This window comes from Pelodiscus sinensis, chromosome 6, assembly GCF_052426305.1.
Source record: "Pelodiscus sinensis isolate ZL-2025 chromosome 6, ASM5242630v1, whole genome shotgun sequence".
Lineage (NCBI taxonomy): Eukaryota > Metazoa > Chordata > Testudines > Trionychidae > Pelodiscus > Pelodiscus sinensis.
The window spans coordinates 3,183,209-3,401,307 of record NC_143057.1 but is presented as its reverse complement, the minus strand read 5'-3'; the positions used below and the strand labels follow the sequence as shown (position 1 = coordinate 3,401,307).

Here is a 218,099-nt window from a genome sequence, read left to right as displayed (position 1 = left end):
GAGGGGGGGTGGGATGTCGGGCGCTGGGTCTCCGTGCTGCAGGGGGATCCGGTGAGCAGTGGGGGCGTTAAGACAGCTCCAGACGGCGCTGCGCCCCAGAAGCAGCCGGCAGCAGGCCCAGCTCCGAAGTGTGTGGTGGGTGGAGCACACAGGGCTCCATGCACCGCCCCTTCCTTGAGCTCTAGCTCCACACCCATTGGCCTGAAACCTGCTGCTGGCTGCTTCTGGGCGCAGCCTGGTGTGTGGTGCCAGGAGAGGCAGGAAGCTACCACTGACCTGGAGCCGTTTGAGAAAAGCCCCTCCTGTCCCAACCTTGCCCCTCCTAAAACTGGAGCCCCCCCCCCCCCAAAGCTCTCCTCCTCAGCCCCACCCCGGAACCTGCACTCCAGTCATATTCTGTTGGGTCGTGGGCATCAACAGATCTCTTCAATGGGGTTGTGAGAAAAACTGCTGGCCTACATTACACACAACCCTGATTGGTCAGCAAAAGGAACGGGAGCATGTAATGCAAGATGCCCCTACTGCACAGACACAAGTGGGGCAAAATAAGCTTGAAAGGGGGAGCCTTCAGTTTTGGCATTTCTTAACCTGTGTTGCATTTGGCAGCCTGAAGGTCATTTTTGCACACACTGGGGTACGTAGGAGACCCATTGCCCCAGGGCAGTGATTCCTCCGCCAGTGAGAAACTGGCCTGCAAGGTCCTCCAATCTTCTGCTGGTTGCAGGGCTGTTCCCAGGACTTAGGGGGCCCTACCCTGTGCTATGAAACGGGGGCTCCTCTGCCCCACAGCAGCCCGGGAGGAAGGGAGGAGATGAAGATGCTGGAGAGCTGTGATTTTTATAATCTGCCGCAACGCATGAATGAAATACTTTTAAAACAAATGTGAAACCAAGGTCCTGGGGACGAACACAGTCAGTTCAGAACCTGGCTGGATACCGGCTACAGCTGGGACTGGCAAATGCCTGTGAAATGGGTTCATTGCCACTTGCATGGCTCTGCCACAGGTTCAGTGTGTGGCTCATAGCGTGGGCAGGCTTTGTCACTTCTAAGTTAACTCTAGTCTCTCCGGAGGAAGCAAAGCCACAGAATCGGGATGGGAAGAGGCAAGTGGGGGAACCATAAGACCCAGTGGTGCCCCAAATTTTCGGGGCAGGGTCAGGACGGCTCTGGTAGCTGTAAAACAAGGGGTTTGCAGCTCCAACTACAGTGGTCCCTGACCTGGAAGCTGCCTTGCGAAATAAATGTTAAATGACGCTAAGACCGTGTCTCAAGATAGGCCCAGTTAACAGACTCCTCCCTCTTCTTGGAATAGGAGACCTGGAGGATTTTGAGGAAGGAAACTACCTATTGTTTGTTTCTACTGGAAAACAGGCCCATTTCTCCAGAGGGTGAATCCAGCCCTGAAAGGTGAGTTTCTATGCTTAATCTGTTTCTGTGGCATATCACAAACGCCCAGGCCAGTATCTGAGAGCACCAGAAACTCCTAAAGCAGTGTTTTTTAACCTGTGGCCCATGGACGCCGGGGGGCGGGAGGTGGTCTACCAATTATGTGTGTAGGATCCATAAAAGATGGTGGTTGTCCTAGAACAGTGCTTTTCAACTTGTGGTCCCAAGAAAGCTGCATGGCCATTCAGAATTGTTTAAGAGTCCCCAAATGCAAAGGAAAAAAAGGTTGAAAACCCCTGACCTAGAATACTTTAAGTCCTGCATCCTTAAAGGTTAACGACATTGAGAGCTCTTAGTATCCCTCTTGAATGTAAGAAAGTCTCGTGTTAGTCTCTAACTTTAAATACAGCCAGCAGCCCTGTGGCACCTTATGTAGTTAGCCAGCAGAGGGTGCCTTTAGAAGTGCCGGACTGTAACAAATGTAAAACGTGAGTTTCACACACGACAGCATTTTTTTAAAACTGGGTCCCACATGTGGTAGCCATCACTAGGCGCATGCAAGTTTTTCAATGCAGTCCAGGTTCTAAACGACAGACTTCAACTAAAGCATCAATAGAAACCAGAGAGACTAAGCATGTAGGTCTCTCTAAATCAGTAGTAGGCTATGTCTACACTGGCACGGTCTTGCGCCAGAAGTATGCAAATGAGGCTAAGCGTGGAATATCGCCGAGCCTCATTTGCATACCTAATGAGCCGCCATTTTTGCGGAAGAGGCTCTTGCGCCAGAAGGAGCTGTCTACACTGTCCCTTCGTGCGCAAGAAAAACCCTCTTGCACAATGCTGTTATTCCTGAAAATAATCAGCGTAATGGCATTGCACAAGAGGGTTTTTCTTGTGCAAGAAGGGGCAGTGTAGACAGCTCCTTCTAGCGCAAGAGCCTCTTCTGCAAAATGGCGGCTCATTAGGTATGCAAATGAGGCTCGGCAATATTCCATGCTTAGCCTTATTTGCATACTTCTGGCGCAACAACCCGCCAGTGTAGACATAGCCATAGAGAGGTATCCGTGTTAGTCTGGTCTTGCTAAAACAAAAGGAAAAACTATGCAGCACTTTAAAGACTAACAAGATGGTTTACGAGGTGATGAAGCTTTTGTGGGCCAGACCCACTTCCTCAGATCAAGTCTGGCCCAGGAAAGCTCATCACCTGTTAAACCATCTTGTTAGTCTTTAAAGTGCTGCCTAGTTTTTCCTTTTTTTCTCTAAATCAGGGTTTCCCAACCTATGGGTCCAGACCCATAAGGGTCGCCAAGTGTCTCCCCAGGTGGTGCTCTTCAGGAGCCATTCACACATTAGAAAAGGTCCCCCCTCCCCCTTAGTCTCAAGGAGCCATTCACCTGAAGTGGTACTCAGCTTAATTGGTTTAACAACCTTCAGGCAGTTAAACCAATCAATTGAATTGATACCATGTCAGTGACTCAGGGCAGACCAAGGCAGGGGTCTCCAACCTTTTTAAGCAGGAGACTCCTTTTTGAATTTAAGTGCCATCCATCCAGAATCTACCTCAAACCCAAATACCCTGGCCCCGCCTCCTTCATGCCCCTTCTCTGAGGCCCCGCCTCCGCTTGCTCTGTCCTCCCATCCTCCCTCCCTTTCACCAGGCAGGGGCAGAGGGTTGGGGCACAGGCTCTGGTCTTGGGCTAAGGGATTTGGCGTGCGAGGGGGGCTCTGAGCTGAGCCTGGGGCAGGGAGTTGGGGTGCAGGGCCTTAGGGTGGAGAGGGGGGGGAAGAAGTTCAGAGCTGGCTCCAGCTGGACACTGTTTACCACAGGTGGCTCCTGGGTGGTGGTTCAGTGGGGCAAAGACAGGTTCACCCCTGCCCTGGCTCTGCACCACTCTCAAAAGCAACCAGCAAACGCCTTCCATCCCAGGCTCTGTTGCCCCCCTCTCCCTGTTCTTTGGAGATAAAATACAGGGTGGGGGGGGGGGGCACCCTGACATCAGCGTCCTTCCTCTCCCTTCCCTCCTCTGTACTACAAGAGAGGGGTGGGGGGGAAGCTCCCAGGCAAAGGACAGGAGAGGCACAGCAGTGTGGGGAGGAGCAGCTGAAGTACCGGCACTTGAGAGCCTCTTGGCCAAACCAGTCAGGATCACCTGTCAGAGGCTCCAAGATCTACCGGTAGATCCCGATCGACTGGTTGTTGACCACTGGAGCAGGGAAATATCCCTGGACATGGAGGAGGAAGAAGTTAGAACGCTAGGGAACGCAGAGAAGAAGCAGCGCTCAGCTCAAGGAGGTGGGGGGCCAGGTGTCCAGGCATCCGGTTGAGAGGTTTCTAACCGCCCCGGCCAGGTTTCCCATGGCTGGCGTTGCCTGGCCAGGACAGAGTTCTGGCTGGCTTGCAGCCACGGGGGCCGGGGTAGGGGCTGGGACTGTGTTCAGGAGCCTGCGTGTCTTTCCCTCACCACAACTCAAATAAATATAGTGTTATTTTATTATTAGTGCATTTTCAGTTTTTCTACGAAATAACTACTATGAATATATAAACAGGAGGGGGCACAATTTTATATTCTTGCCTCAGGCGCAAAATTAGCTAGTTATGGCACTGCTTCCTCCCCCTCCCCCCCTGTGTTTTAATTGCTTTGGGTCATCAAGTCTTCCTGAATTGTCAAAATGGGGTCCCCATCTAGAAAAGGTTGGGAACCGCTGCTCTAAATGTTCATGTTCTGGATTTTGGCATATGAGGTCCTTGCATTCCGCTTCTAGCCTGCTGAAGTTGTGACAGTGTTTTTACAGCTTGCTCCATGAATTGGGGAAGGGGGGCATTAAAGCCCATTGGGCAATGAGGCCTCTGAATGTTACAAGTTTGTATATTGTTCCTAGTGCTGGTATTTTCTGGGAACACCCATTCAATGTTGAGCAGCCGTCAAAAAAAGAGAATTGATAGGCACCATTAGGAAAGGGGAGATAAGAAGTCAGTAAATATCGTAGTGCCACTGTATAAATCTATGGTACAGTGGTACCTTGGATACTGCTTGCATTTCTGGTCACCCCACCTCAAAAAAAATATATATGAATTATATTAGAATAATCCATATGAGGAGAGATTAAAAAGAGAGGATCAAGGAGGGATATGTTAGAGGTCTATAAAATCATGAATGGTGTGGATAAAGTGAATAAGGAAGAATTATTTATTCCTTTGACGTAACACACAAGAACTAGGGGTCACCCAATGCAATTAACAAGCAGCAGGTTTAAAATGCACAAAAGGAAGTTTTTCTTCACACAACACACCGTCAACCTGTGGAACATGTTGTTACTGAAGGCCAAAAGTGTAACTGGATTAAAACAAGAATTTGCACATGTGCATCAACAGCTAATAGCTAGGATGGTCAGGGATGTGACCCCATGTGGTGGGTGTCTCTCGTCACTGGCTGCCAGAAGCTGGGAGTTGGACCACAAGGAATGGATCACTTAGTAATTGCCCTGTTTGGTTCATTCTCTCTGAAACACCTGACCCAGCATGGCCGTTCTTATGTGCCCGTGGTCAGGCGGATACCACGGGAAGTGGTTGTGGAACTTTGTGGGTGTCATTGCTACTGTGGTAAAGCTTGTACTGACTGTAGGCTGTGTGTCTGAACCAGTGTTTCTTAAACTGTGCTCCGGGGTACAGCAGTGTGTCACGAGGCAGTCAGAGGTGTGCCGCGGAGAACAACAGAATTCAAAATGGCTGCCCTTAAAAGGGTGACTTTTTTTTTTTCTCAATAACTTTCCCCCAACCCTTTTTTCCACTCAATAACTCCGCTCCTCCCCTCGACTTGGTCCCCCCCCCCCTTTTTTTTTTTTTTTTTTTTTTGCTCAGTACAAAATCCTGGGTGTTCCTCATAAAAAAAAAAAATGATTGGTGTTCCTCAGTCTTAAAAAGTTTAAGAAACACTGGCCTAGACATGGAGAAGATACACAGGGAATCCCAAATGAACAACCAGGATGCAGGTTGCAGGAATTGATTGGGCTTTGGGTGAAAAGGTCTGGCACCTTCTTTTCCACGCTCTCTCTGCTCTGACAGGCAGCACCACTTACCACCTGAATGGCATTGTTTTGGAGTGCTAGGCTACGTCTACACTGGCCCCTTTTCCGGAAGGGGCATGTAAATTTCACCAGTCGTAGTAGGGAAATGCGCGGGGGATTTAAATATCCCCCGCGGCATTTAAATAAAAATGTCCGCCGCTTTTTTCCGGCTTTTAAAAAAGCCGGAAAAGAGCGTCTACACTGGCCCCGATCCTCCGGAAAAAGCGCCCTTTTCCGGAGGCTCTTATTCCTACTTCAAAGTAGGGGCCAGTGTAGACGTAGCCCTAGTGTAGCAGTGCTGGAGCCTCTCGTCAGCAGCCCACTTGTGCTCTGCTCTGCCCCCTTTTGCTGGCTTAGCTCAGATTTTGCCTTCAAAGCATGCCTGACGGCCACGCTTGTGCATTGGGGAATTTGTCAGGAGCTGGAACCGAATCCTCGCCTTCCACCAAAATCGCCAGCCTCTGGGCTGCCAGGCAGGGCCGGACGGAGGCATGGGCAAGCCGGGCAGCTGCCCAGGGCGCCAACTGATGGGGGATGCCTGATGGCAGCTGTGAGGGGTGCGCGGTGTCCCTTACAGCTGCTATCAGGTGCCGCGCGCCTGGCTCCCACAGCGCCGTCCCCACCCACATCCCCACGGCGCCAGCCAGCAATGCCCTTCCCTCACAGCCGCGGGGCCCTACATGGCCCGGCGCGCGTACCAGCAGCGACGGCCGGGCCGAACTGGGCCACGCTTGCGCCATGTGCTCCGGGGGCGGGCCCCAGGCTGCGCGCCAGCAGCCGTAGCCGAGCCGTGCACGCGCCGTGCGCCCTGGAGGCAGCACCGCATGCCTGTACCCAGGGCTCCAGAATGCCTCGGACCGGCCCTGCTGCCAGGTTGTACTTGAGAGTGTGATTCTCCAAGAAGGATGTCAAGTATCAGAGGGGTAGCCATGTTAGTCTGAATCTGCAAAACCAGCGAGGAGTCCTGTGGTACCTTATAGACTAACTGCAGTGTAGGAGCATAAGCTTTCGTGGGCAAGGACCCACTTCGTCAGATGCATGTAGTGGAAATTTCCAGAGGCAGGTATAAATATGCAGGCCGGAATCAGGCTGGAGATGAGGAGGTGGATCCAATCAGGGAGGATGAGGCCCACTTCTAGTAGCTGATCTGGAGGTGTGAACTGTAGCTCAGCAGATCTAAAGGGAGCCATCCTGCAGCAAAAAAACTTCAGGACCAGACTTCAAAGAGAAACTGCTGAGCTACAGTTCATCTTCAAGTTTGACACAATCAACTCAGGATTAAACAAAGACTGTGAATGGCTCGCTAACTACAAAAGCAGCTTCTCCTCTCTTGGAATTCACACCTCCAGATCAGCTGCTAGAAGTGGGCCTCATCCTCCTTGATTGGATCCACCTCCTCATCTCCAGCCTGATTCCGGCCTGCATATTTATACCTGCCTCTGGAAATTTCCACTACATGCATCTGACAAAGTGGGTCTTTGCCCACGAAAGCTTATGCTCTAATACTTCAGTTAGTCTATAAGGTGCCACAGGACTCCTCGCCACTTTTCCAAGAAGGATGTTGATAAATTGGAGAAGGTTCAGAGAAGAGTTTGGAAAATGGTTAAAGGCAGGGCCGGATTAAGGGGGGGGGGGCTAGCTGAGCAGCTGCCCAGGGTGCCAACCCATGGGGGGGAGGGGGCGGGACGCCTGATGGCCGCTGTAGGGGGCACAGCGTGCCTGGTTGCGTGGTGCCCCTTAGAGCTGCCATCAAGCGCCACACACCCAAGGCCGGGGGATGCGTGACACCCCTTAGAGCTGCAATCAGGCGCCGCACACCCAATTGCAGTTGTAAGGTGTGCAGCATGCCGGGGGGCAGGGTCGCGCATGTGCCGTGCACCCGGGGGCAGAGCCGAGCATGCATCGTGCGCCCGCTGCCCGGGGCACAGGAATAGCTTGAGCCGGCCCTGGTTAAAGAGTTAGAAAACCAGCCTGTCAGTAATAGACTCAAGGAGCTCAATTCATGTAGCATCACAAGGAGAAGGTTTAAGGAGTGATTTGATTACAAGCTATTAGCTGTATATAATTACCTATCTGGGAAATACATATGTAATAATGAACTCTTCAGTCTGGGAGAGAAAGGTACAACATGATGTCATAGCCCGAAGTTGAAGCTAGACAAATTCAGATTGGAAATCAGGTACACATAGTTAATGGTGGGAGTAATTAACCATTGGAACAATTTACTGCGGGTTGTCGTGGACACCCCATCGCTGGTAATTGAAGAGGAGTGGATGTTTTTCTAAAAGACACATTCTAGGAAGTATTTTGGGGAAGTCCCATAGCCTGTGCTGCACAGAGAGTCAGACTAGATGACTTTGAAGGTTCGTGAGACCATCTGTTTCCTGTTTGACAGAGTTTGGAATAAATTGTCACTCTGGCGTGACACATCCATTGAGACACAACAAACCCTGCAGCTTGGTAGGGGGTTAGACTCGATGGCCTTGCAGCCCCTTCTGTCCCTATGGTTCTATGAGCAAAGCTCATAGAACCTCATCGACAAGATCTTGAGTTTCTTTCATCAGGGTTTTGGTGCAAGTTTGGCGCTCAGGAAGCAGTCAAGGGGATCTCAGAGGTCAGAGTCCTCTTTCAAATGTTCTGGTAGTCTTACTGTGAGAACTGAAGACTTTCATGGAGACAGATCCCTGTGCGACATGTTCATGGAGTCAATACTTAGGAATGTTGCTTTGTTTCTTTAAAATATTTAACTCTTCAATAGGTTCAGCTTGGCCAGTGTATAAACTACTGTCTTTAGCTCACTACATCTGCATTACTGGTGCTTCCAAAGATAAGGTTGCCCTGTTTGTTATTCCTTTCTCTATTTATAAATGCTTCTCGAGTTCCCCTGAGGAAATTGTGCCCTGTTTTAATTTCCCTTAAACTTCAGTGAGGCTACGATGCTCCTATTGCCCGCCCAAATGATTGAAAATCCTGGAGTCAGCCCCAAAATTATAAAGTCAGCTTAAAACTGAGTAAATTGTACATAATTTGGAGTTTTTAACACCCATTTTTGAAATTTTTGAAGGCACCCAAGTCATGTTTTCAAGGTTTTTTTCTGGCTCTCAAAATTTCACAAACTTTTTAACTTAAAGCTGAGATTCTTGCCTAAAGGTCTATCTCCAGGCACTGAGGCTTTAAGGAAGTAAAACACTAACTATCATGAGACTCATGATGAAATTGCAAGAGCTGGGGTCAAAGGTTAAGGGTCACTTTTTTAGAATATTATCTTGACCTCGTGAACTGAGAGGTGATGTTTCAGTAGAGAAGATCAGTAAAGTTGTGGTTTGGCTTCTGTTCTTAAGTAATCCCTTCTTGTTACTTCTGCGGGACTGAAGTTGACACCCTTGCAAGTTAGGCGGACTTTGTCTGCTTCAAGCTTTGGTTGCTTGTAAATGATATCTCCAAAAATCATTCATGGACCATCCTGTACATTAGCAGCTATCTCAGAAATGTTGTCTAGTTTGCTATGCTTAACACTGTTCAGAAATGTATTGCTTGATATATTGTCCTATTTCCCCCTACTTTTGTCTAGTATTTTTGCTCTTTAATCTCATTAAGTACTGACACTGATTACACTTGTAATCTTGTGCATGTTTCTTAGCCTCTCTTTCAATTATAACACTTCAGTTTCAGCGGGGCATTGAGGATTAAAGTTTGTCTAACACATCAAGGAGAAATCCTTTAACAGCTAACTCTTGTTATTCCATCCAGATCTGTTACTCTCATCTCATTGCTTTATCTTTAGCGCAATACTGTTGGTGACTGAGATGCTAAACTGAAGTTCCAGTTCAGCTTTAGTTCCATGTGTTACAGTTCCTATGACTACTTATAAATCTGAAGAAGTGGGTTTTGTCCACGAAGCTCATGATACTCTATGTTTGTGTGTGTGTGCACGTGTGCATGTGTTAGTCTCTATGGGTATGTCTACGCTTGCACCCTCTTTCAATAGAGGGATGCAAATGAAGACATTCAAAATTGCAAATGAAGCTGGGATTTAAATATCTCATGCTTCATTTGCATAATTGCGTTATGGCGCTATTTCGAAATAAAACACTCTGTGTAGACACAGTATTTCGAGAGAAAACCCTTCTCTCAAAATAACTGTTAACCCTTATTCCTCATAAAATGAGGTTTATTTCGAGAGAAGGATTTTCTCTCGAAATAACACATCTACACAGCGTCTTTTACTTCGAAATAGCGCCATAACATGATTATGCCAATGATGCATAATCATTAAATCCCAACTTCATTTGCAATTTCGAATGTCTTCATTTGCATCCCTCTATCGAAAGAGGGTGCAGGTATAGACATACCCTAGGGTGCCACAGTTATTTTTAAAGTTACAAACGAACACAGCTACCCCTCTGAGACTACTTATACCTCTTCGATCAGAATGTAAGTAGAAGTGTATTGAATTACAGGCTGACCTTGCCTGTCAGAAATGTCATTTACAGGTTAAATCACTGTTGAGTGGGTAGCAGCAGAACTAATGTTAGGGCAAAGAGGTTACAGTAAGAAGAAACTATGGCCTCAGCTCTCTGAACGAAGGGTCCGGGCAGTCACTTCATATGTTTGCTTGTAGCCATCTTAAGGAAGCAGATTCTTAGAAAATATCTATAACTAGAGATGGAGAAATATCTATAACTACCGAGTTCAACTTGTACCTTTCTCCAGCTCTAGGGTGGTTGTATATAGGAGGTTTAGGCCCTTCAATAATACAAAACTTCATATAAACGTTTACAAGAACTGATAGCTGATAATGGAACCTTAAGGCTAAGCCAGGTCCTGGAGTCTGTTCTATGTGTATTGGAGAGGTGCTGATGGAGTTGTCTCTTTTTGACTATTTAGGTGTCTCCTTTTGTGACACTTGACATTGCACATTCGTTAACTCTACCATGCTTGCCTAGAGATTTTTTTTCCTGTCACCAAAAAGATAACATGGCCTAAGAGCAGATGCACCGGTCTGGAAAAACCCAAGAGACTTCTGTTAAGTGTTGTTAATATTTCTGTGTTGTTCACTACCCATCAGTCTTTAGGTTTTAAATAAGGTAACGGAAGGACTGCATAAGGTCAAAACTGGGAATAGGACCCAGATCACTTATAGACAAGTGTCCTCCACTTGGCCATTCTGCCTTTGAAGCTAAAAGTGCCAAATCTATTGCTTTGGCTCACGGTATGTACCCACTGATCTAGCCACTAGAAAACACGTGGTTCTTAAAACCAGGAATAGACTGAGCAGTAGATACTCAATATTCTTAAACATTTATGTAACACAGGGGCAAAGTGTTATGTCCCCTGTAGGGAGTGTACCACACAGGACCTGTGCTACCAATTGCTCTTCTAGTTGAAGGGGAAGTAGCCTATGCTTTGGTTCTGAAAATCCTGTGTTACAATTCTGCTGAACATCTATGTGGGAAAACAGCTTTGTGAGACTAAAAAGAATCATGGAACATATGCACAAGGGGGAAGAAGCAGGTTTACACCGGTAATTTTAATTCCTGAGTCTTAACTTTGGAGTGCTTGTCTTTGCAATCTTAATGTTCTTTTATGTGGTTTTTCTATATGTACGCCTCCCTCCCCAATGAAAATATAACCATGGAATAGTTCTAATGGGAAATGGTATTATATTGCAGAAACATACTGAGAAAATAATTTGGCTGTTGTGTTAATATTGTATTAGAACTACATTTTATACATGTCTATTGCAAGAATACAAGCCTCATTTCTGAAGGTGTATTACTAGCACTTTACTGAGGACCTGAATGGCTCAAGGGACATTACAAATGAGCTATAAAGTCTTTCATCTATAGGTCACTGGTTTGACCCCAATCCAGCTCAGCAGAGTTTATGATTTGCTATCTAAAAGATGATGATTAGTATGAGTTTGAGCCTTTGTTACAGATCTCCCATCACAAACTCACCACCATGCTCCCATGAGTTGACAGACTAGATTGAGGACATGGTGGAGGACGAAGAGACAAGTTTTTTGGCTCTACAGAACTCTTCTGCAGGTGTCAAAGACGTGAGAGACTGTAATAACTGCATGGTCCATGGAGTCTGAACTTTCCCCTTTTACTCTGAGGCTGTCTACTCTAAGGAGTATTTTTCGGATACCAGAGGTATCCCGAACCCCCCCCCCCCGCCATGTCCAAAGAACATGTTTGCACTTCCGCTGTTTTTTGCGGAAGTGTAAATGCGCTCTTTCGGAAGCCCCTGTATTCCTCCTTCCACAAGAAATAAGGGGGCTTCCGAAAGAGGGGTTTTTTCTTGACATTTGGCCCAATTTAGATGGCCAGATCAAGACTGCTGTAACGGCAATGCTGGAAGCTTGTCCACTAAATTCAGAGGATTTCACATATACTTATCAATCCAGCTTTTCACCAGCACTACATCCATATATTTTTAAAAATTCTAGTGTATGGTCTATCTGCAGATTAGCTCATTAGGCAATTTGCATATTATGTACAATGTTGCCAGCTCTTATGAGTCTAACAGTAGCTGGTGCATTTCTTAAACTTGGCTCATGGAGGTATATGATTGAACGTCTCAGCTTGCTTTTTTTTTCTTTGTTTCTCGCCCTCAATATTGTAGTCAGAAAGCTTAAAAAAATGTGTAACCATAGACTCAAACTGGAAGGCAAGCAAAAAGCACCCAAAATCATTAATTACCTTTAAATGGCCTGGATGTTTAACTGAATCATGATTTTGGGGTGACTCATGATTTTGAAGGCTCTGTGGGGGTTTTTTTTTTTTTTTTTCAGTGCTGTGGTGAGGGGGGCAGGGTGGTTGTCAGTAAATGTTTTTCTGGAGCCTTTAGCTGCATGTGGTGGATCGGTGCTGTGTGTTTTGGAGTGGGCATTAGCAGATATTCCTGGAGCTTACTGCTTGTGGTGGTGTGCACACATGCGCCTGTCCGGGTGTTATGGTGAGCTGACCTGTACTCTCTAGTTCTGGCACAGGAGGTGTCTAGCCCTGGCTGTGAGGAGACTGTTGGGGTGTGTTAATGGATTGTGGAGGAGTCCTTTGCTGGGGTGGAGGCGTTGGGGTATCTGGTGGTCTGATAGGGGAGGTGTCTAGCCCTGTGTGAGGGATGGGTGCTTGTGTGTGTTAGTGGGTTGTCTTGAAGTTTTTTGTACTGTGCTGGGGGAGTGGGTAGATTGTCTTGGAGACCACAGTGCAGGTTTTCGGGGTGTCTGGCTGTTGGTACGTGCGTGGATTGCGCTGAGGCCATTAAAGGAGGCTGGGGCCAGGGAAGTGGCCTGGTTGCCCCCCCCCCCGGCAGAGGCCCAGGGCAGGTTCCCAGGGGGATTCCCTTCGCGGAGGGGAGGGGGGGGGTCACGCGCCGCTGTAACGCTCGCAGCGCGCGACGTCAGCGCCCCTCCCCCCGCGCCGGGCTGGCAGGGCGCCTGCCTCCCCCCCGCCGCCGCGGGCGGCAGCACGAGCGCAGCCCCCTCCCCTCAGCGCGTGGGACGGAGAGGGGGGGGGGGCGGGCCAGTGCGCATGCTCCCGGCGCGCGGCGCCCCCGCTCGGCCGCGCTCGGCCCCGCTCGGCTATTTCCGCCTCTTTGTTTTAAACTCCGGCCGGAATTTTTTCCTCCTTTTGGGGCGAGTCGGAGGGAGCGGAGCCCCCCGCGGGCGGACACGGCGCCCCCCGCGCCGCCAGGTCAGTGCCCGGCCCCGCCCGCGGCAGGGCCGCCCCCCGCCGCCCGCCGAGGGGGCGCGTTACCCCCGCGCCCCTCCCCCGGGTCCGCCCTGCGTCCCTCTGTCCGTCCGCCCCCCCGGCCGTGCCCGCCCCCCCCCCCCCCCCCCCGGTGTCTGTCTGTCCGGCCCCCCCCCCGTGTCTGTCTGTCCGCCCCCGGCCCCCCCCCCCCCCCCGTGTCGGTCTGTCCGCTCCCGGCCCCCCCCCCCCGTGTCTGTCTGTCCGCTCCCGGCCCCCCCCCCCCGTGTCTGTCTGTCCGCCCCCCCCCCCCCCCCCCCCCCGTGTCTGTCTGTCCGCTCCCGCCCCCCCCCCCCGTGTCTGTCTGTCCGCCGGCTCCCAGCCCCCCCTCCAGCCCGGTGTGTGTCCCTTCGTCCGGCCCCTGTGTCTGTCCGTCCGCTCCCCCCCAGCCACGTCTCCCCTGGCTGTGTGTCCAGCCCCCGCACGCTCTGTGGGGAGCCCGGCCCAGCTGGGGGCCCCGCGCCGGCCGCCCCCAGGCTTGGCACAGGGGCCCCGCCGGGCACTAGCTCAGGTGTGTCTGGGTGGCAGGATCGGGGGTCAGTGGAGTGGGGGCTGAGCCTGCCCCCAGTCAGGCAGGGTTTACATCACCGGCCCCCCATCTGAAAAACGTCTGGCCCCGAGGCCACCCAGAGACATGGGGATAAGTGACCTTAGCTGTGGACACCTATGGCTCTTAGTGGCAAGAGAGGTGGGTTGTGCGTGTGTGGGGAGGGATCTGGAATAGCTCCTCGTCTTTGGGGCTTCTGAGAAGCATCGGTTGAAGGGATACCAATCGGTAAAATAATGGATCTATTTTTGCCAAAATGTTCTCATGGCCATGACATTGCTCAGCTGTTGAAGTTGGATTCTTTCAACTGTGGTGGTGTGTCTTGTCAGCAAGGTGCAATTTAATGGTAACACTGCAGTGTCTTTTAGTCCACAAGTAGTTAGTGACATCTCAGACTGGTCTGTGAAGAACTGTAGCCTATCATGAACTTGATGCCGTCACAGTTAAAGGTCTTGTTACTTACACTATATTACTGTAATATTTGGCTGCCCTTTGACTAGTGCTAGTGGAACTCATTCTGAAAAAAATTAAATAAGCAAACCCTGGCTTAAAGTTATTGTGTTAAATTAGAAGTAACTGTTAGTCTGCACTCTGGATTTGATATATGGTAACCGGACACCTATATTTATAATCTCTGCTTTATTTATCACATTGTGCTCTGGATTTTTTCTTTAGAAACTTTTAAACTTTGGTATTCTCCAGCTTTATGCTGCTTAACTCTCCTACTTGTTGTTCTTAGGAAAACAAATATTTTTATAAGAAAAATTAAACATTTAGAGGGGATGTAAACCTCAAGATGCAATCTATATACAAAATGTACACTGTAACTTGTAAATCAGATGTGTATCTTCCAATGTTTATTGTACATAATAAAATATCTAAAATGGAGATTATTAATGGCAGTTGCATGTACTTTGAGGACATCCCTACAAGTTTTCTGGTGTTGTGTTGGGTACCTTCATATTGGTAAGTGCTGGGTTTTTAAACTTCTTTTAACATAAAGCACCTCTCATTCCTTCTGACTGATTTAAATATAAGCCTGTTTTAACCAGTGATGGACCTTTGTAAACGTTTATCATTCGTAATACTTATTTGAAAGGTGAGATGTTTTCTTTCTGGCAATGGACACAAGTCTACAAAGTGTAGACTTGTACACTTTCAGAAAGGCTTCATTTAAATTTCTTAGTTCACTTAAACCTATTCGTTAAAAGTGTACACAAGATTATACAGTCTGTGTGGAACTGGAAGAAGTCAGTGATCATTTACCCCCCTTGGGTAAATAATCACTGACTTCTTCCAGTTCCACACAGACTGTATAATCTTGGATGCAGGACACCAGTCTTGAGAGTGCTCTACAGAAATTACTGCAGAAAAGTTAATTGATTTAAATTTGGTGCTGGTATAAAGATAGCATTTTTTTCCCAAAGTCCTTATCAGACCAAAAATCTCATTTTTTTTTATTCATATAGCCAAATCTAAGTTATCTCTGTGAAAATTAAGGTAGGACACGTGTTACGTTTTGTGTTGACTTGAAACTGATGGAGATTCAATAGCAATGCAAGCACAGTATAAGTGCATCTCTAGATAAAACTACATGTCATGGTATGAAGGTTTATTACTATTAGATGAACTTTGAACCAGAACCACAAGGTAGTATAAACATTAGTTTTGATCAACTTAATACTGCATTCTCACAGACTTGTCTGTGTCCAGTAGATGTAAAACAAATTTATATTGTGACTAGGTAACCTTAATATTATTTCTCTTCTAATACACTTCAGTATTAAATTTCTGCTTTAATCGACTTCAATATTGTGCTGCCAAATGACTCCTTAAAGTAGGAGATCTTTATTTTTTTTAACTGGAAAAAATGGACAAAGTGGTGGTTACTCAAGGCTTGAAATATTAGAACGTTTTATAGAATGTTTATTAGAAAATTAGAATTTACTGTAAAAAGCCCATGGAACACATCAAAACAAATCTCTGCATAGAAGCTCCATCTGTCACATTGGATGTCAGGGAGAAGTCACCTGTTGAATTGATGTGAACCTGTCCTTTGAAAACTGTTCAAATCTATAATTATCTGCTTCCCATCAACGGTCGTCTTTGAGGCTGTAGTATCTTAAAAAACCTGGAGTGGAGCAAGATGTCTTGTAGGAATTGAGTGCCAGCATTTTTCTGGTGTTTTTATATTGGGCAGTTGAGGCATTGTTTATTTGTTTGAAACAGAAATACTTAACACAAGCATTTATTAATAATTTGAAGCACATAACTTTAGTTCTTTCACCTCTGGGTCTTCTTGAATTTTCACTTTTTGACATAACTAATAAATAGTTGAAAGACAAGTAGGGCTGTGCAGTACTGCACAGTCAATTTTGTCTTGTGTTAGTTTTCACTATCTTTCTTGCCCTTCAATCTGATGAAAATAAGGTCAGATCTGGACAGATACTGTCAGTGTCCAAAATCTGCTAGTTATCTGTTGCATTTTCATTAATAAAAGTTTTGTCTAAACCAAATTCGAAGTAAAACTAAGGGATTGTTAAGTTCTTAAATAAGGGTCAGCCTGACTGGCCTTAAAAACTCTCTATTACTTTCTGTGTTCATGTAGGATAAAAGGAAGTTGCTTTGTACCAAAAACAATCCCAGCTTTTGTGATGTTCCACTGGCTTGTTGTTATCCACACACTGCACTCTTGTACTGTAGTGCAGTGGTGCTAGTTTTCAACAGTGTAGACACACTGCCATACTTAGATTCACTCAAGAAAATATTCATCTATTTCTGAATCAATACTCCAGCTGTGTAGAGACCACAGCATACATAATAACAAGTAAAAATACTGGAGAACAGTGGTGAGTACTCATGGGGTTGAAAACAACTGCTATTGAAGACATTAACAAAACCTGTCATCTCAACTGTTCAGATTTCTTCTACCTATTACAAGGCTAAGTTTGTGGGGAGGAAGGAGTGAAACAGAAGCAAACAATGGCTTGATGGTTCAGACGCTTTTTTACTCTTTCACAAGAAAGACTTGTTTGGTTTAGCGTGAGAGTTCTCTAACCTTTCTGAAGGAACCCTGAGATAGATGTACTGTGCAAAACAGTGAAAATTCTCTTCAGAGGAAAATCAGAAAACTGTCAGTTCCTGAAGAGACTTGTCAGCCACTTGCCCAGGCAAAGTAATCTACAAGTTGAACCTCTCTTACCCGGGACTCTCTCGTCTGGCAACATCCCTGGTCTGGCAGGACCATGGATGTTCCAGGACCAGAGAGTCCCAGTTGAAGGCTTGTGTCTGGGAGTTCTGCCGAGAGGCTAAAGGACAGTAGTAGCGGGGCTGCCCTGTGGCAGCAAAACCGGGAGCCCAGCAGTAGGGCTGCCACCCGATGATAACACTTCAGGGTGTGTGTGGGGGGTCGGGAGAAGTGGGGCTGGAGCCTAGCAGCAAAACTGCCTGGCGAGACCGGGAGGCAGCAGGCCACCTGGCAGCGCAACCAGGAGCCTGGCAGCCCCACAGCTGCCAAGTGGCTCAGGTAAGCCACAGGACTAGGAGACAGCGTGGCTGCCCGTGGAGTCAGGAGCCTGACTGCGGGGCTGCCTAGCGGTGGGGCTAGGAACCTGGAATGGGGCTTTTGTCCGGTGGCACAGCAAAGAGCCCTGCTGCCAGTGGCCCTGCCTGGTGAGGCTGGAAGGCAGCAGGGCGAAGCCAGCTGGGAGGTTGGCAGCAAGGTCATGGCTGGTGGGCCGGTAATGAGATTGCAGGACCAGGGAAGGTCATTTCTTGGCAAAATCCCTCATCCGGGGCCAGTCAGGTTCTGAGGGTGCCGTATCAAGGAGATCCAACCTGTACCGTATTTGCTTATTGTCAAAGGCCACCTCCTGCTATAACCACATCAGTTGTAGTGTGGATTTGTGTACTTGAACTAGTGCTAATGGTGCTTTTTCTCAGAGCTGCTTCTGATCAGCAGTTGCACTGACATATTCAGACTCTAGAAATGTATCTACCTATATATGTACTATAAAGAACTTTGTTCATGGAACATGTGAGATCATATGACAAGAGCCTATGGATTGTCAGTACAGTGTGTTGCTTTTTGCCTTGTTTAGATGATGGCATGGAATATTTGACAATGGAATGCAGTTTTCCCATTTGTTTTCTGAAAGCTGTATTAATGAAGATATTCTCAAATGCCCTTTTTAATGTTATAGAAGATGAATTTGAAAAGTGGATTTGTCACAAGAGAACAGTTTACTTTAAAGAAACCCTAAGTAGCAGTTCCACATCTTTGCACCGTAATAGTCTCTCTCTGTTGTGTGTGTTTTAAAAAAAACTCTCACCTGAAAGTTCCCTCCATATATCTTTCAGCTACCTCAAAATCATTATTTTTCTCTCACTTTAGAGTGACAGGAAGTGAATTTATGATATCCCTGTGGAGATGCATCTGAGCTGCTATTAAGAGAGAACTTTATGATGTTTTCATATTCTAACCTTGTGACTGACAGTAACCTAAAATGTCCCAAAAATTTAAGGTTAAAACTTGTAATTCAGTGGCAGTAACATCCATTAGCATCAGATGAACTTTGGGATAATTATCTATGCTTCACAAATAGCATAGCTCTGTCTTAGTTTCTGTTAAGGCGGAAAATATTTATTTCTTAATACACACCTGATGCTGCTATACGGTAGCTGATTAATTACGAAAGCAGGGTGGGTTTTTTTTTTCAGCTAGTTAAAAGTGAGTATTATTTAATTGCTGACTTGCAAATGATAATCTTGTCAACAAACTTCTTTTTCACATGAAACATTTTTCACCTTTATTTGAATGTCCAGATAATCCCTGTCTGACACTTCCATTTCTTCAATGGAGCATACATCCATTGTGGTGGTTAGTGGATGTTTTATAAATATTAAGCGAAGTAGGACTCTTTTTTTAAAATTAAAAAAGATCCAGCCCAATAGATATGTTCTCTGACAATCTGCACTCAAAACCATAATCTAATGGTGTACAAATATGAGTCTCAGCCTATTTAGATACATATGTAAATCCAATCACTGTGACAACATTCATGTGACATGTTGTTCTTATACAATGCTCTTTTCATTTTGTCAGCGGAAGGAATAACTTGTTAGTTATCTTGTACTTTAAAATATTTTATCTAGAAAGCTATGATTCACTTCTTCTGATAGTGTTTTCTGATATATGGTTTAAATATATAGATTGGCATAATTGAAGCTATGAGTCAAGTGATTACTAAGTTGAAGTGTATTGTATTGCCAAAACAATCCTAAATGTGTTAATGCATTGGACAGGAGTAAGGTATTTTTCATGGTGTAGTATCCCACGTTGATGTGTTCTACTAGTTAACCATGGCTATGGATAGGCTAGATTTCTGGACGTAGAGTGGTGTGAATGATGGCATGCCTTACTCCTGAATGGCTTGTCCAAACACCAGAGTACCTCAGGCTATTGGGAAGTGAGGCTTTCAGTGATAGAGTTTAGTGCCAGAAGCAACCATTAGATTGGGGACCCCACCCACAGTTGGAGACAAAGTGGATTGCGATACCCTTTGAATGGAGTCTTCAGGGCTGTCTTAGACTTGCTGGCACTGCCACGTTCAGGCTCAAAATAAGATGCTGGTTTCTAACCAACAGAGGAGGGAAGTTCTGGAATAGCTTCCCTAGGGGAGCAGTGGAGGCAAAAAAATCTGTTTCAAGACTGAGCTAGATAAGAGTATGGAGGGATGGTATAATGAGGTTGCCATATATGGTCCATCTGCAAATGTTAGCAGCATTACTCCGTTGACTGAATATAGGAGACTTTATGGGGCAGGCATTTGAGTTACTACAATGAATTGTTTTGAAAGAGGTCAGGGTGGTAAGACTTGCTCATGTGCGTGGGTTCTAACTAATCACCATGTTTGGGATTGGGAAGGAATTTTTCCACAAGTCAGGTTGGCAGAGACCTGGGGTTTTCGCCTTCCTCTGCACCATGGGGTATCGGCCACCTGTTGGTTTGAACTAGAGTAAGTGGTGGAATCTCCGTAACTCGAAAGTTTGTAAATCAGGCTTTGAGGACTTGACGTAACTTAGCCAAAGGTATGTGCCTAGTACAGGAGTGTGTGGGTGAAGTTTTGTGGCCTGCAATATGCAGGAGATCAGACAAGGTCATCATGATGGTCTCTTTTGGCCTTAAAGTCTGGTTCTGTGGGCTTATCTACATTGCAGCACTGCGATAGCCCAGCTGCAGCACTTAGCGAAGACATTGCTTACACTGATGGGAGAACTTCTAATGCTGGCATGAGGCAGTAGCGATGTCAGTGGGAGAAGCCCTTCTGCCAGCATGTCACTAGCTACACCAGGAGGTAAGCTGGTATAACTGTGTTGCAAAATGGTTTGGATTTGCCCCACCTCTGAGACACACAGTTACACTTATATAGTTTGGTAGTTGTACTCCAAACATAAATGTGTTAGCAGCACAAGCACTGCTATATCATGGGCAGGTGGCAAATGCCCAGAAGACCTGGACTTTGTTGATGATAATGTGCTACTGAGCAACACCCTCGAAAAGTTACAGCCAAAGATTGAAGCTGGCAAAAGCTGCAGGTCAAGCAGGCTCAAAATTTGTTATGCTAAACAAACATTCTTGAAACCCAGATATTAAGCAATAACATCACACCAGAAGGCAAAAATACCAACGAAGTAAAACACTGCATCTGCCTGGGGAGCAACATATTGGTTAACATATCTTATGAAGAAAACAACATCAAGGACAGGAATGGCATCTATAGCAATATTTTTTTTTTTTTGGAGTGGGGAAAGAGACCATCAAACTGAGAATTTGCAATTTTAACATATGGCTGGAGAGCTTCCAAAGCGATAGACAGAAAACTAGAAAATAAGTTTCTACATTGGTTGGAAAAACTTTATTACCTGTGGAGAGATCAGAGAAATCGCTGGCCAGCAAGATTGTTTCCCCCAGAATCACAAGGAAGTGCTGGATGTATTTGGGACATATACACCGGATGCCAACATACTGCCTCACACATGAAACTGTCAGGTGGAAAATGGGCGTGAAGAAACAAGGTCATCCAAGGGAAACATTTAAGAAGAATTCAGAATGGAGGAAGGTTGTGGGGGGTGGGGAGGAGGGAGGAAGGAACAGAACAGTCAATCTGAACACTCAGGGTAGATGGAAGCAGCAACAAATGACAGGCATTGAAAAGGACTCGTTTCTGTCTTGTGTGCCAACATTAGTGTGGGAAGGATGGAATGTAACATAAAACAATGAATGTACCTTTCATTGACTTAGGGTGACTGGTGCCAAGTGGCCGGGCAACTCTGATATTAGGCTGCCAAGATAAGAACTATAAATTGGCAAAAGCTTAGCTTTCTTTAAAAACAAATTTAGAAGTCTTTGGCCAACATGCACATCAGGCTGTTTACATTTTTGTAGGATTTTCCAACTTGAGTTTAGGGAGGCTACTAAAATGTGAGAGTTTCAGATGGGTCTGATTGTGAAGCATTCCCCTCTCTCTTTCTTCTTTCCCTTCGTATCCTTCCCAAAGATCAGTATACTGAGTGAACTGACTTTGTGTCTGGAATTTGTGTTGCTTCTGGTTACTGTTATATAGGCAGCCCACCTATATAATGTCTTTGAAGTGTGTGCGCCTGTGTGTGTTTTTAAATTCAAACTGTGCATGATGTCATTGCTGTGGGCTCTGTTAAAGTTAGGCTCAAACTATTGTTGCACAGGAATTGCCTACCTCAAAGACGCTTTATAATCAAACTTTATATTTCTGTATGCCTGTTGGCCCCACATCAGGATATAAGTGAGCCACTAAGGCTACGTCTAAACTACACACCTCTTTCGAAAAAGTCTCTTTCGAAAAAGTCTCTTTCGAAAGAGGCTTTTTCGAAAGAGAGCATCTAGACTGCGACCACGTCTTTCGAAAAAGCGAGCTGCTTTTTCGAAAGAGAGCACCCAGGCAGTCTGGATGCTCTCTTTTGAAAAAGCCCTGTTTGCATTCAAGAACGCCTTTTTTCGAAAGAGCACTTTAGAAAAAAGGTGTTCTTCCTCTAAAATGAGGTTTACTGTGGTCGAAAAACCAGCTGTTTTTCCATTTAATTTCGACAGAACTTGGCGGCAGTCTAGACGCAGGGGAAGATTTTTCGAAAAAACCCTGTAGTCTAGACATACCCTAACTGTCTGGAATTAGGAAGAAATTTCCTCTGTGGGTGGGCTATTGCTTAATTGTCCATTGTGAGGTGATTTACAACTTCATTGAAGCCTCTTGTGTTTGCCATTGTCAGAGAACGATACAGGACTGTGGTTCACTGTTCTAGGCCAGCATGGGAATCTTCCTGTGACAGTACACACTATGCAGTGGTCAGCTAGGAAGGCTTTTAGCCAGCCAAAGTGTGTTGATTGTCATGTATCTACTCTCCTGTGTGTTACTAAGGTTCTCTTACCACTTGATTTCAGAGCATTCATGAAGGCCAGGAAAGTTATTTTGGTGCATAATGTATTTTTAAATGAAAGTCTTAGATTTCGAAGCTTTCATTTATTGACTATATTTGACTTTCACTGTGATATACATACAGTTTTGGAAAGTAGCCAGTTGGTCATAATCCTTTATTAGTGCAGGCACTAAGTCTTAGCTACTTTTAAGAACAATGATTTCTGTAATCTGGAATGTGTTTGCTAGAGGGAGCTAAAAATGTTACTCAAATCTCTTAAAGGAAGCATTTATAAATGCTACCCTGTAAATTGTTGACTTGTGATTTTTTTTTTTTTTAAAGAAAATAGTCTATACTTGGAGCGAATGCTGTAATTATGTAAAGGATAGCATTCTATTACCAATATTGAAATTGTATATTCATTTATCAAACAGGTAGCCTGTTACCCAGGAGCAGCCCCCCTGCCTGCGGCCGTAACAGGCAGAAGAGCTGCTTGCTCCCGTTCAATCAGTTAACTGCTTAAACTGAACTGACTGAGGGTGCTTCTAGACTGGCATGATTTTGCGCAAAAGCGGCCGGTTTTGCGCAAAATCTTGCCACCTGTCTACACTGGCCGCGAGTATTTGCGCAAGAACACTGACTTTGTAATGTACAAAATCAGTGGTTTTTGCGCAAATATTCCGACGCTCCTGCACAGGGATAAGCCCTCTTGTGCAAGTATTCTTGAGCAAAAGGGCCAGTGTAGACAGTCACGTTAATTTCTTGCGCAAGAAAGCCCGATGGCTAAAATGGCCATCGGAGCTTTCTTGTGCAAGACAGCGTCTGCACTGGCACGGATGCTTTTGCACAAAAGCAGATCTTTTGCGCAAAGGCACATGCCAGTATAGATGCCCTCTTGTGCAAATACTTTTAATGGAAAAACTTTTCCATTAAAAGTATTTGTGCAAAATCATGCCAGTCTAGACACATTGTTCTGTGACCCCTTAATTGGGTGAGTGGAGCGCTCGGCTGACTTCTGCGCCACGGGGGTGCTGCATGGGGACCGCAGCACCCAAATGGCCACTTGCGCTGCTTTCTCCCCCACGGCAGCCCAGCTGAGCGACGCAGAAGTCAGCCGAGCGCCAAGATGGAAGGCCGCCCAGAGGGTACAGCCAACATTTCAAGCAACAGCGCCCCCCAGAGGGAACAGCCAGCATTTCAGGCAACAGCGCCCCCCAGAGGGAACAGCCAGCATTTTGGCATTACAGACTCAGACACTGGGCTACTATATATATGACTAGCCAATTAGCCCATCATAAGACGGGATTTTCATGTCTCTCCTCCACGTCGGTCTTCTCTCCTGAGCCTCCGGTCTCTCGCTCAGTGTCTCTCCTCCTCCTCCTCCTGCCTCCCCCCCCCCAGCTCTCCTCCGCCTCCTGCCTCTCTCTCTGTCTCTCTTTTTCACTTCTCCTCCCCTTCCTGCTTCTCACTCGGGGGACCTCAGAGCCCAGATGGCCGTTTGGGCTTCGCACTCCCCGTGCTGCATGGGGGGCGCGGATCCTAAACGGTCGCTTGCGCCACTTGCTCCCACGCGGTAGCCCGGCTGAGCAGTGCATAAGTCAGCCGAGCGCCACGGTGGGAGGCAAAGGGGTGCTGGGAGGTGACGTTCACGGCCAGGGAGCGGGGCTTGGAGCCGCTGTCACGCCGCACGTCACCGCCCCACCCCCCTTCGCCTCCCACCATGGCACTCGGCTGACTTCTGTGCCGCTCAGCCGGGCCGCCGTGGGGGAGCAAGCTGCGCAAGCGGCCGTTTGGGCCCCGTGCTCCCCATACAGCTCGGGCCGCGCAGAGGGAACAGCCAGCATTTCAGGCAACAGCGCCCCCCAGAGGGAACAGTTAGCATTTTGGCGTTACAGACGCACAGCCACCGGGCTACTATATCTATGATGAGGGCCTATGTGGCATGTGCAGTCAGCTTAAGTCTTTGTGTAATATTTGTGTTAATGTGCCACTAATGCATTCAATATTCCTACAAGCCTAATTGCATAACATCCTTGTAACAACCAGATTGCTTATCTAACTTCCCATGTATTTAAAGTTGTCTTGAGCATCTGGGTTTGGTCCTTGTCGTGTGGTTCTATTTATTTTAGATCCAAGGGAAACCAGTACACTTCAGAGCTACTTAACCACTTTCTTATTTATTGCAAGCTTTAAGCAGTTAATACAGTTGTTTAAGTTTTACAAGCCTTAAAAACAATGACTATACAATTTAAACCTTAAATACTATAAATTCTAAAGCAATTAATACAGCGCAAAGCAATGCAAAAGCAATTACTAAAAGATCTACTATATACAATAATAAAGCCTAATTCACTTATACTTTTCCCATATGCTACCTACAGTGCTAGGCAGGAAGTCGTGATTCCGTCTTTTCCCATGCATAGGAGCGCCACCACTGATGTAGCCAGTGTGAAGGGCCTAATCACTTCTAGTTACCTGGAGCAGGACATGTGGGTCAATCCTGCCCATTCCCTCCCATCGTTTGTTCTTACTAAACCCATTTTATAGCAGAGAGAGACTTGGTCATTCTAATAATATTTACCAATTGATTACTTATTGTGTGGGATATGTAAAATGCCCAGTGCCCCTATTTGGGATACATTGTGCTGCTCAGGATGTTACTGCTATGTGTGCAGTTGACACTTCTGTGGCTGCATCTGTACTTTTTGCTTATCAGAAACAGAAGTACCAGTACAAGGCTGCTTGTCCTGTGTTCTTGATGTGGTCTCCCGTACCATGCTTAAACTGCGTTGTTATGCAAAACAATTCCTGACTCTCCGGCCTGTCTGCATGCTTTGTTACACCAGACTTGAGACAGGCCAGAAATCCCCACTTTGGACAAGGCAAACAGCACCAGTCACTGCCAAGGCAGGGTAGTGCAGGCTCCCCTACAGTCCCTTCAAACAGTTACTCACATTATCCACTTTCACTCTTCACTCATTTTCTTCTCCAACATCTGTTCAGTTTTTATCAGATGGAACAAAGAGTCCCCATCATGGTAGCAGCCAGCTCTCAGATCACAAATTGGGAATCTCTACTTCATCTTTTCTCTCTCTTCTCTTTACTCTATCCTCATTGTCCCCCAGTGCTGATGCCTCAGGTTGGGTAAAAACTAGTGTTTTCAGTGATTTCCTTCCCTCCCCCCCAGGTATTTTCTTGGTGGTTTTGAATATCGTTATAGAGTAGGTAAACATAAAAACAACCTTTGTTAAAGTTTGAGACTGTGCATATTGGAAACATATTCCCCTTAATTGACTGAACGTCAATCTCCCTAACAGTTAAAAGGGAAGGGATGACAACATTAGAGTTCTTGTTAGGCCTATTAGAAAACAGTAAAAAACCTGGAGTACAGTTTGAACCTCTCTAAATTGGGACTCTCTGGTCCTGCAAGCACAGATATTCTGGACTACAGATGTTCCTTGACCAGAGGCTCCTGATGGAGGGTTGGAGTCAGGAGCCGTGCAGGAGCCCAGGTGGGCAGGCTGCCGGCAGGCCGGCAGCTGGGAGCACTGCTGCGGGTGTCCAGCTGGGCCAGCAGCAGGGCGTCTGGAGGGCCAGTGGGCTCCAGTGGGGCTGGGAGCCTCAGTGGTAGGGCTGCAGGCTGCTCCAGTGGTGGGGCCACAAGCGGAGGTGGGGTGGGAGGCTGGTGGCAGGGGGGCCAGAAATGATCTCCCCTGGTTGGGCAAAATCCCTCATTTGGGACCAGTCCGGTCCCGATGGTGTCGGATCAGGGAGGTCCAACCTGTAATTGAGTGTGGCTAATGAGAAATGGGCTAGAGGGTGGAATTTACTGTCCTTCATGGCTAAAATGAGACTTGAGATGAATCCATTGGTAATGTGAACTGTTAATGCTTCCTGTCAAAAGAGCAGCCAGTGTACAGCCATATTTTAACCGCTGTTAAGCTATAGCAGAAACAAACCTGTTGGGCATTTAATAACTCCACCAATTACTATTGTCTCTAACTTCCCTGTCACTGTTACACACCATTTTCGAGAAGGTGGCATTGGAATAACTCAGAGGTGTCAGATTTTTCTTAATCTTTGTTTGTGTTCAAACTTTTTGATGTAAAATAGAGTCTAATAGGGCTGTTAGTGGAACTTCCAGCGAAGTGGAAGGGTTCATGGTGATTGAACTGTGCCTATCAGCAACTCTCTCTACCACTGACAAGGCCCTCTTCTTTTGCCTCTTGGGTTGTGTAGAACACAGCAGCACTTAACTCGGTGTGCTGCTTATCTAACAAAAGCGTGGAGTTAGTGTTGAATTCCACAGTATTCTTTCCTGCTCCGGATATGTGTGAGAGATAATGTAATGATCTGGGCTGCAGTGTCCTCAGCATGCTAATACTTAGCTGTAGATGCCCTTCATTTGTGTTCTGGTCATGTCTAGAAGAGTCAGGGCCCTATTGTGCTAAGCTTTGTATAAAAGCATAAAATCTTACCAAACCCAAATTTGTCAACTTTATTAGACTTCTAGCACCTGACGATGTCTGGATTGAAGAGGATTGAAGCAAAGCATGAAGGTTGACTAGTTTGTTGGCTGTCTCCACTGTCTGCAAAATTGTTTGCAACCTTAGAGTTAAGAGATCTCCCTCTGTTGCTGAATATTATGGACTGTAGTGCTGGTTGGAAAACTGTGATATTTCTCTCCAGAGCAGATCTCACAGTAGTTGTTTCTGACCTGGCCATCTCTGAGAGAAACTAGTGGAAATAAACTATGCTTAGGGTTACCCTGCAACGTTTGAGCCACATTTGCAAGAAACTGCACTTATAACTTGTCATTGTCCACACATTTCTGCTTGTATCACCCACTTTTGTATGTGAGAGTTAAATCATCTGGGAGCTATCAAAATGTGTCTGCATAAGAGAGCTTGTTGCCTATAATTTTAGTGTGAAATATGGACTCTCAAATACTTGGGCTGTATTACAACATTGTATATGTATATACAACATAGTAATGGCCTTACTGAGTCAGACCAAAGGTCCTCGTAGCCCAGTATTCTGTCCTCTGACAGTGGCCAGTGCCAAGTGCCCCAGAGGGAATGAACTCAACAGGTAATGGTCAAGTGAGCCATCCCCTGTCACCCATTCCCAGCTTCTGATAAGTGGCCCATCTCTGTCCAGTGGCCAGCCTAGCTATCAGCTATCGATGGACCTATCCTCCATGAATTTATCCAGCTCTTTTTTTTAACCCCATTATAGTCTTGTCCTTTGTAGCATCCTCTGGCAAGGAGTTCCACAGATTGATTGTGCATTGTGTGAAGAAGTACTTCCTTTTATTTGTTTTAAACCTGCTACCTATTAATTTCATTTGGTGGCCCCTAATTCTTGTGTTATGGGAAGGAGTAAATAACTCTTCTTTATTCACTTTTTCCACACCAGTCATGATTTTATAGATCTCTGTCATAACCCCCTTTAGTCTTCTCTTTTCCAAGCTGAAAAGTCCCAGTCTTTTAAATCTCTCCATGTATGGCAGCTGTCCCATAGCCCTCATAATTTTTTGTTGCCCTTTTCTGAACTTTTTCCAATGCCACGGTCGCCTTTTTGAGATAAGGTGACTACACCTGCATGCAGTATTCAAAGTGTGGGCGTGTCATGGATTTTAACATAGTTGCCCACCACCTACAAGGGGCAAGCAGCTGAGTGCAACATCTGGGCTCAAGTCCTTGTGCTAACTACCTGTTTAATTTTCTTGTGATATCCTTTGTAGGCCAGAATAGTTGATGGTTCAAAAGCCCATGACTGTAGATGACTCATCCCCAGGAAACTCTTGGCTGGTTCTTGCTTGGTCAGCCCATTGAAAGGCTGTGCTCTAGTTTTTCCCTCTTTATGTGAGTTCAGTAATGAGAGGCAGAGGGAGGTCTTGGGTTTTTTTGGTGTTGGAAGAGCAGGGTGGAGTTTGGAAGGCAAGGCTATTACGTTGTTTTTTAAGCCCACTTCACCAAAATTATACATTAGTTATTTTCCCCAGAAATTAACTTGATAAATGATACAGTGCCATGGACCAGTATACATCCAGTTATTGACATGGTGTAGTTATGTAATTTCCTAACATGCTACTAGAAGTGTGCCTGTGACTTGTTCGCACTACGCAGTTTACTTTCCTTGTGTTAATTGATTGCCAAAGTAGTCTAGTGTAAAGATAACCTGTGACTTTTCTTTGTTAGGAAAAAGTTGTACTTCATGGTATTATTCTAATGGGGACAAGACAGTTTATAGTTTTCATATATGTTAGCAGATCTAGATCAATATTAGGGGCGACCTACTGTTTTTGACATAGTAATGTGTGAAGAATTCAAATTGGCATGTTTATACTAGGATGCTTATATGAGGCAAACCACCAATACTGTGAATTAAAACGATTCACTTAATGCAGTGGGTGTACATGTAGTGTATTGTTTAGGCTGTGTCTGTGCCATGTGGTATGTCGGTTAGGGCATGTCTATGCCAGCAGTGTGGCTCTGACACCATAGCTATGCCATTGTAACCTTATAGCAGGGCTACTCAACACGTGGGCCACATGTGGCCCACAACCTGTTTGTTTGCAGCCCGTGGGGGGGGGGGGCCTTGGGTTTACACGGGGCTCAACATGCAGCCCAACTGGTGGGATCCTTTGCACATGGCGTCCACTGGGAACATGCTCCACAATGGCGAGGTGTCTCCCAGGGTGAGCATTGAAAGATGCAAGCAGATGGGCTTGCTGGAACAGGCGGGTACAGAGAGGAGGCATTTCTAGCCCCCAGGGAATAGGTGCCGGGGCATTGTGGGAAGTGCTTTGTATTTATGCCCATCAGTGTGAAATAAGCTATTTGCGTATATTCAACCACAACTTAAGTTGCGGTCCTTGGCATGTGCTGTGAGTATCATTGTTGCCCCTGGGGCTTCCAAAGTTGAATTGTCCTGCCTTGTAGTGTTGAAGCAACCAACAGCGACTGAAAGAGTTTTTCAGTCTGTGCAGGAATACTATCTCCAAGCAGTAGTAGGTAGGCCAACAGAAGCATTCTTCGGCTGGTCTAGCTGCACCTATAGCGGGAGTTGATTTGGAATAGCGATCTGGAGGTGTGGATTTTTCATGCCCAGGGGCACCATAGCTATGCCATCCTAAATTTTAAATGTACAACATGCCTTAGAGATCAGAAAATAAGGTAAGTAATGTATTGTACAAATTAACCATTTTGGGTAGGGGCATGATTTTTTTTTTTTTTTTTTTTACTCTGATATTGTTGTGGCTACATTAAGTGTACACTTTTAAAAATCCACACATTTAAGCCTATATGAAGTTGCTTATACTGTAGTACTGGCAGGTCTGCTGGTGGTGGAAAGGGGGCATTTTGCCCAACGGTGGTTACTTCAAAGGGTCTGGAGACCCCCAGCCACTTCCGGGAGTGCAGCGGAGCTAAGGCAGACTTCCTGTCCACCCTTGCTTGGCACTGCTCCTGGAAGTGGTCATCTTGTGCGTGTGTCCCTTAGGGCAGTCTCTGTGCGCCCTGACCCTCCCAAAGCACCGACTCGACAGCTTCCATTGTCTGGGATCCACGCAGAGTAAGCACCAACCCCTGACTCGCCCTGTAACCCCAACTTCCTGCCCTAGCCCAGAGCCAGCACCTAACTCCCTTCGTGAATCTGCATCCTGCACTTGTTCCCACACCCAAACTGCCTCCTAGAACTTACCTCCCACACCTCATGCCTCCTGCTCCAGCCCTGAGTTCGTATCCAGACTATTAGAGCTTGTACCCCCTCATGAACTCCAGCCCCCTACCACTGATTGGTGAAAGTAGGGGGGATGGAGTGAGTAGGGGTAGGGGTGCCAAAGAAGGGGCAGCATAGAGGCATGGCCTCAGGGAAAGGGAAGGGGCAGGTCCAGGGTCTCTGGGTTTGTGTGGTTAACAGTTGGGCAACCCTATCCAGTGGGCATTTGGTAGCCCTGACTGTGCCGAAAGAGCATGTCTGGCAGGACAGCCGGCAGCTCGCTGGGCACCAGCCAGCGCAAACGCAGCACTAGCCATGTGTCTGGCGGACGGAATTGCTGTCAGTGGTCTTCCTGTATACTGGTATGGCTTCTTTCCATAATTGAATGGAATAAGCTATGCCAGTATAAGCATACTTATCTGTATAACTGTCATTCAAGGAAGAGATTGCCCAGGGAGCTATACCAGCAACATCTCCCAGTAGCGATGGAGTTTATACTGGCAAGATGTTTCTTTGCCTTTGTAGCTTATATTAGCTCTCTGAAGAAAATAAACGATTCCCCCAAAAGAACTCTGTGCCAGCATAACTGCATCTACACTAGACCTTTCGCTTGCATGACTAGGTTGGTTACAAATGTGGCTGTGCTATGTTGTTGTATTTCCTCCCCCTACGCTAGCATACACGGGTTATGCGGGGAAAACATAAGCATAGTCCGGTTTTAGCTGGTGGTTCTGCTTTTAAGTATTATTTTTATTCTGAAAAAAATCAAGCCCCACAGATTAGTCAGTCATATTTCATATTAGATTGCCTAGTGCTGTGTCCTCTTATGTCATCTGACTTGATTAAGAGCAGTAAGAATGTTTTCTTGATGTATGTGCAATAAGTAGTAACTTCAGATGGTGACCTGCTGTGTACTTATCTGAAGGTAAATCCAATATGTCTTTCAATTGAAGATATTTACACTGATTGAAATGTCAGTCTGCACATAAGATATCAATGGTGTCTTGGAAACTGTTTTGTTGTTTTAGTTTACAAAGGAAAATTCTCAACAATTATGTTATGGCAGCAGCAAAGCAAATTGGGAATATAAACTGCTACTCTATCTAGAGCAGTGGTCCCCAACCTTTGGAGGTTGCCGGGCGCCAGGGGGCGTGGCCGTTCGGCTGCTGGGCGCCAGGGGGCGGAGCCCCCCCATATCAGCACGCCCGGGGCCTGCGCGCCCCCCCCCCAAGCGCCGCGCGCCCAGGGCCGGCGCCCCCCCCCCAAGCGCCACGCGCCCGGGGCCAGAGCTCCCCCCCAAGTGCCGCGCGCCTGGGGCCGGTGCCTCCTCCAAGTGCCGCGCGCCCAGAGTGCGGGTGGCCAATTCACGGCGCTTCCCGGGCTGGCGCTCACCGTGCGCCATGCGCCCGTGGCTGGCTCTGGCATCATGCGTGCGCCACGTGCCCAGGGCCAGGCCAGCCCCGAGCACTTGGCGGGCGCACACGAATGCTGATTCTTGGAATCAGCCCCTGGTCAGTTTCAGCAGCAGCTGACTTGGGTACACCTGGGACAGAGCAGCTGGGGTGCTGCCGGGTTGGTCCCCGCAGCACTGAGGTGCGGGGCTGCGGGGATCATCCCTGCAGCGCCCCAGCTGCTCTGCTGCAGGCATCCTGATTCAGCTGCTGCTGAAACTGACCCACAGCGGCTGAATCAGGGAGGCCCGGGGCACAGCCGGACTATTGGAAGGGGGGACTATGAGGGGTCTGGGGTGGCATCCCCCACCCTACCCAAGACCCCTCTTAGCCCCCCCTTCCAATAATCCGGCATATTTGATAATCTGACACCTCTTGGGTCCTAAAGGTGCCGGATTATCAGAAGTTTACTGTACTAGTTGTTCAGCTGATGAGTCCAGCCTGGTTGTAATGTTTGTTCAACCTTTAAATGTGGGGAAGAGAGGCGCTGTGTGATAATGGAGGGCGCATTGGGGGGTGGGAACCTCCCTGGAGCTGCGAACAGGCCAAAGTACTCATTGTAATGCATCTCTGGGTCTTACTACATAAAGAAAGGAAATTTTCAGGCCAACAGATGAATTTGCCCATTGTCCCTGAAAAGTTGAATTTTTGTTGGACAATGAGAGTTTTTCTTTGGGTGCAATAGCACATTTAAATGTATGCTCTGTACTTCTGTTCTGGCTATATATGTAGCAGTACCAGAAGCCCTAATTGAGAAGAAGGCCCCATTGTTAGAAGCAGTACATTCATATAGTAAGAGAGTGCCTTCTTCGTTGCTTACAATCTAATAATCTGTTCTGCCTCTTCAGCTGAATAGTTTTTTTTTAAGCTTAGGAAACTTAAAGGCCAGTTTTTCAAAATGTAAGTTTCATGGCCCCAAGTTTGGAGCCTGTCTGAAACTATAAGTCTTAAATGTGGAGAATGCTTAAAATTTAAAAATCAGTTAGGCCTGGTTTGTACTAGACGGAGGCATGTTGGTTTAAAGTACGCAACTCCAGCTACACAAAATACATAGCTGGAGTTGGCTTACCTTAAGCCAAAGCATAGTGTCATCCACATGCTCCCATTGGCTTCCCTTACTACTCTCAGAATGAGGAGTACCAGATGACGGCAGGGGCTGCCCTCAGCGTTTGCTTTAGGGATCTTCATTAGACCCTCTAAATCAAACTCTAGAAGATAGACCTTCGGTGGGTCAATCTTCTTGCAAGTGTAGACATGCCCTGTTTGGCATTCTTGTAAATACTTTCATGATTGAAGGTAAACTTGGGTTTTAAAAAAAGCCATAGTAAGAAAAAATTGTGTAACTAAACAAAGGAGAATATTAGCTTTTAATCCACCTCCTCTGCACCCCCCACCACACTTTTAAAGAGTTTGACAACATCTTGAGAAGACCAGGATTGTTAATTTAAATAAATATGAACTGCAGCTTTTCCAGCTCCCAGATTTAGGTGCTAGATGAGGTCAACAAACCGCACAGTCTATATTCTCATGGATGCTTTAGTTTATGTCTGGAAGAGCAAAATGCTGGGGTGGAAAGATGAGAGTCTAGTACATCTGCATGTTGTTGCAGGCACCATCATGTAGGTTGCAAAAGCTGCAGACTGGAGGAGTTTATGGAAGGCTCACTTTGCATTGAATTTTGTAAGATTCTTGGGTGACTTGACTGCATGCAGGTCTGAATGAAAGTGTCCCTTGGCTCAAATGTGTAAATATCAAATCTAGGAAGGGATTTGAGGGGGCTTGAGGTTGCAAGTATTTTTATGGAACTTTTCCGTAGATTGACCTTTTTCACCTTGACTTGTCAGCTAATAGGAGACTGTTGTCGCTAGGTTAGAAAGATGAAGGAATGGGAAGACTTTGATCATTGTTCTAGACTTTCAATGACATAGATATACAGCTGTTCAGACATTCAATTGAAGCCTGAAGTTCAGCTAGAGTTGAATGACTGTAATGCTCTAATTCAGGCTTTGTTTGATAAAACTTGTAACATTCCAGTATCAATGAGAGGTTACAAATAATACAGGTGCAATCAAACTGCAGAACCTTTCTGCTTTTAGCAGCTGGTAGTGATTGGTATCTTACCACAACATGTTTCCTAACAACCCCCTAATTTACTCTTCTTTCTTGTGTGTTTGGCTTAATCCAGTGGCCAGGATGTAAATTTTTAAACCTGTGGTTCAGTTGTGAATTTTTCAAGACCTGCTACTCAAAATCTGGCGGTATGTATTTCACTTGATTGCTATTTGGCAGTTCTCTCTCTCCCCTCCACTAATTAAGAACATAGCAGTTGACACAGAAAACCAGAGTTCAATCTAGTCAGTTACCTTGTTTCTATCTATGGTCAGTATTATATGCTTCAGAAGAAGGTTCAAGAAAAGCCCATAATGGATAATTGCTGGACAATTGAATTGAATTTTTGTTGGACAATGAGAGTTTTTCTTTGGGTGCAATAGCACATTTAAATGTATGCTCTGTACTTCTGTTCTGGCTATATATGTAGCAGTACCAGAAGCCCTAATTGAGAAGAAGGCCCCATTGTTAGAAGCAGTACATTCATATAGAATTTGAGGGGTGTACTGATTGAACCATAGCAGCGCTTTGATGGGCTGCATAGAGAGTGCTTGGCTGTCAGTCAATGTTGTGTGCAGTCGGCACGCACCTCACTTCCCATGTCCTTGCTTTAGGTGTGTGTCACTTCAGTAATACTGGTAGGAAAATGACACGGATGGAAACTAGAAGAATTTGGCAACCTTGTGTGTGGACAACAGCAAAGAAAATGTCTCACGAGCCACACACAAAATCCCAGTGGGCCGCCTCTGGGCTGCAGGTTGCCCACCAGTGCTCCAGAGGATTATGTTAACCCGAACTAGGGAACTTTTGAAAACCACGTGCCGTCCTGTGGCACCTTAGAGAGTAACAAAACTATATATAGTGTCATGAGCTTTTGTGGGCAAAACCCAGTTATTCAGATGAGCTGGAAGCTGGAGTGAAAATAATAGGAAGCCAGAATTTATAATGGAAAAAGAAGGGAAGAGGAAAAAAGTTAAAGTAATTATAGTACTGGTGCTAATGAAGCTAAATGAGTGGGCTGGAACCTTTTAGTTGGCACTCAGGTGTTACCCAGGGAAATTACATCACAGTGCTTTTATGGGCAGTGCTATTCACCCTGCTGCTGGCTGAACCTTGGACAGAGTAGACAAGTCCTTAGAAAAGTTTTCAATCCACTCGTTTTACTAAGTACAGATACTTTGTGGTAAATATTGTTGATAGTTTTGAATGGACTTTGTCCTCCATGAGATATCAGGACGAGGGTTCTTTAAGTTGCTCTTTAATAGCTGTAAGTTAAGAATCTTCATCTCCATGTGATACAAGATTTGAAACAAGAGTGTGAAATTGAATCCAAGTGCCTTTTTAATGACTGGTAATTTGTGGCTTTTAATTCACAACAAAGAATCCATTGTAACATTTTCTCCTAGCATATCACAAATTCTTTCTGTAACTTTTGGAGACTGTCTCATTTGGACAGCACAGGAAAATGAATAGTTTTCCCCCCCCCCAAAAGCCTGATGCCTCCAGCAATGATTTTGGTCATTTATTAATGTGCTAGACTGTATTGAGAGAAGAATACAGTGGGTTTGGTTAATTTAAAAAAACAAAACAAAAAACCCCTTATCCCTGCAAAAGTTCTTTATTTGGATAGGATTACTAAAGATTTAAAAAGATTTGAGGCTTTAGCTTCAACCAACTCAATTATGGGTCCAAATTAGCTGTTAGGACGCAAGAGATTTTGAGGTCATTACGAATAGTTCTCTAAAAACATTTGCTGAAAGCTAACAGAATGTTAGGGACATTAGGAGCCTTGGGGTCAGGAATGCCAGTACAGAGTGAAGGGTTGCTATGAAGGGGCCCTGGGGCATGGCTTTATAACAGAGTAGATACCACTGGAAGCAAGCCTAGTGGGCTAACCAGGGTATTGTGATTCACCCTGCTAGATTCATGGAGAGCTGAGCTTGGAGATAGGGCTGTGAACTAGAGATGTAAGAGTGTAACTGGGTAGCCAGTTAACTGGTAAGCTGATACTTAATAGTTGCTGGCACCAGTTATACTTTTCATAGGACTGTTGGGGGCCCCTGTGGCCCTAGTAGTAACACAGAGCTGAGAACCCTGGCAGCTCCGTGGGCCTGAAAGCCCCGGGAGCCCTGATTGCCCTATGGGGTTGGGAGCTGCAGTAGGATCCCCATGAACCCTGCAGGGCCAGGAGCCCTGCAGGCCTCATGGGAAGCCATGCTTAACCATGTAACTGGTAGAAATTGTTACGTAGTTAATGATTATTTAGATTTTTTTTTTGCATCCCTATTATGGACCAAGATGTTAGAGGCAATGGTGCAAGGCCCTGTTGAACTTGTTCCTTAGAAAGGGTCTGTTTTGTCTGTATGCCTACAGATGCTATGCAACGTAGCCAGAGGGCCAAGTTCCTAAAATCTGTTTGAGAATTGCAACTATCAGCAGGGGTCCACAAATTGGGCAAAATTGGGAGGGTGCCGGGGCAGGTGCACTGGATCAGCAGAGGCACTCACAGAAGGTGAGCAGCCCCTTCTTGGGGGGCGACATGGTCTGTAAAATCATGAAAAGTGTTGAAAAAGGGAATAAGGAAGTGTTATTTATTCCCTCACATCATAGAAGAACCAGGGAAAATTAATAGGTAGTTGGTTTCAAACAAACAAAAGGAAGTCTGACTTGACACAGTGCTCGGCCAAGCTATCAAACGTCTTGTGATAAGGCCATCAATTATTAGCCAAGATGCCAGGCTCCGAATGTCCCTAAACCTCTGACTGCCAGAAGCTGGAGCTGGACTGGGGGTGGGCTGGTCAGTAAGTCTGTTCACTCCCTCTGAAGGATGTAGCACCAGTTGCTGCCCAAAGACAAGGTACTGAGGTAGATGGACCATTAGTCCTACCCATATGGCCATGCTTATGTTCTTAGGACCTGTTGGAGTTTTTACAGGAATCTGTAATACATCTACATGCACATGGCCTGAATAGGGACAAAACAGAATGATTTAAAGCAATGGTGGTATAGTAGTGATATTGTCAGAACTTGGGCACTTGTTAAGTGAATGTCAGAGACATAACTAGAATTTCCTGAAGCAAAGGGCCCAAAGTTCCAGTGGAGGGGGCCAAATCCCAGCCCGGCCAAATTTTCCAGTCAGGGGCTAAGGAGATCTATCCTGTACATCCTTAATTTCATGAGGTTTTGAATGTGAAGAGAGCTTAATATGTGACAGTTATGCAGGATGGATACAAATCAGTGATATTAAAAATTGATCTGTTGTTCTAAAGGACGTGTTCATTGACTGCAGAAACAATTGGTTCAGTTCACTAACTGCAGAAAATACTTCCTTATTAAATAAATTAGGTATTTTAAAATGCAAAACATGTTTTGATAACTGTTTTCTCTTTTATTTTGAGATCTACTGATGAAAAGCTCTGAAGGGGAACTCTGGTATTATTTTTAGGAATTTAGAGCTCCTATACCTAGATCTGTAGAAAACAAAGGGAAACTTCATTTCACATTTGGATTTCTCTCCTTAAGGAGTTCATATGTACGGCTTATTGTGTTAGTGTCTTGTGTGATGGGGCTATGAATCCATCCTCATGAGCCATGTGAACAGTAAAACTGTCCAAATTGTGGTCTTAAAATGTATGGCTGTTTTCTTTAGCGCACAAGTTCTTGAAGATGTTACTGTTCTACAAAGTTTGTAAAAAGCACTCTGATGGACTGCACTCTATGATGGACTGACTTGTCTGGGAATGCCTTTTTGTGTGTAAAGTGTAATCATGTGCTGTAAACTATTCTTAATCGTTTGCAGGAGGCTAGGCCTGTGAATTAGGGATGTAAGGGAGTAGTCAGCTAGTCAATTACCCGATAATTGAGTTGACTACTCGCTCCCCCCCCCCCCAGCTGCCTCTATGCCTTAAAAGTCGGTTCCCCTCAGCACCGTCTCTGCGGTGTGAGAGAGTGGGGGGTTCAGGAGGCTGAGCCATAGCATCCTGGAGCTGGCGCAAACCGGAACTGCTTAGTCCCTGCTCGCGCTGGCCTCGAGAGCTAACCTTGCTGTGGCTCTGCAGTTGAAATTAAGGTCGGTAAAAACCCTTGCTGCCTCTATCAAATAGAAGAGGAAGAGTTCCTTCAAAGCAGTAGTGCCGAACGGAGCCCATACCCAGCTTCATGCAAAATTCCATTGACTACTTAATTAGCTGATTAACCACAATTTAATGTTCCTACTGTGAATACTGATAGAATTACCAAACATAAAGCAGATGAAAATAGGAATGGAGAGGCGAGAAATAAGCTTTAAAAGACCCCTTCCCCCATTCTTTCCTCCCTTCCCCCCCAACAATATTATATGATTCTAAGATCTGATGTGACCTGTCAGTTTTGTATTTAATCGGAAAGCTATGACCCTCAGGTCTCTAGTGATGACTTTTCTCTGTAAGTGGGAGACGGGGGGGGGATCACGTGAGGATTGCCTGTTGTGATCCCTCCCTCTGGGACATCTGGTATTGGCCACTGTTGGCAGACAGGATACTGGGCTAGATGGACCTTTGGTCTCATCCATTCTGGCCGTTTTTATGACTGTTTCTACATGTTAAAGTAACAAACAGTAAATTGGTCACTGGTGCAGGATTGAATAATGCAAATCCTGGACCTCAAACCTGTGACCTCTGTAGGCTGTGAGTTGCAAAGGAGCCCAAGGGACTTAATACTAAAATCCCATTTAAATCTGATAGCAGTAGGGCACCAAATGTCTTTAAGCTTTTTAAAAAAAAATCCATCTATGATTTTTCCCCATGACCCATATTTGTGCAAAAAAATATTTTTATGGTAGACTCTTTAAGGAAAAAGGGGAAAATTCCTCTTAGATTTTGAGTTAGAGGTAGCCTTTCTTTCAGCGAGTGAGTGGGCATGATGCAGATAAGACGGTCACAGATGTGAAATACTGTAGTATGCTTCCATATATCAATCTGCAGTTGATTCCACGAGAAGGAAGGATGACCTTCAACTAAAGATCTGGAACAGAGAGTAAGGAGACATGGCTCTTGCTCCTGGATTTGCTCCAGGGTTTGCTGTGTAGCCTTCAGAAAGTTGCTCTGCATCACTTTAAAATAGGTATAATGCTAGTCTATCTCAAGGGTGATGTAACAGGCTTTTGATATTTGTACGGTGCTCTGACCACCTCAGGTGGAAGTTCTTGTCACTAATTTCATGATATTGCAGCTTATGCCATGGTTGTCACAGATTCAGATGAGGGATACTTCCTTTCTTATAAATGCTGGTGTGGTAGCCAATATTGCAGTTGATCAAGTGACATAATGTTTTAGTTACATCTAAGCATGCTTACGAGTCTTAGCTCTTACTCTGATAAAATATGAACTGTTTCCCACTTACTCTTTCTCCTTTTCTGTTGCTAATAAACCAAAGTTATGTTTACTTCATCATTGGGAAAAGCTGTTACTTGACAGTAACTTTGATTCACTTGTTACCAAGGTCTTATACATACAGGAAAAACTAGGTTAATGTCTTAAGCTTGCAAAGTGAAGCACAGAAAATATTAGAATTAATTTTGGTTATGCAACTTTAATTAGGCTTCCTGCTTATGAATTATAGTCTTCAGTTACAGGACTGCAGTATTGTCAATCCCAAGCACCAGAAAAAAAATCAAGAGATTGGTTGAATAAAGTTTATGGCTCTCGTTTGCTTTTGAGTTTTAAGTTTTAAGGTACACATTGGGTAATGTGGTCAAGCATTTCTCTGTGACCCTGAAGCTAGAAACCTTTGTAATGAAAGCTGAAACCCTCTGTGCAGTTGCTAGGGATGTTCGAGTGTAAACAACTAACAGTTTAATTTAGGTAGTGGTTAAACGGTTAGTCGTTTACACGCAGCGAAGCCTCTTCCCCGGGAGCCAGGCAAACAAGAGCTACCCGCCTGGCTCCCTGGGAGCAGAGGGGGGTGGGTAAGGGCTGCCTGCTCCACTCCTGGTGAGGAGTCTTGGATTTGGGCCAGCAGAGGTGGGTGGCCCCTCTCCTGGGGAAGCTTTGCTGCAGGCTCTGCCCTGAAACTATGGCAGCCTATTATTTTCATAGCACTTGACTGATGGGGAAAGTGAAACAGAGGGGTGTGTATCAGACAGCGTCGTGTAAAAGGGCTATAGGAGAGACCGGGATATGACCAGTTCGGAGTGGTATTCAACTGCTTTAACCCTATGACCATCCTCTCTCTTTTCGCAGTCCCCTATCTCATTTGCTACACACCTTCCGATTTCTACAACAAACGAGACAGAAGTTCTACCGACAGCAGCCTGCTTCACTGCACAGCCCTGACTTATTCCCTGAGCAGCTTCCATCCTGTCCACTGAATGAAGCAGGGGTCCATTGGAAAAAATAGTATGTGTTCATGTAATTACAGACTTTCACAGTTCAGATGCATGTGCTGCGGGTGGTGGGCGGCTGGCGGTTAATGGATTGAAGTTAAAGAAGTAAGCTTTATTCTAGTATGTGTTGACTTGTTTGATGTGTTGTGTCCTTTGTCACTTTCTATATGTAACTTACTAGATTTTTTTTTAAGTAAAACAAATAGAATTATGTGCAAATAACCCTCCTGAATAAGCAGAATTGAGCCCTGGACTTCTATCACTGCAACACGGATTGCTAGTAGGGATGTAAAATCCTGGCTCATCAGTTAATTGGTTAAACATTAGGCTGACCTAACATTTAACCGCTTAACCAGCTAAGCGGGATCCAGGCTGGGGACTGCTCCAGCTTGGCTGGAGCAGTCCCCATCCCACGGGGCTCCCACTCCCAGCCCTGCTCTGGGGCTTGGACTACTGCCAGCTCCCGGCTCCCAGGCCCTGCTGGAGCAGCTCCCAGGCCCTGCTGAAAGGCAGCTGGGCTCCCCGCAGACAGATGCTGCTCCGGATGAGCAGCCCCTGTCTGCGGCGGGCCCCCTGTGGAGCTGAAGCAGCCCTCTCCCCCTGGCGGGCGGGGAGCTGCTCCAACCTCCACCAGTTATTGGTTAACAGGAACCAGTAAGCATTACCCATTTAGGGAGCTGCTTACCGGTTAATCTTGAAAGAGTAACTTGTTACCATTTCTGCATCACTCACTAGGAGAGGTTGCTTTATACACCATCGGTCAGTTGTATATGTCTGAATAGCCCCGTTTTTAACACACATAGCAGACAATTAAAGTTGGGCTGACTTTTTTCCATAGGAACATTGGATATGTCTACATAGCATTCTGGAGTGAGCAGGAGTGTACCTCCCAGCTCTGGTTGGCAGACTTGGGCTAGAGGGGCTTGCTTTAAAATGCTGTGTAGATACACCATTGTGTCTGAAGTGACTGGGGCTTAGAATTGTCTCATTAGAGAGATGTACTGGTCACTGTTGTATAACCTCTCAGTGAGGTGGGCATCTTTGTTAAATTAGTAGTGAAATGGATAGGACAATCACAAGTTGGTAAATGTTAAATATGAACAAATGGTTTCCATGTTCCCTGTATACAGCACCTTAGCCTAGTCCAAAGCTTATTTTGATAAATCTGGACTCCTTGTTTTTGCAGAGGCAGACTAACACAACTACCCCCTGAGACTTTTCTATCAATCAGTTCGACTTTTTTTTCTTATTTGGAGCAGTGGTTTGGCTGGAATGGAATGCAATGCTGACAGAATTATAGAGGGTTTTGGCAGAAAACTGGGAAAATTACCATGTTAATTTAGCTCCAGAACTGGCCCAAAGCTGGTTGGGTTTTATGTTGCCAGCAAATTTCAAGCTATTGCCGCAGTGTATGGAAGAAATAGACTTCTTCCTCTCAAAAACTGGTCAGAGGAATTATTAATTATGTCATGTCACTATGGTGGCTGCTGCTTCAAAATACATGTATGTATGTTAAAGAAGCAGGAGTTTGTGCTCAGTGTCTCTAAAAGTACAAAGCATTGAAAGGAATAGTCTATCAGTTGAATATTGAGTGTATATCTGACATTTAAGGCTATGACCTCAATGGGGGAAAGAGGGCATGTATTTTAAATGCTCATCACTAACACACCATATTTTGCTGTGAAGACATCAGAGCACTTGGGTCAAATGTCTAGCCAATAATTCCAGTTTTGTCTTTTTCTCTTTTGTAAAATGAGGGGAAATTACAAAACTTTTCAAATTCATTCTTGTGCCTTTGTGACTGTTCTTATCTCTTTATCACCATGTTGTTTATTTCATTGTAGTGTTGAACGTCCGTAAACCTTACTCTGACTTTCTTTAAACAAACTTAACAGCCAGCATCACAGGAGTAAACTAAAATATTTCCTTAACCTGTGAATCAGAAAAGTCTCATCAAAGTAGATGAAAATGCAGCCTTCACTAGATCAGGTCCCTTGAGTATGCTAAGCTACGATTTTGAGTAAAGCCTGACCTTAATTCAGGCCAAGTCCACACAAGGTACGCAACTCCAGCTAAATAGAATACATAGCTGGAGTGGATTTACCTTAAGCCGAGCTTGGCGCCATCCTCGCTGCAGGAGGCTGATGGGAGCAGAAGCTCCCGTTGACTTCCCTCGCTCTTCGGACACTGGCTATAGTTGTCCTTAGCATTCAACTTATAGGTCAACACTAGATCCGCTAAATTAAACAGCAGAATGCTGATCTCCAGCGTGGCAAGAGAAGATGTGCCCTATGTACTAGATAAAAATTAATAAAACCCATGTAGCTGGTCACACGGTGAGTGTCAGAATAGGCTTACACAGAAGTAATATGCTCCTACCATCTGCTTGTTCTTTGTGTTGTTTTTATTCTGCTGTTAGCAAGATCTGTCTGGGTTTTTTTAAAAACCAGTGTTTAGGAGTTAAATATCTTAACCATTTTAATAGCCTGTGGCTGAACGTCAGGCTTGCTTATATGTATTTTGCTTTACTTAAAGTAAGTTACGTGGATTGAGATGTTTGCAGAATCCAATAAAAAAACACCTTTGTGGGGTTTCTGCTGTTGGGCCATTTCTGAATTGGCAACACAACACAGAGTAGCATGAAGTATGATCGATAAGTTCATGGAGGATAGGCCCATCAATAGCTTTGAGCTAGAATGGGCAGGGATGCAAAACCATGCTTTGTTGTGTCCCTAGCCTCTTTGCTAGAAACTGGGAGGTGGATCGCTTGATGTTTACCTGTTCAGTTCATTCCCCCAGAAGAACCTGGCATTGGCCACTGTCAGAAGACAGGATGCTGGGCTAGATGGACCATTGGTCAGACCAAGTATGGCCGTTCTTACGTAAGTTGGATGTGTTACCTGGTATAAAACAGTAAATATCGCCAATATTTCAAATTGGGCTAGTCTGAAACCCAGTTACTCAAAAGCCATATTATGATCTAGTTACTTAGCAGTGACTACTTACAAACTATACTACAGCATTATTGAAGGCAGCTGGTGCTGTTTTGTTGTCAATACCCAGAACAAATCTGGCCACATATTAAGTAAGTCCTTTCTTGGGCTAGTCAATGGACATCAGCCATCCTACTCTCTGTGGCCCCTAAAAATACTAGCCCAGGACCCAAAACTCACCAGTTTTCTGAAACTTGGCCACCCATCTTTTACTATTATTACTGGTGAGACTTCAGTGAAAAGTTTCTGCCTGCTATCTTAATTATTTTATTCTGTCGTCCTTCAAACAAGAAATGTGTGTACGTTAACAATGGTGTCTCAAAAAAACCCAAACAAACCCTGCAGGATTGAGAGAAGAACTGAGAGAGTCCCAAGAGTGAAGAATACTCGAAAGTCTAAAGCATTGAATACAGATTTATTTTCCAGATATCTTCATATTCCCACCTTCTGCTTTGCCCCGTAAGAGTATGTTAACAAGCATGCTACTATGCAAGTTATTTCTGGTCTCATTAGGAAATAGATAAGAGTATTTTTATGTCAGGAGAGTGTATTGCAGGTGCCTAAGGTGTGAACTTCATGTAATACAGGAAGAAATCAACCTACCTCCGTAAAGTAATTGTGAAAAGCATCTTTGTTACAATTTTAAGCACACTCCTGTATGCAACTAGTATGGTCTGTTTTTTGCACCAGATTGAAAATTAATCGTGTTTTATTGGAGGAGACTCTTAAGTTCCTGCCAAACACAAAGATGACGTCTGGCTCTTATGTGCATATGAAGGCATATTAATTAAACTGTTCACATTCCAGCCTTTCTAGGGGGGGGACGAGATTCATGGTGATGTTAAAGGTTATGTGCAGAGATTTAAACATTTTGATTGTGGTTTCCTGTGTTCTTTCCTCTTTTAGTGAAGAGAACTTTAAGACTGGTTTTGGAACATTCTTTGTAAATTTCTTCAGATGAGGAGACCCAGGGCTTAAATTCGATGAAAACTCAAGTAGTGGAGAAACTGGGGTAGGTTTATTCAACTTTTTAGAATATAGTTTGTTGGACTTGATTCGAATTACTGTACAGATGCCAGGAAATGCCTGAGAGTTTTCAGAGGAATTAGTGTTGCTCTGTTAATGAATAATTATGTGTGCTTAATTGGAATAGTACTTGCTAAAGCTATGTTTACACAGCAATAAAAGACCTGTGACCTGACTTGGGCTGGCCCTGGTCAGTTGACTTGGGCTGGGGTGGTGAGGCTATGACATTGCAGTGTAGACATTCAGGCTCGGGCTGGACCGCAGGCTCCGAGATCCTTCCCTCCTCACAGGGTCTCAGAGCCTAAGGTTCAGACTGACCTCAAACATCCGCACTTCAGTTTTATAGCCTTGCAGTCCAAGCCAGCTGACCCAGACTCTTGAGACATGGTGTCGTGTGTGGAGTGTTCTTTTTTAAAATTTATTGCAGCATAGTTGTACCCTGAAGTTCTAAACCGGGACTTGTTCAGTCAATATAAAATAGTTAAATGAATACCCAGTCTAAACTCCCATTTTCTGATGGCTTAGGGTTCAGTTGTGGCTGTAAATGCAGACCATTAACTCCAGTCACCATGCTTAAATAAATAGCTGACTTCTCTTCAGCTTCCTAGGAAAAAATCCTTCATTAAAGAATCTCTCTATACTTTTGATCAGGTGGAGTCATTAAGTTTTCCTGAAGGCTTTGGGGTATTTTCAGTTTGCAGGGAGCTATTAGATTCAGTGACAGAATGAATAAAAATAGATGACTTGTGCTTTTTATTTATTAGCGGGTGTTAAGGATTTTTCAGTTTTATAAAAATGGCATCTTCTCTTGATTGGGAGAAGCCATATGATAAAATGTCTCAATTAAGAGGATTCTATGGAATAAGTATTTATCTTAAATCTTGGTGGAGCACCCCAAATTATCCTAATCCTGTTTACTTAAGACTGGTGTGTGAGAACCTCCAGATCGTTTACTTTGGGCCACAAACTTGATGGTTAGTAGAGGAAGCATCTCTAAAATAAGGCCAGTGTTTTGGTGTATATTTCCTCATTGCTGCTGGCCTCTGTTTTGTAAATGAGGTATGTATTTACTTGTCTGTATTTGAACTCTTCACCCTTCTATGTTGTAGACAGACTTGCTGATGGGAGCAGGGGGGTGCGGGCAAAGGGAACAGACACCCCGGGGTCCAGCAACTCAAAAGGGCCTGGGCTTCGCACTGCCTGTCACCACTGCTGCTTCAGCCAGAACCTTGGACCGTTTAAGTCACTCCCAGAGGGCTGTACTCAGGTCTGGTTGCCCCAGCCCCACCCAAGGCCCCGACCCTTCTGAGAGCATGGAGCTTGTCCCCTGATTGTAGGGCATGAGGCTGAAGATGGTAGAGAGTAAATACTTGTATTATGATGGTGGTCGAAATCTCATTGATCTCTCTTGCTGGGGGAACCTGGATAACAAGGCAGTCCCTGCTCCAAAGGACAATCCTCCTTCTGTCCTCAAACGCTTGAGAAGAGGGTAGCTTTCTATAAAGAGAGACCACTTGGGAACGTTTCAGGGCTGCAGTCTGTGTTTTATCCTAGTGGCCTTTCAGTGTTGGACTTGCATGGGGGAGAAGTGAAGCTTGCTTTATCCTGTTTCTGCCAAACAGGCCCATTGAACGATATCCTGGCTCTTGCAGCCATGTGAAAAATCCATCACTGGGGAAGCTGTCAGGACTTAAGGCTTTTGCTGGAAGAAAAGAGCAAACCACTGACATTAGTGAGCCAGAGAACACAGGTGGTTTTGCTTTGAAAGGGTTTGAGTTGAAGTAAGGTTATTCTTTTAATCTCAGATCACTAAATACTCACCTGAGCATCCATTCTCATATGATCAGCTTTTTAGTTTAATTATTTAGCCAGTCCATGCTCAGGTGAGGCAGATACACTGACAGAACAAATGGTAGATTGTTACTGTGGCACAGAAAAGAGAGCAGCTCAGATTTTTCAATCTTGAAAATTGTTAAAATACTAATGTTCCCAAGAACCCATGAGAACTGAATTGCTTGTGATCTTGTGTTGGTGTCAGGGATCACAACAGATGAATCAACTGGAATGCAGTGGGCTTGGAACTGAAATGGATTCCTCATAACTTGCTTTTGAACTTACAAAATCCCTCAGTTTTGGTACAGAAAGTCTTGTAGCTCTTATTATTAAGGATTTTGATTTGGGTTGTAATTGTTGCAAATAGGCAAAATATGGTACAGCTGTAAAATAGTTGTATACTGTATTTGTGCTTGGCATCTCTCAGGCCCTGGGGTTTTGGTTGCATTAGGAGAGCATGCATGTAGCTGAAAATGAAAGTATTGCTTATTTGTCCGCTTTATAAAGTTGGTAGATTGGCGCCTTCTACTGGAGCTATTATTTTCCTGTGGAGGGGAAACTTGTATTGTCAAGAGAACTACTCAAACTTTTGAGAATTTTTATTAAACAATAAAAAAGCTAGCATGATATATATCTGAACAGTACTTGTATGTGACGCTTGTACACTATATCCAATACCTTTGTGCACAATTACATTAGTCACATTGAATCATATACTTTAACAAATGACCATGCCTGTGCTGCTAATAATTAACAGTCCTGTATGGATACAGAATTTGTATCTGCATCTCCATCCATATCCACAAAAAATGGACTGTGCATATTAGGGATAGAAAATCCTGTTTAGTTTACTTAACTGGTTAAATATTAAGTTTAACGGGTTAACTGAATAAATATGGTGGGCGGGGCAGGCCTGCTCTTGGGCAATGGTTAACCTTAACAAGTGATGCTTAGTGGGTAGCAGTTAACTGGTTGCCCATTAGCACCCCCAGCAGATATCCACATCCGCAGCTGTGGATACCCATGGATATAAAACGGATATCCTCAAATTTGCAGGGTTCTCATTACAACTTTTGTATTTGCATCTGCAGCAACCCAAATGAATTGTGGATATCTGCAGATTTGCAGGACTCTACTAATAATGACTTACTAAACCAGAATTTTAAATAGCAAAAAGTGAATTTGGTATTTAAGCAAATTTACCTTTTGCATTTTGTTCCACATGGACAAAGAAAATTACTCACTTTTTTTCTAGCCAGTTTTAATATTGGTAGCACCATGCTTTTATTATTTAAGTTTCAGATATTACAGGTAGAATTTTGTTAACCTTTTTCTGTTAAAACTGTAAAATATTTCATGAAACATTTTTTTACTTTCAAACGTGGTAAATATCTCTGTGAAAATCTGTAGCTGGAACCAGTTTTGACTTTATTGTTCTTTTAAATGTTTGGCAGATTGTTTTGTAGGTTTGTGACCAATACAAAAACTGCTGAAAACAAATGTAACTTGTTTTTAAACAAAAGCAACCCTACACACTTCTGTTTCCTCCTGTCCTTTCTTCCTTCAGTCATGTTGTATTTAATAGAATGTCTTTTAGTATTTCAGCGTAAAATCAATGATTTTCTTAATTTAAATTTTTTTTAAAAATGAGATCTCTTCTAAATATTTAAATTTAATCTTGAAATTGACAACTTACACTCACGCCTCAATGTAGTCTGTTAAAATAATTTAAATAATATGTAGTGGTACATATTTGCTACAGCTTTTTTTTTTTTTTTTTTTTTAAAGTCAGACCACTGAACTAGTTGAAGTCACTGGCTAAGCCCCTAAAGCCAGAGCAAGTTGGAACACCAAACTAGCTTTTGGCAGCAGTAGCCTGTTCGGCAGGCACAGTAGGGTTACTTTTTTAAAATTAAGTTCAGTGACTACATAATTCAGAGGTATGAAATCATTTGGGAATTAAAGCAGGAAAACATGTTTTCCTTTTCCTACCTACTAATAAAATCTTGACGGATATGGTGACAGAAAGAATCAGGTCTTTTAACTGCAGTTAAATATTTATCTTGTCTAATAGATCAGTTTTTATAAATGCTAAACTTTTTTCTTGTATATTCAGTACATTTAATACATTTTATTTAATTAAAATGTTTTTATGCATTTTTCAATTCAATTTATATTTTCATCCAAATAGAGCTTGACAGAAATCATAAATGGAAAAAGAAAAGTAGGAAAAAAGACACATCATTTGCCATTTTTTAACATAATAAAAAAGTAAAATTAAGAATCAGAATGAATGTAAACTAATTGTATAACTGCTTAAATAAACATATAGATATAGTGTGCCTTCCTGGTTAGCAAAAAGAGCTACAGTTTAGTGTAAAGGCTATCTGTAATTAGTTACAAATCACATGTTGTAATGGTTACTAACCAATGAAATCATCTTTAAGAAAATAACTAAAAAGTGTATAAAAACAAATATAATTAACATTGATTATTTAAATTAATGTGATTTAAATATTACTTTTTAAATAGGTGATTTTAAAAAGCAGTTCACCCTGCTGTATAGAAAGTGATTATTAGTAAAATTGGGGATATTATTTCCCACGGGTGTGTTGAAGGTCAACTAGTGACTGGAGAACATCTTTGGATGGAAAGCTTTTGCAGAGGTGCCAAGTACACAATTACAGTTTATTTGGTGGCGGTGAAATTCATTAAATTTCCCCCTGATTTTTGGCCTGTAGCAGCTGGGCGTAAGACTGCCCAAGGAAATCCCTTCAACAGTTAGCAGAGTGAGGAGGTGAGGCATTGGCTTGGTCTCATGATGCACAACCTGTTTTGTTCACCTTTTACAGTCTGGGTTTAACTCTTCTTTTTAACTATAAATTATCCGGAATAGGTACAGATACTATGAAAATGTCTTCAACACATCAGGGAGGCGGTGTGTGTGCTATGTGGGGCTTTTAAATGAGTGTTGGTGAGCATTTGGATTTCAACGTTGATATCAAGACTGTGCAGAATAGCGAGCAGAAATCCTGCGGTGGCTTACCTTGGTCAGTCAAGATGTAGATATCTTGTTCACTTGTGTACGACAGATATCTACATGATTGAAATGAGGTGAAGGGTCTGGGTTTTCATACTTTGTGTCTGTGATCTCATGACAATGCAATACTGTCCTCCAATTACATCGTGCTTTAAGTATGGATTATGACCTCTTCAGCAGTGCTATTATACTTCAGTTAAGCAGATATGTATGTTTTTATACTGAGAGAGGATTCCAGGATAGCCTCTTACTGGGATCAGAAGTTAGCTTACGTCTCCTGTCCAGCTAGCATGAACTGGTAATTATGAATCGGGTGACAGGAGCTGTAAAGTCTGCTGAGAACTTCTTTGGACTGAAAAACTATGGTAGTCAATTGCTTCCAGGGCAGCTAGTGTCAGTTTCTAAAGCTGAGTCAGCCTAGGTTTGCTCACTTTGGTTCATTTGATCAGTGTAGCCAAGTAGAAAAAGAACTTCAGGTAGGGCTATGGGTCAGGTAAGTGTCTGTTAGGCAGGCTTATTCTCCCGATTTGAACCCTTCACACTTTCCAAGATGTGGGGTTGGCTCCTGGAATGCATAATGTGGTGGTTGTTCTTGAAGCCAGAATTTTCACTTTTTTTAATGCCAGTGGTGAAGTGAAATAGTTCATATTCAGTTCTATAAAAGTTCCTACACTGCTCTCATCAGAGTAAAATCTGGGCACCCTCCAAGAGTTCATTGAGCAGTGTAATGAATGTCCATTATGGGTAGTTCGCTTTTTTCCCTTATCCTCTCTCCAGGAGGAGAATTTGAGCGCACACTGTAGTTTTGTTGGCATTGGTTTATAAAAAAATATATGTACGCTGCATTATATATTTATTGGCAAAAGCAAGGTAGGAGTATGTTTAGCATTTGAAAGTGAGGTGATGAAGTTCGTGGTGATTCATAGTCCCTGTGGGAATTCAGCCCCATTCTGTGCCAGCCCGTAAGAAGGCTGTGACTCCATTAATATGGATCGTGTTTGACTTGAAAGTTTAGGAGCAAGTCACAATGTTTATATTTTAAGATATTGTATGTGTTGAAATGCATGCTACCTAGTCAGCAGCAGCCAGTCTTAATATTGATCAGTTTCACTCTCCACAATCCTGTCTACACTAGAAAAGTTTTGTTGGCAGTGCTATAGCTTATGCTGGCAAACTCATCTAATGTAGCTGTGGCTTATACTGGCATAGCTTACCCCAGTTCGTTCATATACAGTACTAGCAAAATGACTTTTTACCAGCATAAAAGCACTAGGGCTAATACCAGAATAGCTATGTTGGTAAAAAATATTGCACCCTGCCATAGCTATGCCAGGGTAAGTTTTAAGTACAGACTGACTAGTCATGCTCAGAGCATGAGCCACCAGGCCCTATTAAGTGTTTTGACCATGAAGACTAGTCCCAGTCATAGGCTGTGTCTACACTGGCACGGTCTTGCGCAAAAATGGCTGCTCTTGTGCAAAAACTTGCTGCCTGTCTACACTGGCCGTGTGTTCTTTCGCAGGTAAACTGATGTTCTAGTGCAGTGTTTCCCAATTGGTGCTCCGGGGAATTCTGGGGATCCGCGAAGCGAAAGCAAGGGTTCCGCGAAGAGCCAGCACTCCCCCGCCCCCTGTTAAAGAGACAGAGCTATGGTTGAGGTTTTTTTTTTTTTTTTTGCTCAATGAAATTTGGCAGGGGCCTTCTTTTTAAAGCAACTCTAGGGGTTGTGTGGCCAAATAAAATTAGGAAACACTGTTCTAGTGTATAAAATCAGGGCTTCTTGCATGAGAACTCTGACGCTCTCGATCAGGAATAAGCACTCTTGCGCAAGAGCTCTTCCAGAAGAGGCCAGTGAAGACAGGCTACATGAATTTCTTGTGCAAGAAAGCCCTATGGTTAAAATGGCCATCAGAGCTTTCTTGCGCAAAAGAGCATCTACACTGGCATGGATGCTCTTGTGCAAAAGCACATGCCAGTGTAGACGCTCTCTTCCGGAAGAGAACTTTTTTTGCACAAGAACTCTCCCGCAAAAGAGTTTTTGCGTGAGAACGCGCCAGTGTAGATGTAGCCATAGGATATTCTGTTCTCAACATCATACAAGAGCTTTCAGGGGCTTATGATCCTTCAGGATGTCTCTGGGTGGTATGTACTATCACCTAAATATGTAATAATAATAATAATGGAACTACCTGTATATTGCTCCTAGTGAAAGAGCAGTTAGCAGCAATGGGAGCTGCTGAGAAATACAGTCACACTGGTTAGCAGTGGTCTGCTTTCCCCAGGGTGAATAGATGCACTTTCGCGCTTCTTTCACATCACTTAGAAGGTGCGCATTCCAACTGTGTCAGATAAATGTATATTGAAAAGTCAGAAGCAAGCCTGTGACCAATCCTGATTTCACCTCAATAGAAGAAAATTGGAATGTGCCACTTTCTTAAAAACTCCCTCAACCCCCAAAATAGGAAAATCTGACATCCTTCTCCCATGTTGTGAGAGTGGTGACTGCTACAGCAGTGCTCTACGTCCCCTCCAGGAAGTGAGAAAGCAGGAAGGGAGAGAAGCTTAGTGGTTCCTTACAGAGACCTGAATTAACCGTTGCTTATTAGGCTTGGGTTGTAAAGAGATAATGGTGTACAGGCAGTCCCCGGGTTACGTACAAGATAGGGACTGTAGGTTTGTTCTTAAGTTGAATTTGTACGTAAGTCGGAACTGGCGTCCAGATTCAGCCGCTGCTGAAACTGACCAGCTGCTGACTACAGGAAGCCCGAGGCAGAGAAACTCTGCCTCGGGCTTCCTGTAGTCAGCAGCTGGTCAGTTTCAGCAGCGGCTGAATCTGGACGTCTGGGACAGAGCAGCTGGGGCGCTGTCTGGTAGGTCCCCGCAGCGCCGCACTTCAGCGCTGCGGGGACCAACCCGGCAGCACCCCAGCTGCTCTACCCCAGGTGTCCCCAAGTCAGCCACCGCTGAAACTGACCAGCGGCTGACTACAGGAAGCCCGAGGCAGAGTTTCTCTGCCTCGGGCTTCCTGTAGTCAGCCGCTGGTCAGTTTCAGCAGCGGCTGACTTGGGGACGCCTGGGGCAGAGCAGCTGGGGTGCTGCTGGGTTGGTCCAGTAGCGCCAAGGAGCGGAGCAAAGCCAAGGAGGACCCGGGTGGCGGGACCGCAGCGCGTCTGGGCGGTCCCGCTGCCCGCGTCCTCCGCGGCTTTGCTCTGCGTCTCCCTGGTCTGCTGCCCCCCCCCCCCCCACAGACCAGGGAGATGCGGAGCAGCTATTCTCACCCCGGAGGACGAGGGCGGCAGGACTGCGGCGCATCTGGGCGGTCCTGCCACCCGCGTCCTCCGGGGTGAGAAAAGCCCCGTTCGTAAGTATGGATCTGACCTAAGTCGGATCCGCATAACCCGGGGACTGCCTGTACTCTTAAAGCACTTCAGAAATGCGCCATGTGTAAAATTCTCTCTCTCTAATCATCACAATATTGTGATGAGATGATGAGCCAGGTTAAAGTTCATCATATGAGAACTTCCCAGAATTCCTTTCTCTACTAGCTATGGCAGGTTTTTTCCTTCCTTTTTCTCTACAAAAAATAACACATTTTGCTGTTGACTGTTAGACTAGTGAATTTAGATTAATATTAGGTAAATTGGTAGGTTACATCTTTTTCATGGTGTTTGGACTTCTGGCAGCTCCAGTGTTTAACTTTCAGATTATTTTTCTGTCTTTTTAGGTCTCTGGATGGCAGACTCTGAAAAGAAATGCAGTTTTAAGAGGTATGCCTCATGTAGCCAAAAATATTCCTGACTAGCATGCATGCCTTTGGGGACAAGGCATTCCTTCAGGGGATGTCCAATTGCTTGTCCTCTACTCAAGTCCCAGGCACTATGAAGGGGCTTTTTTCAAATTCAACTTCCACTAGAACAAAATGGGTCCCCAAACGATCTGGGTAGCACTGTGGTAGTCCATGCTGAAAAACACAGTGCTGTTTTCAGTGCTGGAATCTCTTTCCGTAGCTGAACAGAGGGCTCGCCAATCTCACCAGGAAGAGTCAGACTTAAAATCTTCAGTTTATGCTAAGGGGTTCAGAATAAACCACTTAGTCCTTCTGTTTGATGATCTTGACGACTTTAGTGTTGAGACACAGACATACTTGGAGAAACCCCAAGAAGAATAGGACCATTGTTTAACATCCCTCCTGTCCCCCCTCACCCTATGAAGGATTTTCTTCCTTTAAGATAGGACTGTACTCCAAATACCCTTTTTAGTCAATCCAGTTGGATTACTTGGGGTATCAGAGACACCGTCCCAGTGATCTAGCAATTAAACCACATGCTCATCAGTGCTTTCTTCAGCTGCCTTGGTTCTAGCCACAGCTTCTGTCAAAGCAGTAACTTAGGTATGTTGGGAGGGAGCTCGGTGTACTCCTCCATGATTCCTGTTTGGCCTCCATGTTCCCTTTCCTAGCGTTTACCTGTCCTTTTCCTCTCCATATTTGGTGCATTATCACTTCTAAATTTCGTTTCACAGATACTAGAGATGGCAATCCCTTCCTGTGCTGCTTCTCTGCCCTATTGGGTTCCTATTCATTTCAAGGATGATTCTCAAACTGAGCTTCTTTCAGCTCGGAACAATAGATACAATTTGAGGAGAACTTCATAAGCATAAGCAATTTTTTCCGTAAGCACGTGAAGAAAGCAGAGTCTCAATCAATTTTAGCAAAGTGAGACCTAAGCAATGTTTTTCAAAGTAACAGCTGTAATCTTTTCCTTCTTTGTCAGGATTAGTTCAAAACACTCAAACTTGGGGAAGTTTCACATTTCTCCACGGTGGCCACCTTTGGTTGAGTGTGGACAGTGACCTTTCCCAGGGTAAATCCTTACTGTTTGGGTGAGCTGTGATTCTCCAGCTGTTGAGTGAGAATCTGGCATCACTTGTTGTTAAGTTCAATTGTCAAGGTCTTCCAAGTATCCACCTACTTGAAAGACTGACTCACCAGAGCTCAGTTTTGCCAAGGACTGACCTGTATTTCAGGCTTTCTGCTCCCTCTTTAAACAACTTGGACTCAGATCAGTTTCTGTCCTAGACTTTACAGAGGTTTTGTCATTATCAGAGTTAGAAAGAGACAATATAGAGTCCAGAGTATCTTATGTGTATAGTCCACAAACCTAGATTACAGTACTAGTATATGTTAACTCTAAAGATGTGGAGCATTTGCTACTTCCTTTGGCCGAGAATAAAAGATTTCAAGTCCCACCCCCAGTATTCACTAGCTGAAGAAAATCTTTGGCAAAATGTTACCTATTGTTTGGTGTACCATGCAGTCTAGTATGCTTGCTGTTCAGTCTCTGGACCTTGTATGCCTAAAGTTACATCTTCACCCTACTGTAATTTCTTGCCAAAGCTAGTGTCTGACTTCCATCTAAATCCTACCCTGCCACCCTTGTACTACTACAGGGTACCTAATGCATTGTGGCTACATCAACTGATCATAGAGAGTTCTTAAGTCATACTTTAATTCGTCAAAACAAAAGGAAAAATATGTAGCACTTTAAAGACTAACAAGATAATTTATTAGGTGATGAGCTTTCGTGGGCAAGACCCATACATAATCTGAAGAAGTGGGTCTGGCCCATGAAAGCTCATCACCTAATAAACTATCTTGTTAGTCTTTAAAGTGCTACATATTTTTCCTTTTGTTTTACCAAGATCACAACACTGCTACCTCTCTATTACTATTTAATTTGGCAAAGCAACTTTAAGATTTTCCTAGGTATTCACTGCAGTTGGAGAGAAAGAAGCCCAAAGGGTAAGAAAATTCATTTCAAACATTGCTTAAATAGATTGATATGACGCCTTAGTGTTTGATTTACTGTTGCTTGGTAGGTGTGAATTATTTTTATTGTGCTCTGTCTTTATAATTGTTAATATTGATTATATACAGAAAATAGATAACTGCATTTAAACGTCAGTCCCGGTAAGGATTCCAGGTTCATCTTGTGAGCACTATAATAACTTGTCTTCTGAATGTTACAATATTCAGAACTTGTAAGATGGCATATGCTGATGAATGTATACTTACTAGTCAGCACTCCCTTTTCTGTGTCCAGGTTGGATTGCACGCATTGGTTGAGCAATCCTCTACCAGCTCCTCATCCCTCCTCCTTAGGAAATTGTTGCTGCTTTCCAGTCTCTCACGAGTAAGCTGCTGTGGGGTTAGGAAGGTTGGATTTGTAGAAGTAGTCTATTATAACCCTCCCCCATGCTAGTTTGTTCTGCTGCTTTCATGGTCAATCAGGGGGCTAGTAAGACTTTCCTTTCCAGAACAGCAGGTTAAATTATTAAATTCATTCCCTGGTTTTCTTCTAGTGCTTTTTTCTAGATCTAAGTATACGACCTTTGGCATCCTCTGGCTTTCTGGTAAAATAGCTGATTTTACTGAGGTTGTATATTTTTATTAGTATCTCAGCTGCTTCATTCTTTAGCCCTTTCAAACCTGGTAGGTGTGTTACACGTGGCCCTGCTAGTCTTTTGCTAGCTAATTGTTCAGATTGTTCTAGCACTACATGTTGATTCTTCAATGATAGCCCCTTCACACACCCCTAATGTGTGCCTCTTGAGAAGGTAAATGTTTTTGGCTTGGAGTTCACTATTCTTATTCTTATCCTTATCAATTGATATGTTCTGTTAGCTTCTAGTATTGAATTTCCATTTTCTGACTGACTCCTGTTTGGCTTGATCAAATTCTTGAAACTTGCCATTTTGCCAAACTGTGTTTTTTTACCTTTCCACGTGGTTTAGTGATATGTGCACTAGGGATGTTAGAGTTTAACCGGTTAACGGATAAGCTGATGCTTATCAGTTAATGGTATCGGTTAAACTCTGGCCAATTCTGCAGGAATATGGCCAGCAAGGGCTGCCGCCCCGCTTCCAGGGAGCTGGCTGCAGAGCCCACAGCAAAGTTTCCCAGTGATGGAGCCAGCAGCCCCTGCCGACCCTGCTCCCACAGAGGATTTTTAACCAATTTTTTATACCCCTAATGTGTGCCTTTTGATTATTTATAGGGTTGCCTACTTTCTGACTGAACAAAACAGAGCATCTTGGTCTTGCCTCTTCACCAAGCCCTCTCCCAGTGCTCTTCCTCCCCTCCACCTCACCCACTCACTCATTTTCACGAGACTCGGGAGGGTCCCTTTTTGACCTGGTTTTCAGTTGAAAATTGGATACCTAGAGACCATAGTGGTACATGGAAAGTCTGAGAATTTGTTTGCTTGTATTAGTCTTAGCTTGCTTAATCATTTTTAAAATACCCTTTTCTAAAGTTTGGTTGTCATCATATATTTCTTGCCCCTCTGCACAAAGATATTGAACCTAATTCTACTGTGATCAGCATTATCGAGCGGTTTAACAGTAGCTACTGCTTGAACCTGCTTCTGTACATCATTTTAAGAATAAATCACTAATAGTCTCTCCTCTTTGGGTTATGTAAACACTGTCTTCTGTGCAGCAATCTTTTTAGCGAGATTCGTGCTATCTAAGAACTGTTCAATCTTTCAGTTGATTGGAAATGAAGCTAGAAAATGAATATTGAAAAAGGAATAATTATTTCAGCAGCATACGTTCTAACCAATGTTCCCTCATATTTTTTTCCATCAACGTGCAGAATAAATTTTATATTCACCAAGGCATGTGCAGATGTGCACCACCAATAGGAACACATGCTGCCAGCTGTTGGTGCTCTGCTTATCAGCTTAGGTGCCATTGGAATCTCACCTTACAGGGAATACTGATTCTGGCCTGTTACACTGCAGAAGTTAAGTGCACTTTTGGTGCTTCCTTTACAGCTAGTCACTAGTTCAAACTTCTGAGGTTCCATAATTAAATGTACAACACTTCTTTTGTACATCTACTTGTCTTGTCAGCCTTAAGAATTAAAAGTACTTCCAGTTTTTCTCATGTCGCATAATGTGATTTTACAGCGTTAGAGGTGAAATGCATTTCAGTGGCTTAAAATAGAGGGTAATGAACTTTTTTCAGTTCCATTACTCTTCATATTGGTTCAAAAGCTTGGTTTCTGCTGGCCCATCATGTTTAATTATATACTTGAATTAAATAAAGGGAAAGAACAAAAAAGCAGAGCGTGTAAGATTAAGGTTTAACTCTTATCTTCTTGCTTTATCCAGCTAGAAAAGCTTGCATGCTCTGAAGAACTTCATACAGATGATGAAATGTAGTCTAAAATAAACTACATTTTAAATTTGTAGATCCAAACCAAACACTGCCAGTCATTTTACTGAAAAGCGGTTTGGTGGCACCTGCAGTGTAGGAGCTGAATGTAACGCATCATAAAACCAGGTCATAGTTTAGCCCTTTCTGGGTCTGCTCCTTAAATAAAAGGAACTAAAATGAGATCCAGATTTAAATTAAGCGTTTTCCTCAGACTAGGTTGCTTCCTATATTCCACCCGGTGGCCCGCTCCATTCACATCCTGAATCTTTTCTACAGAGATGTTTCTTGCTCCTTTGTATCTGCTGACTAGATGCAGGTAGTTGGTTAGCCCCAGTCAATGAAGTCACATTTTTCCAGTAGGATCAGCTAACAGCAACAGAGGAGAGAGTGTGTAATTGAAATACTCATGTATTGAAACTTCTGAAAAGATTAGTGCCTTAGTATAATCTAGAGGCCGACATTTTAAGTCTAATTCTCTACACGTTGCTTGTTTACTGTATGCTTATGGAAGTAATACGATATGGAAGCTATATAGCCTTGTGCGTCGTAGTCTAATTTCAGATATGAGCTATTTGTTTGTATAAGAGCCCTTAGTTTAACCAGCTTTAAGCTGTTTTTGGACACAGTGTATAATCCTAACCATTTACTTTGTGTTCTTGTGAAGCTTTTCTACACTATTTCGACAAAACATACGTTTTGTGGCAAAACTGAAATGTAGCTTTAGAAAATTTATCTTTGTTTTCTGTACCCAAAAGTTCTCTCTATATATATATTTATACAAAAAAGTTTTTCCTGCTGGGCAACAGAAGGATGTCATCACGCTCTTTGACCGCAAAAGGAGCCAGAGAGAGGGGGTTGGCGAGCGTTGCAAGCACGGGGTACAGCCTGCTAGTTTCTCTTAAAAGAAAATAGACTATCAAAAACAATATGGTGAAAGTAATGCTAGTGTATTACCAGTGTTTTTCTAAGGCTTCAAGTGCTCATGGTAAATATCTGTCATCCGTAAATGATTTTAAGGCTGAAATACAATGTTCTTAACATTTCAAGCAGATTTCTTGCGATTCCAGAAGAGGGAAAAGTACTTATCTTTCTTTTTCAGATTTTGGATTTCTCTACCAGTAATATAAAAAATGCCACAAAAAGTGTGCTATTCTGTTTTAAAATCCCTGTTTTCCTTTCTTTTCATTATGGTATTTGTGACATTCACCTTGGAAGGAAAAAAGCATTCCGTGCAGATTTCGTGGCTCCATAGAAGATAACATTGTTGGTATAGAGCTAATTCAAAGTCCTATTTTCTTTGTGAGAACCTAGTTTTAGCTTTGTGGGAAACCATTTCAGTTTATGTTACAGCCTCTTTATTCAAATACAACTTTCTTTCAGTTTCTAAGTAAAGTTTTAACTATAGGGAAAAATAGGCTATAAATGCGAAGTGCAACTCGATAAATTTTACCAAACTGGGCCAACTCCTTTTGATATTGTGCTCTGGTGAACTTTATTTCAGGGTCCACTCTTCTCACTTTCATATGCTTTTAATTACTGCTTTGAATGGGATTATTAACATGAGTAAAACATGAAAGCGGAATTTGGCCCTAAAGTTTAGCCTTTCATCAATAAACTAGCTCTGTCATGCAATATGCTGACATAACAGGGAAACCTGTTAAGATCAGAATATCAAATTCCTCCTATTTTCCTGCAGAATCTGAGCTATATTAATGTAGTAATCACCAGTCCTTCTCATCCACATGATACAAATCTCCAAATACTGTAGGTCTTGCATTGTTTGTTTCACTGCCCAATTTTATTAGATAAGCCCTTTAGAATTATTTAATACACTTCTTCGATACACAAAAAGAATTGGAGCCTGACAGTACTTATTCATATATTGACTATAAATTGTTGTAATTGGGGTACTGCAAGACCTGTACGTCATCACTTCACCCAAGATGCTAACTATTGTGTTTTTCTCCCACAGACACCAAAGATGCTGACTAGAAAGATTAAACTCTGGGATATTAATGCCCATATAACCTGTCGTCTTTGCAATGGATACCTTATTGATGCTACCACTGTAACAGAATGCTTGCATACCTGTGAGTATGACTGATTCTCTAGCATATTCAAGGAAATTACCCCGTTTTACTTCACATACTAGATAATTCAGTTTTTCGTTCAAATTGAAAAATCTATTGTGGATCTGCCAAAACAATTTGCTATATACTGCACATTTTAAGTAACATGTTGTCTCTTGAAGAGACCAAGAGAAGCAAACCCCTGAAAACTAGCTTTGTTGCATGAAGCTGAAACCATGTATAATAAATTAAGTAAGGATTGAAAATGCTGTAATACATTCATATGTTGCATCTTTGCTTTGTGGCTTTTTGGAATTATTCTTCACACATGCATCAACTTGTCTGAGGGGTAGATGGCACTATTGAACTGCAGAAAGCATGCTGCTTGTAGCTTAGTCACAGGAACTCTTGTAGTGTGTTAGCTAACAATAACGCATCTGCCAGGATTATTGGAAAGATGTTCACTTATCCATATTTCCCACTTTAGATTTACACAGAAATTGTAGTAACTCAAAAATCATTAGAGAAAAGAAAAATCTTAACCTGGAATGTATGTAGAAGTACTTACAGTTTGCAGAGTTATAGTTGTGTGGGTCCCAGGATATTAGGGAGACAGTATAAGTAGGTATAAGAAGGAGATAAAGGCTATGTCATTATTGAACCAACTTGTGTTGAAGAAATATAAACTTTTGAGCAACACCGTCCAGAAGAAGAGCTCAGAGTAGTTCAAAAGCTCATCTCTTTCACCCACCTTTCTCTATAAATAATCACCATCCAAGGACATCCTTTTGTGTGATTTCATTTAAACAGTTAATAGTGTTTAGTTAAAATGAGTGACTTGTTTGTAAATGTCTGTAAAATGAAATAAATAGTTGTGTATGTGGACTTGGAAACCAGTCTGAAAGCAAACTGTAGTGCAGTGCTCTATTGTGATTGTTTTAAAACTGTAATTATGATGTACCTTATGTTAGTGAGGTAAAATATTACCTGAATGCCCTTTCAGCTAGGAATTGCATGTTCGCTAAACAGCAACTTCTAGGAAGAAAATATTTTCTTTGCCCCAAGTTTATATCCTAGGCTCGGTTTCCTTTCGTCTATAACCACAGTTAAAGTTTTTCCATGTGATATTTTGGGTTGTATTACGTATTCTAATAATTTTGAAGTAAGCTTTACTTGTTCAGGAATAAAATAACACATGTCCTTCATACGATGATTATAATCTACCATTGTTTTGTGGTCTGAACCCTTACGAAAGACGATGGAAATTGTGTGCTATTTAGTGGTATATTAGAAACTTTATATAAATAAGTTTAAGGAACAAAATCCGAATAATTTAATTTTTTTAATGTTCACAAGAGCATAAATCTGAATTTGTGTTAGTAGTTTCTTATGTTCCTAATTATGAATCTGTCTGCAGTCTGTAGAAGTTGCCTGGTGAAGTATTTGGAGGAAAATAATACCTGTCCAACATGTAGAATTGTTATACACCAGAGCCATCCACTACAGTATATCGGGTAAGTGTGCTGTATGGAGTGAAAATCCCAGATCATTTAAAGTGCTCCAGGTTCTGTGTGGATATTTCAGATTATGGCACAAGTCTTTACTAGATTTTTTACCTCCCGGCTATTCTTTTAAGTACTTAAAAGCTAGCAGCTTGATTTGAAATTAAAATAATGGTTCTGCGTAAGCAAAATGTGGGGAGGGTGAACTTTGAAATGATCTTGGACCCTTTTTGTCAAATGTATTTCTGATTGTGTGAATGACATGTTTATCTAATATTTTGTTATGTTCAGATGATTGATAGTTCAAAAGTATTTTTGTTATGGCAGGTGCATTATGGTTTTAATGTTTTATTTGTACTTTTCAAAGACTTGGCAATCTGAAGGTAGCAGCATTGCCATTGTTTAGTCTTTTTTGAATGACTTAATTTGCAGGATAATTTAATTACACACAAACAAGGTAGAGAGAGCAGCAGAAAGGATAGATGGGTGGCTCTCAACCTCTTTTGGTTGGTGCCATCTCTAAGGGAGTTGTGCCTGCCCTTCTTCTGTCCTCAGCCACACAATGTCTATTCAAAACGTGCCCTACCATGGTTGTGGTATCTTGCCTGCATTGGCAGGATATCACAATCTTTGTATCTACTGTATAATATATTTTTGCAGGTTGTGCTTTCCCTTACTTTTTCTCCTACAGTTTCCTCTCACCTTAAATATTTTTAAGGCATCGGGCACCATGATATACAACTGCTGCTATTTCCTCACCTGGCTTGGTCAGCACTAAAGAACTGTACCATTGCAGCTTTCACTGCAGACAATGCAGCGCTGTAAGTTGGATCGGGGCAGTGCATCCACTCCAGCTATTACTTTTCAGGTGCACTTCTGCCCTGCCTCCAAACAAAGTATTTGATGAAATTGTTAGTTGCACGACTTTGAATATGTATCTCCAGTCCTGGGCACAGATGCTGGAAGCAGTGGATTTTGAGAAGTGTAGTTAACCCCCCTTCGCTCCCTCCCTCCATTTTCTAGTTGATGACACAAATTGGGGGAATGGTAAATAGTGACGAAGATAGGTAACTGATTTTTGGAGTGATCCGGATCACTTGATCAGCTGGTGCAAGCAAACCATGTGGCTTGATTACAGGCCATGTGGAGACAAATATGAGCTTTTTAGTCTAGCAGGGAAAGGCTTGATATGATTCAATATCTAGAAGTTGAAGCTAGACAAATTCAGGATAGAAATAAGATGTAAACTTTAAATAGTGCATGAGTGAAAGAGAGAGGGAGAGAAACCATTGGAACAATTTACTTAGGATTGTAGAGGTTCTCCATCACTAGCAACCTATTGGATGTCTTTCTCTGAGTGTACGTCTACACTTGCTCCCTAGTTCAAACTAGGGATGCAAATGTAGGCGACCGAAATTGCTAATGAACTGGAGATTTAAATATCCCGCGCTTTATTAGCATAATCTCACCCACGCGCTATTCCACTTGCAAGCTGATTCGAACCAGGAAGTGCGCTCTGGGACGCATTCGTTCAAATCAAATCCCTTGGTTCAAACTAATATTACTCCTCATTTTTTGTGTTCCGTGGCACACCGGGTGGTTTTTTTTTTTCCCCCCAACAACTTTTCCCTGTCCTTTCCACCCCTTCCCTCCCCACAACTGTTGGTGTTCCACATAAAAAAATTGTTTGGTGTTCCTTGGTTTTAAAAAGTTTAAGAAACACTGCTCTAGATGAACCCACTGCTCTAGATGAACCTCCTGCTGTCTGGAAATAGATGCCCATACTCGTTTAAGACTTAGCTACTGGTTAGAGATCCATTAATTTATTTAAACCTAATTGTCATCCTCCTCCTGCTCTGAAAATATTATTTAACAGCTAATAATAAACTGCTCCTTATTCTGTTACTGCTGCTTCTGACTGGTTTGTGGTTTCCACTGCTTGGAGTATTGCTGAGACCTGCTGTCTGTTAGGGGCATACACTCCTGGCATGGAGCAGAGCCAGTGCGCTGCAGGATAAGCTGGGATGCGTATATTTTTAAAATTACTGCACTTTTAATATTAGAACTTGGTGGTAACAGTTTGGTGATCTGGTAACATTCTGGTACTTCCATATGGTAACTTTTCTAGTTAGCATTGGCTTTTCTTGATTGATTTGAACGTCAGTTGAAAGCAACTCCAGTAGATTAGCCTCTTGTAGAAAGCTGAGGACTAGAGATTTTGGGTCTTGACCAATTTTGCTTTTCTCCCCTCTATGCTTAGCGTGAGGCCACCTTACTTTCTGGTTAAGACCTCTGGCAAACACAGCTTTTTGAGCTGCTTTTTGCTACTCTGAAATGTGAATGGCAGCAATTAGTTTATGACCGGTTGACTGCTTCTGCCTAAACAGCCAAATGTATGGTTAGACTCCCTTTTCTTGATGGATATGCTTTTCCTGTGTATGCTTTTCTCTAGCTGCTCATTAGAAAAAGAGCATATTATGGATAAATCCTTCAACTCCACCCCCCCCCAAATGCGGGCTTGAAGGACCATGAGATGTGTATTCTCAGAACAAAATGATCGATCTCTTTCTGTTTATATTGGAATGTTGGTCTAATCCCATTTGAATTAAACCAAATGGAAATGGATAAATGGGTAAATCTCTGTTGAAGTTGTTGTCATTGAACTAATTTCTACCAGCAAGGAATGTGGTGTATAATTTCACGAAGCAGTTGTGTGTGGAGGAAAACACAATCTTCTAGGCACTATTTGAAATAGCTGTGAGAGAAATAAGACTTTTTTTGTGATGGAATAGGGCTGTTGCATCTAGATAGTCATGCTGTGTAGCACCAGAAACAGCTGGGACCAAATTCTCTGGTGCAGTGCACTATAATGAAAACTTGATTTAACTGTTAATCCATATCTCTGAGAAATGTACAGATATTCATAAAGCTGTTTGTACAGTAGCAAGCCTTCAGTTATATCCTTTGACACCATACTGAATAGGAAGGTCATGTTAAAGTGTATTTTTCTTCATCGAGCCAAAAATTGCTTTCTTTAGGTCAAAAGTCTATCAAGGTATAGTAAAAAGTACATTACCAACATGTGTACACTTGGGAGCAATTCCACTTTCTGCTATAGACGCATCGTTCATGTTCTTCTGCGTTCTGTTAAGGGTGGACTTCAAAAAAAATTCACACAGCCTGTTAACATTGCAGTGTGTCATCCTCTGCATCACATGGACCACTTTGCTACCTCCTGCCTTGACTGTTGGGGCCTTTTCAGGCTTCCTTCTCGTGGTCGCCCGCCCGCCCGTTAAATCATTTTCTCACGTGACATCTTTCTTATTTTTCAGTCACCATTTATGAATCTAAATATGCTCTCCTGTGATGTTTACGAGTCTATATTCCTGTTAGCATAATCTGTTTAATATCGGAGTCTTTCTCTTGAAGTGAGATGACATTTAGAATACAGATGATTAATTAAAAAAGCAAGATGTTTTCACATTCTAATTGTTTTGTTCTTTTTGCCAGTCATGATAGAACAATGCAAGATATTGTTTACAAGCTTGTGCCAGGCCTTCAAGAAGGTAAGTCTTGGTATGTCTTATTTTAGCTGTAAATGTTAGAGTTAGAAAGAATTCCAGAAATGAAAATCATGGTGCTGTTTCAGAAAGATTAAAACATTGCATAACACCATAAAACAAACTTTTTGTGTTGGCATTATATTTCATATGCACATGTTTTGGATTTTGCGTTTATTCATGCATTTGGTTGCTGCTTTCCCAAGTTGTCAGAAGTGACACATCTTAATGCAGAGAATTTTGATTTTCAGCATAACTTTCTTCCTCTTGTTAGAGTGCATACTTTAGGCCTTTGCTCACAGGTAACTTCTAATTCGTGTGCTGCTTCTCATAACAGTAATATTTTGACAATAATGGGTGTCTTTCGCAGAAGGAATACCATGCTAACTATCGTATCATTCTCATATTTTTTCAATAGTGTTTTACTGCCTTCTGCTGTTTAGGTGAAAATTTTTCATTGATACTAACTTGTCACATCAAAGAGAACATTCCCTTAAATAAGCAAGCTTAAGTAAAGAGAAATTCTTCCAGACTAAAAATATAGAAGCAGGGAGAAAAATAGAAATTTGGAATCTCTTACATGTGTAACTGAACAGGCATGTATCATATACTTTAACTGAGAGATTTGTAGACAGATACATGAAAAATAAGGAGTAGCTGTAACATCTATATGACATGCAATCACGGAAGTGATGTAAAAGGTGCCTCAGAAAATGAATGTTAAGATGTGTGTTATAATTTGTTAAAAAGGTAATTAGGAGAAGCAGAGAGGCAGCCAAAAGTGAAGGAATCATGTTATCCACACTCAGATGAGTGCCTCTTCTTTCTGGAAAGTGTCTTCTGCGAGCAAGTGGGAGGGATTTGAAACAGTTTTATAAATGTTACAATGGCACTTATTAGTGAAACTGTTTAAATTTTTAAACAGCGGAAATGAGAAAACAGCGAGAATTCTATCATAAACTAGGTATGGAAGTACCAGGGGACATCAAAGGGGAAACATGCTCTGCAAAGCAGCATTTAGATTCGCATCGGAATGGTAATTTTATTTTTGTTTGCTCTCTTCACAAACATCCCATTAAGCTGATAATCTTATTCTAATCACCAGTCATAGTTATAGAAATTGTTACGTAGTACTGTACATTGTGAATGTGGCTGCATAAAATCTAATGGCGTTAAGCTATACTACTCCTGGAGGAGTTATGTGCCAGTGCATGCGCCAGAATTCATGTCCACTGCGTATTTATTTGCTTCCTAGCAGAAAAATAGTTTTCTGACAGGCAAACAAAGGAAGTTACAAAAGTGGGCACCCTCCCTCCCTAGCAGCTCAGCCACATGGTTTCAGGCCCCCAGAACAACTGACAAAGAGGTAAATAACTGTGGTGGTTCCTACTCTTGTGCTGAGAGGAACTGCTAGACCCACCTGCAGAAAATTCCCCTGGCTCAGGGAGAGGTCACTGTATGGGGAGCTGCTCCCCTGTCCATCTTGACCTCGTGCTCAGCCCCCCAACCTCCAAAACTCACCCTGTACGCCAAGAATCTCCCTCCAGCCTTCCATATCTGAACCCCACCCCTCTGGCCCAGAGCCACACCTGTATACCGAGACCACCTCCAATACTTTGAACACCCTGACGATTTCCCCCACATCCAGATTCCCAGCACACTCAGCCCCAACTAGTTGTAGCTGAACACCCAAGTCCCACTCTGCCAGCACCTAGACAACCTCCCTTCCCTCCCCGCTCCGCCAATTGAGTCCCAACCACCTTCACCTGGATCCCCCTGCAAGGTCCCAACTGGCCCCGCACCTGAAACTGCCCTAATGTGCCTCCAGATCTCCCATGTACCTGGGCCTCCCATTGAGCTGTCTGCACCCAGATAGTCACGCACAGAGCCCCCTCACCCACACGAGGATAAAGCTAGAACTGTCACACTCCAGTGCTAGGAAATTTGAACCGTTAGGGCTTGAATGATATTTAACTAATAAAAGTAATACTATAAGGCTTCCTTTTGAAAGGAAGAGGAGTAGAAATGACTGACTATACAGTACTTGGCAGAGCTGACATTTCTTTGGCAACCTGAAGTATTGGAATTTCCTGATTTTTTTTTTTTTAAATACAATCATGGGGCAAATTAGGGATGTGAAGGGTTAACTGGTAAGCATCACCCATTCCAGGTGATGCTTACTGGTTAAGGTTAACTGGCTGCCCAACTAGAGGGGTGGGGCACACCAACTAACCCCTGTTTTATCGGTTAGCCAGTTAAACATAATATTCAACAAATAATTTTTTGCACTTACGTTGAGAACTTGCAAGTCCTTCAACTCAACAAATGCATTCTTACTTATCAATGCATTTATCAAAGCTCACTGTCAGGCTTTCCATTGTCTGCAATGGGTTTGGGATTAGGGCCCTTGAAATGCAGGTGCACTGCTGAGGAACTAACATGTAGCTAAGCATGCTTCCAGAAAATAGCAAATACCAAGGATGCTTATGCTCCTTTTTAACTTCTATAAAATGAGCTCACCCCCAGTCTGACCACTGAAATACTTTCAGAGCGCCAATTGCTTTGTCTTGATTTGATTTTTGTTACTGTTGATTGAGATTACCTACAGTTTAACACCTTTTAACTGCATGAGTATAATGTATTCCTTTTTTATTGGAGGTGAAACTAAAGCTGATGAGAGTTCAAACAAAGAAACATCAGAGGAAAAACAGGAAGAAGATAATGACTATCACAGAAGTGATGAACAGGTAGAATGTCTTTCAGGCAACTTTTTTTTTTTTTTTTAAATCAACCAGTTTTTTTTTCTTAATTATAGGTCACCATTTACTTTTATGCTAAAAAGTATGGCACTGTTTCTCCATGCTTTTTAACAGTGTGAAGTTGGACCAAGTGTCTTTAAGTGTAGAGCAGTAGTGGCATTTATTTTTCAAGCAAATCTTATTAAGGAGCAGTGGCAGTGTCTGTTTTAACTGTGATTGTCGTCTAGCCTAAAGTGAATTAAAAAATGTGCCTCAAAACTAGTATATGAGACCTATGGCTAAATCTAGAGCTCTAACACCGTCGAATATAATTAATACAGACAACGACTTTTTGCTAATTTAGGAAAAACAGAAAGGAAGCAAGACTACTTAATGACATCTTTTTAAACTCAAGATCAGAACCAACATATCTGTCATAGGAACAGCTTCATGTCCCCATACCTAGGCAAAGCAGTTGTTTGCCTGGCCTGTTGCTGGGTTGAGAGCCGGATGACTGAGGCAAAATCCATAGAAGATAGTTACGATGTTGGTTGGATTAAAACCGAGAAGGAGGCTGAGATACAGTCTCCACTCAGGCTGTTCAGTTGCCTTTTGCGGGGCAGATGTGCATTTAATCCATCTGTCTGGTAGTAAAGTAGATCAGTGTTTTCACTTTTTGTATGGCCAGGAGATTGTAGTTGTTAACTGCACATTGATCAGCTGCAGAATAAATTAATGCCTCATGTCCTACATGGGGCTACATCTTAACCACTCTTCAGATAAAAGCCAGTGTAGAATAAACTATCTCATCTCCCTTATTTCTTTGACATATGCTTGTTTTCCTGAACCTCTGTCGTGGCATTTATTAAAATTTCCATGAAAAAATCATAGCCAAACATACCAGTAATTTGAGTAAAAACACTTTGTTTTTTCATTAGCTTTCTTTTGACTTTTTTTTACCTATTCTTGTAGCACTGTTACATCTCAGACAAAATCACTTTTGAGTTGATAATCATGCTAACATATGTATTTAATCTTGATGTTCATGAATATTGCCTATAAAAATGGGCAAAGACTGGAAAAGTGAAGGTGATTTTTACATTGTACAGTTCTGTTAGTATTTACACTTCTGGTTTGTGGTTTGACCTTGGTTGATCCTGAGTTAGTCAGATTGACACCTATAATGTACAAATGAGAGGCTATCAACTTAATCTAGACGCGTCTGGGTCAAAAGGAGTGAGGTGTAAGCTGACAAGGTACAGACAGCTCTTTTTTATATCAGTAAGGTAACAGTGAACGCTTGAATTCAGAGAGGTTTTAGTTATATGGTTTGACCTTATTTTGCCAGAATGCATAGCAGGATTTCAGGAAATCCTATTAACCAACATGGGGCTGTGTGTGCTTTTCCCTAAAGGTAAGCATCTGCTTGGAATGCAATAGCAGCAAATTGCGTGGATTGAAACGAAAATGGATCCGCTGTTCAGCACAAGCAACAGTCTTACATCTAAAGAAGTTCATTGCCAAAAAACTTAACCTTTCTTCTTTTAACGAGGTAATATTTTAACATAAGAGAAAATGACAGTGTAAATAAAAAGCGTGTAACAAGCGTATGAAGCTCATTTTTTAGAAGTAATGCTTTTCCTTGTAATCTTGTTCTTAGAGAGAGAACCCAACAAACCTTTTCCAGGTAAAATGTGATATTGTAATAGGATTAAAACAGCTTTTTTTTATCTGAGCTGGACCTAGGTGAATCTATCAGCCTTTTAATAAAAAAATAAAAGGGCAAAATATGAAAGTTAGCACACTTATCTCCTTCCTTCCCCAAACTAATCCCCTGAAGTTTCAGTTCTTGTTGATTCTTGGGCTAGTAATACTAGTCAAACGGCTGCTCTGACCCCTTAATACCCCTGTTTCCACATCCAGTTTGAACCGAATACCATTGCAGTAAGCTTTGGCATAGGTTCCACTAGGGTCCTTAATTTGTCTAATCATGTGTATCAGAGAAAATGGAGAATTACACCCCAGTGCATAGGACCGGTCCAGGCCTATCCACCATGGAAGTCTTATTGAAGCCATGTTCCTCAAGTGGTCCAGAGCCTTTGTGCTCCTGATATGCCCAGGACTGAAGTTCACCGAAGGTCAGCAGCTGTCCAACATAAACCAAAGGGACTGCAGGTTGTGCTTCAAGGCTTCATTACAAGTGATTATGTCTAAAGTTAAAACGCTGGGAAACTGTAGGTCCTAGCCCAACTAACATGCCAACAGTTCACCCACATCCTCATTCTCTGTTGAGTGATGCTTTTGTTTTCAGGACCGCCATCTCTACTTAACTGCTTTCCAGCTCCGAACCGCCTTCTCCTCCCCCTCACTTACATACCTGTCTTTACTCTTCCTACCTAGCTTCTCCACAGCTCTGCAACATCCTTTCCCATCTCAGAATACAACATACCAAAACAGCTAGCCTTTCAGTCTTGGAACCTTGTTCCTACCTGACCGCGACCACCGTCACCCACTCCTAGCAGCCCTCGGGGATGTAATCTGTCAACCTACCTCGTTCCAAAATTTCTTAAAACAGAAATTGTCAACTGAAACAGCTTCACATCTCATTTATATGTAGACCTTCTGTGCCTTTTAACAATTGCCCATTTAAAACCAGCTTCTTTAGCTAGTCTGAAGAAACATGCTTAATTTTATTGGCTCTTAATTGTATTTATAAGTGGTCCCCTTCCCCTCCCCCTACCCCGCATGGCTTACATGAAGTTCTTTCAAAGGAACGTTGCGGGCCTGTCCCAAGTGAAGAACTGGCTTAAGTCTACAATTACTTCAATCCTCAGATTATCTTAACAAAAGACACATATTGATTCTAGCACCTTCTTACTAAGATCTTTGTTTTCAAATCTGCAAAAAGCCACTACAACAAGAGTTAATTTAGAGTAAACGTAGTCCCTATGTGAGAGACCCCAGCCATTCAAAATACACTTTCCAACCCTGATTGTCATCTGCTTTGTGGTGCATAGAGAGATACGGTGGGTGAGAGAGAAGTTGGTCCAATCAAAGGTACTATTGGTAGAAGGAACAAGCTTTTGAGCTCTCTGAGCTGCCCTCATGTCTCTGAAGTGTATTTGTACTTAGCTATGCCATTTTGTGTACAAAGTGGAACAGATTGTTTAAAATAAATAGTTAACATGTATTTCAAGGGACCATTTAAGGTGAAAGCCACTTCAAGGTGAAAGCTCAAAAGCTTGTTTTCCTCACCAACAGAAGTTGGTTCAATAAAAGATATTACCTCATCCATCTTGTCTCTCTAATATCCTGGAACCCACACGGCTAGGACAAGATTGCATACAGCAATATGATGCATAAGCCATTTTTGTAGCATGGCAAACGAGGTAAGCTCACTAATGAAGAAAAGAAAGTTTGTACAGGTTTTTAAAAATTCCTGTTGATGATTTGGACTTAGGGTGAGATGCTGGTGCCACATAGAGAGTCAGTGGATCAAAAAGTTAGTTTACTTTATGAAATGTTCCCCCAGTGAACTTCCCTGGGCTGAGGATGTCTTTCAACATTCAGAAGTCAAACAGACCTAGGAAGGCTGTCTTTAATAGAGTGCCTTTTTCCATTAGCACTGCAAGTTTGGTTTTATGCTGCAGGAAGGATTAGGATCTTTGCATGTCTTAGGTAACTCTTGACATGTTTAACATGACTTTTATCCATCTGCATTGTCTTGTCTCAGAAGTATGTATAGTGTGTCCCTTAATGAATTTAAGTCTCTCTTCCTTTTCAATCAGCTGGATATATTATGCAATGAAGAAATTCTTGGCAAGGACCATACGCTCAAATTTGTAGTTGTCACTAGATGGAGATTTAAGGTACGGCACAATTGCTTTTTCATGAATTCACTCATGTTTAGCCTTAAAAATGTTAAACCTGATTACAGAACAGAGTTCATGGAGTATCTATCATACACAGTTTTAAACCTGCAATAATTTGAGAACTGGCTAACAAGTTGGTTAGAAGTCCATCTTGGGTCAGAGACCAAGAACTATATATAATAACTTGGGGGGAAAGGAGGAAGTAAATAGCTATCAGTGTAAATTAGAAGTTATAAAGTGTGGAAACTGAGGACATCAGGAAAAAATCAGTGGTTGGCAAGGCTAAGGACAGTAGATTTTTTCAGATAAATCAGGAAAAAGAAATTCTAATAGTGGTAGAAACTCTTCACTGTGTGGAGATGGTGAAAATGCTAATAATCTAAAAGAGATTGATGTATAGTCCTGTCCTGTATTTGGAAAGAAGCAAGATGATGTTGCATTACTTGAGGAGAATGAACTACTTTCAGGCCGTTAGTAATCGAGGGCACTAAGGAGCATCTACTAGAGATGATATTTAGTTCTCGCACAGTTTTTTTTTTTTTTTAATATATCTATAGATCTCAGTGTTTGGCAAATCAGGAGAGAAACCACCCCCATTGTACAGATGGGAAAACTGAGGCACATGGAGATGAAATGGCTTATCAAAGGTCATCCAGCAGGCGCAGATAATGTGCAAGCAAAAGCCCTGTGAGGGTTGGTGCAGGACATCTCTGCATCACTGATCTTTATTAGTGGCACCTGGGTGCCCTTGGAATAACGGGGACATTTCAGAAGATGGGAAGAGTTTCTTTACAACTGGAGATGGGATACTAGAGTGGTGACCATGCTCTGAGGTGTGCAGAGAATTCTCTTTCTCGATGTCCCGCTGGCGTGTCTCACCCGCATACTCCGGAGGGTGTCACTGATTGCCAGATGTGAGGTTGGAAAGGAATTTTTCCCTCGGTCAGATTAGTTTGGACTTTGGGGGTTTATTGTTTTGGCTTTTTGCCTTCATCTGCAGCATGCTGGCTGGGATCACCAGGGCATGACTCGTCAAATCCACTCTCTGCAGTTCCAGGGGCTTTGGGTATTGGTGGCACCTTGGTCTCTCACATTCTTTCCCTGTGGCTCACAGTACTTTAATTTCCTGAGGCCTGGAAAGCTTCGGTCTCACCAAACTCTTTTTGGCCTGAATAGCAAAAGGTGAAATTGAGTGGCTTGCGGTGTGCAGGAGATCCTGTTAAAAGATCCCATGGGCCCTTCTGGCCTGAAACTGGGCATAGCGGCATTACGTTAGCAAAAGACAAGCAGGACGACATGGTAAATAGCCTGATATCGGTCCCAGGCAAAAGAAAGAAGACACTAACAGAGGATTCGAATAATCCAGAATTAAAGGCGGGAATGTAATTTAATGCAAGTCAACGTGGCTTTGTGGAGAAGACATCTTGTTAAACCCGATTTTGGTTTTGGATGGTTACAAATTTGGTTAGTAAGGGTAGTTGCATAGATGTAATAGTAATAACGTTGAATGTGTCTAGTCATGCATTCTCTGGTCTGACAACATCTGTGTTTCGGCCAGGTTTTAGTTAGCTGGATGTTTGTTTATTGTGGGTGTGGCGAAGTTTCCTACAGTACTGTAAAGTTTGTTTACAGCCACCAGTCCTGGCTCTCAGTGTTCTGTGCTGTTATTTAGCTTGTAATTTACCCCTAAATGTCTTCTCAGAGCTCTGGAAGCTGTGGAGGTGTTGGTAATGCTGATAGACAATAGTGACCTCCCAATTGTCGTATTCTAGTAGACATACAGTTCAGCATATAAAGTATGATACGGTGGGTGTGGTCCTTGGCTGCAGAAACTAAAACAGAGATGTGATTTTACTTCTGAATGTGGCATCCGTGAGACTGATACTGGACTACGGGATCCCGTTCTGGTGTCTGCTTTTTAAAAAGGATGTTGGAAAAAGTGGACAGGGGGAGGAGAAAAGCTATTAATGATTTAAAGGCTAGTAAAAGAACCTTTATGGTGAGACTCAGCGCCAGATCTGTTTCACTTACCAAAAAGAATATTGAGAGGTGATTTGATTGCAGTATAAAAGTACCTTCATGGGTTGAAACAACAGTGTCCCAAAGGGCTTTCTAATCTAGTGGAGAATGACATAAGAAGAACGAGGGGCTGGAAGCTAGAGACATTCAAATTGGAAATGACACACTTTTTAACAGGGAAGGTAGTTATGCTGGTAGTTCTGTAGAATTAGTGCTGGATTCTCCATCTTTTCAAAGTAGATGGGACTTCATAACTGGGCTCAGTATATGGCTAACTGGGTGATATTGTGAGATGAGATGATGCCGCGCTTAATCCCTTCTGGCCTTAAAACATACATTGATCGCATATTTTGATGAATTGCTTACCTATCACATGGGAGGATTCATTTTGCTTCTTAAACTAGCTCATTATTTTATCTTGCAGAAAGCACCTCTCCTGCTACATTACAGACCCAAAATGGACTTGCTGTAAGAGACCTTTATTGTCCTTCTGGACAGCGTTTTTTGCAGAGACTATCATCAGGCACCTTCTTAGTGCATCACTTAACTCACACGTGACACGAACCAGCAGAATGGTTTTGGAAGACTGTAGTGCTCTCACAGCCAACCACCTTTCTGAATATTCTTCTGGGGATGTGTTGCCCAGATCTCTGGACAGAAAATATTTATACTTTTTTTGTACGAAAGAAATAAATCACAAGAGGACACTACCAGCACTAAGTTTACAGATCCTGAAAACACTTCACAGTTCCATGTAGCTCCATGTCATTCATCTCTTTGCTGCAGTTACACAAACATGTTAAAATGTTGTAGGGGGTGATTCACAAGGTTGATTTTGAGCCCGAAATTACCTTTAGTTACTTTCCATGGGTTGAAACTTCTAAAGCTTATTTTGATATATTCTGCAAGGTGTTCCTGTCTTACAGAGTGTGCATCAGTTACTTTGGCTTTCGGTGAGCCCTTTGAGGATCCTTGAACATACCTTGATGATATAGAGACTGATGATATTTATGCTGCATTAAAAACTTCCTAAAAGTCTAGGCCTCTGAAAACGTCATGAGTTCCGCACAACGCTTCATCTCATTTTATATTTCATGTATGTTTTCACATCCCTCTGCATATTTCAATGAGGCAACTGAAAATGAATTTAATTTGCCCCCAATAGTACGTTGTGGCATAAATTGCATCTGATCACAACTCAAAGATTACTCAAAGTGCTTCATTTGTAAAATTTAGGGTAGACGTGTCTTATGCAGTAGAGGCTTGCAGAAATCCATGTTTTCTTTAGGGAGAATTTTTTTTTTTAAACTGAATTTGTCACGGGTAGTTGAAGGGTGTTTATTTTGGAAGACACCCACATAGAAACATTGCACACATTTCTATTTCACTGGTTTAAAAACTCATCTGTTAATTACTGACTAATTCTGGATTTCCTTTAATGGTTTCCTTTAGAAGCTTTTGTTGGTTTCTTTAGCGCCCCTATCTGTCTTGGAGGTCAGACTAGATTGTAGTGGTACCTTCTGGCCTTAATCTATTAATCTAGCTTTTTGTGTTGAGCTTCGAGAGAGGCACAGTGTTTTTTTTCTACGTATGTCTTCAAGTCCATGTTCAGCTAATGCTTAGAAGGGTGTTCACTTAAAAAAAAAAATCTTGGAAGGGTTTTTAAAATAGGTGACTTAAAAAAATTGGTTGACAGTGATTTCTGCAAGCACTTTACTGTATAACATAATAAAAATATGGAATGTTAAAATGCTTGACTGGCACAGGGGATTGTAAGAAATTGAAAAGAGGGTGTGACACACGGGCAGCTGGAGGTTATTACTTTCTTTTTAAACTCTCAGGAGGGAAAGCTCCTCCTAAACCCACCAATTTTGTATACATATTATTAAACCCTTTTATTCCTCCATAAGGCAAATGCCAGTGGCTGACATCACTATTAAGCTTGTTAGCACCATCCTACTCCAGCCAGTTGGGCTCCTCAGGCCTGCAAGAAATCATTATTTAATATTCGATTTAACCCCAGGAAGTACATCCTGTGAAATGCTGGCTGATCCAAACACGTCAATTCTCTTTTCTCCTGGGTCTGGAAGTAATCCCCCGCCCCCCAGAACACCATGTTCCTGTGTGCCTCCTTACACGTGCTTAATTGGAGCCTTCTGTTTCTCCATTTGCCTCCTCTCAGCTTTCCTACTGCTGCATTTGGGAGAGGGAACCCCACTCACCTGTATATATTTCAAACCAGCATGACAAAGGTTCTGCACTCAGCTGTCAAGGTGAATGAAGAGGCGATCAGAATGGGTGCAAATGGAGAAATAAAGGGAAATCTCTGCACATCTCTAGGGCCCGAGAGATGTCAATGTACAGAGTACTCCTTGGGCCAGCCAGGACTTCTTGACATCTAGACCTGGAGTATTTCAGCATGGTGGGAGGAGGAGGGGAGGACTAGAATTTGGCTCCGGTTTGGTCTTTCTGTTCCTATATGCACCTATCGGCAATTCAGCTTTTATCTATGTACAACATGGAGAAAAAAATAGCAGTGTCGGAAGAGGAAGGAGTCCTAATCAGTCCAGCTTTAGCACCTAGCCCTATGTGAGCTTATCACAGAAAGGAACGTTGGTGAGGTGGCCTTGTAAGTCAGTCGATTTACTGGGACTTTCTGGAACTGTGGGTCCGATGGCACTGTCCTTTGAGGGGGTGTGTGTCGGGAACTTCAGCTAAGAGACCCTGTCCTTATCAATGTGATCCTAATCATCTAAGGGTTTAATAAACATATATACATGATCTGTCTACCTCAGCATATGCACTGCAGCAGCATTTTGTAACACCAGGCCTTACTGCAGCGCCACTGACGTACATCAGAATTTGAATATTTTCCTGTGTAAGTAAACTGAGGAGCAATTGAACCGTATGAACATATAAATTCAAAACCCTCTCTGTCATTCAGTTCTCACTCACTGTAACAATCTACAGTACAGAATATATATTTGTAAGTTTGTGGCTCTCTTTGGAATCACTTGAATTTGCTATGGTGCTATATCAGTATATTTAAATATCTGTTAATATCTGTATAGAGACGTAAATATGAAGCCAGTATTAACACCTCCAGCTGGTAACTCTGCTTTTTTAATGTATTAACCTGATGAAACCTCAGTGGTTAAAAATACCTATTTTTCTAAATTGCACCCTGTCCGAATATCTGCCCTACAGAAACTGTTACCCGTAGGGTTTGCTGCACCATTTGGTTTGATTTTTTTTTAAACTTTGCAGGAAGACTGGCATACAATGAAATGTCACATTCAGTGGGAGACCTTAAGGGTTCGATGTCTAAAGTTCTGTTTCACTTCTGTGAAGCTTGAGAGAGTTGATGTTAATGCCAAAACTATATTGGGCTGAATAGCTGTTGATTTTTTAAAACCTTGTTTAAGGTGTGAAGGTCAGGCTCCTTTTAGGTCTCTCTTGGTCCTGTGTGAGTCCTGTTCTGTTTATTTTGGTTTTAGTGAGGATGGAGTTACTGTGAGGTAGTTTTCACAACTGCTTATGCTGGTGAATAATTGCAGTACGAGTATCTTGTTGCATTATCCTTAACAGCAATGAGACTAATTACCCAGGCTGATAGTCTCACTAGATATAGTTTTCATTTAAAATAGAGAATTCAGATAGAATATATAATATTGAATTTAAATAAGATTTGGGGGTTTTAAAAAAATTAACTTTATAAAATTATTTATTCTATTTTAAGCCTTCTATCTTATTTTACCATCCAAGTATTTTGGTTTCAATGGTCCAGCTTTATTTACGGGCATATAAAATGAAATTGTGAGATGTTTTTACAAGCTTCTTCTTTTTCCTTTGAGTTTGAGTAGTTTTTATTTGATGTTTTTGTATGGATAAAGAGCATTACTTATGCTTTTGTGCAATAGGTTTGAAACATGCATTTATGAGGCATATGTTTAAATTGTAAATGTAGCATCTACTTACCGCTAAATTGGGAAGGAATGTAGGTGGGATTTTTAAAATGTACATTCAAATTTTTTTTTATTTTTTATTTTTGGGAGGTTTTTTTGAAGTGAAGTTTGGGGTTTTAAAGTTGTGTGTAAGTGCAAGAACTACCTGTCAGCAATATTTTTAAATAAATGATCTGGCAAGAAACCTTAATGTGAATTGTGGAAGCAATCTGCAAGACTTGCAGCCTATCTGAAATTTGTTTTTGTGCCATTGTTACGTCTGGTATCTTTGTGTACCATCTAACCTGGGAATATTTATTTTTTATTGGTTGTGCAATACTGTACACAACACACTAACCTCTGGGGATATGGGACCATATGAAATATCAGACTTACAGCTATGATGGTGCTATTTTTTCCAATAGGCTATGAGCCTTTGAAAGCTTATCTGGCTCTATTGTCTTCATAACAGCATAATTAGTCTTGGGAGAGTCACTGGATTCCCCCCTCCCCCTCCATCAATGGTAAATGTAGTAGCATAGCTACCCTGTTTTTCAGTTATTTAAATCTGATCATTGAAATAAAAGTAATAGGAAAAAGCCAACCAGTTTGTACTTCAGCAGATGACTCTTTGATAAATTTGTTTTAATCAGTACTTAAGAAATGCATGTAATGCAGACATCTTAAACTGTTTCCTACAGAAAAATCCAGTTTCTGTATTTCCTCAGGTAATCGCTTCAGTTCACATGCTTCAATGGAAGGTTGAATGCAACCCACGCCTCTTGTCCTCTGTTTCAAAGTTAAAAAAAAAAAACATCCTGCAGGCTAGAATTGTTTGCATAAGGGCATGCTTAACTCTCCCGGAGAAGTTGACTTGATATTTCTATAGGTCCCAGTTCAGAGAGAGTGCATACTTTAAGGTGCATAATTTCTTTATGAACTGCCCTTTGAGTCTGCGTTTTGACAAAAGCAGGGATTAGATTCACATTTTCTGGAAACTTGCCCCTCAGGGTAAGCCAACGTTTTGTTTTTAACAAACGAGTTTGGATTTGCTCACGTACAAATGGAAGCTCTAGGTTCTGCAATCTGATCCATCTGGTAGATCCTTATGTCCTTGCTGAATCCAATTGAAGTCAGTGTGGCCTGCCCCAGACCAGATTGTAGGATTATGGCATAATGATCCAATACTGCAAATGCTTCCCTTGTCGCTTGACTCGCCTGGCTATTTTGGTTGAAGTCAGTGGGATTATTCACAGGAGCAGAGTTACTTAGGGGCATGCCTCCAGAAGTCCTAACTTCTGAAGGGTGCGCTGAAGTTCCAGGTCTGTTTAAGATACAATTATAACATTGGTTTAATATCCTTAACTCCCAAACAATGTAACTGGACAAAAGGAAAGTTGTTTCTTGTTGTGGAACAAGATTAATTTAGGGTTAAGGGACAATAAGCCAGTGCAACCACTAAGCCTTTATCCTCAATATGTGGTATATAAAGATACTGAAACTATCACCGTATAAAACCATATTTTTAACTTAGTTTCATTTGAAAGTTTACATTTTTTTATGCTTTGTGTTGCTGTGTAATTTTTGTACTATTGGTGGCTAGTTTTTGTCTGAATAAGCCTTTGGGGATTATTGCTTACTGTTTTGATTTTTATGATAGTGAAGCTTGTATTCAGTGTTTTGCCAATTAATATTATATGCTTGTTAATAAAAGCAAAAAAGCTAACTAAAATTCTGTCAGGCTGAAAGTTTGTCTCCCCCCACCAAGAGCCTCAAAGACTAGCAAGTACAATGCAGCGGTGCTATACTGAATGTATCAGAGCAATCCCTTAGATGTTGTTCTATAATTTATCTTCCCCATAAAATGTATGCCATTTTTGCTTGAATCTAATACTACCACTGAACAAAATATTATACAAAGTACAAAACTCCTTAAATGGGTAAATGGTTTGTGCCAAATACATGGCAGTCTGTTCATTAGCAAATAAAGTTACTTCTGTTGCATGAAGGAGGTTATCTTAGATGCTTTGAACTCTTCATGTATTTGTGCATATGGGTCTACTTGCTACAGTGTGCATGGTATCGGACTTGCTCCTCATCTACTAATGTCACTGGAGTCCAAGATTCTGTTAGACACCATGAACAAATGTTAAATTGGAAAACCAAACCTGCCCAGATCTCTTTTGTGTTAGTCACTAATGAGGGATGGCTACTGATAGTCTGTTTTATCTCTGGCTGAAAATTAGAACAAAAGGTCTTAAGACAACTTAAAACACCACTCCGGAGAGCTTTGGTTCATGAGCCAGAAGTAAATTTGCCTTCAGAGGGTTGATCTAATTTTTGATTGCTTTCAAGGTTATTTTAATGGATTCTTTCCTAACCGTTTCAGATCATCAAGGCTTCTGCAGGAGTGCCTCCAAAGGATTTACTGTGTTAGGTTTAAATGAATGTAAAGGTTAATCTAGGTACTCTAGTAAACTGCAAAGCAGCTAAAACCCTAGGTGAATTTCTTTGCAGTATCTGCATACAGTAATATATATTTTCAGAATTGTGTGTGGTGTTTTCTTCATATTGGGAGAGGCAAAAGAGTAATGTTTCTGCCATTTTGTTAGGAATTGTCAGGAACTCTGTAGCGGCCAGTTCCTGGAGAGTTCTCACTTGCACTAATGGTAGGGATGTGTAATTATCCTGAGGAGATGAGACCTGCTAGATAATTTTGCCGTTGATTGGCCATTTAAACACCGATGGGAGAAATCTATCTCTGAAAGGTCACTTTGTTCATGTGTGTCACAAAAAAGTGAATAAATAATAAACTTCTAAGTTTAGCACTAATTCTGCTGTGTCAGCAAGCACTATATTTCATAAATCTACTTATTCTCGTCATTAGTAGATGTATAATTTCTCCATCTCTTTGCTTTGTTGGTTGCCTGAAACACTCCTACAAACCAGTAATTTATTCCTGGATGTTTCGGGTTAGTCTAGCACTCCGCACTATTGACGAGTATTCCCGGCATCTAAAGAGAAACTAACCATGCTAGAAAGCAGCCGATGTGTTTCCCTATTGTATACTTGTACGTACCACCTTGCCCCTTTTGTAACTGGCTGGAATAGTTAAGTGATGACCAACTGTTTTTGCCATCTGTGACCTTTGCACCATGCCCTACCCAAAAATACACAGGAACACAAATTGGCACACTAGTCTAAAGTTTATAATGAGCATCTATATGGTGAGAGACTGCTCAGGTGGACGGTAAGAATGATGCGCACATATACCTCATTTCAGAAGTGGATAAAGGCACCATCATCATCTGTTGTGACTGTGACCTTTTGAAACACGCTGTTGCAAAACTTGTTTGATAAGTTCATGTTTTGTATTGCCTTGTGTATAATATACTTGTAGTTATTCAGATTGTCTTTGGCTTTGATTTTGGACCTCAAAATAAATTTTTTGATCATTACCTTTAATTTCCATGATTTTTGTGCCGCTTTGATTTGATTGATCTAAATTAGGTTTGATTGTGAGTCATAGAAAACGAAACCGTGGAAATGTAGGGACAACAAATCAAAAAATGTTGTGCTTCAAAGCTCAGTTGCTAATTTGTAGAAGCTACTTGAGCATGGTTGTGGAATTCCCGGAGCCTCATAAATGTACCCTAATAGTCATGTTAGAGTAATTATATTTATGTTCTGTTGAGCTCTGTCAGCATAAACCTGCCACTGCAGCTCTAATTGAGCAACAAGCTAAACTTCTCCACAGAAGTAAGCAAGTCCAGGATTAGTTCAGAAATCTTGCTAATTCTTTGTCTACTGTGAATCTCCTGGGTTGAATATTCCCGGTTGTACCCTTCAATGAGAACAACACATAGCTGAACATTGATTTTAAAAAAAATTCAGTAACTTCAGTATCTGGAAGTTCTACTATTTACATACGTCTGAAGTACCTTGTAGTGATGGGTTAGCGTTAAGTCAAAGAACTGGTGGTTTTCATAGTCGATGGTTGAGACCTATAGAAATGTATAGGCATCAAAAGTGACAGTTTCATTGTTCTGTTCTATAGCTTAGTGTCTTCAGATTCCAGTATGTGCCCCATTTAATCCTAAAACTCTTTATTTTCCTTTATCTTATCTAAGAAATCCCCAGCAGCAGGGTATTTGGGCTTAGAGGAAGAACATTTTGCTTGATTTTGACTTTGAAGTGAGCTGTTTTGCATGCTTTGAAGTTGGACGTGTTTTTTGACATGCTGTCAAGAGTGCTGAGGAGGTCTTTATGAATATATAATATGCTTTGGAGATGCCTGCCTATGAGCTTTGAGTGGCATTTCACATTTGGAGAATCTGTTCAAAACAGGAGATTTTTCCCCTTGGTGATATTTCTTGGCTATATGTTGTGGTCTCTGTTTGTATGAAGGTTGTTGATATGCCATACGTGAGGTGGAAAGAAAAATGATTTGGGGTGGGCTGTGTGCAATTCTCAGTAGCTCTGGCATAGAGAGGGAAAGGGAAGAGAAGATAGGGTGATGGAGTCACAGCTAAACTGGGGGAAGTAGCAAGCTTTCCTCTTTAATTGGATTATTTCCATTTGCGATGGACGCGGAGGTGCGCAGCAATGAATCTGCACCTTTTAATGTCGCTTGCGTTTAGGTTTAGAGTCACAGGGTTGGATGAGACCTTAGGAGGCCATCAAGTCCAACCCCCAAGGATTCTGAGACGTTTTCAAATATCTGAGGATTACGCAAGTGTAACACCCTCCCTTCCATGTGCAGAGTTGGGGACAGTCAAAAGCCCTGTGATTGCAAACCAGTGAGGCTGATTGGGTCTAGCTGCCAAACAATGGAACAACCAGGATGGGGCTGTTCTCCGAGCCAAGCATGAAAAACCAAGTTCAAGCAAAGAAAGTCGTCGCCCCACAGCCCTGCCACAGACCCATAAGCAATGTGGTAATTGTTTGCCAGTGACTCATGTGGAAGATAGAATTGGAGAAAATCCCAGCCTCTTGTAGAGGGAATCAGACTGGGACAGACAGTTGGGCACAGACTACAAGCAGCCCTGGAATTCCTAAGAGCGTAAATGTTATCACTTCGCTTTCTGCAGTTTTCAGGGAAAGCTCATCTAACATAGCTTGTCTTGAAGAATAAGATTAGATAGATAGGACTAAAGATGCGCATCGTCATTTGGTTTCAAAATCATTTTCTCTAAACGCTTTGATCCACTTGCTCATCAGTGTCATTGTTAAAGAAGGTGGTTGGTCACTACCATTGGTAGCTGGCTTCTGGACAGAGAATCAAGCAGGCACCTAAATCTCTTTTTGGTGACTGACCCATAACAAGCAGATGGCATCAATATTGTAAACAGATGCTGGTCTAAGGCCAAGTTACGCTAGGGGACAATGTTGAACTAAGGTACGCAACTCCAGCTACGTGAATAGCTGTACCTTAGATCGAGTTGCTGCAGTGTCTCCACTGGGGGAGGGAAGCGGTGTTGACAAGAGTGCGATCAGTGGTTGATTTAGCGGGTCTTTACTAGACCCACTAAATTGACCTCTGCGTGATCGATTCCTCTCAGCACCAGTCTCCTGACAAATGTACACAAGGCCTAACGATAGGAGAATGGAGAGTGCACACCAAAACAGGTAAGCATTAGAGTCCTAGCACAAGATGTGATGCTTTGAGGCCAGAAGAGGCCATTGCTGTGGCTCCTCCATAACCACGAGATCACTATTACTATCATTTTCTCCAGGGCAGAAGAGGAGCAGAGTTCTAAGAGAGGTTCCAGTGATACTTGCATTTTTGCAGCATACTTTGTGTCATCGCTTGCATGAATCGCAGTGTATTGCATCGACACGAAAATGAGACAATCCCTTTGGTGTTGGTGACTGTCGCATATACCCTCATCGGGTCCCCGTTATCTTAGGGAGTGATGCCACAGTGCAACGGCTCTCAGTGTTTCCCCTTCCAAGAGCCTGCTTTGTCTTGTGTGTCCAAGTTTCACCTCACCTGAACACTTACAAACTGAGGTATAGCCATCCAAAAGTGCCACAGCACGCAGTTACTGAAAAATTGCTGACGGTCTCATTTTTACCAGGTAATTATAAAAAATAAATCATTTGGCCCATAGATCTTGTACTTCCATTTCAGTGTGTATCATGTAGTGCCATACACGCAAGTCACTGTATGACATTGTAGTTCATATGCTTGCTCATGTCCATTCCACGTTAGGTGTGTGTTTGGTCCCAGAGATCCCCTTGGGATTGTCACTTGATATGCTGAACTACTAATGAGCCAACCTTCCCGTCCCTTGGGTGCCCCTCAACCCTCGGACCTGCTGAGCCTCTGGCCCCTCTACCACTGGCACAGAGAGGGGCTCACAAGGGTATGCAACAGACTCTGAGATCAGCTCAGCTCTGGGAAGGCTCCGTCACAGGGCCTTGCCACAGCACCCAGGGGACATGGTCACGTGTCTTTGTGGCACGCCAGAGTCTGAGAGTCAGTAGCAGTGAAGGCAGACAGTTCTCCGCCACTCAGTTGTCTCTTGCTAATGGGCCCTAAGCTCTCTTTCTGGCTTCTTTGTTGTTCCTGGTGGGCTGGTAATGGGCCTTCCCAACATGATAATCTACCATTGCTAGTCCCCATTTTGGATACAGCAATGGTACATGCCTACCAATGGGGAAATGCTGTTCAGCAATGACCGCTTTTGAAAGGGTACCTTCCGTGAGGTGTTTTGCATAAAACCTTTTCCTCTTGTGCATATTTATATTCATAAGCGAATTCCATACAGAATAGGAAATGCACTGGCCACGGCTGGAAGTTTTCCCCTCAGCAGGATCTGTAGGGTATCGGACGTGGGTGGGAACCGTAAGCTCAAAAAGTATGTCCCTCATGGAGACTGTCTGCATGGTTAGGCCAATACACTCCGGCTGCTGTCCCGTATTCCCGGTACATTACAGAGACTCCATTGGCCCATGGATCAGCTTTGCATGTGCATTTGTTCCCCTCTTCTTCCCCGACATGTTCCGCAATGAAGTGATGGTTAATCCAGGATTAATCCAGTCTTGTATTCCTCCCCTCCCAAGAAACGCCCAGTGCACACCACTGCAGTAAAATGCAGGAGTCAAAGCGTTAAACGTTTGTGCTCTGAACCTGATTTGATTTTCCGTTTTCACTGTAACCGCTTGCTAGCCTAGCAAATCAATCACAGGACATTGTTGTGCAAAAACAGGGTCAAGACAGTGGCTGGCTTGAGTGAGTGACCCAAGCCCCGCCCCCCTTCCGCCTCACAGCAAGGAGCCCCAGAAACCCATTAAAAGTGAAGCCAGAAGGTTGGGACAAGCAATCCATAAGCAGGTTGAAATCCCCCACCATCCGAAAGGGACAAGGAACAGGGGAGAAATCAGCAAGTGCATTCATCCAATTCAGATTAAAAGCTTCTTGGAGGGTGGTAAGTAAATGCTCTCCCAGCCAAGTGGGGTGAGAACAATTGAACCACAAAGCAGCCACAGGCGGCTAGAGCAGACACCAGCCAGCAAGAAATCCCAGAAAGCCCAGCAGAGGGCAGACGCAATCCACAACAACTCCTTTCCGGAGGCTACTTTCTGAACAGCCGCAAGATCAGGCGTTGCTGGTGTGTGTTTGCAGAACTCTTAGACTCTCGTGCCTTCCTTCACTCTCTACCTGTTAACATAGATATTAAATTCCTCATCTTACTCTAACTATGGTCCCACGCTTCCCTCGCTTTATCTACCCTTGGCCTTGCACACTCCCCATGCGCTTTTAGCTCCTCTCTTCCGATCCCTCGTCCGCTGCCCTTGGTCAGTTGGCTGTCCCTCACTTGCCTCCTCGCTAGCTGAACTTACTTTCCCCACCTCCGCAAAGCCTTGTAAGGATGGCGTGAGAATCTGGCCACCCTGCCTACTCCCATACAAGGACAGGAACTATGGCTCGTGGGCTTGCTCCTCCTTCAATGCCCCAGGAAATGCTGGGTGGGACCTCACTGTACAGCCCCAGTGGATCCGTGGGCCTCTCCGCCCAAGATGGTTAAGTGGCTCATTACGGCGGGACCAGAGGGAGTGTTGAGAGAGGCTTGCCCATAGCTGTGCCATCCACTGGATGGTTTGGGGCTCCTGCCCCAGGTCCTAAGCTTTCAGGGGGCCAATTACCGGGAATCCTGGCACGGACAGCAGAGGTCGGGCCCACCCCCCCCACACTCACCAGAATCACGGGAAGTGGAGCCACCTAGCAGCTTGCTCTGCTCTGCTGCCATCTACCTGCTTGGAGGAAGCGGTGCAATGCAGGTGGGAGGGGGCAGAGCAGGGGCGGGGCTTGGGAAAGGGGTGGTAAGAGGTGGGGTGGGGCCCGAGGCAGAGGGGCTTTGCGCTAGGTCCTGCACCCCACCAGGAATGGCTCTGGCCTTTCCGCCCCAAGTGATCCTCGCAGGTCTGCTGCCTCTTCCAAACCCTCCTAGCAGAGTTTTTGACACCCCCCTCCTTTCCCACGGAGCAGTCTGCTAGTGCTGTGGCTTTTACACAGGTGGCAGCCAGATCCCACGGGGACGGGCGACAGTATGAACCCCTCAGAGCTCTGTAGCAAAAAGGCCTGGGATGGATTTTGCTCTTTGTGCGGGGAGATGGGGCAGCAGTTGCCCCTCTCCCATGCAGGGCTGGGTGGAACAGAAGGCTTTGGCCCCCATGCCTCACCCAGAAATTGGCTCCAGGGAATGAGGGAGGGGAAGGCCACATGATAGTTAATCTTACAGTCGGAAGGAGTCAACGTGCTTTACAAACACATGCCAGCCTCAGGGTCCGGAGATGGGAGGAGGAAATTCTTTGCTCTGTCCATGAAAGCCAGGGTCTAAGTCTGCTGGGCTGTGGCTACGGTAATGGACAAGGGTTAGAGGTTAACGGTCCCTTCTAGCCTTAGACTCTGGGACCAAAGTCTGGTCTCTGCCTTCTGAGAATTGGGAGCAACCTTGCTGCTAAAACACAGCGTCCTGCTGGAGAAGGGGGCTCTTGGCACGTCTTGTTCGCCACTCACAGAGGCAGCTTCAGAGAGGTGGGGTGGGTGGGGGGCCGGGAATACGCCATTGGAGGGACAGCAGGCCCACTTCTTAAAACCCTGTCTCCTGCTCTGGTAACGAGCGCCGGAAAGAACCGTGCCAGCGGATGAATGCTAATGAGGCTTGTTCCCCCATTAACTTCTGAATTTGAAAATCCCTTTGGACTTGCTTCTCAATTATTGCATTAATACGCAGCCGTGTGCTCGCTTGATCTGGGAAAGGGCCCTCAGAGGTGTGGCTGATCTCTTGACTGCTAAGAAGGGAATTCCAGCGTTAAGGAGCGAACCGTGGCCTTCTGAAGCACTAACGGCATTTGCTATGTCCCCAGGCCTGTGTATTTGGGCCACGTTTTTTTCCTTCCCACCACTTCTTAGAAAGCCCAGTTCCAGCTCTGTGCTTCATAGCAACGAGTGACGTGTTAGGATCCAAAAAGGGCTCCGTATCCCATAGCCAAATAATCCAGACTTCTGGCTGCATTCTTTGGTTCATGAGAGGCTGCTTTAAAACGCTGCTCCCAGATCTGGGCAACTCTTCGAAGTACCATAGCCAAGTTCTGTGCTTATTGGACTTTGCTGGCTGGGAGTATTCTCATATATTCCCCATGATGCTTTGCAATCTTGTTGCAGTGTGACAAGTGTGTGGTTTTTCTCCTTCCTTGCTAATCTGTTTCCAAAATAGCTCCGTGTCCTCTCGGTCCAGCCGATGTGGTTCTGATTCATTGCCCCAGAGGTGCTTGGAATGGAAGGGTCGGGGCACAGGGCCCGTTAGAAAGACAAAACGGTAACGGTGCCTCGATCACAGTCTGTAAGAATCCGGGAGGGACAGAAATTTAGTATCCCAAACCAAAGGCTGGAAGCTGTGGCTAGACACATTCCGACTAGAAACGAAGCACAAGCAGGTCACAGAGAAGGCCCTTGAAACTGCTCAGCAGGGATTCGGGAGGGTTCTGTACCGCTATCGAGCTGTAACTCAAGCCTGGCTGGCTGTCTAAAAGATGTACGGTAGGTCAGATGGGAATGGATCCAGGGGAGGCCCCTGTTTTTGCGGGAGGTTGGACTAGATCAGTCATTTATTAGCACGCAGCGGGGTGGTAACAGCCCACGGTCGGGGCCGGATTCCCAGCTGCCTGGCCCGGCAGGGTTGCTGGCCAGCTCGCATAGCGGAAATCTGCGGCTGCCTGGGCACCCTACGCGCCTGTAACACTCCTGAGACCGATCGAAACGTGAAAAGCACGTGTATGAACGTACACTACCGTTCTCCCCATTACCCGAGAGCCCAGCACACACCCCGACCGGCATTCTGCACCTGGTGAGCTGTAGGAAAGGGAGCCAGGGGTGTGCTGAGAGGCATAAAGCCGCTCCTGCCTTGTGCAGCAGGTTTGCACGCCAGTCGTTCTAACAATGCCCTACTTGTCCACCAGCTGGCATCACTCTTGAGGATGTCTCACTCCTGAAGGAAAGCAGGGCAGCCCGGGCTCTCTTCTGGAGGAGCACAGGGAGGCACCCTGCTCCTTATGCAGCCCCTCTGGCCCATTTATTCTACCTGAATTGCAGGACAGCTGCTGGTCACCCTAAAGGGCAGAGGCAAAGCCAGGAACAGAATCGGACTCTTTGGAATCCAGTCCCCAGCTGTTCTACCACGTTGTCTTGGTGCTCCCGTCAAATTCTGGCTGTTACTTGGCTTAGGCGTTTAGTTAATTTTTACTGGTGCGACTGTAGCCTCTACAAGTGCGAGTCACGGAGCAACACCCCATTGTGCTGGTTGCAACACTAACCCAGAACCAAACCACAGAAGGCGCCTGCCCCAGAAAGCTTACAGCCTAGAAGCAGACATGGGCCCGCACCAACACCCAATATCCAAACTCCACCAGCAGCTCGGGCAGCTTGGATGCAGATCCAACCTTTGTGGCCCTGGCCAAGAGACGGAAAAAGGAAATTTGGACCATGTGTCATCACCGTTTCCATGGAACTGTTCACGAGCCTCAGGTCCCCGGTAAGTTTCCTTGTGGATAACCCAGCCCTGCTGAGACTGTTAAAATTAATCCTGCAGCGATGGCTGTCTGGGTGGCCGAGCAGGAACACTGCTTTGCTGTAACGATTCTCCATCGCCCTCCTCATTCCTGAGCGCCGAAAGGAGTCCTCATTCAGCCTGAAGTTCTGCTGGATTAACCCACTCTCTGAGAAACCGCCTTCTCTGCCCCTGCAGCCGGCGTGCGGCAGAGATACGGGGCTGGGGCTGGCACAGCTGCCCTGCTACCCGAGGGGAGCCTGAGTTCAAATGGCTGGGAACCGACTCGTTAGGGCTAGTGCCCGGTCAGGGCCAGGCAGCTGGACTGCAGGGAGCGCAAAAGGTGCCACGTTCCAATGGAAAACTGGGAAGTGTTTAAAAAGGCAGCTGAAAAACACACGATCAAGACAGGTCATAAGAGCACGGTCTGCGTATCCCGGGGTTGGCGCCAAGCAGACCCTTTGCTGTGGGAGTTGTTTCTCCTCTGCCTTGCAAGGGGCCTCTCTCTCCGCTACCCCGGTAGGAGGAAGCGCTGTGCCGCCTCTCTCCAGCTGGGGTCTGCAGGAATTCCCAGCACTCCCAGGAGAGAGCCGGGACAGAGAGCTGCTGCCCCCTTCAGGAAACGTGGGGTCAGCTGAGCTCTGTCTATTTCCCATTCTTACCGAAGACACCACTGTAGAGTCACTATGACAACAGCCCAAGCCCTGTTTCACCGAACCCCCATGGCATTTCCAGACCTGGTGTCCAATGGTCCTCCTCATTTTTTTTCCCTCCATGTGCGGAATTAGTTTTGTTACGTTGCACTAGTATTGAAGGAATATGGAGATGCACACCACCAGTTGAAACAAAACGCTGTGTCTCTTTTAAAAGTTACCATAGGGATCATTATTCCAGCCAGTAGGCATTTTAGAGCCCACTACTCCAAAGAATTCAATTTAAGTATAAAAGAGAAATAAAATTATGCAACGCATAGACTGGTCAAAAACTGAAATAACATACTTTGAACAAATAAAATTACAGTGAATGTATGCACATTTGCATTAAGTACCAAGAAGTAATAACACCACCAGTTGTTGTTGGAGGTGTGTGTGTGTGTGTGTGTGTGTGTGTGTGTGTGTGTGCGAGAGACTCTTTTTCAAGCACCCATCAGAAGGGTCAAACTGCAGCAGATGTAGGTGATTAGGGCTGTGTCCGAATTTTCTGTTTTTACAGGATGTGGCGTAGTGGGGGGCTGTCTGCTCTGTGACCCAGTGTTCCCCTGCACTGTGCTGTGTGATTGCCCCTGACTCACCCACACATGTATTGGACCAGACACCTAGTCCCAGCTGGAGCAGATAACAAGGCGTAAGAACGGCCGTACTGGGTCAGACCAAAGGTCCATCTAGCCCAGTATCCTGTCTGCTGACAGTGGCCAGCACCAGGTGCCCCAGAGGGGGTGGACCAAAGACAATGATCAAGCGATTTGTCTCCTGCCATCCCTCTCCAGCCTCTGACAAAGGCCAAGGACACCATTTTATCCCCTGGCTAATAGCCTTTTATGGACCTAACCTCCATGAAATTATCTAGCTTCTCTTTAGGCTCTTCCCAGAGGGACAGACAAAGGAAGGGAGGCGGAGCCGAACACCTGGCTGGGGGGTAGGGGCTGGGAGGGAGGGAGTTTCTGGCTGGGAAACATGAAGGGTAACAGACTAAACTGGGTGCTGAGGGTTGAAGGGGGCGATGAACCCCCTTACCCAAAGGGTCTAAGGCTGCCTGGCCTTGACTCCTGTTACCACATCACATCTGTGCTGGGCTGTAACCTGGAGAAGCAACAAACCCCCTCTGTTCTACTGCTGGTGGAGTCTGTTCATGCTGCGACAGGGGTGCAGGATCGGGGGGTCCCCGATGTGCCGTCACACAGGGTTTGTACATCAGTGTGTCTCTCTTTTTGGTAGCCCCTTTTTGTAAACATGATATGGAGAATTGGAACCAAATTTGATTCCACACAGGTCACTTGTGGCCAATCTGCAATGTGTATTGTGTATGTTGTTTCTTCAGGAGTTTGGGTAAAATCTGACAAGTCATCTCAACACCATGCACCTTTGCTGCCCTTTTGGGGCTGCCTACGCAGTGACATTGTGACATCAGAGATAATTACCCACTCACTGTTCCTTTCCTGCAGTTTATTTGCATACACAGGGAGTATGTTTGTCATGGCAGCGGCTGACTTTGATAACTGGTTTCCTTCAGACAATCCTAACACAGACTCCAAAGAGAAGCCGGGATGGATCAGACCAGGTCTGGAGGAACTGTGCTCCTTTGGGCTTGTACTGGGGTAAGTGCTACCATTTTGTTTCAAATGATAATTGTTCATTGCTTTTGTCAAAAGAGAGGCATGAGAAGAAGACACAAAATTCCAGCTCCTTTTCATGTAGATACCTTCCTTGTTTCTTACAGAGGACTCTGGCTTCATACCTTTTCCAGAAAGTGGAAATTCTAGCTTAGTTCTTATTTAGTTTTCTGTTGAGCATTTAAAAAAATCATTTAGAAATTGCATTAAAAATGTTGCACGTGCTCTATTACTTAAATAGCACATCTGAAAAAGTTAGTACTTCTACTGAAAAATGAAGGGCACAAAAACGTCATTTAATGTCCGTTAAGGCTGCGTTATGTTGTACGTGGGGAGATGTTCATTCTCACGTTTTTTAACTCGATAGTGCTCGACTTGGCAACCTTCTAAACCCCTTTCATTTGTATTTCCCATTTTATGGTGTAGTTTATCGATGAGAGCAAACTTAAGGAATGTTAAATAAAAGGGGGTTGTGACTATTAAAAATTAACTTTGTAACCTTCCTGAAAAATACAGTTGGTGCTAATCTGCGGTCCTGATGAAACGACTTGCATTTCTCATTCACACCCAAGCATGTTCGCTCTGTACTCTTGTTCCTTAGACTCATAGACTTCAAGGTCAGAAGGGACCATTATGATCATCTAGTCTGACCCCCTGCACAGCGCAGGCCACAGAATCTCACCCACCCCTCCTAGAATAATCCTCTCACCTATATCTCAGATATTGAAGCCTTCAAATACTTTGAAGACCCCAAGATGCAGAGAATCCTCCAGCTGTGATCTGTGCCCCATGCTACAGAGGAAGGCGAAAAACCTCCAGGGCCTCTGCCAATCTACCCTGGAGGAAAATTCCTTCCCGACCCCAAATATGGCGATCAGCTAAACCCTGAGCATGTGGGCAAGACTCACCAGCCAGACACCCAGAAAGTTCAGTGTGTCCATTCTTGTCTTCATACTTGACAAAATCAACGCTGCATTTATTTATGCAGAGGTCACACTTCACACTGCAAGCTCTTGTAATGTGGCTCTTTAAGATTCTGTATCTTTCCCCGCTCCGCTTCCAGAAGTAAAGCCAAAAAAGTGGTTTAATGTTACCCGGGGGAGACAAACCGTAGCTTGAAATTCATGCTGAAATGAGTTTTCTGGACGCACTCCGACAACTGTGTTCTTTATTAATTAAACTTTTTAGTCTGTAGAGATCAAGAAAGGCATGTAGCTGGAATTTATAGGGACTAGCACTAATGTGAATTTCACATTAACCTCTTTATTGTTTTCTTAGTGATTTGTAACTGTTCTACATCCAGAAACCCCCTGCAATGTTACAGTGCATAATTTTAAACTGACAGTTAATTTTTGAAGTAAGTTGGTACATTGGATTTGCTAACTTCTGTACCACAGTTCTGGGATTTAAAATACTCTTGATTTCTTTTCATCTGGCAAGTTAACTCAGTCTAGAAGCACTGTATCTCTTCTGTCTATCATAGTTTCTTCTCTGGTCCCCGTTAATATAATGTCTAAGTGCCTTAAGCTCGTGAATATGTTTATCCTCGCAACAGCCCTGTAAGGCAGGACTGGCCTATTATCTTCTTGCTGCTTCTGAGCCCCCGGGAATAGCTCTGGTGGGATGCAAACCCCTGAAGTGACTTGCCCAGGGTTTTTCAGGAAGTCTGTGGCAGAGGAGGGAACTCAGGCTGTTACTCCTTATGGTTTCTACTCTCTTGTGCAGCGGTCACCAACCAGTCAGTCGGGTTCTGCTGGTCAATCTGGAGCCTCTGACAGGTGATCCTGACAGGTTTGGCTATCAAGATCGGACACTTAAGCTGCTCCCTCAGCACTGCTGTGCTGCTCTTGCCCTCCACCTTGGAGCTGCCCCCTGACCTGTGGGAGCCTCCTGCTTGCTGTGCAGGGCATGGAAAGAAGAGAAAGGGGGGTATTGATCTCAGGGTGCCCCTCCCTACACCCTGTACCCCACCTCCACAGACCAGAGGGGGGCAGGGATGGAGAGTTTGCTGGCTGCTTTTGGGAGTGGTGCAGGGCTAGGACAGGGGTGAGCTTGCCTTAGCCCCCTGCACCACCACCCAGAAGCCAGCTGTGGTAAGTGGTGCCCAGCTGAAGCTCGCATTCCGAACCCCAGCCCCAATCCTGAATCCCTCCTGCACCCCAAACTCCTGCCCCCAGCTTGAAAAAAGTGAGTGAGGATGGGGGAGGGAGGATGGAGTGAGCAGGGGCGGGGCCTCAGAGGAGGGGTGGGAAGGAGGCGGGGTGAGGGTATTTGGGTTTGAGGGAGATCTTGGATTGCAGTTAAATTCAAAAGGTGATCTCCTGCTTAAAAAGGTTGGAGACCCCTGCTCTTGTGCCTGGCCTTAGATGTGCACGGTGAGAGAGTGCTGGCTGTTTCTGTGACGCACTCACCACATGTTTGGGAGCCTAATAATTAATGACAAAGATTTTGGGAGTCTTGTTCTGCACACGGATGGATCCTGTGAGCTGGGGTTTGCGGCGGCCACATAGGAAGGAGCTGCACAGTCAAAGGGAGAGGGCACGGCAGCGCCTATGAGTATGGCAGGCAATGCAGGAGCAAGGAAAGCAGATGGATTTGGGTTGGATTCAGGTGAACGAGGATTCAAGATTGACTATGACACTGCAGGGAAGAGACTCAACCGTGTTGAATTTAGGAAGGGAACAGAGGAAATGGAACTGGGCATGTGCCTCTTGTCCCACCATTTTCAGTTTGAAGTAAAAGTCCTGAAGAAGAAGGGGGGAGTGAAGGGGAATCGCAAAAATGATGAGAGGTTTGGAACGGGTCCCATATGAAGAGAGATTAAAAAGACTTGGACTTTTCAGCTTAGAAAAGAGGGGGGGGGGGGGATAGGATAGAGGTCTATAAAATCATGACCGGTGTGGAAAAAGTGAATAAGGAAAAGAACCAGGAGTCAGCAAATGAAATTAATAGGCAGGAGGTTTAAAAAAAAACAGAAAGTCTTTCTTCACTCAGTGCACAGTTAACCTGTGGAACTCCTTGCTAGAGGATGTGGTAAAGACTAGGACTTCAACAGGGTTCAAAAAAGAGCTAAATAGATTCATGGAGGTTAGGTCCATCAATGGCTATTAGCCAGGATGGGTAGGAATGGTGTCCCTAGCTTGTTTCTCTGGAGGTAGGTGACAGGGGAGGGATCATGTGAGGATTCCCTGTTGTGTTCCCTCCCTCTGTGGCATCTGGCATTGGCCACTGTGGGCAGACAGGACACTGGGCTCGATGGACCTTTGGTCTGACCCAGTATGGCTGCTTTTATGTTCTTATGTCATCGGTGATTAAAATAAAATGTGTATCTGGGCATCGATTCCATAATGCATCAAACTTCAGGGGCGATGAACACTTTTTATTAAAGAAAGCACATAGCATTACCTGACTGCAGTAATTACAAAAATTAGCACACAAATGGTAGTGGTTTAGATAGGAATCTGAGCCCCCGGGAATAGCTCTGTTCCAAGCAACATCAAACAGCGTGCCAAAGCCGAGTCTTGGGAGAATTGCAATTATAGTGTTTTAATTATGTCCACCTTTTGACATCATCGCATTTGGCAGATGTTACTATTCCATAGTGCAAGCTTATAATAATGCTCTAAAATAGGTGGGTTGGCCCAGGATTTCAAAGATCTGCAGCAGAGGGCTGTGCGAATGTGTCATGAGTAAGCAGTTGTATTCTGGCAGTGTGTAGATCCCAAATGGGTCTGGGTCCCACGACACTATGAACTGTGCAAATGCAGAACAAGTGACTCTCCCTGAACCAAAGGTCCCACAATCCAAGTTGAGACATAACAGACGGAACGATAAAGAAGCAGGGGAGGTGGAGGGAGGTAGCTAAAGTAATAGATAGAGAGTGTGCATTTTGTTGTCCGTTCGGAGCAGTCACTGCATATTCAACGCATCGACATAGTTAGAATTCAAGTCATTTCGACGGAAAGCTGACCTTCCACTAGGAGCCCGGAGCCAGGGGATTCTGAGACCTTGGCAAAGGATTCTAGTTACCCTGTGCGCTTTCCTGTCAGGCACGGGGCTGCGTGTGAGTGTTTTCCCTCTGAGCCGTCTGTTAGAGAAGAAACAGGCGACCCAGGAGCCGATGGGGTGAATGGAACTGCTTTATTGCCCCTGCACGTTTACCTCGGACATTCAACACAACGTTTGTGGCAACAAATTGGCAACCATTACACCCTTTTATCTATTTTAGTATGTTAATTCACATGCCTATCGCTCCTTTTCCTAAAGCCTTGTTTAGTAATGTTCACTCCTACACAATGAATATTACTAAGTAGGTGTTGGAGTATGTAAAAATTAACAGGGGTCTGGCTAGACCCCTTAGCCACAGATATATAGTCATCCCAGCACCTTCCTTTTTAAATATCCCAACACCTTCCTAGCTTGCTCAGAGGTGGGACTTTCCACTGCCCTCTATGCTGATACCTCTTTATACACCAATGCAACCAGGTTAGTTCTGACCTGTCTAGGTGCCGCCCTCTGCCATATCTGGGTGTTACCCGTTGCCTTGGAGATGTTTTGACTGAACCATCGTGTACATCATGCTGTTGTCCTGACTCCATCGTTAGGGTGGGTCAATGTGTTCTTGTCAACAGGGAATGCGTTGGTATTGGGGTTGTGGTACCACCCTTTCGGACTGTGTTTGCTTCAGTGTTTTGGGCCTAGTACTATCAGCCCAACATTTGTCATGTTCTGTGAGCAGGGCCTGCCTCTTGGTCCCAACTGTAACGTTGCTTTGTATCAGCAAAGGTTTGATGACTTTAGTCCAGGCCTCTGATGCATGGGCGCATGTTTCAGACCAGACCCTCTTTCTCCACATAGATCGCAATATCGCTTCTCTGTATGACGACAAGGCCGGGCGTCGTGTTGAGGCCTGGCAGTTCTGTACGAAGTGGCCGCTGGGCCTGGTGGCTGAGTTCTGGTTCATGCTCTGAGGTTTCACGTGGATGGAAATCGTAGCCTAGCACAGATAGTGCTAGAGAAGCCCAGCAGCCTTCCCAAATCTATGGAGGATCGGGCATGAGGAGTAAGGATTGGAAAGCAACTTAACTGGAGGCTTGTGGAGAAGAGAACTCCTGTGTGGAAGGGAGCATTATTAAAGTGGGATTTCCCATCTTCACTGGCCTTCTCCCATGGCTTTCAGATCTCTAAGGAAGATGGTGGGACCAGGTTGGCTGCCGGGTGTTAACCATGCAAGATACGGGAGGGAGGCTAACCGAGGACTTGCTGCTTCTCATGGATCCTCGAGGAGGGGAAGTTGAGGAACGGGAGAACTTGTGGTACATCATAACAAGAGACGTGGTTGAAAGAGGAAAATGATGGGTGGTCTTAGAGAGAGGGTGGGCCCAGGTGAGGAGAGGTACAGTGGTGAGTTGTAACCCATAGTTCTCCTGGATTCAGCAGTCAGATCTTTGGTTAAGATTCTGGTTTGTTGCGGGTGGTGGCAGCAAGTTTCCACCTTGCTGTTAAGGAAATAAGGTTTTCCAGCTCCTCACTCAGAGCAGCCCACGTGAGTCATACATAAGAGACGCTTCAGTTTTCGTCGCCTCGAGCAGCAAGAGGAAGACAATTGAATTAAGTAGATTTGAATCTCAACTCCCAGGTTGTTCCCTCCACAGCGAAGAATCAATAACCAAATGAATCTGTGCTGGCGAAGCCAATTGCCTTGTTTTTGGCGAGACGTGGATTTGTTATGACAAAACGGTGGGGGAGAAGAAAACAAAGTTCCCGGAATTCGCGGAATGGCGGGTTTATCGATCGAAGGCGCTCTCTGGAAGTGAGCGCTGTGTGTGGTATTTCTCTTTGCCCCCTTTCTCCCGTGGGCTGCGGGCCTTTCTTAAAGCCTCTGGCACGAAATCTTGCCCTCTTGCTGCAGATGTGGAATTGCAAAGTTCCCCCGCCCACTGCACAACCAGCACTGGCTGGAGGCCCAGGCTGGGGCGGTGTTGGTCTTAGGAGACGATGCATGTCCGTTACATTGGTGCAGGAGCACCTAGGTTGGTCTGTGCCTACTGGGGCAACATGGGGTCTGGACACAGGACGAGAGGCAGTGTTAGGCTCTGATGCCTTATCCTCCTGTCTGAATGGACACATGGGAGCCTGGCTCCCAGGGCCATCCCCACCAGTGCCCTCCGTAGCCCAGCACTGGCACCCCTGCCCTCAGGAGCAGCTGCTGCCCACCAAGGGAGGGGGGGGTCACCAGCACTCCTGGGCCGGATAACATTTGCTGCAATGACCTCTAGCCTGGGAGAGTTGGCCGCCTGGAGCATCGCTGGGAGGGAGGTCCAGAGGGAGGACTCCGGAGTGGCAGCACCCAGCTGCCCCCTGCTCCGTCTGAGTCTTCCAGCCCACAATGGCTGCTCACCTCCACCTGGTGAGTGGGAGATGGGCTCTGAGCCCAGGCGGGCGACAGCAGCTGGGACAGCCAGACTGGGCTGAGTCAGGGGCGGCCAGGAGAACAGGGCTGAGCTGGGAGCAGGTGGATGGGGGCTGGGGGCTACTGGACTGGGACGGAGCTGGGAGCAGGTGGATGGGGGCTGGGGGCTACTGGACCGGGACTGAGCTGGGGGCAGGTGGATGGGGCTGGGGGCTACTGGACTGGGACAGAGCTGGGAGCAGGTGGATGGGAGCTGGGGGCTACTGGACTGGGACGGAGCCGGGGGCAGGTGGACGGGGGTTGGGGGCTACTGGACCGGGACTGAGCCGGGGGCAGGTGGACGGGGGTTGGGGGCTACTGGACCGGGACTGAGCCGGGGGCAGGTGGACGGGGGTTGGGGGCTACTGGACTGGGACTGAGCTGGGGGCAGGTGGATGGGGGCTGGGGGCTACTGGACTGGGACGGAGCCGGGGGCAGGTGGACGGGGGCTGGGGGCTACTGGACCGGGACGGAGCCGGGGGCAGGTGGATGGGGCTGGGGGCTACTGGACCGGGACTGAGCCGGGGGCAGGTGGACGGGGGCTGGGGGTGGCCGGCTGCATGAGGCACCAGGACATGTGGAGCAATTTGGTGCCCCATATTTTGTGGTGCCGGCTGCGGCCGGGCGTTCTGAGTATGGGTAGGGATGGCTCTGCTGGCTCCGCGGGGGAGGGGAGACCCCGTCTCTCAGATGCTCTCAGGTTCCCTTTTAGCGGCGCGTTGTATTGATCGGCAGCATTCAATGTTCTTCACTCCCCTGAGGAGAGCTGGTCTGGTGGTGAATGAAGCTTCTTCCTTCTGGCTTTGCAAGTGAATGGGGACGGCTGGGAAGAGTGGCAAGAACATTGCACCAACCCCTTGGAAATGTTCAGAAAATGGTTTTTCTCCATTAAAATGCTTGCCATGGACCGACAACCTGCTGCCGTGGCAACGCCTTGTCAGTAGCCTGGGGTAGGGACGGCCCTGTGGTTCAGTTGCTGCTGCTTTGCCGGAGTGTAACACCGCCAGTTCACACTTAGCTCAGGTGATGTTTCTCCAAACCTCCGCCATCATGAGTTCTGTGTATCCAGGCAATTGTGCTACTGGCTTGTAAAGCCTGGATTTGGTAGCCCGAGCCATAGCAGCATACGCAACATCCCATGCAGAACGCCCCCTGCTGTGAGCTCCTGAAGGATCCATTTCTAGAGCTGAGGGGTGGTTCATGTTCCAGATCCTTTCATCTCCTGGCCTCAGGACCATGCATGGCGAGCGAGATTACCCATACGGCTCCCCGGGCTGGCTCCTCAGGAGTTAATGTAGCTTTATGGGCTCCTGGGGAAACTGAGGGTGGGTTGTGGATGAATATTGCTTCTGGTTGTGAGGTAGGATTTGGGGCTTCTTGGACCCTAGTCACTAGAGTGGGATGGTTAATGGTTTTCCTGTTGCACAAGAATTTTTGAGATGTCAAGAAATTCTCCTATCCTGAATGAAGACAAAAGGTTCATCTTGAATATGTTTTGTTAATTGAAAATCTGGGGGAGGGGAATACCTAGTTCTTCCATCTTGGTGGTCAGCCTCGGTTCTCCTGTGCGCATGTTTTACCTGCTTTAACCTCTCAATAATGCACCTCCTTTCTTCTTAGATCATAAATCTTTCGTTAGTTCACTACAGAATTGGCTGCTAGGGTGTAAGGTCTGGAGTCCAAATTGATCTGGGGTAAGTGACTGGTCTCTTGGGACTGGGAGAAACCTGATGTGATTTTTGGCTTGTAACTGTTATGCAACGTTGAGTTTGTTTGGGTGGCTTGATATTCTGGGAGTCTAAAGGCCTGTCTGGGACTCCCTGGTAAGATGGTTACAGTGGTCCAGGTGCTCACATTTGTCACTGGGTTGGGGAAGTCTAATGCTGCTCGATGCCCTTTGAGCAACAGAGGCATGGCTGGAGCCCACTGATAGAACAGTCATAATGCAGCCTAACCACATCACACGTCCCTTCCCCCACTTTCTCGCCATTGACAATAGCGTGTCTATTGGTGTAACCAGGAGTTCTTCACACAGCTATTCAGCCTACTACTACTTGTAGAATAGTGATAGAAATGTAGCCGTGTTAGTCTGGTGTAGCTGAAACAAAATACAGGACTATGTAGCACTTTAAAGATAAATCATCTTGTTAGTCTTTAAAGTGCTACATACTACTACTTGTCTTTTCCTTGGCCTTTCTCGGAGCCTAGTCATGCTGTGATTGAAGTCAATGGCAAAACTCCCATTGGCTTTAATGGCGCAGCATTAAGCCCGCAAGTCTTAATTTTGACAGTAAGGCATAGAGGCGTAGTAGCTAGCCTGCACCCAGGGAGGAACTCAGCATGCCAAAATGCAGCTGTGTGTGAATACATATCCATAAAATGATATCATCCCAGCTGTGACACAATAGGAGTGAAGAGTTGCAAAATGTTCCTTTTGTCACTAGAGTCGGCAGCTCTGTCCTCAAAGCAAAGAGGCTTGCAGTCAGAGCCTGCTGCCTCATCTTGTATGGCCCAGACAGACATCCTGGGTAGGATGGAGTGAGGGGAGAGGAGAAATGGAGTTATGGGCTGAGTCCATAAAGCAAAGGTGTATAACGAGAGGCACCAGGACTCGGAGAACTTGTCTGATCTGGGTTATGACCTTGGCCACCAGTCAAGCATGCGCATACATGGTTTGTTGAACTTCAAGTGCCCATGCGGTCCTGCTGAAGCCCAAGTAAACTACTCAAGTGCTTCAGTTCAGAACATTGGTGGAGTGAGGCGGGAAACTCTTGCCAGAATTCTGATCTGGCGCATTTTCTTTCAAGGCCACCCCATTGTGGTCCCCTGTCGTGTCTACAGCACTAATTCCATTCAGGAGGAAACAGATCCTGCATTGCTGCTGCTCAAGATGTATTGGGAGGAGGGATAGCTCAGTGGTTTGAGCATTGGGTTGTGAGTTCAATCCTTGAGGAGGTGATTTGGGGCAAATCTGTCAGGGATGGTATTGGGTCTTGCTGTGAAGGCAGAGGGACTGGACTCAATGACCTTTCAAGATCCCTTCCAGTTCTAGGAGATAGATACATCTCCACTCATTTCATTTTACAGTTTTATATTGGAGCAGTTCTTGATATCTAAGTTTTTTTTTTTCCTACCATGAAAATTTCTGGGCCCTCCCCTGTTTTTGTCTATTTTATGTAAATTGTGGTGCTTCAGCAACATAATTAGTATTGGCTTCATTGAACTGGATTAGGGGCTTTACTAATTGTTGGCTTGTCCCTTTCCTATTTCTAGATGTATTTTGAAATTCTTTAATTGTATCTGGCTTTTTGTTGTTGCTGTTACTTTGTGTTATGAAATGAGGAACTAAATTAAAAGGAGCAGAAGAAGCCTGGCTCCACGTGAACACGGAAGAGCTTCTGCCACTGTAATTAGTTCGTAGATGCTTTCTAGTGGTTTGGATCTTATGGACAACATGATGATCTGTATTAGAAACCACGGACCGACAGTTTATCCCACTGTAGTGTGGTTACTGTCCACTCTCAGTGGAGGCAGAAGTCCATTGCTCACCATTGTTCCATTTTTCCATCCTGTCACTGGCCTCTTGATGGCATAAACATTCCAGGGCACCGAATATGATGGGGGGCCATGTAAATGAAGTATTTGTAGAGGGTTATGAACTAGGGCAGAGAGGTGTTGTTTTGGCTAGTACATAGGACGGCCGGGGAAAGTAACGGTGCCATGTTCTCCTCCTCTGCCCCTCTGCAGGATGGGACCCTACTTTGCACAGCAGGGCCAACAGCTGCCTTGGGTCCCGAGGCAAGGTGTGTGTGGGAGCGTCCTGGCTCTGCACCCCAGGAAGAGGTGGGGCCTCATGTGGAAGGGGAGAGGCTGAGGACAAAATCACTGGCAATGATTATTTCGTTTTTGGAATGGATTTTAACACTGGGAAACATGAAACTCTGAATCATTAAATTGCATTTGACGTAATTTTATATGGCTGTGCTGCTGACTCCGGGAAGATTAGCTTGAATGCTTTTCCTCCTTTGATCTTGATTCAGCTCTTCAGTTTTTTATTTCTAATTTAATTTTGCTGTTTCAAAAACCCCTCTTCATTTAGGCTGTGCAAAAGGGCCTCAACACGAACTCTCTGCAGGTGCTGGGCAACATCTGAAAGCTGGTACCTTCAGGAACCAACCCGGATTTACAAAGGGACTTGTAACACTATATTGCTTGATAAATATTGATTTGCAGAAATAAGAGATGGGGAGAAAAGCCTGGTTTAATAAAATAATAGAGATGTCTAGAGAACTATGGTGAGAAGCAAATGCTCTTTTAAAACGGAGTGTAAACAACAGGTCCATCCAGAATGCTTCCCAATAAACACCAGAAAAGAAGACTTGCAGCTTGACTAGGAAAAAGACGATTCCTTTACCGATGGTACAAGGCAGATGAAGTTTAAATCAAAGCATTAATTCACCCTGAAAATTGTAAGACTCGACCTTTTTTCCAGCACTATTTATAAAGTTCCCTGAAACGTGGAAAACTTCTTAAAACTTAGATCCATGTACAACGAGGCTTAAAACAAAGGTGTCAGTTGACTGGTTAGACAGCGCCCATGTAACATCTTTGTAAGTGTCGTTATCCTAGAGCAAACATATTTTTTACTGTTTCAGTTTCATCTTGACTTCAAATATGCTGCACCTGGGATTGCATTCTCTTGCTCTTTTTCTTGGTCCCGGCACGCTGTGTATTCCCAGTGTTATAGAATCCTAGAATACTAGGACTGGAAGGGACCTCGCAAGGTCATCGAGTCCAGGTCCCTGCCCTCATGGCAGGACCAAATACTGTCTAGACCATCCCTGATAGACATTTATCTAACCTACTCTTAAATATCTCCAGAGATGGAGATTCCACAACCTCCATCGCTTCAAACTGCTCTGTGCATGCAGGCGGACCTCCTGCCTCGGTGTGTGTTGGGATGGTGCCCGATTGGTTTGAGCACACCGAATGAATAATGTGTGTGTGATTTGACACAACTTAACCGTGTCCGAATAGCAGAGGATTCTGGGAGCAGGTCCTCTCTAAGCAGAAGTGAACAGAAGTGAACTTGATGACTTCAAGCATGTCGTTTTCCCAGGAGGACAAAGATGTTTAACTACTTCTGGGAGCAAAGCTATTCTTGCCGAACAGTGGCACAAGAAACTGGCAGAGAATGTACCATTTCCATAGACTCCTAGACAGTAGAACTGGAAGGGGCCTCAAGAGGTCATCAAGTCCAGTGCCCTGCCCTCACAGCGGGACCAAGCACCATCTGATCATCCCGGTAGATGTCTGTCTAACCTGCTCTTAAATATCTCCAGAGATGGAGATTCCAGAACCCCCCTGATGCAATTTATTCCAGTGTTTAACCACCCTGACGGGCAGGAAGTATTTCCTAATGTCCAACTTAAGCCTCCCTTACTGCAATGCAAGCCCATTGCTTCTTGTCCTGTCCTCAGAGGTTCAGGAGAACAATTTTGTTTAGGGATGAAGGAACTTCAGCATGTTTGCCAACAACGGGAAAGATAATTATTTTTTAAGTGCAAGGAAATAGAAAGCAAGCCCAACGGGCCTCATCAGATCTCCTCTCTGAGCGAGAGGAACCTCCTCTGAAAGCCAACCAAGCGCTAATTAAAGCGAAAAAGGAATTCCTCCTTCAAAGAAGCTTTTCAGCTTCAGGCAGATGGGAAGAATCACTTGGCAGAAGTTGACTGAAACTCTGGCAGAAAAATTAAACTCCCGGCAGAAGCTGCTTAAGGTCCTTCAAAAGGCTGGATAATTACAAACCTGTATCGCTTTGTTGACTGTTATTTTTATCCCCGGTTGCTTCTGGTTTGGGCTGCAGGCGCAGGAACGTGGATTTCGCAACGTAATTGGGAAGAAGGGAAATGTTGCCTTGAATCCCTAGCTCCCTGTGACTGAGTTTTTGGTTTTGCTTTTCTCTTTGGCCTTTGCTTATTGCTTATAGCCACCTTATAAAGGGGCACAACTACTCTACAAGCATGCTGCAGTAGTGGGGACCTGACCCTGAAGTCTCAGCTCTTGGGAGTTGTCTTCCTGCTAAAGGCATCAGCATCTCATATTACTGTGTGTTGAATGCTTCAAGGACTGCGTCCAGGGAATGCAAACTGCTCACCCCACAGGTAATGGCTACTACTTGTGTTCTTCTTAAATTAGTAAGCGAGGAGGGCCGGTCAATACCACTATCCCCACTGAGACCATAAAGCATGCTTCTAGAGATTGATCATCTCCTCTCCGTCATCGTTTTTATTTTGCAGCAGCCTTCACTCATGGTGAGCTCCCATCTCAGAAGCGTCCGTGCTGATCTTTGTGCACCTCCCCGGGGTGGGCGTGGCCAAGAGGTGTCAATCTTTGGCTCCGGTGGGACTTAGACCAGCCCTAGGGCTGTCGTACTTCATCAGCTTGTCACCATTCCCAAGGAGCCATGGCGACGTTGCACCGGTTCTGAGACGTCTGTGCACAGCACGTGCGCCAAAGCCTTCGGACTGGGTTGTCTGTGGGGATGGGACGTGAGATTTACATGCATGATTCTCTCTAGCCTGAGCTAAAGGACCACATCTATGGGCACAGGCTGTAGCAGACTTCTGGACTGCCAGAGAACTGCTTGGCATGGAAGTATGGATGTCACTCAGTCCCACCCTGTATTCATTGCGTGTTCAGTAATTCCTCATTTAACACATGCCCGCTTAACACGTTTTCGTGAAAGCACGGGGGCTTTTTGGGAATGTTTTATGAATTACACGACCGTCCCCGGAATAAAACGATTTCCCCAGCTGGCCCGTTGCTGGCAGCTGAACGGGGCTTCCCCCGCCTCCCTGCAAAGTGGTGGAGGGTTCGCTGCTTGCCACGCCGTTCCCCGGTGACTCTCCCTCGCCGGACACAGCGCGGGTCCCAGCAGACCCATCACAGGGGCATACTCCCAACCCAATCCCCCTCCCCTCTCCTCTTCTTCCCCTCCCCAGAGCCAATCACCTCCCACCCCCTGTGAAATCTGGTTTTACGTGTGAAATCTGGCTAATGTAGGGGAGGGGCAGAGCTGGGGTGTAGCCCCCTGTTGGGTTGGGATCCCCCATTACAACACTCTGTCATTTCAGATAAATAGCAGCAAATACGCAAGGTGTACATTTTATAATCCTACAATGGTGAAATTGACCGATATGGACCTTGAATTTGACAGGGCCCGACATATCAGCTAACCGGGATCCAGGCTTATGGACCTCTGGTTATAACAGCTCCCATCTTCAGAGGGCTCGGGCAGCTTGGAATGAACCCCCCACCCCCTTTAGAATTGCTCTGCCCTTTTTCACCTGGGGTTGCAGTGCGTTGCTGACTCAACCGAGCGTTGTCCGTCACCTGCCCGGGTGTGTGCCGGCCATGCAGGGATGGGGTAGTGGGCGCCAGAGCTAATGCAAGCTGGTTGCATTTCATTTACGCTGAGAGTGGCATTCATGAATTGATTTATCGAAGGGCCCCTTGCTGATTTCAATGGAATGTGACACTTTAATTAAGCGCGGGCCGGTAGAGCTTGGTTTCTGACGTTGTTAAATAACAATGCGTTGGCTGTGAGCTAAGGGTATAGTGTGGATGTGGTGTTTGTAATTGGTACTTGTGAGTTACTCCCATTGCCCGGATTAGGTCTGGTTTGTTCTTGGAGGCGCTCTGGAGATGAATTTCCTTGACAAGCAAAAGGGCCACAGTGGAGGGGCAGAAAGAGGATTCCCACCTGTCCAGTATCACCCATGGGAAGCTCAGAATCGCCTTTCCTCTTGACAGCCAGGCCTACAGGGAAGCATGGCCTGCCCCGAGTAACCCAGGGAGGAATCAGGGGCTTACATGTAGAGGGAGATTGCCCACTCTATTATCGCCATCACTGATGCAAATATTAAACAGCAGAACCCACTACCTGCGTATTCCACAGAGAGTGACGGTGTGTCATTGGAAACTCCTCTGAATATGGGCCTTGAACCAGTTATGCACCCAACTTGGTAGCAATCTCCTTCAGGCCACGTGTCCCTCGTTGGCCAGAAGGAACTTGATGGCCTTCAGGACTCGATTCCCTTTGAAATCTCGACTCCAGATCAAGAAATGTAAAATCAGCCAAAATAAGGGGATGAAATTAGGTCTGAAGGGGTGGAAGCCTTCAGATCTTCTGCAAAGCATTTGGAACGGTCTCTTGGGGCACATCTACGCTAGAGGGAAGATTGATGCTGCCAATCTTCTGGGGTTTGATTTAATGGGTCTAATTCCTGCCCTAGCCATGGAAGGGTTCGGAATAGGCAACATTTTACTTTCTCGAGTGTTTCCTGTCATGAGCATTGACTGTGGGAAAGGCCTGTAAGAAATGGATCAAAATAAAAAGGGATGATAGAGGCTCGAACCGTCCGTGTTAGTTTGACTATCATTCCAGTTGTACAGTTACTCAGTGACTTATGCAGCCTCTTCTTTTATACTAGCCAATTAGCCCATCATAAGATGGGATTTTCAGGTCTCTCCTCCATGTCAGTCTTCTCTCCTGAGCTTCCGGCCTCTTGCTCAGTCTCTCTCTCTCCTCCTCCTCCTCCTCCTCCAACTGCCTCCCCCTCTCTCTCAGCTCTCCTCCACCTCCTGCCCCTCTCTCTGTCTCTCTCTTCTCCTCCTCCTCCTGCCTCTCACTGGGGGAACTGTGGACCTCCTGGCCATGTACGTCACCGCCCCGCCCCGCTTCCCCTCCCACCGTGGCCCTTGGCTGACTTCTGAGCCGCTCAACCGGGCCGCCACGGGGGAGCAAGTGGCGCAAGCGGACGTTTGGGCCCCGCACTCCCTATGCAGCACGGGCCGCCCAGAGGGAACAGCCAGCATTTCAGCGTTACAGACTCTCAGACACTGGGCTACTATATATATGATTTGCCTAAGCAGCAAAGGATTCAGTGCTCAAATAATATCAAATCCAGCAGGGGGCCATTGGGGAAAAAATGACCATCTGGGAAGACGAAGAAAAGTGGATTGTTTTCGCTTGGTCTGATTGGTTGACTGGTGTCTCCGGATCTCATAGGGAATCTGCGACTCTTTGAATGGCCTGCTCTGAAGCCTAAATGATGGTTGTGTAATAACAAAACTTCATGAAGTTGGAGAGAGAGCAGAGAGGCTCACCTCTGTGCTCACAGCTTAATGGGACTGGCCCGTAGATGCTCCTACTGACCTGTTACATTCCATCTTGGGAAGAAACAAAATGCAAATCCTCCGGTGGTGATGCCGGGTGCAAGAGGAAGGGAAGTAATTGACGCACTAAGTCTAGAATTGGGGCTTTCAGGACAGCTGGTCTCATTAGGAGGGACTGAAAAGTTCTGCATGTCAGGGCAGAAGTCGGTGTACGGGGAAGAGAACTCGCTCCTAATTACACTGCGACATGACCCAGTCATACTCAATTCCAATTCTTTCACTGCAAACTCACCGTTGTAGCTTTTTTCCCCCAGTCCAATGAAATATATTATCCTTGGCATTTGAGCGGCGCTGTCATATTACATCACGTCAGTGTGGGCAAACTGACGCAATTATACAATGTAATCAGGCGCTCCAATTTAACACGCAGCCGCTGATTTTAATGTGGGCAGCCTGCTCTGCTTGAGAATACGCATGAGTCGAGAGCACAGGTCTCCAGGACGCGTTCCCCACGGGGAACACACCGTCCGGGAAGTGGCCATTCAAATGCGTTCCCAATAGTCTGCTTTCCACTGCTCTTGTAAATAGTGCTCGGCGGGTTGAAATGAACGGTGACGAGGTCTCAGGTTTTGCCGTGGCGAGCTAGGAAATGCCTTATGGGGAGAATGCATTTGGCTGGGGTGGTGTTGGTCCATTTCTCCTCCAAGGCCATCCTTACCCATGCACAGAGGATGCAGCTGCGTAGGGCACCTGACAATTTGTGGGTCTTAATGTCCACCCACCTCTTCCTATCCCTGTTCTGTGACTCTGCATAGGGACCCATAAATCCTAAGGCCGACCCTGGTCTCTTTGTGCTCTGTTTCCCCTTCCTGATTTCCTTCTCTTTCCCCGACTTCTCCCTCCTCATTTTGTTTGCATTTCCGTCTTCCCCTTTGCCTCTCCCTGTCGTGCCCTGCCAGAGCCCCTCTGCAGGGAGGCGACCCAGCCCCCGATAGTATGTGCTTTGCTGCTCACTTCCTTGCCCTCTGTGGTCCACCAAGTGGAAGTTGGTGAGCATTGCTCTGAAGTCCACTTCGCCCAGGGGATGCTGGCAGCAGGGAGGGGTGATGCAGGTAAGGGGAGTAGCAGCTGCGGGGAGATAAGGGGAGACAGGCCTGAAGGACGCCCCATGGAAACGGGCCATGTTGGAAAGCGTGTGTTTCACACACCGCTGACCCCCTAGCAGCAAGGGCTGCTGTGTTCCTAGCCAGATGGGCAGGGAGTGGCAGACCACCAGGGCCGGTATCAACTGAGGCAGGGGCTTGGCAGATCTGACCATGTCCGCGCTCCCGCTCCTGACATGACGTCTGCGTCTGCAGCTCGCTGGCTGAGCCTCCGCTTGCGATTGTACTGATGTGAGCACACTGGTGCCCTGCCTCCTGGGTGAACTAGCAGGGGTGTCGCTCCGTGCTAAGCCATTCCGGTTGCAATGCCTTCTGGGTACTCATGGGGGCTGCCAGCTTTGCTTGGACGAATTCCTGGAGATTTCACCCCATGACATAATCTTTCATTCGAGAGTCCCCTTTCATTCCCCGGAGACTCCTGGACAATCCTTGGAGGGATGGCAAACCCAGGACCCATGTCCCAGTGGCTAGCCCACCTCCAGGGCAGTGCATTCTGGGAGATTGTGCAAGGCTGGTCATAGTGCGAGGCCTCATGGAACCAATTCCAGCCTTGCTGAGTGCACGCTGGCCACAAACCGTTTCACAGCTGTTGAACCCTGAAAGGTTGTGTGTTCTCACCCGGCACCGGGCCCTTTGCTGGACTGCTTGAGACCTCCTTGTGCACGGATGGAAAATGTTCCGGGGGCTTTAACTAGGGTTGCCAGGTGTCCAGTTTTGAACCAGACAGTCCAGTATTTGAGTTTTCTCTCCAGGAAACAAATTGAGAAAATAGAAATGAGAAAATATAACTGCTTGGTATTTTCTAAATAAGAGGTCATGTAGATTATGATGTGATGTCAAGTGTGTCCGGTATTTTTGTTGAAACGATCTGGTAACCCTAGCTTTAACTGGCTTGATTTCTCTAGGGCAGACCAGGCTGTTGTGCTACGAGTTGTCACGGGTTGGAATCCGTGGGTAGTCTGGCCTGAAGCCAGAGCTGGTGTGTGTTGCTGTGCGATTTCCTGGTGCCAAACAACAGAGCTAGCTTAATAGTTTGCGGCTTTCCCTTTTAATTGTCAGCAGCGTGCATAGGGAAGAATTATCATCTGGGTTTCTACCGAGCAAAAGGAGATGGCTTTGGTTGCCCTTTAAAAAAAGTATTGAGAGAAAACACGTGCTTTCATTAGGCATCTGTAATTCGAATAAGCTACCAGTGCATCAGCATTTTCTGTCCTCCCCAAGACTGTTTTCCATTTCCAATTGATCCAGATGTCTGCCTCCCACTCCCTTTCAGCTCCACTAATCTCCATTACAAAGAAATGAGAAGAAATCAAAGAGAAATCCAGTAAACATAGTTCGGGGAGAGCAAATGAGATAGAACCCAGATTCTATTTCGCTTGCTTATTCGTGCGATGTTGGGCACAAACCGGTCGAGTTTGGCTTCATGCAGATTTCAGGGACGGTGTCTGCTCAGTGACACCTTGGTTAGTCCGATTTTTGCTTGTGTGCACTACCTATGGAACAAGCAGCCAACCGACCAAAGAACCCATCGCACATTGAAAGGCCCGTGTGTTTGGAAAGACAATGGACATAATGCGGCTGTTGAGTGAGTGGGAATGGACAGCACAGCATCAGTGAGAAAGCTGGGATGGGTTTTAAGAGTGAGGGAGGTGCTGCGGTTAAGCGGAAGTGTCACCGGCGGGAGGCGTTCAGAGCCAGCAAGTGGTGCAAAAGCAGAAATTGGGAAGTAGAAAATAGAAAAAGACCTGGGAGGCAGGTGAAAATTCAAGGAACCTGCTTTCAAAATAGAATCGTCAGCCTCAAGATGGCCCCTAGCTCCCTTTCTGAGGTTCTCCTTCCTAGAGCTGTTTAATCCAGGGCAACTAGGCTTTCGTATTGCTCCCACGACGACAATGTGAGCCCTGAGAAGATCTAGAAAATAGGGTGTTAGACTGGGGAGAGGGGCCATGTGGTGTGGTCAGGAGAGACACAGCTTCTATTCCTGGCTTTGCTACTGAACTGCAGGGGCTTGTAGGCCCCAGACCAGGCCGACAGTTCAGCAACCTAAGGCCCAGAGGCTGGATGTGGCCCCTAAAGCTTGGGGGCCCCCCCAGCATTGGGGAGCCTGCATTCTGTGTGCTGCAGCCCCTCCGTTGCCCTGCTGCCCCACCGTGGGGATGGAGCACACAAAATCGACTAGCCTGGGCCCCTTTAGGCTCTGGTGTGTGAGGGGCATGCGGGGAGTGTCTCTCTCCTCAGTCAGGGGCCACCTCAGTGAGGGTTTGCTTGTTTGTTTGTTTACTTTGCTTCTTTCTTGTGTGTGGCCCCAGACTGATTTTTTCTGTGGTCAGCGGCCCCTGACCCCCAAAAGGTTCCCCGCCCCTGGTTTAGAGCGCAAACCCTCTTGGCATGGAAACGCCCTCTCGTGCTGCATTTGGACAGCTCCAAGCACCACTGGTACAGTCATTCAGTGCCGCTTGCCTTGGCTGCATCAGTGGAAGTTGTAGGCCTACAGGCTCCTCTCTGCCGGTATTGAGCTCAGACATTGCTTGAGGCACTCCTGGGTTGCACTGAGACACTGCGGTGAAGAGGTGGTACACAGAACCTAGAGAGGAGAGAAGAGCGTTTGCACCTGCTACACGTATATGTAGATAGGTAGGCAGAGCGGCGGGGGCCTGGCCAAGAGGTGGTGGGATTGTCTAGTGGACACAGGATGTTGTGCTCTGGAAAGGGAAGACTAGGTCATGGCTGGGGAGGAGCTGAGCCTTGATCTTCTTACATCATTTGCGTCTGCACCAGTTGGAGCTGGTTCAAGGCTGGGTGAGGGCCCAAAAAGCCCACAGCCGATGCCAGCTCTGAGAAAGCAGGCAGACTTTGCACTGAACACGACATTCCCGCTGGGGGAAAAAGCTGGACTCCCAAGTGTCCCAGGCAAATGGTCTGCTGGTGGAACAGGTGGTCTGTCCCAATAGGCCCAAGCCAGGAGGACCTTATAAACATCCCATAGAGTCACAGAGCACTAGAACTGGAAGAGTCCTCGAGAGGACGAGTCCAGTCCCCTGCCCTCACGGCAGGACCAAGCACCATCTAGATCATCCCTGATAGATGCCTGTCCAACCTGCTCTTCAATATCTTCAGAGATGGAGATACCACAACCTCCCTAGGCAACTTATTCCAGTGTTTAACCACCTTGACAGGCAGGAAGTTTTTCCTGATGTCCAACCTAAACCTCCCTTGCTGCAGTTTAAGCCCATTGCTTCTTGTCCAATCTATCATCGGGGGTTAAAGACAATAATTTTTCTTCCTCCTCTTTGTAACACTCTTTTAGATACTTGAAAACTGCGATCATGTTCCCTCTCCACCTTCTCTTTTCCAGGCTAAACAAACCCAGTTCTTTCAGCCTTCCCTCACAGGTCATGATTTCTAGGCCTTTAATTATTTTTGTTGCTCTTCTCTGGACCGTCTCCAGTTTCTCCACATCTTTCCTGAAATGTGGTGCTGGACACAAGTCTCCAGCTGAGGCCTATACAGCACAGAGCAGAGCGGAAGAACGACTTCTTGTGTCTTGCTCACAACACTCCTGTTAATGCATCCCAGAACCATGTTTGCTGCTTTTTTTTTTTTTTTAAGCTGCCGACTCATATTCAGCTTGTGGTCCACTATAACTCCTAGATCCCTTTCTGCCGTACTCCTTCCTAGACAGTCACTTCCCATTCTGTATGTGTGAAACTGATTGTTCCTTCCTAAGTGGAGCACTTTGCATTTGTCCTTATTAAACCTCATCCTGTTTACCTCTGACCATTTCTCCAGTTTGTCCAGATCGTTTTGAATGATGACCCTCTCCTCCAAAGCAGTCGCAACCCCTCCCAGCTTGGCATCATCCGGAAACTTAATCAGCGTACTCTCTATGCCGATATCTAAATCGTTGATGAAGATATTGGACGGAACTGGTCCATAAACAGACCCCTGCAGAACTCCTCTTGTTCTGCCCTTCCAGCAGGATTGTGACCCGTCAATAACTACTCTCGGAGAACGGTTATGCCCCCACTTATGTGTCTTTGCAGAGGCTGCTGTGGCAAAACACCTTCCCGGGACTGAGGTTTCTTCCAGTCCAGCAGTGTGTGAACCATGGTAAGCAATCCGCTCTGTGCTAGCCTGGCTCTGTGACCCTTTCCATGATTGTGACCATAGTTTCACGGGGTTACCAGTGCTGCCCATGCGGTGAGGCTGGCGTGTATTTGACTGGTGTGCCCACGAAGCACACGGCGTTGTTTCACTTGGTGCCTGTGTGGCTGGGGGCGGGCAGGCAGGGGAGAACGTTGATGGGGTGTCTTTGTTCTGGTAGCTGGAGGGATATTAGCGGTGACAGGGCCCTCTGCCCATTTCTCCCCTCCCCCCTGCGAGGCTGCTGCCAGGGTTGAGAGCGTGATAACATTCCATGCGCAGGTGGCTCAGCCCCAGGCGGGACCTTGTGTCTCTTCGAGCCCTGATCAGTGGGCCCAGGCTTGGAGCGGCTTGGGAACAGGGCTCCGAGTGTGTTTGCGGGAGGCTAACGAGTGTACTCGGCACGTCAAAAATGGGAGGGGAGACGTCACGTGGGAGGAGAAGAATTCGCTCTTGCATGAGGTGCCTGCGTGCCAAGAGCAGATAGTTGTCTGAGAAACCCAGCCGCCTTCCTCGGGGAGATGCAAAAAGCTTTGTGTTTGGGCGGGGGGGGGGGGGTGTCTCATGTCCCAGGGGCTGGCAAACCCGGTTTCCATCCCAGCACAATTGTGTCTGAACTCACCTGGGCTTGGAAACAGCCCTTCTGCCACTTCCCTCCCTTCCCCAAATGACGACCTTGGCTTCAACCTCTCTGCTTCTTCGGGCCAATCTGGCAGATCTCTGTGCATCTGTCGAAGCTGCATTAAACAGTGGGAGCTTTGATTGCATCCCACAGGGCGGCCGTGTCCAGAGATTGCACCGTGCCGTCTCCTCCCGGCCCCGAGCCGTGACTTGGCTCCAGAAGCTCTGGTGTAATTCCCGGCTGCCTGCCAATGCTCCGTGGGGCGCGAGGTTATTGATTCCCCCCCAGCGTGCCAATTTCTGAGCCACGCCGGGCTCCGGAGGGCGAGGTGAATGGTTGGGGTCAGCACTTTGCCGTGATGGAGGCTCGATCGAGAGGGGCTTAAAAAAGCTCCCTGCTCCCACAGCTGCACCTGGACACCTGAGAACTGCACCTGAGGATGGTTTGTGGTGGAAACGCCCAGCCGCTGTGCTTGGCCGTTGGTGCTGGAGAGATGCAAGGAGCTACCTCTGCCCGCTGCATCCGCTGCTGGGAATGGTGGAGCCTGGCCGTGTTTTCTGCTCAAGTCCTCTCCCCTGGGGGGGAACTTCAGGGCTGGGGCCTCCACATGCTGCCGGTAAGTGCTGGGTCGAGATCCCCCCTGAGCCGCAAGCAAGGCCAAGCAGCCTTGGAGTGGCTCTGTGGCCCTCAGCGCTCGGAGGCCCTCTGGCTCGGCCCACGGAAGGGCCAATCCTGTTTCCCTGCACCCAGACTAGCCCACGATGACTAAGGAGCACAGGCGCAGCCTGGTTAGAATCTATCCTTCGCCACGGCCAGTCCCTGCAGCGAGCTGAATTCCTCCCCGGCCAGTGGTGTTACTGGGAGGGGAGCCCGGTTCGCCCCCTTGGAAAGGCAACGCGGGTGTCGGGGTTTCCGACGCGCCACCGTGTTGGGCGCAGCGAGGATCCTGCGCATGTCAGCGTGAAGGGGAGGTGTCTGCTGCCAAGCGGGGGGTGTAATCCCCAGCTGGCGGAGACACACCTGCGCTAGCTGGTGACCGAAACCTTGCGGCGGCTGTGCAAGAGGAGAGGCTGGCCGGGCGAGTACCCACCCAGGGCTTGGATGGTGTCATACTTGGGCGGCGTAACCTTTCCGGTGGCCCGTGCCATTGCAGCTTCCCACAAATTTTGGGTAAGTTTGTGCCGTCCAAGATGTGTCTCCTCAGTTTTTCCATTTGGCTAATAGGGCCAGGGATCTCTAAGGCCCAGATCTTACAGTGGGATCCTGTGTGTAGAGTCCTAGAGAGCCCCACAGAGCTCTGCCCCGTTCATTGTCCTCCGGAAACGTCGAGAGAAAGCGTGTGCAACTCCTGCTGCACACAGCGCCACCACTGGGCACCTGGGTCTTTGTCCGGTTGACTGAGGAGCTCAGAACCTGGAACAGAGAGCTGCTCAGAACCTGGAACAGAGAGCCGCTCAGAACCTGGAATAGAGAGCCGCTCAGAACCTGGAACAGAGAGCCGCTCAGAACCTGGAATAGAGAGCCGCTCAGAACCTGGAACAGACAGCAGCCCGGAGCGGATCTCGTCCAACCAGTAAAACAAACCCACCAGGGAAAGACGTGGTAACATATTGACAGCTGACTTGAAAGGGGAGCAGTGGAAGTTACCAAGGGGCATGAGAGCATGCAAAGATCCAGCTGGGTATAAGAAACCTATGCAGATGCTTTTAGAACACTCCTGCCCTTAGGTTTGGCTGAACTTTTCATCTCTCTGGTCAGTGGGATAGGAAAGGGCTCCGATGTTCAGACGAAGATGAAGTCATGGGTTAATCTGTGATACTTAGGGTCTTACATGCACTTTGAAAAAGTAGTGTTGGGTTGAGCTGGTTGGAAATTTTTCCAATGATGTTTTTCTGTCGGCAAACACACATTTATCAAAATCTAATCCTGCCTTGGCAACGTGTCTGTTTCAATGACATTTTGGGGCGAAAGAAAAGCAGAAGCCGGTGGCGCGTTCTGATTTTCCCTTCTGAAACAAAAAGCTGCTCTGTTTGTTTTGACTTGATGCTCCATAATACAAAAGGTAAAGAAGTTGGAAATGGGGAAGAAATGTTTTGATTTGAACTAGAACAGAAAACTTTGATCAACACCCAATGGGGTTTTTTTTCTTTTAACTGAGGTTTGCTGGAACTTTGAAACGTGTTGCTTTCGTTCAGTTGCGGAAGGGAGTTTTTTTTGCCAAAACACTAGGAATTTTCTGCCCAATAGAGAATCCGGTTCCCACCCAGCACTAGTGCTGGACCAGTTGGGAGGAGAAGCCAGGGCTGGACCGGCCTAAGGTGTCGCTTGTGTGCATTTTCTGGTATTTCACGTGATTGTAATTGGACAGTCACCGAAGGCTGGGTGTTCAGATGAACAGCCAGAACTCCTGGTAACCTCCATCCCTTCTTGTACACACAGCCTCTCTGTACCTGGAGCTGTCTTCTCTGTAGGATGGGCAGAGATCCCGCACAATCTCTCCATGGAGGGATGGCAACGTGGGAGGGTGTTTTCTACTCTCTCCTTATTTGATTCTCCTAGAGCTCGGGATACAGCTGGGGTTGATGCCGTCTCAAGGAGCTACCCCAGAACAGGCAGATCGTCAGTGCTGAGCGATATTTCCCAAGTTACCGGCCAGTGATGGCTGCCAAAGGTATTCCCAGCAACGGAGGGCAAAGGCATTCCTCATCGGGGTTCTGTGGGACAGCTCCCCAGTGGGCGAACCCTCCCGGCATAGTCAGGACCTTGGGCTATGGCCCACCAGGGAGATGATCCCGCGATCCCACGGCATGAAGTCAAGATAACTAGCAGCCTGGACTATAGGGGGTGGGTGAAGGTAGGGCTGGAGGAGGCAAGACCCCAGCCCAGCCCTGCTAGGGTTGCCAGGTGTCCGGTATTGAACTGGACAGTCGGGTATTTTCGCCGCCTGGCCGGGAAAAAATTCAAAAAATACCGGACACCTAAAATGTATTTTCTGATTTTTCCCAGGTGCTTACCGGGTTCCACAGGGGAGCTGTGTGGCCCGGCACAGGGAGGTAGGATGGCGGGCAGCCGCTGGCAGCCTGTTAGGGCCAAAAAGCCTCCAAAACAAAACATTTCTTAAAGGGGCCACGCTGTTTTTTGTTTTGTTTTTTTGGGGGTATTTTTTCAGAAACCATCTGGCAACCCTAAGCCCCGCCCTTTCTACCCGGGTCCCGCCCCCAGCATCCCAGGGGGGAAGGAGGGTGTGGGGAGGCGTGTTGGAGGTGGAGTATGGGTGGGGCCAGAGCCTTCCCCGGCCTATCTCCCCTGCCGATTGCCCCTACCCCATTGCACTAGTGTAGGGGCTAGTCCAACTCAAGCCCTCGGCTTCTGCAGGAATGTTCCTCAAGTTGAGAAAAGGACCATGCCGTGATTCACAGCAGGATCTCGGCGGGTCGGAAAAACCATGCAGCCGTTATATGGGGCTAGATGGAGCCTTTGTGTTTGACCTTGACCATCACAAGTCTGCCCCTGTTCCAGGAAGGGAGAAAATCAGTCCCTCCCCTGCCCTTTGAAGGGCAATGTCCTTCCTCTCTTGGCCAACGCCTGGGGAGAAGGAAGGGAGGGAGCTCATGGCTCCACCCACTCCCTTCCTGCGTGGGCAGGGCTTGTGTTGGGTGCACAGTCCCCTGCGGGTCCTTGCGGAGAGAGACCCACATTCTGGGTGTGCGGCGCTGAGAGGGGGCCAGCTGGCCTACCGGTCAGAGCTTTGCAAGGCAGAAGGCCACGCATGTGGTCACCCAAGCTGCCCAGGGTTTAACTTGGCCACTCAGCACTCAAACATCGCTGGAGAAGCCTGGGTGCCCACCCAGTGTGGGGGAGGGGCACGATGTGCCCACCGGGTTTGGCAGGGAGGCAGCATGCACCCGGCGCAGAGAGGAGGCGGCGGCATCTCCCATTGGATTGTGGGACTTCTCGGCTCAATGGGAGCACGTCGAGCGCAGAGCAAACATCTGCCTTTCACGCGGGCCCCACGCACAGATGGAGGAGAGTAATTAGCAGTCTGGTGAGGATCACCTTTTAGCAACCGCTCCGCTCCCTCCGTAAGCTACGCACATCGTCCCTATCCTTAGCTCCTGGGGGTGTAGCCTCGTAGGAGTGATCTTGGAGAGAATTTAGCACGTCGGTGCGGGTCAGCCGTGGGGCTGTCAATGACCTGGGCCTCTCCAGAATGTCCTTGCTCTCCGGCGCTGCAGACTCCTAATGCTTGCGGAACTGACGTGCGGATATGAGGCAAAGACGGATCATGCCTGTCCCGGCAGGGTGTGACGAGGAGGCCTGCGGACACCGCGTGGCTTGTGAGAGAGCAGGGAGGTCAGATGCACAGAGATTTGAGGCGAGAGGAAAGGGGCTGGGAAGCAGTAGCGTTTGGTGGGTATGCTGTTACTGTATCTTTAAAGGCCTGGAACTCAGGGAGGAAGGGGCGGGACTCCTATCTCACCTAGCCAATGAGAAGTGAGCCCAGAGGAGGGGCCAGTATAAAAGCAAAGCAGGGCAGATCTCTGTAGGTTCCTGCCTGCAAAGGGGCATGGAATGCAGTCTGCCCACCAGGCCACGCCAGGCCCCATGGTGCACGCTGCACAGGCAGGCTCCCATGATCCCTTTCAGGGGCTGCTGACACAGTGTGCTCCCCTTCCCAAGCGGGAGGAGCCCTGGGTAGCCCCTCCTACTTGCCCTCGTTCTGCCTTGGCTTTCGGCCCAACCTCCCACGCTCCTCTGAGTGGGGTTTGGAGGTGCGCATGGTCCTCACTTGCTGACCCTGGGGCGGGGGGAACAAAGAGCCATGGAGCAGCTCAGCACCAAGAACCGGGCCTGCACCCCAGACGCCCATGGGAGCGCGAAGACGGAGCCGCGTGGGGAGTTGTTACACGTGGGCCAGACCCAATCTTTGGGCTAGTCCCCTGGGTTAACTGTGCAGCCAAGAAGCATGGAGGCCAGAAGTAGTGAGTTTCACTGGGCACTAGGTGGCAGCCTTCGTTGCACGTCTCCCCTGGCCCTTCCCTCAGCGTTCGGCATCTGAAGGGTTAATTATCTGGCTGCGTGAGAACTAATTTTAGCTGCTCTTTCCTGATTGGCTGGGAGTGGCTGGGAAGGTTGAAAAGGCAAACTTGTTTATCTGATCCTGCACCTGCGTTATTACTATTAATAATAAATCTAGCCATTTAACCGAGGCTTTTTGTGTGTGCCAAGCGCTTAGCAAACATTTTCGACCAGCATCTGAGAAACCATGGGAAGAAGATAAAAATGTTGCTTCGTTGAGCACACAGGCATCAAGCGATGATAAAATTAGCACTGCATGTGCCCCCTTTCACTTGGCCCTCGTTATTTATTAATTGTTTGCATCACGGTAGCGCCTAGGGGCTCCAGTTAAGATCAGGGTCCCATGCTAGGTGTAGTAGAAAAATGTGTTGAGAGCCCACCCCTTCCCTCTGAAAAGTAATAGTCTTAAGTAACGAAGAGAAAGAGTGGAAGGGAAACTGAGGCACAGGGAGGAAAAGTGACTTGCCCAAGGTCATGGCTGGGAGTAGATGCCAGGACTCTTAGTTCAGATGAATGCCCTGCAAAATATGGGGTGGGTAATTTACAGCAGCTTGCATTTCTTGAATGCTACAATCCCATATGCGTGTTCGACACCTTTAGATCCACATGGATAATAAGTTGCCTAGGGAGGTTGTGGAATCTCCATCACTGGAGATATTGGAGAGCAGGTTAGATAGACACCTGTCAGGGATGATCCAGATGGTGCTTGGTCCTGCCATGAGGACAGGGGACTGGACTCGATGCCCTCTCGAGGTCCCTTCCAGTTCTAGTGTTCTATGGTTCTATGAAAATGCCGATGGGTTGTAACAGCAAAGCATCAGCTGTGCCTATGCCAGAATGTTTTGCTAGGAGAACTTGCCTTCTGTCCGTGCCCCTTATATGTGTCTCCGCACTCAACTCTGAGTCCTGCTGCCAAACCGCCGAACTCTTGCCAGTCAAGTTAAACCACCTCCCCAAGGAGCAGAAATCTTCCGCCATCATTCTGCTGCCAGGTCAACAGCTGTGCATCTGCCGCATCGTCTGAATCGGTACCAACGGCCCCACGCTTCCGCTGTCCTAGGCACCCAGTCTGGTCACATGGACTTTGCTGTCCAGGGGCCCTGAGGAAAAACCAGCATGTGACTGTGTCATTCAAATCCATGCCATTCTACGTGTGCACTGGGCGCCCAATTAAGGTTGCACCGGCACATCCTATCTTTGGAGTACTTGCTCTGCCACCTTAATAACGTTGTTTTAATCGAGGAAATTCCCCCTCTGTGCAATTCTCTTTCTAAAAACAGGAAACTGTTACGAGACATTCCTTCCCGTGGTGTTCTATTGACATCTGCGGAAGCTGATCTCCAGCATGGTCAAGTTCAGCCTCAACATGTAACATGTGACAAAGTTATGAGCAATCAAAATAAGGGTTTGCTCAGGGGAAGTGCCAATTACCCTAATAAGCCAGGCCGGCAGCCCTGCAGATGATGATATTTACAAGTGCATGAAGAGAGAGTTGCTGTAGGCTAACAGGCAACGCTACCAAGTATCATCTTGCTGCTGTGGGTGGTAAGAGGGACAACCAGGGAACTCTGTTCTTTTTGCCCTGGACTAGGGGGCCCAAAGACACGTTGGCCCAGGTGCAGGCTGACAGAGCTTCTGATCTCACATGCGTGAGACTCGTGTACAACCCGAGTGGGATCCATGCATGGAGACACGCTCCCGAGGACGCATGCTTCTTTGACGAAGCGGGAAGCAACACGCAGCTGCCGCACGATGCGCCACTGTCAAACAGCGGCCTGCCTTGCCAAGCCTTTGCTGGGCCACCGTCCGGCGGAAACCAGAGCAGAGGAGGACGGCGGATGACGTATAAATGAGCTAAAGAGAAAGATGTTGCTGTCATGGAAACACAAGGATGCAATGTACGTGGCACTTGATCTGGAGAGACCAGGTCGCCTCAGGTGCTGAACGGCATGAGCACATCTGATCTAAAACCTGCGCAGTCGGGAGACCCCCTCAGTCAGTCTTCTCCAGCCGGCCTGGACCCCTATCACAGTTGTGTTTATAGACACAATCAGATAAAGCACATTTGCATTTTTTTCTCTCTCTCTCTTTTCCAACCAGCCTTGTTCCTTATGGATACAACTCATCAGCCCATCCATTAGTTTTTCAGTTCTGCGGCATCTAGTCTCTGACGTTCTCATCCATGCAAATGAAACCCATTGGAGATACAAATGAATGTGGGGGGAAAAAAAGCCACATCATCTATTTCGAATCCTAGAGAATAGCCGTGTCATCAATTCCAGCGACACACAGGCGTTTGCCAGAAATAGATGACACAGCTCTTTCTAATCCCCAGGGTATCTCGGCGCTCTGCTTTGGAGGCTCCCAATTAACAAGGGTTTTTAACGAAAAGGAAATGATCAATGAACAGCCGACCAGCACGGAAACTAGACAGGTGTTTCCTGTGTGGCAGTGGTTGCTATGCAATACTTTTCCTTACAGCCACGCCCATATTCAGCTCCTCCTCTGCTCCAGGGTGTAGGCCACGTCGCAAAGTTTCTTGAGACTTGTTGTCCTTCCTCAGTGTTTTTTTTTTTTTTTTTTTTTCCTAAAGGAAAGCGCTCGGCGCTAAATAAGGCCTCCGCCTGAGTGGGCCATGTACTCGACACAAGCGAAAGAGAGGTGGGCGGGTGTACTTGATCTATATTTAAGCAGGAGAGCTGTCCCCGGGCCCCGCCAGAAAAGGTCACGCTTCATGTTAAGGCTCCCCTTATCCATAGTTCATAACGTGTCCATAAATTATTGACGTATTGAGCGTGTGAGTCCCACAGGTCTGTGGCCTGGCGTCTGCCCCGTGCTAGCCTGGGAAGTCTGAGGGGCAGGCAGCCACAGGGCCGGTGGGAGCGGGGCGGGGGGGGAGGGTAATTAGGCCACGTTAAAAGGGCAGATGCAGCCCAGGGTGGGAAGGGCGTTGCTGGTCCTCGAGGCCCTGAGTACGGGGCCTGTGGGTGAGCAGGTGGGGGTAGAATTGCGGGAGGGAGGCAAGAGGCAGCCGCTGCAGGGTCCCAGGGTCAGGACCAGGGTTGTGGGCGCCTCTCCCCTCCCCCCTTCCTTCCCCTCAGCGTGCTAGGGATGGAGTCGGCCAGGCCGGACAGCAGTTTGCTCTGGAGCGAGAGGCGGGACGGCGAGGGCGGCCGCGGGCCCCTGAGGTGAGCGACAAGACGGGGGGGCTGCAGCTCCCCAGATGGGGGGGGAAGGGCAGTCATGGGGCGGCTCTGCTTGAGGGCTGTCCCCCAAGGTGGGTACCGCGGATCGGGACCCACGTGGGTCCCGACAGGGAGGGGAAAAGAAGTGACAGCGACCAGGCACGGGGAGTAGAAGAGGCCCTCGGGGCAAGGCTAATTCCCAGCACGACCGACAGGAGGTGCCATGACGGTGAGAGACACAGCGACAAGGCCCAACACCCGGAGTTTATCCGAGTCCAGGAGCCAATTGCTCGTGCCTATAATGCATCTATTCCTCATGTATTATCCCTATTGCTAAGTGGAACCTTAATGTAGAAATAGGGTGGAGCAACACTTAGTGTCTCTACAGCCATTGTGTCGGCATCCTGGTGTCTGTTCCAGAAAGATCACCCAGGCCTCTTTGCAAAACAAGCCCTGAGGAAAACGGCCCTAAGTCGGCACCGGATGCCTCAGCGCAGTGTCAGCACAGCGGGGTCTGGAGCAGAGTGAGTATGCTGGGCAAGGAGGCAAAAGCATTTTCGAGCGCGGCAGAGAGGGCTCAAAGAATGGAGCCTGGTAGGCAAGGCAGGAGCTGGCCGGTTTTGCGGTAGACGTAGCTGGATTTAGAACTGCCCTGAGAGCTTCCCAGAGCACTTCCTGAATATTTTCCGGCACAAACACTGTCCAAGGTGGAATTAATCTGGATGCATTGGACCAATTACATTCAAGGGGAAACGTGCAGTCGGTTCAAGAATAAACACCGGGTTCAGTTCTTTGTAAGGTTACTCCACCCTTCCTCCTTTGGCAAGTTTGCACACGGGAGTCAGGATGCAGCTACTCAGGCCAGCCAGTAAAGGATGTAGGTGCCTTCTTACCATTTTTAATTAAGCGGGTATAAAAACAAAGAATCAAAATCACAGTCCATCTCTGTCTGAGAGTCTGAGGCCTTGTCCTTCAGCCAATGTCTTTGGCCAAGCATCAGGGAAACATGGTGACATCCTCACACATTCCAGACCAGGCACATTGAAGTAAGGCCATTTGGGGCTGTTAGAAAATCTGTCACTTCCAGATAGAGGGAAGAGCCTGGGGGGGGGGGGGCGGGGGGAGGGACTTTTCTAAACCCACTTGTCAATACTTGGGGTTGTGAGAGCCTTGTTTCTTTATTGTTTGTTGTTATGCGCCCCACCTCTCTGTTATTTATTTGTCTGGTCTCTGGTTCTTTGTGTCTGTCTGCAGTATGATTAATTCTGCAGGTGGGGGGTAGAATTGAGTAGCTAACTCCTTTTACAGTATGTTTGGATTGGTTAGTTAAATGTCTGTAATATTGGGTTAAGCTATAGCTGGAAATAGGACTATATACATCGGGGGCAAACAGGAAGTAAGTTGGGAACAAGGAAATTGGACTCCTGCTGGCTGGAAGCGAGCCCCAATAAACATGGAATTGTTTGCCCCTCTGGGCTTCGGGTATGCTGTTTTCTGGTCATGTGCATAAGAACATAAGAATGGCCGTACCGGGTTAGACCAAAGGTCCATCTAGCCCAGTATCCTGTCTCCCGACAGTGGCCAGCACCAGGTGCCCCAGAGAGGGTGGACCGAAGACAATGATCAAGCAATTTGTCTCCTGCCATCCCTCTCCAGCCTCTGGCAAACAGAGGCCAGGGACACCATTTCTATCCCCTGGCTAATAGCCTTTTATGGACCTAACCTCCATGTAATTATCTAGCTTCTCTTTAAACTCTGTTATAGTCCTAGCCTTCACAGCCTCCTCTGGCAAGGAGTTCCACAGGTTGACTACACGCTGTGTGAAGAAGAACTTCCTTTTAATTAGTTTTAAACCTGAGGAGTGGCAGAATGAGGGGATAAGCTCTCTAACCATGGGGACTGATGAAGTGAGGCCACATCTGGAGTGTGGCATCCCATTCTGGGTCCCCCACTCCAGGAAGAATGTGAATGCACTGGATAGGGTCCAGCGGAGGGCGACCAAAATGATTAGGGGGCTGGAGCGCATGGCCTATGGGGAGAGACTGAGAGAGTTGGGTCTGTTTAGTCTGCAGAAGAGACGAGTGAGGGGGGATTTGAGAGCAGCCTTCAACTTCCTGAAGGGGGTTCCAGAGAGGATGGAGAGAGGCTGTTCTCAGTGGTGACAGATGGCAGAACAAGGAGCAATGGGCTCAAGTTGCAGTGCGGGAGGTTTAGGTTGGAGAGTAGGAAAAACTGTCACTACAGGCATGTCTACACTAGGAAATTATTTTGAAATAACTACATTAGAAATAACTCCTGAAATAACTATTTCAAAATAAGTTTATTCCCCGAGGAAAGCAGGAGTGCAGATTTCAAAATAACAGGCTTGCTAGCGTGGATTCTCTGCTTATTTCAAAATAAGAGGGGTTATTTCGAAATAACTCCCTAGTGTAGACCAGGGCTACGAGGGTGGGGAAGCGCTGGGCTGGGTTCCCTAGGGAGGGGGTGGAATCTCCATCCCTAGAGGTGTCTAAGTCCCAGTTTGATGAAGCCCTGGCTGGGTTGATTGAGGGCTGGACTTTGACTCCTGAGAGCTCTTCCAGCCCTCCTAGGGTTCTGAGTGATACTGCTGTGCTGACTGAGTCTGCTGTTTCCAAGCTTGTGCTGGCAGCCATGAAAAATCCCTTTCATTGATCCTGCAGCCGGTTGCGGGCAGTGACCCGTTGCGAGAGCCGCTGCAGCGTCTGTGTCCTTTCTCGAACGCTGGATGGCAAAGTTTCCTTTTAATTGTGTGGAGGGAGCACGCACGGCGTTCAAATCATTCCTCAGCAGCCGTGTTTGCAAGCAAATGGGGCTAAATCAGCTGGCTGAGGCCTCTTCTGGGCTGACTCATCTCGGAGCAGAGCGAGGAGAAAATGCGCCTGGAATTGTCAGATGAGAAAATAATTGATTTGAGTTACACAATGAAGCAGTTTCAGGGTTTCTTTAAACACTCTCCAAAGGTCAATTGCCATGTTTGCTAGGAAATTACATTTTGTTGCTTTCGCAGTGTTTGATGGAAGAGTTCCCCTGGCCTTATCTAACTGGTGCCCTGAACCTCCCGTTGGGTGGGATGGGAATTGTCGCTGGATACTTCAGAAATTTAAAATAATGCCCGTCTGTCTGAAAACAGTGATTCAAGAGCAAATTAGTGTGTGTGTGTGTGTGTGTGTGTGTGTGTGTGTGTGTGTGTGTACGTGTACGTGTATACACACGTGGTAAGACACTGTCTCTGCCCCAAGGAGCTTACAGTATAAATAGGCAAATGTTGGAAGGCAAAACCAAGACACTGAGATGTAAAGTGACTTGCCAAAGGCCACCTGGCACATCTGAGTCAGAGCGAGGCATAGAAGTCAAGTCTGCTGACTCCAAGCCCAGGGTCGCATCCTGCTAGACCATGGGAGTTGTTCATTTGAGGGGTCCCAAAGTATAAAGTGCCCCTTTTCCGTCCGCTGTCATTTCACTGCGTGGTCAGGTGTTTCCTGATGAGTTTAGTTCTGGTGGATGGAGAGGGGTTGACTGGGTAACCGGCGAACCCTTTACATCCCTCGTTCCCAACATTGCCAGCTGCAGCCCAGCAAGCAGGCATCCCCTTTTACCATGAAGCCACCCCCAGCCAACTAAATCCCTCTCGGCCGGAGTCTAGTACAGTCTCGGCTTGTGATGAACTGCTTTGCAGGCGGCTAATTGGGGAGCCTATCCCCAGAGGGAACCTTTCCACTGTATTAATTTCCCGGGGGGACTCTGTTGTCCAGGCACCTCAGATGCTTTTCATGTTCTGCTTCTTCCTAGTCCCACAATGGCAGAGGAGTGCGGTAGGAGCAGGGCGGGTGTGTCTGCCGCACTGTGCAGGGAAGCCATTTCTTTGTGGGCATGTGGACCCGTGTGGAGGTGGCTACATCTTGTAGGCCTGGCCCAGAGGCTGAAACATCCCCACGGCCGGGATGCAGTGTCAATAGCTGTCCCAGCCGAGCCGGGACGGCACGTGATATAGCAGCCGGCACACACGCAGCCTAGAAGCTTCTATCCCCGTTAGCTGCCCGGATGCAGTGACTACAGAGCATCCTGGTCTTTATGGACTCGACTAAGCAATTCACACCGTCAGGTAGCCCCACTGCGCTCAGACACCCTGAAGTGTGTTGGACAGGTCAGACCTTGGACATACTTGGTGCAGATAAACCACGGTGCAAGTGCAGAAGTCACCAGAACAACATATTTTAGTCTGTCTGACTGTCTGACTCTGTCTGTCTGTCTAGTATTTTAGTGTGTGTCTTGGAGTCCGCTTATTCAAAAACTCTTCAGAAATGACAAGAGCTAGAGCCACCAGATTGGGTAGGCAGCTTCCTCTTCTCCTAACTTAAAGCAAGGGCAGGGGTCGCTTGTACCAGGACAACCGGAAGCCCAGGAAGGGGACTGTTTTCCATAGCATGGAAAGGGAGGGGCTGCTTTCGGAGAGTGGCCACTAGGGGCAGCAAGCGCAGGGGGGAGCTATACTGGGGCAGCCACAGCATCAAAGAAGTGGACAGCAGGGCTTGGCTACCAGCACACTGGTAAGTAGCCCCCCTACCCCAAACCCTTTCCTCCCTCCTGGTCCTTGGCCAGTGTGGGGGGCAGGGAGAAAAGAGGCCCATGCTGGATAGGACCCCCCACTTCCCTGAGCCCCTCCTCACCCCCAACTCCCACTCTCACACGCCCCGTGCCCCTAGCCTCCTGCACTCCCCAACCATATCCCCAGGACCCTGCCCTGACGCCTGCACCCCCCACATCACCAGCCCCTGCCCTGAAGGATCCGAGTAATGCCGGGTACGTCTGCTAGTCCTTTATGATGGAGTGCGAGAACACAGGAGAGTTTCCAAACAATAAGCAGGCTTCCGAGAAGAGGAAACACAATGTATTTTTGAGCTCCCAGAGAGTTGTGGTGGGGGTATTGTGCTGTGGAATAATGCCCCTCGATTCTTGGGTATGAGGTAATGCTTCCTCTCACAAGCTCAAGAACCTCGTTCTGCGGCTAAACGGAAACCCTCAAGAGGGTTGATTGTGCCGATGGCACAAAAGAAACAGAATGAAACCTTTCACTCAGTCGGCAATTCTGTGTGTTTGCGAAGTCTCATGAACAGAACAATTCTCTCCTGGATATTAGTCAGTGTTGACAAGTAGCCGCTGGGAGAAATGGATGCGAAGACCGGAGGGTCTAGTGGTTAGAGCACCCGCCTGGTATACACAGGTTCAAAATTCCCCACTCTAGACTAGGCGATGTTGGGCTGTCACCAATGGGGTGCTGTGATTAAGGGCATGAGCACCTACATACTGCAGTGCTGGGGACCACAGAGGCCTTAGAAGTCTGCATAGGCTGAGGGATTGCAGTGGAGATACGGCTTGGTAGGGTTGAGGGCCAGAAAGGGCCATTAGCTCATGTGTTCTCACCTCCTGTATAACACGTCATTAAGCTTCACCCAGTTTCCCTGGATGGAGCCCATCACGTGCATTAGCCTGGAGCCAACTTCGACTCGGCTTCCCCGGCTGCCCAAGGGGAATGGGCCTGCGAGGAAGGAGAACGGCCCTGAAGGCCTGGCTTGTCCGCTGGAACTCCAAGGCTAGGCCCTGCGGGGTACCGGCTCACCAGCATTGATGTTCCTCTTCCCGAGCATCCCAGGGTTGCTCCCTTCCTGTCTTTCTGTCGGTGTCTCGGCTGAAGTCTGAGGAGAAGGGAGTTTTCTGGCTGTGATGTTCAATGTGCCCCTTCTTCCTGGCTCCCCTGAGGGTTCTGTCAGCCTCTTGCTGAACGTCAGCGTGGCGAGGGCCGGGGAAGGGTTCTCCTTTCTCAGGGGGCATCGTATTTTCAGGCTATTAAGAGGCAGCACCACAGACGTGTCTGTTCTCAGGCGGAGGGAGGGGCCAGCAGGCTGGTCTCAGTGCTGCAGTGCGATAATGAGAGCGAACAAGGCGTGCGCCCCTTCATAATTAACCGTGATGAACCCTGAAGCCGCAGCCCCTTGTCTGTGGGAGGCACCTCGTCCCTAGCGCCTGCTGTTCGCTTGGCGACCCGCTAGGAGAAGCAGTGAGGAGAGCAGGGATTTCAAGGTGACCCTTCTCTGTGATTCCTACGCAGGCGTTCTCACAAGCCTTTCATTGCTGCTGCTGCATTTCCGCTCCCTTCCCCCTGCATTAGCGTAGCCTCCAGGCCCAACAGCCCAGCAATTACTCCCTGCAGTTTTTCCCGGGCCAGCCCCACGGTGGCTGATGAAACAATAAATCACCGCTCGCGCCCGGCTGAGAATACCAAGTGTCTCCAGAAACCCACGGTGGGGCGGGGAGTTGAGTCTGTGTTGCGCTGGGGAGCTGTGTCTGTATTTGCCGCCTCCTGGAGATGCGCCGGCTTTGATACCCGGGATGGGCTTCAGACTGAAAGCCGGCCTGGGCTGTAAAACTCTGGCGGGGGAACTGGAGAAATGAAAAGGGAAGCCAGGGTGGAGCTGGCATTCTTCCCTTTCCTTTTTCTGGGGCCCATAAAACCAAGAAAGCCAGGCAGGTGGGGACACGCGGATGGAAACACGTGCGATGTTCCCCAGGGCAGGGACTCTCTCTGGTGACAGCCGTGGGCACCGGGGCCCGTTGCGCTCTCACTACCGTAAAGCAAACGAGAGGGCCTCTCCTGCAGCTCTGGCAAGTGTCTCCTCTGGCTGTCTGTAACGGGGTGGCAGTCCCCTCCCGGGAGCGCCCCCGCTTTGCCAAGTGCATGTGCGTGTTCCGCTACTCTGCCCTCCAGCCGAGCCACACAGCCATGTGTGAAACCACGGCCCCTTCCGGGGTACACGCCTAGCAGAGGCCCATCCCGATGCCCCCTGCTCGTGTTCCTTCCCTCTCTCTTCGGTTCCTCACTCAGGAGCCAGAGGTGCCTCCAGGGCCTCTTCTCCTGGAGTCAATGTCTTGCCCCTTGCTCAGTTCATCATGCTCACAAGAGCTCCCCAGTCAGCCAGCCACCCCTGACCTTCTCTCTTCCTAGCCTGGGCTGCAACTGAGCTGCCTCTAGTCCTGTAGTTCTCCTTATATAGTCCCCCCTGCCCCTGGGTTCCTGATTGGCTGGTTTCCTTCTAGCCACTCTAGCTGCCTGGAGGACTTCTCTATGGCCCTTACAGCTTTAGGGCCCAGCCCCATGACACTGTCACACGGGGGGATTCCATTGTCTTTGGGAGACGTAGGTCAGGATGGAGCGGAAGGGGGGACAGGATGGGAAAGCAGTTGCTGTCTGTGGCTTGCTGCCCTAGCAGCTTAGCACATGCCCCAGCTGAAATTCCTCGGCCAGGCCTTTAGATGGGGGCAGCCGATAGCTGTGGGAGGTGTGGAGCCGCTCGAAGGGGGATGCCTGAGGCTGCCTGCCTGGCCAATTTCCCTTGCACAGGAACGCTCCCCGCTCTGCAGAGAGGAGAGGGCGTGTCCCAGGGAGCCCTCCGGGAACGTGCAATGACGCGAGGCTGTGCTCGCCCTCCCCTCCGTGTCATGGCAAGCCACAGGGTCCTATCCACGGCGTCTGCACGTACTGTGCTCTGCCCCCCGCGGTTGTGCAGGAGTGACGGAGACGGCGAGGGCGAGGAACGGGGCCAGGCAGCTGTGATGAGGGGGAGTAGAGCACGTCTGACAATTGCTCTCCTGCTTAGGTGAGCCATATGGGTCAATTAGGAGGAGGTAGCAGAGATTTGGGCTTGCTAATGCCTGTTGTCTGGCCCTCTCCGGAGCAGAACTCTCCTCCTGCCCTAGGAGCTGTCTGTCTCGCTCTTGTTCTCTCTCTCTCTCCTGACATGTCCTCCCTGCATATTTTTCTTGCTCTAGTTACATGGCGGGTCTGTGCTAAGTGACCCCCCATTAGCACAGGGCCTTCATCAGTATTTCTGCTTTTCCTTGTCTTTGTTTCCAGCATTGCTGCAACTGTGTCGGTCCCAGGCGATGAGAGACCAGGTGGATGAGGGAATACCTCTTAGTGGACCAACCTCTGTCGATGAGAGAGACCGGCTTTCGAGTTTCACAGGGCGCCGCTCCAGGCCTGGGAAGGCAACCAGCATGTCTGAGCTACATACAAGGTGGGAGAGTAATAGAGATGTAGCTGTGTAAGTCTGGTCTTTTGTCTTCCACAATTTGATCTGAGGAAGTGGGTCTGGCCCACGAAAGCTCATCACTTAATAAACCATCTTGTTAGTCTTTAAAGTGCTGCCTAGTCCTACAAGGTGGGAGAGACGGTTAAGCACCAGGGATTCCCACAGAAGCCCGTTTAAAATGAAGTCCTTTTCCGTGCTGTTTTCCCGACTCGCTGATTTTCTCTTTCACCCAAGCCTTTGCAGACCCTCCAGTTCCTCTCCTAGAGCGCCAATGTATTCACCATTTGATTCTGCTCCCTTTCCAACATGCCACAGTTGGCAACGCCTAACTGTTTATTTTCCTTGCATCTTTCACTCTGCAATATGGTGCTTGGCTATGTTGCTGCAGAGCTGACGTATTTATCTGCACCGTTGAGAGAAAGCAGCAGCGGTTCTGTCCCCTGCAGTCCCTCTTCCTATCAAGATCTTGCAGTCCTTATTTAAACCTATTCCTCCCACTTGATTCAACCAAAGGAAGCAATTAAAGTCTGGTGTTTGGAATTGCCTGGTGCGGGGCGGCACTTCCCCCACCTAAGGAAAACCTGCTATTTATTTCCCAAAATGAGTCTCCCTTTATTGCATTTCTCTCTCTGAATCTTTAACCCCTCGTGCAATCTTTTGCAGCTTTTCTGCTCCTTCCTCTTTGCCCTGGAAATTCATTCTCTGGTGCTGCGTGGACGGCACATCCTGGACTTCCCCGCCTTCAACTCAGCTGTTGCATGGCAAGGAAGAACAATTTTCTCTTTCTGAAAATGAAATGAAGTTGTATAAGCCACATCTCTTTGCGCCCCTTCTGATTTGCCTCATTGGCTGCTTCTGTGTGTTTGCTTGTTGGTGAATTTATAGTGTCAGTCTCTCTGGATCCTCTAGGGAGGAGGAGGATCATTTTGTGCCCTTGGACAACTCTTGAATGTAGTCTCTTACTTTCAGCACCGTGTGCTTTGAGAGCCAGTGATGGAAGAAACCGGCTGGGCTTTCCCCTTCTGCTGCATCAAGACTCTCCGGTTATTCCCTCAGCAACACAACAGATGTCTGTGGCCAAGCCTTCCGGTCAAGATGGATTCTGAGGTAAAAGTTATCTCAGCAATTCTCAGGGTGGTGGCTGCGAGCCTGGAAGACCCTTCCAGACGTGCCAGGATGAAGCTGTTGGTATCGTTGTGTCAGGTCCTACAAGGTGCGGAGAACCTTAGCACCCATGTTAGGCCCTGCTTCAGCACCACATAGAGCTGAGTCCTGTTGACTTCCCGAGACGTAAGCCTGTGCTTAAAATGAATTGCTTTGCTGAAAATCAGGTTGGGGTTGAGGGCAGTTGGATGGCACAGGAGGTGCTTCGCACACCGCACAAGCAAAAGCTTTGCTGCATTTATTAAACCCCAATTCCCCAGCTTTTCATTTTGGTTTCCTGTCTGGAGCTCTCTGATTTGATTTCCTTTTTCTGCCTCCTGTAACAGAACATTTCCCTAGGCCTGTCTCTTTCTTTCAGCCATCATGTTCCTTAGCCTCTCTTTGCACTCTTCATATTGTTCAACCGGGAGAACTTTAGGAGCATTATTTGGTGACTCCGTACCATGAGGGCTATAAAAGACAGGAGGTAGATAATGAAAGTCCAGCCTGAGAGAACTTTTTTCTCTCTCCTATATGTTGGCAAACTTACAAAGTCAAGCTGAGCCTAACTATTTGACTGGTTAGGGGGTGTAAATGTTATTGGTTGATACATCCATTGTCCAATCAAAAGAAATTGTTCTCTCTGCATGACATTTCCAAATCCCTGGGTGTCAGTACTGATTGCCTAATATTGCTAAATGTAAACCGGTCAGGGCTCCAAATCCAAAAGACATACATTTGACTCCATCAAAGAAGGAACTGAGATGTTAACATCATGGAGAAATAATCCAGTAATCCAACTTGAACTAATTAAATTAGTTCATTCCTTTGGCTGTTCAGCTTCCTGTTCCAAAATACAATTGCTGAAATTAATTACTATGGGTGAGTCATTTGTGTGCCATGTCTGACTACAAGAACACAATATTTCTAGAGGAGGAGATAGAAAAAGAAGTGTATTTTAGAGAGAAGCACTGCACAGTTTGTTAGGACGTACAAGAGAGACGCTTCCTTTTCTGTGCCAATGGTCTGTGCCACTGGGAACTACAAAAAGCTCTAGTCTGCCATAACACCACCTGCTGTTGGATGACAAATGGAAACTAATCATAATTAGTGCCCTCTGGCCACCTAGCAGAATTTTTTAACACATCCCTAGAAGTCCAAGGGATAAATAGACCAAAAAAAGCTCAGCACAACCTCAGATGACATGTAAGGAAAAAAAGTAAGCTCGGCTATTTAATAACCCTTCAGGTACAGCATTTCAGTCATTAGGAAGCCATTTACTAACGAAAAGAAAAGTTGTGTTCTCCGAGACTGAAAATCCTGGAGGGGCAGAGAGCGTAGGAGAACTGCCGAGTTGTCATTAGTGTGTCTTTATAAAACCAGGAGAGCTAAAAGAGAAAAGCCGCCACCCAGAAATGCCGCACCGTGCCGGATGTGCACAATGCCGTGAAGGAATGTGCGTATGGTAGCTGGCTGTCTCAAAAGCCTTCCAGGCTGCTCCCAGTCATAACATGACCACAGCTCCCATTGGCACAGTCCACAGATTCACTCCTCACCAAACCAGGCATGATGTCCACGGACGTTTCTGTGGGCTGGGCCATTGGCAGACTAGCTTCCCATCCTTTGACTTGCTATGCCCAGTTAGGTATGGACTTGAGTCCTATTATTGGGATTTTCATCCCAAAGGTCTTGGCTGGGGGAGTGGGTCTTGCAGGTGTGCTCCCAGGCACTGATGCCTGAGTTTCGTCATAGCCTTCCCCCGTTCCTGGGGTTGACAAAATAAGGGGTGGGTGCCCCTCTCTCCATCCTTCCCCTCCTTCTGACCACCTCTGGTAGGCGGGTGGTGGTGTACTTTGCAGACTGTTTTTGTCTTTAGCGCCTGTTTGTTTATCGTGACTTTCCCAGTCCACTGAAGGCTGGCAATTTGGAACAACCATTCTATGGCTGGTTTACATGGATAATATTGCTCTTCTGTATAGTGCCGATCCGTAAAAAGGGAAAGGAGGACAGCCTGGGGAACAGCAGACCAGGCAGCTGATGTTCTGCACCTGGAAAGATAACAGAGCAAATAATGGAGCAATCAGTTAGCAAACATCTAGAAGATAGGTGATAAGCCACAGTCAGCCTGGACTTGGCAAGGACAAATTGGGTCAGACCAACCCAATAGCTGTCTTTGCCAGGGTAACAAGCCTTGTGGAGAGGGGAAAAGCTGTAGACCTGGTCCATCTTGACTTTGGTACAGCTTCTGATACAGTTTCAACATGTCTGTCCCGTAAATAAAGGAGGGAAATGCAGCCGAAGTGGAGCTACCGGCAGGGGGTGTGAATCTCGAGGAGAAAGAAGTGACCGTTATGCAGCTGTTGACTTGAAAAAGAAATCGATTCCGAATGGCTACAACCCTCAGTAAGCTCAGGCCTGCCTGAAGGCAGTGCCCGAAAGTGGGTAAGCGCTCTCCCCGAAGGATAAGGATAAATGCTCTGTAGTCTCAAGAGTTCCTCACGGCTGCTGTATCTGTCTGCGGCGTGTCAGTAATCTGTAAAACTCATCAGATTTAAGCCTAAAGCTTGCCCTGACATGCACGCTCACAGCTTCTAGTGAAGTTGCTGGAAACTGCACCCACTTCCCGGGGAGAATCTGACCTGAATAGCAATGAAGGGCTTAGTGGGAGCAGCGTAGTCAATAGCCGCCTTATGGTGCAAGTCAAGGAAGATGCTATCTGAACCAACCCTTGAGGCTGGCCAGTTTTATTGCAGGGAAGGGGGGCTGTGACAGCTTGCAGCGTGGTAGCGGAACCATGCGATCTCTCTGAGGCAAAGGGTTAAGGACAGTCATTCCTGGTTTGGGGCATAATGGATGAAGGCCGCTTGTAATGACATTGCTCGGCTGGTGCGGTCAGTGAGGTGTTGGCTCGTAACTTTTCAGCCTTCCTTAGAGAAGGGCTCCGAATGAAGCTGGTGACATGTGCTGTGATGTTTATGTCCAGAGAATCTGGCTATTGCTTCCAGAAGTGGACTGCAGTGAGACTGTCCCAGATCCGACAAGGGGTGTGTTTGGATTTGGACTAATATCCTAGGAAGAGGCCTGGAGCTCCATCTTGGACAATTCTGGAATAACCTACCCCTAGGGGAAGTTTCTTGCTAACCCACGGCCAGAAGCCGTTGCTCCATGCTTTGTTCCGTTGCTTTTCAACTTTATCCTGGCTTGTGCCAATGTAGGCACTCAACTTTTTTTACTCGCCTCTTTTCTAGGGGTTCCCCATTCTCCCGTTTCCATAGTGGCCAGACGGAGATGAAATTGATATTCGAACGTAAAAAGAAAACCCGACCTCCTTGCATTGCCTGCAGCCTGTATAATATGGAATATTTACCTGGATGTGGGAAGGCTCCAACGTGTGTGGTTTACACTGGAGTTTTGACCCCTTCTTTAAACCTGCGGCAATTAGTTGGAGAGCGTCAAAACCGTTTGAATCGTGTTAGTGTGTAAAACAGCTCCTCCTGACTCCGTCAGCGGGTAACTGCTCCGGGCTCTCTGTTGCTCCTTGCAGTCAGGCGGGCTCAGGCGATTGCTCTTGCTGTCGCATTGTTTGTCTGCCGTAATGCACCAAAGAAATGTATCTCTGTGTGTGCCCGTGTGTGTGTGTGCGTGTGCTGCTCACGTTTTCATGCTGCACCATACGCTGCAGAAGCTGTCTAGAAAGAATCATTTCTGCCACTGAGAGAGTATGGTTTGAAAGGCAGGTTCACCCCCGATCAAACAGCTGTTTGTTCTGGGGGTGCCGATACTCAGAGCCCTTTTACAAGCATGGCTGTGGGGGGGGGCACCCAAGAACTAACAGCGAGTGGCATGAGCACAGAGCTACCTGTAGGAGAGGCAAAGTGTAAAAATCCTCTGTCCTTTGGGTCGTGGGTAGCACATTGCAGGTATGGAAGCCGAAGAGGAGGGCAACTCTGAGAGCGAGGATGAGCCTTGCACCTGGCATTTACTTATTGGTTTATATGTATTCCCATTGTGCAAGGAGCCCTTGTCATGGGGCAGGATCCTGTTGTGCCAGGCGCTGTACATGCACCATGACACACAAGACCATCTCTACCAATGGTCCCTCTAATTGGTTTTCACTCAAGCGTGGAATAAATTTTGTTATATGCACTCAGGCTTGTGCAGATGTGCACCACCAGTAGAAACACAGGCCGCTGGCTGTAGGCACGCTGGCTGCTCTGCTAATCAGCTGGGTGGTATTGGAATCTCTTCTGGGCGGCTGCCTACGTGTTTAGCATACCGGGAACACTGGTCCTCCCCCAAAGACCTGACAAGTGAAGTAACACGCATGACAAATGTTTGTCATGCTGTTGAATGCTTTCCTGGCAGGCATTCAGACATCAGAGCGAGAAGGGCAGTCTAAAAACCATTGCGATAGAATTGTTCAAATAGGAGGGACTCGGGAGATATGGCTCTGGCTTCTAGATTTGTTACCGACTTCCTCTCATTTAATCTCTCTGCTTCAACTCTCATATGTCAGATGCAGACACTAACCCTTTCTTTCTCCTTTCCTTTGTCTTCTCCATTTAGACTGCAAACTGTCCAGGGCAGAGACTGATCCACCTTGCAGGTCTGTGCAGCGCCTAGCACACTGGACCTCTGATCCAGGTTGGGATCTGCAGACAATACCGTTAAAATAACAAGTATATGTTGGACAGCAGAGTGACTGGTTCTGGGATCCCAAACTGCTACAGAACAGCTGTATTCCATGAGATTCATTTCTTAACATTTAGACCAGATTAGGGATCTGAAAGGACACCTTGATCACCCCTCCCTGGTTGACAATTCACAAATTATTAGAGTTAATTTGATATTTTGGCCTTTAAGTGGGAAGGGTCATTGAGAAATTGCCTTACTACCATTTTCCATCTCTGGTTGCAGAGGTCTGCTAGGTTTCTGAGATGCTGGGACTTGCTTCCCACTTATATTTTGGAGGCTTCTTTGACCAGCTAGGAAAGTTTCCTGGAAACAAACAAACCCTGCGTGCTTACTGTCAGGATCTGGCTTTGGTAAAGGAATTGACGAAGGTGCACCAATACCACCCAGCATGGCTAAAATTAGCAGCGTTTGCAGTGCTTCTGCAGAGAGCTGCATATCCCAGCAGATGGAGTAAGGTAAACAGCGAATGTACAAGCGTGGGAGCTTGCTAGTTCCTGGTAGGACCTCCGTGTAAACGGAATGACATATTAGCAATAGTATAAATGCAGGCTGGAGTCAGCTGATCACAGCGGCCAGATTATATGCTTACCCGGTGTCCGTGTGAACTGGGACTGCAGATGTTTCTGCAGCGGTCAGTGGGAATGCATAATTTCCCTACTCTTTTCCCACAAAGATCTATACATGTAAGGGAAGGATGCCTGTGGTGTAAGGAGAGCTATTATTTTTGTTTGCTGAGAGAGCCTGATGGCTTGTTTCTGCCGCCGAGCTTCTGTGTCAGAACTCCCGGCCTCGCCCGCAGCACGCCTGCACTGTCCAAAGGACCGCCGCTGCTTTGCATTTACTTTCTGAACTTAACTAACGAGCCCCTGATGGAACTAGCCTGTCTGGCCAGAAATCAACTCCTCTTCAGCCAGCAAGAGGCTGAGTGTTTGGAAAGGAGAAAGGGGCTTCTGTAGGAGTGGAAGCGTCTATGCCGGAAGGCCGCTTGACGAGCATGATTGATGGTTAGTGCTGCTTGACAGGCGTAAAGGAACAAGAAGATGCCACATCAGCAAGGTGTTGGCTGACATCCCTGTGGTGCTGTGATCCCTTTGGCACATGCAGCTAGCCTGGAGTCAGGGCTTTTTAGGGCTGTTCCCATTAGGATGAGACACTGACGAAGAGAGTCGAGGATATTCTTAGGTCCCTTCTTTTTTTTTTTGGTAATAAACAAGATGATACAAAATCTGGCTTTCCTGAACAGGCAGCAGCCTTGCTCAGAAGCCCCCAGGCCTCCAGCATCCGCTGTGCCCAAGAAGCATCTGTTTCTTTGCAGCCTCCCCGCCTCACACTCGTGTTTCCATCTGCCGCCAGCACACTCTGCCTTCAGCCGAGGTCCTAGCGCCTGTGCTGGCATCCCTGTTATCCCTCTGAGTGAGTTCTGCCGCGGCCCTGCCTTGCAGCATGGTGCCTTGGGCGGTAGCCCGCATTGTCTGCAGCTCTTTACCATGCAAAGGGGTTTGATTGCTCCTTCTGTGGAGTCTGAAGGAGGGCGGTTGGAGCACTCTGACTTCACTGCGCTCTGTGATTGTCTTTAGATCTACGCTTCCTCGCATGGCAGCAGTTGGCACCTGTCAGCATCACAGCGATGTAGCTAGGTGAGATCCCTGCCATAGGATTCTCGCTGCTCCCCTAGCCTTGCTTAAACTCTGTTCTAGACTAGTCTCCTCCTCCCTAGGGAGCAATCCTAGCTGTGCTGAACCCCTGGCTGCCAGTCCTGTTCCACCGCGCCCTGTTCTGGAGATGGGCATGGTTGCTAGTGCTCTGTGGAGCTCATTGGAGAAACACTTTCCTAGCCTCAAGCCAAAATCTCTAACAGTAGGGAATACTTGCCCCTTTGCTGCCATGGAGACCTCATCGGCGGCTGTGTGGTGATTTCACAAAACGAGGAGCGGATCTGGAGGCTATTTGCTGATTCCATTTCATGGCAAGAAAAGGCCGTTGTCATCGAAAAATGTTCACTGGAAAATTTCAACTGGCTGTATCTGAGATGCTTCCATCGCGCACACGACACACTTCCTGCTTGCTTCCGGCAACTCAACTGGTCTCGATTTTGAGACGCTTCTCCACTAAGATGTAAAGTAAATGGTTCCTCCTAAATGCACAATGGTGACATCAAATCTGGTCAGAATGTGGATTTTCCAGCTCTTGGGAACTTGTAAAATGTATTTTCCTTCGGCATTGAAATGAAAAGTTGACATGTCAAAATTTACTGTGAAACAAACACAAAAAAAATCCTAAAAAATGGATGTGGAAACACTGAAATGTTTTCTTCTTCCTTCCAAAGCTTTTTATGATGTTGAAATATTATAATAGGAAATATAATATATGACAATTAGTATAATAGAAGCCTCTTAACGAAGCAGTTAAAATGTTTTCATCTTATTGATACAGAAATGTTTTGACATGCTGGAAACCAAAAATGGTGGCGCCCGGCAAGATGCAAATGAAGCCCGGGATATTTAAATCCCGGGCTTCATTTGCAACTTTGAATGCCTACATTAGCCACCCTAATTCGAACTAGGGTGGCAGTGTAGACATACCCATAGTGATTTGCTAACATGCTGAGAAGATGAAGATCACCGGAGGAGTCTGGGTCCCTCTAGGCCCTGCTGTGTGTCAGTGAGGGAGCGCTGAATGATTTTTCTGTGGGTCAGCAGCCCCTGACCCCAAAAAGATTCCCCATCCCGGTATAGATTGTGTGCTTATTTGTATTTTCTTTGTATAACCATCTCTGTGCTTTCATGCCTACTACTTATAGCCACTTAAAATCTTTCTGCAGCTGATCAATCTGTTTTCTAATTTACCCCAAACCGTGTATTTTACTTGAAGTGCTGGTGAAACCTCTGCATGGCGTACCAAAGCTGGCGCATGACCTCTCCACGTTGAGGGAGGGGAGGACTGGGTAATAAACGGTACTGCCCCGGAGTCCGAGGCTGTGGGTCTGGGGGGGGGGGAATTGGCGGGAGCCGCTCTGACGTTGGTTCATGAAGTGCTGGGAGAAGCAACCAGGTAAGTTAGTGGGGTGTGTCCCTGCCTGTGGATGTCAAGTGCAGGACCCGGAGTGATTTGCGGCTTGTCACATCACCGTGTGCGAGGGAGCCCAGGTGGGGACACTCAGAAGTACCCCAGTTCCAGTGGGCGAAACCCGTGCTTTGAAGCCTGATTAGTTTTGTTGCCTCTTGCCCTGTGTTAACATTCTTCTCGGAGATGAGAAGCCAAGGCACTCCCTGCCATTCAGACCCCATGGGGCCCTTTGGGGGCTCACAGGGCTGAAAACCCATTATGATGGGCCAGCAAAGGATACCCACCAGGTGGAATCCCTGGGTAAAGAACAGCTGTCTCCAGCATCGCCTCTCCCGTTGTTGACGCAGGGCAATGTTCCGACAGCGCTAGGTTTGGTACAAGAGTTCTCTGTCTGTGTATTTGTGTAAACAGCAAACGTGCCAGTAGATGGCACCCAAGAATATGGAGTGTAGCACCTCGGTGTAGCTGGATCATAAAACCTGTGCACCATTCCTTGGTGCAGCAATCGATATCCGCTCCAACGTATGCACGGCTGGAGCACTGCTACGCTCCAGTGGAGCCCAGCTGGCGTGCTGCTCCCTTGGGTTTGTAACTTCCCGGGGTCCTTCAGAGCAGCCAGCACAAACCCGCTTCAGGATCTGGCCGTGACAACTGGTTCCTGCGTGACTCTCTCCAATGGGGTGTTCACGCTCTGCAGGGGTTATGGTCATGCAGATAAGGGCCAATTAGCATCTGGTGGAGTCTGGCTGGGAAGGAGCCCTGCCGGGGAGGAACTTGACTGAGTAAAGCCAAGAAGTTTGCAGCAGAAAGAGGCTGCAGTGTGGAAGCCAGTGGTCACTCTCTGGACGTGGAGGGGGGGAAAGGGGAGATCCAGGGAGAGGGTGAAGCCATGGGATCCTGGAACTGAAGGAAGAGCCTGTGGGCAGTGGAGTGGGAAGTAGCCGAGGGAAAGAGCCATGAGGCCAGATGATGGACAACGTACAGAACGTAGTGGCTGATGGTTGCTGAGCCGTGAAGGAAGGGCGCACCCCAGTGGCACAGAGCGGCTGTGAAGGACAGAAGGAGGTGCTCTAGCAATGAGGGAGCCCTGTCTCCGCTGTACCCCACGTCTATTGCACCCAGCTCCTTGCGAGCGGCAAAGGCCAACGTGAATGTTTCGCCAGCGCTAGCCGGCCTGAGCCCTGTTCCTGCCTGCTGTCGCCTGCCCTCGTTACAAAGTTGCACCAAAGCTGCGTTGAGCCCGTTTCCTGTAATTACTGCTTGCTGTTTATTATGCCTTGAAGGGGCCTCGGTTAATTTTGCCGAGTCCAGAGCTTGAAAGGGACAAGCAAATAGTTGTGGTTGGAAGAATAACAACGTTAAATAATACATTAGTAATAATTCTGCAGACAGTGCCCTGGGGCTTGTCAACATGCGCTAGGTGGCCTGAAATGGGCTTTATTCATAGCCCCCGTGGCGGTGCGCCTCTGCCTTCCTCATTTGGATATCACAGTGGATTACAGCTAATTACTGGAGGGAGGGCAAGACCACGCTGTTCGTGGCGCGGGGGTTGGGACGGCACAACGGGTCATACACTGGTGCTGTAGACAGCCCGTGCAGGAGAGAGCGGCTCTGTGAAATATTTAGTGAATACTCTAGCGGGACGGCTCCTCAACTACTGTCAGCTGGTGTAGCCCCGGTGAAATCAATGGGGCGCTGCTGATTCTCGCCAGTGGAGGGCCCGGCTGTGGGTCTCTTTACGTTATCACCTTGGTTTATTTGCACTGGGGTTAATCCACCCTTCTTGCAGACCCAGGGCAACCCCGTCCCCCTTTTTGCCCCGCAGGGCTGGGAAGTCGGTATGACTGGCCAGCGTGGGGTAGGCCTTGTGTTGCCTAGGGCCGGCTCCTCTAGCGCCCCCAGCTGGCTTGACGCCAGTTTTGTGCCTGAGAAGCTGCGCTGAGGTGGGAGGGTGACCCTGGTGTACGAGGGGCTCGGTGCCGCAGTGGGTCGGGGAATCCATCCGTAGCAAGGAGAGCGGCTAACCAAGCGGATCGCTCTGAGCAGGTTCTGGCTCCCTGACTTCTCCAGAGGCCACCTGGGCCAGGCCCAGCCTGCTTGCTGGCTTTCCGGCAGGCCAGCAGGGCCCAGCAGTGCTACAACGACAATCGGTCCAAATGAAAAGCTTTTGCTGGTGAACCCCTGACGTGTGCTCGTAGGAAAGGGGTGGACGCAGCCAGGGTTGGGGGAATATGGACAGCACTGCAGTTGGTGGTGCCAGGGAGGCCACTCCCAATGAGAGAGAAATTTGTCTCCCACTTCCTCTCTCTTTATCCTGGGGTCCTCTCATGGCCCCTGTTAATGTAACCTTACCATTTGTAATGTTCTTTCTATGAAATACTGCAGGGCTCTTCCCCATTTTGCATACAGAAACCGAGACACGGAGAGACTAAGTGACTTGCCCAAGATCACACGGGGAGTTTGTGGCAGAGCAGGGAATGGAACGGCGCTCTTCTGAATTCAGGGCTATTGCCTTAACCACTGGGGTCCTCCTTTCTCTTTCCCACCTGAGACCAAGGAGAATTCCCTTCTACGACCTAGGCCCCTGGGCGAAGTGAGTGTCGATTGTTCTCCAGGCTTCTTTCTTCTCTGCGCTCAGAGGGATGGTAACTGGTTCTGGGCAATCTGGTTACAATCAATGTCTCTCCATGCATGTTTGATGCCGTCTAAATGTCACCAGCTTTGCGGCGTGAGCCGTGGAATTATTTGGCTGCCTGAGAGATGGCCTTTAAAGATCCATCGGTTAGTAAGTTGCATTGTGTTTTGACGTGAATAATTCACTGAGTTTTGGCCGCCTTGGTGTTGGTCTGATTTGCTAAGTGAAAGAGACAAAACAAGAGAAAACCCACCCCCGGGAGGCTCCGCAGACGGCTGGATCCGGGTGACAATCTCATTTGAAAAGTCCTGAATATTTATGTTTGGTGGTGCGAAACAAACCCCAGGGCAGATGCTCTTCTAAAGGCCACTTCAGCTGATCACAGTGTCATTGCTTTCCCTTTAATTGAAAAATGCAGTCCTTCCTTCCACTCCCCCGCCTCCAGGACTTTGGGCCTACCATCCAGCTAGTGTATGCACGCCGAGAAGCATGCAGATCCTTTGTGTGCCCTTGTTGGGGGCAGGATCCGAGAGCCCGTCCTTGGTGCAGACTCCTGGGGCAGTAAATGGGATTACTCGCGTGCATAAGAGCTGCCAAATGGCTTCTCTATTGGATGCATTTTAATTAGTTTTTCCCCCTTGTGGTAGCTGCCCTGGTTTCATCCCGAGGAAGCACAGCGCCAAATGAAAAGCTGGTACTGCCGCAAACATACCGATCCAGAATGCAATGGGGGTAGCGTCAGTCGTCTGCCAGGGAGTCAGTCGCGACCCACAACCCATCCAGCCATCTCTGTGCATAAGAACCACCTTGCTTCTCCCTCTGCGGGGAGCAGGTTTGATTAGTCCCGTGCCACAAAGATGCACAGAGAAGAGGCAATCAAGGCACAGAGGTTCCTCTCTCAGCTAGGATTCCAGCATCGCCTTCGTGACCTTGAAGCATTTCCTTTAATTGACTTCTCTTAAAAGCCAGCACCTGTTGTGTAGCAATCTGTCTCCCTGATGACAGGCGAATGTGACTTGCTCGTTAATGAGCTGGCAGCACTTTTTACAACTGTCTCGAGTCCCGGTGGAGTGGGCCAAAAGTTGCCATGACTCCTTCTCGTTGCCTACCTGCGGTGTCAGTCGGAGAAGTTGTTCTTCACCGCCACTCCTAGAAACGGGGGTGTGGTTGGCTCATAAGAACAGCCAGACTGGGTCAGACCAAAGGTCCGTCTAGCCCAGGGTCCTGTCTGCCAACAGTGGTCAATGCCAGGTGCCCCAGAGGGAGTGAACGAACCAGGGAATCAAGCGATCCCTCCCCTGACAAACAGAGGCAAACGTATCTAGTTCTTTTTTGAACCCTGTCAAAGTCCTGGTCTTCACAACCTCCTCTGGCTCCTTCGATGTGTTTAATGGTTCGAGGATCAGGAACCCAGCTCTGCTCCAGGGCTCCTTTGCTCCCCTACGTTACAGTCCAAGGACGGTCACAAAATCCCACCCAGGGCAGGATCTGCTCCAGGAGAGATCTGGGTCCGTGCCAAGCCAGCTGAGCTGCCCTGGCCAACCCAGATTTGGAATGGGACCTGCCTGCGAAGAGGAGCTGGAACTGCTGCATGGGATGGGTGGTGTGAAATCGGAACTGACAGATCATTAGAGACATTAAAAAGGAAGCCTTCCTTTCATGCCTAAAGGAAGACAGATGGCGGGAGGCTGCTCTGGAGCTGTTGGAGGAGACGGGGTGATGGACCTGTGTGAGAATCCTTGGGATCCCAGGGTGAGGAGGGCGATCTTCGCGTTGTGGTTCTAAAAACTCGGGCACGGCATGAAGGTTGGGAGCAGGACTCAACAGGGGATTTAGAGACAAGCCTGCAGGGCAAAGGCGAGCCGATGATAATACACTAACCTCTCCAGCTCTGCAGCCCTCTGGATCTCAGAGCTGCCAGGCACAGAGAGTCTATTAACACTACCCTGGAAACAAAAGGACTTTGCTTAAAAAGCCCATCAAACGTTCATTGCGCCTCCCAGGGGCCAATTACGGAGGCAATAACGAGAGAACTTTTCTCTCTCTAAAATGTAACTTTTATTGCCTGGAATGGGGAGCCGGCTCGGCTGTAGTTCTGCAAGCTCTAAAGCCGCTGTGGGGAAAAGCACAGTTCTGTGTTGGGAGACGCCTTGCTTGAGAGAGACGACGCTCAGAAAGAAATAGGTCTCTCAAAAGAGGAGGAGGATTAGTGGAGCTTTGCCTAGAGCAGGTAGGTGCTTTGCTTGCATGTCCTTGTCTGGAATGGTAACCCAGAGCAAGGAGGGCAACATTCACATTGTGGTTCTGTCCATTAAACAGAAGAACGGTCAGACCAAAGGCCCATCTAGCCCGGTATCCTGCCTGCTGACAGCAGCCAATGGCATGTGCCCCAGAGTCAATGCAAAGCCAGATGGGCTGCCCTTGCCAATCAGGATTTGAAATGTGATCAGCCAGCTGAGAGTAGCTGCAACTGCTCATCAAGTGATTCATCCCCTGTCGCCCATTCCTAGCTCCTGGCAAACAGAGGCTAGGGACACCATCCCTGCCCATCCTAGCTAGTAGCTATCGATGGGCCTAACCTCCATGGATTTATCTAGCTCTTGTTTGAACCCTCTGAAAGTCCTGATCTTCACAACTTCCTCTGGCAAGGAGTTCCACAGGTTTTGTGAAGAAATCCAGTAACTATTCCTTGCTACTTCTCCTAGCCATGTTTTCCTCTTACAGAGGAAGGCTGGCAGAAAAAGTCACGATCATCTACTCTCATCCCCTGTGTCACACAGGCCAGGGAGTTCCACCCATGGATTTTTCCCTGCTCAGAACAATCCCCACATGCGGGGGATGGCAGCAGAGCTGCCCTGTCCATTGTGAGCCTGTTTTCTCGCTGCCTTTTTGCTCTTCAGGTGTGGCTGTTCGATGCCGCAATCTGAAACCAGCCCCGTGGGGCCTTCAGTGGCTCGCCACGCACATTCTCCTTTGGCCGGAGAGGAAGCATCCCGCTCTGAACCCACGGCCCCAGTGTCCTTACAGACGGCGGTGCCCAGCAGATCACAGATCTGCACATCCGTGCAGCTGCAATTGCCGGGAGGGGACAACGGGACAGACTCTGCCTTCACTCTGGCCTCTCCTACCTGCGGCGCGTAGGACTTGACAGCCGTAACGCTCTTTGAAGGGGGTTCTTGGGTGTGGCTTTCCCTAAGTTGTGCTCCAGGCCTGACCTGGATTTGTACTTCAGTTTACCAAGAGAAACTCCAGCTTGGCTTGTAGCACCCGCTTCTCTTAAGAGGGAGGCAGCACATAGCAAAAACAAACACACAAAAACAGTGAAACAAGCTAATAGTATAAACCCTCTTCCCCTGGATTTTCTTGCGCTCGGGGGTGAAGCTTTGCCCCCGCGCCTGAAGCTGGCGTCGGCATCTGGCTCACCAAAGCCCCCCGTGGCGGAGGCAGCTGCCTGGTTAATGCTTCTCCTTTGTTTCCAGCTGCTTTCGCTGGCCACCAGAATTCCTCGGTGGGGAAGAGCCTGGACATCTGTGGAAGTCGCTGCCAACCCGAAGGCCGGCCAGCTCTCAGCGGGTGTTGGAGAAACTGGAGGCAGGGCCTGTTGTCACGGACAGCGGTGCAGCTGCGCAGCAAGGAAGTGCCCACAGGAGAGTAGCTCCCCTCGGAGTGGTCAATCCACATGCCCCATGGGTAGGGAGGCCGGCTGTCCCATTTTAGAGGGACAGTCCAGTATTGGAGCCCTCCTGGCTGGACTGGCCCCCAGGGACAGCTCAACCCCCTCTGGCCTGGGTGGCTGGCCAGGCCGAGCTAAGCCCTGCGTGTGCCAAAGCCCCACACAGCGCTGGCCTGGGGAAGCTTCTCCGCCCCTCAGCTAAAGTGAGGCGGGGAGAAGAGTTGCCCTCTGGAGACACTCGAGTCAGGTCATGCCTGCCTTGCCCTTCGGCTGGAAGCAGCTCACCTCCGTCCTCTCCCTCCGTACCGCAAGGCTGCTGCTGGCCACGCTCGGGGGTGAACCTCAACAGCAACCTGGAAAGGGGGCAGGCTCTTACAGAGTGCCTGGAGGAGGCTCAGCACCAGGTATCAGGAGAGGTGGATCTGTCCCGGGGGCCCGGTCAGGTCAGGTTGGTCAGTCACCCCCCCCAGTGCGAGAGAGGTGTACGGGGGGAGAGTCACCTCTCCCTGTGCAAGGTAAATACAAAGACTCCAACCACGAGCATTTCTTTAGAACAGGCTCAGCCAAGCGGATGTTAATTTGAACGTTTGTACTGCGTCGCTCTGACCGATTGCCTTTGGAGTCACCTGCCTGCGAGTCATTCTACCAGGTGTCCCGGGTTCACCATCGGGAAATATGGCCACCCTCTGGAGAGAAGCACGCCCATCAACGTAACGCTGCCTACCTCAGGGACTAGGTTGGTGTAACTAACTGTGCTTAGGGTGTGGATTTGTCATGCCCCTGAGCGACGTAGTTACACCGATATCAGTCTGGCTGTAATGATGGGTGGGGTTTGGCAAAAGTATCTAAGCAACGTGGGAACACAAGACCTACTGGCTTTCGATAGTGTGTTCCTAAGTCACTTAAGGTACATCTACACTGCTCCTGAAGCCCAAACTCTGACTCAGGTTTGAGTCCAAGCGTTGTTTCAGTCCACACACAACTCAACCCAGCTCCTAGTACCCTGCTGGGATCCAGGCTGGGGTGGCTCTGTCTGAATCCTGCTGTGACTCAGGCCAGGTCTTATACTAGACATGGAAGGTTGGCTCAAGGCTGGAGTCGATGAACCTTAAGCCGAACTTGGCACCGTCTCCACAACAGGAGACCGATGAGAGCAAAGGTTCCTGTCAACTTCCCTTACCCCTCACAAATCGAAACGTACAGGTGTTGACCTGATCCGCCCATAGCGTTTGATTTAGCAGGTCCTTCCTAGACCCGCTAAATCAAACGCCAGAAGATCGATCTCCAGTGCGGTAAGTATAGACATGGCCTCACATTCCAGCCTTGCTACTTTGCAGTGTGGACACAGCTCAAGCTGCATACTTGAGACACAGTGGATCTGACCCACCCCTGCCAACAGGAGCCTAAGATCTTAGTTGACAATTCCTGACCCAGATTTACAATATATGGATTTTGAAAAATTGAGACCACATTTTCCAGGGGAGAGAGAAGTTTTTTAGCTGAGGATATATATGCAAATCTATTTTGATGTCTTTGGCAGTGTCACTGAGGGTGCAGTTGCCTCAGGGTTACTGTTTGCAGAGGGTTGTGTTTCTCAGAGTTTTCCATGTGGATTATTTATAATTGGTACCATCTGAGTGAGGCCACAGCAGTGTAGAACCAGCTGGATAAACGGATGCCTTTTCGGCAGGTCCTGCCGAATTCAATATGTATCCCCTTAATATGCAGCTGGTGTTTGCTTAGAGCAAAACCATTTGGAACCTGATCAAGCCATTCTTTTTCATGCAGTGAAGTCCCAGGAGGGTTTTTAAGAGCAGGTCCCCCGGAGAGTCCTGGGTACAGTGTTATAAATATAAATGGTTTATTTGAATATTATTATCTAGTGATCCTGAGTTTGTGCATAAATCTTGTGGCTTGCCTGACAATTTCAAGAAAATCTTTTGTCTAAGTAAAATATCAAAATGATTTGGAAACTTTACATGTCTTCAATGCTGAGCTTTAGTAGGATTATTAATTATCATCGTCGGCTGGATTAAACCTTCTTGAAATTGATGAGTGCAGCAGCTGTCTTTCATTAAGGATAAAAAGTGGGATAATAGAGGATTCAACCCAAGACAGATGGATGTCACTGCCCAAAACAAAGGCGCATATGTGTCTGCTCAGGAGTTAAAACTATGTGGATGGATGGTTTTCTCCAAGTATTGTTTGGAATCGTGTGGAAGGAGAGCGAGATAAGACGAGACAGCCAGGAAGCTCCCGATGCAGAGGCAGCAAGAGCCAGGAGCAAGGCTCTCAGAAGAGCCTAGAGAAAATGTTTTTGGGGCAGAGGGCTGGCTGACAGAGATCTGGAACTGTGAGCAAAGCAGCAGTCTCCTGTTGTCTGATCCTGCCTGTGCGCAGAGAAACAGGGCTTGGTACATCACCCCAGAGCCAGAAAGCTATGGCGCTGTAAAGTTCCAATGCAGTCTTAATCTTAGGACGTTTTTCTCCTTCGCTCTAATTACTTGTATTCAGTTCCCCATGTGTAGAGAGAAGTCTGCCTTCCAGCCCCCCTAAAAACATCCTGGAAAAATGCTGTATACTTCCACAGAGCTGTAACACAGACAAAACAGGCTGTAGAAATATCAGACTTGTCTGTAAAACCTGGTTTTTTCGCTCTGAGAACATCAGTTCCGAAGAAAATATTATATAAAACCAAATTAGCCACGAGAATAACCTTGTCCCATATAAAACACAGGTATGGTCATCTTTTGTGGGACTCCTATGTGTCCATTCATGGATTGCCTGAATTCTGTGTAGGCCTTGATTTAGGGAGGCTTTTAAGCACATGAATACCCCCATTAGAGCTAACGGGAGTTTTGCATGTGCTTCAGGTTTGCATGTGCTTCAGCTTTTAATGCTTTGCTTTGGGGCATTGGTTAACACTAGGCATGTATTGAAGCTTCATTGAATTTAATCACATGCTTAAGACCGTGACTCGGTCTCTGAGCTTTAGAGACTTTAGTTGAAACGACATTCAAACCCTGACCCCCAAGCAAGCAAACACTAAAAAATATGGAGTTGGACCCCCCCTATTTCTCTGGAGTTTGGTAGAGTCTTTGAGAGAGTCTTCAGCAATCAACAGAGATTTTCGCTGACATTTTTTCCCTCCTCTTTTTTTTCACTGCAGACTCCATCCGCCTGTTTCCTTCCTACTCGACTGTCCCGATTCAGTAACCCACCTATTCTCTACAGGACACATCTGCAGCTTGCTGGTTCAAAACAAGTGTTCATTTAGTGATTTTAGCTAATTAGCCTGAAATAGGTCAGACTTGACAGCGCGTTTCCACAGCAAGAAAAATCTATTTTGGGGTTTGCAAATAGTTTGAGATTTCGACTTTCTGTTTTGGTTCACGCTGGGGGGGGAAAAAAAAGCCAAGTCTCAAAACTCTGTGTGAGCAGGGAAAACTGCTTCTCACCCAGTGCCTGACACACTAAGGTGGCACCATGTGAACATAATACAAGGTGGGTTTTTTTAATCTGGGTTGGGAATCACTACACTGCCCAAGGCACAGTGTGTGTACCACAGCGATTGTCCTAGCCCACAGCTAGGATTTGTTCTAATGACTCACTACACGATCTTTGACTTCCCGTTTGATGCCTCCGTGTATCCGTCTGTGAGAGGGGAATAAGAAAAGCTACTGTTTGTCAGCTGCTTTGAGAACTTTTGAGGAAGGTGGGCTCGGTTAGTGCAAACCACGGGTATCGTTTTATGAACGTATTTCATCCAACCTTATTTTGCTTTCCCAGATTCCCTGCTCGATGAGTCCCTTTCCACTGAAATTCCAGCACATTTTTGGCAGGGCAGGAGGGCAGCTTTCCCCAATGGGGAACTCCAGAGAGAGCTGAAGAAGGAAAACCATTTGTCACCCAATACAGGAGAATCCAGCTTACTGGAACGCTGCCCCTGAAATATTCAAGTGCCTCTTGAGCAGTAGCGTAACATAAGAAGCACTGATCACACAGGTATCTTAGTTTTCCATAATAAACACAATTCTCCAATTTGAAAAAAAAAAAAACATAAAAATCTTCATTTTCCTGTGATTGTACAGATTGAATCTCTCTAGTCTGGCACTCTCGGCACCTGACCGGTGCCGAACTAGACAGTTTGCTGGACCGCGGGAAGTCAATATTGTCTAGTAACATTACCAACACTTCCACTGCTTGCTGGGCTCTTAGAAGACATTAGCGGTAAATCAGAGCTAAATCACAGCCCAGAACACTGAGAACCCGGACTAGGGGCTGTAAACAAACTTGATGGGACTGCGGGAAACTTGACCACATCCATGATAAGTAGATATCCGGCTAACTAAAATCATGCTGCACTATAAATGTTGCCAGACTAGAGCGGTTCAACCTGTAATGAAATCTCATAGCCAGAGCCCCACCAGATTCTCTGTAAACATGCAAATACCACGTTTTTCTGTGGCGAATGGATTTCTGGGATCCCCGCTGGTCCCTCATTTTATGAATGGCTGCACTCAGAGTTTAGCTTTCAGACTCTTTCAAGAACAAATGAGTGCAAAAAGCAGAGGCAAAAACGTGCAGTTCTCAAACAGAATTCAGAATCCAGGAAATCCTTGATAAGGAACATGTGTCGGCAACTACTCTTGATCCATATTTTAAAGGGGAACTTGAAGAGTTATTCCCAAGAGTTTGCTGCAGACTCTAATCACTGGAGAAATAGCTTTGTAAGCACGGTCTTGAATGGGGAAGGCTGTTTAGGTTTCCTCTGAAGAAATCACCTGAAACAATGACATAAATGTATTAACACATTCCCTCTCATTTCCCCTTGCCAAATTTTCCTTGGGAAAAAAAAAATCCACCAGTTTGGAGCACATCCAGCTAGAGGTTTCATGTAAATAAGAAGCAGCTTGGCTAGCTTATGGGAATAAACACAGCTATCAACGGAGAGATGTTTTAGTGGGTGGTTCACAACCCACATTTCTTGGCTAAATGTTAGTTACCATAAATGTTCTTGGTGTTAATTCACTGCCTGACTTTAGGGATTTAATGAAGATTTAAATGAACATTGGCAAATGTTACTTGTGTATTTATGCAAACTTGGGCTAAACCTAATCTCCATATTTCTCATCTCTGTGCTGTATTTGTTCTGCGTGTGTCTATAACTAAAATATGATAAAAGACGGACTGATGAAGGACAATCTTGTGGTTAAATGTCTAGACTGGGGGCTTATGGCTTTCTCAGCCTCAACACTGGCCAGAAAAAGGAAGATCTTGAGGTTAGGGCACTGGACGTGAGGGGTGGGGGGAGTCAAATCCCTGCTCTGCCACAGATTCCACGTGGAACCCGGGGCATGTCACTTAATCTCTCAGGGCCTTTGTTGCCTCATGTGTAACATGAGGGTAATAATACTTTTTTTCTCCCACCCTTTGCCTGTCTTGCTTATTTATATTGTAAATTCTTTGGGGGGGCAAAAGCCATGTGTACATACAGCGCCTAACACAATGTCCCCCAGTCTCCCCATCTCAGTTTGGATGCCTGAGTGCTGCTGGAATGCAATGGCAATAATAATGTTAGAGCCACCTAGGGGTGGCTCTAAACTACACCAATTGATAACAGCCCACCCAGGGCCTGCCTGCCAGTTGCAGGCTGACTGAATGCACTGGCGGCATTAAGTTAGGAGATGGGGTAATAGCCAACTATGACATCGGGAGAGAGCAGGGGAACCCCAGATGGCGAGTGCAAAACTCCCCACAGAACTTGGCCCTTTAAAAACCATGGCAATGAAACAAGCCTGGCTGTCTGAAAGCACAACTCCGCTAATTGCTGGGGGGAGCCAGTTTGTATTCGGTGTTGTCTTTGGTGGTGAAAGCTGCCCTATGTTCATTTACCTCACACTGCTTCTGTGCAAGTTCTTCAATTGATCAAAACCAGAGTCTGCTCTCATACGGACCCATGCAGAGTTGCTTTCCTATTGCTTAAGTAAAAAGGTTGCGTCTGTCTCAAAGGGATGAGTTTGAAAGGTTACTTTAATGTCACATTAACGATTTTGATTTGCTAGGAATATTATTTTCAGTCTTCGGCGCTTTTCTTTTAATCAAAATAGCTATTTTTTGACATTTCCTGAGACTGTTGCTATTTTGGCATGCTGGGGTTTGGAAGGATGAGAAGAATGGTTAAAAATGTGAAGTCACCACAACATTTATCACATGCCCTTCTTAGAGTTGTCAGGTGTCCGGTTTTGAACCGGACAGTCCAGTATTTGAGCTTTCCGTTCTGGGAAAAAAATGAGAAAATAGAAATGAGAAAATAGAAATGTCTGGTATTTTCTAAATAAGATGTAATGTAGATTGTGATGTCATGTCAAGTGTGTTCGGTATTTTTTTGAAACCATCTGGCAACCCTAGCCCTCCCCCCATGATACTCCTGAGAGAGCAGCTCGTGGGGGCTACGTTCTCACCTCAGCATGACAACTTCTCTGTAGATCAGGGCTCTTGTTTCATCTCATCTGTTACGTTAAGCAGAGCTGGGTCCCCATCACGTAAGATGCTCTGCACACACAGTAAGAGGCACTCCATGCCACGAAGAGCTTACAGTCCAAATTGTTGATGGGCAACTTGCAGCCCGTGGGCTGTGTGTGTCCCATAAGTTCTGCGTACGGCCTGCCGGACGTTTTGTTTACCGTTGCCCACCAGCAGGGTTGCCAGAATCTACTGGTTTCCATCCTGTAATGGGGTTAGGCCCTAAGGCTGAAAAAACCATAGAGAAGTCCTCCAGGCAACTAGAGAGGCTAGGAAGAAACTGGCCAATCAGGGGCCAGAAAGGCCCTATAAAAGGAGTTGCAGGACTAGAGGCAGCTCAGTCATAGCCCAGACCTAGAAGGGAGGTCAGGGGATGGTTGGCTGGCAGAACCAGGAACAGCTCCCATTGGAGAGCTGTTGAGAGTGATGCACTGATTAGGTTTCAGTTGGAGTATTGTGTCCAGTTCTGGGCACCATATTTCAGGAAAGATGTGGAGAAATTGGAGAAGGTCCAGAGAAGAGCAACAACAAGGATGAAAGGTCTAGAAAACATGATCTGTGAGGGAGACTGACAAATTTGGCTGTTTAGTTTAGAAAAGAGAAGTCTGAGAGGGGGCATGAGAGCAGCTTTCAAGAACCTAAAAAAGTGTTACAGGGAGGAGGGAGAAAAATTGTTCTCCTTGGCCTCTAAGGAATGGGCTTAAACTGCAGCAAGGGAGGTTTAGATTGAACATTAGGAAAAAGTTCCTAACTGTCAGGGTGGTTAAACACTGGAATTAATTGCCTAGGGAGGTTGTGGAATCTCCACAATTGGAGAAGAGGAGGTGACACAGACACCTTTCAGGGATGGTCTAGATAATGGGTTCCCAAACTGGGGGGGGGGGGCGTGAAAAAATTTCAGGGGGGGCACGAGGTGACCCAGTCCCACCCCCCCATCATTACACCTCCCAAGAAAGAGTTCAAGGTGGCTGGGGCAGACTTCAAAATGGCCACCTTAAAAGGGCAATGCCTGCTCTGCTCTTAAAAGGCCAATATATATATTTTTTTTGGCTGCTATTTTGGGGGGGGGGGGGCAGGCATGAGGGTTTCTCAAAAATCAAAAAGGGGGCATGATGCCAAAAAGTTTGGGAACCCCTGGTCTAGATGGTGCTTGGACCTGTCATGAGGGCAGAGCCCTGGACTTGATCTCTTGAGGGCCCTTCCAGTTCTAGTGTTCTGTGATTAGATGATTCTGTGGGATGTTTATGAGCGAGTTCCCTTGGACAAATTTCTCACTGAAAGAATGCCAAACATCTCCAGTCTCTGTAAAGAACTTGATATTTCTCTGGTTTCAATGGGGAACCAGTTAATCAAAAATCAAATGTGTGTCCCGTCGTTTGACACATCTATTAGGCTATGTCTAGACTGCAAGCCTCTTTCGAAAGAGAGCGTCTAGACTGCACGGAGAAATTTCGAAAAAGCGGCTTGCTTTTTCGAAAGAAAGCATCCAGTGAGTCTGGATGCTCTCTTTCAAAGAAGCCCTATTTACGTTGAAGAAAGCCTTCTTTCGAAAGAGGAACTTTCGAAAGAAGGCGTTCTTCCTCGTAAATTGAGGTTTACCGCCATCGAAAAAAAAGCCGCGTTCTTTCGAATTAATTTCGAAAGAACGCGGCTTGAGTCTGGACGCAGGGGAAGTTTTTTCGAAAAAAGTAGCCTTGAGTCTGGACACAGCCTTAGTGTCTGTTCCAGCAGATAAGCCTCAGAAGATGAGGGAGGGAGAACAAAAGTTTCTTTCTGTGCTCCCATGCCGAAGCTTTGAGAAGTGCCTTTCCGGCCAGTCAGAAGCTGAGCATTGTCGTTGCAAGTCTGAGACAAGGTCGGGGGGACCCAAGATGGCGTAGGGGGGAGCTGCATCTCAGTGCTTGACAACAGTCGGAGACCTGCAGCAACGCGGCCTTTTCTTCTTCCGCAGCCACCACTGAACCAGACTGGGATGGTAAAAGGATGGGGCCAGTGCTGTTTACCTCAGCGGGAAATGGCGCATATTTGGCAAGAGCCTCAGTCCTGTTGCGCTGTGGAGGCTTTATCTTTAGCGCCCTAGTGGTTGACCTGCTGTGGCTGATGTTGCCAAGGCCGAGCGAAGGACTTGGGTATCCTTCCCTCCCCAGGAGCCGTGCCTTTCCTCTGCCCCTTGCTCTGGAAAACCCCAAAGTCCTGTCACCCACCGGTCAGTGCGTGTGGGGTCTCACCAGTGCCCTGTCGCGGCCCCACCTATGGCCGCTGGCTCTGGCCCAGCCTGCAGAGAGTCATGCTTGCACTTCTGGAGGTCTCTGGCTCAGCCCCTGGGCTTGGCGACAATCCTTTGTCTTGGCGACAGAGCCCACATGGTCTTCCACATCCAGCCCCGCCGCTCTCCACAGGCCGAGGAGTGGCCTGACTTGCCCACTGGGGGGTGCTCTCGGTGCTGCCCAGCCTGGGGCCTGCCATGCTCCGCGTGGATCCAGGGGCTTTCCTCAACGCTTGCCTGTTTCTCCGGGCTCAGCAGGCAAGCAGGTGTGGAGGGGACACCCCCATCTCCTCCTGGTAGCGGCAGGCCTGATCCAAATCCTTCTGCATCGCGGCGTGCAGCCTGAGGACACAGCCCAGTGCCACGCCCTGAGGGCTCCCAGATGGACACTGCAGCCCTGGTGCTCTGTGGTGGCTTGGTTTGGCCCAGCAGGGCTCTGCGAACCAGTCAGAGAGGCGTTTCGCTGAGGGGGAACGGGCGCCCGTGGAGATTTATTCCTCCTAGCAAAGCGGTGGGCATCATACTTAATGCCGTAGACTTCACATGGTCAGTGGCTCCGTTGCCTTGGCGCACTCATAAATCTTTCTAACCGGGGACCAGTCTCTCTCTCCTAGCAGCGGCTGTCTCCATCAAATGTTTCTGCAAATCTTCTGTGGCCTGGCAAGCCGCTTTCTGGTTTTCTCTTGGAAGGGCAGTGCACAGCCCCCCGACAGCAGCGTCCATGTCTGGCTAGCGCAGAGAACAGGGGCCACGTTCCCTGCCACGTTGCTTCCGGCTCATGTAGCCCCTTTGCCATCAGCGCGCGTGTGCCAAGCTAATACTGGAGTGACATGGTGGTGATGCAGGATCTTGTAGGGCCCGGGTTGGCGGCCTGGGTCAGGGGTGGGCAAGATACAGCCTGCCAGGCTGTTTAATCTGGCTGTGGTCTGTTTGATCCGCTCCCTCGCCCTCAGACCCACTAAGACCTGGGGCGAGGGAATGCGTGAAGTCATGCGCTGGAGTAAGTCTGCTTCCTAGCTGGGGGAGGGGCGGAAGTTGTGGGGACAGGGAGCTTACTCGTGCTATCATGTGCTCTACGGTCAGCCCTGCCTCGGTCTGTCTGGGAGTGAGGCTCTGCTCCCTCTTTTCATATATATCGAGGCAAAACGCACGCCAAGTCTGATTTAGTGGTTTTGCTGTGACAGTTGCTTGAGGAGATGCAGTGAAGCTTCTGCATTTTCTTCTGGATGTGGGTTCCTTTTTATCCCAGGATTCCCTATCCGGGCTATATTTAGCTGCCGTCAAATGGTTTAATTCTGGTCTAGTGAGCTGCGAAGTCCGAGCCGGGAAACATGGGTTTAGCTGTCCAAGAGGGAGGGTCTAAGATAATCGGCTCTGCTTTGCAGCAGCCAGAGATAAGCAGCTGAAGCTGGTGGCGGAAAATGGCAGTGCCAGAGGTCTGGGAAGGAAAAGCCTGTGCATCTGGCTTCAGGGTGCTAGAAAATCAGAGCAGGAAGCGATAGCTCTCTCCAAAGAAACAAGGGGCATCTTCACCCTCATTCTTTTCCCTCCTGGAATCTAGGAGCAGACCTAGCGGGTCCAGCGGAGGGCAGCCAAAATGATGAGGGAGCTGGAGCGTATGACCTACGAGGAGAGGCTGAGGGATTTGGGTTTGTTTAGTCTGCAGCAGAGAAGAGTGAGGGGGGATTTGAGAGCAGCCTTCAACTTCTTGAAGGGAGGTTCAAAGAGGACGGAGAGAGGCTGTACTCAGTGGTGGCAGAACAAGGAGCAATGGTCTCAAGTAGCAGTGGGGGAGGTCTAGGTTGGAGATTAGGAAAAACTATTTCCCTAGGAGGGGGTGAAGCCCTGGGCTGGGTTCCCTAGGGAGAGGGTGGAATCTCCATCCCTAGAGGTGTTTAAGTCTCGGCTTGACAAAGCCCTGGCTGGGTTGATTTAGTTGGGATTGGTCCTGCCTTGGGCAGGGGGCTGGACTTGATGACTCCTGAGGTCTCTTCCAGCCCTGGGATTCTATGATTCTGTGAGCTCACTTGGCTACACAAAGCAGGAGTAGCCTCTTTCAAGTCATTGATCTTGGCGTGGTGGAGGTGGACTTGCCAAAGCTCATTAAGGAACAGACTGGGGACAGCTGGGGGACAGAGCGCTAAGAGCTTTTCCTTCTCTGTCACGTGGGCGTCAGGGTGGAGTGGCAGGGAGGAAGGAGAGCAGGCTTCAAAGGCTGTAGGGTTTGTACCTGACCACGGGCCATGGAATTCCAAACGGTTCCTGTGACTCAACGCCATACGGAAGCATTGAGATCTGTTAATGACTCCTCAGGCGCATTAGCCAAATGCTCTTAAAACAGCCACCCAGGGCGAGTCCATCCTCCCCGCCTGTTTCCCAAAACAACAAGGCTCCTCCGGGCAGATCTCATTACATCCGTTGCTGGGCATTGCAGGTACTTCCGGGAATGGTGCACCTAGGACGCTGCCCGCTCCTGTGATATAAAACCAGGCGGTCCTGCTTCTTTTAGGGTCTGTCCCCCACCTGGCGGGGGTAGAGCGGCATCCTCTTCGAAATGACACCTCCCAGGCATTGTTACATCACAGGCACCGTGAGTCCGGGATCGCAGGGGTGGGAACCCCTGGTAAGAATCCCCGGGCCTGTGCGCCTGCCTGGAAATGCTTGGATAGCCAACCTGCATCTTGGTACCTCCTTTGGTCTGCTGGTGGCATGCCATAGATTAGTTTCCTGAGGGCTCATTCTGGTGCTGGGTCATGGTGTGGAGAGGGCTGGATCATGGGAGGAGCCTGCAAAATACAGGAAGTCAGATGCAAGGATCTGGTGTCTCCCTCTGGCCTTAACATTTACAAGTCTAAGAATCAGAGTTCAGTGTCACGTATGATAGGATTAGCCATGTGGCCTTTACACTGAGCTGTGCTCCTCGCTGGGCAAGCCTGCTCTTGCTCTGCTTTATTTTATCTGCCAGAGACTGCGCGCCCCTGCAACAGGAGTTAGCTTTGCACGAGAGCGGAGTCCGGTTCCCAGGCCCGCCCGTAACGTTGCACAGCGGGGCCACCACGCCGCACTGAAGGGTGGTTGCAGCCTGCTTGTTCTGTGCACTTCGCTGGATCTAGCCCCCCTTCCCGTTCACACGCTGTCTGTGTTCTTTGCTAAGGTTTCTGTAGGCCCCACAGATGGACGGTTTAGAGGACCAAGACCCTCTCTCTTCCTTGTTCCTTCCCCCCACCCTTTAGAGAAAAGAGGCCAGCTTTGGCCCTCTTCATTTACATAAATGCTCATTCCGCCCCAGGGCATGCCTGGGAAGGGCTGGATGCGGTGTATTGTGTGCACTTTGTGTTGAGTTTGGGGGAGTTTGAAATACATGGCAGGGGCGGGGAGGTGCAAATATGTTTATGAAGGGTAGGGGAGAACTTGTGTAAGACATAGCATGCAGAAAGTGAGTCACCCTCATGTAACAGGTAGGGTGCTTGGGGTGGAGGATTCATTTTCAAAAGGGGGACCTGAAGGGCTTTTCTTACTTGGCTGGGTGTTTCGGAAGGGAGGAAATCAAAGCACTGGGCTCTGCTCTACCTGCCCTTGAATGCTGGTCATATTGAGATACACAGCTTGGCTGTCTCAATATCTAGTTATTGTGGTGCTCTAAGGTGTGAGTGGTTTCACATTCCCAAGGACTCATTGCTGAGAAGGGGGGTAAAACACCTGTGGAGTTCAATGCAACGTTTGTAACTATTGGGAGTGGTTAAGGTTCTAGGCAGGGTGTCGGGCCAGACCTTTGCTGATTTTGCATTTTATTGTGCCTGTCCCTAAGGGCTGCCCCGGCAGAAAGAAGGGTGACATTTCTTGGTCAGAATTGCTCCGTGAGAACCAAGTTTTACAAGCATCTGTTTTTGCCAGCTCTTAGGACTAGCGGCCTGTTTGCACTGTGTTCTGTCACCTGTGTCACATGACTGGGTTTGTGCATTCTGATTGGATGGAGTAACTTTTTTAGCAAGAGCAGTGCCTGAAGAAACCATTAGGAGGTGGGGAGTGTTTTAGGGTGAAAGAAGCACGTCTAGGATTTGGAAATGCTAGACTGTTTCAACCATTTCTGTCCTTTTTATGCTAGAAATAGCATTATGCTCGTTCATGTATTTGGACCCCAGGTTTAAAAAAGGAGAGAGAGAGATGTCATTTATTAGTAACCAGGTAGATTTTACATTAATTTTTTTCTTGTCAGTCTCACAAAGCAATGGCCAGATAATTGGGCAGGCCAAGGAAGTTTGAAAAGCTGCTAGCTAAAGGCACAGAAATGATTAAAAAAAAAATTTAAAAATATATTAGAAGCAGGAACCTTGCCAAATGATCAGTGGGTGATAAAGATGCTAAAGGAAGACAAGGCCATTGCAGAGAAACTAAACGAATTCTTTTCAGGTGACAAAGCTGAGGACCTGTCTCAGATGGCGCTGTCAAGAAGAGGAGGTTTTGGAGCAAATTGATAATCAGTAGGAAGACACGCAGAGCAGATGGAGTCCCCCAAGGAATTTGAAAGGTGCTCAGATCTGACGCTGCAGCACCACTAACCATGGTATGTAACCCACAGTCACTTAAATCAATCTCTGCGCCAGATGCCTGGTGGGTAGCTAATATAAAATTGATTTTTTTAAAATGCTCCGGAGATGATCCTGGCAATTACAGGAGGGTGAGCCTAACTTTAGTAGTCAGCAAATTGGTTGAAATGATAGTAAAGATCAGAATGATCAGATACCCAGATACACATGATATGTTGGTGGAGAGCCAACATGACTTTTGCAAAGGGAAATCGCGCCTCGCTGATCTGTTACAATTCTTTGGAGCTGTTAATGACCAGTTGGTCTAGGGTGATCCGGTCAATATAACCTTAGAAAGCTTTTCACAGGGTCCCTCCCCAAAGGCTTTGGAGCAAAGTAAGCTGTCCTGGGATAAGAAGAAGGTCGTCCTCATGGATCAGTGGCTGGTTGAAAGACAGGAAACAACGGGGAGGAATAAATCCTTCATTTTCATAGTGGAGACAGGTAAATAGGGGTGCACTTTGATCCTGTGCTATTCAACGTATTCATAAATGATGTGAAAAATGGGGTAAACCTTGAGGTGACAAAAATGGAAGCGAATAGAAAATCACTCAAAATCCAAACCTGACTGCAAAGTGTTACAAAGGACGCTCCCCAAACTGGGTAACCAGGTGAGGCACAGCTGCAACAACACTGGCAGGTCAATTTCAGTGTTCAATGCAAACCAATGTACATTGGGCAACCTAATCCTTCCTGTGCAGGCAAAATAATGGGGTCAACATTAGTCGTTACCACTCAAGAGAGAGACTCTGGAGTCACTGTTGATAGACCTCTGGGAGCCAGCCACTGTAGTAAAAAAAAAAAAAAAAAAGCTAACAGAATATTAGTAACCATTAAGAAAGGGGTAGATAATAGGAAAACAGAAAATCTCTTATTGCCTCTATATCAGCGCATGGTACGCCCGCATCTTGAATACTGCATCCAATTCTAATCATCTCCTCTCGAGAAAGATATATTAGAATGGGAAAAGGTACAGAGGAGGTCAACAGAAATGATTAGAGGTTTGGAACGTCTTCTGTCTGAGGCGAAATTAATAAGACTGGGACTATTCAGCTTGGCAAAGAGATTTCTGAGGGACATTTATAAGAAAGCTATAAAATCATGATGGCTGTGTGGCAGATGAATAGAGAAATGATATTTATCATTTCCCATAACACAGGAGCCACTGGCCACTAATGAAATTAATAGCTTAAAACTAGCAAAAGCAAGTACTGTTACACGCAACGGAACTCATTTCTGTGGGATGTTTTGAAGGCCAAAAGTATAACGAGGTCCAAAAAAAAAAAAAGATTGTTGCCCGGTTCATTCCCTCTGAAGCGTCAGATTCTGGCTACTGTGAAAAGAACACGATGCTGGGCTAGATGGGCCATTGGTTTGACCCAGTATGGCCGTTGTTAAGATCAGATGAGCACTTTCAGGGTAAATATGCATATGCAAATGCAAAGCCGATGGAGCTGGGTCGTTGGCAGGTGGCATTGAACCTGCGACCTTAGGGGCTAAAGCCATTTGCCTTTAATGCTGAAGAGCCAACTTCTCTCTCCCGTGTCAGTGGTCTCAGTGCCCCTGAGCAACACAGATAAGATGATGTTAAAAAAATATGACCATTTGCACATAAGAGCCCATAGTCACTGTAGGTAAAGTATAGGACATAAGCATGGTTGTACTGCGTCAGATCAAAGGTCCATCTACCCCAGTGTCCTGTCTTCCATATCAGCTAATGCCAGGTGCCTTGGAGTGAATGAACAGTACAGGGAATCATTAAACGATCCCTCCCCTGTCACCCATTCCTAGCTTATTGTCAAAAAGACGCTAGGGACACCATCCTTACCCATCCTGGCTAACAGCCTTCACAACATCCTCTGGCAAGGAGTTCCACAGGTTGACTATGCGTTGCATGAAGAAATACTTTTTTGTTTGCTTTAAACCTGCTGTCTATTAATTTCATTTGGGGGCGACCGTTCTTATTTTATGGAAACAAGTAAATATTTATTTTTTTCATACCGGTCATGATTTTATAGACCTCTATCATATCCCTTCCTTAGTCTCCTCTTCTTTAAGCTGAGAAGTCCCAATCTTTCTACTCTTTCTTCAAACCTGTTCCAAACCCCTCATCATTTTTGTTGCCCTTTTCTGAACTTTCAAGAGATGGGACCTATCAAAACGCTGCTGAAACAGCAGAGTATATAGGTGGTTAGGCCTTGTGTGTTCGTACACAGTTAATAAACATGGTTATCTGGTGTCCTCGTTGCGTTAACGTTGTGTTGAGTGTAAGGACACAAGAGCTCCTTTCCAAAGCTCTTACCCACAAATCAGAGCTCCATCCCAAAGCTTTAAGCAAGGGACAAAGTGTTGCATAAATGAGAGAGGAAGAACACAGAAGGGCACAGATGTTGTTGTTCTGCATGTGGGATTAGTGAATGTGTTTGTATAAGATTTTCTACTCTCTGCAGGCTTAGTGGGGGAACGGAGGTAACACCAGTTCGGGCTTCAGAACTTGCTTTCCTGCACAATTGGCTGGGGAGAAGAGGCTGGTGAGTGGATACTTTGTTTAGCCCCTCCCCTCGAACACATGAGCCAGCGTGGCTGCTTGAGCATGGTGGAGTGATGTGATCCAAGGCAGGCATTGTTCCCTGAGAGCCAAAGGGACCAACGTTTGACTGAATCCCTGCTCTGCACAAGTGCATAGTACAGTGTTTCTTAAACTGATACTGGTGTGCTGCGAGTGAGTCAGAGGTGTGCCATGAGAACAACAGAATTCAAAATGGCCATCCTTAAAGGGGCAGGCGACTTTTTTTTTGTTGCTCAATAATTTTCCCCCAACCCTTTTTCCCCCTGACCTTTTTTTTGCTCAACAAAAATCCTTCATGTTCCTCATAAAAAAAAAATTGTTTAGTGTTCCTCAATCTTAAAAAGTTTAAGAAACGCTGGCATAGTGTGTTCTCTCTGACTTGTGGCAGATGGCAACTCTGCCCCCCCACCCCCGTCCAGCCTTTGGTAAATTCTATGAAACCACTGTCACACTTTTAGAAAGGGTTTTCTCCAGCCCCTGCTTTTTAAATGAAATAACCAAAGGCAAATCCATTGCTCTGGGAATGAGCGGAGTGGTTGCTTGCATTCAGAAGAGCTCAAAATGAGATCCAGGCCCTGCTTCCATGGTAGAGGCTTCAGCATGCTTCTTGTCTTGAGTATTGTTCAAAGAACTCTCGTGGAAAGAGATTTTCCTTCCACTTGGCAGCTCCATCGCTCCAAATGTTACTTAGATGGTCACACATGTGCCAGAACAAAAGCACCCCCTGCAGACCCCATCCTCGCGTTGGTGTTGATCTGTGCGATTCTGAGGAAGGCCTGTGAAAGGAGCAATATCAAAAAAGCCTCTAACGGAAACATTAAGCAGCATTTATCATATTGTGACGAATGGTAGCAAACCCCTTTCAATAACAAGCCCTATCTTTCTGTGCAGCGGGCACTACTGACTCTGCAAAGATTAACTCCTATTCTATTGCCTGGAAAATCTGTTTTTTTAAAGAGAAAATCATCCTTTTAAGGGGAATTAGTGAAGCATGCCTGACTGGCACATGTGGGAGTAGGATAACTGGTCTTGGTATTAACGGAATATGGGACAAGAATGAAAAGCTCCTTTTGTTTGTACTTAAAACACATCAGCACAGCCTAAATACCCTTGCCAAACCTGCTCTTCATAATTCCTTTGAAAATAATCACGTCGCTTGGGGAAGGTGAAGGCGACCTGCAGTTCAGCTTGTAAGGGCAATCCGGTGTTTTTGTCACACGCCCGTCGGTGTAGGAAACGTTCCGTGAAAAAGCCTAAACATGGGAACCCAAGACGAAGGTTTTACAATGCCGGGGGAGGGGAGGAATTAATGGAGAGTGACTGAAAGACTGTACAGCTGCTCAGATTTGCCTAGGTCTACATCTCCGAGAAAATGCAGTGTTGTGCTGGAAGACCCCCAGAGCAGCCTGGCTGCGCCCTATGACAATTAGAGCACAGGATACGGTGTAATACATTGTATTAAGTACAACCCACTGCATTGGGTTGTGTCAGCTGCAGAAATGAGTCCAAGTGAAAAGTGAAATCCTAGCTCTAGTGAAGTCCCTGTGGCATTTTGCCATTCACTTCAAGGGGTCCATATTTTCACCTTGGCATCGACTGGAATCAGATATTTGTTCACCATTTTTTGGACAAAAAGAGGCTTTTTATTTGACCAAAACAAAAACCCCATCAAGTTTTCCTGGTTCTATTATGCCCCCTTCCCCCACACTTCTTTGTAAATGGGTACAATTGAAATGTCCCGTGAAACAAATTGACGTTTTTGGTGCCAGCTTTATCGTCTGCTGCTTTTGCTAAAGAATTGAGTAAATTAGCTGAGAGGCCACAGGGAGCTCATCAACTTGTATGCATAACCTAGCCACCCCGGGGAGGGAGAGAGAAAGAGAGAGAATCCATGCCGCGTTAGCCCAGCTTACAAAAAGTAACCAGGTTATTGTGTTAGCAGATGTAGCTGCATAAACAATTAAACATGGTTAAAGGGCAGGTGCCTTCAGACCTGAGGAACAATGCATCCAAGTTGCCCGGGGGTGTGTGTGCATGTATATGAGTGGGTGTGACACATGATGGATCTAATACTTGTCTCTATAGTCTGTGTTCTGATAGTAATTCTTATCAGCCTACAGTCAAGTGGTTGCCAGTAGCTTTGTCTCATTTCTCTGATACATCGGAGATGGCCACAGCTTCAGATAGGAAGGGGCTGCCAAGTGCCTGGCTGGCTGGTTCTTGCTCACCTGCCCGGTGTCGAATTCGTCACCATGTGGGGGGTGGGGAAGGATTCCCCCCCCTCCCCAGCAGTGACCTTCGGGGGTTGTTTCACCTTCCTCTGCAGCGTGGATCATCTGCTAGGATCCTCTGCGTACATCTCATCCAATCAATTCTCTGCCATTTCAGTGGCTTTATGTGCCTGGGTTCCTCCTATTCCTTGCCTGTGGCACACGATGACTTAGTCTCCTGGGAGTCTTTAAAACATTGGGTGCTTGGCTTGGTGTGGAGGGTGATGGCTGGGGATGGTCGACTGTGATACACCAGGCATCAGGTCCCTTCTGGCCTTAAGAGTCCGCGATGACACGGAGGGGTGTTGCTGGCTTTGGCGGGAGTAATAACGCTTCTCGTGAGCAGGGTGATTGGCTTCCTCTGTGCAGCTCTTTATATCCGCTCTTAACAGTCGGCAGCGCAGAGAGACGTTGCAACACGCGCGGGCCCATCTTGCTGTCGCTTTCCACACATGGACGGCGTTGCTTGCGTTCGGGGAGAGGTGTTCCTTTTCCTCTGGCTACCGCTCTGTCAGAAACGTGCCAGGGCACAGCTCCACTGGGGAGGGCAAATTCTGTGGAGAACTTTACTGGAGTTATGCCAGGGATGGATTTTGTCCCAAGAGCTCTGTCATTTGTGAGGGAAGATGTTGGGTGGCCATGGTTACATCCCCCAAATACTGGGCATCCTGGCACTTCCGAGAACGGCAACCGCTCCTGCCCAGAGCACTGCCATTTTGAAGAGCGCCCTACCCTGCTCCTCCCGGCATGGCCGTGCTGGTGAGGGTGGAGTAGAATGCTCTTCAAAATGGCGGTCCTCCATGCTTGATGCCAAACAAAACCATGTCTGGTTTTGTCTCCAGGCTGGATAACAGACAAGCCATAGGCAAACAAGTTGTCGGTCTTCGAACTGTCCAAAGAGGAAGAGTGGGAGGGAGAAAGGCAGTGATGGGGAGAGGCAAGGGAACAGAAGAGGATGCAGGACATGGTGACATCGACTGAGGGATCGGGGGGGGGGGGGCATGGGAAGGGAAATGGATGCAGAGAAAAGGCGGGTGAAGGGAGAGGAAATAAGGAGGTGGGAGCTAGATAGCGTTAGAGCATGGAAGGATATTAGGTGTAGGTGCTAGGGCCTGGAGATGACAAAAACAACTTGTCTGGGGCCAAGGGGGGACTCCTCTCAGTTTTTCCTCTACTTTCTCTTTCCCTGTGGCGGGCCTCTTTTCTAGACGTAGGCCCCAAAGGCAGCCAGAAGGATTCAAACCCCTGATACCGGGAATCCCTGCATCCCTCATCGATTTCTGTCCACTGTTGGTCAGCTCTATGGTTCCACCTTGGGAATCCTTGCAAGTCGCATCTTTGTTTTCCACGGGGCCTGGAGCTGGAGATGAACATGTTTGAACACAGTGATTGTCACAAGTAGGTCATCTTCGAAAAAGTCTCCTGGGAAGTCTAATAGGGTGACAAGCCCCCGCACTGCAAAGCATGATCAATTCACCGAAGACTGATTGTCCTGAAAGAAAAAAGAGGCTGCTGTCAATGACAACTGTATTTGCAGGGCTTGAAATTGTCTGTCAATGCCAGGAACTCCCTCCATTTCTATCAACACATTCAAAACAGAGAGCGTGTGCACTGGGAAACTTCAGACATATTTCATGCTATGGTGAAAGGGGAAGGGAAGGTGTAAAAAGCGAGGCTACAAGGAGGAAAATTTGTTACCCCTGATGCTAAATTGGTAGCTTAGACTCTTTAATTGGAATGGCAACTTGTAGGTATCCTTTTCACTCTATCGTTTAGGCAGTCCTTTATTTTAGCGGTTGGTATGTTTGATTTTCGTGCATTTTTTTCATTCTTTGCTCCTGGTACATTTTCCTGGCTGCGAATCTGTGAAAATGGGATGCAACTGAAATATAAATCCTCTGGAATCCAAGTTCATTATTTTGGTAGAAAAGTGGTTTTGATGACCACTTTTTTTTTAATTTAGTCATATTCTGCCTTTTTGAAAATTTCTTTGCTTGATTTCAGGTTGATTGAGTTGGGATTGGTCCTGCTTTGGGCAGGGGGCTGGACTTGATGACCTCCTGAGATCTCTTCCAGCTCTAGGATTCTAGGCCAAAAATTCTAGATGACAGCTTTGAGAAAAGTTGGGTTATTTTTTGTATGAGATAAGAAGACACTTTTCCTGTTGTGCAAACAATTATTGCCATATGTTTTTTATACTGATAATGAACAAAACCAAAGTTTTAAAAAATGGGACCCGAGGATAGCATCTTAAATTGTTACATCGCTGCCTAAATAAATGGCCTGATTTTTAAAAGCACTGAAAAGATTGTTGCCAACTCATTTGATATCTGGTGTGTTTCTTAAAGCACCAACTCCTGGACTCGTGATGATACAAAAATCTCGGGATTTTTTGTTTTGAGGAACTCTCTAGTCCTTTTGGTTGCTGAGAAAATGTGACTTCTAAAGGCTCAATGCCCATAAGCAAATAAAAAAGCTTGCATGGCATCCCAGAATTGCAGGCCAGAAATGCCTCACACACTGCACCTCCCATGCTTCAAAATGTGGCTTCCTCCCTGTAGTCCTCTAACTTAATATTATCCTGGACTTTCTCACTATCTACCACAATAAGAGGGTCTGGAGTTTTAGCATAACCCAGTGTGTTGACCAAGATGGTGGACATGATACACTATCTTTTAAACACTTAAATAGCAATCTCCTGTGCAGTACGTCTAGCAAGAGGATGGGGTGGAGGGAAGGGAGGGAGAGGAGATAGTGAAGATGCTAGAGAGGGACCCAATAACCAAATTACCGTTACTGTAAATCCTTGAGCTAAATGAGCGGAGGACGACTTCTGGGAAGTTCTGTACATTTGGTCCAGATAAGAATCTGGCCCTCTAACTTTATTTCCTATTCTCTTTTATTTGCTCCGCTATGTTAATGAAGCTTCCGCATCTTCTAGCTCTTTCTGTATCTGCAGCAAAGCGCTTTGGGAGCCTCCAGAAAAGTTGAGAGAGTTTTATGGTTTGCTGTAATTAGTTGTTTCACTTTTCCCCATATAAAAGTTTTTAAAAATACATTAATAGGATGTTCCAAATTTCTCCTGGGACTGCCTCGCTGCTTGTTAACTACCAGAGAGTGCTGCTGAATAATTTCTAATTTTCCCTACAAAATAAACGGATTATTTACAAGATGAAACCAGCAGACAATGCTATAAAAATGTAGATCATATCTAGAGGTCCCTAGGTCTTGCCCCTGGAGGTCAGAACAGCTATGTGATGTGTGAAGTGGGTGTTGTAGGCTGGTACAAATAAGACTGGCTGGAATTTTCCTGTTATTTATGAATATTCATGAAAACAAATGGCTCAGTCTGCAGCACATGGAGGCCAGGCAACACATGTAGGCCTGATTCTTAGTCCAGGTCTACACTAGACCCAGCAACTCGGCTTAAAGTACACAACTGTAGCTACATATTCTACATAGTGGGAGTCAATGTACCTTAAGCCAAGCTTGGCGGCATCCCCACAGCAAGAGGCCAACAGGAGCAGATGCTCACAAAAGGAAGCATACTAGACACTGGTGGGAGCATCCTCTGAGTTTGATTTAGCAAGTCTTAACTAAACTCTCCAAATCAAACTCCGGAAAATCAATTGCAGTAGCGGCAATCTTCTGTGTAGAGAACACAAGCCCTTATTGACCTCAAGCCCTCTTGATACTGCTCTGAAAACATGAAAGGGTCTCAGAGAAAGGTTGCTGCTGGAGTGGTGGAAGGGACCTGGGTGTAAATAAAAATTAGACCATCAGTTTCCCCTTGGAGAAGAAGCTTGTCCCCATGATTAAGGAAGCAAACAGGTTTCAGTTCCCAGTTTGGCCACAAACTCTTGCCATGACCTTTCATAGAATCATAGAACCATAGAGCTGGAAGAGACCTCAGAAGGTCATCAAGTCCAGCCCCCTGCCCCAGGCAGGACCAATCCCAACTAAATCAGCCCAGCCAGGGCTTTGTCAAGCCGAGACTTAAACACTTCTAGGGATGGAGACTCCACCACCTCCCTAGGGAACCCATCCCAGTGCTTCACTACCCTCCTAGTGAAATAGTTTTTCCTAATATCCAACCTGGACCTCTCCCACCACAACTTGAGACCATTGCTCTTTGTTCTGCCATCTGTCACTACTGAGAACAGCCTCTCTCCATCCTCTTCGGAACCTCCCTTCAGGAAGTTGAAGGCTGCTCTCAAATCCCCCCTCACTCTTCGCTTCTGCAGACTAAACAGACCCAAGTCCCTCAGCGTCTCCTCATAAGTCATATGCTCCAGCCCCCTAATCATTTTGGTTGCCCTCCACTGGCCCCTCTGCAATGCGTCCACATCCTTTTTGTAGTAGGGGGCCCAGAACTGGACATAATACTCCAGATGTGGCCGCACCAAAGCCGAATAAAGGGGAATTATGACATCTCTGGATCTGCTGGCAATGCTCCTCTTAATGCACCCTAATATGCCGTTAGCCTTCTTGGCAACAAGGGCACACTGTTGACTCATAGCCAGCTTCTCATCCCCTGTAATCCCCAGGTCCTTTTCTGCAGAACTACTACTTAACTTGTTGGTCTCCAGCTTGTAACTATGCTTGGTATTCTTCCGTCCCAAGTGCAGGACTCTGCACTTATCCTTGTTGAACCTCATCAGATTTCTTGTGGCCCAATCCTCCAATTTGTCTAAGTCACTCTGGACCCTATCTCTGCCCTCAAGCATATCTACCTCTCCCCCCAGCTTAGTATCATCCGCAAACTTGCCGAGAGCTCAATCCATCCCCTCATCCAGGTCATTAATAAAGATATTGAATAAAACTGGTCCTAGAACCGAACCTTGGGGCACTCCGCTAGAAACCGACTGCCATCCTGACATCGAGCCGTTGATCACTACCCGCTGGGCCCGGCCTTCTAGCCATCTTTCTATCCATCTTACCGTCCATTTATCCAATCCACATTCCCTTAACTTGTTGGCAAGAATATTGTGGGAGACCGTATCAAAAGCTTTGCTAAAGTCAAGGTATATCACATCCACTGACTTTCCCATGTCCACCGAGCCAGTTACCTCATCATAGAAGCTAATCAGATTGGTCAGGCACGACTTTACCTTTGTGAATCCATGCTGACTATTCCTAATCACTTTCCTGTCTTCCAAAGTGCCTTAAAATGGATTCCTTAAGGATCCCTTCCATGACTTTTGCAGGACCTGAGGTAAGCCTGACTGGCCTATAGTTCCCTGGATCGTCCTTCTTCCCTTTTTTGAAGATGGGCACTACATTTGCCTTTTTCCAATTGTCTGGGATTTCTCCCGATCTCCACGACTTTTCAAAGATAATGGCCAAAGGCTCCTCAATGACATTTGCCAACTCCCTCAGTACCCTCGGGTGCATTAAGTCCGGACCCATGGATTTGTATATGTTTAGCTTTTCTAAATAGTTCCTAACCTGTTCTTTACCCACCAAGGGCTGTCCATCTTAATCCCATCTTGTGTCACTTAGCGCATTAGTCCGGGAGCCCACCTTGTCCGTGAATACAGAGGCAAAGAAAGCATTGAGTACTTCAACTTTCCCCACATCATCTGTCACTAGGTTACCTCCTTCATCCAGTAAGGGCCGCACACCCTCTCTGATCACCTTCTTCTTGTTAACATGCCTGTAGAAACCTTTCTTGTTCCCCTTCACATCCTTTGCCAGTCCCAGTTCCATTTGCGCTTTCACCTTCCTGATAACCCCCCGGCATTCTCGAGCAATACATTTAAACCCCTCCCTGGTCATTTGTCCAAGTTTCCACTCTTTGTAAGCTTCCTTTTTGTGCTTAAGTTCACCAAGGATTTCCCCTGTAAGCCAATCAGGTCTCCTACCATGTTTGCCTCTCTTGCTACGTGTCAGGATGGTTTCTTTCTGTGACTTCAATAAGGCTTCTTTAAAATACTGCCAGCTGTCCTGGACTCCTTTCCCCTTCAGGTTAGCATCCCAGGGGATTCTGCCCATCAGGTCTCTGAGGGAGTCAAAATCTGCTTTTCTGAAGTAAAATACACACCTTGGACTACTCTCTTTTCTTTCTCTGGTCAGGATCCTGAAATCTACCATCTCATGATCACTGCTTCCCAGGTTGTTACCCACCTCCACTTCCCCTATTAGTACCTTCCTGTTTGTGAGCAGAAGGTCAAACTGCGCACGGCCCCTGGTCGGATCCTTCAGCACTTGTGTCAAGAAGTTATCCCCAACATTCTCCAAAAACTTCCTGGATTGCCTGTGTACTGCCGTATTGGTTGGCCAACAGATGTCAGGGTGATTAAAGTCCCCCACGAGAACCTGAGCCTGTGATCTGGAAGCTTCTCTCAGTTGTCCGAAGAAAGCCTCATCTACCTCATCCACCTGATTCGGTGGCCTGTAGCAGACACCAACCACAACATCACTGCTCTTGTATGCTCCTTTAAACTTAACCCATAGACTCTCAACAGGTTTTTCTCCCTCTTTATACTGGAGTTCAGAGCAATCATACTGCTCTCTTACATATAGTGCAATTCCTCCTCCTTTTCTCCCCTGCCTGTTCTTCCTGAACAGTCTATACCCTTCCATGACAACGCTCCAGTCATGCGAGTCATCCCACCAAGTCCAGGCTTCTCGCATTAGTGTACAAACATCTCAGGTTACCAGTTAATCGCCCTATCTTCTCCATTTGAATCAGGGGTCCTCCTTTCTTACTTGTTCCTGTCTGCATTTCTTCCTGGTATCCGACTTTCCCACTCCCCTCAGGGTTTTGGTCACCGTCCCCCGACGAACCTAATTTAAAGCCTCCTCACTAGGTTTGCAAGCCTGCCCGTGAAGATGCGCCTTCCTCTCTTGGTTAGGTGAATCCCATCTCTTCCTAACAATCCTTGTGCCCGGAACAGAGTCCCATGGTCGAAGAAGACTTTTAGGGACTTTCATGCCCTCAGTTCCCCCAACGGTGCTATAACACTTCCTCTCTTCCACCCTTTGTGTCTCTTGTCTAGGAATGTCAGGGCAGCAACCGTCGCGTGACAAGTGCCCACAGCACATGGTTCAATAAGGGCACTGATTTTGGTGGCAGCCTCCGTGCAGCCAGGACAAATAGTTCTCATAACCCTAATGAAGTCTAGTGGCGTTTTGGATTATGGAGGGGCAGTCCCGTTGAGCAGAGCAGGCTCCTGAGGGAGGCTTGCGTGGGCGAGATGAAAACGGGAAGGCTGCAACGATCGCCTGTCCTAGCCCTCCCACAGACGTGCGGAGCGGGCGACGCAGAAGGAGGTGGAGACTTAGGGTACGTCTAGACTACAGGCTTTTGTCGACAGAAGTTTTGTCGACAGATACTGTCGACAAAGCTTCTGTCGACAAAGAGCGTCTAGACTACATTCAGTTCTGTCGACAAAGGAAGCTGCTTTGTCGACAAAACCCTGTAGTCTAGACACAACCCTAGATGCAATAACACCTTCTGTCGACAAAAGGCGTTATGCCTCGTAAAATGAGGTTTACCATCGTCGACAAAACTGCTGAGTTCTGTTGACGTTATGTCGACAGAACTCAGCGGTAGTGTAGACGCAGGTATAGTTTTGTCGACAAAAGTCCATTTTTGTCGACAAAACTCTGTAGTCTAGACACACCTTTAGAAATGGGAAGCGAGGGAGAGCGACAAGAGAAAAGGACAAAACGAAACCCCAGTTCCAAGCACATTCTGGGTTGACACCTGGATGCCCCTCTCTCATGGCAAGACATAGTGCCCAGAGCGGGAAGCAAGGCCGCATGCCGTAAGGACAGCACCTGCCGGTGTGAGGTGACTCTGGGGTGGGGTGGGAGGGACTTATTCTCCAGTCTGTCCCCTCACGGGACCTCTCCTCTCCTCCCCATTGGGCTGGGATTAGGATAGGGCTGCTGAGGCAGACGTTGCTGCTGTGGGGAGCCAGTACCCCCTCGGCAGGTTGGTTTAATGTCCCCATTGAATGGGGAGGCCACATCTTTCGGGAATGAGAGCGTTTGCTCCGAGTGTCTGGAAGCTGGCTTCCTACTGAATACTTCATCTGAGGGAAATGTAAATAGACCAGTCCTTTGGCAAAGGACGGCAATACATATTCCCTCCTTTCACTTGCTTCGCTTTGCTGGTGTTTTGCAGGGCTGCGCAGCCACCTCCACTGCCGAGTTGGAGTTTGTTTTTCATTATTCTCCCATGAAACGTTCACGGTGTTGTACAGCCGGCCAGCTCGGAAGGGAAACAAAGCTACTTTGAGCCCTGGAGGAAGAGCACAGGCAGCAAAGAGTGCTGGGCGTTTTGGAAGCGAGGGTTTGTTTGAAGGATGGCAGGAAGAGTTAATCCTCCTGTCAGCATGCACGGTGGATATTTTAGAGAGGAAATAGCCTTTCAGGCATAGTTCAGTGAGCCAAGAGTTTCCTTTGTGAGGTATAAAATGTAATTAGAGCATATGGTAAGAGGAGAAACCCTGCAGGCATATACAATATTATTACCTACTCTCCCATCTGCTTTTGGAGCACAGCACCCCTCTTTTCAGCTGTTGTAAATTGTTTAGGTGTTAGGAAATACTTTGTCCGGGAGTGACAAGGAAAGTGGAGACTTTGGAACGCCCGAAAAACAAAACTTCAACAGCTTTGTATTCTGGGGCATGGGAATGGCCCCAGAGGTGCAGGCCTGGGCTGCCAGCATTTTAGTTATGTTGAGCCCAATGATTTTATTGTGTGTGTTGAATGATTTGGTACTTTTCTGAAAGCCCCAGCTGCTGGAGTCACAGGATTATGGAAGGAGCACATTTTTTAGCCATCGTGGTTACGGAGAGAAACTTGAGAATGTGATCTTGAGTGCATCCTGAAGGAGGGCAAGTAAAACCCCCCACGGTTGTTTCTAAAATTCTCGCTTTTTAAAGCAAACACATAGTTTTCAGGGCTTGGCCCATGGCTCTTGAAGGCTTGGGGCGACAGTGCTGGAGCTTTGACCAGGCATCTCTCCAGATTGTCTGTCCCTTTTCTCCGTGATCGGAGATGTCTGTGCTCACAGAGAGGAAGCTACAGATCCAAATGCTGCAGGCCCGGGTTGATCTGCAGGTTAAAAAATCTGGAACTCAGAACTCTTTGGGCTTCTTGGAGAAATCAACAGGTGCTGCTCCCTGAAACTCCTGAGATTTCCCAGCATCACAGGCCATGTCCTTGCCCTTACCATTCCATGCTGGGGGCAGCAAAAAAAATTGCAGGGGGATGTATAGCCTCAGAGGATTGCGCTGAAATGCCTTTTCGTGTGACGTTGTGCGTGTGTGTGTTCTTTAATGATGTGTCCTGTATTTTTGTACGCAATAAAGTTCCATTTCTGGAGCAACAAAGTCTTTCTGTGAGTTCACAACAAATTGTGCGGTGGTCACAGATGCAGGAAAGCAACCGGTCGTAGCTATTGGCACACACCAAGTGCCACCACACACCTCTTAGCTGCAGGACAGCACAGAGCCCTGTTTTATAAAAGTGCACCAAGCACCACGCAACTCACAGCAAAGCTCCACTCCCAGCAGCACTGCAAAGTAGACACCAGCTAGTACGAAAATGAGACAGACACCCTCTCGAGACAGAGCTGGGTTCTCAACATGTGAATATCGTGCCCCTTCTCTGACCAACCCACAAAGCATCTATTAGCACTTGTGTAATTCTGGGTAAGCAACCCTGCCTGCTGGTTTACTCAGTAGCTGGGTGGCTGGGGCCAAATTGGACAAACAAGGGCCAACGGGTGGCTTCTCTGTCCCCCCATTACAGCTCAGCAGCCCCTCTCTTGAAATCCTCCCATTATTTCTTGCCCGTTGCTGAGCGACACGGCCCTGCATAGCAGGAGAGGATTAATGGCCCTGCACACATGCAAGACGACACCTCCCCAGGCGTGATTGCCACCTGCGTCTCTACGGTCAATACTGCGCTCGTTCTGGAATTCCTGATCTGGCGGGCAGTGGGTGGGCTCGGCACACAGATCCAGGAGTGTGGCCTGTCACTTCCTAAGGCTCTGTAGCTGCTGCTCATCCTCCCACACCTGCATTCCGACGCGATTCCCCCCGTCGCTACTTGAGTCTCGGGCCAATGGGTAGCTGTTCTGTGATGGGCAGCTGCTCCGTGGTGGGACGGGGTGGCCCCGCCCCGCACTCAGGCCCAGGGAAACCACCTGGTGCTGGGGGCGGAGAGAGCCCCACCCACACAGCCCTACTGGGCATGCTCCGAGGGGAGCCGGGGTATGAAAGGCTGCTGGCCTGCTCAGAAGGGGCAGACGGCAGCCCGAGCGGGAGCTAGCACCCAACTGCCAGAGAGGGAGTTGCCAGGACTGCGGAACGCGCTGCTGCCAGGCCCAAGCCGGGCTCGCCACCAACGACGGAGCCGCCGGCCAGCGCCCCAGGACCCAGGCACCGGACCGGACACAGCCGACCCCGACGCTGACGGGAACGTGCCGCTGCAGCCACCTGCCCAACACCGACGGGGGGGCCGCGACGGGCCGGGGGCTGGGGGTAGGAAGTGACCCAGGGCAGGGAGCTGGAAAAGCCCCTGGGGGCTCGGGGCGTTGCAGGGAGGACCCCCCCCAGCCAGTGGTGGGATCCACCTGCCACTGATAGGGCCCTGGGTCGGGGCCCGGTGGAGAGGGAGGGCCCGGGCCCCCCACCCCTCCTGCCCTGGACCCCAGCGAGTGGGGAACTCGGCCGGAGGACTAGGCCAGGAGGCCGTATTTCCCCTAGTACAGGGGCAGGACACTTTGAAACTAGGCCAGGAGTCCGTATTTACCCTAATAAAGGGGCATCCTACTTTTGGACGAAGCTTCAGGGTCTGCCTACTGTGGACTAGGCCCGGAGGCCACATTTCCCCTGCTACAGGGGCAGGACAGTGGGAGACTAGGCCAGTGGGCCGTACTTCTCCTAAAAGAGGGGCGTTGCACTTTGGGGACTGGGCCCAAGGGGGCTGAACTATGCCCCGGACAAGGGCGGCAACCCCAGTCGAGGGGGGAATCCCCCGACACGTGGCTGCTACCAGCAACTTGGAAAGGACTTTTTTTCCCTACTACGTCCATCAATAAACTCTCCGTGAAGATATTCTCATCCTCCTGTTGATCCTGGTAGCTGTGGTGCTTCCTGAAGATCTGTGAGTACAAGAGAATTGTGCCTTCTACATTTGCCATGTGCATGAGAATTGCATGTAGCTCTGTGGATTCCAGGTTTCTGCCAGAGACGGGAGAGACCAAAAGAGCCAGGCAGGTTGTGGGATGTTCCAAAATGAAAGGATGTGGAATGTATTATGGGAGGGGGAAAATTGCATGCTGGGAACTAGACCCCTAGCTCCCAGAAATCCATGGGCCAATCATCGTTCTCTCCCACCAAATGCTGCAAAAAAGTCCCCAAAAAGCTGAACAGCAGAGCGTAGCATGCTGGGATACCTACCCACTTTACATTAACGCAAGGACTCATGAATATGTGCAACATGGACACAAGCAGACAAATATACGCTTGCCTGAGTGATGTACAAACTCCGGCAGCCGTATGGCAACATAACTGGGGCCAAAGTTTGTCATCTAGACATTGCCTTTTCTCTCTCCTCCCTTTATTACCTGGGAAATCACAGACGGGTGTTGTAGATATTTGGCGTTAATCTTGGAGTTTAGTTTATCATTATAAAGGTAACTTCTGAAGGATTCTTTTTGTGTTTCTCCTGTAAGAGAAGCGAGTGTTCTTCTCTAATCTGATGTTGAAGAATGAGAGTATAAACCTTAACCCACTGAGTCTAAATATATTATTCTCAGATATAGCAGTATGGCAGATACACCCACTCATGATATTTTTTGGTTTACAGATGGGGAGTTTGCCAGTAGGGAAATTTTAATTAAACTCTATAGATGGAAGTTCACGGTAGATTGCTTTTAAAAATATCCCTGATTTGGGAAACCTCATGGAAATGTCATGTTCCCTTTAAAAAAATGTAGAAATTTGTCATTTTTCTAAATCCTCACAGGAAAAAACTTCTGAACAGTGGGAGATGAACTATCTTTTTCCAGTCGGAGAGAATGATAGCTTGGCAGTGGGGCAAAGGCAAAAAGTGTTCGGTTAAATTACAAACACTCTTGCCATTTCTCTCCGCAAAAATAAATGGAAAGGTTGAAAGTTAAGAGGTTATTCAATCATAGTCCACAAAAGCTTACCTGAGGAAGAGATTTCTGGTATTATGCAGCTCTTTAATCGAGCAGAAAAAAGGCATAATGAGATCCAGTGGGTGGAAGCCAAAGTTAGACATATGCAGACTAGAAGTACGCATTTGGTATGAGGTGGGGAATAATCCTTTGGAAGAACCTATCAAGGAGCCTGATGGATTTTCCCTCACACGGAGACTTTAAATCAAGAGAGGCTACCCTGCTAAGAGAGACACCGTAGCTCAGAGGCAGTTATTGTGCTCAGAACACAGATGATTTACTGGCCTCTGTGACGCAGGTGGTCAAACTAAATGAACACAATGATTCCTCTGGCTTCAAAATCTTATTTAGCTGGTTTTTATCTTGTGGAAAGATGCTGCTAGTATTCAGACCCTACATCAAGAAATCGCCTAAGCACGCACTTAACTTTAAACATGAGTTTAAGTCTGTTAAGTTTAAGTTCTTTTCTTCAATAGGGACACTTTTTTGGACGGATGCTTAAAGCTATAACCTTAAAGTTGCATTCATGCAATTTTTGCTATTTTAATTTTCCGAGTTTATAAGAAGGAAAAAGGAAAAAAAAAAGAGATTAAAATAATTGGCCAAGAATCATGACTAGTGATTTTGAGGGCTCAATTTAAATCTCTTTAAAGGGTCTGATTTTCAGAACACACTGAGCCCTATTTTGGGCGTGCAAAATCACGAGGCACTGGAAATGATTGATTATGATCTTTTTACTGTTTTAATTTTATACTTTCACAAATCTAGTTAAAATTATTAGCCTATTGAATGCTGGGGTGAAAAAGTTAAAATCTCAACTTTGTAACTACTGATACACTGGTTTGTTTGTTTATTTATTGATATCTAATATATAAAGGAGAATGTTTATATGTTTGTGCGCCAATAACTTGGACACTATAAGAGCTACTGCAATCAAACTTTGCATGGGGTAACCATTTATCCAGGAGAAGGTTTTAAGGTACTGTGGGAGGGAAGAGATGAGAGACCGACGCCTCTCCCCGGGGCTGCACGGAGCTTGGCAGTGTGGGGAGAAGCATCTTCTTGGGGGAAATGGCAGGGACAGTCGCTCACTAAGGCCGGCGGAGGGACAAGGAAACGGAGGGCGGGCTCAGGCGACAGTGGTAGGTGCACGGCTCCCTTCCCTTCCCCCACAGGCGCCTCACCTCAGTTATATCCACTATCAACTTATATTTCAACAATGTTTCCTGACAAAGCGCAAGGACAGTCACTTAACGTAGTTGTAATTGACTTGGAGACATCTTGCTTTTCACATGCACAACTCTATGTTGCGTGTTCAAGAGTTGGAAGTGGAAAAAACGTGTACATATTTGTTAAGAATAATGAAACAAAAAATATCGTTTACAATACAGTTTTTGATGATAACATGGAAAATTGGTTGGTTTATACTTTTTTAATATATATATTTTAATCCCTATAGAACTCAGTGCAACCTTTCTACCGTTCAAAAAACGATAATGGACTACTGTTTTTCTAAATTTTGTTCCTCCACTTTCCCGAGCAACGCTGAATAACTCCTGCTAGTGTGTGTGTGTGTGTGTGTGTGTGTGTGTGTGTATAAATATTTCTAAGGAAATGTTTGCACAAAAAATGTTCTCCCAATTGCGTGTCTACTTTGCATGTGCAATTACTGTAACTGTGCAGGCAAAACATCACTTTTTGTTCCTGACAACTGACAGCAACAGAAAAATATAAGGTGGTTGAAGAGTCAAATGGCTGCTAAATATCTACAAATACCCCAGGTATGTGCTCAGTGTGGTCATTGCGTTTGTAATTAGACAATCAAACTTGCACCTGCTCTCCATAGCAGGCGTTGTGCAGTTGTTTCTCCATACACAGCAGAACAACTAATGTAGTGAGATATTTTTATGATCCTTGTGCGAAACAGGTCTGTTTAATCCTAAGTCTCTTTTGCAAAATGGGCAAGATGATTGGAAAGTTTTAGCTTGGAAAGTTCAGCTGGTTTGAGTTGAGTAGATCAAAAGGCTATTTATTTTATACAGTGCATAATGATCCAGTGGGGCCAACGTATCCATGGAAACCTCTGTTGGATGTGCAGCTGTGGTCAAAAAAGAGCAAAGAAGGTGTTAATGTTCATAAGGGATCGGAGTGGGAAATAATATGGAGAATAGCATAATGTCTAAGCAAAGCAATGATGTGGCCTCTTCTGGATGCTGCATGCTGTACTGGTCATTCCATCTCCAAAGGACATTGCAGAACCCAGAGAGAGCTCAGAGAAGAGAGAATGCTCAAGGACCAGGAAAGCTCTCATAAGGAGAGCTTGAAAGACCTGGGCTTGGTACCTTAGAAAGGGGAGGAATAAGAGGGGAATATACAAAACAGTGAATGGTCAAGAGGGGGAGATTCTGTTCTGCTTGGCAGGGTCATCTTGTTGAGGATTACCTGCTCTGTTCATTCCCTCTGGGCCACCTGGCATTGGCCACTATTAGAAGACAGGATACTGGACCAGATGGATCATTCATCTGACCCAATAGAGACTATTTTCTGTTAACTTAATTCTTTCCTGAACCCAGTTGTAGGTTTAGCCTTCACAGAATCCCCTAGCAAGAAGTTCCACCAGTTAACTGTACATTGTGTGAAGAAGTACTTCCTTTTGTTTGTTTTAAACCTGCTACCTATAAGCTTCCTTGGGTGATCCCCAATTATTGTTTTTACATCTGTAGAAGTAAATAACACTCCCTCTTCACTTTTTCCACACTAGTCATGATTTTATACACCTCGGTCAGAGCCTTAGTTGTCTCTTTTTCAAGATGAAAAAATCCAAGTCTTTTAAATGTCTCCATGTCAAAGTTGTTCTGTTCCCCTAATAATTTTTTGTTGCCCTTCTCTGTACCCTTTTCCATTTCTAATATTTCTTTTTGGAGAGGAGGCAGCCAGAATTGCAAGCAGCATTCAAGGTGTAGGCGTATGATGGATTTATATAGTGGTTTTAAGACAGTTACTTTCTTATTATCTGTCCCTCTCCTGATGGTCCTCAGTATTCTGTTAGCTTTTGTGACAGCTGCTGCACACAGAGCTGATGCTTTCAGAGAACTCTCCACAAAGACATCACGAGCTCTTTCTTGAGTGGTAACAGCTCTTGTAGACACCATCGTTCCATGTGTAGAGTTGGAATTAAGGCTCTCTATAGGAATTGTTTTGTGAGAGCCCTCTGGAACGCTTGCGTGTCATCTGCAAACTTTGCCACCTCGCTGTTTACCCCCTCTTCCGGATCATTTATAAATATGTTGATCAGCACTTGTATGATGCCTGGGGGGTCCCTGCTATTTACCTCTCTCCACTGTGAAAACTGACCATTTATTCCTATCCTTTGTTTCCTATTGTTTGACCAGGTAAGAGGACCTTCCTTCTTACTCCATGGCTGCTTGCTTTGCTTAAGTGTCTTTCATGAGAGGCCTTGTCAAAGGCTTGCTGAAGGTTCAAACATACTATACTCACTGGATCACCCTTGCCCATGTGTTTTTTTGACCTCCTCAGAGATTGGTGGGGTGTGATTTCCTTTTACAGAAGCCATATCGACTCTTTCCCAATCAACCATCTCAATTGATGTGTCTGCTAATTCTGTGCTTTACTATAGTTTCAGCCAGTTAGCCTGGAATGGAAGTTTCTGAGCTGTCATTTTCAGGATTGCCTCTGCACCTTTTAAAAATTGCTGTTGCATTAGCTGTCCTCCAGTCATCTGTCATTCTGCAGCTTCATCTCTGAGTTCCTTCAGGACTCCTGTGTAAATACCATCAGGCCCTGTTCCTTATTACTGTTTGATTTATTCCAAAACTTCCTTTATTCAGACCCTCACTCTGGGACAGTTCCTCAGATTTGCCACCTCAAAAGAATGGCGTGGTTGTGGGTATCTCCCACCCATCCTCTGCGGTGAAGAGCAATGCAAAAGAATTCATTTAGCATCTCTTCATTCTTGCGGGATCTGTACTTACCTTTCCCCATGGAATTACACACAAGTCCTAGCCCACATTGATAATACACTTGATACAGATCTCCCACAGATACAGCAGGAAATTGCTCTATATGCCACAACATGTCTTTAAAAATATACAGTATAAAATTATTTCCCTCTCTGTAATTAAAAAAGAAAGGATCACGCGATTCTAGTCAGGTGGGCTTTTTATGCTAATAATTCTCTGCACTAAGCTAAGAATAAAAAAAATCCCAGATGAAGAAAAGGAAGGTTGAAACCAGTTGAGATGGGAAATATAAATATAACCCTACCTGTCGCGTCTGCTATTAGTGAAGGCTACAGTAAATGGAAAGCCGCAGTGTGCTTCAAAGGAGCGTGTTTTCGTAATCGCCTCCGTTTGGATGAGAGAAGAAAACGGCTGGATGCAAAGTTAAAAGAAGGAAATATTTTTGTGTGTGTCAACTATAGCTGGTATATCAAAGGCAGAGGGCTTTTAAGCACTGGGTGGATGGAGGCAATTTATATGGCAACATGAGCGCCTGCTTTGAGCTGAGTTAGGGGCACACTCCTATTACGTGTCTGTGCCGGTAAAGTAGCCTTGGAGGATAATTGGTTACCTTTATATTGTGTTTCTGTGTCCTCGTCTTCCCTTTCCGCTTTCTTGTGTGCTCAGAAGGAGGGAACTTTAGCAATTTTCTAACCGTGTTTTATAAACTTTATATTTAGCTTGACACTTGGTTCTCGGTAGGAGATGAGAACTCAGCATCCTGGAGTTAATGATGCCGGAGGCTGAGGTGTTTAAGCCATTAAACTCCCAGTGCTCATAGCTGCAAATCAGAAAAGAGGCTTTTGCATATTTCCCATGGCCAAACTGGGGAGGGGAACTTGTGGTCAGGTTTCCATGGTCTCAGCAACCACAACTGAGGCCAGATTTCCTAAAGAAAATTCTGGCCCATCTGATGGGATGTCACAGGCTGGGATCCTGAAGAAGAGGTAGGTTCTTCTCTAGGCAGTTGGCCCCAGTCTTCTTCAGCTCCGGGAGGTAACTAAAGCAGAGTGTGAGTGTCTCAGAGGCAGAAGGAGCCAGGGGGGTGAGTATCACAGGGTGATCTGGCCGGGGAAAACCTAGGGACAGCCGAGTTGAACAGCTGAAGCTGATTTTATTGTGATTAATGCTTAAGATACTGACCCATTACTGGGTGATGTTAGAGGAGACTTTGAGGAACTTCAGGAGATGTCCGATAGGGACACTCAGCTAGTGATGAAAGTGAAGTATAGGTGGAAATTGAAATTCGTGTGTGTGTGTGAGAGAGAGAGAGATCTGTCAGGAGCCGATTTACGATTGCAGTCTGATTACATTTAACATCTAACTGCTCACTGATGATGAGAACCCCTGCACTCTGAGGAGCAGGCAGCCATGATCAGCTGGACACAATCTGTACAGCTTCCCTGCACTCTCATTAGTCCAGGCACTTCCATGTTGTTGTGGAGGTTTGGAATCATCAGTTGCAGAATGTAAATATTCTTCTTGGAGGGCCTGGGAAGATGCCCTTGAGCGTGAATGCTCAGAAACCCACGGTCACTGCAGGGAAGTGTTATGTGCATGGCACACACACCAAGCAATGAGGCAGACACACCAGTGCTCTTTCTGGAAGGTTGCTACTTTTATTTGTAAAACCCAGAATGAGAACACAGCAAATACAAGGAGAGAGACGAAGCAGGCTGCTCCTCAAGGCAGACACACAACTAGGCCTATATCGATCTATGCTGATTCTTTCCAGACTCACTCCAGCTGCATCACATACCTCCCCACAAAGCCCCCCTAGCCGGCCAGAAATATCCGTTCCTCCCTGTCAGTCTTTAAACAATAGCTTTCGATGCCAGTATGCCCCGGTTACCTTTCTTCAGGAAGCACATAAGAAATCTAGTACACCGTTAACAAAAGGGTTATTGCTTTGTTTGTAGTTCATTAGGTCCCATGGAAATAGAAATTTTGTTTTACTGAAATAGTTTTGAGCCTTGTCGTTTACCAGGATCTGGTTTTCAGTTAGAAAATGTGGGTTTTGGTAAAAACATCAATAGCCATTTTGAAAATGCCTTTGAGATTTTTTTTTTTAGGAGAATATGGTACGAATCCTGAGAAATTCAATAATATTGTCAATTATTATACCAAAAAGTTTAGATTTTGAAAAACAGCCATTTTCCAGTTCAAAAACAAACAAACCCAAACACCTTTCATACAAAAAATGTCAACTGATTCTCCTAAATATACTTCCAGGTTCATCACTCAAGTAAGTCCATTGATTTCAGTGGCATTCAAGTAGGGATGCCATTATCTTACTGTATTTTTTATAAATGTCTGTCTGTCCATCGGGGGTCCATTTGTTCAAGTACTCCACCTAATTGGGAAGGGTAGGGCCATCAAATGTGAGATGCAACTTCCTCTTAGTGTAACACAAAGCAAGGTCAGGGTTTGGTTGTGCCAGGACAGTGCGGTGTGCCTGGAATGTGACTTTCTTTCATAAAATGGAAAGGGAGGAGTCTGATAGGAAGGACAATTATACAATGTAATGACCACAGGGGGCAGCAAAGGGCCAGAGATGGGAACTGGGACAGCTATAATCCCACTGGGCCAGCAGGAGAAAGGGGTGGAGAAAGTGACAGCTGTCCACTATATATTTGAGAGCGTGTCTGTTTACGTGTTTGTCTGCTTGTCTGTCCCCCAGCAGGGGGACATGCACCCTTCCCCTGGCTGTGCTCACTGGGGTTGCAATGGAGAAGCGCTTCTCACCTAGTCCCAAGGCGAGAGAGGGGTGGTGGTGTCCTCTCTCCCTGGGCAGCCTGCCTCCTGGACCCTTCATCCCCAGCCCCAACCCCGAGCAATGATTTAAATGAAGAAAAACAAAACAGACGTGAGTTAAAGATCTGATCAACGCCTGGTAAATTTTCTAGTACTGCAAATGAAGCAATACTCATCTGTTGTTCAGTGTACGGTATGTGGAGTCTAACACTCTTTGTGAAAGTAGATTTGTTTAATGAATTTTGTATGTTTGTTATTTTCTTTGATCATTGATGTACTATGTAAATGCCTAATTAGCCTGCATCAGGCAGTGCATAGCGATTATTCAGATTTCCTGACAGATTTTGCCACAGTCATCCCTTATGCTCAGGATGAATTTTCCTCGTTGAACGTATGCACGTTGAGCGAAGCCTGTGAACCTTCAATGCAGAGAACGCCTGAAACTTGGAGACGTGCACAACTCCAGGGTGACTCCTGCGGATGTGATCGCTGCTAGATGAACTTCTCAATGGGAGACGTGCAAATTGCAAAGGGCAATTTATCACACGGGCAGAGCACTTAGCTGGCCAAAAGTTAAACCAACAAGGTATCTAAAGAACTGACCACACAGAGGGCTGGAAGTGCCACAGCTCTTGTTACAGAAGAATAGTCGATAAGTTGAACCAGGGGTTATTAGCCCTAAGAGAACAAATGGAAATACCTATACAGAATTCAAATGAGATCTAGGCATTTAGCAGGTCTCTTTCTGAAGGTCACTGCAATATTTTGTGATGGCTGTCAAGCACCTTATTTCCTGAAGGATGTTACAGAAGTAGGGCAGACAAGCAGCAGGAGATCAAAGCCCATCATTAGTCGAAAAGCTTAAAGAAATGAAAGCCATCTGGGGAAAAGCAATATAAAAGAGGCAAGAAGAGGAACTTAGCAGGGCCCAGAGTGACTGCACACTGGGACCCCATGGCGCTAGACACTGTACATTATATATTAGGAGTATTAGTGTAGTGCCCAGGAGCCCCAGGCCTCAGTGTTTGACTTAGTGGGTCCTTACTAGACCTGCTAAATCGCATGCCAAATAGTCAATCTCCGGCACGGTTAAGTGGGATGTGATCTCTGTTGGAACCTCTGGGCGTGACTGCAATCCACCAGAATAAACAGTCACTCAGTAAATCTTTGGAGAAAGAATATTGTGCAGTGTGACAGCCTCCCTCAATGGCAGGAACTTCATGGATGGTTCTCCTAACCTGCCTCTAGCCGAGCACGTCCCTGGGTTCCAAAGGCAGGTAACTAAGAGGCTGGAGCACTAACCCCTTGGAGCACTGTTGGAAACGTCGCTCGCACAGGACAAAAGAGGCGCATGTGGGATGGGAAGAGACCCCCTCGTCTGCCAAAGGCTTTGGCGCGCTTTCAGTTTTCTCTCTGCTGGGTGCCATTCCTTGGTCTGGCAGCTACCTGAGTGTATTGGCATTCCTGCAGTGTGGTGAAATGTTGGGAGGAGTGTCTCTCTGAACCTGATCAGCCCCAAATGCTGGATGCTCCAAGAGAGGGACCTGAGAGCATTGAAGATGTGGGAAATCCTGAGGCATTTCTCACAGGTATAGGTTAATCAAAAGCTCACATATCCAGGGCATGGTGAGTGTGAAGTGAATTTAATGAAGTCACTTTCACGTTAAATTACCCTATGAAATAATGATGTCATTACGACCAATGCATATTAGTGCTTGTTTTTGAAGCCAAGTATGTTGGTATTGGTTGCCTCCTGAGATCACTGTAGAGCAGTGTTTCTTAAACTGTGTTCTGTGGCACAGCCGTGTGCTGCAAGGCAGTTGGAGGTGTGCCGTGGAGAACAACAGAGTTCAAAATGGCCACCATTAAAGGGGCAGGCAACCTTTTTTTTTTTTTTTGGTTCAATAACTTTCCCCCAACTTTTTGCTCAAAAAAAAAAATTGTTTGGTGTTCCTCGGTCTTAAAAAGTTTAAGAAACACTGCTGTAGAGCAAAGGTAAGGTTGTTTCAATGCCTTAATTGAATTTTCCTATAGAGTTGTGCTGGATAGCTCATTGAATTAAGTGAAAAAACGTCCACTCCCCATGTGGGGGTCTGGCCTTATCGCTACCGTGCACCCAAATCATGGGCTCACACTTGACTTCCACTGACACTGTTTTATACAAGGACAGGTAGCGAGGTAGTGGTGATGTCAATCTGGAGGGTTATTTCTGCAGTACGGCCCCAGTCCTGCACACATTTATGCGTGTGCTTAGTTTTCATCAGATGCATAATTCTACTGCGATTCCTCATATGCTGCAAGGGAAGCAAGTAAGTGAATGTTTGTTGCCTTGGAACCTTAGTGCTTCTTGCTGCAGTAGTTTATTTTCTGTTCATTTTCACCTGGTACTGTCAGGATGCCAACAGCCTGGATATTCTTCTGCTTAGGAAAAATGGGGTATTTGGGAATCCAAAATCTGTTTCTCATCTCAGCCCATCATGCAGTACATGATTACTTAAATATTAAACACTGCTAATTTACCGGGCCTCCTGCAATCTCCTTCCACCATACAGCAATCTTCCCTCTCATTTTCTCTATTCATGTGCAGAATAAATTTTGTTCTGTGATCCCTGACATGTGCAAATGTGCACCACTCATAGAAACACAAGCTGCGGGTGCTCTGCTAATCAGCTGGACAGCATTTGAATCTCTCCCAGGAGTGCTTAGCTTACAGGGAACACTGCCATAGTGTGACTCAAACTCATTTCAAACAGTGCCCATGTGCCTTGCAAGGAGCAGTGGCGTACAAACTGCACCTGGGAGAGAGAACTTCAGGGAAGGAAAGGTGGAGGAAGTGGCTTCCAAGTAAACCTCTTTCCATCTGGCTTCAGGCTGGCCTCTGGGTCGGTTTGCCAGGATTAGGTGTTTATCAGTGAACATGACCAAGCATTGATTTTGCTGTACACACACAAACCGAACAAACCATTTGATAATAGTTGAATTTCCCAAAGTGGCAAAGGGAGAAAGAAGCAGCGTGAGACCCCAGTAGAGTCTGATTTCAGATTTTCTCTATCAACATGCCAAAGGATATGATGTGCTTCAGTGGTTGGAAAGCGATAATTTTTTCAATGCCGGTGTCTGTGGTCATTAAATAATTATTGTCTGACCACCTCCATTTTCTCCCCTCCTCCCCCCGAAACTTCCCACAAGTGAGAAAATATAAAGCAATAAAAACAAAAAATGCTTACAAATATACATGATCATCTGTCAAAATGCTTTAAAACATTGAATTTTGCCATATTGAGCTACGGACGCCTCCTCTCCCCCTGAATCTACCTACAACAATCATAACTAAGCTCTTTTTGCGTCCTTAGTTGCAGACAATGACATTTAGTCTATCACTGGTGCTGATAAGTGTATGAAGTTGGATTTAGGAAAGCTACCTTCGGCCTGCATGAGGCACAGAGTTCTGTCCCCTGGGGGGGAACAGGGGGAAGTTTATGCGTGCAGCGTGCTGATGTCTAAGCACTAAAATCCAGCCTGACTCTTATTTAATTCTTCGTTTTGGAGCCAGTTCATCAGGGCAGAACTGGATTACCCAATAGGCAGACTAAGCATGTGCTTAGGGCACTAGTAAAGCAGGGGCACCAAAAAAAATGAGGGGTCTTTTGGAAAAAAATTGATATTTGATATTTCAAAAAAAGCATCAAACTAGTCATCATGGGAAAAATCAGAACTCTGCAGAACGCTCTTTTTCTCAGCTGAAAAGAATAAAAAACCCTCAGAGAACAAAAATGCGTCAGGACAGACTTGATTCACTTTCCCTATTGTGTATGGAAGCGGACATGCGTCGTCGAGTCAGCTTCAATGACCTTATCCAGAACTTTGCACTCAGAAAATCTAGAAAGAAGCTATTTTAATTTCAGCATACATGTAAGTTTTGTGTCATTTCAAAAAATAAAATTTTATTTTACAGTATAGTATTGTTTTTATTTTGAATTACTTATGGGGGAGAGCACCATCATCTTTTCAGTGCTTAGGGCCTCTAAAGGTCTTACTCCGGCGGTGATCAGGGGGACTCTGTCCACTTGGTTAACTTTCTGTCATCCTGGTCCAGCACTGGGTGTTTCTCACCGGAAGAACTTTCATTGCTCTTCACCCAGCACCTCTGACGACAAGAGAGAGTGCAAATGCTTCTTACACCTGCCACTCACAACAGCTTTCTTCTGGCACCTGCCATTTCAATCTTGCTAGCTCGCAATCTTTCCCCCTTTCCCCCCCGCTTATTGTTCCGTCTCGCAGCCTTCCTCAGCGTCTCTGATCTTGCTTTGCAGGTATGGAAAATTGGACAGGGACTCAACTGCCATGTTCATCTTGCCAGGTCAGAGTGCTTGACAAGCGCTTTCCTCCCGGGGATGGAAGAGTGACCTGATTTTCATTGGTTTGTGTTTACGCTCCCCCTGTCTCAGCCCGTCTCTTCCCAATTGCCTTGAAATCAGCTTCATCTTCTGCCACAATTGCAGTGTCATTTGTGTCTCTCCTCACAATAGCGCAGCGCTTTGCCTCTCTCCTGATGGCGCCCGGTTCCTTCGTGTTGCAGCGTGTCGCTGTTTCACAACATCCCCTGCCCTTCCCTCGAAGCACTCGCAAAGATGATAGGCTTTCAACGCCGTGTCCCGCTGCTAGGAGAGAGAACACAATATTAATCTATGCTGCGTGCCGCCAGCGGCGCTCGGTGAGATCCCAGACAGGTTTTTATGATGGATGCAATCAGTCCGAGGGATGAAAATAGACGTCAGCTTCATCTATAGACTTTCTATTCAGGGCCCCTCTCCTCTTTGAAGCTGCTGGCACCGGGCGAGCTGAAAGCCCTTAGAAAAGCCAGGCAGGGAGCTTGAGTTAGCTCGGGGAAAGAGCAGAACGGGCCCTGCGGATACCGCAGCACTGGACTGGTTGTGGCATGGCCGCCTGGCCCTGTGGAGTTGAGCAGGAGATGCTGAGGTGATTCGTCCTTTTGAAAGCCAGGCTCCCCTCGGCCACCTCCCTGATGGTTCCAGAGCCGGATTCACCCTTCCCTTTTGGGAAGATTTTGGGCCAAGTGTCTCCCTCAATTGAATTTTTGTAATAGGGTTTGCGATTGTTGTTTCCATTGCAGTTTTCAGAAGTCCGAGCTCAGCCAGGGTCTGATAGCGACTCACCTGAACGGGCAGGGGCAGCGGGTACGCTAGGCTAGGGAAAGCATTGTCTTCCCAAGCCGCCAGCCTGGCCCCGCCCACACTTCACCCCCAGAACGCCTACTGTAGGCATATGGGAGGGCGGAGTGTCGCTGCCCCTGAGCGTCCTGACTCTCTGTGCTCAAGACTCTGTGCCCCACCTCCCCATGGTTCTGGGGTGGGGATAGTTTGGCTCCTGTGGGGAGGCAGGGCCTGGACAGAAAGGGTGGGGCTCAAGGCAGGGAAGACTATCCCGGTTAATTTAAATATTGCGCCCTTCCCCTTCCAGGGAAGATTATACAAGTAGATTCAAAACTTTCGCTTCTGTGCCCTTTTGTTAGTATTTCTGTGTTTCTCTTTCCCTAGTGCAGACACTGGGAGGGGGTGTATGAGACATGGGCTCGCTGGAAGGCTCCTTTTCCCCCATCCTCCTCAATCGTCTTGGCCCATCTGTGCGTGCTGGGAATTGATTTCCACAGCCCCTTTGCCTGGGACGCACTTTCTTTGTGCGAGTAGTAGTCTCCTTAGCCAGTCCCTTCCCAGTGGTCCAGGAGAGATGCGCCAAACAATGGTATGGAAACCAATCAAATATAGGCTCTGTTTTTACTAGTTCCTGAGTTGTGGGACTCGGATGTCCTGCAGGAGTTGAGATGTTACAGACACCTAAAGCAAGGTCAGGAAAATGGGGCCTCACTCCGCTTGAGTGGCCAGATCTTGGTTGACCCACAGAGAAGCCATACAGCTGTCATTCAGCTATTTGCCCACGAAAGGAGGTGGACATGACTCTTTATGGGCTCTCTCTCCCCCATACTTCACTGAGCCCTGCCAGGTAATGTTCTCCCTATTTTTTTCCACCCCGTGCAGAATAAATTTTGTTGCATGCACTGAGAGATGTGCACCACCAATAGAAACACGTGATGCCAGCTGTGGGCACTCTGCTGATCAGCTGGGTGGCATTTGAACTTCTCCCGGGTGGCCGCCCATGCGTCCAGCTTACAGGGAGTGCTGCTGCCGGATCACAGTAAGTATGAGGATATAGATCAGCCAAAAGCCACCCCAAAGTGGAGCCCATGACTAACGCTACATCCAGGAGAAACTGCAGAGATGTGGATAGAAAGAGGGAAGGGCTCCACTGCCTGTCCTGCTGACTAAGGTTGTCTCTTTTTTTCCTTGTATTCCCTATGTCCGTCTGTGTCCATCTGTGGGCTCTTGTCTTGTAATCAGGCCTGGTCTACAGAGAACAGTTAGGTCGCCCCAGCTGTATTGCTTAGGAGAGTGAAAAATCTGACCTAGCTCCTGGCAGCAATGCAGCTGTAGTAACCTTCCAAGCGTAGACATGCCTTGGATTGTAAGCTCCGTGGGGCAAAGACCATCTATTAGTTTGCCTTTGTACAGCACCTAGCGCCCTGGCTTGGTGAGAAGGTAATGCAAATAAATACTCGTGAAGCCCATCCACGGTTGGGAAGCAAACACCGCTCCCTGGTGCTGTTTACCCAATCAGGTTAGCAGGCTGAGGTCACACGCATGGTGCCGTATTCCCTATCCTGCCCCATCAGCAGCCCACAACTTCCGACATTAACATTTCCTAGGGGAAATTGTCCTGGAGTAAATTGTGCTGCTTGTTTGTCTCGTTACATCTGAGTAATTTGATGAAGCTCTGTGCTTGCTGCAAAGAATTCTGCTAATGCCTCGTGTTCCCACCATCCCTTATTGAATTGTGGGTAGTCGAGAGGAGAACAGCAGCGAATGCCTGAAGGGAGTGCTTCTTGGGAAGGGTTCCAACACTGGGCGGGGGGGAATCCGAGAGTGATTCAGCCCAATAAAAAAAGGACAGGAAAGGATATTTATTTAGATACGTGCCACTGCTAAAAGAAGAGTGTGTCTCCGAGCATTGCAGGTGCCGTTGACATAACTGCAAAGTGTGTCGCGTGTCGTAGTTTGGTGGATAAGTCTGGGAAGTAGGAAAACTGGCACTGCTCACCCTGCTGTGCTACTGAGCTGCTGTATGGCCTTGGGCATGTCACTTCCTCTCTGCCTCTGTTCGCTCGCCATCTGTCTTGTCCAGTGATGTTAGAAACTCTACAATGGCGAGATGGTCTCTTACTGTGTGTTTGTACCGCACCCAGCACCAGAGGGCCTTGATCTGGGTGAATGACTGTCATGTAAATTATATTGAATAGATGAAATAATGCCTTGGGAGCGGCAGTACAATTGAATAAAACCCAACATCAGTGAGCCAGGCAACTTACAAACTCACCTCGCCCTTCCCTTCTCTTTCCAGTTCTCCCCTTTTTCAACTGCCTGGGTCAAAAGATGTGCTTGACGAGGTAAGGTATGAGGAAATGCTTTCTATTTAAAAATCGGTTAAGTAGTGGAATGGGCTACCAAGGGGGCTTGTGGATGGCACCAATGGGGCATGGGCAGTCGTGCCTAGTGAGTGGAGCTTAGGTCAAACTCCAGGAGTTAGTGCCGCAGTCAGGAACCGAGCAACGACTGGAGCAAGGTGGGGAACAAAGTGGCGTTAGCGCAAGGAAATGGATTAAATCACACTGTAAAGTGCCTTCTAGGGTGCTCCGTCTGTGTGACTTTCATCTGCCGGTCCTTAGATCGTGCACTTCCCTGAGAAACTCCATCCAGAGGGGCAGGAGGGTGCTATAAAAGGAAATCGCTTCTCACAGTGGATTCATAGCAGCGAGGGCTAGAGGTGCAGATATGTGCATGGCATGTGCTAAGAAACAACTCTCCTGCAGCGTACAGTGGGAGAATGCACTGGGCCAGTGTTGACAACCCGGTGAAAGAAGCTGGAACAACAGGCTGCACTCGGAGAGAACACAACAGGCCAGGAGGAGTGACTAGCAACCACAAATAGCTGGGGAATTCTGATTTTCTGGACGAAAAGGTCAGGACCCTCCAGGAAGGTGACTTGGCCAAAATGATGTGGTGGAAAATTGGAGTGAATCGGAAAGGGAAGCCTATTTTCCCAGGTGGACTGACCCTTAGGACTCTTGGGATGTATTGTGTGTGGGTCAGGTACAGCTGTGTTTAGTAACCGGACACAGCAGTGGGAAGTTGGAGTTTTGGCCCTCAAGGGGTTGAGTCCAGAAAAGGGAAATAAAAAAATAAATAAATCAGGGAAGCAAAACTAAGTGTCAAAATGTCCGTCCCTAGTAGCTAAGGAGAGGCATGGTGGGATGCCCGATTCAACCTTCACATGCCACTCTCTGGCCTAGTCACACTCCAAGACCTTGAAGGCGTGGACAGTCTCTTAGTGTGTTTGTACAGCACTTAGCACACTGGGAAGCATTCACTCCGATTTTCCACCACATCATTTCGGCCAAGATACCTTCCTGGAGGGTCCTGACCTTTTCCCAAATCTGCCAAGGTGACGTGGCTGGTAAACACAGATGCTGTGTCCTAAGGACCCCGTCGAGAAGCAGGGGCAAGTCACTGGATTCCCTTCAGAGACGGGCAATGGCAGGCCCCTTACTTTCTAGCATGTCCACAGAGACTGAGAAAAGCCAAAGCTGCTGGTCTCCCTGCGCCATGGCAACCACATGGCTTCTTTGAGTCTGCCATCCAGACGTGAAAATTGGCAGGCACTGCACAGTGGAATAGAAAAATCTTGACAGTGCCCCCCTCTCTCCCACCGTGCACCCTCTTGTGAGTGTAGCCAGAAACCCCATCTCAGCTTCCAAAAGGAGGTTTCTCGTCACTTCCTAGTAATGACCCAACGGTTCAGAGCAAACCGAGAGCCTGAGCCCCTGGACAAGGCCCCTGGACAAGGTGGCGGGGCCTAGCTCGGCACCCCTGGAAGGGGCAAGGCCTCAGGTGGAAGGGGTGGAGATGGGGCAGCAGGAGGCTGGCCCTCAACACTGTCTGGAGGGTGCCAGGAGCCCTGGTCCTCTTTCAATTGCTGGGCCTCAGGGCAACATCCCTCTTTTCTCCTCTCCCCTGTTCCCCCATCCGCGGGCCTGAACCCAACCTAGCCTCTTCAACTTCAGAGCTAGGGCTTTTCACCAATTCTAAGACTCCCCTGTGGACTGGAGGTTGGTGGGACGCTGAGGTAACTCTTTGCACCCAGGCAGCAGACAGAGACAGAAGTGTGCATCCTACTCAGACACACGAAACGGGTACCCCCCAGGTTCTTCAGGATCGTACCATCCATTTTTCATTGTCACGGAGGGGAATTTTCTTTCCTCCCACCAGCGGCCGTCTGGATTTTAAAGTCCCCTCGGATGTGGGCAGCTGTGTGTCTGAATCATCAGTTCTCTCTTGAATCAAAATGTTTTCCTGTCTGACAGAGCCCCGCCAATATCCCTAGATTGAATTCCCAATAATGGCTCTCATTAATCTATCGATTGGCGCCCTCATGAATACATTTCTGAACTCTACATTTAGATGCGTAACTCAGTTAAACCCTGGTTTACTGAGGCTCAGTTATCCCTCCAAGAGAGGGAATGCGTTGTGGGGGCTAAAATATTTTTTTGTGTCAATCGCACAGCAGTGCTAAGAAACCTCTTGAAGAAACCTTTCCTCGTTCTTTCTGCTTCCCAGACGCCAGCGTGGTGTGAGTTATAGCTGCTGACTTTAATAGCCAGGGTATATTGGGCTCTCTTACCATGCCCACCTCTTCCCCAGATTCACTGAATGCTGAAGGAGCATGCCAGACCCAGAAGCATGAGTGTGTGCGTGTGTGTGTTTGTGTGGGTCTCCAGAGAGAGTTGAACCCCGCTAGCAATACTCCCAATCCCATGCGACCCATAATGAAAGAATTGCGCTGCCACCATGGAGAGACTGCCTCCATCAAGGAAGGAAATGGGACAGGAGAGCGTTTACGAATAACACAGAGGTTGCAAGTGTAGGTATGCGAATTCTGAGTGACTTCGCTGACCGGAGTCCCTTTGTGAATGCCTTGGTTAAAAAAAAAAACAGTCATGTAGCACTTTAAAGACTAACAAGATGGTTTATTAAAGTGCTGCATGGCTCCTTTTTTTGTTTTACCAAGATCAGATTAACACGGCTACCTCTCTGTTACCTTGGGGTATGTCTACACTTGCACCCCATTTCGAAATAGGGATGCAAATGAAGACATTCGAAATTGTAAATGAAGCAGGGATTTAAATAACCCGTGCATCATTTGCATAATCGTGTTATGGTACTATTTTGATATAGAGCTATTTTGAAATAAAATGCACTGTGTAGATGCATTATTTTGAGAGAAAACCCCTCTCTTGAAATAACTGTCAAACCTCATTTTGGGTGTGTCTATACTACAGGGTTTTTTCGAAAAAAGTGGCCTTTTTTCGAAAAAAACTGTACTTGTGTCTAGACTACCACTGCGTTCTGGAGATAGTAAATCGAAAGAACACAACGGTTTTGTTGAAGGTGGTAAACCTCATTCTGAGAGGAATAATGCCTTTTTTCAAAAGTCATCTTTCGAAAAAAGGCGCTATTGCATGAAAAGAGGGCTTCTTCAAAAAAAAGAGCCTCTAGACTCTCTTTCGAAAAATCTTCTTGTTGTCTAGACGCTCTTTTTCGAAAGAGGCTTGCAGTCTAGACGTAGCCTTTAGGAGGAATAAGGGTTATTTTGAGAGAAGGGTTTTCTCTCAAAATAACACGTCTACACAGTGTGTTTTATTTCGAAATAGCGCCATAACGCGATTATGCAAATGAAGTGCGGGATATTTAAAGTCCAGCTTCATTTGCAATTTTGAATGTCTTGGTTGGCATCCCTATTTCGAAATAGGGTGCAAGTGTAGACCTACCCCAAGGTAACAGAGAGGTAGCCATGAACTCTGCATTGTAGGGCAGTTCCACTGTGTGTTTTCAACCTCCCCACCTATGTTACCTCAGCCCTTGCCCACCTCTGAAGCGCCTTTCTTGCAGGCTTTACGGGGATGAATAGGAACAATGTCATCCCATCCCCTCACTAGCTGTGAAAGGAGAGGAAGAGATGGACTTCTAATGGACAGCAATCCAGGAAGGGGAGCAGAATTTTTCAAGGTTGTTTATTATCTTATTTTTCTCCCAAGCACCTACGTGTGTCAAGGACAGCAGTTGTTAGGCACCGAGGATAATGCAGACATAGGAACATTGCACCATTTGCGTGGCAGTCGATGTATTCAGAACTGTCCTTTCTTCATATTAAGCAATCTGTCCATCTGACGGGGATATTTTATTTTTAAGCAATCTGCCTGAAAAGTAGGTCTGAAAAGAAAATGCAGAAAGAAGGAAGAACGCTACTAGGAGAGATCTTTCCTGGATTGCAAAAATTAACATAACTGACGTGGATCCAACCCTCGTGGTGTAAATCAACATAGTCCTTTGACTTCAATGGAACGACATCAATTTACACCAGTTAAAAAATTGCCCCATTGCCTTTCATTTAGAGAAAGATTACTAGGAGCCAATAGGTCTGCTAATTGACACGAGCAGAGAAATTAAGTTCTTATCTAGGCTTTTCCACAGACTGGCCAGGTGGCCACAGGGCACTTGGATGCAGTTAAAAGCTTTGGGCCCGGTCATCCGTGGGTGTCAATCTGCTCTGCTGACTTTGAGGAGACAGTGCTGATTTACACCAGCTAAAGATCTGATGCTTAATTCCCTTTGGAAAGAATTGAAGGGTTGTAGAGAAATAATAATCCCTGGTGCTTATCTAGCATCTTTTCATCCAGAGATCTTGAGGAGCTTTTAGAAAAGTGGTTGCTTTTATAGCTGTGGAAATTGATGGATTTTTCTCAGTCCATTGGTAATGTAGAAAAGTTGGGAAAAAATCATTTTGAGGCAGACTGAAAATGGCATTTCTTGAAATTCTTGGCAAATTGAAAAGTTGGGGGAAAAAAAAGACTTTAGATAAAACGATTTTGTAAAATCAACCTGCATGTGTATCACTGAAGGTGCATTTTTGGCTGAAAAATATTGCTCACCATTAGTCTGTATCATTATCTCCATTTTACAGCGGGGGAAACTGAGGCACAGTGAGATGTGCCTAGGATCAACCAGCAGGCCGGTGGACAAACCCTTCCCTGTCAATGTAGGACATGTCTATGCTACCACAGCATGACTGCAAGCACCATAAATGTCAATGTAATGTCTGTAGCAGTGTTTCTTAAACTTTTTAAGACTGAGGAACACCAAACATTCATTTATTTTTATGAGGAACACCAAGGATTTTTGTTGGGGGAGGAGGAAGGAGGAAAAGGGTTGGGGGGGGGTAGTTATTGAGGGAAAAAAGGGTTGGGGGAAAGTTATTGAGCCAAAAAAAGGTCACCTGCCCCTTTAAGGGTGGCCATTTTGAATTCTGTTGTTCTCCGTGGCGCACAGTATAAGAAACACTGGTCTGTAGCATAGACATGGCCTAATTATTCGCTGTTTTGCATCTTGTACAGTTTGCACCTTTGCTGAGGTGGGGGGGGGGGGATCATTGGCTATCTCTTGATACGATGGCGTTGTCTGCTGGGGGAGCCGTTAACGCCTGTGTCAGAGGTCGGTTTGTGAAATCTCTTAGCTCACAGAACACGACAGGAAGGAGCCCCGGACCTAGTCGCGGGGGAGTCGCAGACAACGGAGGTCTCTCTGGCATGCTGCAGCCGTCACCCGCCTTCACAGCCATGGAGAACTGACACGTCTTCAAAGATGCCTGCCCCTCCATTGGGGTCTTAAGAAGATGTGATCGGGAACCTTCCCTCAGCACCGTTCACTGAGGCTGACAGGCCAGGAGTCCGGGCAACATAGTGCTGAGTGTCATTGGCTCATGCAAGCCTCTTCCCCACAGCAAGGTCACGGTCTGAGAAGGGGGGGGAGGGTAAACCACAAACCAATTATTTCGGACCCATATGAGCAAGGCCTAGGGGAATCCAGCCTGTCGTGGGGCCCTGTGTTTACAGAGGACAGCAGACAAGGGGCCAGGAGTTCAGGACCTGATCACGTTCTCCTCTGTGATGTGGGTAGGAGGGTCACATGTTGATTTCCATTGATTTTAGTGCAAGTTGCCAACTCCATACTTCCAGAGTTGCTCAGTGCCCATGCAGGAACGAGCTGGGAGTGAACTGGGAAGGAAGATCAGGAAGCCCTGGTTATGGATATGTACGGAAAGCATCAATATTTCAACTCCTGGAAAAGTGCACTTGATGGGAGTGATCTGGATTCTTCATGCATTCTGCCGGGCTTCAGGAGTCAGGTGATGTGTGAGATTCGATCTTGATACACCAGTTTAGAATCCAGAGGACTTGGCTGAGGACGGTGCAGGCTGCTGCTTGTGCCGAGCTATCTTTCACTCACACTAAAGACATTTGAGACCTGGTCTGAAGCCCATGGAAAAACTCCCCGGGGCTTCAAGAGGCTTGCAAGGAGGTGGGGGTGGGGTAGAGCAAGTGAAACACAGATTGGGTGCTAGGATGCAACCACCATGCTCCCTGAAATCAGGAGAACACCTTCCAGGGCCTGCAGTGGACATGAGAGCGGGGCCCTAAGCAGCCTGGCAGAGGATGGGTCCGTGAGGGCAAGATGGGGAAACTGAGGCAGGATGGCAGTGGCTTCTCCTTCTCTCAGGAATCACAATTCCTCTCTGTCCCTGAGTCAACATGGCCACTGGTTAGCCCCTTGGCCCTCAAAGCCCCAGCTCTGCTCTCTGGTGGATGAGCTGTGTGTAGAAGCTTGGTGAGTTATTGGGTTATTTTGAAGGGTGACGAGGTTCTTGGTTCCTCACTAACCTGGCCAACTAATTAGCGCATCAGTTTGACCTGTCCCTGTTCCTACAGCATAACTATACACCTTAAGATAGACCAGCAATGCTAACCCATCAGTGCTGGCCCCATGGAGGTAGGGTGACCAGATGTCCTGATTTTATAGGCACAGTCCTGGTATTTGGGACTTTTTCTTATTTAGGTACCTATCACAACCCCCCACCCCATCCATCCCCTGTCCTGGTTTTTCACACTTGCTAGCTGGCCCCCTGGCAGGGGTTCTCCCTGCAAGCAAGCAAATCTGTCTGGCTTTCCCAGGGCCTGGAAGATTGGTTTGAAGTCGAGTGTGTAAGTGGCATGTATCCCTCCAGAATTCCCCCAGAAGGAGGTCAGATTTGAGAGTGACAAGCTGCTCTTTCTCCCAATCACCTAATGGGCTAATATTGCCCAGTAAATGGATATTGGTCCTGGAGGAATTGGGCTTGCAGTGCAGGGAGATTCAGTACCTGCTGAGAGACAGCTTATTTTATCTGCTGCAGTCTTGCGCCTTAATAGCAAAGCTAAATGCGGACTGAGCCCCGTGCTGGTTTCCTTAGCCTGTTCCTTCCACAGAGCAGGAGGCAAAGACCCCGCCACCAAAATCCATGACAGTGTCATGCGCTAAGTCAAGAACCGCAGCAGGAAATGAGGAGTGGGAAGGCAAGCGGGGGACCATGGAACCGGTCACAGAAAACTCGGTTGGCACAGGGCGGTCAGTCCGTGCACAGCTAGAAGCTGGATGCAGAGTTCACAGGGAAGCAGCTGGCTGGTTCGCAGCTCCTCGGTACCCAAGAAGAGAGAGAGGCTGAGACTGGTGGCAATTGTGGGACCCAAGTGGTGTGGTTTGTTCCCACAGCTGCAGAAGGGCCTGCCCATGGCCTGTGCATCTGAAAGGGATGGAGGAGTTATCTGGTCCTCCCTTCACAGACTCCAGTAGGTGAGTACTTCTCTGCCCCATAGAGGGCAGTACTCTAGGTACCTGCTAGCCTAGGGTCTGCTGCTGGGGTCCGGGGAGTTTGCACCAAGAGTTTGCAACCCCATTTTGCTGAGATTCCCTTGGAAAATATTTTGGGAGGAAATGCTCCCGTCCGTTTCCCTTCTCGTGATTGCGAGAAGTAGCGGTGCCAGCCACAGGCATCCTCAGCACTTGATTACCGGGGCTTAACTAGACCTGCTAAATCGAACACCATAAGATCAATCTCTGGTGTGGCACGTGGAGAGGTGCCCTTAAGCTTGGCTAACTCCAGAGGCAATAACTTGACCTAACTGCAGTGTAGACAAGGCCTTTAGCTACACGAGTTCAATACCCCAGGTTCCAGCACACACACCTGCTTAGGTGGTTTGCGGGATTGGGCCCCATGGTAGATTTTCCAATGGCAAATCCTGGCATTTCAACCCCACTTGATTTCCAACCTCTGCTCTAGAAGAGCTAATGCCTGTGCTGCTATGCTCTGACACCAGGGCAGGGCTGCAGTGCGGAGTGAAACGGAGTGGCACCAGAATGGCAGTAGGCCTCAAGTGTGAACAGACTTCTGGGCTGGGTCCTTCGTGGTGATGGATGACTAGGCCTATAGTTTAACCCCCGCTCACTAGTCCGTGCAAGACGTGATGGCTGATGAATGCCTGCGACAAAAGAGAAGCGTCAGTTTGCAAAGCTGTGAGGCAGCTTAGATGTAGCAGCTGCCTTGTGCCGAATTGAAATTCTCTGCGCTCTGCCAGCAAGCTGAGATCCAGCATGCAGGCTTAGCACTAAGTTCCCCTTTCTGGTGCCAGATCATGGTGTTCAGAGGAAGCATATGCTCCAGAAGCACTGTGATGTCTCCAAATGAAGTGTTTTATCATTTACATTATTTCATGGCCTGATACTGCAGGAAAATGTTCCAGTGGTTGGAGCATAGTCCCCTACAGCTTTATGGAATCCTTTGGACACAGCGGGGCCTTTTCTGGCTTTCTGAATAAACAAGACCCTAATCATTAGGCAAGAATGTGTTCTGCCGGGGAATGACAAAATTACGATGCACCGGGTCATCCCTTGGAATACGTGTGCCTCTGCATGGAGATGACAAGTCGGTTCTCCACTGAGGGTGTCATTTACGAGTCAAAGTCGATAAAGCACCAGATAACCTTATTCATTAATGGTCTGGATCAGAGAACAGTTATGGGACAGGAAAGCTGAGAGGGTCCCCAGTTAACAGGCGGTTGCAGTTGGAGATCAGAACACAAAGGCAAAGCAGAGAGGAAGTAGAAGAAAACTAGGTAATCTCAGATGTCCATGATCATGTAACCCTTCCCACTGGCTGAAGCCAACAGCAGCCAGAGCTGGGTTCAGTATCTAGAGGTTCATTTCCAAAGAGCAGTGCTTTGTTTGTTTAAAAAAAAAAAAGGGTGGTGGCGGTACTCCAGGGGAAAAGTTGTTCAGAAAAAAAACCGGGGTGGGGCCCTCTCTCTGTCCCGCCTCTTGCCCAGCCAACCCTCTGCCCACGTGTTGCCAATCCCTGGGGCCCTTAGATGTGCCTTTGGTTTGGAGAGGAGGCCACGGAGCTGTTTCAGCCACCTGAGTCTGGTAGTTTTCCTACACCCACCTGCGAGGCTGTAGCAATGGACAACTCATCACAATGAAGTTTAACTCAGCCCGTAACCATGTGCAGACATGTCCCTTTTATAGCACAGTCTTGTACTATCTGCGGTAAACAGGCGCACTTCATCAACTTCGCCAGAGGGATGTGGTGTTAGACTACCCGATGATCTGGCCTTAGGTTTAGCAATATACATCTGTCCCCACTGGCTCAGAGAAGCCTATTTGCCAATCGTTTTTTCCCTGATCCACGGTGGATAAAGTCTAAATTGGTTTTGCTGATACCGCTAAAGCGACACTAAATAAAAAATGTTCTCCTCAGATCTGGGAAACTTCCCAGATATAAGAGAGTCAGAGGAGCTGCACATGCTGGTCCGTACGCACCCTGCTATGTAGTGGGGGAGAGAGCAAATCTACAGAAAACCCATCAAGTGACTTAAGAGAATGTGCTCTCTTCTGAGGCTGTAACCTGCACGGTGTTTAAAAATGCATAGGGATGAATATGGTAATTCTGAAGGTGAATTGCTGTCAGTTATTTTCCTTTTGATCACTTGAATTTCCCTGGAATTGCTTGCTCAGGAATATCTAGATCACTGCAGTTTCCTGCTCACTGGAAGGATTTTATTGACTTATCTTAGCCTGCTGTTTTCTGATTCTCTTATAGGTCTTTTTATGTCCTGCTGAATTTCTCTAGGGAAACAAATATGATGGCACTAGGAAAATTCGAAAAGTATTTATTATTAATCATGATTATTCAGAATCATGCTGTCTCTTTTTAATTGCCTCCTCTGTTTCAAGTCAATTTGTGTTTGTTTCCTGTTGTTTACTTCTCAAAAAATTCATGGGCCCACCTGATTGTGAGGGACTACAGTCTATGCAATTCAATAAGAAACTGATGTCCCAGATAAAATTGCTATGTACCACTGAACATGACCTTAAAGAACCTCCATCATGGAAAGAATACGAACCACAAGCATACCTAGCTTAATATCAAATGGTCCAGAGAGAGACCAGGAAATAGAACCATTTCCAGTGAAGGTCAGCTGGGAGGTTCAAGATGAGGCAAGTCGATGTGAAGGGAAGAGCGAAGAAGAGAAGGAACGAGCAAGAGGAAGAAGACAGACATTGGAAACTAAGAATAAAAATGGCTCAGGAGAAGAGAGGAAAGGAAGAGGAAGTAAAAGTCCCATAAGATGTGATGGGCAAACAATAGAATAGTTTGGGGGCCGGGTAGTATGTAGCAAGCAGTAAGGTACCTGGCTCTTGGAGAAAACCCCTGACGGTACACGATGGGGGCCATCCGCACCTAGAAGCTGGACATCCTTGCGGAGAAGAGCCATAGGACGTGCGAGCTCTGTGTGATGGATACAATACACAGCTATCTCCCAGCCTCGGTCTGCCCTTGCCCTGTCGCAGCCCCAGTATGCAGAACTTAGGTTGAGTGTTCACTGCATGCACAGGCATCTTCCCATCAACTATCCTAGCCTATCCTCCCAGTGCCTGGGGTGTGAACTGGAGACACACTGGATGTACGACTGACAAACAGTTGTTTATTTCCAATGGCTGTCGAGGCCATTCCAAATACTAAGTTTGTTTGGATTACTAGAAATACCTCGAATAACTAGATGACTCATGAAATGCAGTGGAAAATACAGTGATGGCAGAGACTGTGCTATTTACTAGGTCTATATATTTGTCAGAGGGGGAGCTGTGCTAGTCTGGAACTTTTAAAACAACGAATAGTCCTGTGGCACCTTAGAGACTCACCTTAGAGACTCCCTCAGGGAAGGGAGAGCTCAGTGGTTTGAGCATTGGCCTGCTAAACCCAGAGTTGTGAGTTCAATCCTTGAGGAGGCCATTTAGGGGGGAAAAAATCTGTCAGGGATGGTACTTGGTCCTGCTGTGAAGACAAGGGACTGGACTTAATGACCTTTCGAGGTCCCTTCCAGTTCTAGGAGATAGGCAATTTCCATTCATATTCACATCAAGCATCATGAGCTTTCATGGTTTCTGTCATTTCCACCCCAATTCATCTGAGGAAGTGGTTTTTGCCCACAAAAGCTCACGATACTATTGATTTGGTCAGTCTCCAAGATGCGACAGGCCCATTAGTAGTTGTTATCTTGCGGCAGGGTCAGGCCGTATAGCTATAGAGGAGGGCTCGAAGGGAGGGATGTGAGCCCTAGATTAAGTGGGTCTCTGTTGCCTGGGTAAACTGGCAGGGGCTGGCCTAGAACCGGCAGGAACGTTCCAGAATCAGGCGGGGCAATCAGATCAGTCGGAACACCTGGGGCCAATCAAAAGGGCTCCTTGTGTGTTGGTTCAGGGACGTACAAGGGGGAGCAGGAGCCAAATGCGGCGAGTAAGAGGCGTCTGAGTGAGAGCTGGGGTCTGCAAGTCAGGCAGCGTGCGGCAGAGGGACCCAAGCCTGCCCACCAGTGCCGACTTATCCATTAGGTACAGTAGGCACAGTGCCTAGGGCCCACGATACGTTTAGGGTCAAAGAAAATGTTTTAATTTTTTTCTCACATCAGAAAAAAATGAAACTTTTAGGGCCCACGAAAATCTATTAAATGTTGCCTAAAACAGAAAAAAAATAAAATGTTAAAGTATTTAAAGTTATATCAAAAATAATTTTGAATATTTCTTTTTATGGAGGATGGGGCCCACCAAAGCAAAAGTGCCTAGGGCCCACGAAAGTCATAAAACCTTTCCCTCATTGTATGCGGAGTACCAGTTAATTCGAGGGAAGGGTTTTAAATCGGACAACTGCGTCTACACGTGGCAAGTAAAATCAGGCGACCGGCATTTTAAAATGGTGACCGGCAGCGAATATGCTAATCAAGCACAGGATATTTAAATCCCACGCTTGATTTGCAACTTCGGTATGCTTCATTTGCCTCCCTAGTTCGAACTAGGGGGCAAGTGTAGCCGTACCCTTACTTATCAACTAGAGCCCATATGGGAGACATTCTCCAGCCCAGCTTTACAGTTTGCAATAGCTGGTCTCTGCTAGGAGGAAAACTTCAATTTGTTGTCCAGGCAGACAGTCCTAATCCACTCTGACCCTGTTGACTTCCCTTAGGAAGTAACAATGAAGAAAAGTTGGTAACATGCTTAACTTTGCTAATGACACCCATTGGGAATATTTCAGGCGTGTGGGTGGCCAGCTACTTGTCTCAGCTTTGTTATTCATTGGTGGTGGTGGTGGTGGGAGGGATCATTGTGCAAAGTCAGGATTTTTCAGCTTGCGCCTTACCAATGGCTTGATTGGTCTGTATGCCTGCTTTTGGGCCAGTTTACAGTGTCGTATGGAAAAGAGCGTAGTGTGAATGAGAATCAGGCCACAAGTGTCTTGGGGTAGGGCAACAATTTATTGAAGGCATGTCTTGCTCGGGTTATTGTGCATTCTCCTCTCTCCTGAGACATGACCTCCGTGAACCTGCAAAGAATCTCTAATTTGGAGCCTGGCTCATAAGTGCAATTGGAGAAATTGACGAGAGCATCAAAATCCCGCCATCACTTCCAGTCCATTTATGGGTTCAGCTTTCAAAACTGTCTGGAAAGAGCCGACTTGTCTGTGTTAGGCATGGCTAATATTATAGAATTGATTGAAAGCAAGACTGAGCCTTATTCTGCAATAACAGATATTCCAGAAGCATTGCTCTTGGTTTTCTCAGCTCTTTAGAAAACAGGATGTTTATCATCAGGTTTTCTTCTTCACAGCGGCTTGTGCTTCCTCCACCTGGAGGAGAATTTATTGTGGTTTATTTTGTCCTTAACAAAATGCTCGTTGAGATTGCCCGATCTTATGCAGACTCTCAGATTTCTTGTCCGTGTAAATGTTGTACTGTTCTAACCTTTTGACTAATGCAGCCTTTATTGGAGCACACACAGTGTTTGTTCTTCCTGGTCTCCAAAGTTTGGGGAAAGTTTTCCAGTGTAACTCATAGCAAGGCTAACCCTGAATGTTGAACAATTATGAGTTGGCTCCCCATGAGGCTAGTTTAAAATGCATGATCTTAATAAACAAGAGGTGGTGCCCTTTTTGAGCTTTGCTCATTGCAACAAGGCAAATGTATTGCAGATATGCATCGGGTATATCCCGTCCCCTAGCCACACCTGGTTAATTCTACTTTGTGCCTTCATGGCCTTGGGCTCCGATCACCTTCCCATTGTCCTTTAAGCATGAAACCACTATCTCTCAGATGCAGTCTGTTTCCCTTTCTTGCCTACTCTGTGGGAGCAGAGTGTTTCATTTCCACAGGCTTTTCTAATGCCCACGCTGCTCTGTGTTATACTGGAGAAGACCTCTCGCCCTGGCACTTAGAGTAGAAGGGGGCGGGGGGAGGTTTATGAAGGTCCATTCCACAGCCTAGTCACGGAGGCCTGTACAAATTCCCTCCCTGCTCCGTGCCCCCGCTTGGAAAGCAGGCTTTGATTTCGTAAAAGCTTGGCGTGTGTCTTCCAACTAGCCCCCTTGGGGATCTTCAGCTTTCTCCTGTTGTCTTTCCTTTTGAAGCGTCTGTTCTGATTTCCCCATTGTTCCATCGGGGATTGCAATGGGTTTGCTTGTGAGTCTCCAGTTACGGCGGGACTCGGTTTCGTCTCCACATTTTCTTCCTTTCCCTGTGGTTTCAGGGCACCTCTGCAGCCCTCAGATTGTCACTGGATAAATTATTTATTGGTGTGACGCTGGGGTTCACACATGATCGTTTCTGAGGTCTCTGGGCTGTCATCCATCCCTGATGGTTCATCCTTTCCCTGCGTAGGCCAGCTGCAGTGCTCGGTGCTGTACATACAGATCCTGGGGGAAGTGCTGTTGAGAGGGTGTGTTGGCCTCTCTTGTGCTGTGGAGGCTTCTAAAGAAGGCTTTTTCAGCCTGTCTGGGGATGAGCTGCTGTCTAGGGTCCAGGGTGGAGGAGTCTGGCTCTCCTCTAAGAGAGACCAAAGATCTGTGAGCCACCCTTCATGTTGAGAGACAATGTGGAGGGGTCAGCCACATGCAGCACCGGGGTGCATGAGCGGGGAGAGGGAGGATCTTGGGGAGACGGGCTATACTGGGAGGAGGGGGCCCAAACGGGTTTGGATGCATGTGGTTAAGCATGCAGACTTTGCCCTTATGCAACTTTCCAGGGTTGCTCATCTCCTGCATCCTCCCTGCGGGCTCTAACATGCGAGTCTGAGCTGGGAGTCAGCCATGTGCCCGTCCTGGGGTGTGTCTGGACCCCTCCCCTTCACGGCACAGCCTGCTTGTGTGGCTGTACAAGGGAAATGACAGATGCTAGTTGCACCCCCTGTGGAACAAAAGGGGAAACTGAGGCACACATCAGTTTCCCCGCTCAGCTCTGAAGCAAACCCATATTCCTGCTGCCAATCCAGAGCCCCGTTCCTAGCACTGGGCATTGACGGCTGTGTGCCACTGCTGCTAGTGGGAACTGTGGGCAGCATTTCCAGGGGTCGACTATACACCTGCCTCTGCTTTTCAACCCAAGTTACAGAAATGCCTAGCAAGGCACAGCCAGCCAAGCAGTGGGTGGCTGCGGCATACATTTATTTTTAAGCAATGAACTAATTACTACCCACCCTGAAAACTCACACATTCCCTCCCCCCCTCCCAGCTGGTGTGTGTAAAGAAACTGGCGAACAGTGCTAGCAGCCAGCAACGAATCCAGCGACAGATAGTGCTGGCATACGGCATGCTTCATAAAAACGAGCAACCGCATTGAATACATTACTGCACCCACCACGGATGCTCATTGGTTACAGCAGTCCTGCGGCAGTCGGGAATTCTCCAAAGAGTTCCTACTCTTTGGAAGAGAAAAGCAATTGTATATGTCTAATTAGCATACTTCAGAGGTGATTTACATATAAAAGACCGCCCTATTGAATTGATGCTACCTAGGTGATATTTTTTAATCAGAAAACCACCCAGACACAGCCTCCCCGATGTATTTCACCGCAAATCCTCTTTACATTTCACAAGCTGTTTGATCATCCAGGAGACAGAATGAGTTCTGTAAAAGTTACTGATTCGAAGGAGAACATCCAACCAGTTAACAGAACTAGGCCACTTTTTAGCTCACAACAAGGGGAGAGGCCTTGAAGGGGGTATAGGCAACTCAGGTGGTTTAAAACTTAGAAAACAGAGGAACGAGTTTCCTAAAACGGTCGGTGCAAGAGACCGTTTCTTGGAATTAGCGTCACAAATCAAATGCTCATGAGAATCCGGATCAAATTGCCTGACACTTTGGCAGTGGAGAAGTTTGGCTGTGGCTCAGGTGCACGCCTGGCGTTTGGCAGAACGACGGCGGAGACTCGTGGATTGCTTTTGGATGAAATAAAATACAACCAAGTGCCAGGGCTGTCGCTTCACAACCTGGCAGGAGGGGCAGTCTCGGGGCCTTGCCTTGCACAGGGAAGAGGAGGTGAAAGACAGCGACACATGAATTTGCTGCTGCTCTGAGAGATTTATCTTGTCCATCCAGCCAATTTTTCCTTTTCATCCTGCTTGTCAGCGTCTGAAACTGCTCTTAAGCTGGTGTGGGCTGAGGCATTACAGCAGCTTCTGCCTGCCTATCTCTTGGTGCAGATGGCTTTTTTCATGACGCTGGCTAAATAGCTGAGCCGAGCCCCGATTAGGGGGTTCGGGAAGATCAGATTGGGTGTGTTCTGCAGGCTGGAATGAAAAGTATCGCTGGGTCTGCACGGGCTGGTGTTTCCCCGATATTGTTCCAGTTTTGGTTTGTTTTACATCAAAAAGGAAGGGCTCTCCCGGAGCAATTGAAGGGTCTGACAGAAGGGTTTTAAATCAAGCAGAGAGCTGACGCAGCTCCGGGCTCAGATCCTTAGCTGGTGTGAATCAGAGCTGATTGCACGAAGCTGCATCAGTGTACACTGGCTTTGGGCCTGGATTTTTAGGGCTGCCAGAATGTAACAAATGTAGCGCTAATTGCTGTATTTGAATTAGCCGACCCTGGAAGGGCACCTTGACGGCCGCTAGTGGTGAATATTTGCTTGTGATGAGCAGGTCGATATTTCAGAGCAGTAGGTGGTGAACCATTCCCCGGCAAAGCCTTACGTCTGCCGTTAGGTCTTGGTTGGTGTGCTCGGGATCCAAACAGTGTGTGGAGCCTCGCGGTCACCCAGATCCGTGCACGCAGCACAAACCTGGGGGAACAGCCAACCGACTTGCCATTAGCTAAAGCTAAGTAGCAATGGATCAGTGCAGGAAACCAAACCAAACCAGAAACAAACAAACAAACAAAACCCCATGGAAGCAGGTGAGCTGGATTCACTCCTGACCCTGTGACCATGGGCAAGTCATTTTGCTGTCCCGTGCCTCAGTTTCCCCCCGCCTTAGACTGGTGATAAGAAAGCTCATGGCCTGGCTTTGGAAAGTGCTGAGATCTGTGGGTGAAACGTGCCAGACAAGAGCAGAGGTGACCCTCATGGGCAGCCCCTTACACTGGTCTGATGTTGCTAGAACACTGGGAGATGCTCTGGGCTGTGTCTCCTTAGGGCCTGAATATTTATTATTATTACACAAACCCTGCATGCCGTGGGGCGCTCTGCTTCCGGTGGCCTCTCGGACACCCACAAAGCTCAATACGGCTGCAGAAGGGGCAGTGCCAGGGCAGGGTGCTACGGCGTGGGCCTGCTCCTTTCCAGGGCACTTCTGCTGCTCCTGACCTAGCTGCATGGAAATCTCTCGCGTTTGCCTTAGCGCATGCTGGAGGGCACCCTCCAGACACTCACGTCAGCTCCAGCGGCTGCATTCTGCTGCCTCTGTTTTTAGGCCCCCTTTGGTGCTTAAATGAACATATAATTTAGCACTAAGGCCTGAGAAATAGCCCCTGGGAGGCCTTTCAAACCAAGGCGGGGCTGGGGAATGGAGCTGCAGGAATTTTCAGCTGCCAATTTTCGAGCTGCCCGGCTCTCTTTCCCTCCTGAGCCACCCAGTGAAGCACGAGTGGGGAGGAGGTGCTAATTGCCAAAGGAAAAGGGAATGAGAGGCACAGAGAGGAACCATTTTAAAGGGGAAGGAGAGAAAAGCAGAGGGAGGGGCAGGTCCGGCGTGCGCAGTGCCCTGCCTCACAGTGCTGGGGGATATGGGAGCGCACATTTTGTAGCCCACCTCATCACAGTACCAGAGCAAGTCCCGGCCTTTGCTGTATTTATTCTCACACGCCCACATGAGGCAGGGGAAGACTGTTAGCTTCTCCGTGCCTCAGTTTCCTCTCCGTAGAGCTAAGTGACTTGCCTAAGGTCACACAGGAAGCCTGGGAAGAGCAGGGAATAACCCAGGTTTCCCAAGACCTAGCGCTGAGTCCCGAGCACTGGGCTGTCCATACGTGCGCTGTAGCTTCCCACGCACGGCAACAAACCCGCTTCTATGACTTGCTCCGCTGTCTCTGCTTCCTTCAGGCGTCTCTGTCTCGGGCCCAGCCCTTCTCCTGCCCCCAAGGGATGTGGCGAAAGGGGCCCAGCTGCCGCCCCAGACCCGGGGGTGTCTGGAGAGCACAAGGGGGAGTTGCCATCTGCAGCCCCCCGCACGGGTCACAGCGGTCCTGGAATGGCTGTCCCTGGGCTCAGAGGGGGCTCCATGGGTGCCACATTGCCACGGTAACGGCTTAGCCCCAGGCCCGGAGGACGAGGCCCGGGTACTTTGCCGGGGATAAGGGAGGAGGGAGAAGGCCCCGCTCAGCGTAGCTGTGCAGCGTGCACCCCGACCCTGAGCACAGAGGCCGTGGAGGATGGCCTGGGACAGACCCAGCTTGTGCTGGTTCCACAAAGCGCTTTCCCCGAGTGCCAGGAGGGCCTGGCCGCCGGAGGAGCAGACTCCACGGCACCTTCGCCCCAAGGCTGCCTGCAGGCCGGGCCTGCCCCGTGCTAACGAGAAGGGGGTTTTAGTGGGCTGGGGGGGGGGCGATTTCACACCGCGCCGGGCCAAGCCCTGAGGGGGTAGCGGTTAGTGACGGGGACTGGCGCGGAAGGCGTAATTAGATGTGAAAGGCTCTGGCGCCCATTCCCAACAGAGGCAGGGCGGGGGGTGGGGGGGGCTGTGCACACGCGACTGGGTTCCCTGAGCCTGCTCAAGTGCAGGGTGCTGAGAGGACTGAATGGTGTCTCTAGAAAGAGGTGGGGGGGGGGGAGAAAGTGTTGCACAATCCCCCTGCCACCCCCACCTCCTGGGGCCAGTCGGCAGCGATCGGAGCAGCCCTAGCCAGTAAGCGGCATGGCAAGTGGCCAGTAAGTGACACCTGCTTACTTATGGCAGGGGTGGGGGTGGAAAGCAGTGACACCTGGAGCAGGAGGGGAAAAAGCTGCCAGCAGGACCATGTAGACACAGAGGGGGAGCCTCTCTTCTGTGAAGAACTTCTCCATGGAGACAAAGAATGGGGAGGGGAAACTGAGGCACAGAAGGCAAGCCACTTGCCCAAACTCATGCTGCAGGGCAGTTGCGAGTCTCCTAGTCCTCTGGCCTGGGCCCGATAATAACCCCAATGTCTTCTATAGCCCTTTCCCTCAGTAGGTCTCAAAGGGGCTTTAGAAAGGTGGATCAGTATCCTTATCCCTATTTTACAGACCAGCAGTAGAGGCTGGAATACAGGGCCGACCTTAGGGTAGATGGGGCCCGATGCAGGGCTGTTAAACTGCTGCCCCCGTGCACAGCGACAGCCTGGGAGGGAGTTGATGACTTTTAGAGCTGTGGTTTTATAATCTTCCGCAACACACTGATGAAATATTTTAAAGCACATTTTAAACAAAGGTCCTGTAGACAGGTAAGGATGGCCTTGGCGGAACAGACATCCTCTCACTTCAGTTCCAGGCTCGCTGCATGTTGCGTACCAGTAACATCGCATCACCGGCATGAATAACAGTCGTGTGGCCAGTTGGAAGAGCTGCAATTCACTCTAAATCTGTTGAAGTCGACAAAACCAATAAAAGCATCAAATGACTCCTCTCGTGTCTGCTGCAAATCCTTCAGACAATCCTAAAGTGCAGCGCTATTACATTTGCAAACGGCTCCCAGGAGAGCGGGTGATGTAATTACAGGCAGGTTTCTCCAGGAAACTGACAACGTGCCCATGATGCAATAATGTTCAATACTGGTCGAGGGTGGAAAAAAAGGAATGAAAATGAAATTCACAGGACAGCTGACAAACCTGGGTCATGCCTAATGCTCCCGCTATCCCTGAACGTGCGATGCTACTCTGGAATGTATGTGTGTGTGTGCGTGCGTGCTCTCATGGTTAGCTTACAAATAAGAGGCAAAACTTATTGTGGGCTTGGAAATGCAGCAAAGCTTTTGCCGTGCTGGTGCATGGTCACAAGCAATACCAATTCTGCAGGCTTATTTCTGTCTTTGGAACCAAGGGGCAAAGGTCAGGGGAGAGGCGAAGATGCTGTTTTTGCATAGGCTGTCCAGATACAGGGCTTTTGAGAACTGACAATCTTTTTTTCTCTGTAAAAATAACGAGAAGTCCTGTGGCACCTTATAGACTAACAGATGTACTGGAGCATAAGCTTTCATGGGCAAAGATCCACTTCGTTAGATGCATGTTTTTTCTCTGTGTAGTATAACTCTGTCATGGTCATGAGGATTAGCCAGCAGCCTGGGGACTAAGGGGTTAACCTTACCTAACCCGGTACATTCAGCCAATAGGAATGTAGGTAGGAATTTCAAACTAGGACAAAGGAATGTTTGGTTTTTCCCCTCCTTTGTCTCTTGAGTGTTCCCTCTAGCTTCTGAGGGAAACAGACACGTCTCTGTCTCCAAGAAACAATTCTTCACTTTCTGTAAGTAGGGTAAAGTTTAGATAACTCCATTAGGTTTTATTGTTGTATGGGTGGGGTATGGGATCTGATGTCTGTGCACTATTAAAAAAAAATGGTTGGCTTTTCTTCGTAACTAAGTTCCAGGCCCATGGAGTTTCTCCATGAGTATTTTATTTGTTACTTTTCCACCTAGGTATTATGCTTGCAACAGGAATATCGTGATGATAATAAAAGTTTTTCTCTTTTCTTTTCTTAACCTGGCATTGGTTAATGGTTGTGTCCTGCTTTGTACTTTAGGGCTGAGATTTCCCAAATGATCTCTCCCCTGATTTTTCACATCAATACTTGGGTAGTGGCAGCAGGAGTTTTATTCCCAAAATCTAGGTTGTTAAGATTTGGGGGGGCAGTTTTATACCAAAGCCTGGTAGATAAGGTTTTGGGGTACTTGCTGGCCCCCACTTCTGCATTTATTGTGCCAGAGTGGGGAAGGAGCCATGACAAACACTTAGGAAGCCTGGAATGCACTTTCCTGCACTGACAGTTCCCTTCCCTCCATTGCAGGCTTGCTTATTCTGCGCTTGCCTGGTGGTGATCCCGCACACGGAAGCAGAGGACAATGGAAGGTCTCCAGTAACTAACATCGCCCTGAGGTGGGGCTGGCCGGTCAGTGGACACTTCTTCTTTTCGGCACAGCCCGGCTTGTGGAGAGCACCCACCTTTCTTCCTTGCCGTGGCGGCTCTCTCCTGCTGGTAGGAAAAGCACAGTTCAGAGTTTGCTGGCATTTCTCTGCTGCAATGGATTTGTCCAGCAAGCACAAGGGCACATCTGCTGGCTGCTGGGACAGATTCTTCCAGGTAGGGTCACCAGTTAGCTCGGCGTGTTAGGGATAGTCTGGATATTTGGGGCTTTTCTTATACAGGTGACTATCACCTTCCACCCCCCTCCTGATTTTTCACACATGCTGTCTGGTCACTCTACTTCCAGACCAAACCATCTGGACCCATGTTATATGGAACGTTGCATGCTCCTGGTCATACCATAGGGAGGAATGGGCGGCAGAGGGGTAGGGGGGTGGGTATTAGGGAGAAGGAGCAATGAGGAGGTGGGGCTGAAGAGAGAAGGGATGATGAAGGGGCGGGGCTTCCAGGGGAGTGGGCAGCACCAGTGGCCCTCTTACCTTGCGGGAGCTTCCACCACTCATCACCTGGGCCAGATAAATTTGGCAAAACAATTCCTTTTGTAGCAGAGCACATCTACCTCCTGCACGCTGCAGCCCAGCCCCACACTTTTGCTTCCAAGTATCTAAAGGAAAGAGAGAACCTACCTCGCAGTGAGAATGCCAGACAGGTGTAGAGCTGCCTTACCGAGAGCTGGCTGATATGTTCCAGCCACTTCCTCATCATCTTCTTCCTTCTTTTTCTTTTTTTCTTTCGTCTTAGTGGATCTGGGTTGGCAGAACCATTTTGCTTCTTTGTGTTGCATTCTGCAAATTGGCCTGACTGGGGGGGAAAAAAACAAAAACCCCTCTGCAATTGTTTTAACGTTCAAACCTTTTGTTTCATCGCGTTGGAAATGGACGCCGTGTTGGGTTGAAATGACATTTTGCTTCCAAAGTTTCTTCTAAGAAAGTGTTCCAGTGGCCAGCATTGACACGCAACCTTTCCTTTGGGGTCAACAGAAATACTGCGGCCAGCCTGAAAAATGGTTCTTATGATACTTTGCCTTGCTGAAAATTCAGAGAAACGTTGCGTTTGGGTCCACTTGAAATAATGTTTCCCCTCGATTTCTCAGAACTGCCAGCAAACCTCCCTCCCCCATCAAAAAGTATCCCTTTACCTCCTCCCCTTTGCTGCAGTGGGTGTGGCCAAGGAAAAAGGGGCGTGGCTGGAGAGGCCTATTTCCCTAGTAGCTGGAGCAGTAAATTACAACAGCCATCAGAATGCTGTGATTTGTACCAGGGACCAGCTGGTTCCTGAATGGCCCCAGGAACAGGAACACATCTGTTGCTTTAGCCCCCTCTCTCCTGTAGCTGGGGTAGGTGACACTCCTACAAGGCTTGGTCCTTTCTGTGTTTGGAGGCTCGTCTAATTGCTATTGGTGCTGGAAGAGCCTAGTGCTTAGTGGTTTAATAGATCGTGTGCTTTTCCTGCTGGGTTGGGGAAACGAACTCACGCTGAGATGAATAAATAAATGAAACAAACAAGTTGTAATTAGGTGGCTCGTCCTATGGGGTACAAAGTTGCTTTCTAAAAGGTTACTGACTAATAGCTGCTGGCTGGTAGCAGAGAGCTGTGCACCGCGGGTAGGGTGGAAATAGGTTTTGCCCCAGGTCACTGTCTGTGGCTGACTCTCTGGGTCTCTCTGAGTTAAGCCCAGCCCTGTAGCTGGTAATCATCGCTCCGGCTGGCCACTGGAGCCATTTATTTCAGTCCTAACTCCTGGTCGCTCAGAACCTACCAAGCGTTCCCCACCAAGAGTGGTGGGCTACTAACATACACGCTCCCCAGAGCCTGGAATTGAATCCACGGGTCCCCAGTTGCTCCGTCCCACTGCCGTCGGCAAATAACAGTGAGGCCCCCCAGGAAACTCTGCGTCTTGCCCCAGAAGCCAGAGCCCTAGCCAACGGGCCCCTTTGGCTTTCTCTCCCCAACTGCACTAAAAGAGGAGCAGGAGGGGGAACTCGCCAGTGCTTGCTCTGAGAGCTTCAAGAGTCAGGTTAAAAAAGCAGGGTTGGGATGCGGGAACCCTCGATTCGTGATCTTCTGTTGTTTGGACCAATTAAAGCAAGTCAGTTGCCACCTTCTTCCGCCAACTTCAGGCCTCGCTCTCTAAGAGCAAGAATTTGAGTAACGTGCGGTGGCACATCGAACGTTGTGCTTTTGGTTATTTTATTTGCTGATTCACAGAATTTTTACTCCCCCGCTCTACACTAAATACAAACAACCGTTCCCCAAATGGAGATGGTAGGAGGTGAAATGATTTAAATATCCCTTCCCTTGGGACCTCAGCTTTGGATTCATGGCACACATCGCTATAATCTATCTCTACATTTCCCCCTGCGAGAGCTGAGCTGCAGTGTTTAGGGATGTCCTTTGGGTTTGGCATTGAACACAGTCAGCTAGAACAGTGTCAGGGACCGACCCGTGTGAACAGGAGTTTTTCCACTGACTTAGACAACTTTGGAATCAGACGCTAATAATAAAACAATAATATTGGAAGAGGAGATATAGGGTGCAAGCCATGCTGGAGCAACAGTGACCATATGGAAGATATATCTGAGTCACCAAGTTATTGGGATCCATAAGGGAGAAAGGGGATGTTATTTTGCGGTTGTAATGTGCAGGGAGTCTCAGAGCTTGTGGCTTTAAAACTCTTTGAATTCTGCATTATAACACGGACTTGACAGCAATGGCTCTATCCCTGGTCGCTGTTACTTGCAGCAAATCATTGATTGGTTAGAGCACATCAACATTTCTTGCATGGAAACATTTTCTCTTCAGAAAATGCGGTTTAATTGAAACTGACCTGTTCCACGGGAAAATCGATTTTGGCCAAATGGAGTAAAATTCTGATTCGGAGACTCGAAACAATGTCGTTTTTTAATCGATATTTAGAATGGAAACGGCATTTTTTCCAAGTAGCATATGAATGTGTCCTTGACAGGCAGCAGCTTGGACTGTTTTTCAGTGTAGCAGAGTGCTGTGATTGTCAATATTATCTACGTGCCGCATAACAAAAAAAAAGCCAATTACTGTTCATTCTGTTTTGTATAGCACCCAACACTGTTGTATGTGTGCACCAGCGTTTGTTTGTTTTTTTAATGTATGTATCCTCAAAGCAGCCTGTGAGTTAGACGTGTTCTCCACTACATTTTACAAAAGGGGAAACAGAGGCATGGAGGCTAAGTGACTTGCCTGAGGTCATAACAAAGTCCGTCAGAGCAGGAATGTGAGTCTGCCTTTCCCAAGTCCTTTCAGCTTTCCTCCTTTTTCATGCTTAAACCATTCTTTTCTCTGCCGGCTACAAGACAGACTGTTGAACGTCGGCAGCTGGACTGGCGCGGTGGGTCCGGCCGGGGGCTGGGTGCCTGCTGTTGCAGGCAGCTGCCAGCGCCTACCATGGGGCTATTGTTGGGTATAGTGGCTCAGGGCTGCAGTGGAGTGAGGGACTGGCTGCACTGAAACGTGCGCTCTGTCTCCGCTAACTGCGAACAAGATGGTGGGTCCTGTGGTAGTGACAGATTCGTATTCCAGGACCGACAGTGCCAGCCCATGGCATGGCACCTGCAGGGTTTCCCAAAGCATGGGACCCAGAGCAGCCACCCTGATTCTCCTTGCCCAGACAGCTGCACTATAGACTTCCTCGAAGAGGCTGGTTTGACTCCAAAAAGTCCTAGTGGAAACCCCCCTGTTTGCACAGCTTTAGTCTGCTGCCCCAAGGAGGGAGGAAGCATTGGAGAAAACGGAACTCTTCATTGAGACCTGGACCCTGCCGCACTTAAAAGCATAGCCCCGTTAATGAGACAAATAAATACTCTTCGTTCTGTGGCATGCGGCTATGGAAAGCCCTCGCTAATAGAGATGCCTTTCAGCATTCGGGACACGGCAGCACGGCACCATTCCGTTCGTCGGGGGAGCGTTCATCTCCTGTGGTTCCAAAAAGATGGGTTTGCGGGAGGATTTTAGAAAGTCAAACGACTCATTCCTAGCATGCTGAGTCTGAGAGTCAGGTGTGATGGGTAAGGGGATGGGATGAAAGAAATAAACCGCCTTGTACTGACAACTGAGCCCTTACCACTTGGCAGAGTGGGCGCATAGATTTCACTGCACTCGTTACCTGCACTCGTTAGAGTATGGATGTGTACGCTGCACCAACAATGTAATGTTCTTTCTTATAAGAGCATTAATGGACCTGTCCTCCGTGAATTTTATCTACCTCTTTTTGTTTTTAACCCTGTTATAGCCCTGGTCTTCACGACATCTTCTGGCAAGGAGTTCCACAGGTTGACTATGGACTGCCTGAAGAAATACTTCCTTTGGTTTGTATTAAACCTGCTACCTATTAATTTCATTTGATGACTCTACTTCTTATTTTATGGGAACAAGTAAATAACTTTTCCTTATTCACTTTTTCCACACCTGTCATGATTTTATAGCCATCTATTAAAACCCTCCTTAGTTTCCTCTTTTCTAAGCTGAAAAGTTCCAGTCTTTTTAATCTCTCTTGATATGGCACCCATTCCATACCCTCATCATTTTTGTTGCCCTTTTCTGAACTTTCCCCAATGCCAGTATATCTTTTTTGAGATGAAGCAATCACATGTGTACGCAGTATTCAAGATGTGGGCGTACCATGGATTTATACAGAAGCAATAAGATGTTTTCTGTCTTAGTCTCTATCCCTTTTTTAATGATTCCCAACACTCTGTTTGCTTTTTTTGGCTGCCTCTGCACACTGAGTGGATGTTTTCAGAGAACTATCCACAGTGACTCCAAGATCTCTCTCTTGAGTGGCAACAGCTAATTTAGTCTAATAGCTCATTTAATTTAGTTTGCGGTGTAGCATCCAACTCAAGGCTGATCGGGCCCATCCCACTTATTGCAGCTAAACTCTATCATCAGTGCAGAAGTAGAGCTGGAGAACGGAATTTGAAACTCCAAGCTTGCTCCAAAGTCTCCAAAAGACAATGGGGTTCTTTCGTAGTTTGAACCGGTTTTGGATTAGTGTCTCTCTTTATTCTGTTTTCCATCCGATGGCTGTCACCGCTACCCGTTTCCTGGTAAACCACTCGTATTGGCCACGTTTGTGATAAACAGCTGAAATAGGGAGACAAATTTATTTCAGAGGTGTTAATGAGGCTACACCAATTTATATAATCTGAGGATTGGACCCTCGGTTTATGGGTGAATTAGTTAATTCCTCATTTTACTTTCCTGGCAGACCACCCTCCTGCATGCTGGAATACATCTCTATCACTGTGGGAACAAGGCGGAATGGGTTCTGTGTCAGTTAATGTTCCTGACCACTCTGGAGTAATTTAGAAAAGAGTCTCGGTTTCACCAGAATGCACCCAGAACCTCTGGGAAGACCAAACTTAGTTTGTGAGGTTGCATGTAATAATAGTTAAGGCAGAAGTAACAGACCTTCGTCTGCTATCTTCCCCCGCCTCTCACGCCTCTATACTTCAAACTCAAGTTCTCTGACAAGCTGTTAAAACACATGCTCAGCTATATCTTCTAGGCCTTCCACTGGTGCGATGGATACATTCTTGTACCTTCCTAGTAAAACGGGGTCACTCCGCTCGTTTGCCTTTTGAATGAAGGATTGTCAGCCTGAGACGGTAGAGGAACGCTGACTCAGAGAATAGAGCAACATTCACCCAATCCTTGGCATAGGAAGCTTTCAAAGAACCAACAGTGAGAAGCAAGGAATCTGTCAAACTCTGCGGCTGCTGAACTGCTGCAGCACTGGAGAATAAATGGGGTAGCTCAAAAAATCTTTGCCAACCCTCCTCCTCTCTTCAGAACCAGAGACTTTGTTGAGAAGGGGCTAAGACTGGCAAAGTGTGACATCCCTCTCAGATAAGTTATTTCCTTCCCCTTTAAGGGACCCCTTCTTAACTGTATCTTAATACTCAGGCAGAGCGTGCATCGGAGGAGGTGACACATACTAGTGTGCCAAAGGAATTTCCTCCTGTCCCGTAGTGGTAAGGAGCCACACTTCACACCCAGCATGGATTTCTCTCCCAGCAAAACCCCAAACCTTAATGACAAGCGCCGCAGATGCACTGCACTGACCTACGCACACAAGTGTAGGATGGATTTTTTTTTTTGGGGGGGGAAGGGTGAGCATGCGTGGAAGCATAAGGTCACAATGCAGGTTATGCAGTACAGGAAATTCAAATGTGTTAAGATACGGAAATATACAGCTGAGGTATTTGAATAGCCGTAATTCGGCCTTGCAGTGACATCTCAAAGATAAAAAGTGTGTAGGGGGGGACTAATCTGTCTGGAAAGAACAATAGAGCTGGAGGGAAAGGAGGGAAATCAGGATTAACCCAGATTAACTTTCCAAATTAAAGATTTCAAAATTTAAACTCCAACCAGCTCTGTTGTAGGTTGGTCTGTGAAATGGGGGGAGTGTTTTGCAGAAATTGTTTAACTTCTGCTTATTTCTTCTACTTCCACATAAACATCAGCTTTAACAGTCATCCGAACCAACTCGGGTACCACAATCCATCCTATGGCTAAATTTCTTGCAGAGCAAAGTTCAGGTGGTTTTGGGGCGGGGGTGTTCCCCTGGGCATCCCCTTCCCAAATACTTTAGATTTTCCTTTAATTCTCTACCATCTGGGTTTCTAGTGTGTGCTTCTGGGAGAACGATAACTCTTCAGCGATGGGCGAGTCCATTGCCCTTCCAGCGTGCCTGTGCGGGAGACGGCGGTTTGATTTAGCGGGGCGCTGGAGAGAGACAGGCCACCTCAGCCTCCGTCACTGTGTGATTCGAAGGGGGTGTGTCCAGATGATGGGGTACATGGTCACCATTTGCCTGCCGGGTTGGCACAGGATGGGTAATTCTTCCATTACATGCTACGAGAGATGTAACCAAACCTGCAGTCTGGCACAATCCCCTGCCTTCCCCCCCCCCCAGAAGGTAATGTCTTCAGCGAGAGTAATGCTACTTGCTGTAGCTACTGGCTCTGCTTTGCCATCCTATGGATCTGGAGAGGCATAATTTAGTCCTCTGCTCCTGTCGGGGCTGACATGGGTTTGGTTCCCCTTGCATTATGTAACGGACAAGTGGGCGTTAAGTCACTCTGATACTTTATTTCTGGGCTGACGCTAATCCGAACCCTGCCTCTTCATATGTCAAACTGCCAGGATGCCCTTGACAATGGGAGAGGAGAACAATCCGCGCGTGCAGATTTTGTTCACCACCCGTGTCATCGACTTGGACTGGTATCCCCCGTCAAACTGGTGCCAGGCCGCCTGGGCGTTAGGCAGCAGGGAGCGCTCCGTTGGAGTGTCGCTTCCTCTCACGGATGATTTCTGCAAGGTACTGCAGCAGGCTGTGTTTTGCAGAGGGATTTTCTGCTTTTGCAAAGGCGGCAGCTTTGACAGCTGTCAGGGAGCATACACTGTAAATGGACAGTGGTGAGATACCGCTCCTCAAAAGCCTGCACTTTCTGAGCAGCAGGTAAAGAATCTATCCCAGTAATCAGTGGCCGGTGGTGTAAATCTCGGCAGTGTTCCCAGCAAGGGCGAGCGGGAGCAATGATCCTCTTGCAAGCTGTAAAATAACAAGGCAAAAATCCAGGGAAAGAAATGCGTCGGGTTGTTCTATTTATTAGCAAGGTGCTCTCGACTGAAAACGGCGTGCCTTTTTAGTTTTGCAAAGGCGAGCATTCTGTCTGTGCAATGAGTGTGTATCTCTATAAATCTTTTCCTCTCCAGACTAGACCCTGGTCTAGCAAGCATCTGTGACTAGTTTATTTATAGAGCTTGATGGGAATATCCCAAAGGAATTATTTTTTTCACCAGAAACTGCCATTTCATCTAAAACAAGACATTTCGTGGAAAAGGGTCAATTTTTGACACCATTTGGTTGAGACAAACGTCATAACAGTGTTCTGATTAGGTCCAGCATTTGGTTTTGACCATTTTGGAATGGAACTTTTCAATTTTTCTGTTTTGAAATGATGTGGAGTTTTTTTTGTTTTGTTTCAATGCTTTTACATTATATAATATAAAATGTTTAAAAAGTTGAGATCCAAACACAATCTTTAGCTTTTATTGGAACAAAATGATACAACTGACCAGAAACTAACTTTTTTTTTTAAGAATTTCACTTAATAGAATAATTTCAAAAATGTTTGCTTCTGTTCCATTTTAGAATGGAAAAATGTTGAAAAAAGGGTATTTTCTGCAAAGTGGCTCATCTGGTCCCTGCACTGCTCTAGTTATTTACCCAACTGTGCCCTGTGTAAGGGGTGGCACATACGGGACAGAGGGTAAAAGGCTACTGATCTGCAGCAGGTATAATAATTATTTCTTGCCCACCATGATGAAGTTTTGCACTGCTGGGCGGTATTCTTGCCACTTGCTCATCGGCAGCTGGCATCGTCAGAACATAAGAACGGCCATAGTGAGTGAGACCAAAGATCCCTCTAGCCCAATATCCTGCTTTCTGACAGTGGCCAATGCCAGGCACCTCAGAGGGAAGGAAAAAAACAGGAGACCAACGCTATGTCTGCACTTGTGGCTTCTTGCACGAGAAATATACAAATGAGGCTAAGCATGGAATACCGCTGAGCCTTGTTTGCATACCTAATAAGCCGCCATTTTTGCAGAAGAGGCTCTTGCGCCAGAAAATAATCGGCGTAATGGCATTGTGCAAGAGGGTTTTTCTTGTGCAAGAAGGGGCAGTGTAGACACTCCTTCTGGCGCAAGAGCCTCTTTTGCAAAATGGCAGCTCATTAGGTATGCAAATGAGGCTTGGCGATATTCCACACTCAGCCTCATTTGCATATTTCTTGTGCAAGAAGCTGCGAGTGTAGCTGTAATAGTAAACTATGATCCCTTCCCCTGTCCCATTCCCAGCTTCTGACGAAACAGCCAGGGAAACAGAGAAGTCACAGCTGGGTAGAAGTTGGGGACTTGTGTTGCTCTGAGATAGAGGTGCTTCACTGACTTCAGTGCAGCTGGCTATGTGCAGTGAGAAGTAAGCTGAGCAACGGTGTTTGCTCAGGTCTGAATACTTGACCATAATTTTCTTTGAATGTAGTTGATATAAATAAGCCCATACACTCATGTTAAATTTTGCTGGATACACCTTGGAGCCAAGCACCGATTTTAATATCCCCCCAATGTCAGCCTCCCAAGTATGATACACCTCTGGAAGTAACAGATGAAGGAGTTCATCGTCATGGCAAACCATGGCGTGACCCTCGTTATAAACCTACAGTGCAATCGATCAGCGGGATGACTCTTCCCAACTGATGATGCCTTTACCTTCTTTCCCCTGGCTGAGCCATGCTACGATTTAGAGAGCAGCAACACGGTGCATCTGGAGGATTTATGGAGACATTGCACCGGGTATCCATCAGTTGTGTGTGTTAAATCACTCAACGGCCTCATCAGTTGGGGAAGATTTATGAATGTGTCATAACTGGAGCCGTTCCGTGGGGGGAGGGGGGTACAGACTGTAAAGATGAAAGGTGACTTGCCTATTCAGCACGTTTACAACTCTGCATGTGAATATCCAATATAAACTCGAATTAAAAATATCTTCCCAGCATATAAAGATGCCCAACATCCATTGAGTTTCAGTGGGTGACTACCCCGAGAGAGCCCTTTGTGAATGCCGACTATAAATAATTGCTGAACAGGCCTCAATTTACAAATGTATGAATGTTACTTAAGAGCACCCTGTAAAAGACTCCCCTTGCTTCTTGCCATAGTTTACTATTACAGCCATGTCT

General features: G+C 46.9%; 1 protein-coding gene and 1 long non-coding RNA gene across 8 annotated transcripts; both read left to right on the top strand.

Annotated features, from left to right (window-relative positions):
- The first annotated feature begins 12,950 nt into the window (after nucleotides 1–12,950).
- PCGF3 (polycomb group ring finger 3) lies at nucleotides 12,951–80,123 on the top strand. Of its 7 annotated transcripts, XM_075931290.2 has the most exons (13): nucleotides 12,959–13,151; nucleotides 39,707–39,862; nucleotides 43,749–43,854; nucleotides 52,466–52,508; nucleotides 54,506–54,541; nucleotides 58,934–59,051; nucleotides 60,448–60,544; nucleotides 64,043–64,098; nucleotides 65,018–65,128; nucleotides 66,751–66,839; nucleotides 68,245–68,382; nucleotides 70,619–70,699; nucleotides 73,146–80,123. In XM_075931290.2, exons 6-13 carry the CDS (start codon nucleotides 58,943–58,945, stop codon nucleotides 73,191–73,193), a joined length of 729 nt encoding a protein of 242 aa, XP_075787405.1. In that variant the 5' UTR covers nucleotides 12,959–13,151; nucleotides 39,707–39,862; nucleotides 43,749–43,854; nucleotides 52,466–52,508; nucleotides 54,506–54,541; nucleotides 58,934–58,942; the 3' UTR covers nucleotides 73,194–80,123. The 7 variants fall into 7 exon arrangements, with proteins under 7 accessions (XP_075787407.1, XP_075787405.1, XP_075787400.1 ...); XM_075931292.2 differs by lacking the exon at nucleotides 54,506–54,541 and having other exon boundaries at nucleotides 12,951–13,151; nucleotides 65,057–65,128; XM_075931285.2 differs by lacking the exon at nucleotides 54,506–54,541 and having other exon boundaries at nucleotides 12,960–13,151.
- A 9,268-nt stretch (nucleotides 80,124–89,391) lies between these two features.
- On the top strand, nucleotides 89,392–161,156 carry LOC112547764 (uncharacterized). The gene is made up of 6 exons (XR_012904571.2): nucleotides 89,392–90,033; nucleotides 127,802–127,964; nucleotides 128,949–129,086; nucleotides 146,981–147,196; nucleotides 156,393–156,546; nucleotides 159,019–161,156. It is a non-coding gene; the product is annotated as an uncharacterized LOC112547764 (long non-coding RNA).
- Nucleotides 161,157–218,099: the final 56,943 nt, after the last annotated feature.

Excerpts from the sequence above, each read along its gene's own strand:
- PCGF3 (XM_075931290.2), top strand. The coding sequence starts at position 58,943 with ATGCTGACTAGAAAGATTAAACTCTGGGATATTAATGCCCATATAACC. Across the intron at positions 64,099-65,017 it reads TGTGCCAGGCCTTCAAGAAG|CGGAAATGAGAAAACAGCGA; the intron begins GTAAGTCTTGGT and ends ATTTTTAAACAG. Across the intron at positions 66,840-68,244 it reads ATCACAGAAGTGATGAACAG|GTAAGCATCTGCTTGGAATG; the intron begins GTAGAATGTCTT and ends TTTTCCCTAAAG.